Genomic DNA, 275,878 nt, shown 5'->3' with positions numbered 1-275,878 from the left:
TTGCCTCAGGCTCCTGGTTGCCTCTTTCCAACTCAGAGTGCATTGAGGTCATGAAACATGAGATGCCTGATATGAAGCAGCTCAAAGATAGTGCCCAGTGGGCTTTTGACAGCTGTGGAGTGACTGGATTGGTTAAACCTCTCTCTCTCTCTGACAGTCCTTGTATCTGTAAAGCAGGGATAATTCTATCTGCACACACAGGACATACTAACCCCTGAAATTGTATTGCTGCCTATTAAATGTAACAAAGACTGAACTATTTTGGTACCATAACAATGGCAAAAAATGGAACTTTGTCCACTTACTATCTACAGGCATTGAGAGAGGGGAGCGTGTCAGAAAATGCACACAAACACACATGCATTTTGGAACAGTGTTGTTCCATCATATTTTCATATCGGGGTTGAGATGGGGAAATTGTTCCCCTTGAGTGAATATTAGTCTGGCAAAGGGATTAATCTCTCAATTAAAACTGAGAAGATCACACAGTGAGTGCAGCTGCCCTAGTGCTGTGCTCTTTTCTCACAAAGCAGAGCTAGGGCGGCTATAGTCCGACATATGTGCTGCAAAGACTAGTGGTTCTCACGTTGAAAAGCCTGGCAAGAGCAATAGAGGGAGTGGCTGGTGGGAGGACAGGCAGATGCACTTGGAAGCAATGGGATGCGGGGAGATAAATGGGTGGCAGGAACAGCAGGTAGAGCCCGTGGGCACCATCCATCCCTGGCAGTACAGATTGGCCATCCTCTTCCTTTGCAAGGTACGACCCACGCCACAACCGGTGGTTCCAGATCCAGTCTCTCCAGCGAGAGCATGCGGACCTCTGCGTCTGTGTGGTGGGAGAGTACATCTACGCCGTGGGAGGACGGGATTACCACGAAGAACTGCGGGAAGTGGAAAGATACGACCCCAAAACCAACACCTGGGAATACGTGGCCCCTCTCAGGAAGGAGGTAAGGAGATGAGAAGGCAGGAGTTGGGCAAGTAGCCAGGGAAAGCAGGAGCTTTTCCAACATCACGGGCATCTGGGAGATCCGAAGCAGGGCGCCGGCTAAGCTGAACCCAGCTGAACCCAGTGAGGTTTGGGCCGGCGTGTTTTCCATAAATTTTGCTACTGCCATAACTGGGGGTGCAGGGGGTACTGCTTGTGGGCTTTCCCATTAGGGCATCTCGTTGGCCACAGTGAGAACGGGATGCTGGACCGGATGGGCCATTGGCCTGATCCAACTGAACTGTTCTTATGATCAGCATTCACTTTCCTAAACATTGTATTTTGCGGAGGCGGGAAGTAGCGCCTGAGCGTCTGGCCCTTGGGGTTGCAGAAATGTGGAAATAAGTGATAGTCGAGGTACAGAGCAAAGTTGGGGTTGACGGGGAATTACGGAGAATAAGGAAGGCTACGCGGTTATTAACAGCACAGAAATTTGACAGCAGAATTTAGTGCAGAATTTACGGGATGACGAGATGGTTGGACAGTGTTCTCGAAGCTACCAACATGATTCTGACCCCAAACTGCAGGAGGCAGTGGAAGACAGGAGTGCTTGCCGTGCTCTGGTCCATGGGGTCACAAAGAGTCGGACACATCTAAATGACTAAACAACAAGTGTTGGGGCAGGTGGTGGACCATGTGTCATGAAGGTTTCTGCATCACCTGGCAAATGGAAAGGGTTATGATAGGTGCTCAAAGCGACTTCCTGGGAGCAGTGCCCAAGTTTCTGTTTGGTGTTTGATCCAAGGCAGACAGTGCCCTGACCCACTGGCCCAAAGGTGGGGTCATGGGGGTAGTTTGGCACAGGGATACCAAAGGAGGATGTCGAAAATCCCAGAGTGATCAGTTCTAGTGCATTATTGTAAGAAAGAGCATGCTCCTTTGGAGAGGGTGGTGTATAAATTGGGAGAGGGGTGAGGAGAGGAGTGATGTGCACCAGAAAGCCAGGCTCGAGCCATCCATCATTTGGAGGTCAAGCTCTGAGAATTTCCTCCAATTCCAGTCCTAGGAATTTCGGCTAAATATCTCCACATGGCCTCATTTGCTGAGGGTGGAGGTGGGTAGGTAAGCTTTGCTGGCAGCACCTGACTCCTCCCTCTCTTCTGTTGACACAGGTTTACGCACACGCTGGAGCTGAGTTGGACGGACGGATGTACATCACTTGTGGGAGGCGAGGCGAGGACTACCTGAAGGAACTCCATTGCTATGACCCTGTAGACAATCGCTGGGACAGCCTGGCCGACGGCCCTGTCCGGAGGGCCTGGCATGGGATGGCAGCGCTGCTGGGCAGGCTGTACGTGATTGGAGGGAGTAACAACGACTCTGGCTACAGGCGGGACGTTCACCAGGTGAGGAGGCAGCTGCGCTCTGCCCAGGGGCTGTATCCAATGCAGAGTAGGTCCACGGCAATCTAGAGACTGGATTCAGTGGGCCTCCTCTGAGTATGACTCAGCTGGCAACAAGCCATGAACACCCAGGGCTGGTTTTGTTCTGTCTGCCTGCCTATTAACTTAAAACGCCAGGCGGTTTGGTAGCCTCTCCTCCAACTTCTGTGGGGCAGCTGCAGGGGGAGAGGAGCCGCAAGCCCTTGCTAGGACTCCCTGGTAGGGGGACTTGTTCTCCATCATGACCAGAGATCTCCTGTTGCTTTTGCCTCCCTCCCAGGTGGCCTGCTATTCCCCCAGCACTGCTCAGTGGACCACTGTGTGCCCTTTGCCTGCAGGGCACGGCGAACCCGGCATTGCCGTCCTGGATCACATGATCTACGTTTTAGGGGGCAGATCCCACAACCGGGGGATTCGCATGCATTACGTCCACGTTTATGATGCTGACAGAGACTGCTGGGAGAGAGGCCCTCGGTTAGAGGACAACATCTCTGGGATGGCCGCCTGCGTCCTCACCCTGCCCAGGGCCATTATCATGAATGCAGAGAGGTGGACCCCTGAACGGCATCAAAACAGGCTCCAGAACCACCCAGACATTTCTTCAGAGGTCATGAGCATGTTAGATTGGGAGGAATTTGACCATCTGAGTGACAACTGAGCAGCAGTTGAGGTTCCAGCTGAGGCAAGGGAATGTCACGCAAGCCTCTTTGCTTTCTGCTTCTTCTTCCCCGCAGCTGAGGTGGGTGGTGTGGTTCTCCTGATTTTGGAGGAGGGCCACACTATAGCTCCTTAGCCCCACTGACGGTGTGGGAGGAGGCAATCTGGTCCCCTCAGCAGGCCTTGTTAGCCTGCTGCCAACGAGGCCGGAAGCCAGCCATCGCAAAAGGGAGGCCTGGATTTCTGGCTGGTGTCGCTCCTATGTGCAGCATGGGCACTTTGCTTTGGAGGGAGGCTGGGTCCTATGGTGTGCCCCCCGCAACTGAACCACTGGAAGGCTTTTAGGAACAACTGGGTGGATCTTTGGTAGCAGCCAATCCATGTTTTTAATATGTGGTGACTTTCTGTGTTCTAAGACAGTGTTACTAGATGTCCCCGTTTCCCGGGGACAGTCCCCAGATTTGCAAATTTGCCCTGGACAAATTCCATCCCCAGAATTTCCCTGGATTTCATCTAATGTCCCTGGGAAACTTGGCAGCAGCAGCAGCGGCAGTCTCAGCAGCTCAGAGCCAGCCTGGTAGCGCAGTTGGCTCTGGCTGGCTTCAGAAGCTGCCCGCTGCCGTGGCGCCCGCCATTTTGCCTCGCTGGAAGTCTCCATATGATGTGTTGCGCACATCTGTTTCTTGTTGTTTTCACCTCCTCCCCAAAAGGAGGGGCCTCTGGTGTCCTGGGCAGCAGCTAAGCATGTTTGGCCTGCATACAGGCTTCTGCTACACTGCAAAATGTCCCTGCCAGCTGTGCCTCCTCTGGCATGGCCCAGAAAGTAGAAACTTCCACCACCTCTGTAGCACCTCTGGATTTCAGGCAAGGAAGTTTGAGCCAATTGCCCTTCTTGGAGTGCAGGTAATGTGAAGAGCCATTTCCCTGTAGAATGTCCCCCCCCCCAATTCGCTCCCTGTACCTACCCAGGCGTGCCTGTCTGGGGTTCAGGCATCAAGCTGGAGTGCCTGTCCACAAGTGGATTATCGTTTTCGCTTTGCCCCTGGCAAATTCTCTGTCGCCAAACATAGAGCAGATCAGGGATGACAATACAAAAAACTCAGGGGCAGAAGACAATGAAATGAAACCAGCCATAGAAGCACATGGGCTCTGAGGCAGGCATGCCAACATAGCTGGTGGATGGGTTGAAAGCTGTCTTTGGGCAGGATGTTTTGCAACAGCTTAAAAATAGCTGTGACTGAACTGAATGACGTTCCCTGCCCAGGAGTCATGTAAAAATTATTAGCTGTTTTGTGTGTGTGTATATATATGTATTTACTGTATGTATGTATGTATGTATGTATACATATAAAACCCAGACGTTCCCAATAACATTGTCATGTTTAATTGCTTGGCTGTTTTCCTGCTGTTTACTGCACAGTTTCCCCAGAGGATACAGCTTCTGTTGGGCAGAACGTTTATAGCTAACTGACTTGTTTTCCATTCAGGAGCAGCCTGGCAGCAGGTCGACTTCAGTCCATGGCACCTGCAAATAGGAGTGGAGAGACTCCTGCTCAAAATCACTCCCCATTGGGTTACATGATACTGAGCTGGGTGGGCCCAAAGGCTTGGCTTGGTGCATGGAAGTTTTCTGCGTTCCTTATTGTTTGTACCATGAAGGGTGGGAGGTGGGAAGAGAGGCGGAGCTGAAGCCTTGGATGCAGCTGGGGTCCAGATGGGCACTTAGGTAGGCGACTGTGAGAAAGCAGCCTTCAACAAGCAAGAGGGTGGGAGATTTGATCTGATCTACAGGGCATAATCCACCCCTAGAACAGAGGTTTTCAACCTTTTTCAGTCCACAACTCCCTTAAGCAACTACATTCTTTCTGCGACACCCCTGTGGGGCTCAGGAGCCAAGTTATGTCACCTCTTGCCTGCAGAAGTGGCAGCCTCTCACCCTTTTTCAAACACCCTCCCTTGTGGAGTGTTCCCTCAACCTCCTCTCCTTGGGAGTCCTTGGCAACCCTGACCATCATTCAAGGCACCCTAGTTGAAAACCACTGCCCTAGAAAATGAAATGTTTGTTTCAGTGGCAGGGGATGATGGGAGTTTCCTACCCCTATAGACATTCCTTAGGTATGTGGACCAATGACATGCAGCTTTTTGAACTTACTGAAGCAGAGCTCAAATGATATGACCTTCCTTGGGGTATCATCAAGCTCTTTCAGTGTCTTATTCTAAAAAGGAGCGAGACTTTAAAGTTTGCCTGAAGAATCGCTGAGGTGCTGCAAAGGTTCTAGAGCAGGGGTGGGCCATAATTCTTTCTCTTGGAGGGTGGAACCAACCAATGATAAAAGGGTCTCGAGTTAATGAATCCAGAATAAAAACTGGCCTGCTTCACTTTTCACTAGGTCAGAGTTCCCAATCTTATGCATGTCTACTAAAAAATAAGCTTCACTGGGTGTGATGAGGTCAGTGCTTTTTTCTGCAGGGGACGCAAGGGTACGCATACTCCTAAACATTTTGTGAATCTTTGTACCTTTGTCCATTTACTGTATTTAATTTTCCCGACCGATTTGAACTATAAAATGGTGATTTTCTTGAGTCAAAGAAAAAAAAGCACTGGATGAGGTTACTCTCAAGTAGGCATACAGAGGATTTTGTTGTGTGTGTGTGGATGGGTTGGGGTGTATGTCTACACACACACACACACACATGTATGTATGTATGTATGTATGTATATATGTATGGGGGTGTAAAAAATAAACACACAGCCTGGAAAAAATGATTTTTTAAAAACCACACAAATTATTTCTTAATGCGACTAAAGTGATGCCACTCTCATTTGTTCTGAAACTATGCTGAAAAAGTGGGAAACACTTTTAAGAGGCCAGATAAAATAAGCAGGAAGTAAGGAACTCTGATAGAAGAATGGGGCAGTTTCAGGTTGTGTGGGTGGGGCTGGGGCTGTGCACTTAAAGCAGGGTGCCACCCACTGTGTACCAGAGAGGAGAAAGGGATAGGTTTAACATCAGAAGCCTCTTAAATCAGCTGCCACCGCAACATGATGGCAGCCAAGGCAGTCAGCTTTAAAGGGCAGTTAGACAAATTCATTGTGGAGGATGAACCTATTTATTGTGATGGCTCGGCTCTGGGCTTTAAAGAGCAGCTGCTGGGAAAGGCCCCTTCATTATGGGCTTCCTGGGAACATCAGGAATTGCTGCAGGATTGTCTCTAATCAAAACATTAATTTTAATGTTATTATTAGACAATCCCATGTGGGCGTGGGTGTAAATCTCTTAAGTTTTGCATGAATCAAGCATTAGCATGATACCTCCAGGTATAGGGCGGCATATAAATTCAAAAAATAAAATAAAAATGACTGTGAACAGTGGAAAGATTTCCCAGGGAAAGAAGCGACGTTTTAAAAGCAGCATAGAACTTATGCATAGCACCCATGGTTTTAAATAGGAAGGGGAGGAAGTCAGAAATAAAAGTGTCAGTTGCGTAACAGTGCAAGCTTCTTACAAACTTGGCCACTAATTGGCTGCAGAAAACAAGCCATTAAAAATTAGAACTGTATGTGTGTGTGTCAGCACAAAAGCAGGATGCTCGTCGGGGCCAGCCTTTGCTTCCCCAACTCGCACGCCTCCCAGCTGTTTTGGACTACAACTCCCATCAGACCCCTAGGCAGCACAGCAGCATGAGGACGGGGGGGGCTGATGGGAGTTGTAGTCCAAACAGCTAGGAGGCGTGCGAGTTGTTGGGGAAGCAAAGACTGGTCCCGGCGGGCCGACCCTAAAAGGCTGCCAGTGGGCGCCATGCGGCTGGGCTGGGCTCCGGCCACAGTATGTGTGCGTGCGGTGTGGAGAAGGATTTGAACGGGGTCGCCTGCTCTGGAGTGACAGGCTTTGCATCTCCCGAGGAGCTTTCGGGTCCCAGGAGGGACGTCGCTAGGAAACGGCCGGAAGCTGCCGCTCTAGGAGTTACCTTTTCCCCATACTCACTATCTCTGGGTGTAGGAACGGCAGGGCTCTATCCGCGCCTGCGCAACCACCAAATGCGGCAGGTGGGTAAAAATAAAAAATTTAAAGCTTGGGAACCCCGCCCCTTTTGACGCCCGGCGTCTCCCTCGTGCCCTTCCTTCTCTTCCGCGCCTGCGCGTCGGGCGTGGCTTCGGACGCCCCTTTCCCTCCCGCTCCGGCCTGGGCCGCCATTTTGGCGCTGCGCTCTGGCGGACGGAGAAGCCGAGAGTGGCTGAGGCGAGCTTGGCGGGCAGGGCCTTGAAAGAGCCGGCCGCTCCTCCCGAGGAGCGAAGGGCGAGCGGGATGCGTCGCCTGAGCTGAGCAGGAGGAGCAGGAGGCCCGCCTCAGCCTCGCCCCTCCGCCCGCCTTCGCTTCCCCCGGGCCCCGCGGCCTGCCTTCCTTCCTTCCCTCCCTCCCTCCTTCCTTCTCTCCCTCGCCATGTCTTCGTCGTCCTCGTCGGTGGCGTCGGCGGCGCGCTTCGACCCGTCGGACCGCTCGTCGTGGTACGCAGGCCCGCTGTCCCGGCAGGAGGCTCAGGGGCGCCTGCAGGGGCAGCGCCACGGGACCTTCCTGGTGCGGGACTCGGCCACCTGTCCCGGCGACTACGTCCTGTCCGTCTCAGAGAACTCGCGCGTCTCGCACTACATCATCAACTCGCTGCCCGGGAGGCGCTTCAAGATCGGCGACCAAGAGTTCGAGCACCTGCCTGCCCTCCTCGACTTCTACAAGATCCACTACCTGGACACCACCACCCTCATCGAGCCCGCGCCCAGGTCAGGAAGGAGGCACGCTGGCTCCTCGCATGCATACACCCCCCACAGGCAGCCAGGCACTGGCATCCCGAGGCAGCAGCAGGAGCTCTTGCGAAGCCCCACCAGGTGCCAGGACTAAGTGGCCCATGATCGCCTTTGGGGTGCTTCCTCCCCAAAGAGGCCACCTAGGGCCACTGCAGGCAGCCCACCGTGTCACCACCCCTGGGAACAGGACCACAGGAATTCTCACTGTTGAGCTGCTCTTTTAAGGACCCATAAGAAGAGGGGTGGGGGTGGAAGCAAACGGCAACATTCCTCCTTGTGCCACAGTACGGGGCTACCCCAGGGCTACTGCAGCTCCTGAGTCTGTAGGAGGTCACAGGGTGGCCATGGGGAATGTGTGTGTGTGTGTGCAAAAAGGCCCATGGAACCACCTCTGATAGGCACATATGTCCTCACCTTCTCATGCTGCTGAGATATGGCAGATGTTTTCCCAGATGTTCCTACTCCATTTGAGGGCCATTGTAGCCCTTATTCTCATACTGGATGTGGGCATCCCAAATAGATGGTGGGTATGGCAGTCAACTTGCTTTCCTCTCTACTTGTGAGAATAGGAAACACGTGTGGTTGCCTTGTGCACGTGTTACCATTCACACTTGGATATTCTGAAAACCAAGTTACACAACCTTGAAGTTATAAATTAATAAATAAAAATATTTTTTTCACCTTGCCTTGTCATCAAACCTGCCCCTGCCCCTCCAAGACACATCAATGCCCATTGCTTTCCTTGCCCGCCATTGACCTGGTCACATCAGGAAGTGTAGCTGCAGTGTGCCACTCCTATCTTCAGTCATGCCACATTTCACAGCTTCCCCTCGCTAGGTTGTGGCTAGCCACGTCCCTCTTCGCAATCTGTAAACTATTCTGACTGGATTTTGGAGCCCACGTTTAGTTGTTGGAAATCTTAAGCATTTGGGTTTCCTTGATTTGGGTAACAGCACCTCATCATAGCATATGAAATTTCTTCTCGCTTCTGCTTGTCTCTCCAAATAGGGAGACGACAAGTTCTCATAAAATGTAACATGAGGTAGATTAGTGGTCAGGTAAGGAAGAAGCCAACCAGCAGGATAGGACAACTTCTGGATTTGGCAAGACAGTTAGTTGAATGACGTAGACATGGGTGCTTCAAAACCAAATGGTCTGTATTTTATGAAAGTAGCTGTTCCCTAAAGCTGTGTTACACTTCTAGATAGCTGTTCTGTTGGTAGAAAAGGGCAGTACTGTGCACTGCCATGTCACTTCTCCTGAGATTATTGTTTCCATCCAACCCCCCCCCCCCCAGCAAAGAAACAGGCACTGAGCTCTAGCCTCTCCTGCTTCAGTAGTAGTTGCTGTTGTGTTCAACAGGGCCAATGAGTGTGACTCACGTACGTCCGTCCCCCCCCCCCGGGGGGGAAGCTTCTATCGAGTATGACTTATACATTAGCCACAAAAAATTCCCTCAAACATTTCAACCCTAATTTAAGGTATCAGATATCCGCTACTAACTCTCCTGTCTTCTTTAGGTATCCAGCTGCACTGATGGGATCTGGATCAGCCCCCATCATGACTGCTGCGGAAGATAACGTGGAATATGTCCGGACTCTTTATGACTTTGCTGGAAACGATGCAGAGGATCTGCCATTTAAAAAGGGGGAGATCCTGGTCATTGTAGAGAAGCCTGAAGAACAGTGGTGGAGTGCCAGAAACAAGGATGGCCGTGTTGGGATGATTCCTGTTCCTTATGTCGAGAAGCTTGTCAGATCTTCCCCACACGGAAACAGGAACAGGAATTCCAACAGCTATGGGATTCCTGAGCCTGCCCATGCTTATGCTCAGCCTCAGACGGCCAGCCCTCTTCCCAACATAGCCAATACGCCTGGGGCAGTCATCACTCCCCTTCCATCCACACAGAATGGACCAGTCTTTGCCAAAGCAATTCAAAAGAGAGTTCCATGTGCTTACGACAAGACTGCCTTGGCGCTAGAGGTAAGCTTTTCTGTTGGCTGGACGTGAGGCCTGGCTATCCTATCTAAAGGGAGTGTCTGCAGTCTTTCCGTTATGGGGGTTTTAAGCTATTTTTGTATTCGCGTACATCTATAGTTGCATATGGGCCTGTGACCAGGAGGGTGCCTGCTTTCCATGTTGACTCTGGCATCTCCAGAATTCAGCTTCAGGAATCTTGGCTAGCAGGTGCCAGGGAGGGTTCACAGGGCTGCTACCTTAGGTCAAACTTTGGATTGACAGTGGGGAGAAAGCAGCCTCACATGTCATTATTCTCATCATCATCATTTTTATACCCTGACCATCTGGCTGGGTATCCCCAGCAACTCTGGGCAGCTCCCAATAGAATATTAAAAACACGATAAAACATCAAACATTAAAAACTTCCCTAAACAGGGCTGCCTTCAAATGTCTTCTAAAAGTCAGATAGTTGTTTATTTCCTTGACATCTGATGGGAGGGCGTTCCACAGGGCGGGCGCCACTACCGAGAAGGCCCTCTGCCTGGTTCCCTGTAACTTTGCTTCTCGCAGGGAGTGAACCGCCAGAAGGCCCTCGGAGCTGGACCTCCGTGTCCGGGCTGAACTATGGGGGTGAAGATGCTCCTTCAGGTATACAGGGCTGAGGCCGTTTAGGGCTTTAAAGGTCAGCAAACACTTTGAATTGTGCTTGGAAACATACTAGGAGCCAGTGAAGATCTTTTAGGACTGGTGTTATATGGTCCCAGCAGCCACTTCTAGTCACCAGTCTAGCAGCCGCATCCTGGATTAGTTGTAGTTTTTGAGTCTGGTGTGGTGTCCTGGTTAAGTTCACTCCCTACAAATCCTGGCCTAAAACAGAGCCACGCACTTGGGTCACTTGAGTGAAATGTAGTAGGAAACAGGTTGGCTGCTCATGAGTCTGGGTTGTTGCTGGTATTTGTTAGGTGGGTTTTAATGAAATCATCTGCCCCAAATCACTTGGATGGGGCAGGATAGTAATCACATCTAAATGTAAGGCATTAAGGCAGGAATCCCCAAACTTCGTCCCTCCAGATGTTTTGGACTACAATTCCCATCTTCCCCAACCACTGGTCCTGTTAGCTAGGGATCATGGGAGTTTTAGCCAAAATATCTGGAGGGCCGCAGTTTGGGGATGCCTGCATTAAGGACCTTAAAGCTTTTAAGACTGCTGTTTTCAGGTGGTTGTTGAGTTAGAGATGGTCTGTTTCTGTACTTTTCAGGTAGTTTGTTGCAGAAATCAGCCTTGGCTGCAGGTCTGCCCACCTCATCTGCTGCTCAGTTTTGGACAGTGAAATTCATGTGTCAGGTGGGGCGTCTTAAAGGACCCTGTCTAGTCTAGCTCTCTGTTCCATACAGGAAATTCAGAACACATAGTTGCCCAGCCTCTGCTCAAAGCCTCCCAATCAGGAAGAGCTCAGCATCACCACCCCTCTCTTTCATTGACTCCATTACTGAATTACTCTTACTGTTAAGAAGTTCCTCCTCATGTTCAACTGAAATCCAACTTTCTGTGACGTAAAGTCCATTAGATCTCATCCTTCCCTACAGCCTCACCAAGCTCAGGTTTCGGCAGTCTCTTCAGCCTTTCTTCATAGGACTTGCCGGGCATCCCCCTGGCTATCTTTACTGCCCTTCTGAATCTCTTCCAGTTTCTCTTGGCAGCCGCCTTACACTGCAGCAGCCAGAGTTTGAGGATGAGTTCTGACTAGTCCAGAATCAAAGGAGAACTGTTATTAGGCAGCCCATAGTAATAAACCTTATTGCACTTAGCCTTTGCAAACTTCCCATCAGTTCATACCACAGACTAATAATTTACATAATAAAATGTACATTGATACCGTACATTAAAATATGTCATAAATAAAATCCATATCCACCATATTTACTGCACATAAAACTTGGTTCAGTTTTTTAACAAAATTCATTAAAAAGTGTGCATGTAATTTCTCGGCATCTAGGGCAATATATAAGTAACAGGAAATTGGTCAATAATGACATTTATTGAGGGGTTCTACTCAGGTACGACAGGGACCCAGGTGGCGCTGTGGGTTAAACCACAGAGTCTAGGGCTTGCTGATCAGAAGGCCGGCAGTTTGAATCCCTGCAACGGGGTGAGCTCCCGTTGCTCGGTCCCAGCTCCTGCCCACCTAGCAGTTTGAAAGCACATCAAAGTGCAAGTAGATAAATAGGAACCGCTCCGGCGGGAAGGTAAACGGCATTTCTGTGCGCTGCTCTGGTTCGCCAGAAGCAGCTTTGTCATGCTGGCCACATGACCCGGAAGTTGTCTGCGGACAAACGCCGGCTCCCTCGGCCTATAGAGCGAGATGAGCACTGCAACCCCAGAGTCGGACACGACTGGACCTGATGGTCAAGGGCCCCTTTACCTTTTACTCAGGTACAGTCAAATAATAAATAGTGAGATATATCTTCTTTTGACCTGCATCCAAAGAGGCATTATTGCTCCGACTGGAGTATGCATTTTTATTTCCCTTCAGGATTTGTGAATGGTATTACATGGAACCAATGTTCTGCAAAGGCCTTACATAACTAACTTGTTTTAAACTGTTTCTGAATTTGTATTTTTAAGTTCCTCTAACTTGCCCTGTAGGGACCCAGGTGGCGCTGTGGTTAAACCACTGAGCCTAGGGCTTGCTGATCAGAAGGTCGGCGGTTCGAATCCCTGTGACGGGGTGAGCTCCCGTTGCTTGGTCCCAGCTCCTGCCAACCTAGCAGTTCGAAAGCACGTCAAAATGCAAGTAGATAAATAGGAACCGCTACAGCGGGAAGGTAAACGGTGTTTCCATGTGCTGCTCTGGTTTGCCAGAAGCGGCTTTGTCATGCTGGCCACATGACCTGGAAGCTATACGCCGGCTCCCTCGGCCAATAATGCGAGATGAGCGCGCAGCCCCAGAGTCGGTCACGACTGGACCTAATGGTCAGGGGTCCCTTTACCTTTACCTTTAACTTGCCCTGTAACCTTACAGTGAAGGGCAGATAAGAAATCAAAAGAATAAGAATAGTTTAATGGATTGGTCACTTTCCACAGAGAGTCCCAAACTGACTGACAGAAATAAGTAGGTTGCTGATATGTTTGCTTAATGCTTTTGGGCTGACAGTAAAGATGGTCAGCAGTTTTATCTTAAGCACACATCTCATAAGATAAAACTGTTGACCATCTTTACTGTCAGTGCAAAATATGAGCACATCAAATGGTCAGTGACAGATTTCAACTATAAGATTTTTGCAGCGAAGCAATACAACCTTTCATTTTAGTTATAACAGTGGCTTCTAAAGCTTCTCCTGGCCTTACTGCGATTATATTGTGGGGAAAACAATGAAACCTGTAGTAATTTTAAGTAGAGCAAAATATGCCCAAATTGCAGCACCTCCAAGGAGTTCTTGACTTCTCTCTGATCTCAGAGTCACTTAATGACTGTTTCCTGCCTGCCTTGTGGAGGAAACTGAGCCTGGACCTTTTGCAAGAGACTCATTACTGGGTTTTGAAATGCGGTAGTTTATTTTATTTTCATTTTAAACTTGCTAAGAGTTCAGAATTGGCTCCGTTTTCTTTCCATTTCATTGATTGTGCAGGTGCCCTTTTCTTCCTCCCTTGGTTTCCCCCTCCAGCGCTTTCCTACTCTCCCTCATTTCCATAGCTGCCAAGTTTTCCCTTTTCTCGCGAGGAAGCCTATTGAGCATAAGGGAAAATCCCTTTAAAAAAGGGATAACTTGGCAGCTATGCTCATTTCCCTTCTCTCTCCCCTCTAAAAAAATGTTTTACAAATAATGGAAATAAGATGATATTTTATGGTTGGGGAAACTAGTGAAAGCACCCACCCACCCCGCCCAGTGAGGCTGGACTACAGCTCTCATCATCCTTACCCTTTGCCATGTTAAGTGGAGTGGGGGCTGATGGGAGTTGGAGTCCCACAGCAGCTGGAGGCTACTCACAGATGCTGGCCGGCACTGTTAAACTCAACTTCTTTGGCACATTTTCATTTCATGCCATCCTTATCTGTGAGTTCTTCAGAAAGTGTGTTGTTCCTCTTTAGCTGTGGCCATTGTGGCCATGGACTGTTAACATCCAAGTGTTTAAGTGGGTTGCTTAACTTAAATGTGGAAATACTTTGCTGCGGCTGATAGCTGCTAAGTGATGACTTCAGCCTTGTAAGGATTTGGGGCTGGTATTTCCTTGTTGGTGGTTTCCATCTGCTTGTTGCTAATTTCCGGGATAAAACCGGGGAGGACAAAGGAGGATGAAGTGACTTGGGGCAGAATCCAGCCAGACCTTCTTGGCAAGGTCCACTGGAATGAATGGGGCATAAGCATTAGTTGTGGGGCTTGTGCTGACACTTGTGGCTTGAACAGTAACTTGGAACTTAGCTGCAGGCTTAGCAGTGAGTCAGAGGAAATTATGCGCCTGAGGTGCCTCATTCCTTTTTTATCCCTGTGTCTCTCAGCTCAAAGAAGGAGCGTGGCAGGCGTGAGTAAGCTTGTAGTGACTTGCCCGTTCCGAAGTCTCTATAGTCTACATGGTCTGGGGCACGTGATACAAGATTTCCCTAAAATACATCCAGGCTTCCTCATTTGGATGGGACAACCCGCTTCCCAAATGTCAGTGTCCCACCCCTTCCCCCCAGTTTCTGTCTTCCCAATAGAGCCAGGCCTCTCTCCGCTGCTCCCCCACAAGTGAAGTGACAACCTGTTTTCTTGACATTGAAATAATTCATTATGACTCTCTTTCCCAAACCTCACGGGACCCACCTTATTTAAATATCTGAAAGGTCACTCAGGCAGTTCCAATTAAAGGAAATTATTAGTCTTTCAGCACATACACATCTGACCATAACGCCAACATAGTGCTCAGCAGAGAAGCAGAGTTGTAATAATGCCAGTTTTGTGGAGGAGGATGCCCAGGGGCCACTTGGCCATAGCTGGCCTTCTGCTGCCTCTGAGGTTCTCAACCTGTGAGGGGGAATCTTTCTGATACGGCTTTGGGCTTGCCACTCTGTTTTCCCCTTTGGGAGGAGGTGGACAGAAGGGAAGCATCACATGAGAGCTCTGATGGCTCACTTTTGACATCCATGTTCTCAAGGTGGGCTTTGTCAGCTGCCCCAAGAAGCCCAAGGTCTGTCTGTCTTTTGACTTGGTTGTGTTGCTCACTACCTAGGACCAGGTACATTTCTTTACATACGGGAGCAAGTAAAAATGTGGACCTTCTACCATCTCATTCTTTTGTGTATGCTTTGAGACCATTCCTGCTGCATCCTGATAGTCACTGTTTATTTATTTAAAATATTTATAGCTCAACCCTCATCTTCTAGTAAGAAGTGGCAAACCTTTAAGCAAGAGTAATGCATGCAGTGTTGGTTGCTGCTGCTGTTGCCACCGCAACCTTTGAGCGGCTGTTGGGTGCTTGGTTGGGCCTTCTCTGTGGCAGCATCTAAGCCAGGCGTAGCCCTTGAGTCGCCTGCTCGACGAGTCCCTGCACGCTGCACTAAAGCAGCACAGCGCGGGGACTCACTTCTGCGGTGCCAGAAATCGCGTCTGTGCAGATGCTGAAATTCGCATCTGTGCAGATGTCGAAAATTGTGGGTGCACGCACGATCCAGCCCATGGAGGGATCTCCACTGGAGTGAACTGGCCCAGGCAAGGTAAACCTTGCCGACCCCTGCTCTAAGCTGTGGAATTGCCTCCCTGCTGATATGCCTCTGTACTTCTTTATCCTAACCTTTGATACAGGAGATACCCACCTATTCTTCTGATTGTAAACTGTTTTAACTGATTTTAATACTGCATTTTGCTTTGTTGTAACCCATCCTGGGACCTGATGGCAAAGAGCTCCAATTAATAAGAACAAGGTGTAATAATAAGTGGTGGTAGTAATTATCAATGTAGTCATTTGTACTCCTTTCCTACTGAAGTCTGCCCATTGCTGCTTGTCATGGAAATTATTAAACATGTATTTAGCCTACACTTTGGTGTCTGCCTTCCTATCCCAAAGCAGATTGCAAAGTGTCAGTTACTCTACAATATTAAAATTCCAACATTTAAAAATAAACTGATCAGTGATAAAATCACCCAAATGTAGATCAGAATAACAAATTCTTCAGGGCTTTCCTGAAGGCTAATGGGGTGGGGAACTACATATTTCCTTGAAGTGTGTGTTCCATAAATATGGGGGGGGGACCTGTGGACTGGTGAGCCAGGTCTTGGTTGCTGATTTCTACCAGAGTACAGCCTGTTCTGTATCCTGCCCCACTGTTAAAATTGAATTCCCAAGCACTGCCAAACTGCATACACCCTTTACGGCTGGCACCCCCAAACTTCGGCCCTCCAGATGTTTTGGACTACAATTCCCAACATCCCTGACCACTGGTGCTGTTAGCTAGGGATCATGGGAGTTGTAGGCCAAAATATCTGGAGGGCCGAGGTTTGGGTGTCAGGAGTATGGGCAGGAGTCAGGCTCTGGGGCCTGTAGTGCTTTGCAGGACTGGGGCCTGCCTCAGCTTGTGCTGGAGAAGCAAGGCGTGGCCACACAGGTGAAGTCCTCAGCTTGTGCTGGAGAGGCAAGGAGTAGTCACCCAGGTGAGGCCACTTGAGATCTCACTGCACCTGGTGGCAGGAGCTGAGAGGGATAAAAGCCCAGCATTTCCCTTCAGCTCTTTGCCACAGCAACGCTATCCCTGCCTGGTTGCATCTGGCCTCCTGCTCCTTGGACCCTTGCTTCGCCTTCGCCTTGCTCCTGCCCCGTGGACCTTCGCTTTGCTTCTTGTTCCTGGATCCTTCGCCTTGCTCCTTGGACCCTTGCTTCGCCTTCGCCTTGCTTCGTGCCCCGTGGACCTTCGCCTCTGCCTTGCTCCTCGACCCTGCTTTTTCACCACCATCTTGCCTCTGGTCCTGACGCCCGCCGACCGGACCGTGACATTGGGGATGCCTGCTTTATGGGGTCTATAATTATGGGTTTTTGATCCAAGTTGAAAGTTTGCAGAAGATGCCATCCAGGCAGAGGGTGCCCCGTCCTTCCCTGCCTCCTGCCTAGTTCAGTTTCCCCCCCCTCCTGCACATCAGGACACTATCTGCTCTGGGATTGAGTTTTATTTTGTCTTAAAAAGTTCATAGTATTATTATGTGTCCTACTTTTGTCTGATCTTTTTAAATTATTGCAATCTACTCTGGGTGTGTAAAAAGCTATAAAATGAAGTAGCTCAGATACTCCCAAGAGGGGCTTCTTTTCTTTCAGTTTTGGCCTTAAATTAACTATTAAATTAACTTAGGTTAATGACCAAAATCAAAACCTTGTTATACCAACCACTCAATATTCTCAGTGGAGAGGGTACATTAAGTAGTATGTTTAAACATTGAATGTGCAAATTTTATGTGTAGACTCAGTGGATAAAACAAACAGCATTACATGTGCTGCTGGATAAGTGTTTAATAGCTCTTGTATTAGTTTAAAAAACTGTTTAAAATTGTTAAAATAAAAATAAAGGGCAAACACTCTGAAATGGCACCTAATGCTCCTGCCGGCCGTTATAACCCTTCGACCCACTAATACTTTCAGGTCATCCAGAAAAACAAGCCTTCCTCTCATCTTATAATTGCCCCCAATCTTCATACAGAGTAAAAGAAAGAACTAGCATTATAGGAAACCTACACAGGTTTTCTTGGGATTGCAGCTGGACCCGTTTAAACTCCTCCTTACTCAGCTTCGCTTGGCAATTTGAGGGCAGCCACTGCAGAAAACAGGTGGGCCTCTTGTTTTGGTCCAGCGTAGCTTTTCTCACTTGGTTGCTGTGGGAAGAAGGTGCTGCTTCTTGGTTGCTGTTAGTTTAAGAGTTGTAGGTTTTCACCTCTATGAAATGGCTTCTCATGTCTTAGGGGACAGGGGACTCGTGCTATTTTACCTTTCGTTAATTTTACCTTTTCAGTGGTTTCCAGACCTTCTTCCACAAAGAAGGAACAGAACTGGGGCTTTTAGTGTCACTCTGATCTCCTTTTCCTCAAATGGCATTGGGGTGCTTTTTCTTTCAAGCCTGGGAGCTGGGCTGGACTGGAGTGAGGGGGGAGGAACAGGCCAGTTTCCACGGGCTGCTCTTCCCAGGGTGGCTTTTGTGACCACCAGCCACTGCCACCTTGTAGCAGGCCATGAATGATGCTTTCTAAAGTTAAGGTTCATTTTTCTCTCAACCGAGAAACCTCAGAAATGTTCTCTGAGGTGTAGTTCCTGTACAGTAATACCTCGGGTTACGAACACGATCCGTTCCGGGTCGCAGTTCGTAACCCGAAAAGTTCGTAACCCGAACCGCCATTTCGCACATGCCGCTTCTGTGCACGCGGCGAAAATACTTCCGGGTTTGCGCAGTTCGTAACCCGAGGTGTTCGTAACCCGAGGTGTTCGTAACCCGAGGTACGACTGTACATTGAAATTATTTTGACTGTTGCACATTGAAATAATTTTGACTGTTCCACCCATGTCCTAAGGTGTTTTTCCCCCCTTTCAACTTTGCAGGTTGGTGACATCGTGAAGGTCACAAGGATGAATATCAATGGTCAATGGGAAGGTGAAGTTCATGGTAGAAAAGGGCTCTTTCCTTTCACACACGTCAAAATAATTGACCCTCAGAATCCTGATGAAAACGAATGATTCCTGTTGGCCCATTTCTCTGTTGCTGCTTCATTTCCTGGCTATCATGAGTATCATCGGAAGTGCAATGATGACTGTTAATGGCGCCTTGTAAGCATTGTCCATTGTTTCCAGCTTGCTGCAATTTGACAGCCCTGTAGTACCTGTTTGGAATGCATACAGCTGAAGTTGCTTGTGGGCCCTCGTGCAGCAATGACGTCGTCCAAAACTTAAAAGTATCACCTGGAAGGATCTTGGACCTTAAGCTCCAGAGGATTGGTGATGTCACCCAGGCAGAAGAACAGGGGGTGGAACTTCAGCTGACCTGGCCAAGGTTTCTGTCCATGGGCAACATTCTACTCAGGAGGAGAATTCTAAGCAACTTTGTCCAGAACCTAATTTTATTTTTCCTTCCAGGGCAGGGAACACTTGATTTGAGAGGAAATAATCTGTTTAAGCAGTTAGAATAATAGTGTCTTTAGGCTATAATTGATGCTTGTGTATTATTAGCAAGACAGTTCTGTGAGTTTGTCGTTGACCTAGAAACAAGTTTGGGATGGCAGCAAAATGTCATTTTAAGGAATTGCATTGAGCAGGGTCTTCTATTTATAACCGTGACACATAACTGGTCTGTTTTGCCATACACTTGTCTAAAATTTTGCTGTTTTGTTTGCAAAACCATGGCAGTTTTTTTAAAAAAAGCTGAATCTGACAGTCACTAGATACAAGATTTTAAAAGATAGTCTTTTGCAAGCTTGGTTGAAATTGGCACTTTCTGCCTCTTTTGAAAAGCAAAACCACCAACCATTGATAATCTCCAATGGGAATATAGACGTAATGAAAAGTTTTTACCATTGAAACCTTTTAACGCTCCTGTGCCCTTCTGTACAAATTTCTCTGTTATATTCTAACTATTATAACGAGGAATGGTAAATGCAGAAACTTGAATGTGGATTTTGTCATTTGAAGAACTGACTCCCTAGATGATGATTTTTAAATGTTTAGTTGGCACGTGTTGTCTCTTGAGGATTTTGGACTTCTGAGGAGCCTCATGTTCAACTCAGTATTAAAGTGCCTTAATTTGGGATGAAAGTTGCGGGGGGGGGGGTGCCATTTCAGCTTTACGGTCTGCAGAGAAGCTGTTCAGTTCACTGAATCTTAAAACCCTGTAGTGACTGTTGATGGTCTGAAGAAGCACGATTTTACTGCCAAACATACTGTGAATTAGGCTAGCCTTGATACTCCCAGCAAGCATTTTCCCACCTTAGGTGCTAAGACCCTCCGTGATGGACAGCAGCACAGCTGTTCTAGAGAATAGCCAGGCAGGTGCCCCTCTTGATCTGTCTTGAGTTACAGTGGAGTAGTACTACTGAGCTTTGTGTTTAGGAATATTTAAGCTGCAATAAATGTCAGTCTGCCATAATAAGATAATCCTACTACATAGAGGCCCTCACTCTCCCAAGCTGTCCTTAAATGGCAGCTTATATAGACTGTGTGCAACTTCTGCCTTGAAAAGCTGCAGAAGCAGCACGTGTGTGTGTGTGCGTGTGCATGATGGGATGCTTTTTATTTACCCTGCTCTCAGTAGGCAGCAAGGAGTCTGATGTTGGAGTCAAGGAGCTTTTGCTTCCTTGACGCTGTCTTCAGAGTCTTTGCTGCCTGGTAAACTAATGTTAGGATTGCAAATAAGAATCTCTGCACATGAGTGTCTGTTAACCAGGACCACAAACAAGACTAGCTGGTGGCTTCCGAGGCAGGTGAGAGCTTTTAAGTCCACCTGAAGCCAAAGAGTGGCTTCTGTCATGGCTAACAAGCGCAGCCCAAGTGTAGCACACTAAGTTGATTTTGATGGTAAAACTTGCATCAAAATTGGTTATTTGCTATTTTATTATGATAAAAATATTTTCATACTAAAAAAACAACCCAACAACCATGTTTAATGTGTCTGTAAACGTCACCAGTTTTTCCTCTTGGCTTCTGGCTGGGCTGTGTCTTGGAGAAGCTGCTGTCCCTTCCTGGGGCTAGTTTCCGATTAATCGCAAGACCTCATCAATCTATGCATTACGATGTAAGGTGCCAAAAAGCTTGCAGTGCAATCCTTGGCATGTTTACTCAGAAATTAAGTCCCATTTATCTCAGTAAGACTTGCTCCCTCAGTGAGTGTGCATGGGGTTGGGTTTCAAATTAGTAATTGGTTGTAATGTCTGCTGTCAAAACCATCTTGGGAAGGTTTTCCCTTATCCTGCTGTACAGATGAATCGATCCCTGATCGAGGGGGGAGCTGGCAAAAGTGCCGATAGAAATCATGATTGTTTACAAATCAGGCAGGAATGCATCAAAGGGAATCTCCTGTTTGGTTGGGCCTCTGACCATTATTTTTTGTGAAGGGACAGAAAGTGTTCGCTGTGCCATTTCATGTGCCTGCAATAACTTTTTGTATTGTATAATGAACATTCTGGAACTGGGTTGGCTGTCCTGTGTGTGTAGTGATTTACTTTGATGTCTCCAGCAGAACGCGACACTTGACTGCTCGCTTCCCTTGTGGGACCAGTAGAAGCGTTCTGGGGAGCTGTAAATGTTCCTCTTGACCTAGTTTGGGTTGTTATAAATGCAAACATATCCAGACCCATTTTTTGCAGAGGGGGAAAAAAAGGTGGCCTTGTACTTAAAAGACAGTCTTCACTGTGCAAACATTTTTACATAATTGAAGTATCATTTGAATTTCAGGCAATAATGTGTTATGCTTTAAGCCTTATTGTGGGGATCATCATAGCTTGTTTTTATTTTATTTTGTGCTACAGAATTAACAGTATTAAATATATTCTTAGAACACACAGCGTCTTTTGTTAAAATTAATGCCTTTTTTTGTTTTCTCAGTTTACTTCACTGGAGGTCCCACACCCAGCCATTGCCCAGTTTGCGTACTCTCAATAAAACATGCATCCAACTTGCAGCAATAGTTGTTATCTATGCCTTGAATTCAGTTCACCGTCATGCTGGCTGCCAGCGACAGGCTTTTCTGTGACAGCAGAAGATACTCTGTGCAAGAGGATCTCATTCCCTTCTCCACAGTGCTCTTGTGGCTGCAAGAGAGTGGGTCTCTTACGCTGCATGTCACTGGTTCCTAGCATTTAGAAAAGAACAATGCTCTCTGAATATCCTTAAAGGAACATTTCCTTTATAACTCCTGGAACTGAGAAGCTTGCGGTTTCTTCTGAGAAGTGGTAGGGAGTATGCACATCTCTAGCAGTGATCCACGCCCTAACAGAGTTGTCCCAGCCTAGGAATTGTTGGGACAAGGCACAAGAGAGAAAGGGGGCGCTGTTATTGTTTTACCTGCAGCAAATGGATTACAGGCCTTTCAGCTGATTAATACTTTTCCATAGGGCCTCCTTTCTCTTGCTGGAGATTTGTGCCTTTGTAGGTAGCTCTGTGTTTCCTTCTTGTCAGGTGGAAAAAGAGAAAAAAAAGATGTGCCCAGAGCACTTTCTTCGTGTGTGTGTGTGAATGTGAATGGGCTTCAAAAACCAATGAAACATTCTGTCATTTTATTAAAGGAGACTGGCAGGAGTGGAGAGGGTATGTCTTGGCAACTGTCCCAATTTCCAAGCCAGCATCTTGGCACATGCTCCAAACCAGCTTTCCAGGGTTTAGAATGGCTGCTCTTTGGTGAAGAAACGCAAAGGGGGAGGGGTAAGAAGCCTTCCTTTGTGCAAAGTATAAGGCAGATCTCACAAAGTCTCCCCTACTCTCAAGTCTTCCTCCTAGCCCTCTACCAGCAGGCATAGGGGAACAAGGAATATTGGCTCCAGTCTGCCATTGCGCCTGGGGGGTGGCCTGAGGGCCCCTGCGTACTGTAGTCTGTAGGAAACCCAGAGTAACTCATAGGGCGGTAGGGTGCCGGTGAAGGAACCACCCACTGGCTGAAGCTTTGGTCAGGGTTGTAGGGGCTGTACATGGGCCTCCGGGATCCTGCTTTCCCTGCAGGGTCAACAGCCATGGCCACTATCCCAGAGTAGTCCTGTGGAGGGAGAGTAGCAGGAAGTGGGGGGAGATTGGTGGCGAAGCCGCCGTCTGCTAGTTTAGGGTCTTGCTCAGGAACTGGGGCAAAGTCCAGCTGCGGGGGTCTGGCTCGGAATTCACTGAGAGATACTCTGTCGCGGAGGGCCCCCGAAAAGGAGCCTTCGCCAGCCTCGTGAAACCTAAAAGAGAAGCCAAGAAGATGTAAACAAGGCAGAGCCCACCTCAAGAAGCAGGACCTTTCAGGGGTCCTGCTGGGTAAAAGACTAGCAGCCTCCGCAGGTGGGCATCTTCTGAGTAAGCGTAAAAATGCGACATGGGGCTTTGATCCCTTGTCACGCCACCCAAGAAAACCTTAACTCCACAAGGGCAGCACCCCATTCGTCCATCTAACCACCCACTGCATTGTCGGCCGCTGTTCCACATGGAAACCAGCCAATTAATCAGCCATTAAAAGCTTTTGAATTTGGAATTGCTTGCTCATTCTTTCACTGCTAATGGAAATGAACACCAGCGGAGGGGGATCTCGTGAGGAAGTGTTTGCCTCTTGCCCCCGCTGTGTTTTTGTATTTATAAAAAAAAATATCTCTACTGCCTTTTGGCTCTCACCGCCCCAGCAAGGTAGCTTACAAATTCCATTCTTACGATAAATACTGGTAAAAAGGTTTCAGGTGTGTTTGGAGTGCAGAGAAGAAAATCAAAGCTGCTCAGTGGAATGGTATAAAGAGCACTTGCCTGAGCTTCTGGGACCCAGTAAGAGCCACCCCTTGGAGCAGAGATAATCCTGATGGGCCATTATGGCAGGAGTGTCTACTCCCCAGCCCGCTCTTACCTGTATGCTTGTAAGGAGGAAGAGGGCGGCGGGGAAGGTGTTGGGACTTGCTCTTCTTGAGTGGTCCTTGCACTCTCCCCCACTCCTTGAGGCAGAGCCTCTGCAGGGGCAGAAGAGGAAGGGTGGCTGTTTTGCTCCGAGACCCAGATGGGGTAGCTGCTGTTGGCAACTGGAATGGCATAGCTCTCCTCCTTCACCTCCATGTTTTCATGCCTCATAAGATCTGACGCACAGGGGAGAGAAAATCAACAGTCAAGAGCTTCTTCTACCAGGTCCATCTCCCAGCAGAGAAGCCTGCAAGCCACCTCATCTACCTGGTCACACCAAAATGGCTAATGGGATGCTTGAGGGCCAAACAAGATGACTTGTGCTGATTGGGTGGCAGCTCTTCCTAATTTAACACACTCAGAAGGAATTCTACAAAATAAGAGGGATAAATAAATACTGGCATAACTTATACAAGCTGTGTATTATGTTTTTTTAAGGGTGGGGAAGAGCAGAGCATGGATGGGTCTGCCACTGAATTATTTCTACCTGTAGCTACTAGAAAGAATGCAGAACCAGTCCTGTTAAGTCACTAGTGGTTCCTTTTCTGCCCGTACTCTGGCTGGGCCCCACTTTGCCTCTCCTTTCCACCGCCACCCATTGCTCCATCTCCAGCCTCCAGCACACCTGTAGCATGCTTTGGAAATGGGGAGCCAGATATAGAATGGATGCCAGCACATTGCAGGGGATTCTGAGCAACCTTTTGGCTCCCCCATCTGCATGATCAGCTGTGCAGTGGTTCTCAAACTTATTCCGTTCCGGGAGTCCGTTCGACTCCCAAAACTTTTCAAAAACCAAGGCACGGCTTCCGATTGCCTGCAGAAGATTCCTGCACTCAAGCGGAAGCCACGTCAAGACATTCGGCTTCCGAAAAACTTTAGCAAACCGGAACACTTACTTCCGGGTTTGTGGCGTTCTGGGGCCAATTTGTTTGGGAGTCAGGCCATTCAAGTACCAAGATACCACTGTATTTTCCCCCAAATGCAAATACATTTGCTGTTGAAATAAATTGTCTGTAGTAGCAAATGCAGGCCGGTGTATGAACCGGCTCACACTTCTGCTGAGATCACATTTGAGGAAGGAAAACATCGCATCTTTACACCTCACTGTGGCCCATAAAAACCTGCCAGCTCTCGGTGAAGTCAGCCAATTGCTGGGTGCCCTGGTTTTTTTGGGGGGGTCAAGGCAGGTGATGCATCTACCCAATACCTGGCAGGGTTGTTGCTTGTTACCTGGTTCCTCCATGCCAAGTGTGGGTCCTTCCATCAATGTCCTCTTCTGACCTTTGGCTGAACTGTTTTTCTGAACTTTTCCCTCTCTGTGGAAAGAGTGGTCAATGGTAGGCGTTTTGCAGCTCTCTGGATTGGACCTTCCAAACCCCTGCTAGATGAGGAGCAGGATAGGGCCCTGGGCTTGCCACAGGTGCCTTAATATGGCATAAGATCTTCCTCTTTCTCATGCAGGGACAGTCACAACTGTGCCTTTTAAAGGGCAGGTCCCGAAAGTTGGCATTTCAACAGGTCTCCCATTGTGAGACAGAACCCCCCACCCCATAAAACCCCATCCACACATGCAGGATACGACCCACCAGGCCATTCTCCACTGGTGACGGCTGTTGTCACCTGGAAGGCACCCTTGACCCACCTGCGGCTGTTCTTCCCGTGTTCTCGGAAGCCTTTAGCAAATGGATTGTTGTAGATCTTGAGTTTTGTGATCTGGAAAAAGAGACAAGAGACTAGCGTTAGCACCAAACATCCATCTCTGTTATTGCCCCGCCCCGCCCCGCCCCGCCCCACGTTTGGGATCTTGCCTTTCCAACTTGGTTGAGGACCAGAGAGCTGCCTCTTCTTCTCCCCAACCTTTGCAGAGAAATTTCAGGAAAGTCCCAGGATACATGCAGAACCCAACCCTTAGTTGGCCCCCCTTTGCAGGCCAGAGTGCCGCCTCTTTCCTACCTGTGTGGGGTGCCTGTCCTTCACCAGCTTGGCTCAGAGAGTGTCTGAGCCACAGGTTTTGCCGCTGGACCCCTGGAAGGGGCCACCTGCAGCAACGCATGGGCAAGAAGATCCTGCCGGTAGCTGTCACAGTGTTTACGGCCACTAGGCCCTGGGTCTATGGAGATTTTAAGGCAGCTGCTCTGTGCAAAATGTGTTGCAGGGACATGAGCTGCCAGGAAGGGCTGCGTGAGACCGGGGCTGGCTGGTGTCCTGCGGAACATGCTCCAGACTCAATACTCCCCTCCGTTTTGAATATAGGCCTCCTATATTTGGGGAGCCCTGCTGTGTCCGCGAGCAGCAACAGCCACAGCCTTTGTAGCAGAGGCTCAGGGAGAGGGCCCAGTCGACCCTTTGCTGCCCACCTTCTCGTTCTGGTATGCCGTGACGGAGGTGAAGACAGTCTCTGGGAAGCTGAAGGTTTGGAAGGCACCCCAGTGGGTGCTGAAGAGGTGGTCCGCCTGCATGACGTGGAAGCGAGGCTTATAGCGATGCATGGAGTGGAGAATGACCTGGAGGGAGACACAGAGGAAGGGATTCCGTCAGGAAGCCTCCTTCGGTGGGACCTACTGTCAGGAACGAAGGAGGGAGCACCTCAGCCAGTGTTTGAAGCTGAACGCCAAGGGGTGCTTGCCCCCGTGCAATTGTGGGGGGAGGCCTTGCCCAGAGAGAGAGAACGAAAGAGCGCCTTTGTGCAGGGGGAGCCAGGACGCTTTGCTTAAGCAAAATCAAATCCTTCTCCAGACTGATTTTGGGTGCCATTAAAGACTCAGCTGTACAGCGACAAATAAAATATTTTTAATGTGTTGTAAAGTGCAATATACAAATGCGACACTAGATAGCGACAGTGAGCTATGCCAAATTCAATGTATTTTTTTTAATAAAAAAATTAAGGTATTTTCACAGCGGTTTTTTATATGTCTGTAGATTCCACCTAAGAGGGGCAGACATGCACTGCTTTTCAAATGCAATTTTTATTAAATGTTCTGTTTTACAATTTAAAGTACTCATTTTTACATCCTTAAGATATCAACAACTTCCCTTCTCTTTCCATGGTTCATTTTACATATCATAAATCCCTGCATATTTTACAGAAACGATACCATTCAGTATTCCATTCTATTACACCCATCAAAACTTATTTACACTGTTGAATCTATCTTAATGCTGCCAGCGTTTTCAGCTGTATGTACACAGTTACTTCCCATACATTCAATAAACGTTTTCCTATCTTTTCTAAACGTATGTTCCTCTTGCTCTCTTACGCTACATGTTAAATCTGCAAGTTGTGCATATTCTGTCAACTTAAGTTGCCCTTCTTCTTTAGTTGGGACCTCGCTCATTTTCCATTTTTGGGCTGACAAAACACGGGCCACAGTAGTGGCATATATAAAGAACCTTTTTGGACACCTGGAAATTTCAGTCTGAATTATCCCTGGACATGCCCTACTCTCTTGCAGCCCCAATGAGGGCCATGCAAGAGGGCACTGCAGTGGATTGGGCCCTGCTTTCACCTGCCGCAGGCCTTCTCTCCCCCCTTTAATTTTGCCTAATGTCTCACTGCACAAACTCCCTCCCTTCTCCCCAGCCCTCACTTGACGTACGTGGCCATGCTGGTCCAGAGTGTTGTTGGTCAGCTTGAGCTTCTGAAAGGAGATGGGCTCTTTCATCCAGTGGCTGCCCAAGGCAGGGGAGTCCGGGTGGACGTAGGTCCGGCAGGGGGGCTGTGGCTCCGCCTTCCCAGCAACTTCCCACTGGTCCTTGTTCCACTGGGGGATGAGGAAGAGAAAAGGTGAACAGACTCCCCAAGCATTTCCCACCACATTCACTTCCCAGGTCACTGCTTGAACTGTGGGATCACTCCTGAAGCGACCCCACAATCATAAACTTGGGGGTGGGGGGGGTCCGCTGGCCATGGAGGACCCCCCTCCCATGGAGGGAGAAGAGAAGTTGGGCTGAATAATAATAATAATTTTTTATTTGTACCCCGCCCATCTGGCTGGGTTTCCCCAGCCACTCTGGGAGGCTTCCAACAAAGATTTAAAATACATTAAAATGTCACACATTAAAAACTTCCTTGACATGCCTTCAGATGTCTTCTAAATGTTAGTTATTTATCTCTTTGACATCTGATGGGAGGGCGTTCCACAGGGTGGGTGCCACTACCGAGAAGGCCCTCTGCCTGGTTCCCAATGATAATAATCACCCCAGTGCTGCAGATGCTGCTGCTTCAACCTTTCCGGGCCTGAGCCCTCAGGTGTCCCCCCAAGTGCCCGAAGATAGAACCATAGAATTGTAGAGTTTGAAGGGACTCCGTTGGGTCATCTAGTCCAACCCCCTGCAATGCAGGAATCTCAGCTAAAGCATCCATGACAGATGGCCATCCAACCTGGGCTTAAAAACCAGAAAGTTCTTTAAAATTCAGAAAGTTTTTTAGCCAGAATCTCCTTTCCAGTAATTTGAAGCCAGATGGAGGTTTCCTTCTCACAACGTATTTTGTTGACATGTTTCATTTTGACTGCTGCTTCCCCTACCCCAATAGACGTGCCTAAAATGCTCCACAAAACACGGCCTTCGTCAACCCGGAGACCTCCAGATATTTTGGACTACAGCTCCCACCAACCCTTGCTTGCCTGCACAGCTGCCCAAAAGAACTGGGGGACGCTTAGGCCGGCAAAGAAGGAATACACACCAGAGCACTTTTATCAGAAGGAATCTGCCTGATTGCTGGACCCCTTAATCTGTTAAATCAGTTAGAAGGATCCTGGATCACACCTAGACACCGGGGAAAGCCTTTACCTTGTACCTGAAGCTGTCCATCGGCACAAAGTCCACCAGCATAAGATACTTTGCATAGGGGATCAAGCCCGTAACTTTGATCTTGCACTGGGGAAACATCCGCCTGCGGAGAGGAGGAAAGATTGCCTGTTTATGCAGGTCTCTCCAGGATGAAGCTTTTCAGGGGGGTGGGGAGAAAGACAGTGAACTTCCTCTGTGCCCTCAGGCTAATCTCAGCTTTGACCAGACAAAATCTTGGCTTCCAAGCTGGGCTGATGGCTGCAGGGGAAATAAGGTCCCAGTTTCTTTTAGATCAGGCTTCAAGGGCGTACCCACCACGGGGCAAGTTAGGGCAGCTGCCCTACTCTAGAAGCAGGGCTGGTGGGCAGAGGCGGAGCACAGCCCGGGGGAGCGCGAGTTCGCCATTCCCGCCGCGCCGCACCGCACCCTCCCTCCAGCTCCCCGGCGCGCCCTCAGGCAAGGCCAAGCACGGCGGGGAACCAGGGAGCGCGGCGCGGTGGGCGGGAACGCCGAACTCGCGCTCCGCTGGGCTGGGCTCCGCCTCCGCCCACCAGCCCTGCTTCTAGGGAGGGGCACAGCCCGGCGGAGCGCAAGTTCGCTGTTCCCGCCCACTTTGTGGCCCCTCCCCTTGCCCCCCCCTACTTTTGATCCTGGGTACGCCCATGTCAGGCTTGTCCAACAGGTAGATCGTTACCGGTAGATCACTGGACGTCTGTGGTAGATCACCAGTAGATCAGTGGCTCCCCCCAAAGAAGCTAAGAAACTTTGTCTCCCCTAAGAAAAGCTCAACATCTTTGCCCTGCACCCCTAAAATGACCTGAATCACCAAAAACAGGGCTTTCCTTCCTAAAAAAAAAACCCTCAGCGTCACTTTCCTCTTCCCTAAAGAAGCTCAACAACTTTGACCTGAACCCCCCAGAAGGGGGATCACTGCCAGTTTTTAACTCTGTAAGTAGATCACAGTCTCTTGGAAGTTGGCCACCACTGTTTCAGATCAAGGATCATTATTTTAAAAGTGCTGGGAAGCTAAGGAGGACCTGAAAGAGGGATATGGGAGGGGAGGACCTCTCCTGTCCTGAAGCCCAGGAACCCCTGCAGGAGCTCCTCCTAAAATCTCCTTAGACTCAACGGGGGGGGGGGGGCGGCGCTTGTTGAGCATTTCTCTAGGATCCATCTCTATAATGTTCAAATTGCCTTCTTGCCGTTGGCTTTGGATTTGAAACAGAACAGATTTATTCAATGGAATGGCACAAGTGTTGCATGAAGGATGGCTATGCTGGTGGGTCTCCTCTAGAGTAAGCCCCTGCCCTCAACTACCAGGATCAAGCTGCAGCCGGGGAGGGTTTCCTCTTACCCCTGGCAAGGAAGAAAGGGGGCCCAGAGCCCAGCAGGACCAAACAAGAGGCCCAGATCTGTGGACGGTGGGGAGGGCTGTTCCCAAGAAAGGAGCCCTCCCTGGGGAAAGGGTGTTGAACGAACTGCATCCTTAGGGCACAGCTGTCAAGTTCTCCATTTTTTTAAAGGGAAATTCCCTTATGCTGAATAGGCTTCCTCGTGAGAAAAGGAAAAACTCGACAGTTATGCCTTTGGGGTTTGTGGCACTGGAGTTTCACAGGATCTGACCTACAGTCAGTGTGTCTGCCTACTCAGCTAAGCATAAATAGGCATCTGTTCTATCTTGCCAAAATAATTTTGAAAATAATGAACTGAAACGGAGGCAGGGATTCTGAAATCAGGAACCAGATAAGCTGTTTTGATTGATTGATTCATAGAATCATAGAGTTGGAAGAGACCACAAGGGCCATCCAGTCCAACCCCCTGCCAAGCAATTATCAATCAATCAATCAATCAATCAAGATTGATTGATTGATAATTACATTCATATTCCGCCCTATACCTGCAGGTCTCGGGGCGGTTGACAAGACAAAATCACCATATTAAATATATGAAATACATAATAAAAACAAAAACAACCCAATAATTCCCCCCCCCCCACTCCCCAACACATTTTTAAAGGGCGTTGGGTGTCAATCAGCCAAAGGCCTGGTTAAAGAGGAATGTTTTTATTTGAGCAAATAAAATTTATTTTATTTGAGTTGTCTGGAGTTTCAGGCAACCCACATCCCTGGAATTGCTGCGATGGTGCTCGGCATGTAAAGGGTGCCTGCCATCTCTTCATTGAGCTACTACTTTCATCCAAATTCATAAGGAAATGACAAGATGAAGAAACCTCTAGGAAACCAGGGAAGGACAATGCACTTTGAAGTCTGCCTTCCATAGCCTGGTGAACTCCAGGTGTTTTGGGCAATTCCTATCAGCTCCAGCTGTATGATCCTGAGGCTGGAGGGAGCTGTAGCCCCCAAACACCTGGAGGCTGGGAAAGTGGGGATTAAAGGAGGATTTGCCTGAAGTGAAACTGTGAAGGTGTGATCACCTGAGGAGGTGGCTGCCATGACTTTCTAAGCCTCAAAGAAACAGAGATTCAACAGGGGCACAGAGCAGGGTTCAGCTCACCGTCCAGATTTGGTGATGATCATCTCTGTTCCCACTTGGTGGAACTTCATCCAGAGGTCCACATCCTCGAGAGTGACCGCAATGGAGCTGTGAGGAGACGAGGCTTCCAAAGATTCGGGAAGAGTTTTGGCATCTTGGATGGAAAGAAAAGACAGAATCGGGACTTTGAGGGGGGGGGAGGAACCACGAAGAAATTTAGGACGGCTTCGGCTGCCGTGGACCAGTCCGTAAAAATGTCGGCCACCGTAAATGTGTTAAACAGCTTAGGGTGCTGGAAGACTCATGGCTGCTTGGAATCACCGTAGACTTTGAGAAAAGCTTCCAACATTATCAAAGTAGGGGAACCCCCCCCCCAGCACCCCCAAATGCTGTGCCTACCAGCGGAAGGAAGTCTTCCTCCAAGCTCTGCCTGCCCCCTGAAGGTTGACTCTGATGCCCTTCCAGCTTTTAAAGCAGGGGACAGCAAACTTTTTCAGCAGGGGGCCAGTCCACTGTCCCTCAGACCTTGTAGGGGGCCGGACTATATTTTGGGAAAAAATCTGAGCGAATTCCTATGCCCCACAAATAAACCAGAGATGCATTTTAAATAAAAGCACACATTCTACTCATGTAAAAACACCAGGCAGGCCCCACAAATAACCCAGAGATGCATTTTAAATAAAAGGACACATTCTACTCATGTAAAAACACCAGGCAGGCCCCACATATAACCCAGAGATGCATTTTAAATAAAAGAGCACATTCTACTCATGTAAAAACCACCAGGCAGGCCCCACAAATATCCCAGAGATGCATTTTAAATAAAAGGACACATTCTACTCATGTAAAAACATGCTGATTCCCGGACTGTCCGCGGGCCGGATTTAGAAGGTGATTGGGCCGCATCCGGCCCCCGGGCCTTAGTTTGGGAACCCCTGTTTTAAAGCTTAAAGGTAAAGGGGCCCCTGACCATCAGGTCCAGTCGTGTCCGACTCTGAGGTTGTGGCGCTCATCTCACTCTATAGGCTGAGGGAGCCGGCGTTTGTCCACAGAGAGCTTCCGGGTCATGTGGCCAGCATGACAAAGCTGCTTCTGGCGAACCAGAGCAGCGCATGGAAACGCCGTTTACCTTCCCGCCGGAGCAGTCCCTATTTATCTACTTGCACTTTGATGTGCTTTCAAACTGCTAGGTGGGCAGGAGCTGGGACCGAGCAACGGGAGCTCACCCCGTTGCAGGGATTCGAACTGCCAACCTTCTGATCAGCAAGCCCTAGACTCTGTGGTTTAACCCACAGCACCACCTGGGTCCCTGTTTTTAAAGCTTAGTGGATATTTTTTGCTTAAACTGCTAAACTCCCCTGTGGCTGGTACCCAGAGCGGGCCATGGGCATTGCCAGCAAGAACAACTAACACATTTCTTTACGGTTTTCATATAATCATAGAGTTGGGAGGGACCCTGAGGATCATCTAGTAGTCAAATCCATTTCAATGCAGGAATATGCAGCTGTCCCATATCGGGATCATAGCTGCCAAGTTTTCCCTTTTCTCGCGAGGAAGCCTATTCAGCATAAGGGAAAATCCCTTTAAAAAAAGGGATAACTTGGCAGCTATGATCGGGATTGAACCTGCAACCTTGGTGTTATCCAGCACCACAATCTAACCAATTGAGGTATACAAGCTGTTCAAAGGAAAAATTGGGTGCGGGGGGGGAGGAATAGTAAACCACCTGTCCCCAAAACAGTCTTTTGAAAAAGGGTGGTTTTTGTTGTTGTTTGGGGAGCATGGGGGATAGGTAGAAAACTTCAATTCTCATCATAATTTACAACTGGCTCTGGTTTCTGGGGGCTGATGGGAGCTGGAGCCCAAGAACAAAGCCCTGTATGTATGTATGTATGTATGTATGTATGTATGTACGTACGTACAGTGGTACCTCTACTTACTAATAACTCTACTTACAAATGTTTCTACTTACAAATGGAGCTCCGTCTGCCATCTTGGATGTGGTTTAGATAGGATTTTTTCTACTTACGAATTTTTAGATAGGGTTGCTTCGACTGACGAATTTTTTCTCCCAATGCATTCCGATGGGATTCGACTTACAATTTTTTTCGACTTACGAATGTGCATTTGGAACGCATTAAATTCGTAAGTAGAGGTACCACTGTATGTACGTCAAGAACCAGTAGAGAAGGGAGGGAGGGGAGGAAACAGAGCACATAAAAACAGTATAATGCATTAAGTACAGTATTAAATGTAGAATTGAAACCAATGGAAAACATGTTTTTTTAAAAAAAACTCAGTGGGAAATATAAAATAATTACATTAAAATGATGTTTAAAAAAACCAAAACAATTTTAGATAGATATGGGGGTGGGGATTTGAGATAGATAGCAATCCTGAAGCCACCAGCTGAACTAAGTAGGGGAAATCATTTTAAGATCAACAACAACGTTTTAAGGATCGGGATTCTGTGCTTATTTAGCTTCCCTGTCGACCAGAGAGGGGGTGCGGAAGTGCTTAGTTTGTCTCAGTGAACCTCTTAATGACAAACAGCAAAACCAACTTTCAAATCTCAGGCAACCCAAAAGGCAAAACAAACCCTGCAGTTCCCCGCCAGCCTCCTGCTTTGATTCAGCATTAATGCACTCCTGCAGAAGTGACACCCACTTTGCTGTGGACTGTTAACATCTCCTTGCCAGACTAGGCTCCATCTCCTCCGGCAAGGACTTGAAAGGAGCCACGAAACAGAAACGGGGATGGCTCTGGGCTAGGGGCAAGAGTGGGGGGTTCCCTGCAAGCAAGCTGGCAGGGCGGGTGCAGGATAAGTTCTGCTGGTACAGCAAAAGCAGTAGCAGAGAGGGGAATCATGAGGCAGAGTCCAGGGCTCCAAAAATAGAGACTTATGTGCAAGGCAACTGCAGCACATTCTGTGGGAAATTAAGATAACGGGGCTGTTTCTCTTCAAATACCTGGGACATTTAAGAGGCAGGTGCCCTGGCATTTGCTCAGCCTTGCTGAGTGGTGGCACCAGTTTTTTGTTAGTTCTTTTTGCAAAAGATGGGGGCGATTGCTCCTGGCAGGAAGCAAGTTTCAGAGTTTGACAAGAGGTTATTTGGGCTGGCATGAAGCACTGCCCATTGATCAACAAGAAGCAAGTTCTGAAACACTTTCTCGATCTAGAGGAGCAACTGATTTCATCAAATTGTCGCAACGAAAACGCTTAAATTTTGAGGAATTGTTCAGGTGTAGGAGGTGTGTGTGTCTTGTTTGCTTGGCGCATATGCCAATCTCTCGTCAATTTGTGGCTGGATTGTAGCTCAATGTGGTGTAAAATGAAAGAATTGTGGAATAAATCACAGAAAGCATGATATATTAGTTGTTGATAAAATATAGATTTTAAAATGGGAGGAAAATCCCCAAAGGTTTCAGCTGAACCTCCTATAAGTCCCTGCTTCTGCCTCCCTCCCAATCCCCCATTAAAAGGCATCTGCCACCCCGATAGACAAGCAAAGCACTCCAGGGACCTGGGTTTGTCCCCTCTCTCTCTCCCTCTCTCTCTCTCTCTCTCCCTCTCTCCCCCCCCCTCTCTCTCACACACACACAATTTCCCCAGGTTGAACCACAAAGAAGCAAACAAACAGCCCCCAACCAACAGATTCCCCCCCAAACAAGCAAAGCCTTCAGCCCAAATGGCAGGGCAGCCTGACCATTTGGGGTCACCAGGGACAATGTCCTTTATCCCTAGCATATGTCTCCTTACATCGGCAGAGCATTTGCTCTGGAGCATAATAAAAACAAAAACAAAATTTATTATTTATATGCCACTTGTCTGACTGGGTGGCTCTGAACAAAAAATAGTAAAAACACAACACGTCACACACTAAAAACTTCCCTGAACTTCAGCATAGTCATAGAGTTACACCATGAAGCATTTCACCAATGACAGCCTGCTGGTGGAACAGATTTGGTTACCACTGAAGGTCCCAGGAGAAGTTTCCGACCCTCTGCTAAGCAAACCAGCAGAGGAGGAGTGGGGTTTGGAGCAAGCCCATCTGAGCTCCAGAAGAGAAATAAAAGTTCAGGAGGCCTTTCTGACCCACAAAGAGGCAGAATGAAGTCTGTTTGTTGGATGGAGGTGCAGAAGAAGTCGTTTAGACTGGGGTGGGGTATAATAATAATAATAATAATAATAATAATAATAATAATAATAATAATACATGCCGCCCATCTGACTGGGTTTCCCCAGCCACTCTGGGCAGCTTCCAACAAATTAAAACAGAATACGACATCAAACATGAAGAACTTCCCTGAACAGGGCAAGTCAGATGGTAGATATTTCCTTGAAATCATGTTTTCCTCAATGCAGACCTGCCCCACAGTCTCTGTGGGGAGCATGGAGACAGCAGGCTGCCCACGCTTCGCGAGATAAAACACACTCGGGTCCCAATCCAGGAGAGGCGATCAATACAAGGGCGCAGCCTGGCTCTGTTGGGGCTTCGGTCTGTGCCTACTGTCCAGAAAGACAGCACGACTAACCTAGAAAGCTAGGAGGGCACAGCTTCCCCCCCCCCGGGGGGTTTAAGAAATCCAGGGTCAGCACCTACCTGGTCCAGCCTGCATCTTCCCAGGTGCTGGAAGGAGCCAGAGAGATGTGTGAGGATAGTCGCAGGAGTCCAGATCCAAACACACAACAGAGAGGCCAAAGGAGGAAAGACTCAACTCAGCTTCTAGCCAAGGTGAGTTCCCGGCTTATGAAGGTTTAACAAGTGGGGAGGAGCCAGCCCTGTCTCTCTCTCCCCCCCCCCCAACAACCTTTGATGTCCAGCAGGAACAAAGAGAGGAAATATCTGCTGCTACCCTGCAATGGCTGGAGAGTGGAGAGGGTAGAAGCCCAGTGAATTAACATGGCTTTGAGATACAGGAAACCCCACCAGGAGAAGGAATAGCCCCCTTCCTGGACTGTTAATGCCCACTTAGACCAGCCAAGCAGCAGGAAGTGCCAGGGGGCCAGGCACACCAAGGGACCCCTCTTCCTTACACTAGAGGCAAATGGGTCCCCTCTTGGCGCACTGACTGCCCCCAGCTAAAGCAGAGCTTCACCCTGAGAGTGGCTGGCTGGCCCAGGGCTTCCCGTCTCGCTGAAGCCCAGCGGCCAAGCGGGGTCAGAAGCCAGAAGTTCCCCTCCCTTCTTCTCATGCGTCCTCACCCACTTCTGTTTTCCATAGCGCAAACAGTTCTCGTTGCCATTGCTGAGCCAAGCTCCTCCCCAGAACTGGCTGCATTGCCAAGTACCAGTTCATAGAATGGTAGAATCCAGCCCCCTACAACGCAGGTCTCTTGCCCCCCACAACCATCCATGCTTGGGCTCCAAACACCAATCTTCTGGTTAACCGCCAGGCGCACTGGCGCACTGGCTGCACATCATTGTGGACCCGTCCCAATAGCCCCTTGTGCCACAACCACAGCCCGGCACTATTCTTGGGAATGCTGCCTTTTCATCTGGTCGCCCCCCGCCCCCGGCCGCTGCCAAACTAGTTTTGATCCAAATGGAGAAAAATAACAACTAGCTGCGTTTTTAAGACAGCAATGTGCCCACAGCCCAAGTATGCTGCTCCAAGGCAGAATCCTACCCGCCCGCCCCCACTCCCCCGTTTGTTCCGGGTCTTGCAGAAGACAAATCTAAACAGGGGGTACTGTTATTATGATTGATTTGGTATGATCCTGCCTGTTACGCTTTTTATCAGGTTTCGATTACTGATGCTCTGTAAAATGTGTTCTAAATGTGGTACACTGCCCTGGGAGCAGAATATAAATCAAATTAATAAATAACAACTGGGAGGCAAGGAAGGAGGAGGGTGGAGGTGGGGTAGGGGTCCTATCCAGAATCTGGAAGGGGTGGGGGGGGTGGGCTGCTCAAGGGGACTCCTATTCTTGCAAAACAAGAGGAAGACTTATTTTTCTCCACCTCAAACCCCCCCCCCCCACTCCTTCCTGGTTAGTTAGCAGCATGGAAGGAAGATGCAAAATGCTTCACAGCCACTTGACATCCCCAGGAGAGGAAAATGCAAAGGCAAGTGCTCTTTCAAAGGGCTCCACAGGCAGTTGCAGCGCCTCCTTTCATTGCTGTCCAGGCCATCCTCTGACTAGAGATCCGAGGCATGTTTACTTGTAAGTAAGCCTAACAGAAACCAGCAGGTTTGTACGCAACCAGGTTTGTACGCAGGTTTTGCCAAGATTAATCACCCCTGTTAATCACGGCTATTCTTCTCCATTGGTCTCCTCTGCGTAGAACACTGGGGAGAACTTACTCACAAGTCAATGTGCCCAGGATCCCTGCGCTCTTTAACTGCATGCCTTTCATTTAGCTCAAACTTGGGTTTCCCCCCTGTTGTTAGGCTACAACTCCCATCATCTCTGGCTGGCAGGACCCGGGGGGGTCAGGGGTGATGGGGACTGTAGTCCAAAAACAGCTGTAGGCCCAGGGTAAGTTTGGGAAACCCTGATTTAGCTTCTGCTTCTGGGCTGGGGGCAGTGGGAGAGAGAGAGAAATAAAGCGGAGCAAAATGCAGCTGGGCTCAGCACCCACTTCTTGATACACTAAAGAAGTGTATCACTAAAGAAGCTTCTCAGAGGTTTTGGCGTTAAGCCTTAGGACCAAGAGGAAGGTCAAGTCTGCTTTGCCACCTTCACTGCCCCCTTCCCAGTGCGAAGGGACGCATCAGCCAGAACCCCCCAGCCCCCCCGGAAAGCTGCAGGGCTAGATGGTTATATCTCTCTTTTCTGTCTGTTTTCCTTTTCCTCTTTGAGCAGCTCCAGCTCCCTTGACCACTCTGGGGAGGGAGCCATGGCAGGCACACCAGCCCCCCCCCCTACTCCAGCCCCCACACAGCATGGGCTGTGGCCAAATCCTCACATTCCACACACACACACCACTTCCTCCACAGAACAAACTCGGCTTTCCTTCTCGTCCCCACCACTCCTTTTGGGTTTTGGCAAGTGCCATGGGCCCAGGCCGCACCCCCAACTTTGCAGCCAAGGGGTAGGGGGGATTCGAACCTGGATCTCAGCAGGCAAAGTCCATCATCCAGCTGAGGTGGCCCCTTTGCCCACAGTGAACCACTGCTTTCATGAGCTGCAGAGGGTCCCGTTCAGGAGCACCAAGAGAAACTCCAGGACACATGCCACCCCCACTCACCCCGGGAATGCCCAGCCCTACACAAGAGCTGCACAGTGGCCTAAATGGGGTGGGGGTTAAGAAAATATATATCTGAGAGTCCTTAAAGTTCTGAGTGGGGAAGGCAGGACCCACAGAAGCCATTCCATTAGTGGCAACTAAAGATGGAGGGGGGGGGGAGAGAGAGAGAGAAAGGGACAGCAATTTTACTTTCACACCAAAGAGTTTATTGGCATCTCTCAAAGAGCATCTGAATAGCTCTCGAGGGAGGAGAGGAAAGTGTTGATAGCTTGGGGGGGGGGGAGATTGAGGGGGCAGGAGGGGCCTCCAGGCGGGGTCCCATGGGGGCCAGAGCTGAAGGATGGTCTGGGAGGAGAGGCTAGGGGGGGGGCAGACGAAGCCTTCTGGACATTTGCTTCCTTCCCCAGTGGATGCAGAGGCAGCAAACAGGCCCTGCTACAGGCAGGCAGAGGGGCAGGATCAGGGCCAGCTCCCCAAACCCACCTTGAGAAGCGGAGGCTGGGTTAGACTTTGGCCTGATCCTGAAGGCTCCAGTCCGCAAGGTGGCTGCTTCAGGACCACCTTATGAGCCACAGGCAGGCACAGTTTGGCAGGGGGAAACCACATGTGGCTGCTGGATCAGGCCACCGAGGCCAGGATCATGTTTTCAGAGGGACCAGCCGGGTGCTGATCTATGGAAGGCGTCAAGCTCAGGTCAAAATGGACCAGCTTTAATTGCCAACTCAACCTGCGGCCACCTTGAGCGCCAAATCCCCCACTATGGGAAAAGGTGTTACCCCAAAAATGTGCCCCCCTCCGGTGCAAAATTGGCAATGTAGGCTGGCTCACACCACAACATCCTTCTCAGTTTCAGATGAAGGCAGCACTCAAGCCACCCCCAGAGGAAGTGGGGTGATCCCTCATCTTCTGCGTGACAACCACCCAGGCCAAGTCTCTAGCGCATGTCCCTTGCCTCGGCCCAGACTCTGCCAGGAGCAGAGGGGAGGTGGAAAAGCAGGCCAAAATGAGGGAAGGGAAACCCCTGACCTTAGCCCTTGGGCCTGCCACCGCTGTGAACTTCTGACCAGAATGGCAGGGCTTGAGAACTAGGCCATGCTGTGGTGGTGAGGAGTTCCGCTGGTGCAGCAATGTCTTCACCGATGGGGTGGCACTTCTAGTGCCTACGATCAACTCCAGGGCTGCCCGCTGAGTCAAGTTTTGGCCACATCAGAGCCAATTCCTGACCAAGAGCCCAAGAGAACCTCCTGGGAATGGCAGCAAACACAGTGAGGACAGGGGCTGCCCCCAATGCTCTCCATCAACTGTTCTTGGTGTGCAATTATGCTAGGAGAGGGAGTCATCGCCCCCAAGGTCCCCTTCCCCCTTAAAAAATCCCCGTCTCCCCTTAGCACCTGTTTGCTGTTATCTGCTGACTTCTCTCTCAGCTGCCAGGGTTTCCCATCCTCGCCTTTGGTCAGCCAAGGAAGGAAGTGGATCTGGGAAAGACAGGCGGGTGGAAAAGAACTCATTTTGTTTTAAAATGAAGGATCAGGCCTTTCTGTGGATCTGAGCCAGATTGAGCCTCCATGTAGAGTGGTACTCTATCTGACACTGCTGGGCCCAAAGATGTGATGCCATGGAATGACCTCGGGAAATTGCTTGGCACTTGGGGAGGGGAACATTTGGGTCCTCCCTGTCATTGTGGCCAGCAATTTTGTTGTTGCCATGGACGTGGACGTCGGTCTTTGGGGAGAAAACCACTCACGAACATCCAATTAAAGCACAAATGGGCTTGTTGCCTTTGAATTTATTATCCCATTAAGTAGTGGAAATGCAAAGAGGTGGTGGCAGAAACACGGACCATTTTACTCTCTTCTCTTTCCTTAGTTTTACAATCACTTTCGGCTTCTTCCTTTAAAACACACACAAGCCATTAAGTGTGCAGCTGAGGGCCTCTCACACTACACAACTCTGCCCCCAGCAGCTTTGATGCTCTTTTGGGGCAAAAGGGGAGATGAAGCAGCAGTCAGGGCTGAGCACCTGCTAACCACACCCATATACATATTTTGGGGTGGGGGGGTGGGGGAGCAGATTTGCATCTCACCTGAAGGCAGGGAAAGAATTAAACTGGCTAGGAGGTGCTGCCTCTGGCCCATTTGTAATGTTTCAGGATTTCTTTTTGGAGATCCTTTTTTTTTAAAGCAGCCTAAGAAGACTCCTGCAGCAGCTGGATCCGGCCAGAGTGGGGGCTCATCTAGTCCAGTATCCTGTTCTCACAGTGGCCACCCAGGTGCCCCAAATGGACTCCTCCCAAGCAGCCCAGAGAAGATCCAGTTTGAGCTTCGTGGTTCTTGCTCCCAAGCTCTACGACATCTCTGCCAGATGGTCACAACCAGAGATGACCATCCACTTGGACCACTTCCAATGTCCGAGCAATGGAGCAGGGTGTGGGTGTGTCAGATTTCAGTCTGTCAAGATCCCCCTTGTTTTCCCAAGAACCCCCAATATATTGCCAGCCAAAGCCCGGTGCAAAATACACAAGCTTACGCCTAAATAATTATGCTCTCCATCCCTTCTCACAAAACATTTTTTTCCTGTTTTCCAGAAAACGGAACAAGAAAATAGAAGACGTTCAGGGAACAACAATTACGGTCAACAAAAAGATACACAGCGATAAGAGGGAAGAGGTTCTTCTGTCCTCTTAAATTGTGCCATTTGGTATCTATCCCCAAACATCTCTCCCTAAATGCCAGTGGGCGGTAGCAGGGGCAATCTGCCATCTGCAACACTGACACATGCCAGGAATAAAAAAAAATCCTTCAGTAGCACCTTAAAGACCAACTAAGTTTTTATTTTGGTATGAGCTTTCGTGTGCATGCACACTTCGTCATTCTGTCTTTCATATAGAAGTCACATCTGTCTTAATTACCAGAAACAGCTCTCAGGGGTCTGGTCAGTTTTTCTAATATGGCTTAAGTGTGGCCCCATTGATTAACTGGAGTCTCATCCTTTGCCCACGATATTTTGGCAATTATTAGAGATAAGCAGCTTCAAGTAAGAAGCTTGCAAGTTGCTCGTTAAGAAAGTTAGCTGACCGGTTTTATTTCTACATTTATATCCCGCTTTCCCCCACAATGAGATCAAGGCGGCATACATGGTCTGGAATTTCCTCTCCTTTTTACCCTTACCTACAATCCTGCAAGGTAGGCAGGGCTGAGAGGCAGTGGCTGGCCCAGGAGAAAAGGTGGGGAGTTACTACAAGTGGGGTGCGTAAAAGGGGAGACCGAGAGAAGGACCACTACCCCTTTTCCACTTACAGCCATTTCCTGCCAGAATTTGACTTCCCAACTTGGGCTTTTATTAAACGCTAGCAACTAAATCAAGCAGCAGGTACTAGGAGGAGAACAGCTTTTAATTTGTTCAATACTTATTGACGCAGCAGAGGCTGATGGCCTGGCTTCCCTTTAATGGGAGTTTTCTTAAGAGGTGCTTGTAAAGAGATCCCTCCCCTCACTGCCTAATTGAGACCTTTCAGACTCCAGCCTCTTAATTGCCCATATAAATCCTTGGGAGCAAGCAGAGGGAGCCTTTATCTAAGAAGTGGAAGAATTAAAACAAGTCACCTTTAATCTCCCCTACAATAGCAGGAAAACACAAGATGCTTTCTTAATGCTGGCCATCCATCCCTATAATCTCATAATCTGCATGAAACTAATACATGGAACACGCCCACCCCCCAAAAAAAATTGCTTTGAAAATCAGGACCGTGTGTTGCAAAACAAAAAAAGGCCCTACAGCAGCCTCAGATGACACAATCGGATTCTAGATGGACAAGCAAGACAGTGACCTCAGAGGGTTGAGCGAATGCCCTGATGGTTCAGGTATGTGCAGTGGAGAGCAAGCCGATCGTGCGCCTGGAGTGGCACCCAGGGGCGGGGCCAGCAGCCTGCGGGGTTTGGGTCAGCCGGGGCAGGACCCTCCGAGGAGTCTGCCTGCCTCCTCCCATTTAGCCACCCTACAGCTGAGTGCGAGGCAGCAGGCGGACCGTTTGAGCAGTGCAGAGCCTGTGCGCGCCAAAGCCACCGTGTCTCTCCCAGGAGCGATGTGTGGCTCAGGCGTGCTGCAGGCCCCGCAGTGAGTGCCGCCCAGCATTTTGTCACCCCCTCCAGAGGTGACACCTGGGGCGATCTGCCTCCACCGCACCCCCCTTGCTCCGCCGCTGGGTATGTGGCCTGAGATCCAGGGACAATGGAGGGTTGCTTGCATGATCTTGCATGTGGAAGCCCACTCCACAAATGTGTGTCCTGAAATAGAGTGCTGCATGGCCAGGTAGAAGTTCAGCAGGTTCAGCTTTCTCAAGTCACTTCCTGTACATACAGCTACCATAGTGCAGAGGTCAGCAACCTAAGGCCCATGGGCCAGAAGCGGCCCGCAGAGGTCGTTTGACCGGCCCATGAGCCACCCCTGAATTGAGCTACAAGTGCGGCGCTTCCGCAGCGCCAAAAATCATGTCTGCGCATGCGCAGGTGCCGAGAATCACAGGCACATGCACTCCGGCCTACAGAGAGATCTCCGCGGGACCGATCTGGCCCAGGCAAGATAAACCTTCCTGACCCCTGAGCTAGTGATCTTACTCGGTGATTAGGAATTAACACAAAGGCTGGTGCAGGAGGTGATTCAGAGCACTTGGCTTTTCAGAAGCTGGAAATTGATACTGGGCTTACACATCCTGTGCTCACTTGTAACTCAGGCTTTAATGCTACCTGCAGTGAACATAGTGAGATTTTCTTCTGAGTAAACATGCACAGGATTGGACTACCAGCCTCCAAGGCAACTGTTCTCTCCCCTCTGCCATCAAGCAGCCTTGGGCTAAATGGAACCTGGGATCAGTTCAATGAGATTTAGGATTGCAAATCATAAAACTTCATTCCTATGGCCAGCACCTTGCAAGGCTTCTATTCAGCTGAAGGCTAATATTGTGAATGTTCAGCCAAACAGAGAACCAATGAAGTTCACTGCTTGCCCCCCAAGACAAAGGGGAGCTGACCCTACACCCTAAGGGAAGGAGCTGCCATGACCAATGGACCTCCACTCATTTGTCCCTGAGGCCACACACAGTCTTTAAAAGTGAAGCTGCCTCAATGACCCCTTCCCCCCTCCGAAAATGTACCAGTTCCCTGACCCTGCTGCTACTGGTGGGGAATCAGGCCAGCTGGGTCCCTCTTACTCTGCATCCACCGCACTCCCAACACTTGTTTGCGTAGTCGCTTACATATGGTGTCAGCTACAAGCCACCTCTATCCTCTCCACTTTCTTGAGAATTAATGCACCTGGGTGCATCTTCCCTAAAACCAGCATCTATCCGATTTGAAAACGGAAGAAGACACCCAATGACCCCGCTCCGCCCACTGGGTAAGGACAGCAGGCAACTTGGAGACACATCCAGCCATCCGGATGCGGACAACGATGTGCCAATGGAATTGGAAATGGTGGAGGGGGGAGGTAGAGAAACACCAACCTGCTGTGTGTACAGAACCAAAGAATCTTCCTAGTTGGGAAGCAAACAGCCCTGACAGGAGAGGAGGAAAGGAGGCTGTTCTTGCGCCCCAAGTCTGCTACTTGGCTCAAGTGGCTGGATGAAAAGTGTTCCAGCCCCAGTAGAGCCTGAGGTGACCCAGCCCACTTCAGCATGCTCAGGGAGGAAGGGGAAGAGGCCTTCTCTACTCCACCGTCCCTTGCATCAGCTGTAACTCAGCTCTCTCACTGGTTGCCCTGAGGCGGGGGCCACTCTCCCCTGAAATTCAGATTTCTTTGCCTCTTCTAGAGACCTGGGAGGAGGGAGAGGAAAGTGGATGAAAGGGTGAAAGAGCATTCCAGGCACAGCAGAGAAGAGGCTTGGGAGAAACGTGCTCTCGTTTTATTAAGAAAAAATGTATGTTTATTATTACAAAGCTTTGCACTGCACCATTTATTTAACCCTTGTCTTCTCCAACCTCCCCCACCCGCCCAAGAAATTGAAACCCCACCTGGCAAGCTCTGTGACACATGCTGTGGGCACAACACGCCCCACTATTGAAGTGCAGGGTTTGTATTCCTTATATTACAACATTAACATTCAGTAGAAAAAAATGCCGGGCTTCCTTTATGTTCCCCATATAAATGTGAGCAACCCCTCCACATATATTTATATATATATATATATACTTAAAAAACAAACATATACCCTTTGTGTCGTTCTGTAAAAAGCAGACATTACCAAAATGGTACTGAAATCCGTTTCCTGATAAGACCAAAGGTGCCCTGTGACCACTCGGCTTACGCCACTTGTCCAACGGTCCCCGAAGAGGCAGAGTCCTAGTGAGGTTGCCAGCTGTCTCTCCCGCCTGGTCCTTTTAAGACAACACCGAGATAAAATAAGCCACGGTTTTGCTTAAAGTAACGAAGGAGGCAAGACCATCGCAGTGGCCGGTCCAGTCTCTCCTGCTTAGCCAGCCAGCCAAATGCTGCTGCTGCTGCTGCCTCCTGTAAAAGCCGTCCATTTAAAGAAAGGGAAATGAGTGAGGAGGTGCCGAGGGATTTAAGTGCAGATTTGGCTTGGGGGTGACAGTGGTGAGCTTTCCGGCTGCCAGGTAAGTTAAAGGCAACAGCAGAGGCAGCAGCACTGAAGGTGGTAACAGCTGGTGGCTGTGATGCTGGAAAGAGAAGCCGATGGGAGGGGAGGGGAAGGGAGGGCGGAGACCCCCGCCCAGCACCCCTCAGACATCCATGTAGTCATCCTCTTCATCAGAGTCGCTCTCCAGCGAAGACTCTTGGCTTGAGGTTTCTACAATCTCCAGCGCTGGCTGGCAAAGGGTCTCTTTCTTCACATTCGCCGCAGACTGGGCTGAAAGGATAGCAGACTGGCCCAGACAAAGGGAAGAGGTTTTTTTTATAAAAAAAAATAATTCTGAAGATCTACTACCCACCAAAGCATTTCCCTCCACTCCACCTGAGCTTGCTTTAATCATCTTGAAAACCTGCAGTGCTTCCAATACAAGTGATATACAAGTGATGGAAGACTACGGAGGAAATTTCTTAACCAGGTGTGGTAGTTAGCCTAGATTAACATGGCAACACTCCGGGCCAAAGGAGGGAGGGAGGGGAGTTTTTCTGCCCCCACCCAGTCCTTCCACCAAGGCTGTTTGCAAAAGGGTATCACAGGTGCCACCCCCTTCAAACTCTGCCTGCCTGTTCAGCCAGACAGTTTGTTCCTTATTCCCGCTGTGACCAAACAGAGGATGGACCTTGCTTTGACTGGGGAACAGAAAGAGCCCCCCCCCTCCAATGTTAGGAAGTCAGGACTCAGCAAGCCTGGATGAGGCCCTCCTTGAGGTGTTGGAATTGCTAAAGTCCTGCTTCCTCTGGGGCAGCTGGCTGGCCTCTAGAAGAACAGGGGGCTGGACCATAGCTGCCAAGTTTTCCCTTTTCTCGCGAGGAAGCCTATTCAGCATAAGGGAATTTCCCTTAAAAAAAAAGGAGAACTTGGCAGCTATGGGCTGGACTAAGTGGGCCCTCTTTGACCTGAAGGCCCTTCTTATGTTTTACAAACCCCAAACAGAATATGGGTCCCTTAAGCCCACCTGAGAACCCAAGGGGGGCAGCGGATAGAGGCAAAGAGGGCACAGAGGACTCTTGTCTGCAGCTGCCTGGACAGCCTCCTCCACTTCCACCCCAGTCTGCACACACAAATTCTCTCTGCCAAATTCAAAGCATGACTGGGGCCCCAATGACAACCCCCGCCCCAAACCCTGGGAAGTACCTTTAGCTTCTGCTTGGTTTCTTCCGAAATGCTGCCCTTGGGGGAGAGGAGGGTTGGGGTTGGCGGGGTGACGGTGATCTCGGGTGGGAACTTGGTGACGGACGAGGGAATGAAGAGCTTGGGCATGCTGGGAAACATGCGGGTCTTGATGCGGCTGGCGTCGGCCTTGCTCCCCACGGAGGGCTGTGTCGTTTCGGAGCAGAGGTGAGCCTTGGAGCTGGAGGCTGAGAGGAGGAAATGTCAACTCGGAAGAGGGTCTTTGAGCAAACAAGCATGTCATAATAAAAGAGCATCTGCACCAGAGCAGAACCAGCAACAGGCTGGGCTTGAGCCCTGGGCTCTTTGCTCTGTAAGTGACTGGGAAGAAAAAGAGCTTCCTGCTTCCCCCCCCCCCCCCAGGAGAGGGTCACCCTCCTGCTTGAAGAAGAGCCACCACTGCTGCCTGTCCTGGCAGCACTCCAGTCTCCTGCCTGGGGCAATACCTTCAGATTTAGCGACCACCCTCCTACCCTTCTCTGTGGCAATGGAGGACACCCCAAGAGAGGAACTCACTGAAAACTACAGATTGCCAAAAGTTCACCCTACACTTGAGTAACATGAGAAGCTGCCTTTGGTCCACCTGGTTCACTATCGCCTTGCCTGGAGATACCGCCAAGGGCTTCTGCATGCTCCTCTGCCAGAGCTCCTAGGAATTTGCCCTCCTACCTGCCAAAATGCCCTCTGTTCTCAGAGAGGCTTTCCTGCCTGCTTGTGCCCACGCATATTTTCATACTGTACTTCTCTGTTCTATCCAAGCCACCTTCTCCAAGATCCCCAAAGGCTTCATTGGGCATCCCTTACCTCGCCCGCAGACCTGCCCTCCTCCAACGCTGGTGCTGGTCACAGGCTCCAGCTCCACTTGCCAGGGCATCAGATTGGACGAGGGGGCCACCGTCGCCATCTTCATCTGCTGGCAGAGGTGGGATTCTTGCTGCTGCAAGCCTGCTCCTTCCAGAGGCCGGTCTAGCTTGCCTTCTTCTTCCTCCTCCTCCTCCTCTGCATAAACAAGATAAGCAAAGATGACTTGAGAGATATCCCTCTCTCCGCTACCAACCATAGAAATGAGAACTATGGAGAATGCCACAATGTTCATGCCATATGGGGCTTCATTGTGAGGACTTCATGCAGAATACTTAAAAGTGGGCATTTGCTTGACTCCGGGTGTGGTGTGCAGCAACATATGATTAACAGTGCAGCCCAACACCTGTCTACTCAAAAGGAAGTCCCACTGAGTTCAGTGAGGGTTGTATGATACAGCAAAGCCACAAGGACCTGGCTTTTCAGGCAGCTGCAAGAGACACTCTCCTGACAAAGGGCAGCCCAACGGAAAGAAGGTGGTTGGGTTGCTGGTGTGCGCTTAGAGTAGGGAACCAGACATATTTACCATATGACCACTGTCACATCCATCTTGCACTTAGCACAGTGACAATACAAAAGGGCATAGCAAAAGCATGGCTGCAGCAGCTGGTTCAGGCCAAAGGGGGCCCAGCATCCAACTAGATGCTCTAATGGGGGTGGGGGTGGGGGTGGGGAGAGAAACCCACAAGCAATTCCCAGCAACTGGCACAGCAGAGACCCAGGAAGTTTCCACATGGAGGGCAGCTTTTGCCAAGGCCCAACACGTCAATCATGTAAGACCTGGGGAGGGTGTTGAATAAGTAACAGAAGTGACTAGTGAGGCCTTCTGCACCAGAAACCTTCTGAGTTAGCCAGGTCCCCAGCAAAGGTCTGCCTACCCACAGCTTCCCAGATTGTAGGATATGTAGACAAGACATCAACAGGAGGTCCCCTTTGGCCAGGCAGATGTGAAGTCGCTAGTGGCTCCCCATCTCCCTTCTGAAAGATGCAGTGGCAGCTCTGTTGCTTAATGGCAGCTGGCTGTGGGGGGGGGGGGTTATCTTGCTAAATATTTACTGAGCCGTACTGGAATGCCTGCCACTCAGCCAGATCTGTCCGGCTTGGATTGAGTCACAGGCCCTGCCTGAATGCAGCTGCCTTCACAGTGAGACACAGGCTCTCCTTTCTGATCAATGGGGAAGAAAAGGGAAGCACATCAAGTGGGCTGGCTGGCGGCTTCCTCTGTTGCATCAAGTAACAAGGTCCTATGTCAATTGCCACTTCCTCTTCGGCAGACACTTGCTAATGGCTGTCTGTGGAGAGGTTTGGGGGCTCCCCTGTGGCTGAAGAGGATAAAGATGATATAATACACACCCTGCCCCTGTTTTTAAGCCACTTGTTCATGCTCTTAACATTCCACATTCCCTCCAATGAGAGGATACAACAGTTGCTTCTGACTTGGCTTTGGTTTGCTTCTGCTAGTCCTAAGTATCTATCAACACATATCTGCATCTGAAAGCAGAGGCAGTTGGGAGCCCAGCTCCTTAGGACTTAGGCAGGACTTGAGGTCCTCCTCACCTTGAAGGGCAGCTGGTCAGCTTCAGGTCCAGCCTTCCGACTGCCTCAGGAAGAGGAGCCACAACCCAGATTAGCTCTCCTTCCACCAAGTGGGTCCTTGGTAGCCCAACACAGGAAAGCTAAGCTGACCCTCCCAGAGCAAACTGTGCCCTTAATTTCAGTGGGGGCATGTGTAGACCGCAGTCCCAAGTCCACTCACCTCCAGCCACCATGACCCCAACTGCAATTAGCTCGTTTAGAGAGGAATCAGAGACACATGGCAGCTGCCTTCATTTCAGTGAAGAAGTGCCGTCCGGCCCTTTGTTCTCACTGCTAGGGAGATGCTGGCCCTGTGTATCCCACAACTGCCCATAGAAGAGAACTGGCCTTTCTCACAGGGAGAACTATGTGCCAGAGAAGAACTCCCTGAGATTCAGCTGGCAGAGTCTGCACAGCTGAAAGGGGAAGGGTGCTTTCTTTCATGAGGTTCTTTATAAGCAAGAGACGTCCTTTCAATGGGGCCCATGTCGTTCTCAGAAACAGACAAACTTGGCCCTCCAGCTGTTTTGGGACTACAATTCCCATAATCCCTGACCACTGGTCCTGTTAGCTAGGGATGATGGGAGTTGTAGTGCCAAAACAGCTGGCGGGCCAAGTTTGGCCATGCCTGATCTGGAGGCACAAAGGATCTCTGCACCTCCTCTAGAGTAAGAGCACTGCTCTGTGAAGTATCCAATTCAGGTAAAAACGTGCAGGCCAGAATGCGGAGTCAACCCAAGTGCTGCCTTGCCTGAAACATTTCTGGGGGGGTTGTGTGTCCCCACTCCCACTGTTGGAACCTGGGCTATGAGATGCTGGGCTCTGCTAAGACTATCTGAACACAAAACACATACTTACTCCTCCTTGGGAGATAGAGTCGAGGTCCCAGGCATCTGAATCGGCAGAGGGAATGGGGGAGGGTGCTCTAGAGGAGAGCAGAAGCTCATTTTCTGGTGTACGTCATCTTCAAATGCCTAGCACTTCAACTCAAGTACTGCTCTCGAAAAGAAAACTGAGTGCATACAAACACACAGAGCTGGCTTTTGAGATTTCAGGGATGGACCCCCAAAGCCCTTTGAGACTCAGCCTGAAGCAGCCCCCTTCGGCACAGCTGCGTGAGAGGGACAAGGCAGGCCAGGCCTTCCTTCTTCTCCCAGCTTTTACCAAAGAAGAAACAGACTGAAGAGAGAAACTCGGAGGTGTCAACAGCCCCCTCCACCTCTCCTTCCCAACCTGTTGCCAGGGAAACCCATCAGCACCCGCAGATGCTGAGAGCTGGTGCTTTGGGGTTCACGACTTTATTAGTTGGCGGTTCCTATTCTCACCAGCTCATCTTGCGCTTCACACGCAACGCCCACAAACAGGGGACATCATTTCAGCAAGCCCCTTCTCTCAAAAACAAATCCGCTGCAGGGTGGCGGAAGCAGTAGCTCTTTGCTACCTTCAGGAAGGCAAGACTTTAGCAATGGCAAAGCTCTCCCCACCCCCCAAAAGGCCCTTGGAGGCTCCATGCTTTCAGCTCTCCGCCTGAAGAACACAAGGATCCAAATGCTCTCATTTCAGCCACTCGTGGTTCCTCACAGCCTAGTGGCTACTACAAACTTGTCCGTCCCTTCTGGGGTTTTTGGTGCAGTGACTAAATTTCCAACCAAGCTCAACCATGTAAGGAGCAACCGCACCCAGAACGTGGCTCAGGCAGGCAGGGGATGTGGTTCCCTGCAATGCACCACATCAAGCGGGGGGTCTGACCTGCCCCCCCCCCAGATAATGAGAAATCCTCAACTCCCCAAACCCTGCACGGGACAATCTGCAGCTGATGTATGCAGAAGAGAATTGGGCTGGGATCCTGCACTGCCTCACTGTCCCCCCTGAAGCTGGACCCAAAACGTTCTAAATGGGTCCAGCTGCCATCTCTGCATCCTTTGAACAATAGTGCACAGACACTGGGTGGAATTCAGGTTTTAAATTTCTTCTTGCTTTTAACTTTTTATGATTTTACTGCCAGCTTTGTGTTTTTATATTGTTGCAAACCGCTGCGATCCATCTTTACAGTAAGTGTTTTTTATAAATATAAAACAAGCAAATTCTGGTGGGATTCTGTGCCAAGCCGCTTGTGACCTCACCTTCATTCTTTCCCCTGCAGTATTTCAACCCTTCCGTGCAAAGAGCCACATGGGAGCAAGGAAGGTGAGCTGTAGTTTGAGGAGCTGAGTCAAAAGCAAGAAACCACAGACGTTTCACGGACAGAATGGCGCTGGGGTGCACAGATGCTTTGGGCAACTCTATAAAGCTTCTCTAAAAATATGTAGCTCACCACAGGCCAGGCTGGAGACAACAGGGGCCTCTTCGACACACTCTGCCCCGGTTTGCTCCTGGGGCGGCAGCAGTAGCAGCACACTGGCAGAGGAGGAGGAGGAGGAAGACGAGGAGGAGGATGGGGGAGAAGCTGTCTTGGGCTTGGCCTGCAGGTCAGCTGCTGCTCTCAGGAGGGCCTCTGAAGCCAAGGAGTAGGCAGTCCCAGCGGGAGGCGTCAGAGAGGCGGGGGCAGCTGGGAAGCAAATCTCTTTGCTGTCCTTCGGCTGCTTTGGAGTGGTCGGTGCTTCTCCGGCAGCCTGGAGGAGGAGACAAGCAAAGGCCGTAAGGAAGGAGCCAGCTCAGGGCAAGAGGAAATACCTTCTCCACCCAGGAGCTCCAAATACCAAGAGGCTCTGGGGAAAGAGGCATCAATAGGGTCAAGGAATTAAAAATGAACTGTATCCTGATTTTATAGTTTTACTGGTTTTTAGCTGTATTGTATTGAGTTAGTTTTACACCACAGAGAGACAACTCTAATTAAGTGGCATATAAACTGATATATTTTTTTCAATAAAGAAGCAAAAATTTCAAAAGGATATATTGCCTAGGAGCCGAACATCAGCATCGCTTCTACAACGCTAAGCAGATTAACCAAGAAAAAAAGTCACACACAAACTTTTCTCACACATTCTCTTCCCAACCCGCCCACAAGCCCTAAGGTAAAAAACTGGTCAATACTGCTAAAACTGGATTAGTCAAAGTTCCCAAGGTCAAAACAAAATGGATTATATTTTTCTTCAAAAGAGATACTTTGTTTTTTTGGGGGGGGGAATGGTATTTGATACACAGGGCCGTCTTAAGCTCATTGGGTGCCCTGGTGCAGGGATCCCTCGGGCGCCCGCCCACTCTTAAAAAAAAAACCCAAAAAACCCGGGGAATGGCCCACCATCGCCTCTACGCTACGTTTCATTGGTAGAGCTGCTGCCATGTGGCGTCACCTCTACCAATGAAACGCAGTGCCGGGGTGAGGGATGACCCCAGCACTGCAGAGCGGAACAGGGTCCTAGTGCCCCTGCTCCGCTCGTTTACCTCTCTCCCCCGAGCGGCGCGGCTGGCGGGCATCCAGAGGAGGGAAAGGGAGGCCGCCGCGCAGCTCCCCCACTTGCTGGGGCGCCCCTCAGCGCCCTGGCGTCCTGCGCCACTAGGGCCAATGGGTGAGTCGCCCCTGTTGATACACCTCAGAAACAGAAGAAGAAGAGAAGGGCAGCTGGCTGAGGCAGGAGACATGGACTGCTGGTCCACATCTGGGTCAGTGAACTGGTGGCGGGAGGTTCCAAGTGCCCCCCTTGCTGAAATGGGTCTGGAGGGCCAACTCTCCGCGGAGGGGTGGCACGGCCTCTCCTTCCAGCTGATGCCCAGAGACTCTTCCCTGGCCCAAGCTGCTTTCCTTCCCATCCCACCCCATGCAGATAAAAACGCCCCTCTTCTAGACAAGAATAGAAATGAAGCAAAACGCAAGAGGAGGAGAAATGTCGGCTACCTACAGCTCCTTCAAGCATGCTAAGAACATGCAGCCTCAGCTCCGAGGGAGTCTCTCAGAAAGGCAAATCCCAGGGAGGAAAGACAAGGTCTGCAATTAGCAGAGGAGCCCTCCTCCCTCCCACCCGCTGCTAACGGGCATCTCCTAAGGCACAAGCGCATTGCAGGGAGTGGGGGTCAGAGACTGCAAAGCTGGAGCAGAGGCAAGCAAGGCTGCATGAGGCGGCATTATGGGACACTGGCAGTCAAAACCTCAGTTCCTCCCCCCCTGCATCTGCACGAACTCAAACACCTTCCTGTTTGCTTATATATTTAAATTACCATTTGAACACCTAACAAGCCAACTTACGGTACAATGACAAGGACAGAGGTTGGGAGGAATATGGAGGAGGCATCCCTCTGTGGCCCCAACTCACAAAGGCCACCGTGGAGGAAGCCCCATCCGTACTGCCCCCACAGTAATGGCTGCTGCTGGTGGTCCAGAGAGGGGAGCCTCAGGCACCGATCCCGATGCTCACACTGGGGTAAAGGGACCTTTGGAGAAGGCGGAGGTCAGTGGGACTTGCTCCCAGGCAAGGGGGAAGAGGGGATTTCAGTCCAAGCGCTGTTTCCCTCTCCCCCCTTGGTGACATCGTTACTACGGGGTGGTTCACAGAATAAAACGCAAGATAAAAACACAAGTAAAATAATCAAAACAAAACAACAAACCCCTCTTCCCACAGACCCATTTAAAAGGCTGTAGAATATTAATCAGCCAAAGGCCTGGTTGAAGAGGAACATTTTTGCCTGGCACCTAAAATATATATAATGAAGGTGCCAGCAAAACCTCCCTGGGGAGGGCATTCCACAAATGGGGAGCCATTATTTTTGTGTTGACACCCTCTGGACCTTAAGTGAAGGAGGCACACGAAGAAGGGCATTAAAGAGGTTTCACCTCAGGAAGGGAGGAAGCAGACCCTGACCCATCTAACTTGGTGTCATCTCTACACTAACTGGCAGGAATGGCTCACCAAGGTTTCAGGCAGGGCATCTTTGCCAGGCCTAGCCAGAGATGCTGCTGGGGGTCTGAGTGGAGACCTTCTGCATGCAGATAGGGCTGGTTGCCACCAGCTGCCTTCAGGGCTGTCAGAACCCACAAAGCCCAGCAGCACCAACAAGCCTGAAATGAGCTACTGGGACATCTTTAGGTGGGGAGCCTAACGAATTGCATTAACATAACAAGAAGCATCCCCAGTCGGTGGGGCTGCAGGGAGGAGTGTTTTCCCCTCGAGAGAATCACCAGCTTGCTTGTCCAGGAACATAAATGGCTTGTGAAAGGACGAGGGGTTTAGATAATCAAGCCACTTCGCTTTAGCGGGCTGCTTCACACACTGACTGCTAACTTCCTCGATGCACGCTAGCAATTAACAACTGCATTGGTGTTATTTTTCAAACACGGCAGCCTCAAGAGGCACAGAGAACAAGGGGGCTAATTAGTGGGTTTTGCTGGAACATTTGTACTTCAGGGCCTTTTGATTTTCTAATCAAGGAGATGGTATTCCACACAGATGAAACAATTAAAGAAAAACAAAAGGCACCATGGAGGAAAGTTGTTTGTAAGGCCCCGAGAATTTATGCTGAACACCATCCCCGTCTCCCAGCTTTAGACAGAAGATGGAAAGGCAAAATCTCCCCAAGTCAGGAGCTTGTCTGAAGCCTCCTTCTAAGGAGCAAGTCAGAGCTGAGAATAAGCAAAACAAAAGTGAAGAAAAACATCTCAACAAGCCTCACTAAACTTTACTGTTTACTAAGCAAGTAGCGAAACTAAAAACAAAACTACAATATTCAATATGCAATGATTTTAACACATTTCATGGAATGAGTATGCTTATTTCAAGACAAGAGAATGAGAATCTAGCCATGTGCCAAATGAGAAGAATCCCAGTGGCCAGATGAATTCAGCCTGGTGGACTTTGGGTTACTAAGGGTTGTTACGAAGTTAGAAGGGGGTCATCTTAGCGGCCACCCCCTGATCCAGGCAGGGATTGTCCCGCTGCAACATCCCAGCATAGCTGCCAAGTTCTCCCCTTTTTTTAAGGGAAATTCCCTTATGCTGAATAGGCTTCCTCGCGAGAAAAGGGAAAACTTGGCAGCTATGCATCCCAGATGGGTGACCAAACAAGCTTTGACTGAAACAGATTTCGCCAGGCTATTAACATGAACAAAATAGTGCATTTCAAATACCTGTATACAAATCTTACTTGCAATACACATCACTATCATGAAAAATCCTCCACATCAATTCCAGACGGATGCATATTTTATACAGTAATTACAATTTCCAACTGCAAGGTCAAGGTTTTTCAAACTGCAACATCAAGTTTATCAAGAGAAAGATATGGCAACTTATGATGCATTATTTATACCCCCCTCTTCCTGTGTAAAAACATTACTAATTCCATAAAACAACACACACACACAGACACACACACACACCCCTTTCCCACTTTACCCTATGAGGCAGTTTAGGCAGAGATCTTCCATTGAAAGCTTCATGGCTGAGAGGAGATTTGAACCCTGCTCTCTCAGGTGGTAAGTCCACACTCCAATCCCTACAGTAAGCTGGCTCTCTAAATTTAATCATTCACTGTCTTGAAAATATTATATTCATTTTCTGTAAATTGTGCGTTGAAATAATTGCATTTTAAATTTCTATAATTTAATTATGCAGGGTGGGATTTGTTTCAGGGTAAACGTGTAGAGAATTGTACGGTTAGTTTGGTTTTAAAACACTTGATGAGATGCTTACACACGACAGTAAATTCAAGAAAAGCATTCTGCAGAGCTTTGTATTCCAGGCCTCTTTGGGGAGCGGCGATTTGCCTCAGTTGCTCTTCTGGCAAGTCAGAACTGGACACATGAAGAGAGGGACATAGGCAGCTGGGTGGGGGTCAGGAGGGAAGGTGGTTGTGATCCCAGGCAGCATTTTGAAGGCAGCCTGGCAGAGCAAGGCTTGGGTTTAGCAAGGCAGCCCAACGGGCAATTCCAGACACTATCAGGCCACTCACTGATCATAGATAGAGATTGGGGCGGGGGGAGTGCGCCTTTAGTGCTATAAGAAACAGCAATTAAAGGGGCAACAAACCATGTTAATAAAAGCAGCTAGTGGAAGACAGAAGAGGGATGGTGGGGCCCTGACTAACTCCAACTTCAAGAGATGAGGCTGCTGAAGAGGCCAGAAACCACCTTGGCTGTGAGTCCTGGAAGACCTGCTCCCTGCCTTGCAGGCCTTTTCTACCTGACCTGGGAGGGCAGGGCCTGGACTGACTCCAGCTACAAAAGCTGAGGCTGCTGAACAGGCCGGGGTGTTGTTTTTAGGGGTGTTTGTTGGATTGGGGGTTGTTGCCATTACTGGTATTTTCTGTTTATTTTAGACCTTATTACAATTTATGTGGAAATGTCTGGTTTGGTTGTGTACTTTTTGGTGTTTTATTTATGGTTTACAACTGCTTTTGTTATGCATGTAAGTCGTAATTATGTATTTTTTTTCATGTTGTAAGCCACCCTGAGCATGGTTTGAACTATGGAGAGGCGAAATACAAATAATAATAATAATAATAATAATAATAATAATAATAATAATAATGCTATATGTATCATGAAAAGGAGAGCAAACAGCCACAAAGCTGGAGGGGGACCTTCTGCTTCCTTCTCTCGCAAGCCTGAGGATGCCACACACCTGGTGGTGCTCTAGAGCCTGGCAAGCTCGGAACTTACCTGCTTCTGTGCAGAGGCCCCCACATGCACCTGGCAGAACTTGACAGCTTGTTCCAAGGCTGCTTCTTCATCCACCTGCATAAAAAAACCCACACCATGAGCAGAAGCAAGTCCACAAATGCCCACAGGAAAGGCAGCCTCTGGAGCCAAAAGGCAACAAATCCTCACTTGAAATTTGCTACAATGCAACTTGCAATCGAAGTCTTGGCAAGTGGATTCATTTTGCAAAATTTCAATCGGACTTCGTGTTGTGCCCCTCCTGGGCGGCTGCTTTAATGACCCCCATTGGCATGACCAGGGGACAAAGTCAAGGAGTGGAGCTACAGGCCCAGCCCCCTGGCAGAGGTGCCGCTGCCACAGACTGGGATGGTGTGAGCGGAACAGACGGGTGAGGCCTAGGATAGTTCTGAATGGACCTGCACCACCCACACTTCCCTGCTGGCCTGCCCTGCCTCTGCATCATTGCAAGAGACAGTCATGCTGCTGCTGCTGTTGTTGCTAAGAGGTTTTTTCTGCACTACTGTCCCTCTCTGATAAAAAAATTATACTGGAAAATAAATGGGCAATGTGGAAACTGACCAGAGCTCCAACTGGCGCAGTGCTGATCCTGCCCCATGGGGTTTTGCATAAAGAGACAGGTCAGGCCAGGAAGAGGGTGTTGCCAGAGTTCCCTGGATTTTCTAAGAACAAGACCATTGGGGACTGATCACCACCCATGAAGTCCTCAGAAGCCAAGGAGCTTCTCCCGAGAGCCCACACCAAGCCTCCACAGTGACAGCCACCAGCATTCTTCCTTGGTCACCGTGGAACAAATAAGACAACACAAACAATAATACAAGATCCCACCAGCTTCTGCCCAACATGACAGCCAAGGCACATTGCAACCCTGCTGCTTACCTGCTTAATGAGCATGTATGTCTCAGACATGATCTTCTCGATCTTGGCCAGGTCGTAAGTCATGACCTTCTGACCCTGCTGCCACACACGATAAGCGTCCAGGAGGAGGGTCTTCCCTGACTCTGTGTCATCGATCAGTTTCCTTTTCCGGCTTGGCCTCTGGCTGACCTCCTCCATCGGAGCTGCCTGGACGCGGACTTTGGCCGCCTCCAACTGCTGGTGCTTAGAGCTGATGCTCAGCTCCTCCAAGGACAGTTCGGCCGTCCGGCTGCTCTCTAAGCTTTTGTCCTTAGGAATCCGTCCGGGCAGCCCTCGGGCTGACTCAGGGCATCTATAGGAAGAGCCCATTTTTTCAGGATCCTCAGAATATCCTTCTGAGTCCATGAGCTCCGTTGAGCCCGGCTGGGGAGCCTCTTTTGCTTCTCCCTCAGGGGTTGCCTCCCTTGGCTCTGTTGTGTCCATGGCAGTGGGGGGCTGCTGCGCCCCCTGGGCCGCTTCTTTCATCCCATTCTCTGCACCATAAGCTGCCACCCCGCCTTCAGACAAGGCTGCCTTTTGCGGGAGGGCTTCCTGCCCTTCTTCTGCATTTGTTTTGTTAGAGACATCGGTCGTCATCCTGGACGCAAAAAAGCTGCAGCACTTCGAGTCTGGATCTTCAGAGACCTTTAAAAGATACACAGAATTTGTACCCTTGAATTAGGAGGAGACCCCCCCCCCAGAAGCATGCAGGGGTTTTAGGGCCTTACCTCGGTGAGCTCATTCAGCATATCCTCCAGCACAGTTACCGTAAGGACGAAGGCACGCTGGGCAAGGACCTGGCGGTCTGCATCCCGCAAGTACTTCCTGCAGCACAGAAGAAGAAAAAGAGGGCAGGAAGGCATTTGATTACAGGACTTGCAGATGCATTTGAAATCAAGGAGACAGCATTTGCAAATGCTCTGGATCAGGCACAGGCAAACTCAGCCCTCCAGATGTTTTGGGACTACAATTCCCATCATCCCTGACCACTGGTCCTGTTAGCTAGGGATCATGGGAGTTGTAGTCCCCAAACATCTGAAGGATGGCAGAGTTTGCCTATGCCTGCTCTGGACGCTGCTGTATTTCTCTGTCTCTAAAAACCATCTAGAAGCAACTGCTGGTCACCACACACCCCTTTGAAAACTAAGAATCCAAAGTTCACTTGGCTCACTCTGGCCAGAGTTTCCCTTCCCACCACTGGTGTACTACTCAGGTCCCAAGCTACAACATCATTTGCTACTCAAGTTCATTCCTGACATAGCAAAGGCCTGCCCTGAAATATATTCATTTTGGGCTGGTGGAGAAGATTTCTCCCGCCTAACCATGTGAACTCCAACGTTGCTAAAATGGGTAGTTTGGCTGATGAGTATTTACGAGACTATAGCCCTTAAACCAAAAAGCTATTGTTCTGCTGTGCACGGAATTTCCAGAAGCATCTTTTAACTGCACAAACAAGCTGAGCCGCAATACAAAAAAAACCAGAAAGGGAGACAGTCTTGTCCACCCAGTTTCTGACAAACCAGCCTTCAAAAGAGGGTTAATCCTAACCAGAGCTCACCACTGTGGCTAATAATACCTTCAGAAGACCACCAGATCCCTCTGAATACCAGGTTCCTGCGAATCACAAGGGGAGATAAAGCCACTTGCACTCAGGTCCTGCTTGTGGACATCCAAGAAGTACCTGGCTGGCCACTGTTGAGACCAGGAGTAGATGGCCCCTGTGGCCCAATCCAGTTAAAGGACTCTTTGGATGTCCCCAAGATACCATTTTGTTCAAAACGCACCAAAGACTACAATGGTTTTTCCTTAACCTGAGACAAGTGTGTCTCTTTTTCTTTCATACACATACACAATAAAGAAGTTTCACTCCAGTCTAGTGAGCTTGCTCAAAGAAAACAAACTTCCTTCGACCGCTCTCACACAAAGCCAGAAGCAAAGGCCCAACAATACGTCCATTTCACGATTTTATCCAGCGGCAGCTTCAGTCTTAAGAGCCACAAATGATTATGTGCTGGCATGGACTATGTTTAAATCCTTCGGCTATGCTGAGAATCTAAGCAGGCCAGCACAAGAATGTTGCGTATCCCTCAGTAACTCACTGGGAACCACCTCTAGACCTTAGGCGGCTGTTTCCAAAGATACACCCCTCACTGTGTGGCCCCATTTTGAGGCCTGCCAAGCCCTCCAAGGCTCCTGCACCAAGAGGGGAATTGATGCAAGGAAGCAACGGGGCAGTGGCTCTTTTCCTCATCCCAGCAATATTTTTGTGACAGAGGAATAGAGAGATCTAGTGTGTGCCAGGCCTGCCTTCTCCATCATCAGAGTGTATGGCTACTAGCTGAGGATTCCCTGGAGGTACCAGCAGCGCCTAACACTCCTGGCCTTGAGCAAGGCCTTTCTTCCTCCTCCATTAACCTCCAGCAGCATTTGCATAACATTCATGCAAACACTGCCTTGGTCTTTCTCATGGCTTCCTACACAGGCTGGAAGGCCTCTCCTTAGTTACTGTCTGCACCATCATCTCTTTACCCCTTGCTTAGGTAGAGTCCCATCAGTGGACGTCCCTTGAGTTTTCACCCATACGTGGTTGTCAGGAGATCCATGTGTTACTCGTATGTAGGGCACCCACATAGGGACTCAGGAGTGGGGTCATGATGCTGCTCCCTCCCCCAGTGGTACTGAGTGTTGCAGCTGCTCATGAGGAGTTCCTTCCATATTCAACCCACAACCATTTGGGGCAAGGCTAGCCCAGGGACAGGGCAATGAGGGCAACCACATTCCTGCTTCACCATGTGAATGCCCTTGCCCGCAACAGCAAAGCCTGACTTGCTTTGCTCTTAAAAGCCTGTAGCCCTCTATTTAAAGAGGAACAATGAACATAGAAAAAGACACTCCTCCCACATTTGCTTCCATCGTCGGGCACCCACGCAAAAGCTCTCAAACAAATATTTAAATCCTTTTAGAAATCATGCTTAATATCAACGTGTTTGGCTTCTAACTGGGTTTGTTGACATCCGCTGGGAGTCACCAGGGCTTCTTAGCTACGCCTGTCCTGAACTCCAGAACGCCTTCCTGTTGCAACAGCACACAAAAAGGCTGCTTGTCTTTTCCATGCACCAACTCAGGAAATCTACTCAAATCCACACACAGAGCATCGCCAGATCTGCTTCACTTGCACAGAGATGAAAACCGAAGTGATGATGATTCCATTTCCCCTCACTTGCAGCTGCTGACAGCCCCAGATTAGACCCTGATCCACTGCTAAATGAGCATGCCAGCCAGTCTCCAGAGGGCCAAAGACAGTGAAGAACATCTCAAACAAGACACTGAAGGGGCACACAGAAGGCTTTGTACTCTCAAGATTTCCTGGGCAATGGACTGGCTGGAATTGGCTGTATCAGCTACTTGGCACTGAATGAGGCCCACAATTAGAGATGCATTGCCTAGCACCACGAAAAAGGGAGTAACCAAGCAACTTATTCTTATTGCATAACAATCAAGTTGATCCCTACTAGGGCCACTATCAATTCTCCCAGATAACTTATTATTTTAAGCTTAAATAATGAATCTCCATCACCAGAGGAAATCCAGGGGCATCCAGGTTAAGAAAGACTTTGACTTTCTGTTTCCTTTTTGCCAAACAACACTGTAAAATTAAGCTCCTAATTTGTTAAAAGTTAGTGGTTGAGCAATTCTTCAGTCAGAAATTATGCAGGGATGAAGCGCCTCAGTCATGGCGCTCCCTCTGTGACAGGCAGGTAGCGAAAGCTCCTCTTTTTGCCAAAGAGGTCTTCTTAGCTAAGGGGAATCCTCAGACGCTAATCAGCTGAACAGCAGGGTGTTGCTGTTGCTAACATACAAGTGCAAATGAAGGTGCAGCTGTGATTAGATGTGACAGTCAATGCTGGGAACTTCAATAACCTCAACAATTCACTTGTCACCAAACCAGGTGGCTCTCCAATAGGCAGAGAAAGGGAGGGAGGAGGAAAAGGTATGGAGGTTTCAATTCTCCAGGGTACCCCTGCCGTTTGTCCCCCAGAAGGGGCCTACAATCCTATTGAGAGTATTGTATACCATCCCAACCAAGGAAGAGTGGCAAGCAAAGTTCATGGAATAGGCAGAAATGGCAAAATGTATGGGAACAATAAAGAAATCAAGAAGAAAGTGTTTTTATTAAAGAATGGGGATGTTATGTAGATTATTTAAAGAATCCTTGTAAACAACTAAATACATTAGCAGGATTAATATAAAATCAAGCCGTTAAAATGTGATCTTGGGGAGAAAGTAAATAGAATTTTTAAAAAAAGATGTTAAGGGAGACGTGCAGTTTAATTAAATGAATTCACTATGTAACCAGAGGAGGAGTGGAGGGAAGTCAAAATGAGGGGTACAAATGTAAAGGAGGACTATTGTTGTTAAATTGAAAACTGAAAATAATTTTTAATTGAGTATTGGATAGAGGAGGACTGCCATGCAGCAGCATTCCATACAGGGTGGGTGGGCGGGGTCACAAAGCAGCCCTCCATGATGGAGGCTCTGCATGAGCAAAGGCTCTAAAGAGAAACTTGGCCATTTGACAGCCATGGAGGCAAAAGGACAGCCTAGAGCAGGGCAAAAACTTAGCCCGTTTCTGCCTACCACCGGAAAGGGAGGAACTGGCAAGGTCCACACCAAACAACTGAGCGAACAGTATGCCTCTCACATTGGGCCCTATGACTGCCGCTCTGAAATTCTTTGCAATCAAGCGGCATTTTCAATTTATGAAGAACAAAAACAAGGGTTAGAGGACTTGCTTGCTTGTTTAAAAAAATGAAAGCTGGGAATTTGGGGATTCTGGCTTATCTGGTGCGGGAGGTATGGAACTGATGAACTGTTTTTCCTGCCCGCCCCCCTTTTCCCCTATACCATAGCACTGCCCTACCACGCTGGCCCCCCGAACCACTTTCCACCCAAAGAACTACCATAGCAGCAGCCAGCAGCCAGCAGCAATGTGGGTGGAAGGTTTCTTCCTTTTAGAAATGCATTGTTTCGTAAAATTATTAGCACAATGAATGCACACAATACATGCCAAACTGGGCTAGTGGAAGAGATAGGATATCAGTCAAATCTAACATAAAGCGGTTATTAACTTTTTCCAAGGAAACAGATATAATTATGAGCACAGCTGTTAACCCACGCTAAATTTAGTATGCTGGCACTCTTCAGAGCCTTCATGTGTTTTTATTGAAATCTAATCAATTTTCAAGCAGTCCAGAAAACACTGATTCTGCAGCAAAGCTTGAATTGAATATGCTTGAATGTAACGTTTAAACCACACTTCGTTGATTCCACCCCCTCCCCCTGCTTTTGGCCACTGGAAAAGCCTTTCAGGTATTTGTACAAAACATAAAATTAAAACGCAATAGCGCTTGGCGGGAAGGTGCTCAGCCTGCCTCTTGACTGAGGGATGCGCAGGGGATTGAGACCCTTACCATTGTGGGGAAAGGGGCCAGAGTGCAGGGGAAAGGGGCCTGCTTTGCCTGGAGAAGGTCGCAGGTTCAATCCTCATTGACATCTCCAGTCAGTGTAGGCGATATTGAGTCCATCTATCTCAGTATGAGGCAGTGTCCTTATGCTGAGAACTTTAAATGTGGTCCTGAAAGTTGCTCTATTGAAAGGAATCAGGACTGAGAGTCTTTCATTTAGCTCTGCTAAAAGACCTCAAAATCACTAAAGCCAGTAAAGGATCTACACTGTCAGTTTATGGGTGAAAGGAAAGAGATCCCCGCGATGCCATCCAATGTACAAAACGAGAAAAAGCAAAAAGGATGTAAAAATGGAACTGTTAACTGCTGTTGTAACTGTCAAAGAAATATCTGGGGGAGCCTTTCTGCTATTTTGATCTGTGACACACACATACACCACATGCTTCTCCAAAATGAGCATATTCCCACCTTAAGAGCTCAACTACTTTGAGCAGTCAAAGATGGAAGAGTGGTTTCTGAGGTGTTGGAAATGCAGTTGATGTTATTTGCTGAACTCTTGTGGTAGGAATAACTTCCAAAAGGCCTCCAAGGGTACAAAAGCCAGGAACCAGCTCCCCGCTCCTCTGTAATCTCTATTCTCCGACCCTCACCCGTATCCTCTTCCTATCTTTTTGCTCCTCTCCTTTCCTGGAAAGGAATTTTAATATCCATTTTCAACACTGAGAGCAGCTGAAGGGGACCTACAAATGACAAGAGATTTGCAGGGTATACAGTGGGGAGGAAAGTGCCCGAATTTGGCTTTTGACGAAGTGCTCTGCATTAAAGCCAAGATACAGCTTGTTCAGTCTAGACAGCGAGGCTTCAAGGCCGAGAACAAACACTTTTGCATACCAACCATTGTTATTCTCTAACTAAATATATACCGTACATGTAAGAGCTAAGAAGGGTTTGGGCCACCAGGGGGGGGGGTGTCAGCATCTTAGCATTTCAAGCCAGAAATGAGAAACCTGGGCTGTCCTCACTTTCCCTGGTCGGGGGTCCTCTGCAGCATAGATGAGACTTTCAGCAGGGTGTTGTAATCCTTGAGCTGCGACAAGACGTTGAGCAGAAGGACGATGGAGCGGTTCATGTGAGAGGCAAAGCTACCAGGGCGATCAATTTCATCCACGGGGATGCGCCAGATTCCCTGCACAGGGGAAGAAACCAGAAGGAAACCATCAATGGCAGGAAGCAGATATTGCGAGTGACAGGAGGGTTGTTTGGACCAGGGCAACACCCTCAAAGGGGGCCTCACATTTAGACATTTGTTCAATTTTTGGCATTCGGCGAGTTTCGCAACCTGTTTTTATGCACAGCTGCCCCAAATGTGGCACACGATCACAGCTAAAACAGCATTCATGAATATAGCTCACTTTATTTTTGATGCCTTGTTTTTGGGTTGCCACTTTTATTTTTATTCTATCTAGGGGGCCTCAAAGTCAGAAAGTGGCCAGGGCCTCTCTAGGTCTCTGAGAAGGCCTAGTGACAGCTTTGGAAAAAAGTTTCTTCCCCACCTGCAGTTTCAATATATGAAATGCAACTGGAATTAATTCATTCAGGATTTCCAAGCTGAAACTGAAAGGCTTCATCAGGCACAGAGAATATGTAAACAAACAAACCATGGCATTCCATTGCAGGGCAGACATTCTTGATCTTAACTTTGTTATCCAAGACATCATGCAAAGGGCAAGTATAAGGACTTTTCTAGGCTTGAACAGAGCTATTTGCAGACCTAGCAAAGCAAACTCCCCATGTAAAGGGAGGATTAAAAAACCCCAGAGAAGATGCCCATTGAGGAAGTAATGTACACAGGACTCAAAGGGCTAAAGCAGGGGTCCCCAGACTTTCTGCGCGGCGGGCCGGTGCCCGCCGCGCCGACCGCGCGGTGGGCCGGAGGGCAGGGGAGTGCGCGCGCAGCGGGCCGGAGGGCGGGGGAGTGCGCGCCCGTGCGCATGCGCACACGCACACGGGCGGGAAAAAAATCGCCAAAAATCGCTTGTGCGCATGCGTATGGGCCTCCCCCGACCCGGAAGTGCACCAGAAATGACCTCTTCCGGGTCGGGAGAGGCCCATACGCATGCGCACAAAGGATTTTCGGCGATTTTTTGCCGATTTTTTAGATCGTCGCTGCGCCGCGCGCCGTGAGAGCGGGCGGCGGCAGCGGGCGTCGTCGCGGGCCGGATTGGAAGGCCGATTGGGCCGCATCCGGCCCGGGGGCCGTAGTTTGGGGACCCCTGGGCTAAAGTAACAAACAGAAGTCCCGCAGGCCTGTTTTTGGTTAAAGGCTACACAAGTACAGTAATTCAGTTCCCAAGAGACAACTGAATTCCCAGCCTTCAAGAAATGTTTTTTAAGCAAACAAGAGTCCACAAAATGATGGAAGATTTAAAAAAGGAAGGTGAAGAGTGTGTGTTTTGTGCCATAAAGACACTACCCAATGGATACCCCATGGCACTTTTGCAACCACATTCTCACATAGTCCAAAGCTTCTCCTTGACTCACGTTCCATACTAACCATACATTCAAGGCGCATTTGAGTGTGCCCCCAAAGAATCCTGGGACCTCTAGTTTACCCCTCCCAGAGCTACAATTCACAGTGCCCTGAATAAACTTGGTTCTTGGGATTCTTTTGGGGGTGGGGGCGGGGGTAGGAAATGTGCTTTCAATAGACAGCTGTTGGCCAGCAGTTGTCTCCCGGCTGCCCTCCTCCCTGTATCCCTTCCTCCCTCATTCTTTCCACCCTCCACCTCCGTTGGACCAATTGGGAAGGCTCTTTGGGGCACAGACCACAAACACTGGAGCACCCACCAGCAACGCACCTCCGATCGGGCACAAGGGATTTACAGCATCCCAAGAGCTTGGAGACAATGACTCTTGTTTCCAGCGGACCCACGGCACCGCCAGAGAGGTTTCAGAGAAGGAGCCTCTCCGGGGCTCCACGCCTGGCCAGCGCCCCGTCGTTTCCTCACCTACACTTCCCTGCAAGCCCCAGCCAGCTCCGCTTCCAGGGCCGGAAAGAGCCGCGCATTTCTTCTCCTGGGAAGTCAGAGCAGCAGAGCTGCGCTCGGCGCCCCGTCGGAGAGGTGACGCCGACTCGTCTTCCTCGTCAGCCGCGGGGCGGCGGACCAAGCTATCGGGCTCCTCGGCAGGTGGCGGGCGCAGGGAAGGCTCCATCGGCACCTACGCAACCTAAACCAAGGCGACGGTAGCCGAGGAAAGAGAGCCGCGTCGCTGCTAACTGGAAACCCGCGCGATTTGCAGGCGGAGGCGGCGCTCCTCTCGGCAGGCCTCCTCCCACGCAATCCGGCCAGCCCAGGGGCCGCCCCCGCCCGCCTCCCACCTCCCGGGGCTTCCCCCGCAGTCTCCCGTCCAAACAAGGCCAGGCGCTGCGCAGCCAAGCCCCAAGGCTGCCTGGAAGCGGGGGCTTCCCCTTCGCTCGCTCTCACCATGCTGGGCGCAGGGCGGCTCCCGGCAGCTGCGCGCCCTGGTGGTGGTGCTGGGGCTGGCCGCCCGCAAGGCCGCCTCCTGCCGCGCCCCGGAGAAGGCTCCCCCGCGGCGGAGCGAAGGCAAAGCGGCAGGCCCCGCGGCGGCGGGAGCCGCCGCGCTGCCCATCGCTGGCGTTGCCATCGGGGGCTCTTCCCCGAGACGGCGCCCGTCACGTGGCTCTCCGCCCCCGAGAAGCCCCGCCAGGAAGGCAGCCAGCCAGCGAGAGAGAGGAGAGGCGGAGCTCCCCAACACCCCCGCGCCGGAGGGAAGCCAGAGCGCAAAGCCAAGCGGCGCCGCCAGCTTTTGCCTCGGCCGGGCTGCGCAAACTTCGCTCTCCCGCTCCTCTACGGCACATCACCAACGTCACCGCGAATGACCTGCTGTAGCATCGGGGCGCCGCCCGGCTACCCCCCTTGGGCACCAGCTCCCCGGAGCGAAGTGACCGCGCAGTTGCTTCCGAAGCCAGGAAAACACGCGTCGCCTCTCCGGGGCACTTTCAGGCTCCAGCATTGCCTGCATTAAAGCAGCAGCGGCAGCTCTGCCCGGCCTTTGAAGGTTTCCAAGAATTTCTGGCGCGTTTCACGCTTCGCTCAGCCAAAACCCACCTCCGCGTGGAACCAGGCATGGAGGAAGAATTAAAAAAAACTTCACCCCCGGTCGCTTTTTTTGGGGGGGGGTCACCTGTTGTTTCTAGAGCTAACTCTCTCCAACTCCCACTGAAAGGCTTCGCTCAAGGCCCCAACAAGAGAAACCAGGTGATTTTTTAAAATATTTTTTTTAAACCAGCAAAATCTCCTGCCTGACCTGCACCAGGCACAACACCAACGCTATTTGCAGCAGCCAACTTGGCGGCAACAGTCTTCAAAAACTTGATTGGGTCATGAACGCAGCTGATTTCAAAAACATGACTCACAGTTTGAGCCCAGATCCCGTTTTTCTTTTTAAAACCTCCCATCAATTTTTCAGTTTCTCTTTGTCCGTTTCTGTAGTGTATAACATAACACATTTATACAATACTATTATTAGAGGGAGACTTTCAGGAGCCTTGTCTATATGTTGCATGCAAAGAGCAGTGCCATTAAGCCAGATTCTGGAAGAACAAGCAGCAGCTGCCCCAGCCAAGGCCATTGCAATCTGCCCTAGGAAATAAGATGGACTGCAGAAGCCTTCATCCACCTAAGATGGGAAGCCTAAATTACTTGGCGATTAGGAGGATGCTGACAATGAAAGCAGAATCTCAACTACCCGGACTTCCTTAGAGAAGCACCAATTCTCTGCACCTTTCTATCCCATGAATATTGGGGGGGGGGGGAGAAAACACTTAGTGCCATAGTGGCTGACACCGTGCTGACAATCCAGAAGTGGAGGTGATGGGCAGCTCCTAAACCCAATCCTGACAGCAGTTCATTCTTATAAAAAGAGGGCATGTTATTTAGCTGCTGTTCCCGAGGGAAAGGCTGGCCCAGCACACACACACACACAAGTCAGGGCTCATATCTGCGTAACTGAACTTGCCAACACAATTGCACTGATCCGCAGATCCTATCCCAAGCGCACTTCATGGGGGATCTTTGTCTTATTCCTGCTTTCTGACAGGAAATTATAGTATGACCTCAACTCAATTGTCCACTGAACAAGTCAACGGGGGGGAGGGGGAGGATTTGCACCTCTGTGTAGCCACAAGACACGACTGCCCATCTGCAGTGTAGCATCTTTCTGTTTAAGTGCAAAAAACCCCCACACATCACAATTGCTTTCAAATCCATTTCACTAATGCAACAGACGCAACAAAAAGCCTGAAGAATATTGACACAGCAATGGTAGCAACAGAACAAGATCAGAGAAGGAGGAGAGGAGGAGAGAGTATAGCAGATGCAAACTTCTCCACGCAGCCCTCAAACTACTCTTGACTAAAATCCCTGTGAGCCAAGACGGGAGCATCCTTCCTTTGGAGCTGAGAATCAGGGTGAAGCTGGATACCCTCCGCAGACCAACCATAAGAAACATCCTGGTAGGTCCCCATATTCCTTTCTCTGCTGGTAGAGAAGTGTCTCCACTCCACAGCAGGAGGAGGTAAATAAGGAGCCCCAGAATCCCAGAGCACGCAGACCCCTACCTACACAGCACAGGACCGCCAGCAGCACTTTCTGGCCAAAGGCCACACCGGCAAAGGGGAACCTGTCTGATGCCCAGTGAATGGTGATATGCTGAAGTCCAGGTAGCCCTCCTGTAGATTTTCTTGAGGGGAGGATGATATCTGAATCCTGCCGATGGGCACCATCATCACCCCTGGTAGAGAGTGGCCTGTCATCTCCTGTGAGGCTGCACTTCATAGGCTAGCCCAGCCTTTCTCAACCTTGGGTTCCCAGATGTTGTAGGACTACCACTCTCATTATCCCCTCTGCTGGCTCTGGAAGATGAGACTTGTAGCCGATTTGTAGGCTGGGCTAGACAGAGACTTGTTGACTTTGGAACTCCTCTTACCCCGCCCCCGCCCCCAATGGTGCATGAGTGAAGACAAATGATGGGCTGTCAGGGACTTGTAAAGCAGCTGTATGTTGGATGCACTTTCAAATGGCCCTGCATATCTGAGACTTCTTGGGATGGAAAAACATTGCATTGCAATCTGTAGGAGCCAGAGCTGACTCCAGGCTGCATCACCCCCATTTCTCATGGCACATGCAGAGGTGAGTGTGGATTGCAGAAGAATCAAACCCTGACCCTTTTCTGGCAGAAATAGCTGTAAGGAGAAAGGAGTGTTTGAAAGATAACAACTGGCCCAGGGACACTGACCTGGGGGCAAGATGAGATCCTGGCTCCTAATGGTGGCAGCAGCAGCAGAGAAAGGAGGGGAATTGGCTGGTTTCCCTCCAGGCTCTCCCACACAGTGAAGCAATTCCAACCCCAACCCTTGAAGGGGTTGGGGGCGGAAGGATGCTGAAAAGGCTCAGCTCCCACGCGGAGGAGGAAAGGGGATTCTGGCGGCAATAGCAGCCACACATTTCATGCATCCCTCCCTGGCAGACCTAGAAAATTCTCCTGTTGATGAAGAGGTAAAAGATGATAGGAAGGTTTGAAAAAGGTGAAGAAGAATAAGAAGGGGGAATGGGTTCTTCCTCCAGCTTGTCTCCCGGGGGTGAAAGTGAAGAGCACCCCAGCGTGGCACAAAACCGGGGAGAAGACCAGACCCCAAGGATTTAGCCCTGCAGCAGAAGGCACAGGCAGCAGTGTGGATCTATTTCTTTTTTACACGGTGCTCTCATAAATGTTTTATACAATATGGCACCAGGCAGAATATACACGATCTAGAACGCAGCAGACGGAGGAACCCTTTGGCCAATCCTCTCTTGCTCTGCTCTCATAGCAAACCCTGAAGGTGTGGAGAGAACATTACATTTCTCCCCTCATTGCCCTTTATATCAACCCTGCAAGAAAGACCATTTTACAAATCACCATCAGAAATGAAGGCAACTTAAGGGTTGCAAAATTTCTTTTCACACTTTTTTCTGCAAGTTCTGCTTGGTTCAGTGTTGCTTAAACTCAGGTGCATTTGACGGCTCCCCTCAATTCCTGTTTCTGCTTTTATATTTCAGTACTTATTGACAGAAGTGAGAGATATGTGTATTAAATAGCAACAGAAGCAACAGCATCAGAGGTGGAGTAGCAGCTGCCTCATCCAAGGCCTGGACAGTGGATAGCAAACATCAGTGTGCAAGCACACGAACGCATGCACACACACACATAGATTCAAGAAGAACCAAATTGACTGAAAGAAAGTTAGGGGGAGATTTTCCCATATGGCCATAGCAGAACCTTTAAGAGCAGCAGCTGGGAGCATAGGACTTTCCCAGTCACCATGGCCTCATTTTTTTCTTTAATCTTATGTGTGTGTGTTGATTTTCTTTCAGTGGAGTACTGCTGTCAGGCAGAAAGGCAGGGGAAAAGCATTTTACTTAAAGAGAAGAGCCTGCAAGACCCCACCACAACCTTCCTCAGGCAGAGCCTCTTCTGCCTTCCAGGGGCGAACTAACCATCATTCATTCGTTCAATAAGTTCTTTGTACTAGCCAAAGGCCATGACAGCTACTAACCAGTCAACAAGCCTTCTCTAATGCAGATAGCTTCATTCACAAGTCCACCTCATACACATGTGGGAGAGCAACAGAGATTTGCTAACAGGGTTCAAGCAGCTTCCTTAGTCTGGCCAGAAACTCTTGGGAGCTCAAGATGTGTGCTAGCCACTGAATGGGAAGGATGTCAAGACCCTTTGCCCTCCCCTTAGATCTCTCCATGCAGGAGAAGAAAGCAGTTGTGCCTCTGTTAAGCATTGCTCCTCCCTGTTGTATAGGGAACACATTTTGCTTTGCTGCAAATTCTTCTCTGCTTTGAACGTTGCCTCCTAACAGACTTACCTGATGAAAAGGAGATGTAAAATGAGAAGGGGTGGGGGTGGGATTAGCTGCTCAGAGGGCACTCTTAATTGAGCAGTATACAAAAGATGTAAACACAAACAAACAGCCACAAGTTTCAGGTACAAGCAACTTACATTGAAAAAATTGGTCTTGTTCCTCTCGCAGAAGAGACCCTGTGCTGGCATGTGCTTCAGCTGCTGCCATGGGAGACTGCTGCCTAGCAACACATCGCAAGCCCACTGAAGATTCTATATAGGACAGCGCAGGGGAAGCAGGAGTTGGAGGGAGAGAGGTGGAGGGGGATGTTTGGTTATTGCAGCTGAAGCCTCCTCTTTCCTCCCTTCCTTTCCTCTCCCACTGCTCAACCGGCCCATCTGCCACAGCCTCCCCCTGCCCCTTAGGCCCCCAGGCCTGCCTTCCTCCCCTCCTCGCAGTTAAGAATGTTTGTGAACATCCCAAGACAATACAGCAGCTCCCTCAATGGCACCAGAGGGGAGGGTGCTCCATGCAACAACTGGTGTTTAGTCTCACATTTGGTTCAATGAGGTGATGGAGAGCAGGTATATAGCCATGGAAAGAAGCCCCATCCCAACCTCATGAGAAAAGGGTTGGGGGCCTCCTTGTCCAGGACCAGCCTCATTTTGACGAGAGATCGAGCACCCAGTCCCCAGACCACTGCCTGGGAACAAGCAACGGACACACCCAGTGCCCCTCCATGCTGAACACAACATTTGCCTCCTCGCTCCCCGATAATGCCAGGCTTTTGTAGTACAGTTGAAATACATATTCTCAAATTGCCAGCACCCCCATAACTCCAATTTCTCAACAGCCCTCCACATCCTGGTGCCCTCCAATGTTTTGGACCCACTCCTGCCAGCCCCACCATTGTACCGTGTGCTGGCTGGGGCTGATGGGAGCTGTCAGGAAGCCCTCTGGAACACCCCAGGTGGGGGAAGGAAGCCCTGATTGGTTGCTCACCTCAACTAAGCATTCTTATTGCTCCTGTTACTTTGAATGCTTAGAGACACACAAACCTCCACATCAAACTGCATGAACACCGAGAGTACAAGAAGACCTGCAAGGCGAGCTTGGAAGCCTTGAAGGCAAACAGAAAGTCAGGCAGTTTTGGGGAATTGTGTGCATACAAAACATCAGCTGAGCTGTGCACCTGGAATCCAAGCACAGAGCACAGTGTAGGATTCTGCTGCCTGGTAGCTTTCCCTCTTCCCTGAGCCTGTTTCTTTGTAGACCAAGTGCTTAATGGCTCCCGAGACACAGGCCTGCTTGTACAAGAGAGGCTGATGCCTGGCAAAATCTCAGAAGCTGGGGAGGTGGCATGAGATGTTTCATAACTAGGAATAGGGGATTCCAGTGCCTAACAGCTCCTCCCTCCTCACCCTACCACCACCACCCAAAGCAGAAGCAGTAAGTGAGACAGGCGAAGTTTGCTGAATTCATACAATCTCCCACAGGCTCCAGGGTTTAGCTGTTCTGAACGCACAAATGGGCAGTTGTTGTACAGAATTAGTTATTTATTTAGGTGCAAGAACTGCCAGGAGGTCAGAGGCAGCAAATGGCTGCAGTGGGTATCCCTCCTCATCTTACCAGTCACATCATAGCCAATACAATGGCCAGCAGAGCTACACTAGAAGTGCACGCTCAGCAGGCAGTCACTACAGGGACTGGGCTAACATTGCTCTGTCATATGGACACTGCAAAGTCAGCTTCTCCCTGTGGAGAAGGTGGGGAGCAAAGGAGCAGCCCCTGCTCATTCCAAGTTCTAACTCACAGGATCATGCAGGGGCAGCTGGTTCTTGCTTTCAGGTAAGGCCAAACTGGAGTGTTACTGCAGTGGCAGACAGCAGAGGGGATTTTGATTTTGTCACAGAAGATCTTGAGAGCTCCTGGTTGCTGATGTTGCTCCACCCAGTCCCAGAGAGAGCTTTCCCCGCCACAAGGCATTGCTGCTACCGCTGCTTAGGGAATGCCACCTGTCCACCACCCACAGGGGCTTTAGGCCTGGACAGTGAGAAGAGCAATGTCACATGAGAGGGGCAGCGCCCAGCCCTACTCTCCCACCACCACCACTTACCTTGTGGGTTGTGCTGTAGGCATAGAGGTAGGCCAGCCTGTAGAGACTCTTGTAGTGCTGAGGGAAGCGGCTGAGGCAGAGGCGGAAGGAGGTGATGCAGTGCTCCGTCAGGAACTTGCGCTGCTCCTCCAGGTCCACAGGGAGGCTCTGGGGAAACTGCTCCCCACTGGGCGCAGCCCGCCGCTTAGTGTCCCACTGGGAAAGTGAGGGGACAGGGGCTTTTGGGGGGACCCCGGTCGGCGGGGCCTGGTGGTCCAGCTTCTGCTCAGCCACGTGGCAGGACTCTGAGCTCTCCAAGGGCTGCTCCTCTGGCTTCCCTGGAGTTGTCAAAACAGACAGGGCAGCATCAGCATCTCCTTTGGACCCAATTCACACAGAAGCCGCCAGCTTTCTTCCTCCATCAAAGGATGTTACAAACAGTTAAAAAAACCCACAACGTTGAAGATGAGGAAAACACCATGTGCGCAAAGACGTGAAATGCACGGCCAGGAGAAGACGTTCCTTTGGCTTGTTTTTGCTCCCATCAGAGTAGCTCAGGAGAGGAAGGAGGTGCTCAGGACCTGCCGGGAACAGCCTCGTCCCTCTCTCCTAGGAGGAAGCTGCTGACCCCCCGCCCCGCCCTCAGTCCACTATTCACCACTCCTTTCCCTCTGGCAGCAACAATCACTTGCTGCTGCTGGAAGAAAAGTGTGCACTTGCTTCAGCTGCTCAGGCTGTGCTAAGCAATGCTTTCTATTCCCCCCCCCCTCTCTCACACACACACGGAAGGATCCTCACACCAGGAACAACGTACCCCTTTCCTCTGCAGGTCCTGGGGCCTCTTTGCCAGCAGCGGTGGCGACAGCTTCTGAAGGCGACACAAAAGGCCTCCTCTCTGGAAAAGGCTTCTTTGCACTGTCTTGAGAGCTGGCAACCTCAGTGAACATGTCTTGAGTGGAGTTGGAATCAGAGAGCACCACCGCTGTGCTATCCTGACTCCGGTCTGCAGGAGGGAAAGGAGGGCAAGCATGAGGGGGCTCCCATCTCTCCACACAAACTTCCACCCACCTTGTACATCAAGGACTTGGTGCCTCCTCCTCTCCTCCTCCTGCTCTTGGCTTTATCAAGGCTGTGCCTGCAATCCTCACTGCCCTTCCTCCATTTCCAGCCAAGGCAGCCCATTCACCTTTCCTACCCTCAGCCTCACCTTGCTGTTTCTGCAGATTCCGTCTAGGAGAATTCACCAGTTTCCACATGGAGCATCCCCCCTTCAGGAGCAACACTCCATTTGAGACAAAGCGCTGAGCAGCTTTTTTTCTCTGGAAGCAAACGGATGGCATAATCCAAAATCTGCTCTGGCTCCACCAGGACTCACTTGCCAGGGGCAGATTTTGAATGCCAACATTTCCAAATGCTCCGACAGTTGCATGATTACAGTCGGGAAAGATCCAAAGCGGACTTTTCTGTGTAACACTGCTGCTGCTAGATCCTTGACACAGGAACAGTGCAGCAACCTGCCTGGACCTGACCAATGAATGAACAGAGACCAGGAACAGGTGCTGCAGGAGGCGTTTCTAATCAAGATTCCCGATTTCACCCAAAACCAGAGATTTCCAAACTGTGTGTCAGAACACGTTAGTGTGTCGACTGCAGTGTGTAGGTGTGTCACACGAACCTGCCCACACTCCTTCCGTGGCTGGAAAGGGGTAAGATTAACCTCCGGTTTGCTAGTAAAACTGAATTACTGTGTCGTGAAATGATGCGCGTCTAAAAAGTGTGCCACCAACATGAAAAGTTTGGAAAGCTCTGCCCCAAACCCTTTTACAAATGCATAGAAACAACTGGACCTTAATGTTGTCTTGGGATGTTCACAAAAGTGTGTGGTGTGTGTGTGTGTTTCTCTATTTGCTGTTCTGCAAACTAATAATTTCAAAAACTTCTATTGTAGGGTAGTCAATTGGAAGCTTTTGCCACTTCTGATGATGTATAGAAGTTTCAATATGTGAGGAAGGGCTCTCTTGGCCTAACCTGCCACACAAGACCAGTGAAATCCAAGAATCTGTGCCCTCCTGAGACATGCAGCAAAAATCCTTGTGTGACTGGAAGCCAGTTTGGAAAAGAAGATGCCTTAGAAGTGGGCAGATGGTGACCAATGCAGCTTCTAATAACCCACCCACCTGCAGGAGTCTGCCAAGCACTGAGATGCCCCTTTCAAACCTGATGGGAAGGGGGAGGGAAAAGACCAGTTCTCTGATCAGGCTGAGTGCAGAGACACCAAGAAAAATGCAGGTGCAGCAAACCTGCAGAAGTTACATAATTAGAAGCAACTGCAAGACAAGGCAATGGAAGAATTGTCTGCCTAAATAGGAGAGCTGTATTATCAAGATGGTGACATTCCAGAGATAAAAAAATGAAAACCACTACAGATGAAGAAATGCCACCAATTGTGGCAACACAAAAAAATGGAAGATCCTCCAGAAGCTGCGAATTAAGATCTGGAGTTCCCAAAGAGTGTCAGGCAAAAAATATACAGAGACAAGGAAAAACTCTCAAAGGCAATTACGATCTTTCTCTGCTAGTGAATCTTCCTGCGGATATACCACCAAGGGTGGTCACTCGGAAGGTGGCTTCACCTACTAGTTAAGATTCAAGAACTGAAATCCAGTCAGCAGGAAGCAACCAGCCCTCTGTTCCAACATCTGGTCCCTTTCTTTATGTCATCTTTGAGCAAGTGCTCCACCCAAGTATCAGTAGTTGAGTAGGAGCCACAGAGGCACATAAGAGAGCTTCACCTGCAACTGATCAATAGCACCAAGAGGGGGTGGGGGAGGGGGGTGGGAAGGACAACGTTAATGCAGGCCCCAAACACCAAAAGGCTAAAGCCGATGTGCAGCCTCCATCCTGCAGTAGAGGTGCCTCCATCCTGCAGAGACCAGCTTTATACTGCATGTTAAGAGGCAGTGCCTGTTCAGCAGAGCCAGCAGGTCTGTGAAAGACACCAATGAGGATTCATGGAATTTGTAGAGTTGGAAAGGGACCCCAGGGGTCATCTAGTCTAACCCCATTCTTCTTCTGGCACTTCATTCTCACCATGGGTGCTGTAGAAGCATCTGGGTAGTGTCTAGGATGTTGCAGAAAAGGCATTACGCATCTATCAATGAAATATTCAAGAGGCTATGGAGAGATTTGGCAACAGCACTGCCATCCTACATATCAAACCACACCAGGCCGCCATGTCAGAAAGTCTTCGGAGAGAACCATCCCCCTACTTGACGGTTTGGGAGGAGAGCTCTGAGATCATACTGCATACAGAATATGCAACACAGAAGAACCTGGCTCAGTTGATCCAGAATGGCATCGCTTGTTTTAAAAAACAAGAAAAGCAGAAGTGTCGCCACAGGCAGACGATGCTCTTCATTTTCACCAGCCGCTATATCTGGGGAAATGTCCAGATGGGTACTCCCAATACCAAGAAATGTGGGCTGGAAGCACAGCACAGCAGGCCTGACGTGTGTTCTCATGTCTGAATCCCATTCCAGCTGCAGGTTACAAAGTCATCTCAAGGGCAAGTGTATCACTCTGAGATTACGGTGCACATCAGGATGCTGCAGTGGACATACCGCCAACAAGACGACCTACATGAAGACCACCCACCTCAGAATACCTCTCACACGGTCACATGACATAAGGAACATCATGGGCATGCACATTTTAAGCATTTTAGCGGTATCTGCAATTTTTCAACTGTATTCTAATTATGTGTTTTACTATTTACAGGTAGGTAGCCGTGTTGGTCTGAGTCGAAGCAAAATAATAATAAAAAAATCCTTCAGTAGCACCTTAAAGACCAACTAAGTTTTTATTTTGGTATGAGCTTTCGTGTGCATGCATGTGTGTATCTGAAGAAGTGTGCATGCACACGAAAGCTCATACCAAAATAAAAACTTAGTTGGTCTTTAAGGTGCTACTGAAGGAATTTTTTTATTGTGTTTTACTATTGTTTAGCATTATCCTGCCCCCCCCCGCCTTTATGGTTATACTTAGATTATAAATTCTGCAATTAATTTTTGGAAATTTGGAAACAAACAAACAAAAGCATATAGACAGTGTGCGTAAGGCATATACGGAATTTAAAACAAAGGATGATGGTGGCTATTATTTGTGCTATTTGAAAGTCAAGGACCCAACCATGGGAACCAGCCTTTTCAGAATCCGTGCACACCAAATTTTTGTTTGGCTAGTTAAAACCCACCCCCCTGCCCAGCCACCAATGATCCTTTGTACATCTTCTAAGAGCCCTTTCCCAGAAGTACAAGGACTAGGCTATGAGTGTTAATGAAAGACACAACATTTGCAAAAAAGCAGGGTTTGGCATGGTCAGAGAGTAGGGGATGATGGGAGTTGCAGTCACCCTCACCCAGGAGGGGACAGAGGCTGCCCATCCCTGGCGCAAAGAACAGAACGGCGTGGAGGCAGAGCATGTGTTAAGGCGCGTGCGGGGGGTGGGGTGGGGTGGAGAATCCAAGGGTTGCAACTCATCTTGAGGAAGCTTTTCCAGAAACTGGATCTCTACATTACCACAGTGAACAGATTCATCATCCCCCAAAGCGGTTAAGCAGCAGTTCTGGCCTATTGTTCAAGCAAGCCGTGATGGATAAAAAAGCAGGGAGAGAATATCTATGAACAGAGTTTTTAAAAGGGTTAAGGCAGCACGGGCAATATTGGTTACAAAGGCACAACAAACACACAAAAGACAGCACGGGAAAAACGACGACGACAACAACAAGAAAAGCAACATTTAGTTGTACAAAGAGCACCAAATGACAAGAATGGATGCTTTCTGCTCTACTGAATGGATGAATAACACGGGCCTCCCCATGCATTTACTGCAGAACAAGTTAGAACACTCTGCTACACAGCAAACACGATTAAGACAAATGTGACACCAAAACTAGATGGATCTTGTAAAAGGAAGTCTGTCAAGTCTCTTGCCTGGGACAACTGGTTTTCATTTTAATAACTTCCCATTTCTGTTTGCAACTTCTGGACTGGACTTGGGAGTTCTTGGCTACTTCACCGTTACTAATGTTCCTCATCCAGCCAGCTGCACCTTACTCTACCTCAGTCACTGAGAAGCCTAGGATATGGCAAAAATCAAGCTCTTTCTGTCAAAAGGATTCCATTCATGAGTCCCTAAACCACACAGAGGCTGGGCTTATATGGCAGCCCCAACGCCGCTGGAAGCCAGCTCTTGTGGACATGCTCACAGGGAGCAAGTAAAATGAGCAGTAATTGCTGTTTCCGTTTTAGTCAGAAGAAGTGAGCTCTATGCCGGAAAGACTGAAAAATCGACAACAGCCGATCCTCCCTAGGGAGGGGATGCCAGAGTTGAGGCTCCATGCCATGTATAATACAGTATGTCAACTCTACCAAGATTACTGCAGCCACCCTATCTCTGCCCAAGAACGGCACCCACTAGCAAGCCAGCTTGTAAAAGGTACTCTGTGCCCCCAGGAGACAACGAGGGACCAGTGAGCTTCCACCCGCAAGCTGTGGACCTTCTCTTTCAGAAGCAGGGAACCTTCACCCAGAACAGATTTTGCACCCGTTTCCCAGGCCTGACAATCACCTCTACACACAGTGCCTCTGTCTTGTCAGGATCCAGCACTCAGTTTACTGGCCCTCATCCAGCCCATTATCAAATCCAGACAATGATTCAGCAGGTGTGCTTGCAATTGGCCATGGGTGAGACCATTAAACTAACCTCCAGACAGGTCAGAGTTTTTTTTGTGGGTTGATTCAGTTAACAAAAATCACAAAACAAATGAAAAGATAATGCGCCATTAACTTAAAAAAGCAGCATAAAAACATTTGAGAATGGAATTAAAAAGACTGAAAGGACCAGCAACAATTATAAATTAAACAGGATGCCGGTATGCTTCAGTTATCAAGCTCTCTTGCGACTTAAAAGGTAGTACGTTTCTGAGCACAATTCAAAGTGTTGGTGTTGACCTTTAAAGCCCTAAACGGCCTTGGCCCAGTATACCTAAAGGGGGGTGTGTCCTTCCCCATCATTCTGCCCAGACACTGAGATCCAGCGCCGAGGGCCTTCTGGCGGTTCCCTCACTGCGAGAAGCCAAGTTACATGGAACCAGGCAGAGGGCTTTCTTGGTAGTGGCACCCACCCTGTGGAACACCCTCCCATCAGATGTCAAAGAGATAAACAACTACCTGATGTTTAGAAGACATCTGAAGGCAGCCCTGTTTAGGGAAGTTTTTAATGACTGATGTTTTAATGTATCGTTAATCTCTGTTGGAAGCCGCTCAGAGTGGCTGGGGAAACCCAGCCAGATGGGCGAGTACAAATAATAATAATAATATTATTATAAATGCACCTGAATAAGACCTGTTGTTAGGAATCCCAAGTGGGGAAAGTTACTCAGGACCTGTTTGCTGATGGGCTTCACTTGGGGCATCTGATCAGCCACTGTGAGAACAGAAGGTTGGACTAGACCGGTGCTTGATCCAGCAGGACTCCCATGTTCTTAAGAAAGACAGGTGTACGACAAGATAGAGTTGTGGAATTTATTTTGGGGGAGGAGGTAAGAAACCTAGAATGGTTATGACCATGTTGTGAAATCTCTGGGTGCGGCAGGTGTCCCAAAATCTTCAGTGTTTTATGATGCATGCAGCGTAACCAACACAAGGGAATATGAGCAGAGTGGGAGTTTTCTGTCTATTTGTCTGGTATAATAGAGAAGATATCAAAAGAGCAAGTCAAAAACTGTTTCTCAAAGCTGAACGTAGCATATGGGCAAAGGAAGAATGAGGCCAAACACAGTCTTTCTCCTATTTCCTGTTGTTATTACAAATTAATTAATTAAGAAGAGATACTGGGGGATATATTTGACTGTTTTGATTTGATTTGTTGCCTATATGCAACAAGTCAGTTCTTATTATAACTTTGGAAGAAACAAAATGTATCCATGTATTTCTAGAAGGGATCAATATTTTCAAATCAGACACTCTTTAAACATGTTCGGAAATCCAAGCTAGCAAATTGGAAGTAGAAAGTGGGTAAAAGGGCCACTTAGTTACATTCATTAAACCTTTTCTGTATCCTGCTATCAAGAATTGCAGCCATTTCAAAAGAAGTGGTATTACAATTTAGCTAACATATAAAGTATGGCCTTGGTTGCAGGAGAATGAGAAGCTTATGAATTTGCTATGAATTTGAAAGAGGACTTTAAAAAAACATTGCATCGGTAATGTCATATGTGATCCCCACATAAATTGTTTTATAAGCTGACTCGGAATATTGTTGGCATTGTGGATAAACATGTGCTGATTATATTCATATTTTTAAACTGCCCCCCCCCCCAAAAAATAATTGGCAACTGATATTATACTATGTTAAGCAGCCAGAAGAAATTATTACTAATTACTATTCTATCTCACCTGCCCTCCTAGAAAGTCAAGATGAAGCACATGGTTCTCCTCCTTCCCCATTTTATCCTCTCAACAATCCTGTAAAGTGGGTTAGGTTGAGGGACTGTGATAGACCCAAGGTAACCAACCAGTGAGCTTCACATGGCTGAGTGGGGATTTGAACTCTGGTCTCCCAGGTTCTAGCCTGACACTCTAACCAGTCAAACACCATTGACTCTGAAGCTCTTCAAATCTTACATAATTACCTGGAAGGATCTATTAAAAAGGCGAATGTTGAAGGGATTCCTAATTTGCTAGTGGCAGCAGAAACAGCAATAGCTCACGTCTGGGGAAATGTTTACAGTACCACCGATTCAGAGTTCATAGGATATTGAATGTTGCTATAATGATAACGTGAACATATGCTTATCCATGCACAGGAGAAGCCAATATAGGAAGATCAGTTTAATGAGTAATGGATTTTATAGATTGGTTTTTGGAATGAAAAAGTTAGTGATGGTACCTGCCCTTAGTCACTGTTTGGGAACACCTTTTCCTTTCTCTGTGCTTGGGATTCATTTTTGATATACAGTTGTACCTTGGAAGTCAAACGGAATCCGTTCCAGAAGTCTGTTCAGCTTCCGAAATGTTCGGAAACCAAGGCGCGGCTTCCGATTGGTTTCCGATTGCGCAGGTGCAGACATTCAGCTTCCAAAAAAAAGTTTGAAAATCGTAACGCTCACTTCTGGTTTTAGATTGTTCAGAAGCCAGAACATTCAACTCCCAAGGTGTTCAGGATACGAGGTACAACTGTATACTGAATACATTTGACTGCTATTTATAGATTTATGTACATAGAAATATGTAGGGTGTAAGGGGTTTATAGTGAACTGCGTCCTTCTTTCAGAAATTTGTTTGGCTCAAGTCTGGCCTACTGGACTGCTTTAGTCAGCCTCTCTCTCTCTCTCATACATACACTGGATTACCTTGAGCTCTCCAGAGAACAAAGCATGGCTGGAGTGGAAGTCCTGGCTCCGGATACCCACATTATAAACTGCCATTACACTTGGGAAGAGCCACGTGTGGCCTTTGTGGCACATCCAGTGGAGTCTGCTTATTTTATTTTGATTTAACCAACATGAGAGACACCCAAAACCAATCCAGCCCAGCACTCCTAAAGAGACAGCTTCCAATTCAATGCTGGCTTTCCTTCCCAAGCAGCTTTGTGGGATGGCTGTGAGCCCAGAAGCAAAGCATTTCCAAAGCACCATTTCAAAATAGACATGCTTTTTGGGTTTTTTTTGGACAGAAATGCAAACAGACAACTTTTGTTGAGATGTCAGCATACCCCTTCCAAAGCCCAAAAGGAAATAATGCCAATATGATGAGCCCACTTCCCAGGCAATGCAGAGCAGGCAATTCTATATTAAGCTTCTGCTTCTCTGCCTGGGACGTGGGCTGCCGGGCCTGAGCCAATCACTTTCAGCTTCTCTGTGCCAACGACGTTGTAAGATGCAACCAGCTGTGCAAGGCTTTGCAGTTCCTTTCGGAAAAATCCTATTGTTGCCTAGCTTTGGCCAAAAGGCATTCACACTTGGCACCTTCCACTGCAGTGGCAGCAGTAACTAGCAATCCCAGGAACAAGGGCCAGCTAAGGGGAAGGAGGTGAGGAGGAGGCTCTTCAAACTGTCCTTTGGGTTTTGTCAAAGCCAGACAACTCATGCTCCCAAATCATTCAGAAATAAATTTGACTTTCAACATGCACAACCTACAGAACCCCTGAAACTGCCTTATGAAGCCAGGTCAAGTGATTTGTTCTTGTATCCTGACATTCTCCCCTCCAACTAGAAGCAGGGCAGTGGGGCTGCTGTTCCCATCACCTGCCACTACCCAGTCCTGCTGCCAGGACCTAAAATCTTCTGAATACAACAAAGGAGGTCTCTATAGTGCTATCCATGGAGGGTCTGTGCTCATGGAAACAGAATTAAACCAAACCATGCCAATTAAGGCACTGAATAATCTACAGGCCTTAACCCTCCAGTCCAAATTTGTTTCAGAATGCAGATAACTTGCTAAAAGGAAACAAAAATGAGCACAAAAGCAATAGTAAAAGGGGGGGGGCTAGTATTACTGTGACACACTCATCACAAATGTTCTCTCCCTCAGTCTGAGATTGACAGCATTTTGCCACTAAGACTACTGGGTTATTATGTGCATCAGCGATGGAGATGAGCCAGCCAGTTTAGAAACTTCAGAGGAGGGGGGAAAGGAGGGGAGAAGATGTAATAATAAGAGGAGGAGGAAAAGTTGTCAGCTGAAGCCTCTCCACTTCATACTGCGAACATGACACTCGCACGGCTGCCACCTGCCTCCCATTGCCCAAATGGCAGAGGTCTGGATTTCAGAACTGCGCCCAGGACAATTTGCCTACGAATCCCACAGCATTCAACCGAGCCTTGAAATACCCTTGAATACAGATCATCCAACTGTCTTGTCCATTTGGGTTGGATGGGAGGTGGCGACCTTTATGAGGTTAATAATGAGTTGCAATATTGCCCGTGTTACCGCAGCCCCATCGCCCTCCTTGAAGCAAGCAAATCTGCCAAAATGAGCGCCCCCCCACCATGATTACAGCACCTCTCTGTGCCGGCAGTATTGAGAACAGGGACTGTACCATCCGGTGTTGCCTGCTGACGGTTTTTTTTACATTTGACGTAATCGTGGTCAACTGGAGTAGCTGTGTAGGGTGGGGAAGTCAGACCTGGACCGGATGAGGAAGGGAGGGAAGTCCCTGGGCCCGGCACAGTCCCGGCAGAGGAGTGGGAGTCGTCATCCACCAGGCAGAGCTTTTCTCTGGAGGAGAAAGAAGGGAGGGAGCACCTATTACAGGGGGCTACCACTCAAATCCTTCTAAGGAGGTCTCTTGTCAGTGTCTGGCAGTTACACTTTGGCTCTGCCTGGAGAGCCTCCCTGGCCCAACCAGACATGACTGCCCCACAACTTTAGCACCTGCTTGCGATACAAGCGTTCACTTTAAGCCATTTTGGCAGTGGCAATGGAGCCTCCCATTTAACTGAAGCTCTCCCATTGACCCTGAGAAAGTCAGCACTCACTTTTCAGTGATTTTGGGGGTGTTCTTTTCATCCCCCCTGGCGAAAGGCCCCTCGGCAGCTTCCTTCATAAACGTGACCAGCATCTCGGCATCCACCCCAGAGTTGGGCTTCCCCACAAGCTTCAGAATGGAGGCGTGAAGCCGAAAATAGACCTAAGGGGGGGGGAAACAAAGGCAGGGCAACAACATCTTGACATATTATAAATGAATCCCAAAAAACCTAGCTAGCCATTTACCACTTTATTATCCATAGCAAATAATTACATGTAAAGATGCCTGCTTGCTATTGGCCGTGTAAGACGAAGAGGGCTGCTTTCTGCAGGATTGTGAGAAAGAAGCTGCTTGCCTGGCAGCTCAGGAAAAGATGACAACTGGGGAGAAAAGCTCTCACCACCTGCAGGAAAAGGGGCAGTTCTTGGAAGCTGCCACAAGTGATGGAGCGATATAGAAGAGGGAAGAAAGAGCAATGGCTTGACCTTTGGACTGTGTTTTTATAAAACACTTTAAAGCTGCAGTTCTACCGGTAAGACTTGACCAGTGGTGGGTGCGGGTCACTGCCCAGCTCTCACCAGCAGAGCAGAAGGGAGGAGGAAGAAGGGCATGCCTGTGCTCCTCTGCATTTTTACCATTTTTTAAAAAAATTTAAAAAAACATTTCCTTTCCATTACTCCCAATAGAAATCAGCCATATGAAACCACACCAGCGCTTGAGCTGGAGCAATTTCTTCCCTGGTTTAGGGGCATGTCAGGGGCCCAGAAAGGCTACAGATCCTTTGGATTCCTTCCTTCCTTCCTTCCTTCCTTCCTTCCTTCCTTCCTTCCTTCCTTCCTTCCTTCCTTCCTTCCTTCCTTCCACCCCACCCCCCAAAACCCCACCCCAATCAAGTTGCCTTTCCTGCCAAAGTCAGGAGGGCAAAGGCTGCAGGTGCTTTGATGCAGACTCCCACACTAGCTCTCCCTATCTGAGCTCCTTACCCGCCCTTCCTAGAGGGGGATCAGATGCAAAGGGAGGTAGGCTGCTATAGAGAACTCCTGCCCAGAACGTGCTAGTGGACCTTTCCCTCAAGAGCTCCGAGGGTTTAGTTCTGCTTCAAGTTCACGTCTGGCTGGCTGGCTTCATTGCTTTTACCTCCAGGGCCTCCATTGCAAGCTCCGGCGGGTTATGATAGTGGATCTTCTTGGGGTACCTGGCCGCTTCCTCGTGCAGGAAATGACCTGCCTGCTTGTAGTGACGGAGGTAGACCACAGGCGGTTGCTTCTGCTTCTCGGCAATCTTCCCCAGCATGTAGTGGATCAGCCACTCCTCCTCGTCTCCATCGCCCTCACAGTGAGACGCCGAAGTGAAGCAGTGCTTGGCCGTCTCCAGCATGCCGTCACGCCGCTCTGCCATCTGAAACATGGGGAGGAAGCTTCAAGCCTAGCAGCAGCAGCAGCAGCAGCAGCAGCAGCAGCAGCAGCAGCAAGAGCTGCTCGGGGTGGTTGCCTTTTTGGGGCCTGCAAGCTCCAGCTCAGCCCTCACCTGCTGTACGACCTCAGCTGGCAGCTCTGACTTCCACTGCTTCAGCTGCCTGGAGGCGAAGGAGTGCAAGGCATAGGACATGGTGCCATACTCTATCCACAGGGAGAGGTTGGAGCCGTCAATCTCCAGGGCTCGCTTGAAGCAGCTCAGAACAGGGGTGGCGTGTTTCCAGATGAGGCCATCGCTCTTCAGCTCGTTGGAGTTCAGCTTGTCTTGGATCCGGCTGGCTCGAGCCAGCGCCATGCCAGCCCAAGAGTCAAACCTGGGAGAAGAACAGCACACAACAACCCCCCACACCTTGAGAAGTTCAGTCCTGATCTCTCCCCCATCTCACTTTGCTATATTACAACAGCTTTTTTTGTGTTGTTTTTTTCTAAGGGTGTTTATTATACCCCATCACCAGTCACCTTTGCAGCCCTGAACAGTTTGTGAGCAGGGTATTTAAAAAGACGTTCCCTCCATGCCTACTGCTGGGAGCTTTTCAGCTCAGGTGCCAAGATTTTAGAAATCTTATCTGGACACACACACAAGTTAGCACTTCCATGACGGTCACTATCCTGTAGAAGGGATTCAATTGCATACCAGCAAATTTAGCTTCGTGCAATTAAAAAGGGGTCATGTGTTCTGGCGCAACAACACCCACACCCACACACCTGGGGGGGGGGGGGAGACTGGTTGTGCATGCCTCTTCAAGGCGGCAGATGCCAACACAACCACAATATGCCAATGCTCAGGGCACAGGGAAAATGCAAGCAGCCCAAATGCAAGGGGCCCTTACATGACACACACACCATCCAGGGACCAACGATGGAATGACCAGGCATCCCATCTGGTCTCAGGGGTTCCACCAAGCTGACCTGTTAGGACAGATGCAGATGTCATGCATGTAGAACTTGATGGCCTTAGACTGCTCCTTGTTCTTGAAGTGGTAATCTGCAAGGAGGTAGTACAGCTCTGTCACCACCGGAGGAGAGTAGTCAGCACCCTCAGGGAGAGCTGGCACCTGGCAAGGAAACGAATAATTAGGATGCCTGGGCTTGTCATGAGCAGCAACTGCCACCACTTGAATGTGCCTGTGGAAGGAGACTCCTCACAGCCTTAGGGCTCAGTGGAAGGAAAAAAAGCTGTTGAGAAAACTGCAATTGGCTTAGCAGGGAATACCATCCTCAGGCCTCACGTTATTCTAATACGGGTGTGGGGAACTTGTGACTTTCCACGTGTAACTGGACTCCAGCTCCCATCAGCTTTAGCAGCCAGCATGGCCAATGCTCAGGGATGACGGGAGTCCTTAAAAACACGGAATCATAGAATTGTAGAGCCAAGGGTCATCTAGTCCAACCTCCTGCAATGCAGGAATCTCAGTTGTAGTGCAACAGCTTCTAGAGAGCCAAAACAGGTGCTAAAGGAAGCAATACATGAGAATAAGACTTCGAGAGAACTTAAAAGAGCAGACATAAAAAAATGATGGAATTAAATTACTCGATGCCCACAAGGCAGTGAAGTCACTTCTCCATTACAAATGGCCTGTATCTGAATGCACCAGCAAACCAGGCTCATTGTTGACAAATTCAACCCCCACCCCTGGGAGAAGGAAATCAGGGAGGTAGGAGCTCCAGCACCACCCCCTCCCCCTCCCTCTTAATCACCCCCCCCCAAATGATGCAAGAGGCTTGTACCTTGCTCAGAGTCCCTTCAATGTAGCTAGACACCTCCTCTATCCTCAGCATAGGTTTGTCTGTCCGAGGGACAATGGTGGCCATCTTCTTCAGAAGGTTGGCCAGGTCAGCAGACACTGTACTGGTTTTGTAGCTGTCAAATTCAGGAAGGGTCTTGGGCTTGAAATATTCAAACATGAACAAGGCGTCTTCCCACATCAGATCCACCTTGGAGAGAAGGCAAGAGATGCATCAGGCCATGCCAGGAACAAGAGGAGCTTCTTTGTACTAAGTCAGATTTCGAGTGTACATCTCAGTCCAGTACTGCTTAGCGAGACAGAAAGCTGCCTTATGCAGCTGAGTAGCAAAGGACATGCTGGTAGAGCATGAGGCTCTTAATCTCAGGGTCAAGGGTTCAAGCCCCAACTTGGGCAAAAGGATTCCTGGACTAGATGACCTTTCTGGTTCCTTCCAGCCCTACAATTTTTTGATTCTATGAGTCAGGCCACTAGTTCATCAAAGTCAGGAATGCCTACACTGACTGGCAGCAGCTCCTCCAGGATTTCCAGGCAGGGTTCTCTCCAAGCCCTGTCTGGAGATGCTGCTGGACTGAACCTGGGACCTTCTGTGTGCAATGCAGATGCTCTGCCACAGAGTTGCAATGGCCCTTCCCCACACCTGGAAGGAAGAGGAGGAAGACAAGGTCTACTCTGAGTCCAGCATTCCCCCATGCAGGTAACAAAGATGTCCTTGGGGAGTAGCCAAGGGCTGCTGCCTTCCATGTCCAGCTTGTGGGGTTCCAATCTCTGGAAGCAGAGAGACCTGCCTGTCATTGAGCATCCTTCCTTTTCTCTCCGAAGGAGACCTGAGACAGTCTCACCTGCTGCGTGGAATGTTCTTCCAGGTACCGAGCCTTGCTCTTTTTGCTCGGGAAGCTATACAGGCAATAAAAGCATTGCTCCAGAGCAGTTTCCAGCTCCTCCTTGTAGGGATGGGTGTCCTCGGAGGTAGAGGCCAAAAGCTCTTTTTGCAGCACCCGCACCTGGAATGACAAAATTGACTGAGGTCAAGGCTACCGCCTGGTCAGGGGACAACTGAAGAAGCCTCGGAGGAAGCGTGCTACTCGGTGGGTGAGAACATGAAGGAACATTCCTCTCTCCACACGAGTCTGAGTTTCACAGATCTCTCAAAGAGTGGAAAGAGGAAGAGGGTTAATCTGGGCTATTTCAAGCATGGCTACTCACATAGAATTTAAGAAGGGCTCCGTCTGAGTTACAACACCACGATCTCCTCCCAAGGTATTCGTGAGCCGTGTTCAGAAGCATCAGGGAAGAGGGCAGCATAGGTGTGTCCAGAGTCTGAGCTGCTGATGACAAAATGAATGTCAAGTAACTGTTGGACAAACAAAAAGCCACAAATCTGGTATGGGAGATGCATGAGTCAAATGGGCAAGACGCAGCTGGCCTAGCGATACCTGACAGCCCCTGGACTAGCCCCCAAATTGGTTCCTAGCCCAAAATTCTCTTATACAGGGAAAGACCCAGTTGTTTTACTATGTTCACCAAAAATGCTTGATGTCTGCTCAGAACAAGGAAGTCCCCAAAAAACCCCACATTTTTCTCTGCAGGAACCTCCACCCCGAAAACTACTGGTTCACCCAATTTTGTTAGGGTGGGGAGAGGAATATTTTGGTATCTCCAAATGGGAAGGGAGATTTTGGGATGGTGGCGGAAGCACCTGTTATGGCAACAGCAACAGTTTCTACTTCTACACCACCACTACCCTTTACTAAACAGTTTAGGAGCTGGTAGTTTTGGAAATGGCAACAGGAGCAGAGTTCTGGCTGCCGTCACACTTCCTCTCCGCCCCACAACCCTGGAGTGCCTCTGGAACAATGCTGGTGTGGACATGTGAACATCATTCCATGGGCTCTCTGAAGCATAACAACGGAGGTTGGAGTAATTCCACCTGTTTATTAAAAAAGAAGGGGTAAGGGCCATCTGCCCCGGAAAATATTTTGAAGGCCCCAAAATCACACCCCAAAGTTAGCCAGTTCCAGCAGCCCTTTCACTTGTTCCAGGCAACCTCCAGCCTGAGAAGGGTGAACCTAGAGGACGTTTGCACACGGGCAATGTTTTGCTACAGAGAGCCACTTCTGACAATATGTTTGTCTTCTGTGTGCAAGAATCCAGTGACAAGACTGACAAGGAAGGCTACAAGGGACGTTGCCATTAATCTGCATGCATTCTGGTGCTCTGTCCTTTTGCCCTATTTTGGCAGGCACAGATTTCCTGAATGCCCAACTCAACCCCTCATGGCAGAACACAGCCACTTCCCACCCACCAGAGAGGGCACAATTGTTCCCCACCTTCCTCATTTTGGCTCTGCAGCTGCTGCTCCTCCTGTTGGCAGCAGAGGGAGCGGAAGGTGTCTTCTTCGTGCTGAATGATCCTGTGAAGAATAATCCAGGGAAGCACTGAAGACACAGAAGGCTCTTTGGGCTCCTCCTGGACAGCCATGCTGCAGTCAATGATCTAGGGTGGAGGGGTTTCAAGGAACAGACGTGGGGCAAGTTAAACCCACAGAGGGGACAACACTCAGCTCTTCCAACAGGAACAACATACTAATGACAGGCATTCAAGTCATCACCCAAGTGGCCCCCAGATTGACTGAGCTGGTTTCAGGCTCAAAGCAAAAGGGGGTGTTCTTCATTTACACACACATGCCCCCCTCCAAATTCACCAGGGGCTGAATCTGGCTGCACAACTGAGCAGTAAGACAACCATTTAGCCACATAGCAACACTAAACCACATTTCCAAATGGATACTGGCAGAGCTATGCGCTGAGCAAGACTAACCCTGCCCTGAGCCAACCCTCTCTTCCCCTGAGAAACTCATGGCGGCAGCCAGGGCAGGAAGGAGTGGTCAACAGGGGCAGCCAAAGTGTGTGAGAGGGTGGAAGGCTCTTTAAACACACACACTGCCAAGGCTGCATAGAGCCTTCAGATGCCACCCAAGTAAGGATGGAAGCTGGAGACTTGGGAAGAGGCTGAGGAGAGACAGAGAGAGAAAGAGAGCCCCCCAAAGCAGAGGGTGGAGCTGAGCTCCAACCTAGGAGGGAATTAGTATTCTTGCTCTCCTTCCCCCTCTGCCACTACCCATTACAAAAAGTCTGGCTTCGTATTTCTCCTCCTTGCTTCTCTTCTAGCAGACACTGTTGAGAGGACAGGAACTCCAAGTGCTCTTACAGCCAAAGAAAGGGGGTTTGGGTTTAGCTTTTGCTCTGGATTATGCAGTACCTTCCTTTCCCCACCCCCCGCCAGGAACCAGGACCACTACTCGAGCCAGCTTTGTTTGCTTTCATTGTGCTGTGTGATTAAGTGTTGGGCAACACCAGTTTAAGGGCCAAGCCAAGGCTATGAGCTGCCACTGGGAGCTGGAAGACCTCCAGAGCTGCCCCCCCCCTCTCCTAAGACCTGGCAGGCTCCCATTCCTATGCTCTGTACTCAGAGCCCATGGGAAATGACCCTCCTCCCTTGGCTGTTTCTGATATATTAAAATGATGTTTCCACCAGCAACTGCAGAACAGACCCTCATGTCACCAATGGCTCAGAGAAAGGCTGCCAGCAGGTCTCCTGCTCTCCAGGAGCAATGTGGGTCCTCAGGCAAAGAGCGGGATACCTGGACGAGGTTGCTGGTCAATCGGACCAGGCTCTGCAAGGCCGGCGGCTCCTCCAGGCTGCTGCTGTCTGAGGAGAGGGAGCAGTCAATCCCCGCGAGCAGCTGCGTGACAGTGGCCACCCACTCCTCCTTAGCAGACGCCTCTGTCATGTTGATCATCTGCTGAAAGGCTTCGTTCAGGGCGACTTCCGAGCACTCAAAGCACTGCCGGTAGTCCTGCAGCTTGAGCAGGGAATCCTGAGGAGCATTAAAGAAGAAGAGACGCCTTAGAGGGAAATGTGCAAGAGCCATTTGCAAGACAGCTGTTGGGAACCTTTTCTAGAGCTGCACATGGAAGGGCAGCAAGAGGCATGCCCATGTAGGCGCCCTATGGAGAGGGAACAGGTGCTTGTGGCAAAGAGCACTTGGGAGCCTGAAAAGCCGAAAGGTGCAGACAACAGGTGCCTGTACGCCCTCCGTTTCTCTGCATTTGTGTGCGTGACCAAGATAAACACACAGCACTGCATAAAAGCCATCGAGAAAACACCCCGAGGACTCCTCAAGAACCTACAAAGAGCCCTGCTGGATTAGGCCAATTGCCCTTCTAATCCAGCATCCCTAACTAACAATGGCCAGCCAGCTACCCACAAGCAGGACTTGAGCACAAGGGCACTCTCCCTCGCCTTCCCTAACCCCATGGTTTCCAACAACTTGGGTGTTCATATCCTTGAAAACAGCTTTGAACAGCACCGCACGCAGAGCGCTTTCCCCTCCGCACAGCGAAAGGAACTAGCACCGTAACGCCAGAGTCAGCCTAGTGAACCTGCTGGTTGTTTTTTGCTGGCTGCTGTTTCCTGGCAGCCTCTGCTGCGACCATCAAGGCTGGCTATGCCAGTTTGGCCTTCCCTGCTGCCCTCAGAAAACCCCACCTGGAGCAGGAGCAGCTGAGCTGGCCTCTCCGGAATGGAGATGACAAATTCCAGGTGCTTCGTCCGGCTGTATCCACTGAAACACAAGGTGGGTCGCAGCAGACGCACCACCGCTTTGTAGTCGCCGGCCTCGTACAAGCGCTGGATCTCCTCCAGGGACTGGCATCTCTCCAGGGACTTGAGGTTCTTCTCAATCTGCAAGAGTCACACACTGCATGTTGCAAGCGGCAATCCTCTCCCATGTGTTCCACAAGCGACAGAATTAGCTGCTCTGAAGGCAGCAATTGACCAAGGTGACTGTAAGGCAGGAGCCCAACCGAAGGACACCGATTGCTTCATTTCAGTTTTCAAACCAGAACCACAAATCACAGGTATTTTAGTCAATCATTTATCCAGACTCAAACATATGAAGCTTTCTGAGACAAAGCTGAGCCAGTGGCTGACTTAGCTCAACGGTGTCCACTCTGACAGGCAGAGGGTGTTTTCTCGAGGGGCTTAACCTGAGACCTTCAACGCACAAAGTGCACACACACTTTGGTAATGGGGTCATGGCTGCTTCCATGTTTGCACCCCTGGCATATCTGCTATGAGTTCATCCTCACGAGGAAGGCAAGTGCAGCCAGCCTCTTGCAGTGACCCAAATGTTCCCACGTCCAGCTGGTGTTACCTCTTCCAACGAGACCACAGAGTCCACATGGAGGTTTGGCAACCGGATCACCACGCCCTCGTCACCAGCTTTGGCCTGCACTGCAGCAGAGCTCTGGAGCATCTCTGTGCAGACGTCATAGTTCTCCAAGGCCTGCTCCATGTCTCCCTGGGAAAGCAAGCAGCATCCTCAACTGCAGCCTGCCAGCTAAGCTCCTTCCCCCACCCAGCCCCTCCCAGGAACTCCATACCCCAAGCTGCCTATTGCAAGGTCTTTTGCTCAAGGCCTTTTTTAAACTCACTCTGCCTTTGTACCCAGATTTCCACTATAGCCTCACAGAAGAAGAGCTGTGTGCCCAGTGTCTGACTGCCCAGATCTAAAGCCAGTAGTGCTTAATTAAGTAAGGTAAAGGTAAAGGGACCCCTGACCATTAGGTCCAGTCGTGACCGACTCTGGGGTTGCGCGCTCATCTCGCATTATTGGCCGAGGGAGCCGGCGTACAGCTTCCGGGTCAAGTGGCCAGCATGACAAAGCCGCTTCTGGTGAACCAGAGCAGCACATGGAAACGCCGTTTACCTTCCCGCTATAGCGGTTCCTATTTATCTATTTGCACTTTGATGTGCTTTCGAACTGCTAGGTTGGCAGGAGCTGGGACCGAGCAACGGGAGCTCACCCCGTCACAGGGATTCGAACCGCCGACCTTCTGATCAGCAAGCCCTAGGCTCAGTGGTTTAACCACAGCACCACCTGGGTCCCCCTCTTAATTAAGTACTTAATTAAGTACTCTGCTGCAAACACCACAGAAACTGTGCAGCACCAGGAGTCTCCCCCCCCCCCAAACCGAAATACAAACCTGCAGGGCCAGGAAACGAGCCTTCAACCAATACACCCGAACCACGAACTCCAGCCAGCCCTCCTCAAAGAGGTCTCGCTGAGAAGAGGCAAAAGAGAGCTGTAGCAGATCCCCCAGGAAGTGGCTGCCAGGGAAATCAGGGCCAAACTTCCCATTTACAGAGCTGCCCGCAGGGCCGTTCCTTGGAGACACTGAAACAGTTTATTTCACATTTCAGCACAAGGTTCTTTTTTTAAAAAAAAAATATAATCTTTATTGAAATTCAAAACAAAGCATACAAATTTTAAAAAACATATACATAAATAAAATCAATTAATACAAAAACAAATTATTATATTTAACCACTATCTCTCAAAACCTATCAAAGCATATCATTTACTGCCCTATTTTTAGCGTATCTTAACAAAAATTACATAAATCAAATAAATCAAATCAAATCATATAACCTACAATCACTCATCTCCCCTGAATAGACTTCCACTTGTCATCATGCCAGGTTATTAAATTCTTATACACCAATACTGCATCCCGCTTTCCCTTCATTTTATACTCTACCCATTATTTCGTCATTAAACTCCTATACTATCTTTATTTTTAAATCACTACAGAATCTTAGAAATAAATCCAAGATGTCAGTGCTGGACATTGCTTTTTCATGTAATCGCCAAATTTCCCCCAGCTCTGATAGAACTTCTGGTCACTACATCCTCTTCAGCACAAGGTTCTAGGCTGAGAGCTCAGATCCTTCACAGCTCAAAGTCTAAACAACAGCATTGGGAGCAGAGAACCCCAAGATCTGCACCTGAGAGAAGCCAATTGAGGAAACGTAACAAAGAAAAACTTGCTTATCTTTTGCAAGGCATTGGGTTTGCTTATGAAGCAGTGAACCCCAGAAGCTGCCCTGTCCTGCTCCAGGTCCATCTGGCCCAAGTGGCTGGGGACTCTCCAGTCTCCTCTAACCTGACTTCAATGCCAAAAGGTCAACTTGGGAATGTCTATGTGCAAACCTCAAGATCACTACCAGGCCCAGCTTCTAAGCTCAGGCACGTGTTTCCTGTGGGGACTCGTATCTCACCGGAGGGAGTTTGCAGGGCCTTTCCTCGGAAGAAGCACTTGCCAACACCCTGTGCTCACTCACCCATTGAGCTCTTCCCTTTGGTCAGCAGCCACTGGTCAAGCTGCAGCTCCATGCAGGACAGACTCATCAGCATCATATCCTAGAGCAGAGACAAACGTGGGGGGGTGGAGAGAGGAGGGTTAGGAAGGCATCAGGGGATTGGAGGGGGAATCATTTGCAATTTGCACCTCCAGCAGAAAAACCCTTCTTATGAGAATAAGCAGTGTTGACTACAGTGTTTGTGAAAGATCAGAAACAACAGCAGAAATGCATTTTGCTGCAAAGAAAAGAAGCATCAGGAGGGGAATGGCCCCCTGGCTCGCTCTTCAAACCTTTATCTCACGACACCTAAGAAAAGCTTGATCCTAAAAATAAAGGGAGCAGAGGGCAGGCAGTGAGCATCTTGCCAGCTAAGTTTGTCCCGATGGGAAAGGTTTGCGGACGGATTTACTCCCAACTGTCAATCAAGATACAAACCTGGAACCAGTGGAGGTCCTAGGACACTTTTCCCATGGAAAGGGTGTGCAGATGGCCTAAGTATCAACCTCTGGGTAGGTCCCAAGCAATGAAAAGGGGTGCCGAGCATTATCCTCCTGCCTCCAATCACAGAACACTCCCTGATGCTACACCTGCAGTATTGTTGCACCTCCAGTTAAACACCATCTCGGGTACCAGGGCTGGGAAAAGCTCCCACTCGTGAAAAGCAGATTTACACTGATTTTTCTCCAACTCTCCATTCCACCAGGCTGTGGTTCAGGAAGAAGAGGGAAGCGGGGCCATGCCCAGGTTCCCCTCTCCCATAATTATATCCATCCCAGCCAGTCACTACGATGCAGCTTTAAGAACTGATGCCTGGGTTTCTCTTCTGCCTCCTCCCTCTCCATTCCTTTTCCCTTTTGTGTTGTGTCTCTTAAGATTGCAAGTCTGCGAGGAGAGACTTGTTTTTTTGACAGTATGCAGGGCACCCTGAGAGCCTTTTCAGCTGAAGCATAGGATAAAAACAACAGCAAAGAAGCAGAGACATGCTCTGTGGATCGTAGCCCATGCCTGGCACCATGTCTCTGGCTACCAGACACAGCTCTGTGTTCCTGCTATACAGGAATTAAGTCTCTCTCTCACATGTACCCTTTAGAGGTGGTGCTTGGGTGGCAACAGAGTGAGGTCACCTCCAGAAGTATTTTCTTACCCTGATGTGCTGGTTGTGACAGTCCCTCAGCAGCGGATTGGGGAGGCTGCTGCTGTGCTTCCTCCAGCTGTTGTAGATGTTCAGCACAACCTCAGCCAAGCCCAGCGGCCATTTCACAAGGAACTTCAGACTGATCACTTTCAGGTACCTCATCATCAACTCAAGGATGCCCCCGTTGTTCAAGTTAGCCAAGAGGAAGTTATGAACATCCTGCTTCTCTGGAAGAAAAAAGTTAACACAATGTGCATGGAAAGAAGCAACCACTTCACCCCTCCCCAGCCTACCTACAGTGAGGTATGAAGCAAACATTCTGTGACATCAGAGCAGCTCACCCAATCTGTCAAAGGCTTTACCACAAAATTATACTACAGCTTCCAAATATTGGATCAAATTAAAGAATTCAAATGTAATCCTTTTGGGGGAGTCCCTCAGCTGAAACACAGAAGCCAGGGAAAGTACCTACCGTACTCCATGCACGTTGTTGAGTCACACGATATCCTGTGGGTGCCCACGTGCTGGAAATTTTCCTCCTTGGCCTCACACTGGACCTCGTAGCTGCTGAAGGGACCCTCGTCTTCTTCTGGGTCAGGTTTCCTCAAGCTAACAGGAAAAACAAAACAAAGAGGAAAGCAAAGCATCAATGCTCTGGACCTTGCCAGCCCCTTACAAGGCAGACATCAAAACACACTCATTATGGCAACTTTGCAAGCAACATGCAATTCCCAGAAGCTAGATTTATTTTCGCAACACACCAAAAAAGGTGGAGGGAAACACCAGTTCCTTGTAACTGCCAACAATATTGCAGGGAACATGAGAAGTTGTGTCCAGGAGAAGGCAGGCTGCCAAACCCAAATCAGTACAGTACTGCCCCAGTAGCCCATGCAGGAAGCGCACTCAGATGGTGGGCCTGCACCAAAACTGCAATGGAGGGTTTTTTGCCCTGGGTGAAGCCTCCAGAGGGGCTCCATTGAGGCTCCCAGTCTGTGTGCATGTACATAAATGTGTGTGGCGTGTGTGTACCAAGCTGAGTCTTTGACCTGGGTGAAATAAAGCCTAGTTTCACCCCTGGGGTGCAGAGCTCAGCAGCTTCTCTGCTATTTTTTCAGAAGCACAAACACCAAACTTCCTTCCGCACCGTGAAGGAAGGAATTTCACCAGCAGCTCCTGGAAGTCCACCTTCTCCTCCTTTTTGCACTTGGTGTTCCGCACCCGAGCCGACCGCCTCTTGGCTGTCTCGCCGCTGTCTTCGGGGATTCGCTTCCGCTTCACCCCTTTCTTTGATCTGTCGCCCACGGAGGCATCCCCTAAGAAGAGCCAGAGAATGCCCAGATATCAAACTCCATGGACAGCACAAGCCAATCGATCACAAGCATCCTACCACTTCTCCCAGCAGAAGACCAGAAGGCCAGCTCTACTTCCACATTATTAATTGGTCCATGAAGAACAGAGCACAATGATTCAGAAAACCCTTCAACATCCACCCAGAGAACATATTCATGTCATGCATCCCTTACCTGCAGGACTGACCGATTCCAGAACATTTGGACTGGGAAAGGTGGGCGTTACTGGTGTGTATGTTAGGAGTGGCTCCGTCACAGGCGTCTGGGGATTGGTGCTGACGGGGTTGGGCTGTATAACACTGACGGGAGCGGAAGTTGCCGCGACATCAGAGTGCTGGTCTAGATCTTTGTACTCCAAGAGGTCAATTCTCTTGCCCAGACTGGGCCGAGGAGGCTCGCAAGTGGTCAGGTGTTGATACATGGCCAGTAAGCTCTCCCCAAGACACTTCCACCTGCAGGACAGCACATGACAACCAAACACAAGCTCAGCTCTCACTCAGGGACCAGGGCAGGCAATGCCTTTAAGCCACATGCAGAAATAAGGAGCAAGGCAGCCGTTTTCCACATGGGACCAAGAGCCAATTCTTCACAGGAATCATTAAGGAAATGTTGCTTTAAGTTCGCTCTGCAGTTGTCAGAATAAGTTCACACCCAGTTAAGACCTACGTGAAAAGGGAGATGGGCCGGACAAGCTTCAGGTCTGGCTCCCTTTTTCGCACCAAGAGTGCCTGCCTCTTCCTGCGCAACTCCAGAGCTTCCTCGATGATCGTTCTAGCCTCAGACGGACTCACGTTGACATTGTGGACTGACAAGTCACTGGAAAAACAAAAGAAGCAGCAAAGTAGCCGTTTAGATGCTTCCGTGTCATTTCATAGCGAGGCAAATTCCTTTAAATTTAGCAAAATTTAAATTACCCTGCTGAAAGTAAAATAGCTTAATTCCTTGGACACCCATTCAACAGCAACTCTGAAAGCTGCATGTCAACAGCATGATGCCTACAAAACGGTGGGTTCATTGTGGCACTCTCTGCCTTTCCAATATGGGAGAAGCAGCTTTAGGTCACAAAAAGGGGACAGAACAAATCTCTGGGAACTTGCAAAGAGGCTGCATGTCCTCACTTTGAAATGGAAGCTTCTGCCACTATTCCGTCTGATGCGAGACAGGAGCATCAACATTCTTTACCTTCAATTTTGGAAGAAACTCACCCTTTGAGGAACATCCTCAAGGAGTCCTTCCTGAGGCATGGCTGCTCCTCAAAGATCTTCTCCTTGATGACCAGCCCTTTACTGTACAGGCAATCCCTCTCCAGAGCTTTGCAGATGAAATACAAGCAAGCTGAGGGGAGGAATAAAAGCCACATATTAAATCCATCCTAAACTATTTTTTTCCATATTGGAAAGTCCTATGCATCCCAAAGGAGCATTCTGATAGTATACAGTGATGTGGCCTTCCTGGAGTGGGTGGGGTATTCTAAGAACCAATTTGGCATGTCTGACTTGCATTCTGTAAACAGAACTAAGGAATATATCATTTCATTTCACATGCTGCATAAATACCTCAAAGGTTTTTCAAGTAGCCCAAAGTGTTGAACTAAAAATATTTGATGGGGGGGGGGCACATAAAACAGTAAAGCACACCGAGTATGGTGACTTAGTTTATATTCAAACACACTGCCAAGTTTTTATATGAAAATTATTTTTTCCTTAAGATGTAAAAACTGTATGTTCAGACACATCAAATCAATACCAAACATTTCTGTTACACAGAGCAAATCATGGCTTACCGGTACTGAGAACACAAGTCAATCGTGCCCACTTTGCTCCACCACACTGACACATGGAAAGAAGAAACCACGGCCCCTAGGCTTAAGAGTTAGGGCCGAACCAAGGATTGTGGTTTGTTTTGCTCCCAGCAAACCTCGTTCAGTAGGCTAAACACAATTTTTGTAGAGCCAGCCTAGGAACTGAGAGCTCCCAGACTCTTTGTGTTTTTAGTTAAAGAAGGGCTCTTTAAAGCAGGCTTCCTCAACCTTGGCCCTCCAGATGTTTTGAGACTACGATTCCCATCATCCTTGACCACTGGTCCTGCTAGCTAGGGATCATGGGAGTTGTAGGCCAAAAACATCTGGAGGCCCAAAGTTGAGGAAGCTTGCTTTAGAGGGCTTCTCACCTTATGGTGTTGATGCCATTCCCTTTATCACCAACATGCAAGGAATCATTTTCCCTTATTGGTTAATTATTATTCTTTTGGTTTGTTAACACTGTTATTGTCCGACTATTGTTCTAAGAACTGTTGTTTGATCTTGTGTTCACATCTTTTTACATAGTGCAAGTTTTGATTTGTAAACTAATTTATTGTATAGTCTTTTTTTTAAAATAGAGATTTTAGGTTTTTTAAAAAAAACAAAATATAAACAGTAATGAACAATATCCACCCCCTAGCCCTCAATAGGAAATGACTAAACTACCAACAGAGTTTGCTATCAGGCTATTTTCACCCTCCCAACACCCCAAAGGTGAGCAACACCAACCCAAGCAATCCAAAACAGCAACTCCAGCAGCTTCCTGTACCAATAGATGTAATGAGCTTTATTTGGAAAAATAAAACAAAATGAATACAACTTACTTGTGTAGTCACTGAGTGTGTAGAGAACTGTAATAAGGTTATCTAAACAAGGCCAGTGGTCTGGATTACACGTGAGTCCTTCTTCAAAGGCATGGCGTGCCAGAGGCAGGCGCATCAGTCTGAGTGCCGCATGCCCAATCTTATACCACAGGTTGACATCTGTCGAGTCTAGCATTACAGCCTGGAAAACACAGTATATACGGTTTGGCGTTACAAGGCTCTAGTGTAAGAGTGGTGAATCCTGAATCCGGCCCACCAAGCCTCGGCCTTCCTCGTGGCTGAGTGTTGCGGCTTAGCGCCCCAGGATCCTCTCTGATGCAACATTAAATATATGTAAGGCAAAAACTCTGGCCCTGATGAGTGTGAAGGAGAGATGCCTGTACCTCCAAGTAGAACTCCATGGCCGTCTCAAAGTCATCACGCTGTGCTGCGAGCTGAGCCAAGTTTTTGTAAGTAGAATACTTTAGCATCAAGCCCGGGTGCTTTAAGCCCTCCCTCTCATCACCAGATGGAATTGCCTGAAAATTGCAGATGAGAGACGCAGTTTGAGATAAAACCTTCATTAATAACACAGAATGGTTACAAACCTGCCTGGTGCCAGCATGCATCATTTCAGAGCACCCGAGGGACTTCAAAAAAGCAAAGCAGACACTGTTGTAAAATACAACCAGTATCAAATGGCCCACAGACCCACTACAACAAATACAACAAATTTCTTTTTCTTTCTTTTCCTCTCTCTCTTTGCTTATTAAGAAACTCCAGAGGGTTGAAGGTCCAGTGAGCTGCTTAACCACTTCTAGAAATGGATATCTATTATCCAACCACTCAAATCTCCTGATTGGGCAAGTGACAATCCTTCCAGGTTCAGACACAGGGACAAGGGTCATGCAGAAGAGCAGATGCTCTGCACACAGAAGACACAAGGCACCATTTCCAGTGAAACAGGGATCTCAGGTAGCAGCTAACAGGGAAAGACCCCGGAGAGCCCCCAACAATCATTGGAGATTGTTGAAAACAAGCAGCTTTTTAGTGAAACAGCATCTAAAGTCTATGATGTCCTATGATGAATATTCAAATGCTCATCAAGTTATTGAATAATCCTGATGCCCACTAAGCTTAAAAATGCTGGCCAGGATTCAGTGTGTATTTCACAAAGAGGTACTCTTGACATTTACCCCCACTCAGGAGCTTCCTCCCACTGGTATGTTATTGGTGGCTCACAACCTGGCAACTTGGGGCCATCAAACTCCCCGAGCCTCAGCTCTACAAGAGATCTTCTCATGGTTGTGCCTGAGATTGCTGTAGGTCTCCACAAAGTGGGGCTTGTAGCCACACACACCACACCACTTAGTAGGCGGAAAGCTTTACCCACATTGATCCCATTTCACTGACCTCTCGCAGGAGGCGAGTTTCAAGCAGTTCATGGTAAGCTTTGGCAGATTCTTCGAAGAGGTCATGTTTCTGAAGGTCCAAAGCTTTATGATACAAGGCAAATGCTTCTGCTTCCTAGAGATCAAAATTGACATTCTAATTAATTGACTTTGCTCAGAGCAGAAGAAAACACCAGCTCAGGGCTTACAGCAGAACTTTGCTTACTTGTGCCTCCTTTGTCTGTGTTTTGTGGCTTTTAAAGGTCCCTTCATGGTCATCTTCAACAGTGGAACTGGCATTCAATGCTGCAATCCTGATCTAGAAGTGGGACAAAAAAGCAGTAGTGTGTGCTGCTGATAAATCCATTGCAATGGGTGATCTCTGCCTTACTACCAGAATTTCAGCAGTTTCTCCCTCAAAACACGCATTAACAAATAGTGGGGGCAAAATATGGGACATCAGTAACCTTGTTGAAGGAAGAGAGCCAGAGGGAAGATACAGCCACCTTGCCAAGGAATAGTGAAGCCATTTGGATTGCAGTGATTAACTTCTCTATAAAGAGTTAACACAGAAGCAACAGTCTAAAAGCATGCACCAACACCAGATTAGAATACAAAGGAAAAAGAGAAGTTGAGTTCCCATACAAATAGAAGAGCAAGCCAGAAGTATCTATGGGGAAGCAGTATCCAGCTTTCACTGAGACCTGCCACCACAACTTTTTTCTAAATAAAGGAGTCAATGGCTACTTTACCATCTTTGAAGAGACTCAGTGTTGCCATTCGCCACCTCTGTTGGTTCAGTTCACTCATGAACCTAAGGAGCAAAACCCACAAAATTTATTGATCAGACTAGAATCGTCTGCCCTGCAATAGAGCACATTGCCACAGAAGGGCAAATGCTCGCCGAAACACTGAAATATACTTCCAGTTGGATTTAAAAGAAACCCTGAGACATCCCAAACTAATAGATGTCTGTTAGCTGAGAAATGCAAGAGGTTTCTCAAGCTCGTGTTATGGGAAGTAAACGACATGAGAAAACCCAGAGCAAGCTTGTGAAGCCAGAAAAGATGGCACCAAGCTGGTGCATCTATACATACTCCCAAAACAAACTGAGCTCCCTTCCCATCTCAAAAATGGATTTAGGAAGAGTGTCCACTCACGCAGAGGAAGCACAATCCTTTGGGTGTCGTACGTATATGAACAAAACAAAAGGCCCAAACCAATGCTTTTTATCAATATAAAGTCACCCAAGCAAACAAGAAGACAACCGAGGTTGTCCTGTTACAGCAAATCAGAGAACCATGTCCACCTAGCACAGCAACTGACAGGGCAGCTGCTCTCCAGGATTTGAAGCAGGGAGTCTCTCCCTCCCCCACCTAGGGATACCAAAGGACTGAGTGCCAGGCCCTTCTGTGTGCAAGGCCCTGTGCAAGCCTTTCATCCATGTTGCGGAGCAAGGGTCAGGCCAGCAGAACCAGAGTTTAAGGGGGAGGCTAGCAGCACCGACAGGAACCGAGAAAGATACCAGCCTCTTTGCCCATCCACTGGCTGCTCTGACTGGCAACAGCTATCCAGGCTCGCAGAGAAGGCTGGGCCCCAGCACCTGCAGGCTTGAGGTGCTGAGCACTGCAAAGCCAAGTGCTCTGCCGCTGAGAAGCTTACCAATGAAATATCGACGGGAAGGGGAGGGGGAAGGGCGCTTCATTGCCTTTTAAGACAGGAAGCGGGAGAAGGGGAAGGCTTACTGAGCCTTCGGCTGACACAACGCCCTGGCGGTGTCTGCTACCTCGCTCCAGCGTACCCCGCCCCCCACTTCCGGGGCGGGTGCGAGGCCTGACTGACAGCCAGGCGGGGCGGCTCAGCACCTGAGGGACGGAAGAAGGGCCAGGAGGGGAAGAGCCCGTATTGCCGCCCACCGCTGCCGCCAACGCGAGCTCGAGAACAGGCGGAAACCCAGCAGGTGCGGCGGGCCGGACGCGTCACGTCAGCGCAGGCTGCACCGGCTGGACTCCCGCCTGTCAGGGCGCCGAGCAGAGCCGGGAGGAGCCGCCGCCGCAAGCAAAGCGGCTCCTTATTGGTCCGCGGCGGCTGCCCAATAAGAAAGCGGGATGCTGTGTGTGGGGGTGGGAAAGGTGGGGGTGGCCTCGAGGGGAGGGAGGCGAAAAGAGGGCGTGGTCTTCACCGAGGCTGCGCTGTGTGCTTTCCCGCCAAAAAGGCAGCCCTAGACCCAATAAAAAATGAGAGGGGCTATTCCGCCGTGAGGCAGCGAGGCTCGTGGCAGCGCAGGGTCTCAGGATGGAGATACTGCCAGCCCTCCTTGGAGATGCTGCCGGCGGCTTGATGGTAGCGACTACCCCTTGTGCATTTCCAGAAAGGCGCTCCTCGCGGCTTCGATTCCTGTACGGGACACCTGCATATCCCTGCATTATTAAGCCCCTAAAGATTTGGGGCGCTCCCCCGTTTGCAACTGTTTTCCAAGCCGGGCGGTGAGCCCCGCAGCCATGCTGAGCGAAGGCGACCTCGGGACAGCCTCCCAGGGGTGCACAAACAAAGCCATCTCCGCAGCCTAACCGGAGCAAGGCCCGCCTGCTGCTACTGCTGCTTCCCTGCCCGAGAAACGCCAGATCCCAGCGAGGGACCGCGGCCACGACTTCTCCCGCCTGGGATCTGCCCTTTGCTGAGGCCAGGGGCGGGATCGGAGCACGGGAATCATACTCTGGGGTTCCACCAGGCTCCGTGCTGCCTGCACGGACTGGCAGCATCCGTGGCTCGCCGCCGACAGGGTTGCTGCCTGCCAGCCCGGCTTAAACCGTCTCCGGGGAGGGGAGTAGAAAACAGGACTCTGCCTGGCGAGTCCCACAGCCGGCCGGCCCCTCCCAGCGCCGGGAGCCGCGACCCCGCCCCGAAGTGGGCCGGTTCGGAGGGGGCGAGTCTCCCGGCCTAGCCAATGCCGAAGTCCGGCGCAGCAGGAGGAGGCGGCAGCAGCAGCAGCCGCGCAAAGGGACCCGGACGGTACTCGGTACCCGCGCCGCCGCCGTCTCTCTTGAGCCGCGATGCCTTTCGTGGAGCTGGAGACGAGCCTCCCCGCGGCGCGGCTGCCCCGCGATCTACCAGCCAAGCTGTGCGCCGCCGTGGCCACCATCCTGGACAAGCCCCAAGAGGTGAGGGGGCGCTGCTGGCCACCCCGGAGTGGGGGGCACACGGGTCGGGCGTCGGGCTCCCGGGTCCTGCCGGCCCGGCAGAGACTCACTGTCTTTTCCCCCTCCTCTGGGTCTCAGCGGGTGAACGTGACGGTGCGCAGCGACGCGGCGATGGTGCTGTCGGGGTCTGCGGCTCCATGCGCCCAGCTGGTCGTCTCCTCCATCGGCGTGGTGGGCACGGCCGAGCAGAACAAGGGCCACAGCGCCCGCCTCTTCGACTTCCTCACCAAGGAGCTGGGCCTCGGCCCCGAAAGGCAAGTCTGGACCGAGGGAGGGAGGGAGGGAGGATCGAGCGCCGGGCAGGCAAGGAGGCCAGGAAGGCGAGGGAGCTCCTGGCAATCCCGGGCGCCGCCAATGCGCTGTCCTTGGGTGACCTCCAGCTTCCAGAGCGTGCTCACTTCTCCTCCCTCCTCGCTGCCTTTCCTCTATCGCGGGAGGAAGGTTATATAGTCGGCTAGAAGAAGCTGCTCCCAACCCCGCCTCAGCACCTTTTGACATGCTGTGACTGCCTCCTCTGTAGGAGCAAACTCCTAGGGTCCATGGGTGTAGCCCGGAGGGGGCAGTCCCCCCCCCCTAGATCAAGTAAAACAATGGGAATACTTAACTAACTGATCAATCATGTCGGTTCTGCTCCCCTGACAAAGTGCTACTCTACCCCAACAAAAATCCTGGCTATGCCCATGGAGGGGTCTTTGGGCCCCCAATAAAATATTTGAGGGGGGCTGCCCCCCCCAAGTGGATGAGCATTGTCATTCAAATGGTGTGTGTGCACCACGCTAGGTGATCAATTATGCAGGGCTTACTTGCCCCCCCCGTATTTTATTCAAGTTGACACCTGCTGCTCCCCAAGTATTCAGGAAGAAAACCAGCCCCAGCAGTGCCCTCTTCCTCTTACAAGGCAGGGAAAGGATTGGATGACACCTGTGGCAGGAGCTGCCACCGCCGTACACAACCTCGGGTGCCTTTCTTCACCACCCGCCATGACTTTCCTTTTCCTCTCCCACCCCCGCAGGATCAACATCCGATTTTACCCACTGGAACCTTGGCAGATTGGCAAGAATGGGACGGTCATGACTTTCTTGTGAGTTGGCCAAAGACCCCTGAAGACCAGTGCCAACATCCCCACCCGCTTTTGGGACCCCTCTCCTGGGGGAAGGGGAGTTACTCATTTTCTCTTCAGACCCACTTCTCAAAAAAGGGCACAGGGGAAAGGTCTCTTCCCTTCATTTTGCCTGAGCTCTCTCTCTTCTCTGCCGCAGCGGGAGTTCTCTTTTACGTGTCTTGTTTTCCCGAAAAGCCATCGAGTCACATCCCATGAACAATTAAAAAACACACGTGTTCATTTCCTGTGCTTGTTTCTTAAATATGAGACTCAGCCTTCTGCTCAGCCATGACTGCAGGGAATATAAGGCTTTCGGCCACCCAGAGTTATTATCATGAGGGTCAGAAGGGGTTGTAAAGCACCTTGCTGGCAGGTAGGTGCCAGAGGCAGGAATCATAATTGGAGAGAAGCCAAAACAGTCGCTGCAGCTTTGCCTCTGATCCAGGGTTTCCTCCCCCCCCCCTTCCAAAAGGGCAGTGAAACCTCAAGGTTATTTTTATGCTCACCCTTTTACTGCTTACCTTTTCTCTAAAAAGTAAAGTGTCCACTTGGTAGAGCTGGCCAAGGTCTCTCCCGTGCATAGCATGTTACGCTAATCCCCCATCCCTGCAAAGTGTTTGGCTGCTGTAAAGGTGAAGGGCCCCCGGACCATCAGGTCCAGTCGTGTCCGACTCTGGGGTTGCGGTGCTCATCTCGCTCTATAGGCTGAGGGAGCCAGCGTTTGTCCGCAGACAGCTTCCGGATCATGTGGCCAGCATGACAAAGCTGCTTCTGGCGAACCAGAGCAGCGCATGGAAACGCTGTTTACCTTCCCGCCGGAGCAGTCCCTATTTATCTACTTGCACTTTGACATGCTTTCGAACTGCTAGGTTGGCAGGAGCTGGGACCAAGCAACGGGAGCTCACCCCGTTGCAGGGATTCGAACCGCCGACCTTCTGATCAGCAAGCCCTAGGCTCTGTGGTTTAACCCACAGCGCCACCTGGGTCCCTGTTTGGCTGCTTTACCAAGGTTTAAAAAGAAAAGAGCCTGAATGTAGTTGGGAGAACACAGTTTTTAGCCATCCTCTAAAACAGGCATCCCCAAACTGCGGCCCTCCAGATATTTTGGTCTACAGCTCCCATGATCCCTAGCTAACAGGACCAGTGGTCAGGGATGATGGGAATTGTAGTCCAAAACATCTGGAGGGCCGAAGTTTGGGGATGCCTGCTCTACTGCAGGAATCTGTAGAATGACCCACAATGTTCCCAATCTGACCATAGAATCATAGAGTTGGAAGAGACCACAAGGGCCATCCAGTCCAACCCCCTGCCAAGCAGGAAACACCATCAAAGCATTCTTGACATATGGCTGTCAAGCCTCTGCTTAAAGACCTCCAAAGAAGGAGACTCCACCACACTCCTTGGTAGCAAATTCCACTGTCGAACAGCTCTTACTGTCATAACCGGAGCAGAGGCAGATTTAGGGGAGCGCAAGTGGTTTGCCCACACTGGGTGCCAAGCCAGGAAGGCGCTGTTGCAACAATGACAATGGAAAGTGAGAGGCGTGTGTGCGCCAAATTTTGGCATTGCACACGGCTGAAATGTCCACCACTGGCTGGAAGGTGTGATTCTGCACTTCAGAGCAAGATGAGGTTTTGAAATAGTCGGTTTGTGGGATGGAACATACTAAGTATGACCACGTTGCTCAGTGTTGTCCGCACTGACTGGCAGCCGTGGTTCTCTAGGGAACATTCCTCACCCTACCTGGAGATGCCATGGGGGGGGATTGAATCTGGGACCTTCTGCATGCAAAGCAGCCGCCCTATCACTACGCTGTGGCTCTTCTGTTGACAGATCAGGAAGCAGGGAAAGGGACCCACAGCTCTAGGGGTCTGCATGTGCTGGCAAAGAGCCCCTCGCTCGCTCGTTCTTTGAGCTGCTTCACACAGGCAGAGATAGATGGGTGGGAAATGGCTCTGGGGACAACCAGCCAATCTGAGAGGGGCAGGGACTTGGCCTGCCCATCCCCGTTCCTTCCCCAAAGGGGTCATCTAGAAACATTAGCTGCCGTTGAGCAAATTTCCAGGTATCAGCCAAGCACCAGGAACCAAAAAGCAGTCCCCCACACACACCTGCCCTTCTTGGTTTTCTGTTTGAAACAGCATTGACAAAAGAAAAGGGCAAACTCCATCGGGGGCTTACATGAGGATCATTTTATCCGAGGAGGTCACTTTATGTTGGCTTCAGTTCTCCTGTAAAATGAGGAAGAGGCAGCCACATGCCTCAGTGGTTATGAGGAGGATGCTTTAAAGGTAAAGGCAAAAAAGCCCTCAACGCTACAGTGAGAAACACTGAGCCCAGGAGACATGGCAAAGTTGCCCTGCACCTCAGCCCAGCCCATACCAACCTGCCACACCCTCTTCTCACATTCCTGCTCCCCTCCCTCCCTTTCTAACAGATGCTCACAATGGTACCCAGCCAAGAAAGAGCCAAATATTTGCAGGCAGTTCCATGTGGTTATAAAAGCCTTTCTGCAAACTACAATTGTGACGTGATAGATCTTCCTCCGGAGGTCTTTGTTGCATAGAACCAACACACACACACAGAGAGAGAGGGAGAGAGAGAGAGAGAGAGAGAGAGAGAGAGAGAGAGAGAGAGAGAGAGATCCATTGAGGCCTGGTGAGCAGAAACTTTAAATTACATCAAAAGCCTTTTGTGGTTGTTTTCCGTCTGATGCCCCTCATTTCAAGCTATGTCCCCTGAAAGCATAATGAGATCACCGAGGCCTCTTTCCTTCCTTGCTCTTGTCAAAATCTCCCCAAAATCCCACAATTTGTAACTTCGAATTCACTGCTTGCAAAATTGCTTGGTTTATTATTCTAGGATTATTGTTATTTTTGCAGCATTTCAGGTTATTTTTTTCCTACATTCAATTTGCAAAAGGTGTCGGTGAGTTCTTTTGCATGGGCGATAACAACCAGTCACCCCGTGGCAGAAAATGTGGACCCCTCCCTGACAGGGCAACGCGGAAAAATAACCAGAGCAGAAAGCGGAGGGGGGAGCTTGTAGTGCCCATTTTATTTCATCATCTTCAAGAGTGCGGGCTTCAGTTGGACTTTCAGTGATGGGTCAATGGTCATGTTCCTTAACTCTTGATTGTTCAGGATCCGTGCGTGCGCTTCTGCAAAGAGCTCCTTGCCCAGGGTCACCTCAACCCTTTTGCGCCACTCCTGAAGCTTGGGTCGGCCCTCAAAGGTTTCCCAGCCGGCTCCCACGGACTGGAGAGTGAGAGGGGGGGGGCACATGCAGTCACCAGGCCTCCACTGTTCCTCCTGATCTCCACCCCAAAGACCTCCAGGCAGGTCCCCTTTCAAGGATACCCTCAAGCAGGAGGGAGAAGACTCCTTTTCCATTGACTTCCCCAGGGCTGACCTGCATAAGCTCCACGATGGCCACCAGGTCCGCCAGGGAGATCTCGGCACCAATGAGGAAGGGTTGGTCTCTCAGGAACTTCTCCTCCAGCTTCTGCAGGTTGGTGTTCATGTCCTCTGTGACATCGTGGAGCCTCTCGGGAGGCAGTTGCTGATTTATGAACATGGGGATCACTACCTGCCCCACAGGGAAAAGGCACCAAAGGTCAAAATCCAGAAATGGAGCCATGGTGCAGGCGGGGGACAAACCACAAGAGAATAACATGACGAGGCCCCAACAGCATATTGTCACGGGGGCATATCTGCTCTCCAAAATGGGTTCATTTGGTCAGGCAAATGTCAGAGACTCGTTCACAGCCCAACCAGGTGCTCTCCTACAGTTTGAGCAGTTGGGTCTTGCCCCTTAGATGTTTGTTGGTGAGAGCTGCTGGTATAGGGCAGTATATAAATTCTGCTGGTATAGGGCAGTATATGCTGCTGGTATCGTTACAGGTAGGTAGCCGTGTTGGTCTGAGTCGAAGCAGAAATAAAAAAATTCCTTCAGTAGCACCTTAAAGACCAACTAAGTTTTTATTTTGGTATGAGCTTTCGTGTGCATGCACACTTCTTCAGATACACTCGTTCTTTGTGCTGCTTCACACAGGCAGAGATAGATGGGTGGGAAATGGCTCTGGGGACAACCAGCCAATCTGAGAGGGGCAGGGACTTGGCCTGCCAATCCCCGTTCCTTCCCCAAAGGGGTCATCTAGAAACATTAGCTGCCGTTGAGCAAATTTCCAGGTATCAGCCAAGCACCAGGAACCAAAAAACAGTCCCGTCCCCCACCTGCCCTTCTTGATTTTCTGTTTGAAAAAGCATTGACAAAAGAAAAGTGTGTATCTGAAGAAGTGTGCATTCACACGAAAGCTCATACCAAAATAAAAACTTAGTTGGTCTTTAAGGTGCTACTGAAGGAATTTTATTTCTGCTGGTATAGGGCAGTATATAAATTCAATCAATCACTGGGTGCCAAACTCCATGGAGTATGGGACCAGCCAAGTCCTGCAGAGGGACCGAGCCACAACCTCACCTTGAGCCAGAAGATCTTGGAGCAACTGACATGGATGGTGGTTTGCTGCCAGGCCAGGAACTCATCGACACGACCCCGCTTCTTCATGTCTGGTGGGTACCAGTGGCTGGGTGTGTTGTACTTCCGGGTCAGGTAGAGGAGGATTGCGGTGCTGTGGGGCCATAAGGCAAGAGTTGGAGAAGGAGCATCCTTGCCAGGGGCACCTTTCCTTATTATACCTGAGCCAGGTAGGTGTAAATTGCCCCACAGAGATTGGGGGGGGGGGAGAGAGGAGGAGGAAGCAGCAGGTGGTCCAGATTATTTATTCATTTTCCTATCTCTATATATAATATATACAGTGGTACCTCTTGTTGTGCACGCTCCGGGTTACGAGCTCCGCTAACCCGGAAATTGCCTCTCCTGGTTGCGAACTTTACCCCAGGATGCAAGTGGAAATTGCGCGCCAGAGGTGCGCGCACAGCGGGAGGCACCATTAGCGAAAGCGTGCCTCGTGTTACGAGCAGTTTCTGGTTGCGAACGGACCTCCGGAACAGATTCCATTTGTTACCAAAGGTACCACTGTATCTGTTTTGTTTTTGTCAGGTTGGTTAAATGTTTAGTTGGGGTTGGTGGTTATTTTAATTTGGGCATAACTCTAAACTGTTTATTATTATTGTTATTATTATTATTGGTTTCTATTGATTTATTGGTTGGTTTGTTGCTTGTATAGGATATTTTGTGGGGTTTTTTAACATTTGATGCTTTGTTGTTGATGTTTTTTAAATTTTAAAATAGAACTTTATTCAGATAATTTCGAGAAATACAAAATCAAGCATACAAAAACAAAGAATACATTAAAAATTCAAAAAGAAAAAAAGCATAAAAAGACAAAAAAATACATATTCAATCATATATCAACTCAATACATAAGCTCAAAAAAGGGGCATAAATACCTAGAAACCCCAAAAAGGGGGTAAAAGAGAAAAGAAAGAAGAAAAGAGGGGGGAGGGGAAAAACCAAATAAAACAAAAAAGGGCACAGCTAAAAATAAAGTTTACTTCCTATTATTTGCAACACGCGTCCCTAGATATGTTATTTTTCCATTGCTGTATCTCCTACTGTATCTATATAAAGATTTTAACATTAATAAATGCGTTATGTTGAATTCTCCTCTTGTGGTTCATTTATTCTAAGCACATCACTAAATTACATTCTAAGTTCTCTTTCTCCAAATAATCCTGTACATATCTCCATTCTTCCATGATTATCTGCCTGGGTACATATCTGATTAAAGCTTTGGTGTTTTTATATATGCTGTAAGCCGCCCAGAGTGTCTGGGGAAACACACACACAAACACGCCTCTCACCTCTCTTCTAAAGTAAAGTCTCCATCTTTCAGAACTGGTACTTTCCTTAAGATGTTGACCTTGTTAAAATCTTCATTAAACTGTTGTCCTGAAAGGGATGAAACGGAAGCACAAACATTACTGAATGAGGCCCTGCAGAAATCTGCACCCTCTCCCCCCCCCCATGCATGTTGGCTTCCAAAGCTGTGTGCAATTAAAATCCATGCAGATACACCATCTAGTGAGAGATCCGTGGAGGTGTTTAAGCTACAGAGCAGCTAGCTCCCTCGGGGAATGGATTTGCTTACATCCTCTGGCAGTTGGTGACACAGTTCAGGTTCCAAGTTCTTCCCTGGAAGAGGGGGAGACTTGCGGGCAGCTGCTGGAAAAAAGATGCCCCTACTTTACAAGAGCAGTGCTTCTGTCAATTTGCCAAGGATTTTGCATTTTGCTTCCTCCTCCACCTCCTCTCCAGCCTTACATCTTTTGGCAGATTAACTCTGTTGCCTGGTCTGATGGGTTATGTTCAAAAGGAGCACTTTGGTGCCTGAAGCCAGGGGACACCCACCGTGGCTGAGGGCTCAACCGGAGACCATCACAACCCCTTACAAAATTTGACAAGGCTTTGCACTCAAGAGGCTTAAGTGGGGAAATCTAAGAAATAACAAAAAAGGAGTCCTGCTGGATGGGACCCCCACCCCACCCCACCCCTTTCCATCCCTTTGGGAAGCTCATAAGCAGGTCTTGAAGACAGCCCACCTACCCCGACTGCTGTTTTCTCCTAGCAACCAGTGGCTCAAAGGTAGACTTCTTCTGCACAGGGAGGCTCCTGGCAGAGCATGAGCGTTTGCCTCCTCCATAGGGGCAGCCTATAGAAGAGACCAATTGTGTCCCTTGTGATTTTGAGTTTGGATTTGATATCCCGCTTTATCACTACCCGAAGGAGTCTCAAAGTGGCTAACATTCTCCTTTGCCTTCCTCCCCCACAACAAACACTCTGTGAGGTGAGTGAGGCTGAGAGACTTCAAAGAAGTGTGACTGGCCCAAGGTCACCCAGCAGCTGCATGTGGAGGAGCGGAGACTCGAACCCGGTTCACCAGATTACGAGTCTACCGCTCTTGCTGCATCCTTTCTGCCCTCTGGTCCCCCGGAGCTGCAAACTGTGCTTCCAAGGTGGGTCTAGAAAGGTCAGGGGAAAGAGGAAGTTCCAGAAAAACTATTGGTGAAGGGTGTTACTGGGTCACGGTTGGGGGAGGAAAAAGTGGGAGGGACACTAGGAATCCCCCTCCCCCAAAATCCCAGTTACCTTTAAGCATCTCGATGTTCTTCATCATGAAAGCGATGTTGTTTTTCTTGGCGAAGATGTAGACCGCCCGGCAGGGCTGGGAGAGCATATCTAGGTAGAGCTCTAGCACCATGGTGAAGTTATGTCAGGTGACTTGATGGGAGATTCCAGCTGCCTTTGAGGGACCCTCAAGCCCCACCCCCAACAGAAACATCTTCCTAAGCCTCCAATTGGCCTGCAGAGTAAACAACCTGTTCTAGGGAAGGTATAGCCAGCCAATCACGAGAGGCCCAGGTGTTCTACCTGGGCTCAGGTGGGCCACTCTTTGGCCTGGCTCCAGCCTGCTATTGGTGCTGGATCCATCTTTTCTGCCCCAGGGGGGTGGGGTGGGGGTAGGCACTGGTGAAGGAAACTTGCCAGGTGCCAGGACTCTGGTCCTGCCCTTAAAGGACTGGCCTTCAGCCAGCAGACTGGGACCCTAAAGGAAGGTGGGTCACAGCAGCGGCACAAACTGGTGTTGAAAAATGAAGAAATGCCACGGTGCCTTTGAGTTGTGAAGTAATGGCCTTTATGTTGCAGTAAAAAATAAAGAATTGAGTCCCCAAACACATGTTTAGGTTAAAGGCGAGTCCCAGGCAGGGGTGTAGCCAGGATTTTTGTTGGGAGGAGGCAGGCCTTTTGTTGGGGAGAGGCAGGTCTTTTGTGAGAGGGGGCATAACCTCAGTTTGCTATGTATTTTTATTGATTTTTATTGATGGGGGGGCAGCTGCCCCTCCCTGCCCCCCCTTGGCTACATCCATGGCCAGGTATGAAAAGGTTCGGTGAAGGTCACCTGGGTAGGAAAAGGGAGGCAAGAGGTGGGGTGCAGGCAGTGCCCAGACTTTGTGACTTGCTCCTTCTTGGTAATCATGCCTGCCCTGTGGAACGCACTCCTGTCAGATGTCAAGGAATTAACTATCTGAATTTTAGAAGGGCAGCCCTTAATGTTTGGTGTTTTACTATGTTTAATTTGTTGGAAGCTGCCCAGAGTCGCTGGGGCACCCCTGATCACTGGCATATAAACAATAAAATTATTGTTTGTTTGTTTGTTTGTTATTTCCAAAAGCAGGAATCTCCTCTATCAGAATCATACAGAAAATAAGAAATAGCCTCGGAAACATGGCCTGTGAGCTCCCAGGGACCATTTCTCCTTGTCCGCTCCTTCCATTCCTTCTTGATTAAAAAACCTGCTTTATTTGCAGAATCTACCAGGAGGAGCGGGTAACATCTTTCCCTGGCTTTCCGGCCTTTTAGACTTATGCGACTGCAAAGACACCCCTTCACCCATTCCTCTTTCCTTGTTTCTCTGGTATCAAGGTGGCCGCTGCCAACACCCTGAGGTGAGAAAAGCGGTCGGTGGCCATTTTTGTCACGTCCACAGCACCACCTCCCTCACAGAACCCATTGGCTCCTTCACATGATGTCCGATGATTCTCTCACATGGGAAGACTTGCCATAGAAGATTTGTTGACTTCTGTGTCTCCAAAGTGAGCCAGGGTGGGCTGGTGTCTCCAGAGCCCATTTGCTTTGACTGCCATAGGTGGCTGGACCGAACCGGGGGGGGGGGGGCGAAAGAAGAGCCTCCATGAGTCAGGCCAGTGGCCAATCCTGGCCTCAATGTGAAACCCCCAAGCAGGATTTGATCCCATACAGCAGGGTTGGCCAACTCCCAAGAGACTGCGATCTACTCACAGAGTTAAAAACTGGCAGTGATCTACCCCCCCCCTTTTGGGGGGTTCAGGTCAAAGTTGTTGAGCTTTTTGGGGGGAGGAGGAAAGCCCTGTTTCTTTGGGGTGCAGGGAAAAATCCAATGTTGTTCAGCTGCTGGGGGGGGGGGAGCCAGTGACCTACCAGTGATCTATCAGAGACGTCCAATGATCTACCGATAGATCACGATCTACCTGTTGGACGTACCTGCCATAGAAGAGGAATAGAACCTGCAACCTTGCTGCCTCCAAGCATGGATGCTAAGCGTAGCCATCAGGCCTAGTAGCCATCAATAGCCGTCTCCTGTGGGACCTCCCCCACCCCCTTGGATGCCCAACCAGAGTAAGAAAGCCCTGGCACTGGCAAGATCACTTGTACCATACTGCCCGGATACTGCCTGGATACTGCCCGGGTCCACAAGGACCCCTGAATTGTGGCCTCCAGAGTCAGGACCCTCTGAGTCTGCTCCCCTCCCCTTCAAAAAAAGGGACCCTGCTACACATTCCCTGCCATGGTGGCTTTACCCCATATCCCATGAGCCTGGAGGGAATGAGGGGTGCTCAGCTACAGGCTAGAAAACTGACCCCCCAAAGCCCTCCCATTCCCCGGGGAATGGGGCAGAGCCTGACTGTCGAGGTGTGTGTTGACAGATCCGGCCCCAGAGTCTTAATACTAGGTTCTTCAGCCCCAGTTTCCAGCCGCCCCTCCTGGCCCTCCCACCCTGCAATATGGCCTTTCAAACTGTCTTTGAATAAACACATTTATTTCCTTTTGCTGCCATTGGTGATGGAGAGGGCCCGTGGGGCTAAGCACCTGACTGGGGAAGAGCCCACCCTGCCTTGGAGGGCCACTGCCAGTCAGAGCAGGCAGTCCCAGTCCCAGGCTGGCACAGGCAGTTTCACAGGTTGGGGATCCTGTGCTCTGACTCCACTCGCATCAGCATCCCCAGAGGTCTTCTAACGTCAGAGAAAAGGCCTCGATGCGCAGAGGACGTTGGTGCTCTGGGCAATACTTGGCATTGCTCCCCCAGAGAGCTCAGTTGACTGCCTCGCCTTGGGCTGCCTCATGCTCAGTCGGTGCTGGGTGCTGGGTGCTGGGCACCAAGCAAAGCAAACGGTCTGCACAGGGCCTGCCCATTGGCTCCATGGGTCATGCAGACTTGCTCCAGGAGTGGCTGAAGAGTGAATGCTTAAGAGAGGGCAGCTGCTACCCCTGGGGCACACCAGGGCCCTGGGCCAGCGTCCCTCAACTTAGAAAGGAGAGGCAGAGACGGCGGCCGGCTGGGTGGCCTTTATTCACTTGAGGATCTTCAGCAGCACCGGGGCCAGCTGCTCCTTCAGCCGGGGGTCGATCTGGATAGTGCTCAGCTGTTTGATGTTCAGGATCAGCTGATGCGCTTGCAAGAAGAGCTCCTTCCCAACAGCTTCTTCCACTCGGTCGCGCCACTTGGCCAGCCTCGGCCTCCCCTCAAATATGTTGCACCCAACACCAACCGGCTGCGGAAAGTGGATGGGGGTGGGGAGTAAGTCATTGGGGTCTGTGGGTGTCAGGGGCTGGATTGAGGTGGAATGGTGGGAACCACCCGCCCCTCTCTTCCTGCACCTTCCCAAGAGCAGGAAGACAGTATAGATTTAGAACAAGTGGTTTGCAGAAGGTCATAGTTTTGCAGAAGGCTGCAGAGGGCAGGAGCTGGGAAATATTGGGAGAGCAGCAGGAAGAAGAAGCACCAGGGGAGAGACAGTTGACAGGTTCAGTGACTATTGAAAGCATTCCTGACCACCCACCTCTCCCAGAACAAGGCATGCCTTGAGAGTTATAGAATAGAAAACTCAGAGGAAGAAAGCACAGATCAGCCGGTGCAGAGGTGACGCAGAATAACAGAGACTGAGGGGGTGGGAATTGGAGCAACGCCATTACAGTAGTATCTTGGTTCTCAAACGCCTTGGTACTCAAAAAACTTGGAATCCAAACATTGCAAACCCGGAAGTAAGTGTTCTGGTTCGCAAAAAAAAAAATCAGAAGCTGAACATGTTCTGTTTTGAGTGTTACGCTTCCGTTTTGAGTACCACACTTCTGTTTTGAGTGTTACACTGAGGTCTGTTTTTGCTAATTATTTTGTGTTTTCGTTTTTGCGGCTCTTTTTGTTTAGTTGTTGTGACTGTGTGGAACCCAATTTAGCTACTGACTATTTGATTGTGTGACTGCAGTACATTGTTTATTGCTTTCATTTTATGGATCAGTGGTCTCGTTAGATAGTAAAATTCACGTTAAATTGCTGTTTTGGGGGTTGTTTTTAAAAGTCTGGAATGGATCAATCCACTTTGCATTACTTTCTATGGGAAAGCACGCCTTGGTTTTGGAACGCTTTGGTTTTGGAATGGACTTCCAGAACGGATTAAGTTTGAGAACCAAGGTACCACTGTATCTAAGAGAGACAGCATTCCTTCGCCTCTCTCTGTGAATATTGAATAAACTACGTGGTTAGAACTCTTCTTGTTTTTTCTGCTTCTTTGCATCCCACCGTGAGAGGGACAGGATTCCCTGAAGCCTTGACAGCGGGGGAGATTGCCCTGCACCCTGTTCTCTGTTGGGGCTCCTTGTGGTCTGGCTTGGCAGCTGGATCACCCACTTAGGCCGCTCAAAACAGCCGCTGATCACCCTTGGGCCATTTGCTCATCCCACAATGTGCCCTCAGTCAGGTTTTGAGGGAAGGCAAGCAGCTCCCCTGCTCTCCCCAAACTGGTTCAGAAAGGAACCTCGTGATCCCCAGGCTCAATCCTCACCTGCATGAGCTCCACAATGGCCACTAGGTCTGCCAGCGAGACCTCGCTGCCCACCAGGAAGGGCTTGTCCTGCAGGAAAAGCTCCTCCAGTTGAGTCAAGCAGGCGCCCAGCCCCTCCATCACCTCCTGCAGCTTCTCCGGGGGAAGCGGCTGGCCTGTGAAGAGTGGGATTAGCACCTGCAGAGAGAAAGAGAAAAAGAGAGAGAGATCACATTAAAGCCTGGGAACTGTAGTTTATCCTTCTCAGAGTGGCTAGAGTGCCAGTCAGGGGAGGCTGGTCATAGGGGGACAACAATGGCCTTGGATGGTTTGAACTCAATGATGCACTGGGCAATCGATATAGGACACAACATAGATTCCAACCTTTGGGAGAAACTTTGGAAAAGCGACTTGAAATTTACAACATGTTATTCTTTGAAAGAGAACTATCTGAAAATGATTCATAGATGGTGTTTAACTCCGAGTAGACTTGCGAAGATCTACAAGACAGAATGAGATACGTGTCAAGAGGTGGAGGGAACATTCTTTCACATGTGGTGGACATGTAAAAAGGTAAAAGAGCTTTGGGAAATGATTCATAATGAACTGGAAAAAATTACAGGTAGGTAGCCGTGTTGGTCTGAGTTGAAGCAAAATAAAAAAATTCCTTTAGTAGCACCTTAAAGACCAACTAAGTTTTTATTTTGGTATGAGCTTTCGTGTGCATGCATACTTCTTCAGATACAGCGGTATCTGAAGAAGTGTGCATGCACACGAAAGCTCATACCAAAATAAAAACTTAGTTGGTCTTTAAGGTGCTACTGAAGGAATTTTTTTATTTGGAAAAAAATACTTTCCCAAAACCCCCAGAGTCCTTTCTGCTGGGGATAACTCAGACTGAAATTGCCAGGTGTCGGAAAAGGTTATTTATGTATGCAACAACTGCAGCCCGTGTTTTGTTAGCCCCAAAATGGAAAGTGAGTGAGGTCCCAACTAAAGAAGATTCACAACTTAAGTTGACAGAATATGCACAACTTGCAGATTTAACATATAGAATAAGAGAGCAAGAAGAACATAGGTTTAGAGAAGATTGGAAAACGTTTATTGAGTATATGGAAAATAACTGTGTACAGCTGAAAACGCTTGCAGCACTAAGAAAAATTCAAGGTAAGTCATTTTTGATGGATGTGATAGTGGAAAACCAATCAGGATAGTTATTGTAAAATATGCAGGGACGGGTAGCGCTGTGGGTTAAACCAATTAGCCTGGGGCTTGCCGATCAGAAGGTCAGCGGTTCGAATCCCCACGATGGGGTGAGCTCCCATTGCTCGGTCCCACCTTCTGCCAATCTAGCAGTTCGAAAGCACATCAAAGTGCAAGTAGAAAAATAGATACCGCTACAGCGGGAAGGTAAACGGCATTTCCGTGTGCTGCTCTGGTTCACCAGAAGCAGCTTTGTCATGCAGGCCACATGACCTGGAAGCTGTACGCCGGCTCCCTCGGCCAATAACGCGAGATGAGCATCGCGACCCCAGAGTCGGTCATGACTGGACCTAATGGTCAGGGGTCCCTTTACCTTTAAGATACGCAAAATGAACCATGGAAAGAGAAGAAGGAAAGTCATTGGATATTTTAAAGTATGGCAATACTGTGAGTTGGACAGGAGGCAGTAGCATGAATGGGCAATTTCCATTCCTCGCTGCCTGAAGAGAAGGCAGCCCCAGGCAGGCTATTACTGTTAAGGGCATTACGCCAGAGGAATTTGGGCAGAGGTTCTGAGACAGGCCTTCCAGAACCTCACCTGTGACACTGAGCCAAGCAGGAAACCCCCAAAAGCTGGACAGGCTAGCCAAAGCCCACCCACCTCTCTGTTCCCTCACCTTGATCCACATGGCCTTGGGAGCGTTGGCCCGGATATTGGCCTGGTGCCAGGACAGGTATTCATCTACCTTGGCTCGCTTCTGGACATCTGACGGGTACCAGTGGTCCGGGGTGTTGTACTTGCGGCTCAGGTACAGGAGGATGGCTGTGCTGTGCCCAGAGAGGAGAGGGTGACAGGCGTCAGTGGCACAGTGGAAGCAAACAGAGCAGGGAAGCCCGTCTCAGGGCTGGCAGGCTGAAGGCAGACCAAAGCTGAGCCGGAGCCCCAGATACACAAGGATCTGTCTCTGCCCCATGGCAGCACCCAACCCCTTGCCAAACACCTTATTGATTCACGTGCTGTGAAGCTAAAGAGAGAGGCCTTCCTGGGTGCTGCTCCTCCACTGTGATACACCCATAGCTGCCAAGTCTCCCGTTTTCCCTGGGAAATCCCCGTTTTTCCAGCTGTTCCTAGCTGAAAAAATGGGGTTTTTTTGTTTCCCCCCGTTTATTCTGGCGTGGCGGCCATTTTGGAACTGGGCGGAGCATGCTCAGAAGCGACTTCTGAGCATGCTCCGCCCAGTTCCAAAATGGCGGCAGCGCTACTTCCGGTCTGCTATTTCCGGCCCGGTCCCTTATTTCATAGCTGCCAAGTATCCCGTATCCGCCGGGAAAACCCCTTTTTTCTTACTGTTTCCCGGCGGTATCCCGTTTGGCAATAAATCCCGGCATTCTCCCTTAAATTCGCTTCTTCCCGGCGGCCATTTTTCTGGTGCCGCTTTGCCCTTCTATGGGCACCAGAAAATGGCGCCGCCAGCGCCGGAAGTCACTTCCGCGCATGACCGGAAGTTGTGTGACGCGACTTCCGGTGGCGCTTCGCCCTTCTACGGGCATCAGAAAATGGCGACGCCGGAAGTCGCTTTTACGTGTTTCTGGTCATGCGCGGAAGCGACTTCCGGCGCTGGCACCACCATTTTCTGATGCCCATAAAAGGGCGAAGCGCCACCGGAAGTTGCGTCACGCAACTTCCGGTCATGCGCGCGCTGCCGATCCCGGATCTTTACGACCCGGACTTGGCAGCTATGCCTTATTTCTCTGACAGCAACTTGGCAGGTATGGATACACCCCCCCCCACACACACAATTTACATCGAGCTCAGGACTGGATCGCTTTCCACCTGGTGTCAATTGAGACAGAGCTCAAAGGCGTTTCCTAACACCAATGTTTTTCTGTCTCTTGGCCCCAAACCCCCGACTCCTTTGAGCCTCTGAGCTGTGCTCAACAGCATCCAACAGATGAGATAGAACTTGGGAGGAAGGTAATAAAAGCATTCTGGGAAATGATATACTGTATAATGAATTGAGGGGAAACGCTTAAAATAACTTTTACAACCCCCCCCAAAAAACCCCCAGAGGCTTTCTTATTAGGAATTGTAGGTGCTGAAATTCCAAAGGAGCAGAAAAGACTCTTTATGTATGCGACAACAGCTGCACGGATGTTGCTAGCCCAGAGATGGCAAGAAGATAAAGTCCCTACCAGAGAAGAATGGCAAATCAATGGACTACTATGCCGAAACGGCAAAACTGACTGAAAGACTCAGGAACCAGGAAGACCAAAATTTTAATAAAGATTGGGAAAAAATTATAATTTGCCTTGAAGGCCACTGTAAGCAGTTGAAAACGTTAGCAGGATTGCAATAACACTTCGAATGTAATGAGAACTATGGACACAATGGAGTTATGAACATTTGGATTATTAAAATAAAGATGCAGCAGAAAAGGTTTAACAACAGAACTCATGGTGGGAAGTTCCAGAGGTTTGTAGGAATCTTGTAACTTTGAATGTGTTGTGGTATGATTTTAAACTCAAATACATAAAATCAAATATATATATTTTTAAGATAGAAATTGGGAGGGAAGGAAGCCATGCCTGCCTGCCTGCCTGCCTTCTTACCCTTCAGACAAAACGAAGGTCTCATCCCTCAAGATAGGAACTTTCTTCACCGCAGTCGCCTTGGGCAGCGGCCCTAAAACCAGGTGGGTTGGAGGGAAGCGAAACAGCACACAGTTAGACCTGGCAGGAAGTTTGATAGGAGATGCCCAGCACATCCCCAGGAGTCCAGAATTGGAGCTTGCCATCCCCTCCTTCCTGGACAATCTTTTCCGAGTGACAGCTGGAGAATTGGTGAGCATATGTCTGTGTACCAAACATAAACAACAACTCCGGGTTCTGCAGAGCAAATCAGTGGCCAATTTACATTCTGACCCATGCAGAATATCCCAAGAAATAAGGGGTCAGCTGTGGGTCCATTGCCTTATTTTTTCTACTCAGAGCGGGCAGCCGGGAGCCTCCAACGTCTGGAGACTGGGGAGAAGGAAGAGGAGGTGGGATGTTTGCTCAATTTGGTTGTCCTGGTTCATAGCCACAGAGAGACCCAAGGAAGCTCTCCACGCCAGGCTAATCTTGCCCGCCAATAATAACCACACCTTGTCTGAAAAAAACTGGAAATACTTGCCCCCCACCCCCAGTCTCTGGCCTGGCTTTCAAAGCTGCATGAGAGAAGTTCAAACTATGTTCCGAAGTGGAGTTTTGAAAGAGCCCCAAGCTCAAAGTACAAGGTGTGTTTATCTCTAGCCATGCATGAAGAAGGGGGCAGGGCAGAGGGCACCCAGTCCTGATCTGGCACCAAAGATCTCTTCCCAAGGGAACGAACCTCCATGAATTTGTTTGGAAAGGGTCGCTGTATTTCAGCAGGAGCTTAGTGGCAACACCGCAGCATCAACTGCCCTCGAAATCTTTACAATATTTACATTGCAGAGAGAACTTCACTCTACAACAGCAAGGGAGTCCCGTTTACTAAAACTGGGGGGACTTCCCTTAAACCATATTTTTTAGCATCTCTGTCCTGCCTTTCAGCAACAAGGCACCCCGTGAGTTCTGGCTGAATGCTGGTGGCACAAACTGACCCCTGGAGCAGGAAAAGTGTGCTTGGAGCCTCCTTTTGAAACGGACGTTCTTGAGAAGGGCGGGGGTTCCAGCTCAGGAGCTGCTGGGTGAGGAAAAGTGCCACTCAGGTGAGGCAACAGGTGAGGTGCAGCCAAAGATCTACCCACATGCCACCTTCAGCTGGTAGCAGCCAGATTCTTGCCCCCCAAACATGGGGGTTGCAAGTGTGGTGTCAATCTGTCCTTGCACGTTCGGCCGAAACGGTTCAGGGCCAGGATTGACGACACAGAGCAGTCATTGTCCTGTGACAATAATTTCTTTTATCGCTGCTTCTAAGGTTAAAATAACAAGCAGTCCTCATGAAAAACTCGCCAGCATTGTTCATCGGCCCTGTATTTACAACACTCCCAAGCCTGCCTTTCAACCACCTTGACACACATTCATTGGTCTGGCCCATCTCCTGATGGCTCTGAACAGCCAGATGACGCTTACTGTGCTATTTTGTCACACTTGCGACAGACCATGAGCCCGGGGGACTCTTTGTGGGAGAGACAGAGGGGTGGCAGAACAGGCAAGAGAACCAACAGCTCCCTCCGCAACGCTTCCTGGAGCAAAGCAGCTTGGGGTTTGACTCATCAGGTGTTGAGGGAAGCCCTGGAAAGCAGCCATCCTCTCAGTGTGACCACCTGTACAAATCAACGGCCCAAGAACTCCTCTGGAAGCCTGTTCCGGGGAGAAGTTTCAACCTGAGCCGGAACCTAGCAGGCAAACATATTCACAAGCAGCAGGAACAAACAAGCGCCGTATTCCAGAAACGAAAATAGCGAAGGGGGAGGTGAGAATACTTAGGGCGGCCACCCGATCTGTCAGCTGGTGGTAAATACAAACATCTTTTGAAAGAGGCTGCAAGAACTTGAAGGCCCCCAGTGAAACCACTTCTGAACGGGGCATTGAGCCCAGGTTCAAGTCCGGCCTTCCGACCACTGGACCCACAGAACTGGGGGCTGGGGGCATCTCCATGCAAACAGTGGGGGAGCCCCAGAACCAGAATTGTGTGTGTGTGTGTGTGTGTGTGTGTGTGTGTGTGTGTGAACTCCCAGGCTCTTGCTCCTTCCAACCCTCCGAACCATGCCAACCTGGGCAGCTGGCCTGTGGACCACCCTGATTTTTCTGTATTATCCAAAAGCATCACCCAGCCTTTCAGCTCTTACCTGACGGCGTGGCTCCCTCTGGGCTGCTTGCGCCCTGCACTTTCGTCCCCAGGATGGAATCTGGCAGCAGAGAGGCAAAAGCATCAGCGAAGGGAGGGGAGCACAAAGCAAGGCAGGCATCCATCTCAGATGGGAGAACTGCCCTCTTGCCCAGTCAAAGACCCCCCCCCTCCCCAAGCTCAAGCAGCTGTTCTGTCAGTGTTTCTCTTCACTCATGTCAAAGCAGAGAGCCACCTGTCAATATTCAGCTAGCCGTGACGACTCCCAGATCACAACAGCAGCTGCTGAAACGGACCGGGATTCCACAGAGCCCACCAGAGAAGGCCGGTGGCCCCCCCCCACCAAGTTCCTTACACCAAAGTGGGCTGTCCCAGCAGGACCAACCCCTACCAAGTGATCCTTCTATAACCAGGCCCATTGCACAGAGGAGGGTTGAGGCAAGTCCCCCCCCCCCGAGTTATTTTTTCCTGGGAAAATTAATCCCAGATTGTTACAACTCTTCTTCCTCCTGATCTCGGGATCACTAACACATGTCAGAACTTGGCACGTGAACATTTGGAGGAGAAAGAGGGAATTCTTTAAAAAAAATATTTATTTATTTATTCATTTTTCTAGATTAAAGTTTTACAATCACATATGCAACATACAACATAAAAACAAGATTCCAAAGAATCTCCTGGGCTTTCCTCCTCCCCTTTGTGGGTCCTATTAGTCATTTCCTCCTACATCTTTTATAGTAATCCAAATCTTTTACATCTCCATTATGTCCAGAATTCAGCATTAAACTACAAGTGTGATTCCAACCCTACTAACAATTTTAGCTGTTTACAATGTTTTTTTTTTAAGATAAATAATAAATTTCCTCCATTCCTTATTAAAATTTTGGTCTTCCTGATTTCCGATTCTTCCGGTCATTTTTGCCATTTCGGCATAATCCATCAAACCTAATCTGCCATTCTTCTCTGGTAGGGACTTTATCTTCTTTCCAAACACTGAGTCTAAAGCATGGTGAGAAAGAGGGAATTCTTTGCCATGCTTTAAACTCAGTGAATGTCTCCTGCTAGGGAGAATGGGGGAGGGGGGCAAAAAGAGGTGCATTTAAAACCAGGTCTTTTGAAAGCAGGCAGCGAAATGAGGAAGCAGCCCACCTTTGGAACACCTTGAGCATCGTGATTTCACCAAGTCATTAAGAGACAGGGGTCTTCCCTCTCCCCCATGCAAAAATCTCTCCACTTTTTTTTCTTGGGGAGATAAATTAACCCACCCTGACCTCAGCGCCCCCACCCCTCCTTCACTGCCAGCACAGAGGCGCCGGAACACAGGTTCATTTAGCTCACCTTTGAACAGCTCCACAGCTCTGAATTCAAAGGGGATGTTGTTCTTCTTGGCAAAGAGGTAGACAGCTCGGCAGGGCTGGGAGAGGAGGTCCAGGTATAGCTCCAGCACCATGGTGGTCCCTGGGCACGGAGAGGCAGAGCAGCGGAGAGCAGAGATTGTCCTCCGCGTAGTCTGCTCTTGGCAGAACACCCTCCCAGGAAGAACAGGAACTGCAGCAGGGCAGAGAGCGAGGGAGTTGCAGAATGCGGGAGCCTGCCAGCCAGCCAGATGTTCTCGCTGAGGGGCGGGGTATTGACTCCAGCAGGAAGGGACTTTTGCTTTCTTTTCCCAGAAAAGTACAAGAAGCAAAGCACGTGCGACTGGCAGAGCCCGCGGTGGTAGTCGACAAGGAGGGCGCAGACCCAGGAGAGTCAAAAGCCCAGGAGAGACTCTTTGACCCGAGAGCCTGCTCACTTCTGATCCTGAAATATTAACTTGGCAAAGTGGCAGCGAAACGCTGGCTGGTTTCCCAGGTGTTTCGTACATCTCTAGCACACCAAAAGATATTGTGCACATTCCGATCTGCGGAAATTTCTATGCCCACCATTTGCAGGTATCTGACAGGCAGGCAGAAAGTGTGGTAGGTGGTTTGGCCAAGTGGAGAGAGACTCCTGTTGCATCGTTGCTCCTGAAGGAGCGTCTCCATCCCCATTGCTCAGCCCGGACACTGAGGTCCAGCTCCGAGGGCCTTCTGGTGGTTCCCTCACTGTGGGAAGTGAGGCTACAGGGAACCAGACAGAGGACCTTCTCAGTTATGGTACCCACCCTGTGGAACGCCCTCCCATCAGATGTCAAAGAAGTAAAGAACTACCTGACTTTTAGAAGACACCTGAAGGCAGTCCTGTTTGATGTTCTACTGCAGTTTTATAATTTTTTGGAAGCTGCCCAGAGCAGACGGGGCAACTCAGTAAGATGGGTGGCATATAAATAATAAATTGTTGTTATTCCATCCCCCGATTGCTGCTGGCCCAAGAAACAAGCCACAGCCTGCAAGGACACAGTTGGGCTAACTGTACCAACATCCACCAAAGATGAAACTTCTGGGAAAGGCTTATCAGAAGGGGAGGTTTGCCTTGAAGGAGTCGACACCAAGGGACATAGCATCCCTTTGAGAGTTGACATAAGGATGAGGACATTTATTTCTTTTTTGGTCCAGTTTTGTTGGGAGTGGGATACCTGTTCCAGGGAAGGAGCTTGGATGATCTCACAACAGGTGCATGCTCTCTGCTCTTAATTACCAGACCTTTAGAAGGCATCTTAAGGCAGCCCTGTTTAGGGAAGCTTTTAATGTTTGATGGATTTCTGTATTTTAATGTTTTGTTGGAAGCCGCCCAGAGTGGCTGGGGGAACCTGGCCAGATGGGCGGGGTATAAATAATATATTATTATTATTATTATTATTATTATTATTATTAAATGACTGCCTGACTCTTTTCTAAGTGGGCTGTCCAGGGCTTACAAGTGTCACATGGTGGCAACATGTCTAGGAAAGAAGGTCCTTTTGGATCTTCGGGGAGCAAGGAGTGCCCCATTATAACATTAGATACAGGATCTGGCTTCCCACCGTGGTTGACCAGATGCTTTCGGCAAACCCCCAAAGCAAGGGAGCTCAACTTGACCATCGTGATTAATAACAGCGACTTCTCCTCCACCTCGGCTATTTAATTTGTCTGATTGCCTTTTTAAGGCTGTCTACAGCTAAACGGCGTTTCCGTGTGCTGCTCTGGTTCGCCAGAAGCAGCTTTGTCATGCTGGCCACATGACCTGGAAGCTGTATGCCGGCTCCCTCGGCCAATAACACGAGATGAGTGCCGCAACGCCACAGTCGGTCATGACTGGACCTAATGGTCAGGGGTCCCTTTACCTTTAAGCTTGGCCAACTCGTGTAGGAATGAAACCCATAAAACACCAGACCATTCTTTGCCTTGGAACTACCGCCAATCGGTTTCACTGGATGAGAGAACAACATTTTCTCCATCTCGTGTACAATTTCCTAAGCCTCCATCACATTTCCCATTCACTGCCACTCATGTTTTCTTCTAAATAAAGAAGCCCCAACTGTTGTGATCTTTCCTCACAGGGGACTTCCTCCCCCCCCCCCCGCCGAATCATCTTGGCAGTTCTTTTGTGCAACCCTTCCTAACTCTGCAATACCCTTTGGGAAGTGGGGAGACCAGGGTTGTTCCCAGGATTCCAAATGTGGTTGCATCACAGAACTGAATCGACATTGCAGTACGGACAGCTTTGTTTTCCATCACTCGTCTGGAATTCACCTTTTTTTTCTGGAGCTGCCGCACCCTTGGCTCAACATTTTTGCTGAGCCCAAGGCCTCTTTCCCCAGGTACTTGCCGACTTCACTGTGGAGAGGAATGAAGTGGGGATGTTTCTGCCCCAACTTGTATCAGCTGACACTTCAGTTGACCCTCATCAGCTGTTTTTGCTGCCCACTGATGCTGCTTGGATGAATCTGCTGCGATATCTTTGCTGTCTCGCTTGGGTTTCCCCCCACCCTGAATCAATGGTGTCATTCCCAGGCATGGCTGCCTCACTGCATGCTCATGCTCCCAACTCCCAATCATTTAGGATCAAGTTAAAAAGCCCCGTTCCTGATACAGACCCATCTCTTCCTTCCAGTAATGGTTGTATTTGCATACTTCTCAACATTATGGAGAAGCCCCCCCCCCGGCAAGACTATGATCTTGCCCACCCAGAGCAGCTGGAGGCACCAAATTAACCCCCTCTCTTTATTGGATCAGGCCCCTGAAGGAGATGGATGAGCAGCACCAGGATCCTGCCCCTCTTTGCTCTACCCCAACCCCCTGCAAATAGCTGTTGGGATCGGGCCTTGCAGAAGGATCATTGGGTAGTGGCTAGCAGTTTTAACAACATGGTAGTTGAGGCTGTTCCTTAGGTGGGGGGCCAAGGTAAGTTCTAGTCCCACCCCCTTGTTACAGGGAGGGGGGGGACAGGTCTACAAAAAAGGATCCAAGGGTGAAAGACAGGTTGTTTTCTGCCGCTCCAGAGAAGCGGACACGGAGCAATGGATTCAAACTACAAGAAAGAAGATTCCACCTAAACATTAGGAAGAACTTCCTGACAGTAAGAGCTGTTCGGCAGTGGAATTTGCTGCCAAGGAGTGTGGTGGAGCCTCCTCCTTTGGAGGTCTTTAAGCAGAGGCTTGACAGGCATATGTCAAGAATGCTTTGATGGTGTTTCCTGCTTGGCAGGGGGTGGGACTGGATGGCCCTTGTGGTCTCTTCCAACTCTATGATTCTATGACACAAAAGGTGAAGCAGCACACAGAGGACTTCCTCTGTCCTAAGGTTCCTTGCCCCAGTCAATGTGGGGAAATGAGAGTAAAGCAAGTGAAGTCCTCTTTGACCTTCTCCCTAGTCCACCGACCTAAAGGTCTTCTTCACACAGATGGAAAGACACACAAAGAGGGACAGGATGGATCCTCCCAACCCTCAACTGGCCCCTCCCAGTTAGGACTTTGGAATGGATGCAGTGCTTTGATTCAGGAAGAACCACAACTCGCTCTAGACATGGGAGAATGGGCAGAATTTCTAGAAGGGTGGCTCCTTTTGCCCAGAAGTTGTCCAGAAAAGGAGCCAAGGCACAAGGCTTTCCGAGATTGGACCGAAAGGTTCCCGTCCCCCGTCCCCCCAGGCCCCTCTGCTTTACGATAAACCAAAGCAAACCACCACAAACTGGCTAAATAAATATAAAAGGGAATTTACTGGGATAATAACTGGACTAAAGATAGACTAATGAGCATTCAAACAAACAAAAACATGTTACAATGCCATGTGAAGGTCAATACCAGTTCTGCCAAAAACATGGAATGAATTATATGCTCAGTCTGAATAAATGTACCATTCAACAAGTGGGTAAGGTCCGCGCATTGAACAGCAACCTGATGCCAACAGAAAGTTAACTTCACCAGGGTGGTGGCCAACTTAAGAATTTTCTATCCAATCCAGTTTTTACAAACTATCTTGAACACCTATCTATTGGCACCCGGTTGCTGTTCAAGGCATGGACCTTACCCACTTGTTGACCCTTGTTCATTTATTCAGATTTTAAAATGTTAAAACGTTCACTGAGCATATAATCCATTCCATGTTTTTGGCAGAACTAATATTGATCTGCACATGGCATTGTAACAGGGGCGTAGGAAGATAGGGGCGGGCGGGGCGGGCCGCCCCGAGTGGCGGGCTCCAAGGGCCCGCCCCGCCCCCAAAATGCATGCTCCGCCCCCAGAATGTGCGCCCCTCCAGGAGGCGCGCCACCCCCCCGAAACGGGTGCCACTGCATTGTAACATGTTTTTGTTTGTTTGAATGGTCATTAGTCTATCTTTAGTCCAGTTATTATCCCATTAAATTCCCTTTTATATTTATTAGCCAGTTTGTGGTGGTTCGTTTTGGTTTATTGCTTTACAGTGGTACCTCGACTTACAAACGACTCGACAACCGAATTTTTCAACTTACGAATGGGGCAAATGGCTGCACGCTTATGATTTTTTCGACATCCGAACGGAAACCGCGGCGGTTTTAGAGAGTGTTTTTTCGACTTGCGGATTTTTAGATGGGGTTGCTTCGACTTACGAATTTTTCCGTTTCCCATGCATTCCTATGGGAAATCGCGTTTCCAATGGCGCTTTTGGACTCACGAATTTTTCGACCTACGAAGGTGCCTTCGGAACGGATTAAGTTCGTAAGTCGAGGCACCACTGTATTACTGTATTATCACCACTTTGATACTTCGTTTACATTGTCTACACCCTCTGCTTTACGGCCTGAATTCTTCTCCTGGTGACCAGCCCTGAGCCCCAGAGATGACAATAAGGAGAAGTGGCACGGGGGGTGGAGGGTGGGAGTGTTGCTGCTCCAATTATATTTGAAGAGACCAAAACGTTTTGGTTGGTTCTGGCGCTTTATTGAGAGGGACTCTGCCCCCCAATTGGGTTCACTTCAGATACTTCAGCAAGTGCTGCTTGATTTGTTCCCTCATTTCAGGAGGGAGTTGATCCTCCGTCACATCCTTGGCTTTGCGAATATCCTCGTGGGCCTCGGCAAAGAGATCCTTCCCCACGGCTTCTTCCACTCTGGAGCGCCAGGAGGCCAGCTTGGGTCTACCTTCAAAGACATCATAGCCGGCGCTTACAGGCTGCAAAGAGAAGGAGAGTGAGCGGGTGCTGATTTGGCGCGGATGCAGCCCCATCACCTGCCCAAGAGGGCTGCCACCATTCAATGCCGGGAGTCTAAAGAGCGATAAAGGGGCAGAGAGAATTATCAAGGGGAAGAATGATCAAGGATTTGCTTGTACGCGTGGAAATAAAATGCCGTCAGTCTCGTCAGCCAATCAATGCTCTGGATTCCTCAAGGACCGCCTCTTTTCCATATGACCCTACCTGGACCCTGAGATCATCTTCTGAGGCCCTCCTTTGTGTGCCGCCTCCTTGAGAGGTCCGGAGGGTGGCAACATGAGAACGGGCTTCTCTGCAGTGGCTCCCTGTCTGTGGAATGCTCTCCCCAGGGAGAACACTTCATTATATACCTTTAGGCGCCAGGCAAAAATGTTCCTTTTTAACCAGGCCTTCGCTTGACCTGATTGACATCCTATGCCCTTTTCAAATGTTTTTTTTGTGTGTGTGTGTTGGGACTATTGGGTTGTTGTTTTTATTTTTATTATGTATTTTGTGGTTTTATATCTTGACTGTATTCGGTGAACTGCCCTGAGACCCCCGGGCATAGGGCGGTATATAAATTCAATAAATAATAATAATAATTCCGCCCATGCAGAAACAGATAAGGTAAAAATCATGACCGAAGTCTTCACAGTCTGTGAGGAGCCCGGCTCCCCAGATTTTTATCCTTAGAGCAGAATGCTTAGAGGAACCATCAGTGGAAAATGCAATTATCTGTATGGTCCATTTTTACAAACACCACTTAGAAAAGATAATGAGTATGTGTTATACAAACAAACAATAGTTATTTTGGAAAGCCTGCCTGGCTAGCATTACTAACAACTGGATTGCTAATTGATTTCTACTTCCTGCTATATGCCTTTGAAGTAAAGTGTGATGTTGACACTTTAAAAATAAAAAATAAAAAAAGACTTGGGATTCAGGATTAAGAGGCTGAAAATAACTCCTGGGAGCCCTGAGTTGCTTAGCTGGAAAGAAAGAATCTGGGAGAAGAACGAACTTGCAAACGTGCTACGCTGTTTCTTTTTAAGCAAGGCCAGGAGAAATGTTCCCAAGCTTTCATTTGTTTGGCAAGAAGAGACACCATATGCCTGCATTGTTTTTCTGTCGGGGGTAGGTGGGAGGGAATCAGGTGTCTGAGCTTATTCTGCATGCATTTTGAGAAAAGCTATCTTGGCCAAAAAAAAAAAAAAAAAACCCTAAGATCATGGCCACTGGTCCCATCACCTCCTGGCGAATAGAAGGGGAGGAAATGGAGGCAGTGAGAGATTTTACTTTCTTCGGTTCCATGATCACTGCAGATGGTGACAGGAGTCACAAAACTGCTTCTTGGAAGAAAAGCAATGACAACCCTAGACAGCATCTTAAAAAGCAGACACATCACCTTGCCGACAAAGGTCCGTATAGTTAAAGCTATGGTTTTCCCAGTAGTGATGTATGGAAGTGAGAGCTGGACCATAAAGAAGGCCGATCGCCGAAGAATTGATGCTTTTGAATTATGGTGCTGGAGGAGACTCTTGAGAGTCCCACGGACTGCAAGAAGATCAAACCTATCCATTCTGAAGGAAATCAACCCTGAGTGCTCACTGGAAGGACAGATCCTGAAGCTGAGGCTCCAATACTTTGGCCACCTCCTGAGAAGAGAAGACTCCCTGGAAAAGACCCTGATGTTGGGAAAGATGGAGGGCACTAGGAGAAGGGGACGGCAGAGGACGAGATGGTTGGACAGTGTTCTCGAAGCTACCAACATGAGTTTGACCAAACTGCAGGAGGCAGTGCAAGACAGGAGCGCCTGGCGTGCTATGGTCTATGGGGTCACGAAGAGTCGGACACGACTAAACGACTAAACAACAACAACATCTTTGCCAAATGCACAGGGAAATCTGCCCCACAGTTATCATCACCATACCCATTAACCGTCCCAATTTGAGTGGGACATCCCGGCTTCTGATTAGAGATCTTGGAATGTCCCTTTTTCGTCTTGTGCTGTGGCACAAATCAGCTGGCTCATGCCAGAGCGCTTGATGAAAATACGATGGCTTTTTGCTCTCATGCTAGTCATTTGGCCCGTGCAAGAATCATAGAATCATAGAGTTGGAAGAGACCACAAGGGCCATCCAGTCCAACCCCCTGCCAAGCAGGAAACACCATCAAAGCATTCTTGACATATGTCTGTCAAACCTCTGCTTAAAGACCTCCAAAGAAGGAGACGCCACCACACTTCTTAGCAGCAAATTCCACTGTCGAACAGCTCTTACTGTCAGGAAGTTCTTCCTAATGTTAAGAGCACCAGACAAAACTCTTGCATGAGTCAGCTGGTTCCAGCGAGAGCTCAGCACCAAAAAAATGAGCGTCTCAGTTTTGATCAGCGAGATGCTGAAGGATATACATCATGAGTGGGGTAGCACCTCTGTGGCACCCAGCCCCTGCTTCTGGCCAGCCACTGTGGGAAAACCTTAATTAGACTAGCCTTTGGCATGACCCAACAGCCAGGCTCTCCTCACCTCCAGAGGACCCCAGTTCTAGTGTTCCAAAAGAGAGAAAATCTTCCGCTTCTCTCTTCCCACACTTCCTGTTCTGGAGTGTGACTGGATTGGTGGTGGGATTGAGTAGAGGAGGGAATGTGGGAGTGAGAGGGAGGGGAGGGTCTACTGGGATGCTGGGGAAGAAATAGGTGGGTCTAGGGGCCACCCAGGCAGAGTCTCAGTTGGGGTCTCTGAGGTTAGGAAACAAGAGACCTGTTATTTCAAGGTTTCTGAGCGAAACAGTCCATGAACTGCATTCACCAAGATGTTGGTTGTTCATTCTCTCCAGAATAAATGTTAAATCCCCATCTGTCTCTCTTGCAGTTTATATTTTGAGGCTCTAAACCAGGCATCCCCAAACTTCGGCCCTCCAGATGTTTTGGACTACAGTTCCCATCTTCCCCGACCACTGGTCCTGTTAACTAAGGATCATGGGAGTTGTAGGCCAAAACATCTGGAGGGCCGCAGTTTGGGGGTGCCTGCCCTAAACACCTGCCACAAAGCAAAATATTCACAGCAAGGCTGTGTCAACAGACCTAATTTTGTACACCTCTGTCGTGACTGGCATTGTCTTGCTCCTAAACTAAAAAGAGGGGTGTGTGTGTGTGTGGGAGAGAGAGAGAGAGAGAGAGAGAGAGAGAGAGAGAGAGAGAGAGAGAGAGAGAGGCAGGCAGGCAGGCAGGCAGGCAGGCAGGCAGCAGGGGGAGGGGGAGAGGAGAGAAAGAAAGAGGGAAGGAGAAAGATGCTTCAGCCACCTGGTCGCCTGGGCTGCCACTTTGCAGCTCTGACCTCTCCTTTTTGAGATGTGGTGATCCCACCTGGCTCTGGCTAGTAGCAGGAAGTGACGAGGTGCCTCAGCCTCGCCAGGAGCCAAAGGCCATTTCCTCCCAGAGGCCCCTGGACCTCATCATCTCCCATCACTCACCTGCATGATTTCTACAATGGCCACCAAGTCTGCCAAGGAGATTTCTGTGCCAGCAATGAAGGGCTTGTCCTGGAGGAACTTCTCCTCAAACAGCTTCAGGGTCTCTTTCAGACTCTCGAGGGCTTCTTCAAGCTTTTCGGAAGGGGCAGGATGTCCCAGGAAGAGAGGCAGCAAAGCCTATGCAGAGAAGGGGGCAAGGGGGAATTGACACCCGAGACGTTCTAGGTATTATGGCTCTTCACCTCTTATCGCCGTGTGAGAGGAAGGAAGGAAAAATGATGGCAGCTGCCAGCATTTCATCTCTCGTGGGCGGGCAGGGTCTCCCTAACAGATATACATTCACAGGCCACAAAACTAAGCCCAGCCCCTGACCCCTTGTTGCAGCAGAGACTTCTCCTCTGTAAACTGTCAGCTGGGCCAAGAGGCAGCTCCGGCCCTTACCTTTGCCAGGTACACTTTGGTGCCATACATTCGCGTGGTCGTGTGTTGCCAAGACAGATATTCGTCCACGCGGGCTCGCTTCTGCAGGTCCGAGGGGTACCAGTGGTCAGGGGTCTTGAATTTCCTTGCTAGGTACAAGAGGATGGCAATGCTATTTGGGTAAAAAAAAGGAGAGAGATAATAATAATAATAATAATAATAATAATAATAATAATAATAATATATTATTTATACCCCACCCATCTGGCTGGGTTTCCCCAGCCATTCTGGGCGGCTTCCAACAGAAAAATAAAACACAGTAATCTATTAAACATTAAAAGCCTCTCTGAACAGGGCTGCCTTCAGATGTCTTCTAAAAGTCTGGTAGTTGTTTTCCTCTTTGACATCTGTTGGGAGGGCGTTCCACAGGGCGGGCGCCACCACCGAGAAGGCCCTCTGCCTAGTTCCCTGCAACTTGGCTTCTCGCAACGAGGGAACCGCCAGAAGGCCCTCAGAGCAGCAGGCAACAATGGTGAATAACAACGGATGCAGCCGGATGCAAACAAGTTGGGGCGTTTTTCTTCTTCTTCTTCTAATTACACATAGATGCTTATAGGACTGGCAGTGACTGACCAGGAACAAGGCCTTGTGGTCATAGGGAAGAGCTTGATGAAGACGTGCTTCGTAGTAGCGCCTGCCCTGTGGAACACCCTCCTGTGAGATGTCAAACAGATAAACAACTATTTGACTTAGTCTTAGAAGACATCTGAAGGCAGCCCTTCAGGGAAGTTTTTTTATTGTACAATCATATCTAGGAAGTCGAAAAGAATCCATTCCGCAAGTCTGTTTGACTTCTGAAACATTTGGAAACCAAGGCGCGGCTTCCTATTGGTTTCCAATTGCGCAGGTGTGCTGGAAACAATAGCGGAAGCCATGCTGGACATTCAGCTTCCAAAAAAAGTTCGAAAACCAGAACACTTACTTTCGGTTTTCAATCGTCCGGGAGCCGGAACGTTTGTCTCCCAAGGCGTTTGGGGGCCGAGGTACGATCGTAATGGTTTATCGTGTTTTAATATTTTGTTGGGACCTGGGGCAACCCAGTCAGATGGGCAGCATATAAGTAGTAGTAGTAGTAGTAATAATAATAATAATAATAATAATAATAAATTTAGACACTGTCCCGAGAGGTGGAACAGGGAAGAGATGAAGAAGAAACCACTGTTTCACCAGTGGGAGGGGTGAAACAGGGAAGAGTTGTGATCCAAAAGCCCTTTAAAAAGGGGGAAAATAAAAAGGTTGCCACCCCAGTGAGAGAGGGGGGGAAGAAAGTACGAGGGGGGCAGAAGGAGAATGAGATTGGAAATAAAGTGTTGGGAATACATCAGGGGGGGGGAAGGGTTCAGCAAAATTTAGATTGGGACAGAGCAGGAGTGGGGTGAGAGGGAATTGTGAAAAAATTTATTGGTTGATAAAATTTGGTTTGAACTCGGAAAGTATTAAGGAGCTGGCTGAAATCTCTGGAGACACTGATTCCAAGGAAAGGTGGCAGATTTAGGTTTGTGGGTAGGAATAAAAAGGGGGTAAAAGAATTTGAGAATTAAGTTAGAATATTTTTGGGTAAAAAGGGTAGAGAATATTGGGTAATAAAGGTAAAGAATAGTATGAAGGGTCAATGGTTTAAAAGAAGTTAAAATTTGGAAAAAAAGAATGTAATTTTAGAGTTGGAAACTGCAATAATTAGTGAATTACAAAGAACTCAAGAAGGGGGAATGAGGAAGTCCGAAATTTTTTAGATTTGGAATTGAAAAAATATGACTATGCCTTTTTTATATTATTATTATTATTATTATTATTATTATTATTATTATTATTATTATTATCTTATCTTTTTTTACTGGTTTTTTATAGCTAAGATTGCTAGGATGTATTTTTATGATGCTTAGTTAAGATTTGGGAAATGTTATGAGTTAATTATAAAAGAATGGTAAGAAGGATAAGTGAAGAACATTGAAGAAATGAGATGTGATGATATTGCTTATACTTTTGTATTTTTTCCCCCTAAAGCTTTTGTCTTTTCTTTTTTGTTTTTTTTCTTTCTTTTTTCTTTATGTAAAATCCAATAATTTTTTTTTAAAAAAAAATTAGACACTGTCCCAGTGTGCAGCAGCTGTCAGAAAAGGAAATTCCACATTAGCGATCATTAGGAAAGGAATTGAGAATAAACCTGCTGGTATTATAACGCTGTTATACAAATCTGTGGTGCGACCACTTCTGGAATATTGTGGATAATTCTGGTTCAAAAAGGGTTCTGTTGAATTACAAAAAGTCCAGGAAAAAAGGCAACCAAAATTATCAAGGGGGTGGAGTGAATTCCCTGTGAGGAAAGGTTGCAACATAAACTTAGTTAAGGCCTTGAAAATGAAAACACAAAACCCCAAAGGGAGGAAAGCAGAGATTTATGGGTTTCCAACCGGCTCTGGTACACAGTGAAGTTGCAGGGGGCCTGTGTGGTGACTCCCCAACACAAACACAGACACACCAAGCAACGGTGCTGTGGATACTTACCTCTCTGCCAAGGTGAAGTCGCCATCCTTCAAGGCAGGCACTTTCCCCAGCAGATTCACCTTGCCAAACTCCTCCGTCCTGTTTTGCCCTGGAGAGATGGACAAAAGGAATCAAGAGGCAGCTATTCACTCATGAGAACCATGACGCAGGACCCGGACTTGACCCACCCTAGGTGGGGGGTGCTGGTCACCCCCACCTGACCCCTCCCCCCACTCATGCTCCCTCTTACCTCTTTACCGGATTGCTTTGGTTGGGAGGTGGGGGGGGGGCAGCTGGGCAAGGGCTGTGTGCTTGTCAGCCATTCTCCCAAGTAGTAGGTAATAAATCTTTTTCACAAAAGATGTAGAATCGGAACACTGCAGAGAACAAGCCAATTGCTCGGGAGTGGATGGAAGCAGGTGGGCATTTGCCCCAAGCATGCCTGGGGGTGGGGGGTGGGTGGGCAGGCACTGATACACAAGCCCGCCTTGCATCAATACCAAAGGTCAGCAAAGAGTGAATTCTTCTGCGTCTGGCCAGCTCCGGCTTTGCACTGATTGGTCAAAAGCTAGGGAGAAATGAGCCGTGCCCTGGCAGACACTGGCACAAGCCAGGGGTCTTTTTGCAAAGCTCGCCCCGCCTCCTCGCGATCCAGTTAATCATTCCACAACAGCAGGCACCCCCAAACTCAGCCCTCCAGATGTTTTGGGACTACAATTCCCATCATCCCTAGCTAACAGGACCAGTGGTCAGGGATGATTGGAATTGTAGTCCCAAAACATCTGGAGGGCCGAGTTTGGGGATGCCTGCACAACAGTCACCGTTCTTTCCTGGTTGCCACGAATATGAAATTCGCGGCTGCTTTTATTAGGAAACAATCGATTCTTACCCGCCCTTTACCAAGAGGCCCCAACGACCTGAAAGCAAAACTATTAGAAAGAGCGAAAGCCTATTTTAAATGTTAGGAAATAAGACCTCTTCGGCGGTATCCTCAAGTTGCGAGGGAACCCAAAGCTCCAAATGAGATCCCTTAACCCGGGCATAGGCAACCATGGCCCTCCAGATGTTTTCGGACTACAATTCCCATCATCCCTGATCACTGGTCCTGTTAGCTAGGGATCATGGGAGTTGTAGTCCCAAAACATCTGGAGGGCCAAGGTTGCCTATGCCTGCCTTAACCCTTCCAAGGTCTGCAAAGCCATTCAGACGGCCTGAGTCAAGGAGAGTCAACAGGCAACTTGAGAGTGACCCTCTTTCTCCCCCCACCTAAATTTTATTAATTTTACAAACAAAAAATACAAATAAACACACATCAATAAAGTCATGCTATATGTGGAGATTCTCTGAATCTTATGACTTCCCCCATCCCATCCATGGAGTCTTTATTTTAAGCATCTACAACTGCATATTAGTCTGTACTCGTTTTTATATTGAACCATATTATCCATGTTTTTTACACGACAAGAGCTTGTTTCCATCTGCTTACAGTGGTCTCCTAGATAACTTATCATTTCCCCCCATGCTATTATAAAAGTTTTTGTCCTCTTGGTTTCTGAGTTTTCCAGTCGGCTTTGCTATCTCTGCATAGTCCAACTTGGTTTGCCATTTGAGAGTGACCCCTCTTTCAATCCATCCTTGTCTGAGTCAAACAGGGTGCTCAAGCCAGCCCCCCACCCATCAAATAAGCCCCCACCCCACCCAGCCCCTGCAACTCAAGACTCTGCACCCTGGATCTTGTGACTAACTCCCTCTGCCCCACCCACCAGTCTCACCTTGGATGAGAGCCACATGCTTGAACTCAAAGGGGATGTTGTTTTTCTTAGCAAAGATAAAGACAGACCGGCAGGGTTGGGAGACGAGGTCGAGGTAAAGCTCCACCACCATCCTAGCAGTAGCAGCAGCGACAACAACCAGAGCAGGGAATCGGCTGGCAAGAGGAGGAGAGAGCAAACAGTGCTTTCCCGCTCCTGGGAGATCTGGGCTCGGCTGCTGGGCCTCTTGTACCTTGGCCAGACCAACTCGTCAGCAGCTGCTGTTCCTCTGAGCCAATTGGAAGAGGCCTTGATCCTTGGCCTACTTCCTTCCCACCCATCCACGCCCCAAGCAGTGAGGATTGCCAAGGACTATGTCAAGCCTGTTTTGCCAGAGAAGAAAGAGGGGAGAGGTTCACAGGAGGGACCCAGAGGGGACTGGATAGCAGTCAAACAAGGTTTGAGAGATGAAAAAAGTGCCACCTTCAAGGCACCTAGGCTCAAGTGAAGAAACACCACCTCGTAGGACTGGCACCCCCAAACTCAGCCCTCCAGATGTTGTGGCACTACAACTCCCATCATCCCTAGCTAACAGGACCAGTGGTCAGGGACGATGGGAATTGTAGTCCCCAAAACATATGGAGGGCCGAGTTTGGGGATGCCTGTCGTAGGAGCTGCCCCTACCCCAGGGCAGGATTACAGCCTCTTGGGCCCTGTCCTACAACCCACCTCCACGCAAGAGCCCAACCTTCTTTGGGCCTGAGCCTCCACCCAGAAGCCTCGACTTTTTCTGCCACTGAAATGAGGTTCCGTTGCCCCTGCAAAGGACTTGATCCTGAAACTGCTCTGCTCAGGAGCCTTAAAATCCAGAGACTTGACCCAGGTGGTGCTGTGGTTAAACCACTGAGCCTAGGGCTTGCTGATCAGAAGGTTGGCGGTTCGAATCCCTTTGATGGGGTGAGCTCCCGTTGCTTGGTCCCAGCTCCTGCCCACCTAGCAGTTCGAAAGCACGTCAAAATGCAAGTAGATGAATAGGAAACACTACAGCAGGAAGGTAAACGGCGTTTCCATGTGCTGCTCTGGTTTGCCAGAAGCGGCTTTGTCATGCTGGCCACATGACCTGGAAGCTATACGCCGGCTCCCTTGGCCAATAATGCGAGATGAGCGTGCAACCCGAGTCGGTCACGACTGGACCTAATGGTCAGGGGTCCCTTTACCTTTATCTGCTGCCTGTCTCCACAAGGTAACCTTTACAACAGTGGAACTGCAGGGGGGCTGGTTTTAGCTTTCTTGCTTTCCAAAAGGAGATCTCCTGCAGCAGGGAAAAGGTGAGGGCAACTTCCTGAAGTCCAGTCTTAGCACACACAGAGAGTCCTGGGACTTCACCAGCATGGCCAGCAAGGGATGATGGGAGCTGTAGTTCAACAGCTCTGGAGGAAGGGCACTTTTCTTTTAAAAACAGCAAAGCAAACACACACAAACAAACACACAAAGAGGGAGACATCTTGCCTGCTCCAGAAGGCACAGGATTATTTCTTTATTTAAAACTTCTCCCTGAGATGGAGCCCTCGCTCTTAAAGCCCAGTTGGGCTCAGCAACCTTTGATCCCCTCTTTTGGCCATGAGGGAGTAGCACTTGGATAGGCAAGGCTTAGTGAGAATTAGTGCCCCTCACAGGGAAAGGCTGGCAGTTCTTTGGCTCGCAGGTAGAAAGAGCCCTTATTTACAAGCTAAGGCATGTTCCGCTGGTCTTTGAGGGAGCAAGAGGTGGCCTTGACGATAGTAGGCTGGCAGTTGGCTCTCCCTTCCGTATCTTGATACTTCCAGGAGCTCTTAAGACTTAGTGTTTGCTTCTGAATGCCATTGTGTACTCAAGACATTGGAATCCAAACCACAAAGTTAAGAGTTCCAGCCCCCTGATTATTCTCAGCAGGACGTCTCTGGCTTGCCTGGACTTGCTCAAGATCTCTTCTCAGCTCGCTCCTCCTGTGGAGGGAAAGAGGAGGTGATTAGGCCCATCTCGGACACCCCAGAGACCAGAAGCAGCATTTTGGAATCTAAAGAAGCACAAATGCATGCTCAACAGCCTTGGCTTATCAGCGCAAATTCCTGCGTGGAGCTATGGATACCTTCATTATCTTCTGGAGGTCTGCCAAGGCTTCCTCATACTGTGGGAGGAGTGGCTGGAGGGACGTGTTCTTCACCAGCTGCTGCTCCAACTCAGGAAGACCGGCTTCCCTCAGCATCTTCAGAAACTTCCTCTCCTGGAAAGCAAAGGAGGATGTGGACACCGTGCTGCATTCCAAAACCCACACTACAGAAAGCTGTGAAAGGGTCCTACTGACCAATCACCTAAATTCAGTGGAAGAGGCCCTGGGTGTGGACTGACGGGCAGCTGAGCTGGGCATCCAGCAATCCAGTGTCCATGAAGCCCACTCCCTGCCACCCTGCTGTTCTGTGGGCTATTTTCTACCCCAGTTGTTGCCACAGAAGTCCTTGAAGCAGAGCCTGTCTGAGCCACAGGAGACCTCACTACGAGGACTTCCATCTGTGCAAAGGCACCCGGAATGTAGCATCTGGGTTACTTCGGAGAGGGATGGGAACATGTGGCAGCCTCTCAGCCTCCCTGCCCCACACAATAGACCACTGAGGTCCTTCTGGTGGTTCCCTCATTACAAGGAGTGAGATTACAGGGAACCAGACAGAGAACTCTCTTGGTACTCTATGGCAGGCTTCCTCAACCTCAGCCCTCCAGATGTTTTTGGCCTACAACTCCCATGATCCCTAGCTAGCAGGACCAGTGGTCAGGGACGATGGGAATTGTAGTCTCAAAAACATCTGGAGGGCCGAGATTGAGGAAGCCTGCCCTATGGAACACCCTCCATTCAGATGTCAAGGAAATAAACATCTATCTGACTTTCCGAAGGCACCTGAACGTAGATTTTAATTGTATGAGGTTTTACTGTGGTTTTATAATTTGTCAGGGGATGTGGGTGGCGCTGTGGTGTAAACCACTAAGGCTTGGGCTTGCCGATCGAAAGGTCGGCGGTTTGAATCCCCGCGACGGGGTGAGCTCCCATTGCTTTGTCCCAGCTCCTGCCAACCTAGCAGTTCGAAAGCACGTCAAAGTGAAAGTAGATAAATAGGTACCACTCTGGCGGGAAGGTAAATGGTGTTTCCATGCGCTGCTCTGGTTTCGCCAGAAGCGGCTTAGTCATGCTGGTCACATGACCCGGAAAAACTGTCTGCAGACAAACGCCAGCTCCCTCGGCCAGTAAAGCAAGATGAGAGCCGCAACCCCAGAGTAGTTCGTGACTGGACTTTACTATCAAGGGTCCTTTACCTTTTATAATTGGTCAGAAGCTGCCCAGAGTGGCTGGGGAGACCCAGTATGATGGGCGGCATATAAATAATAATAATAATAATAATAATAATAATAATAATAATAATTACCTGCTGTTTCAGCACCATGGTGAAGGCCAGTCCCGCTTTCCCTGCACGAGCTGTTCTGCCCACTCTGAAAACAGAGAGAGGAAGGTTGGCCTTTTCCAGGAGCTGCCACTTCTGGACCCCCACCCCCAAGCTGCCTGTGGAAAAAGGAAACTCGTTCACATTATTTGAAAGCCTCCCTCTGAAGGAATTACCGGTGAATGTAGGTCCTGATGAACTGAGGAGCATCGTAGCTGATGACGCATTTCACTCCACCAATGTCGATTCCTCGGGCTGTGGCGTCTGTGCTGATTAACCTGAGTGTTGAGGAGAGAAATCGCTGTCACCCCAGCAGATTTGAGCGCAGCCACTAAAGAGATGCTTGGTCTGCAAAGAAAGAACTGGGGGCTTGTGGTGTGGTGGGTGTTGGGATCCACAGATTGCTGTGTAAGATAGTAAGTCTGCAGGTCTGAGTGTACTAGTACTGTAAAGTGAAACTAGCTGCTGCAACTGGCTGCTGCAATGCTCTCTATAGGAGTGCTGGGTCAGAATGACTCAGCAGTAATGTGCTGTCAGTTGATTGGCTGTCATTGGTTTAAAAGGGAAACCTTTCCAGCAGTGAGTGTGGTGTAGAAGGATGTGGTCCATAGCTGTCAAGTCTCCCGTTTTTCGCGGGAAACCCCCGTATTTAAACCCATTTCCCACCGTTATCCCGAATTGAAAAAAATCCCGTAAATCCCCCGGATTTAGAAAGCAGCTCCTACCGGCCAGGGAGGCTCCTTCTGCGCATGTCTGGACATGTGTAGAAGTGACTTCCGGTGCCGCGCCACTGCTGATCCCTTATTTTTCAATCCGGGAGTTGACGACTATGGTGTGGTCAGTGAGAGGTTTAGAGCAGGGGTAAGCAACCCTTTTGCAGCCGTGGGCTAGTCCACCGTCCCTCAGACCATGTGGTGGGCCGGACTATATTTAGAAGAAAAAAATGAACAAATTCCTATGCCTCACAAAAAACCCAGAGATGCATTTTAAATAAAAGCACACATTCTACTCATGTAAAAACATACTGATTCCCAGACCGTCCGCGGGCTGGATTGAGAAGGCGATTGGGCCGCATCCAGCCACGGGCCTGAGGTTGCCTACCCCTGGTTTAGAGAGAGAAGTTTTCCTACATGCCTTAACGTGCAGCCAGGTATCCTGCTTATTTGTATGAACTGCTCGTGTATCATAACCTGTAGATATTTGTATATAGCTCACAATAAATATACTGCACTGAAGAACCTGTAACTCTGAGCATTTCTGCTAAAGCGCCGTGAAGGAAATCGTGACAGTGGGTTGGGGAAATCAACCTCCTGTCATGTAGACAGAAGCAGGCCGCTGCTGTAAAGAGGCCCAGCTCGCACAGTTTCTTCTGGTGTTGTGAAGAAGAGAGACATCCCACGAAAGGTGCGTCCTCTTCTGGCTCAACTCGGCTCCCAACTGTGCCAGAAACTTACCACCACTGCACATCTGGAGATCAAGGGGCAGCCAGTGTGTGATGTGCAACTGAGACATAAGGATGTGGCCAGCGCCCCCCTTGCCCTGGAGATACTCACAGCTGGATCTTCCCTTGTTCAAATTCCTTCAGTGTCAGCTTCCTTTGCCTTGGATTCAGCCTGGAAGAGAACTCGGCCACGTTCACGCCACCAAAGGCTCGAAGCAGTAGAAAGAGCCTGGGGTGGTGGAGAGAGAGAACAAAAGGTGGGGGGGGGCACAGACCAGCGGCAGAGCCCCTGCTCTGCAGGCAGAGGAAGGGGATCCCAGGATCAAGGGCCAGCCCCTCCCAGGAGGGCTGCTGAGACTCCAAAGGATCCTCAGTCTCAGCAGATGGGACCAGTGCTCTGTCGGCTTCCTATGGAAGTTCAAGCCTAGCCCGCAAAGATGGGAGGCAGTCCAGCCCACTGCTCCCTCTGCACGGCCTCACCTGTGTGACGTGTCCCTGCTGTTGGTGAAGCAGAGGACGCGGGAGAACTTCAGCCGCAGCAGGAAATGCAAGAGGAAGAGGGGCTTCCAGCGTAGGCTGCAGGGCACGTAGTATTGCTATGGCGGGAAGAGGAAAGAAGAGCCGTTTGTGCTTTTTGCCCAGTTCCTTTGAGAAGACGAGGAGGGTCACTTTGGGCCAAGGAACAGGACAGGCTCACGGGCTGACACTCCTGACTCTCAGATGATAAGAGACAGTGTCTCCAGTGAACAATTCAAGACTAGGTCAGTGTTTAGGGAAGTTTTTAATGTGTGACATTTTAATGTATTTTAATCTTTGTTGGAAGCCGCCCAGAGTGGCTGGGGAAACCCAGCCGGATGGGTGGGGTATAAATAATATATTATTATTATTATTATTATTATTATTATTATTATTATTGGTGTGTTTCTCGCAAAACATCCTTTTCATTTCAGAATTGACAACATCCACTATGTTTCTAGACCAGCAGTTTTCATACATTAAGCCATTTATTTTTTATTTTTTATCATCATTACCTGTTGTTGTTGTTATTTACATACCGCCCTATACCAGGAGATGTCAGGTATAGATCAACCTTAAAACCACATTATATATAATCAAAATAGAAACAACCCAGTAACACCCCTCCCCCCAAAAGTGGGGGGGGGAATCCATTATGGACACCCCAATTTAGAAGCAGCGACTCTTCTGCATTTGCCTCTCTGATATTCAAGCCACAAAATCACCCCCTCCCCGACAAACCACCAGGGCTGAGTCCCTAAACCAGTGACCAGCCAGCTTGCTGCCTTCTTTCTAAGTCTTCTATTATTATTTCCTATGTTATTCTCTTTATTCTCTCTTACTACTTTGTTAGCTGCCTGAGAACATAAGCTTTGGTTGAAGATGCAAGAAAGAAATGATGCAGCTGAAGAAGAAACGCAAACCTTTTTGTGCATTCCTGCCCTCCCAGGGATACAACTTCTGAGCCCCCAAGCCCTACATAGAGCTGCCTGGGTCTTGAGGCACCTGCTGCCGTTGCCAAGGAATGGGGCCTTCTGCCTCCCTCAACCCAATTTGCCCTCCAGTCTGGAGGGAAGGGCTGGTGCTGTCCCAAAAGGGCACCTTCTCACCATTCACGTCCCCACCCCCTGGCCAAACATGCCTTCCCGGCTCTGCCAGAACCAGAGCGGTAGGTGGGTGGGCTGCCTGCAAGCCCCGCCTCTTACCGAGAGCCCCTCTGGGAGGGCGTACTTCTTCGTGGTCTCCGTCGCCTTCTCCTCCAAGGAGATGGGTGTGAAGAGGCGAGGCCGGTACAGGCCCAGCGGCTGCAGCTTTTCGGGGTTCCTTGTCAGGGTGGCTGAGAAGAGGAGTTTCTGCAGGGGGACGTGGGGGCAGCCAGCTCTGGAAAGCAAAAGGCACTGGGTGGGACAGACCTCTGGACCCAAACACAAGCAAATGAGGGGCTTTTCCAGTGCCCCTCTGCTCCACACACCCTTCTCAGGCCAGCTCCATGATATTCAGGGGTTTGGCATCCACAAGGAGGCCTTTGGGGTCACATTCCGAGCAAAGGGACCCTCCACAACACAGTGGACTGTTTCTGCTCAAGGCCTGACTCCTAGGAGGAGCTGGCTGTGCTTCCAGGAGTTAGAAGGGACCCTCTGCCAATCCTTCTCACCACTCCCTGCCCTGCAAGTTGCCTTCTCCTTCCCCTCTCCGACGCAGCCGACGTACCTGGCTGCCGTGAGGGGCCCCTGCTCGGCTCTCCTGAACAGCTGCGGGGTGCCAAAGCCCTCTTCCACCGCCGAGTGAGCTGCCGCCACCACCTGCCGTAGCCAGTCCTGGTGCATGTTGTCAATCATGCGATCGGCTTCGTCAATTATCTGTGCTCATGGGCAAAAGAGAGGCAGTCAGGGGAGGCTCGCGACCTCTGGCACTGCAGAGAGCTTTGCAGCCGTAGCTGTCATTGCCTTGCCAAGGTCTGCTGGGAGGGGGAAAGGAAGGGGGGGTTCCCTTTGGCCTGAGGAGTCCCGTTGCCTTTACACTCGTGGTGGAGCTGCGTGTGACTGGGAGCCCAGCCTGTAGGGAGGAGAGCCTCAAAGCAGGGCCAGCGAGAGAGGCGCTTTCATCCAGGAAGCAGCTGTCTGAACCGTGCATTAAAGAATGGACATTTGTGGGAGAAGGAAGCAATGCAAGTTATGAGGCTATTATAAGTCACATTTTATGTAACAGGGACACCGTGTCACAGTCTACCACCCTAACCCCTTATATCAGTGGTTCCCTAACTTTTCCCACCCACCGCCTCCTTGGTTCCATAAACTCATCTCCTGTGTCCCCCTACCCTATAAAAAGCATTCAGAATACAGGGGTACCTCGGTTCTCAAATGTCTCCGTTGTCGAACATTTCGGAAGCCGAATGCCAAAAACCCAGAAATAAATGCTTCCATTTTCGAACATGCCTCGGAAGTTGAATGGCTTCCGCTGCATGCTTTTCCATTTTCTCAATTGCATTTGCAGCCAGCCTTTTACACCTCGGTTTTCGAACGTTTCGGAAGTCGAACAGTCTTCCGGAATGGATTACGTTCGAGAACCGAGGTACCACTGTAGCAGTTTGCATGACCCTCTACGGAAGGTAACAGCACAATAAAATTCAAAACGGCAACATTTAATTGCACATTTATTCAAAATCCAGTTAAAACTATTTACCAGTTTAAGTGAGTCAACAAAACTGATGAACCTGACCCACCGATGTCAGCATTTTCAAAGTAACTTACCCCTGCCCCCAGGGGGTAGTAATGCCTACTTTAAGGGCCTTTCCAGCCACAACATTGCATGTTATGCGATCCCCAAACATGAGGGGGGGGGGGAAGAGGGATTCCTCTCACCAGGAAGCGAAGTTCTTTCAGGCTGAACTGGGGGCTCTGCTGAAGATGATCCACGAGGCGCCCAGGAGTGGCCACGACAATGTCTGCCAGGCTACGAAATCCCGTAAGCCTGGAAAAAAAAGCACCAGAGGCAGTGAAGAGGAGTGTGATTTACAGAGCAGCAGCAGCACCAGACAGCCTCCCACTTGCGCCCATTGCTAAGGAAGAAGATGGAGGCCTCTCTCTGCTGCTGCTGTGGGCTCAGCTTCCTGGGCCAAGATGCAAGGAGGAGGTTGGCGTGCAAAGCCAAACCAAGAGAAGGTGAACTTACGTCTCCTCGGCGAGCGACTCCTGCTCCTTTGCAAACGATTTCTGCCCGGTGAGCTGGACCACTTTCAGCCCTGTCCCGTCAGTGTAAATGTTGAATACTTTATTCACCTGTGGAGAGGAGAGAATCAGAGGCCTAGAGGGAACATGGCTGCCTCTCAGGAGCAGCAAGGCACAAAACACACCTTCAGGGCCAAACGGAGGCAAGAAGAGCAAAGGCAAAAATCCGGCTCTTGACAGTTCCCAAAATGCCTGGTCCTTTGCACTTTTTAATTTTCTTTTCTTTTCTTTTCTCTCATCACAAATATACTTATATCCATAATAGACAATTTGCATAACATCTCCCCTTCCCTCCCTTTGGACTTCCCTCAACTTCCATTTCTGATTTACTATCCCCATTATTATATTCTGCTGTTTTTTTTTACAATACATCATATTTTCACTTTGTTACAATATTTGTTCCCTGTCCATAAAATTGTGAATGTTTATTTAAATGGTCCTTTGCACTTCTGACACATGGCAACGGGTTCAGCAGGGCCCTTCTCTTGTGTTGTTGCTTCTACTTACAGAGCCTAACAGATGCTTCTGCAACAGATCCCCCCTCCACAAAGCAGGAAGGTAACGGGCCTTCCCTGACTGGTATTCTGAGGTAGACTGCTTCTGAACCCAGAGGTTCTATTTAGCCATCCTGCCTCGTACCTGGAGACAGGTCTTGGCTGCTCTGTGAATTCCCTCTCATCTGAGCCAGTGACTGGTGAGGGTAATAGCTTCTGGGGGCAGTACTGTGCATTGTGAGAGTTAAAAAAGTATACCTATCTGTATTTGCCTGTCTTGAATTTACCGCCGATCCCTTAAACGGGGGGGATCTTGATTTCTAGCATTATGAGGGAAGGAGAGAAGAGTACAAAGGCGAAACTTATGCAGTGAGTATTTGTAAGAGGGGTGGCGGTATAAAATCTGAAGAACAAGATTGTGCAGCACTGTTAAGCCAGTCTAATCACTTATGAACTAGATAACGCATTCCTGATGCTGACCACACATCCTACACATCGAAAAATCCAATTGGGATAAACTCACAGCTGGAGTCAAAAGCCACCTGTAGAGGAAACGCGGAAGACCATTGTAATTGGTTAGGTGACATGTCTTTTCTCTTTTACATGACCCCCGGTTGAAGGTTTGCTGATTTATGATAGTATAATTTGCTTTTCACACACCTGTGTGTGGAGGACTCCCTGGTCCTGAATGGGATAACTGTGCCCTGAAGGACCAGGTGCCACAGCCTGGGAGTCATTTTGGACTCACAGCTGTCCATGGAGACACAGGTTAATTCTGTGTCCAGGGCGGCTGTCTACCAGCTCCATCTGGTACGCAGGTTGAGACCCTACCTGCCCGCAGACTGTCTCACCAGAGTGGTGCATGCTCTAGTTATCTCCCACTCGGACTACTGCAATGCGCTCTACGTGGGGCTACCTTTGAAAGTGACCCGGAAACTGCAATTAATCCAGAATGCGGTAGCTAGACTGGTGACTGGGAGCGGCCGCCAAGACCACATAACACCGGTCCTAAAAGACCAACATTGGCTCCCAGTACGTTTCCGAGCACAATTCAAAGCGTTGGTGCTGACCTTTAAAGCCTTAAACGGCCTCGGTCCTATAAACCTGAAGGAGCGTCTCCACCCCCATCGTTCAGCCCGGGCACTGAGATCCAGCGCTGAGGGCCTTCTGGCGGTTCCCTCACTGCGAGAAGCAAAGCTACAGGGAACCAGGCAGAGGGCCTTCTCGGTAGTGGCGCCCGCCCTTTGGAACGCCCTCCCATTGGAGGTCAAGGAGATAAACAACTACTTGACATTTAGAAAACACCTAAAGGCAGCCCTGTTTAGGGAAGTTTTTAATCTGTGATATTTTAATGTATTTTGGTATTTGTTGGAAGCCGCCCAGGGTGGCAGGGGAAACCCAGCCAGATGGGCGGGGTATAAATAATAAGTAATAATAATAATAATAAATGTGTCAGGAGTTTCCTGGGTCTCCTGTGTTCCAAGTGCTGATTGGCTAGTGGGGAGGATACCCAGTTGCCGTGAGTGGGAGACTCTCAGCTGCTCCTCATTAGTCGTACCCAGTATCCTGGGCTGACCATGAGTGATGCCTACTAACCAGGTGCACTCAATTACATCAAAGTGGGCTATAAAAGCTGTAGGCTGAAGAGGCTCAGTGAGCTTCTTCACAGATTGAGGTACGCGATGTTGTCGGCCGGGGTCTCTCTCACTGCTCTACCTGGGGCTCCGGACAGCTGAAGGGGAGATTGTGTGTAACTCCTGTCTGGTAAGCCGTTATTTGCATTATGTATGCCTGCTGTTATTTCTTTGACCTTACACAAATAAAGCATTGGTTTTCCTTCACCCACCGGGATGCTTATTGGCTCCAGATCCAGAAAGAACACTGCCCTAGGCAGAACACCCACCACCACCACCACCACCACCAAATCTCTCCTCTGTAACGCACCTGCTGGGCCAGTTCCTTGGTGGGCAGGACGGCCAGAGCTCGCACACGGCAGACGACTCGGTCTAACAGAGCCTGAAAATACAAAGGCCAGCGATCAGGAAGAGATGGGTGTCTCCTGCTCCTCAGTCTACACAAATGGGGTGTGGGAAAAGCAACCAAGAGAGCTAAATGGACACACAGTCCCATTAAGTCACATCTCCATGCGCCCCAAGTGCTGGGGGGTCCTTTGAGACAGCACTTTCCAAATTCACCAGCCTGGTACTACCCCTTGTAATTGCCCACACTGGGTTTCACAGCTGGAGGCTACTTTGGCACAGAACACACACCAGCCAGCAGCTCTCTTAATTCACCCAAAACTCACCTGCACCACCGGAATGACAAAAGCCAGGGTCTTGCCACTGCCGGTGGGGGCTGAGACGCAGATATCACTGGGCTGGTAGCCACCTCTCCCGGCCAAAAACCCGCTTTCCAAGATGGCTGGAATCACCTCGGCCTGAACTGAAGAAAAAGAGCAGGCAGGATCAGCACACACCCCAATAACATTCCCCCCACCACTTAAAGGGTAAGGAAGAGGGCAAGAGGAGTGGGAAAGGTTTAAAGGCGGCTTTGGAATTTGTATACTACTTTCTCTCCTGCCAAGGACTTGGTGGCCACCAGCAAGAAAACCAAGCCATTTTTCTCTTTTGCTTACACTTTTTCACCTTCCAAATGTTTGAGTGGTGCATGCTCTAGTTATCTCTAGCTTGGACTACTGCAATGCACTCTACGTGGGGCTACCTTTGAAGGTGACCCGGAAACTGCAATTAATCCAAAATGCGGCAGCTAGACTGGTGACTGGGAGTGGCCGCCGAGACCACATAACACCGGTCTTGAAAGATCTACATTGGCTCCCAGTACGTTTCCGAGCACAATTCAAAGTGTTGGTGCTGACCTTTAAAACCCTAAACCAGGGGTCCCCAAACTAAGGCCCGGGGGCTGGATGCGGCCCAATCGCCTTCTAAATCCGGCCCACGGACAGTCTGGGAATCAGCATGTTTTTACAGGAGTAGAATGTGTCCTTTTATTTAAAATGCATCTCTGGGTTATTTGTGGGGCATAGGAATTTCTTCATATTATTTTTCAAAATATAGTCCGGTCCCCCACATGTCTGAGGGACAGTGGACCGGCCCCCTGCTGAAAAAGTTTGCTGACCCCTGCCCTAAACGGCCTCGGTCCAGTATACCTGAAGGAGCGTCTTCACCCCCATCGTTCTGCCCGGACACTGAGGTCCAGTGCTGAGGGTCTTCTGGCGGTTCCCTCGCTACGAGAAGCCAAGTTACAGGGAACCAGGCAGAGGGCCTTCTCGGTAGTGGCACCCACCCTGTGGAATGCCCTCCCACCAGAGGTCCAAGAGAACAACAATTACCAGACCTTTAGAAGGCATCTCAAGGCAGCTCTGTTTAGGGAAGCTTTTAATGTTTGATTTCTGTATTTTAATGTTTTGTTGGAAGCCGCCCAGAGTGGCTGGGGGAACCCGGCCAGATGGGCGGGGTATAAATAAATTATTTATTATTATTATTATTATTATTATTATTATTATTATTATTATTATTACGTTTATATGCTTCACATTCCATCAATAAATCCACTTTTAAGTCTTCTCTCCAGACATGTCAACTCCAGCCTAGCCTCACCATACAAGAGAGAGAGAGCTTGGAATTGCCATGAGAAGTGGAGGGGGGTGGCCCTATGGAAAGTATTTCTGGGCACTTAGGTGTCTTGGGGAATCACCCTTGATCTCTTTATAGAGAGATTCCTGGAGCACCCAGAACAAAGGTCCAGGGCCAGGGCCAGCAGCTGGCTCATTATTTCTGGGCAGAATTTATTAAATGGTGTCGTGAAGGATACCTACAGCCCTCTGGCTCCTTTGCAACCAGAGTTCTGAGAAAGGTGGGGTTGCTTCTCTCTCATCACATTCGAATGGATCCACACACTTGAGGTGGAACTTGCTGTGGGATGAGAGGTGCAGGTCCACGTTTACATCCAGGTATTTCATTGACATTCTAGCCCAGCTAAATAATTTGCTGTGGATAAAACTGTGCTTCCTCAGTTTGACACCACATCAAACACTGCAGAGAGGTTACAACTGAAGCACCAATGGGAGCGACTCCCATCAACGTTCATTTAAAGAGCAGAGGTCCCTGTCTGCTAGGCATAAACCATTGGTATCCATCCATCTCCCAAACTCTGGCCATCTTCTAAATACGGGTTTAAAAGCATAGAAGAGGGGGGGGGGGAAATCCCACTATGATGATACCTGGAAACAAAGACTCTATTCCATTTGCTTGCAGTTTCTTCCTCAATTTTGGATGGATTACTGGAACATCTTGGAGTGGGACAACATTCTCTTTGATCCGCCTCTGGACCAACTTAGGTTCAGCCAGCCAGCGTGGCAGAAGAGGCTCCACCTGGAAATGACAGACACACATGTGATGCTGGAACTGTGGACTCAAGAGAACTGCAGGCGCGCACACACCTCTGCCCCCACACAAGATGCCACAAGGAACATTGCAACTCCACCCTGAGGGCAAATCCAGGCCCAATGTCCCAGCTGAAAGGTTTTGCTTCCATGGAATCTCCCTCTATTGAGCTTCAACAAGGTTTGGTCCCGGTTGTCGAAAAAGAGAGGAAACTAATGGGGTAAAGGAATTAAAAGGGTGCTATGCTCAGGCACCAAACCAAGGCTTTGATGGCTCTGTGATATGAAGCAAGCTATAAGGTAAAGGTAAAGGGACCCATGACCATTAGGTCCAGTCGTGACCGACTCTGGGGTTGCACGCTCATCTCGCATTATTGGCCGATGGAGCCGGCGTACAGCTTCCAGGTCATGTGGCCAGCATGACAAAGCCGCTTCTGGCAAACCAGAGCAGCACATGGAAACGCCGTTTACCTTCCCGCTGTAGCGGTTCCTATTTATCTACTTGCATTTTGATGTGCTTTCGAACTGCTAGGTTGGCAGGAGCTGGGACCAAGCAACGGGAGCTCACCCCGTCACAGGGATTCGAACCGCCAACCTTCTGATCAGCAAGCCCTAGGCTCAGTGGTTTAACCACAGCGCCACCTGGGTCCCAAGCTATACATGTGCTTATTATTAATATGAACATTAGCGGTGGGGAGGGGGATATCTGCAGCCCTCCAGCTATTGGATTCCAGCCCCCATCAGTCACAGCCGCTATGACCAATGTTCAGGGATGATGGGAATTGTAGTTCAGCATCATCTAGGGAGCACCACAGGTTTCCAATCCCTGCAATGAACAGATAGCCAAACCCAGCTGTCACCTTGACCCTCCAAGGGTTGCTTCAGTAAAGAAGCATCACTGACCTCACAGCAGAGCAGTGTGGCTGAGCCTTTGACAAAGCATGTTGAGAACAGACTATCAGCTCAAGCCTTAAGTGAGCTACCTTCTTCTTCTTCTGCGCTGCCTTCAGACCCCAGTCGCCAATAACAATTGTGTTGGGAGGTGGGGGGGTTTCCTTTGGATCCTCTGGCGACTTCAGCGTCTCCTCCTCTTCACCGTGGCTCTCGTTTGCTCTGGATTCCAAGCCATCCTTCCTCTCTCCAGCTGAGCTGTCATTTTCTAGATGGCTATCTAACTTAATTTCACTTCCTGGTAAAAGCAACATGAACAAGACAAGCGGCCTGAGTTTAAGAAGAAGGCGTGCTTGTGGCATTTTCAAAAAGAGAGAGGGAAAGGTGAGCTGGGGGTGGGGGGGATGGTTGGGCCCAAGGTGGGAAAGGGCCCCAAAAATGCACAGAAAGGAGTTTGTCCCGTTCCTCCCCCCCCCCCCCGCTCACCCCACCCTTCCTCGTGCCAATCAACAGAGCCAAAGAAGCAGGCAGCTGCTCACTTTATAGCAAGTGGGAGTCTCAAGGGGAGAAGTGAGGGCTAATCCACACCAGCCACTGCTCACACAAGAGGCAAGAGAAGGTGGGTGAAAGTGACTCATGAGATCACAACAGGAGTTTTGCTGAACACACCACACTGGGGAAGCAGAAATCTCTATTGGTGGCTTCTCCTGGACAGATATGGTGTTATTATTGAATACGGTAAGCCACTCAGGGAGTCCTTCTCAGATGAAGAGTAGGCCAAAAACAATTTCAATAAATAAACTCTTCCTGAATTATGATTCTCATTAGGAAGATGCCTTAGATCAGTGTTTCCCAACCTTGTGTCTCCAGCTGTTTTCGGACTACAATTCCCATCATTCCTGACCACTGGCCTTGCTAGCTAGGGATGATGGGAGTTGTAGTCCCAAAACAGCTGGAGGCACAAGGTTGGGAAACACTGCCTTAGATTGAGTCAGACCACTAGGGTCTATCTAGCTCAGTTTTGTCTACAATGAGTGTGAGGAACCTTTGGTCCTCGAGATGTTGCTGAACTACAACTCCCATCATCCCTGGCCATTGACCATGCTACATAGGGCTGCTGGGAGATTGTAGTCTGGCAACATCTGGAAGGTCAGGAGTTCCCCACTCCTAGTTTACACTGACTGGCAGAGGCTCTCCAGACAGAGGACACCCCCAACCCTGCCAGGATATCCCAGACTGAACCTGGAACCTTCTGCATGCAAAGCAGGTGCTCTACAGCCCTTCGCTTCATTCCAGAAGTCAGAGCCAATCTTTATGGTACACATTTATTCTTAGACTGTGCCTTCCTATCTCTAAAAAGATGAGCATCACTGGCCTGATTTTTCGGGGGTGCGCCTGAGCAGATACTATCATTTTGTTGACTGAGCGCTGCCCAGAAATGACAGAGACTGAATGTAGCTCCCAGTTTCCACCCGCAATTTATTTTACCTTCCCCTCCATCAGTCCTTCCTTGTGGTGTTTTGGATTCCTCTCCACTTGTTTTACTTCTTCTTAGACTAGGATCACCGTCTTTCTCTTCCATACCTTCACCCCCTTCAGTGCATAATTTCTTCTTTCTCTTTCTATGGCCTCCTATTAAAGGGGATTCCTCAGTCTGCTTCCTCTTTCTGGACTCCTGCTTTGCTTTTTTCTCTAAGTCCAAGTCAGGCATTTCATTATCTGGTCCACTTTCTGCAGGCATGTGATCATCCTGCTGCTGCTGCTGCTTCTGCTGCTGTCGAGCTCTTATGCGTTCCTGCAGCTGTCGCAAGAGCACTTGCGAGTGGTCTTCGAGGTCATTGTCTTTGTCACCGAGATACCTGTGGATTTCACAATGGTTTCAGTACTCCACTAACAAGGGTTTTCTTTGGTGGTAGCACCCCAACAGTGGAACTCCTTCCCCCAAAGTTAAATTGGGCACCTTCATTTTTCATTTTTAGGTGGGTGGTTAAGACATAGATTTGCTGTACAGTGGTTTCTGTTCTCATCCTGAAACAAAGTTCTTAACCCGAGGTACTATTTCTGGGTTAGTGGAGTCTGTAACCTAAAGCGTCTGTAACCCAAGGTACCACTGTATTTTAATTTTTGCCTATTCTTATCCAGTTGAAAACCACAATAGAGGTTTGGACCAGGGGAAGTTTCTGGAACACTTTGGGAGATTGCCACAACATGGATAATACACAGAGGGTGGGGTGAGCTCTGACTGACCACAGCCCTGCAAAGTAGACCAGTGGTGTTATAATCATAGTACTGCATGGGGGCAGGAGAGATGCTGAGAGAAATTAGCTATAAAAACACTGGGCAACACTGCAAGGGATTAGTCTCCTGCCATATTAGTTTATTAAATTTTTTTTAAAAAAAAAGAAACACAATTGGGGGAGTGCCGTGAAGATGACTACAGCCAAAGAACAGGAAGAGGTGATTAAATGCTTTCATAATTTATGGTGGTGGGAATTATTGTGCGTAATTCTGATCACAAAAACATCCTGAAATGAGTTAATCACTTCTCTCCCAGTGCTGCTACTGACACCGACTTAACAGCGTCCTGCTGTTCCATTTACCACAATACCTTAAGGACCAAGGACGGGGTTATTCTTTTATTGGTTGTTGTTTTTATTTTGATTCATGTATTTGTGGTTTTATATTCTGATTTTATTCTGTGAACTGCCCTGAGACCTGTGGGTATAGGGCAGTATATAAATTCAATAAAAATAATAATAAATCCATATGAACCCCATATGAACTGACCTGGATCCTGCAATCATCCTCTGAGGCCCGTCTTCATGTGCTCCCTCGAGAAGTCTGGAGGGTGGCAACACAAAAACGGGCCTTTTCTGGGGTGGCTCCCCACGTGTGGAATGCTCTCCCCTGGGAGGCTCACCTGACGCCTTCATTACATATCTTTAGGCGCCAGGCAAAAGCGCTCCTCCATAACGAGGACTTTGGCTGATTAAGTAAGTTTATGGCCTTTTAAATGTATTTGGGGTGGGGCTATTGGTTGGTTCTTTGATTATGCATTTGTGTTCCCTTTTTTGTATGATTGCATTGTGAACCGCCCTGCGATCTTCGGATGAAGGGGGTAAATAATAGTAATGAGGATGCTGCTGATGCCAGCCGCACCTCCAAGTCCTTAAAAAGTGTTTTGAGGGGCTGCAGTGGAAATCATCCTGGCCGCCACCGCTGTCATCTGACCGCGAAGCCCCTTTCCCACTCACAGCTCGGCTCGAATTTCAAGCCAAACATCCACATTTGCCCGCAGCCCAAGAGGCAGCGAAGACCCCCCTCGGCCTCCTCCCTCGCGGTCCCACCCGGGGCTCGTTCGCGGAAGCCTCAGCGCCGCCTGGACCCGAACCAGGCAGCCGCGGGCCGCATGACCGGCCCCCTTCTCACCTGGGAACGACGAAGAGCGCCATGCCTGCTCTTTTCCCTCCGCCGGCGCCTAGCGATGAACGCCGACGTCGTCCCTTAACGATTACGACATCGGCGGCTTACGGAAGTGGGCCAATCAGGACCGAGGTATGCAGATGAGGTGCACCGCCTCGTGGCTGGCCTGAACTCGGTTCCTGTCGCTACCGAGTGACGCAATCCCCGCGCTGGCCAATGTCGGGCGACCGCGCTCTCCCCATTCACAACTGGCAGCGCGGGAGGCCGGTGTGGGAACCCGCTCCCGGCAGGAGTAAGGGCAGCCCAAAGGGAACTTGGGCGGATTCGGGGAGGGGGCAAAGGAGGGGCCCTTTTGAGCCTTCCTGGGGGGGGGGGGTATTGCATCTGTTTAGCCAGTGTGACTAACGGTGTCGGATTGGTCATGATGTAATGGAAAGCGTAAAGCTGGTGGTCAACAAAAGAGGTTCAAAGACTCTCTCAAGGCAAACCTTAAAAAATGTAGTATAAACACTGACAATTGGGAAACACTGGCCTGCACGTTCCAGTTGGAGAACAGCCTTTACCAAAGGTGTCATGGGCTTTGAAGACACTCAACTCCGGCGAAAGGGAGAAACATGCTAAGAGGAAGGCATGCTTGGCAAACCCTCCCGCCTGGAAACCTATGTCCCTACTCTGGAAGGACATGTGGATCCAGAATTGGCCTCCACAGTCACTTATGGACTCACTGTTAAAACTGTGTTTATGGAATACAATCTTACTCGGCTATGAGTGATTGCCAAAAAGCAGCATCAGCATCTGTTTAGCCAGTGTGAGAACACGAATGCAGGACCTTTTGTGTTTCCTTTGGCAGGTTGGCTAAGTGTTACAGGAGTTGACACTTATAAGTCACATCCCTGAAAGAGCAATTTGGAGGCAGGCCTTGGGACTTTTGTGGATTACCAGGTGGAGCTCGTTCCCCCCCCCCCTTCCCAAAGAGGTGGCAAAAAACTGGACCCCATTTTTCTGTATACGCAAGACCACCTATCAACTAACACATCCAGGGCTGGCCCTACGGCCAGGCTGGGTGGTGCAGGGCACCACTGCGCCGGCCCGCCGCGCCCACGGCAACCGCGCTGTGCCTGCCCGCCCGCTGCGCAGCAGCACCTGTGACAGCCGCCCTGTGCCCACCTGGCTGGGAAACGGGGGGGGGGGCGCCGGAGGGATCCGGCGCGCCAGGGGCACTTAAGACGGCCCTGTCTAGGAGGACCCATGGCCCTCTGGAGGTCAATGAGCTCCATCCTCCTATTGGCCCCAAACTGGATGGCCGGTATAAAGGGGGGATGCAAGATACAGTCCTCCAGGTGTTGTTGGAGTACAAGATCCCTAGTCCAGAGCATGGGAGTGGCTGGAGTGGGCAGCATCTGCCCATTTCCTGCCCCTGGTGGTAATTTAGGTGGTGCGCACCCCATACATTTAAAGCACATGACTCCCCCAAGAATCTTGGGAACTGTAGTTTACCCCTCACAGAGCTACAATTCCCAATGCCCTTAAGAAAGTGTGACTCCTCCTGGGATTCTTTTCGAGAGGAGGGGAAGGGAGGTGGGGGAAGATCATGTGCCTTAAATGTCTAATATGCCCACAGCGTTAGTACCTCTACTGAACTAGCCACAACAGTGAGACCCAGCAGTCTGCCATCTCAAAGGCCCCTGCAAAATAGAACTCCTCTTCTAGCATGTTAGGGCCATCCCCACCCCCCATCACAGAAACACTTTGCACTTGTACAGCTTCCGCCAGAGCTTTTATTTGCATTTCAGAAATGATGCATGCAACAGGCTCTGCTAAAAAGAACCATCAAGAGGAAGAGGTGGTAGTGATTGCCGGCAAACACAAGGGGGCAGCAGGTCCACCAGGGTGGCTGTGCAGGAAGGAGCAGATTAGGCAAAGGTGGAGCCGTTCCAACCCACATTAGCGGCGTTCATGTCAACGTAATTGATGTAGACTCTACAAAAGAAGCAAAACAGCAAAAATCAGCCCAAGAGAGCACCAGCGTTACATGTGGCTCCCACACCTGCCCAGGGATGGGGAACCTGTACCTCTTGAGATGCTAGGACTCAAGTGTGGTCACGAAGCAGGAGTAATGGGAGCTGGAGTTAAGCGACACATGTTCCCCCACCTTTGCTGGAGGAGAATCCTAACGCTGCGAGAAATGACTCTTAGTTCCCGACAGTCTTGCTTCTCTTTCATCATGGGACCTCTGCACTGCTTTTGATGAACATAGGAAGCTGCTCAACGAGTTAGACCGTTGGGTCCAGCTAGCTTATTAGTTTGGTGGGCAAGCAATGGCTCTCCTGGGTTTCAGCAAGGAGTCTCTTTCAGCCTAACTTGGAGATGCTCCTGCTTGCAAATGTTCTCCAGCTGAGCTGCAGTCCACCTCCCTGTGGTATTTTACTGCTGTGAAGAACCTAATACGGTTGGATGGTGCCTTGTACACCTCTTTCTGGAAACTCCTGGAGACAAGCTGGTGCAAAACTTATTGCTCTGCTTTGCTTTGGACCACATCAGCAAGGTCTTGTTGTCTGGGCAGCCCAGGACCTCCATATACACTGCCCAGGCTTGTTCCCAGGGGAGGTCACTTCAGTGCTGCTGACACAGTGGTTTGACTTCACTCTTGGAGGCACACTCTATTGTCTCTTAACAAAATAAAAAAAAAAATTCCTTCAGTAGCACCTTAAAGACCAACTAAGTGTCCTGGGACATTCTATACAAGATCTCAAAGCAGCTGTTTTATTACAGAAAAATTTCAGAAACAGACAAGAAAGAGAAATTGCTGAATTGGGACTTATTACCAAGCTTAAAACCACGGAGCCACCTGGGATGAATAGAGATATCGGATTCTTATCTCATTGTGCATGATCTAGCTTTCGTTTGTGCCTCATTATGCATGATCTAGCTTTCTTTTGTGCCTTGCTTCCCCCCCCCCCCCCCGCAGGACCAATTGCAGTCAGCAGTAGTTAACAGCCATCAACAGGTTCACCACTCCTATCAGCCCATGACCCATTCCCACCCCCACCCCCCACCCTCTGAATATAAATAAGGGTCTGGTTGATTCTGTTTCAGTGTATCTGACGAAGTGTGCATGCACACGAAAGCTCATACCAAAATAAAAACTTAGTTGGTCTTTAAGGTGCTACTGAAGGAATTTTTTTATTTTGCTTCGACTCAGACCAACACGGCTACCTACCTGTAACTAGATCTATTGTCTCTTGAAACAGATGGATGCCAATTGTTTATACCTTCCTGCTCTTTTATGAGATGCAAGTGCTTTTTTTTAAATAGAAATGTGGTTCCCAGACATGCATTCAGCAGTGAGCAGCCCCTGGGCTGCTTGGCTTTTTTTTAGCCTTCAGAAAATAACACCCTGCAATTCAACAAAGATGCTCCCCTTCCCAGCCAGCACTGCCTCTTGGCTTGCAGCTCACCTGTCTGCAGGTATGTGCAGCTGCTTGGTCAGCAGCTCACACAGCAGCTTCGTGTAGGCCTTGTTCTGCTGCCCGCCAATCTTGCCGATGCTGTGGAGGCTGCAGAGGGCACAGGGATCAGAGGAGCCTCCGAAGGACATCAGCTGGTCAGCCACGATGTGGATGGCAATGTACTGCGGGGGGGGGCAGCAAACAAAATACTTTTATGGCTGCGCCTGGCGGTTGAGGTTCTGGAGCAGGAATTGTTTATACAAATCTTTAAAGTTTTTTTTTAAGTGGCACCTAGCGGTGCAGCAATAAAACTGCTAACACGTTTGAAAGCTAAAGCAGTTTACGGTATTGAGATGCCTGCATCGAAGGGGGTTGGGCTGGATGGCCTTGGGGGGGGGATCTCTTCCAAATCTACAATTGTATGAGTCTACATGTGTTTGCGCGCGCCCACCCTTTCTGCAAACTCGCTTCTCCCGCTACTGGGACTTCCTCCGCCCGGAAATCTCTGCAAAGGTTAGTGGCCCTCTCCCTGATCCAGATTCAGGCGCCCAACCCCGGCTTCCTAGCCGCCTAGTTTCTGCCACCGGCAGATGGAGAGCTGGTTGGTTGAAAAGGAGCGCCGGCGAGCAGGCGGGAGTCTCCCGGTTTAGAGATCAGATGCGGAAAGAAGCCCCTGAGCGCGTGCAGAGTGTCACTCCTTCCCCCCCCCCCCGCCTCTCACCTGGGCTGGCTTGCCGGTCGCCTTGGCTAGCTGCTGGGTGAGCTCGCCGAGGAGGCTCTCGGGCACGGCGTCCCGGCTCACGTTGGTGTTGACCACGAACATGGGCATCTTGGCTGGCTATGTGTCTGGCTGGCTGCAAACTGCGTGCAAAATGGGAGCTGCCTCCCCGCTTTGTAGGGCTGCGCCCGAGAGCGCGCCGGGGACTCCTCCCTCCCCCGCGCTCTTAAAGGGGCCGCAGCTGCAGCAGGCGGAGGGGGCAGCAGCTGCAGCCCTGAGCGAGTCCCCGGGGTGGGGGGATGGGGGCGCTGCCTAACGGGACCGTGCTTGGCTGGGGCTCCGTTTCTGGAGCTGCTGCCGCTGCTCAGAAACGCAGGGCGCGGGGATGCGGCAGGCGGGCGGTGATGGTGGGGGCGCCTGTGCCAGGCTGCACGTACCCAATGCCCGCCCGGGCGAGCCACGTGCTCGGTGCCCTCCAGGCGGGCTGGACTGGACGAGGCGGAGGGAGGCCTGGCGCTGCTTTCAGAAAGAAGCAATGGATGCTGATCTCCTTTACCTCGATGGGTTTCCCTATGATGCACAATATGAAATCGACGTCAGAAGGCACTCCCCTTGCAATAGTGTGCCTGCCTGCACGTGGGATCTGCCACAGCCGTATCCTTTCATAGAATCATAGCTGTCAAGTTCTCCCTTTTTTAAGGGAAATTCCCTTATGCTGAATAGGCTTCCTCGCGAGAAAAGGGAAAACTTGACAGCTATGCATAGAATAGTAGAGTTGAAAGGGGTCCCGTGGATTCTAGTACAACCCTCTGCAATGCAGGAATATGCAGTTGTCCCATACGGGAGTCGAACCTGCAAACTTATCAGCCCCAGTTACAGGTAGGTAGCCGTGTTGGTCTGAGTCGAAGCAAAATAAAAAAAATTCCTTCAGTAGCACCTTAAAGACCAACTAAGTTTATATTTTGGTATGAGCTTTCGTGTGCATGCACACTTATCAGCCCCATACATTGATCTTTGCCCTGTTTTGGAACACTTCATTCTGTCTGTCCCTCTTCTGCCCTGTTTTCCCTTTCCAGCAGTAGGTCTGCATTTCCGGGCTGCTGAACCTCCTGAGACCACATTTATTGGGGGGTGGGTTTTGTTTGTTTGTTTTGTGTGGGCGCTGTACTTCTGCAAACCTTGGAGTGCCCCTAGGCCTGCTGGTTACTCTCCCTCTGGTGCACAGTGGGGGGTGGGGATCATAAACCACGCTGGAATCCAAAAGGATGAAAGGTAGGGATTAAAAAAATGAAAGAGAATGACTCTGTGACTGGCAAATCATACGGTATTCTAAACAGAAACCTGGAAATTGGCGTCAGCTTTGTCAGACTTGCTTGTAGTACAGGAACATATTTCCTTTCTCCTTATGAAAATGCTGTATGATGGAGTCATAGAGTTGGGATCCCAAGGGTTATCTAGTCCAACCCCTTGCAATGTAGTACCTGTAATCTTTTGCCCAAAATGGGGCTCAAACCCACGGCCCTGATATTAAGAGGCTCATGCTCTCCTGACTGAGCTATCCCAGCTGTATGGAGTACATACTCTTTCCCCCACTCTCAATATTTATTTAGCCTGTTTAGGTAGTGAAGCCACCCAACTGCAAATAACAGGAATACAAGATGCCAAAATTCCCCGAAGGAATGCGGTGCTTCATCAGGATAGTTAAAAATCAGCACACCCCTTCTTCTTCTATGGCGATCATCACTCGTAGCCGAGTAAGATTGTCTTCCATAAACACGGTTTTAACAGTGAGTCCGTAAGTGACTGTGGAGGCCAATTCTGGATCCACACGTCCTTCCACAGTGGGGACATTGGTTTCCAGGCCGTAGTTGATCACGGTGTGGATTTGCCGCGTGCCTTCCTCTTAGCACATTTCTCCCTTGCATCCTGAGATTGAGTGTCTTCAAAGCCCATGACACCTTTGGTAAAGGCTGTTCTCCAACTGGAGCACTCGCAGGCCAGCATTTCCCAGTTGTCAGTGTTTATACTACATTTTTTTAGATTTGCCTTGAGACAGTCTTTAAACCTCTTTTGCTGACCACCAGCATTACGCTTTCCATTTTTAAGTTCGGAATAGAGTAGTTGCTTTGGAAGACGATCATCAGGCATCTGCACAACATGACCAGTCCAACGAAGTTGATGTTGAAGAATCATTGCTTCGACACTGGTGATCTTTGCTTCTTCCAGTACACTGATATTAGTTCGCCGGCTGTCTTCCCAAGTGCAAGGACTGTGCCGCAAAAACAGTAGTCAAGGAAGCAGCAGCACCCATCCTGTTTGGTACATGGTCTCCTCCTGCTCTCGCTTATGAAGAAGGCCCCAAAGGTTTGGAGATTCCAGGCATATTTTTATGTATCTCACTGGCTTCTGCTTTTGGATGAGACAGATTGAAGATGACACACTGCATTCTGTTTTAAAAATAATAATGGCACCGGGTAATCCTGATTTTCTGCACGAGAAAGCAAAACCCAAAGAAGAGTCTGATGTCAAAACCAACAAGCACCAAATCCACCGGGCATTGTGTTGTCTGGGTGAAGAATCTGCCACCCAACACCCACCCTCTGTTCTCTCTGTTGCATCCTGATGGAATTCAACTTCAGATGAGAAATATGACCAGCTGATACCGGTAGATAAAGCAGTAACTTGCAATCGAATGGGTATGATTCAAAAGGAGACCCAAATTGCAGGTTGCTATGCAGGCCCAATGGGGGGGGGGTGGAATCCAAAAAGAAACGTAGGAGGTACTTTGCCAACTTTGTTGTTGTTTAGTCATTTAGTCGTGTCCGACTCTTCGTGACCCCATGGACCAGAGCACGCCAGGCACTCCTATCTTCCACTGCCTCCCGCAGTTTGGTCAAACGCATGTTTGTAGCTTCGAGAACACTGTCCAACCATCTCGTCCTCTGTCGTCCCCTTCTCCTAGTGCCCTCCATCTTTCCCAACATCAGGGTCTTTTCCAGGGAGTCTTCTCTTCTCATGAGGTGGCCAAAGTATTGGAGCCTCAGATTCACGATCTGTCCTTCCAGGGAGCACTCAGGGCTGATTTCCTTAAGAATGGATAGGTTTGATCTTGCAGTCCATGGGACTCTCTAGAGTTTCCTCCAGAACCATAATTCAAAAGCATCAATTCTTCGGCGATCAGCCTTCTTTATGGTCCAGCTCTCACTTCCATACATCACTACTGGGAAAACCATAGCTTTAACTATACGGACCTTTGTAGGCAAGGTGATGTCTCTGCAAAGGTCTAAACCTGGCATCAGTTTCTGGGCTGCATAAAGACCCTAAAAATACAGGAGTCTGGGTGGAAAGGAGGGTGAACCTGTAGTTAAAGCAGGGTAGGGTCGGCCCCCATGCATATCCATTGCTGAGTGTGTGCCTGGGGTGGCCATTGGGCAGCTGATGGTTAGGGCTGTGGGCTTCCTTACTGGGAACAACCTTTGCTTGTTGCCAAGGTCCTTCTGACTGATCTCAGGTATTACTAGGCACTCTTATGCAGGAATGTCAGATAGGCATAGGGAGCCACACATGCCTGATTTGGATAATAATAATAGCAATAATCATAATATCATAATATTTATGTCCCACCCATTTGGCTGGGTTTTCATAAGGCTGCTTTGCCCCAGCCATGCCCACCAGGTGAGCTCAGTAATAATAATTATTAATGTTAATAATATTAATGTTAATATTAATTTGTACCCTGCCCATCTGACTGGGTTGCCCCAGCCACTCTGGGCAGCTTCCAGCACATATAAAAACATACTGGTAGTAAAACATTAAACCTTAAAAAGCTTCCCTATATATGGCTGCCTTCAGATGCCTCCAAAAAGGTATATTACTCCATATCTATAAAACCTCCTTGACATCTGGTGGGAGGGCATTCCACAGGGTGAGTGCCACTACCAAGAAGGCCCTCTGCCTGCTGGAGGCAGGAAAGACACAACTGTGAAGGGACACTTGGGAGTCTTAATTCCCTGCCAATTGTTCCTGGGCATGCAAGGCTTGCATTCAGCACCTCTTAAATTTGGTGCCAACACACTGAAGGCCCCGCTTTTGATCGGCCGTGTTCTGGAGTTCCCCCTGAGCTTGGAGTCATCACCACTTAACAGCTACGTCGCAAGGTATGGTGAGCAATAGCATGATGACGTTTATTTATTTTTGCCCCCAGCCTCTGGTGTTACAGAGTTCTAAGAAGCCTTTGCAGAAATGATCATTGTTTATTTCATTTATACCCCACTCTTATACACCTTCTGCATTCAAAGCAACATACAGCAGAAGTAAACATTACAAAACTCAGAATCGAATATAGCCACAACTGTGGGGGCACCAGATGACACTGGATGAAATAGGCCTGGTTCACAGAGAGTGCAAGGAGTGAGGAATCTATGGCTCTCCAGCCATGGCTGGACTCCAGATCTCAGCCGGCATGTCCAATGAGCAGGAATGATTACAGCAACACCTGGAGGGCTACAGTTTCCTCCCCACTACACTAAACCATGGTTTGTTTAACAAACCATGGGTTAACAAGTCACTCCACAGAAAATCAAACAAGCCGTGGCCTCCTTCTCCAATATTTGACTTGTTTTTCAGTTGCTTTTGCCTTTTTGGTTTGGTGAGTTGCTGTTTTTTGTCGGGGGTTCAAGCAAACCATGGTTAAAGGCACGTTAGACATAATACCAAACCAAGGTTCATAAGCCAACAACAAACCATGGCTTCAGATCGCAATTTGTTGGGAGTAAACAAACCATAGATAACCTGTCTCTCGTGGGAAACAGGATGTAAACTGGAAATAGGATGTAAACTGGTGAAATGTCCCATCTTGGCTGAAAGCCACGGGCAGGCTGTTGTTTTCTTTGCATCGGGGCAGAGCTGGTGACTCTTTCCCCTCCTCTCTCCCCTCCCCCAGAGCTGGAGGTTCTGCAAATGGGGTGTTAAAGCCTGGTGCAGAATATGGTTTCCCGAGGAACATTATTTTCAGCAGGGAAAACTTGTTTCTTTGCATAATTCAGCTTATTAAACTCTGCTGTAATTTCCATGATAGATTTCCCTTTTGTTTCCGGGAGGAACAAGAAGATGAAAACGCCGGAGGCTGCAAGGATGCCCATGAAGATCAGGAAGCAGAAGGGGCCGAGATATTCCTGGAAAGAGAAGGGAAGGGAAAAGGTTAGAACTTTTCAAAACAGCGACTACAAAGGAAGCTTGCGTTGCATTCTCAAAACCCTCCTTGCAAACACTTGGCCAGTCCACAGATTCATACAGAGCAAGATCTCGTTCACCAAGCAGGCCCTCCAGCCCATACAGGACACCCACAATTTTTTAGGGAAGTGAACACCCCATTTTTCACTTTCAAACAGCTGTGTGCAAAATCACCCATGTCCTCATCATGGCCTTAAGTGCCTAATGTCCCGTCGCAGAGTTGATTGTGTGGGACACTCAGCCTGTGGCCTGTGGGCTGCCTCACCACAATGAACGGAAAGATCATCCCAAGCAGGAAGAGACCCATCCAGTTGATGAACCCCACGATCACAAAGGCCGACGGGCGGAAGGTCTGGTTGAAGATCTCGACCATCACGGCAATGGTGGCTCCAGCTGGGAAAGGCAGAGAAAAGCTTTTTTAAAAAGCGTGCAGCGGGCCCAATTCTTTGCAGCTGGTCTGCTTCGGATGTTACGTGGGGAGAAAAAGAATCATAGAACTAGTCTAGTCCAGGCATCCCCAAACTGCGGCCCTCCAGATGTTTTGGCCTACAACTCCCATGATCCCTAGCTAACAGGACCAGTGGTCGGGGGAGATGGGAATTGTAGTCCAAAACATCTGGAGGGCTAAAGTTTGGGGATGCCTGGTCTAGTCCAACCTTTTGCAGTGCATGAATCTTTCCCTCAACGTGGGGCTCTAACCCAAGACCCTGTGATTAAGAGCCTCATGCTCTACCAACTGAGATGTCCTGCAACCTCACCCACCCCGACTAGGCCCTCTGAGGGTGGGTGGGTGGCTGGCTGCTTTGCCAGAGGCCAGTGTGGGCTGGGTGCCACCAACCGCCTCCACACCACCCACCCAGCACCCACAGATGTCAGGATTGGCAGAGACCTGACCAGATGCCTAGACATGCCTCACCCCAACCTCTCAACAGCAAGTGCTGAGTTGGCAGGATTTGGCCCAGTGGGAGCTCCCATGCCTGCATATGGATCTGGGCCTGGTTGGACACGCCCCAGTAAAAAAAAAAAAAGGTACGTCCAGTCAAAGGCGACTATGGGGAGCATCGCTCATCACCGCTTTCAGCCCAAGGGAGCCGGCGTTTGTCCACAGACAGCTTTCCGGGTCATGTGGCCAGCAGGACTAAACTGCTTCTGGTGCAATGGAACACCATGACGGAAACCAGAGTGCACAGAAACGCTGATTACCTTCCCGCTGCAGAATCTTGCTACGGTACCTATTTATCTACTTGCACTGGCGTGCTTTTGGACTGCTAGGTTGGCAGGAGCTGGGGCAGAGCAACGGGAGCTCACTTCGTCATGGGGATTCAAATGCCGACCTGATTGGCAAGCCCAAGCCTCAGTGGTTTACACCACAGCCAGGGGCGGAGGAAGCCGCTGCGGCATCCGGGGCGGGGCGTCGGCACGCAGCGCGCATGTGTGACGTCACCACGCACACATGCACGCTAAACACATGGGCGCTGCACAGTGGCGCCACCAGCAAACCACTCCTGTGCCACGCGGGGATGGCCCCGGGACCCTCAGGACTTCGGCACCATCCCCGCATGGCGCTGGAGCGGCTTGCTGCCGGCAAACCACTCCAGCGCCCGCATGTGCACATGGCACTCCCCCCCGGCAGATACACAGTTCCGTGTGCGGATACGGGAGCTGGCCGCGAGTTGCTGGAGGGCCCCAAAGCATTCCAGAGCGAGGGTGGGCACTGCGTCCGTTGCTTAGCGGCTAAGCAACGGACGCAGCGCCCATCCTCGCTCCGGAATGCTTTCTGCCCCTCTAGCAACTCGCAGCCGGCTCCCGCATGCGCACATGGCGCCCCCCGGCAGATACGCCGAAGCTTCCTGCTGGGTGGAGCCGCGGAGGCCCTGGTCCGCCCCTTGGCTCCGCCCAGCAGCCCAAGCCAGCCGCCACCGCAAGGCCGAGCAAGCCTTTTTACTGGGCGCTGCCGCAGCGGGGCTAGACTTCAGAGTCACAGCAGCTGGGGGGTGCGCCGAGTGTCACCCCCTCCAGTGTGGAACCCGGGGCGCCCTGTCCCCTACACCCCCCTTGCTGCGCCCCTGACCGCAGCCCCACCTGCTGTCCCACAAACACCCAGTGCACACCGCAGTACAGAAGTGGCAAGGCCATGCATGTGGACCATGCCTTTGCGAGCCTTGCCCCCTTCACTCCTTGCCTGGTTTAGTGGCTGGCTGGTCCAGGCTCCCCCAGGCTCCACCCATTGCCCTCCTAGCAGGCTGCTCGCATCCCTTTCCCCCACCCTCGCCCCCTGGAGGTACTCACAAGGCCCGATCCCATAGAAGAGCACAAAGAGGAAGATGAGGACCACACTGAAGTGGTGCATCCAGAAGAAACGGTGCTGGGAAGAAGAAAAGGGTCCTCTAAGCGGGAGTGGAAGGATCCAATGCTTCCTGTTGCAAAGGCAAGCAGAGGAGAATTGGGGGTGCCCAAGTGGGCTGCTGGGGGTGCCAGTCCCTTGAGGGCCAGGGGCAGAGAGGCTTATTATTATTATTATTATTATTATTATTATTATTATTATTATTAATATACCTATACCCAGGGGGTCTCAGGGTGGTTCACAGAATAAAATCAAGATAGAAGACCACAAAATACATAATAAAAAAACAAAAACAACCCAATAGCCCCCCACAAAAAAACACATTTTAAAAGAGCATAGGATGTCAATCAGATCAACCAAAGGCCTGGTTTAAAAGAAACGTTTTTCCCCAATGCCTAAAGATGTATAACTGGCACCCCCAAACTTCGGCCCTCCAGATGTTTTGGACTACAATCCCCATCATCCCTGACCACTGGTCCTGTTAGCTAGGGATCATGGGAGTTGTAGGCCAAAACATCTGGAGGGCCACAGTTTGGGGATGCCTGATGTATAATGAAGGCACCAGGTGAACTTCCCTGGGGAGAGCATTCCACAGATGGGGAGCCACTGCAGAGAAGGCCCTGTTCTCGTGTTGCCACCCTCCAGACCTCTCGAGGAGGAGGCACATGAAGGAGGGCCTCAGAAGATGATCTCAGGGTCTGGGTAGGTTCATACGGAAGGAGGTGGTCCTTGAGGTATTGCGGTCTTGAACCATTTAAGGCTTTATATGTCAAAACCAGCACTTTTGAATTGGGCCCGGAAACTCATTGGTAGCCAGTGCAGTTGAACGAGGATCGGTGTAATATGCTCAAACTGTCTTACTCCGGTGAGCAACCTGGCCGTTGAATTCTGCACCAGCTGAAGTTTCCAAACCGTCTACGGAGCCAGCCCTATGTATAACTAAAGAAGTCGAGTTCTTGATTGAAGCTTACACAAAAAATTGTAGAAAGGCAAGAACTCTGGACACAAAAGTAACATTGTGTTGGACTAATAGTTTGAATGATTCAAATTTTTCAAATAGTCGCTTATAGATAGATTTATTTCTTGAAGTTTATATGCCAGGTGAAGTTGGTACGCCCTGTTTTGAAAATTCTTCTTCAGCAAATAGTCTTAAAGTCAACATGCACTGCCTTACCTGGAGCGAGAGGGTCAGGGTGAGCAGAGCCAGGACCAGGACCATCGCGGCGTAGCCCCCCCAGAGCAGAAGCCTCCGTCCAAAGCGCTCAATGAGGGAACTCTGGAAGGCAGCAAAAGGAGGGGGACCTCAGGCAGCCTGCCAGGGTAACAGGGGCTGGGGAAATGCATGAGGGACCCCCCCTGACTTTGGGAGGACTGGCTGTGCCCCCCCTTGAACTTACGCACAGGATGGACGAGAGGCACTCGCACATTCCCACGCCCAGAGCGATGTACGGAATGAGCTCCTCTTCAAACCTGGCTGTGCGGAAGACTTCAAAGGAGTAGAAATAGATCTGGAAAAGGCAGGAAGGAGTTGAGGAGACGTGGGGCTAGTTTGCTGGATACGTTTTTGCCTGCAAAGCTCCGTGTTTTGCAGGGGCTCCCCACCTGTCCCCGTTCCCTTCTGTTAGAAGGCAGGTGCTTCACAGCAGGGACACGTCCCTGCCTACCACAGATAGAAACTGCAGTTGGGAAGGAGCCAAAGGCTCATCTAGTCCAACCCCCTGCAATACAGGGACCACACACCCCTCCCTCCAGAGCACTGGCGTGGGGCTTTGGATATGGCCTTGTTGTTGTTGTTTTTTCAGGCAGCAGCTCCTCGGCACTCACATCCACCCCAGATTTGTCTCCACTTGTAGAATCATAGACTCCTAGAATTGGAGAGCCATCTAGCCCAGCCTCCTGCCAATGCAGGAATCTTCTGCCCAACTTTGGGCTCGAACCCACGACCCTGAGATTAAGAGTCTCTCGCTCTACTGACTGAGCTATCAAGGAAGCCTCCAGGAAGAAATGTCTCCAGCCAGAAGGATGCAGATAATGCAGAACCACTGCTGCTTGTGTGCAAATGACTCAAAGCAGGAGGCTTATACTACTGCAATGACTTGGCTGGCCTTTTGTTCTCTGCACCTTGACTGGTGTTTGTGTATGTTGGAGGGGGACAGGGACGTCTTTTGCTCTGTCTCAGGCAGGCAGCAAAATATATTGGGCTGACCTGCATGAGCTGACCTGCCTGCTGAGCCTGCAGATACAGGGCGGATCGACACTCATGGTTTATAACGTTAGGAAAGGGTTAAGAAAATGCTTCAAAATGTAAGGGTCATATTATTAAAATGTGACAGCAGAGGGTACTGCAGAGCTACTAACTATCTCGAACTAGGTGGGCCTTTTGGAAAGGAAACTTCCATTTTAGAACAGTATTTCTAATATTGTTCTAGTAACATTCTACAGGTGAGTGTAGATCCAGCCACAGACTGGCCATGGCTGGGCCGGGCCGCAGCAACCCTTCTGCTCCCCACCAGGAAGCAAGTAGACCCTTCTTCGCTGGTGCCGGTGGTCCTCCAGATGTCCCTGGATACAAGTCCCATCATCCTTGTCCTGCTGGGTGCAGAGGCTGATGGGAGTTGGAGTAGCACCTGGAGAAGAGCCACCATAGCTGTTTCCTGTCGTAAGGTTTGCTTGATCCAAAAGGCCGTGTGACTTCCTGCTCCCACCACAATGGAGGACCCCTGGAAGCCTCTGCGTCCCCCAGGAAGCAAAGACTCAACTGCGTTGATGCCACAGAGCTGCAAGGTGGTCATGACTGTGATCATCACGTAGAGCTGCCAGCGGAAGGAGCGGGCCTTCATCAGCTCCAGGACGCGCAGGCTCTTGGTGCTGGCCACGGCGGACTTCTCCTTCTTGAGGTCCTCAATCTCCGCTTGGTGGTCACCTTCGCCCCAGAGCTGCTTGATGGCTACGGTGCGGAAGGAAGGAAGCACATATAGGCCTGGCTCCACCCAAAGTGACCCTTGGATCAGCTCAAGGGGTAGATCAATCAATTTCTACTAGGGCAGCTCTCTACCAGCTCCATCTGGTATGCAGGCTGAGACCCTACCTGCCTGCAGGCTGTCTCGCCAGAGTGGCGCATGCTCTAGTTATCTCCCGCTTATACTACTGCAATTTGCTCTCTGTGGGGCTACCTTTGAAGGTGACCCGGAAACTACAACTAATCCAGAATGCAGCAGCTAGACTGGTGACTGGGAGTGGCCACCGAGACTATAGGTCTTTTTGCTCTGTGATGATTCTTATTTCATGGAAATCCCTTGCCCTGAGGCCTCACTCCTTGCAAGCCTTGTTTCTGCAAGGGGAGAGGACCCTGCAGGCACCAGAGAAGGGCTTTGTGGGTGCTGCATTTGCAACGGTGGACTCTGGTCTTTCAGATTTCAGCAGTGCCCTGTGCAGGGCCAACATTTTGCACCCCCCTGTCTCTTGCCTTCTGTTCTGCTGAATTCACTATGTCGCAATTGCAGCGCCCCCTAGACTAGATGCCCGGTGCGCCAGAACCAGTCGTGCTGCTCTAAATCCACCTCTGGCATTGGTGAGCCCTGCTCGAAGTCATTGGCAACCCTGGAGCCAGCCTGTCTCAGCCCTGCTGCTTCCAGATAGCCCGCCTGCCTGACCTGTCCAGATGGCATCGGGTCCTACCTTTCATGAAGGCTTCTTCATTGCCCTTCTGGATCAGAAGGTAGGATGGGGAGTCCGGGAAGCAAGGGAGGGCCAGCAGCTGGACTACTGCAGTGAGCCCACTGAAAGCCAGTAGCAAAGGCCACAAGAAGTCACTGCCTAACATTTCCCTGCAGAGAAGAGAAGGAGGGAGAAGAGAAGGAGGAAGTCAGGGGGCAATGGCGTACAGTGATTTTTTTTTTTGTAAGTGAATAGTTAGGGCCAGAGGCACTAGCTTGCAAGGGCACAAGGCGCCTCCCCTCCCTAAGCTGGGCAGGAGCATCCTGGGTTTTGGGAAGGAGGTGCCAGCCCTATGACAGGATGCTGGCATCCTCCAGCTAGTGTGTAGTGGTTAAGAGCGGTAGACCCGTAATCTGGGGAACCGTGTTCGCGTCTCCTCTCCTCCACATGCAGCTGCTGGGTGACCTTGGGCTAGTCACACTTCTCTGAAGTCTCTCAGCCCCACTCACCTCACAGAGTGTTTGTTGTGGGAGAGGAAGGGAAAGGAGAATGTTAGCTGCTTTGAGACTCCTTCGGGTAGTGATAAAGCGGGATATCAAATCCAAATCCAAACTCTTCTAAGCTCGCTTGCTGTCCTTGGCTGCAGTGGAGGATGCTGCCTTCCCATGGCCAGTACACACAGAAGCTTCTGCCTTTGGATATCAAATCTATTGGATATATTCTGCGGGATATCAAATCTAAACTCTTCTTCTTCCCAAAGCCCAGCGAGCTTTCGGAAAGTGGCGGAAGGGCTCTTGGATCAATCGGAGCATCACTCCTCCCTCCTTAAGCCAGGCAGAAGCTCCCTGGGCTTTGGGAAGGAGGCGCCAGGGGAACATTTCGGGACTACTAGCCTAGTCCCTGCAGTGCACTGACCTCACGCCACTGCAGGGGGGTGTCACCATCACAGGACAGCCCTCCCCAACAGGAGCACAGCCCCCCCCCCCGGTCCCTCCTCCCAAACCCACACATTCTTTTGAGCAGCTCAGAATTCAAAGACCCATACCCAAAGCATGCAGCTTTGAAACCAAAGGTTCTAATTTAAGTTCATGTGATTTTTATTCAACACAAAAGTCCCCAAGCCTTTCGGCCACCCTGTTCTCGAGCATCTTTCAGGCACCGCAGAGGAGGAGCTGCACTTACCCCAAGCCCATCACTTGTCCCGAGACTTTCCCGAGGGTCAAGAAAACAGCCACGGTGGCATTTGTGAATCCGCGCAGCTTCTTTGGCGAAATCTCTCCCACGTACTGAGGGTGTATGTTGAAAGAAAACCCTTGGGAAAGAGTGGGGGGGGCATGATAGAGAAACACAGTGAAGAAACCTGCAAAACCACCTAGCTTCACCGTCTCCAGGTTCAAGGTCAACTCAAACGAATTATTATTGGCAGCTGTTGCATGTGACTTGCTCATGGGTCAGCATGTAGCCGGGTCCTGTCTTAGCAGGTCTCCAACCTGCTCCCCAATCCACAGCTCTGCCCAAGTGCCCTGAAGCTCATCCATCTAGGTTTCCAGGCTCGGCCACCCTCCAGTGAGTTCTGGCAAATGGGCAGGGTTAAGTTAAAGAGACTGCAAAAATTGGGGAAGGCTAGGCAGGATTCTCTGCCTGCACAAACAAGGCGTCTTGACTTATAGCATCTCCAAATGAACCAGCCTCCTGCATCTCCCTCCTGCCGCTGGAATTTCTGGTAAGAAATGCTTTAAAGACCCATTTAAAAGACCAACATAGTACAGTGGTACCTGGGTTCTCAAATGCTTTGGTTCTCAAACGCCAAAAACCCAGAAGTAAGTGTTCCGGTTTTTGAACGTTTTTCGGAAGCCGAACGTCCAATGCGGCTGTCAGCTATTGTTTCTGGGGTGCCTGCACCAATCAGAAGCTGCACCTTGGTTTTCAGACATTTTGGAAGTCAAACGGACTCCCAGAACGGATTAAGTGTGGCACTTTTGTTTTGGCTATTTATTTTCCGTTTTTGTTTTTGAGGCTTTTTTTGGTAAATTTGTTTTTGTGACTGTGCGGAACCCAGTTCAGCTACTGATTGATTGATTGATTGATTGATTGTGTGACTGCGGAAATGGATAAAAGCCCCCCAACCAAACAAGGACTATCATCAGCGCAGGTGAGAAAAAAAATAATTTTAACTTTTTATCATCTACAATATTGTCTTATTTATTTTATAGTACAGTGCATCAATTATTGCTTTCATTTTATGGCTCAATGGTCTCGTTAGATAGTACAATTCATGTTAAATTTACGCTTTAGATGTTGTTCTTAAAAGTCTGGAACAGATTAATCCATTTTGCATCGCTTTCTATGGGAAAGCGTGCCTTGGTTTTGGAATGCTTTGGTTTTGGAACGGACTTCCGGAACGGATTAAGTTTGAGAACCAAGGTACCACTGTCATTTAAAAAGAAGACGAGACTGATGAAGGAACAAAAACACAATGCCCCAGGAAGGTTGTGGTGACTTTGCTGCAAGTGCCAGTACGCTTCCTTCATACCAATGCCGACTCCGTAGAGAAAGCGCCCCAGGAGGATCATCTCGAAGGACCCGGCCATCTTGCTGAAACCCATGAGCGACGCAGCCGTCAGCATGATCAAGTTGGTGAACATCTGACATTTCTTTCTGCAATGGAAGGCGGAATCAAGGGGAGAAAGGCAGGCACAGGGACCTTAGAGCAGGCATAGGCAAACTCGGCCCTCCAGACGTTTTGAGACTACAGTTCCCATCATCCCTGACCGCTGCTCCTGTTAGCTGTGGATGATGGGAGTTGTAGTCCCAAAACAGCTAGAGGGCTGAGTTTGCCTATGCCTGCCTTAGAGCAACAGCTCAGCTGCTCCCACCAACAACAAAGGGACATGGACTTACCTCGTGGCCTGATTTGCACCTGGGGTGGGATACAAGTGACTCTCAAGTGGGGGTGCAAACACCGTGGGCTTATAAGGGCCTGGTCAGCTGGGCCATCTATCCAAGGAGAATCTGACCCAACCCCTGCTTTGCTACTACAAATTCATATCAGGATCAAAAGTGGAGCAAAGTTCTCCCAGCCTCTTTGGGAGATCAATCCTACCCAGACCCTGACATCATCTTCTGAGGCCCTCCTTCTTGTGCCTCCTCCTCAAGAGGTCCAGAGGGTGGCAACACGAGAACAGGGCCTTCTCTGCAGTGGCTCCCCATCTGTGGAATGCTCTCCCCAGGGAAGTTCACCTGACGCCTTCATTACACACCTTTAGGTGTCAGGCAAAAACGTTCCTTTTTAACCAGGCCTTTGGGTTGATCTGTTTAACATCCTATACCCTTTTAAAATGTGGCTCTTTTCTGGGTGTGTGGGTGTGATTGGGTTGTTGTTTTTATTCTGATATAACTTACCTTCCAAGTCCCGGACTGCAGAATCCGGGACCGGCAGCCGTGTGACACCAGAAGTTGCGTCGACGTAACTTCCGGTGTCACTTTGCCCTTCTATGGGCACCAAAAATGGCCGCCGGCGGCTTCGAAAGTCGCTTCTACGCATGTCAGGAAGTGCGTCAACGCAACTTCCGGGGTCGCTCTGCCCATCTATGGGCACCAAAAATGGCCGCCGCTGACACCGGAAGTAGCGTCTATGACACTTCCGGACATGCGTAGATGCGACTTTTGAAGCCGGCAGCGGCCATTTTGGGTGCCCATAGAAGGGCAAATCAGAAAGAAAAAAATGGCCGCCGGCAGGAGAAAATAACGGTGAAAAACGGGAGATGAAGTGATACGGGGGACCACCGGGAAAAGGTAAGTAAAAACGGGGGTTTCCTGGGGAAAACGGGGTACTTGGCAGCTATTGATATGACAACAACAACAACAACAACAACAACAACAACAACATTTTATTTGTATCCTGCCCTCCCCTGCCAGAGCTGGGCTCAAAGCGGCTAACATCTTATAAAACACAATATACATAAAAACAAACAAACAATCGATTAAAATGCACCCCAAAATTAATTCAAATAAATTAAAATTAAAATTAGACTGGTTGTGATCTTTTCTGTGAACTGCCCCGAGACCTCCGGGTATATTACCTCAATCAATCAATCAATCAACCTACCAATCAATAAAGTTTTATTTGTATACTGCCTTTCTGAAGTTAAAACCATGCTCAAGGTGGTTTACAGTGTATAAAAAACAGCAACAATATAATGACAAACATAACAAAAGTAGTCATAATAAAGAAAACACCAAAAAGTGTTTGGAATTGAGCAATTCCCACATAAACCAGAAGATGCAAAATAAAAATACAAATAATCAACAGCAACAATCCCTGCCCCAACTTTCTCTTCGCAGCCAACTATTTGCCCAACACATGCACACACACTTACAACTAAGGAACATATGGGACAGTTTGCAGATTACTTTTCAACTCTGGGGTGCATAGCTGCCAAGTCTCCCGTTTCCCCCGGGAAACCCCCGTTTTTAAAGCCGTTTCCCGCTGTTATCCCGAATGGCAAAATATCCCGTAATTCTCCCAGATTTCTTCCGGTGCCGCTCTGCCCATGTCTGGGCACCGGAAATCGGGCAGCGCCGGCGCTGGAAGTTGCTTCTACGCCTGTCTGGACAGGCGTAGAAGCGACTTCTGGTGCCGGCGCTGCTGATCCCGTATTTTTCTAACTGGGACTTGGCAGCTATGCTGGGGTGTGTTCTAAAGGTTGTTTTCTGCTGCTCCAGAGAAGCGGAAATGGAGCAATGGATTCAAACTACAAGAAAGAAGATTCCACCTAAACATTAGGAAGAACTTCCTGACAGTAAGAGCTGTTCGACAGTGGAATTTGCTGCCAAGGACTGTGGTGGAGTCTCCTTTTTTGGAGGTCTTTAAGCAGAGGCTTGACAGCCATCTGTCAGGAATGCTTTGGTAGTGTTTCCTGCTTGGCAGGGGGTTGGACTGGATGGCCCTTGTGGTCTCTTCCAACTCTATTATTCTATGGAAGTGCGAAGTACAGCAACAATAGGTACGTGTGCTTGTTTTGCTTTTTCCAGGACTGAGAATAAGATGCATCTCTTTGAATTAGAACCCCCCCCCCCGGCACCAACTTCCAGGGCACTGGCCTGGCGGGCTGGAATCCTACGTCATAGATTTACATGTGCACGGAAGTAACACATCGCTTAGGGAGGGACTTACTTCCGATATTTTGTGGTCAGGTACCCACAGCACACGCTTCCCAAGAGCCCCCCTATGCCGTAGATGGAAACAATGAAGGACCACAGCAAGAGGATGGTTTCTTGCGGGAGAGGGGAGCCATGCCGCTCCAGCCAGGTCTCGTTGATGAATTTTTTAATGTGCTGCAAACAAACAAACACAAAAATTCATTGTGCGTCTATTTCCTTATAACACAAACAATAATGGTGGGTTTTTTTTAATGTTTTGTTGGGAGCCGCCCAGAGTGACTGGGGCAACCCAGTCAGATGGGCAGCATGTAAATAATTAAATTAAACTAAATAACATTGAGATGTGCAACAATTCAATTCAAAATGTAACATCATACTGTTATAATAATAATAATTATTATAATAATTTATTATTTATACCCCACCCATCTGGCTAGGTTTCCCCAGCTACTCTGGGTGGCTTCCAACAGAAATATTAAAATACAATAATTTATTAAACATTAAAAGCTTCCCTAAACAGGGCTGCCTTCAGATGTCCTCTAAAAGTCTGGTAGTTATAGGAATTCTGCAGCCTTATATATATATATGTCTCTCTCTCTCTCTCTGTGTGTGTGTGTGTGTGTGTGTGTGTATTCATAAATGTACAAGGCAAACACATACATAAGTATATAAACCACATACCTGAAATAGTACAGGAGAACAATCCTGAAGCCATTTTGACTCTTCCAGTAACCTCAAATATTCCCCTTATTGTCTCTTTGCTCACAAATCCTGTCTTAAGGGCATATATGTGTATGAATAAGGGGGAAACTGTGACCTGGATTCAGGAACTAAGTATTTAGCATCTCAAAAGGAATGGCCAGGGTGCCCAGGTAAAGCAATCAATGACCATTATCAGTACCCTGCCAGACAGGATTTCTGTTGTAAACTGCCCCCTTCAGTGATGTATATATGATGTTTTGGGGTGGTGGTCTTGAGCTACAGGGTAGGCAATTTCAAAAGTCTATACTGTATAAGAGCTTGCACACCATTGTTCTGGGTTCCTCCTCCCTCCTGCGTGGGGTGAGTGAGCACCCTGTTGCAACAGTTTAATAAAGATCATGCTTACTAGCCGCTTTGCTTCTCAGTATTCTCTGCTTGGCCTCTGTTATTTTCTCCTCCTGATAGGGGACCTCCTACTTAAGGACTCTATACGGGCTCTTGGGTACCCCATATAAGGGAAAGGGAGCAGTTTTTTTTCTTATAACAGTACAAACAGCTACAGTTATAAATTGCACTTGCAAAGAATGTCAGCGGATCAACACATTGTACATACGGTATTACTAAAGTGTATATAAAAGAAATATTTAATTTATAGTTACTTTCAGCATTTAGACCCCACCTTGGTAACAAACTTTATTTAAGTAATGGAGTTTGAACCACCTTTCGTCAATTGGACTCTACAAAACAAGACCAACATACGGTAGCAACATAAAAGGTAAAGGTAAAGGGGACCCCTGACCATTAGGTCCAGTCGCAGACGACTCTGGGGTTGCGGTGCTCATCTCACGTTATTGGCCGAGGGAGCCGGTGTACAGCTTCCGGGTCATGTGGCCAGCATGACTAAGCCACTTCTGGCAAACCAGAGCAGCGCATTGGAAACGCCGTTTACCTTCCCGCCAGAGCGGTACCTATTTATTTACTTGCAGCTCAGCCTGTCGCGGGGATTCGAACCGCTGACCTTCTGATCAGCAAGCCCTAGGCTCAGTGGTTTAACCCACAGCGCCACCAGCTGTGGATGTAAAATCGGACTGTACAAAACAAGACCAACATAGTTGCTGCTTATGAGACATCTCAATTAACTTTTCTGGGCTCGTGTCAATGATTGACTCCCTGCCCTTGGAACTAGTGAAGCCCATCAAGTCTGGCCAATTTACAAATTTTTGATCCCCTGAAAATATGCAACGGGCATGCATGTTGGGGCGCTTTACCAGTTGCCTGTGTTGCCTGTGGATGAGATTACGGGCTTCGGATATTGGCTGTGCACACATTTCCAGATCGTGTTTTGTGCTTCTGGTACATTATACTTGTTGGGATTACGGTAGACTGATAGCAAAGCTGCCTATCAGTTGTGGAAGCTTCTAGTTAGCCCTCCACCCCTGATGTGGAGCCAGCCAATTAGACAGCCCCTTCAAGTCACTGGTGAAGAGAGGCTACACCCACAAAACAGTGGGTGGATCAGTTCCCTGATTCAGTCCATAGGTGGGGCTGGGAGAGACACATGCCCATAGGAGACACATGCCCATAGGAACCAACTCCTAGGGGCCGAGCAGTGCAGAATTTACGTATAAGCTAAACAAGCTATAGCTTAGGGGCCCCCTCTCTTGGGCCCCCCAATATACTTCTTCTTAATTGAAAAAAGGTAAATGGACCCCTGACTGTTAAGTCAACTCTGGTTTGTGGTGCTCATCTCACTTTACTGGCCGAGGGAGCCAGTGTTTGTCTGCAGACAGTTTTTTCCGGGTCATGTGTCCAGCCTGACAAAGCCGCTTCTGGTGAAACCAGAGCAGTGCATGGAAACGCCATTTATCTTCCCACCAGAGTGGTACCTATTTATCTACTTGCACTTTGACGTGCTTTCGAACTGCTAGGTTGGCAGGAGCTGGGACCGAACAATGGGAGCTCACCCCGTCATGGGGATTCAAACCGCCGACCTTCTGATCGGCAATCCCTAGGCTCTGTGGTTTAGACCCCAGTGCCACCCGCGTTCCCTTCTTAATTGCATTTCACTATTAATATACTTCTTCTTAATTGCATTCCAGTTCAACAATTACTTTGATAAAAGACATATTTCATTATGTGCAAATGGCTTTAGAGACCTATTAGGTCCATACATTGACATATAGCATATATTCAACACAAAAAATAGCGACAATGTGTTGTTGACAAAGGACAGCTGGACATATGAAGGTCCCCATTACCTTCACTAGCTTAGGGCCTCATCGAACCTAAACCCGGCCCTGCCCAACCCATCTGGCTGGGTTTCCCCAGCCGCTCTGGGCAGCTCCCAACAGAATATTAAAAACACAACCAAACATCAAACATTAAAAAACTTCCCTAAACAGAGCTGTCTTCAGATGTCTTCTAAAAGTCAGATCGTTGTCATCTTATGGGAGGTCATTCCACAGGGCGGGCGCCACTACCAAGAAGGCCCTCTGCCTGGTTCTTTGATGGGCATTGCCCTTCAAATTGTGTGTGTGCGTCTTGTGATCAATTATACCGGGTGGGCCTTTACCTCCCCTCCCCAATATTTTATTCAAGTTGGCACCCCTGCATCCTGCCTTGAACCCTTGGAGAGCTATTGCTGCCATTCAGTGAACAAGCAATGCTGTGGCTGATCTCACTCAGTCCAAGGCTCCCCTCTTGCGGCCTTGACAGTTCCAACCTAAGGAATGCAGGACAGGTTTTGCTTTTTTTCTTACCAGGGAGGGGTAGTTGATCACAGAAATGTGAAACCCGTATGGGAAGCTGCCACCTATGCCCAGCACAAAGATCATCTGGAACAACCCGCGATATTGAATCTGTAAAGACAAAGCATATCCAGAGCCTTTGAAGCTTGAAGGGCATCTCCTGGTGCCCCAAAGGGGGGGAAATACACAGTAGATTTCAGAAAAATTCTACAGAATTGGCAAATGAACAAAGCCGAATGTTCAAATGCTGGAATTTATCACGAGTATTTTCTTTTCTCTTTTAAAATGGATTTGTTAATTAATTCTATAGTACATGATGAATAACTGGCCAGTATTGACAGATCGTCTATGATGATATGAAAAGTTTCATAATTCTTTTTTTTCTCATGTGATTTTTTATTGCTTTTACTTATTCAATAAAAACTGAAATACACAAACAACAGTTGTATCACACAGCAAAATATAACATTTCTCAAATAAAGCAAAAATCCTTTACAAATAATACCCTCTGTCAGACCTTATTAACCTTTCTTCTCTTACTTGTAAGATTTCTTCTTTAGACTTGTTCTTTCATAATTCTTGACCTGGCTTCCCTCAGACCCCTGAGGTGTGTTAACAAGGGACCCCAATATCCTCCTTATATATATATATTTCCCTTCTGATATCTGCTGTCCTCTAGTGGTAAAATGCAGACCCTGTTCATACCTATATTTGGGATGAAAGGAACTGGCCAGATATTTTCCTTTGAAAAAGGAAGGACAATGAAGGGGGTCTGCTGCCGTGGCCAGGAGAAAACAGGCCTCTTGCTTTGCCTCAGCCAGAAGAAAGCCACCCACCTTCCCGAAAACCAGCGCACCCATCTTCTGCCACTTCCACCCAGCACATCGTGAAGCCTCATCGGAGAGAAAAAGAATAATTCTGTGCAGGTAGGATTTCTCAAAACTTGGAGACATGAGCTGGGGGCTCCAGGTCAGGTACTGCTCCCCCCCACCCCTGGAGCAGAAGTAATGGGGAGCATCCTTTTGTGGTGACAAGAGGCCGGGGGAGCGGAGGACCTGAAATCACCACGGCAACTGCAGCAGCACCAGTTGAGGCAAAGGACCACCCTGACCATCCAAGGTAGGCAGGACACACTGGGGGGAAGTTGTGGGTCAGAAAGTGAAGGCAGGGAGGTGTCACACCGTGCAAGGGGAGAAAACATATCCAGTACCCTGTTCCCAAAGGATGCCATGGCCTGCCGTGAAGGTCCAGTGCGACGCAACTCATGTGTTAGATTCTAGATGTTGTTGCTGCAAAGACCCCCACACAGCCAAATTCTCAAGTGGGTCTCACACAGAGGGCTGCTCCCCGTTACTGCTGCTCCACCCTTCATTGCCAAGGGCGAACATTTTGCATTGCTAGTCAGACCATACTCCAAATGCTCATATTTGAGTGGGTTTCTAAAACACAAATTCTGTTGTTCGCTTGATCTATCAATATTGATGTTTTCGGTTTTTGCTCTATGAGTAACTTTTGAGGATTTTTTTTAAAAAAATGTATAATAGCTTATGAAAATGGCTTATGAAGAAGGAGGTACTCACCAGGTCAGAGAGGAAGCTCCCCATCTCCGATTCAAGGACCCCCACGGGGGTGGGGGGTGCTACCAATTTATCAACGGCTGGCCCCTCTCAGGATACAACATGGGCTGCTTCTCAACTCTCTCTCTCTCTCTCTCTCTCTCTCTCTCTCTCTCTCTCTCTCTCTCTCTCTCTCTCTCCTATCTTGCCAAAACCATCAGCAGGCACCAATTACTCGAAGTTAAAAATTACTAAGCAGGTTTTCAATTAATGGATTAATTTCGTGCAAAGCTTGGAACCGCAAAGCTAAATAGATCAACCAGCTGTAGGTGTTCATGACCAATTGCATCCTCAAAAGGCAGTGAGCCCATGTGAACGCCCCCCAGACTTGGGGAAGAGGCTTTGGCGGTTTGCCATCCTCAAATTGTATAAATTCAGTCTGGCTGCACTTCTGCCCCGGGGAAAAATTGTGTTACAGTGGTACCTTGGTTCTCAAACTTAATCCATTCCGGAAGTCTGTTCCAAAACCAAAGCGTTCCAAAACCAAGGCACGCTTTCCCATAGAAGGTAATGCAAAATGGATTAATCCGTTCCAGACTTTTAAAAACAACCCCTGAAACAGCAATTTAACATGAATTTTACTATCTAAAGAGACCATTGATCCATAAAATGAAAAAAATGTACAATGTACTGTTGTCACACAATCAATCAATCAATCAATCAATCGATTAGTACCTGAGCTCAGTTCCACACAGTCACAAAAACAAAAACAAAAGAGAGCCACAAAAATGCAAAATAAACAGCAAAAACAGACAGACCTCAGTGTAACACTCAAATCGGAAGCGGAACACTTAAAACGGAAGTGTGGCACTCAAAACGGAGCACGTTCGGCTTCCAAAAAAGGTTTGCAAGCCGGAACACTTACTTCCAGGTTTGCAGTGTTTGAGCACCAAGGCGTTTGAGAACCAAGGTACCACTGTAGTTGTAAATGGACCATTGGTGCTCTGCTGCCAAATCAAGGGCTCAGCCACACTTTCGTTTTGTCCCAGGATTCCTAGTCATGGGTTTGAGAGGTTTCAGCTTTGCCCCACAGCTTTTCCTGGGGGAACCTGCTGTTTACTGCCGAAACAGAACAAACACCCATCTGCAAAAAAAACCCCGACTTCTGCAATTTCGGGATGTCCTGGAAAAACTGGAACAGTTGCAGGTATGACTTTGCAGGGCAAAAGAAGAACCCCTCAGACCTGTGACTAGAAATCACAGGGCAAATGTCAGTGTGGATGAGCCTCAATAGTACAGTATCACCCACGCTCCCTCTGCCTGCAAATACTCAGTATACCTGAAGGAGCATCTCCACCCCCATCCTTCAGCCCAGACACTGAGGTCCAGCGCAGAGGACCTTCTGCCGGTTCCCTCACTGCGAGAAGTGAGGTTACAGGGAACCAAGCAGAGGGCTTTCTTGGTAGTGGTGCCCACCCTGTGGAATGCCCTTCCATCAGATGTCAAGGAAATAAACAACGATCTGACTTTTAGAAGACATCTGAAGGTAGCCCTGTTTAGGGAAGTTTTTAGTGTTTGATGTTTGACCGTGTTTTTGACCCAGCCAGATGGGTGGTGTATAAATAACAATTAATAATAATAATAATAGTAATAATAATAATAATAATAATTTTGCCTGAACCAGAACTTTGCATCTGGCTCTTTTGAAGTTATTTTCATTAGCTTCAGCCCAACAATCTCCATTAATCCCCAGGTTGATTTGATTAGACTTCCTCAGAGACTCCAGCAAAACTGGTCTTTCATGGGGAGGGCCACTATGTGTCAATTGATGGACTCTAAACACCATCCACTCCAACTCCTTGCTCAGGAAAGGAATATTAACCCCTGTGGGAAGAGAGGGCTAGTCCTCTTATGGAGGGGCGGCTAGCTAAAAGAAGAGGCAGCAGAGAGCGGATGAATGAACGGACCATTTGCCCAGCAGAGTTGAGCCCCCGCTAGGCTCTGCATTAGACTTATAAACTTGTTCATAAATGATCTGGAGTTGGTTTGTTTATTTGTTTGTTTGTTTATTTCCCCTTAAGAGTTCTCTAAATTGCTTTCTAGGACATTGTCCTTCCAAGCAGAGTACAACCACTTCCGAAGCATGATAAAATAACAGTTACAACATATCACAAAAGTCAGGAAAACGGAGCAACGCATCTTTTAAAATATCCAGCTAATGAAATGGATCAGGATCTTGCCAACCAGCTAGAAACCTGCAATAAAACCAATTGGTCCCAAACCAGCCTGAAACGGCAGCAGAGTCAGCCGCTTTCTGAATCCCACAGCTGAGCCTGGAGGCAGAGGAGGAGGAGGAGGTGGCAGCCATCCCTGGCAGGAGCAGACTCCTAAGCCAGGGGCCATTCCTGGCAAGGCTCCGCCTGTCATGACTGTCTGTCTCACTGGCGTCAGTGATCGGGTTTTGTTCCACTATTGTTCATAATTATGAATCTCTCCCCACACCTTTATGAGGCTTTGCTTCTAAGCAGGCACAAGGGCGGTTTGCCTCTGAAGGAAAAGCTAGTGGCTGGGGAGCACAAGCAGGCAGGGTAGATGGACTCAGGCCCTGGTTGTGGGCACCTAGACTAGGAGCAGGAAGCTGGGGCTAAGTGGGCCCGATTCACCTACAGAGTTCTTCTGACCTCCTTATCCCCGAGAGTTCCGTCATAGCTTGGTGCAGAGCACAGGGTCTCCTGCGAAGCTTGCTTCTGAGCCCAGAGCCCGCTTCTTCTTAAAATTGAGTTCATCAAACTCCTCTCGGATTTCGAGGATCGATTTCCCCTTGGTCTCCGGCAGGATGAAGTAAATAACGAATGCGGAAATGTAGAGAGTGCCCATGAAGATGAGGAAGCTGAACTGATGAATGCGTTCCTGGAGAGGGAGGGAGGGGGAAACAGACACACCCCAACCCCACAGAATTATAAGGCAAGCCTGGATCGGTTCCTCCTTCCACGGATACTTTGCTTCTTGGGTGATCTCCATACAGACCCTGCCGTTCCCAACAGGGCAAGCCTTTGCAATGACAACTTCGCACCACCCTGCAAACCTCTTTAGGCAAATTGATGCAGCCCAGCGGCACCTTCCCTGCCATCTTCCTGCAGCGGAAGCAGGATACTGGGGCAGGGAGGGGAATGGAACCATCAGGAGAAGTCTCGCTTACCACAACAAATGGGAACACCATTCCTATCACAAAGAATCCGATCCAGTTTAAGACTCCGCTGATCACGTAGGAAGACGACCTGGAGGACTGGTCGAAGATCTCCATCCTCACAGACGCCCCAGCCCCGGCTGAGGAGGGAAGCAGAGGTCAGGGCCGCTCCTGCTGCTGCCACCACCGGGCTAGAAAATGATGCTGCAAAGAGCACCCAAGGGAGCCTCTCCCACCATCTCAGATGCCCCAGCAGTCGCCAAGCGGCTTGGAACAGACGCTGTACTCACGCCTGCCACAGGCTTCATGGCACTCAGAACGTGGCAAGTGAAAATACGGCCCTGTTGTTGGTGATGGAGAGGAAGGTGCTGGGCCCGGGGCTGGGGAGTGAGGGGAACTGGGGGGCAGGGGGTTGAGACCGGCAGTGGATGGCTCATCAGCCGGCACCACCCCCAAGCCCTGCCCTCCAAGCGTGGGCTTCTGTCTTCCTGAGGTTGCAGCTGCTGAGCTCCAGATTCCAGCCTTTTTCATAGAATCGTAGAATTGGGACCACGAGTGTCAACTTTTCCAACCCCCTGCAATACAGGAATCTTTTGCCCAACTTGGGGCTCGAACCCACGACCCTGAGATTAAGAACCTCATGCTCTACCGACTGAGCTCTACATCATGAGCCATCTTTTTTTCATGACCATGTTGCCTCCAGGGGGAATGTGGGGGAAGCACTTGTGGATGGGGGAGACTCTTGTGCCAAAGGAGGGGTTGGGGTGAACCTCCTCTTGCCTACCCGGCCTCAATGTCAGGGGCTGGAGTGAGGAGGAATGGTGGGAGCACCCCCCTCCTGAACCTTCCCGGTGGGAAGAAGGCAGTATTGATTTGGAACAGTGGTTTGCAGAGGGACATCATCCAGAGGGGGAAAGCTGGGAAATACAGGGTGAGGAGCAGCTAGAAGAGCAAACACCAGGAGAGAGAGAGACAACTGGAAGATTCAGTGTCCTTGGAAAGCATTCCTGACCCCCCTTCACCTAAGACTAGACGGGCTTTGAGAGTGATAGAACAGAAAGCGCAGCGGCAACAAGCTCAGATTACCAGATGTAGGAATGATGTAGATTAATGCAGACAGAAGGGGTGAACCTTAACTGGGAGCAACGCCATTTCTAGAGAGATATGCATTCGTTTCTACCTCGCTGTGATTATTAAAGAAAGAACACTCCTTTCGTTTGATCTGCTTATTTACTGCCACTGGGGGAGGGATCCAATTCCCCGAAGCCTGACACTCAGCCGGGGAAAGGTCCCCGTGTCTGGTGGGCTGTAGCTGAGCTGCAGGGAAGCCCTCATGCACCAGGACCCATAGCTAAAGGAACCGAGGGGCAAAGTTCCCAGCTCTGCACTGGAGAGGCTGATCCTGCACTGTGCTGGATCCTGCACTGTCTGGAACTCACTCAGCTTCCTGTGCAAAGGCGCAGCTGCAGCCAGGATTGGACCTCCCCCCCAATTTCCTGGGCCCGCTCAGGCAGCCTAGGGAGCCTCAGCATGATGTTGACCCCTTCCCTTCCCTTTCCCCCCTCCCTTGCCCCCCAATCACTGCTGAGTGCAATTAATCGGTTGAGCAGCAGCAAAACTGTTACCATCTGTTTGCTGCAATTTTATGTTCTAGTGCAAAGGGACAGCCCACAATATATTACAGTCTATGACAGGCATCCCCAAACTTCGGCCCTCCAGATGTTTTGGACTACAATTCCCATCACCCCTGACCACTGGTCCTGTTAGCTAGGGATCATGGGAGTTGTAGGCCAAAACATCTGGAGGGCCACAGTTTGGGGATGCCTGGTCTATGAGAAGATCAATAGATTCCGGACAAATTGCATGACTGCACAGCTAATTTTAAACAACACTAAAACTAGATAATAATGACAACAATAATAAGCTACAGAATGTGAAGTTAAATGTTTAGGATGAATTGGCAGCTCACCATTAGATATAGAAGGAATGCAATAGTTTTTGGAGGTTTTACAGACACCTTTATGGTGTGAAATGCACAGTAGCCTGAGAAGTAGTCTTGTGCTTCACTAAGAACTTTTGAAACCTTGATTGGCTCGATGCCCTAAAACTGAAAATGAAGCCAGATTTGGATAATCTTTTAGGGCACTTTGCTTATTTGTCTCCCCAACTGCCATGCTATCAAATGAAATCAAAGAACTCACTGATTATTATTTTTTTAAAGTTAAATTAGTCAGTTTTTACTCCATAGCTTTCTTTGAGGGTTTTGGGTGGAAAAACTGCCTATCGATATGAACAAGTGCCCCATCACTGACCTGGGCCGGCTCCAAAACAGATCACAAAGCAGAATATCAGGGCAAGGCTGCAGTAGGGCATCCAGGAGAAGGAATGCTGAAATGAAAGCACATTTTCATTCATGAGAGTTGAGGCTCCCCCTGGGCGCAGGTTGGAGGGATGTGTGGGCCTCTCTCCTAAGGTGCAGCAGAGATGCTTGATAGACACACAAACACACCCTTGGTGAATCTGGCTTTTCATGAGGCATCTGTGCTCTTGACCACCAACCTCTGGGTTCAGATCCCGTGGGTTCCCAGCCACCAACTTCAGGAACCAAGTTCTTACCTTAGCTGCCAAGTATCCCGTTTTTCGCGGGAAACTCCCAGATTTTATTCCGTTTCCCGCTGTTCTCCTGAACGGAGAAAAATCCCGGAAATCCCCCGGATTTCCTACCTGCCAGGGAGCCTCCATTTTGGGTGCCGCTCTTCCCATGTGTGGGAACCCGAAATCGGGCAGAGCGGCATCGGAAGTCGCTTCTATGCATGCCCGATGGCCATCTTGGTGGTGGCTGCATGGTGGCGGCCATCACCAAGCGGCCACCACCAAAATGGCCGCCGGGCATGCGTAGAAGCGACTTCCGGTGCCGCTCTGCCCGATTTCCGGTGCCCACACATGGGAAGAGCGGCCCCGGTGCCGCGCCGCTGCAGAGCCCGCATTTTTCAGCGGGAGACTTGGCAGCTATGGTTCTTATAGCAGTCCCAGCCTCACCCTCCCCTACTCTGAGCCAGGTGCTGGGGTCACTCAGCGGCGTAGAAAGCCGCTGCATCACCCGGGGCAGCAAATTGCCGTGTCCCCGGGGGGGTGGGGCGTCGCTACGTAACGGCGTGTGCAGCTCTACGTAATGACGCTGCACATGGCACTACGTAGAGGGGTAGCGCGTGCCCCTGCGACTCAAAAGCCGAGCCTCCATCCTCCCGGTAAAATGCCTTGCTCGGCTCAGTCCGGCAGAGACGGAGGAAAAAGGGGAAGGGCGAGGAAGAGAGGACCCCCCAGCAAGCTCCGTGCACGGCCCCACCCCACCTGCCACTCTGTTGAGTGGCATGTGAAGCAGCCAATGGAGCCTCGCCTTGCCCCTCCCAGGGGCGAGGCGAGGCCCCATTGGCTGCTTCACATGCCACTCAACAGAGTGGCGGATGGCGGCAACATTGGGGCCTCCACGGTGGCGGCAGCGGTGGCACCCCCCCCCCCAGTGTGCAACCCGGGGCGGACCGCCCCCATTGCCCCCCTTGCTACACCCCTGGGTCACTTACAGCCTTTTTGGTCAGAGACGACCGCTGGCCACATCTTAGGTGAGGGGCTGACAGAAAAACACCCTGACCCTCAATTTTTTTTTTGCCTTCTTACCTGCAGGGAGATGGTCAGCGTGATAGCAGCAAGCACTGTGGCCATCAGCCCATAACCTCCCCAGAGCAGTAATCTTCTTCCGAAACGCTCAATGATGACACTCTGGGGACAGAAAGGACACAGAGAGCTCTACAATGGCTCCTGGGTACTCCACCAAGCCCCGGCCCAGGCCAGCGAGGGCAAATGTGGGCAATTGCCAGGGCCCACCCCTCCTAGTACTGGGCTCCCGAGGGGCTTTTTTGGGAGAGGCCTGGCAGGAGGGCTGTTGGACTCCACATCTGGACTTGGTCAGCCTAGGTCTGGCGTCAGTTTCCCCACAATGCAATTCCCTGTGACATGCCTATCCCTGAGGGCCAGGTTGAGAGGCCTGTGGGGCCGGGTTCACCCCACCCCCATGCCGCTCTCCTGCCCTGCCTAGGGCGCCCTCCCCAAGCACCTTCACTCACACAGAAGACGGCAGAGAGGAGCTCGCTGAGGCTGATCCCCAAAGACAAGGCCGGGATCTGGTCGTTGTCGAAACCAACCGTCTGCAGGACTTCAAATGTGTAGCTGTAAATCTGAATGGGGGGGGCGCACACGTTGAGAAGGGGGCCCATCAGGGGAAGCAACTCTGCCTGCAGAGATCCTTCTGGGGAGGAGGAGGGTCCCTGGACACCTCTGGCCTCACCCTCACTCGTGTAGGAAGGGAAGTTAATTTGTCAATCAAGTGGCGGTGTTTGGGACAAGTTTTGGAAGCAAGCAGGACTTCCGCAGAAAGAAAATGAACAGTTGAGGAGGAGCTAACCTGGGACTCAGCTTCATTAGTTCAAAAACCACATTTTGAATGCATTATAATAAACGCGCAACACCAGGTGGCAATAGAGAAGAGGGGGGGATCTCTGTGATTTTCCATAGCGTTTACCCCCTTTTGTTATACAGTGCAACCTCCCTCCAAAAACGTGATCTTTAAAGCTGAATCGGAGCAAACATCAATTTGGGTTTTCCATGGATTGATGTTTGCTGCAATTGAGCTTTAAAGATCAGGGGTTTTTTTTTGGGAGGGGAAGCCCTGGAACAATGAAAAGTGCACTCAGACACAGAGCTTTAAATCAGGCATCCCCAAACTCGGCCCTCCAGATGTTTTGGGACTACAACTCCCATCATTCCTAGCTAACAGGACCAGTGGTCAGGGATTATGGGAATTGTAGTCCCAAAACATCTGGAGGGTCGAGTTTGGGGATGCCTGCTTTAAAGTGAGGACCGTGCTTGGAAAGAGTGAAGAGGTAAATGTTGGTAAGTAATCAGTGGGCAAAAGTTATCAGAAGGCACCTCCTTTTGAAGTCACGTTTCTAGGGACAGGTCTGTGTCTGAGTGGGCATTTTTGTTCCTGCGCTCCCCCCTCCCCAAATCCACTCATTTTACCATTGAATTGGACCAAATGAGCATAGGGTTTTTGTGAATTGCTGTTTGCTCTGATTCAGTGGCGCTGTGGGTTAAACCACTGAGCCTAGGGCTTGCTGATCAGAAGGTCAGCGGTTTGAATCCCTGCGACGGGGTGAGCTCCCGTTGCTCGGTCCCAGCTCCTGCCAACCTAGCAGTTTGAAAGCACGTCAAAATGCAAGTAGATAAATAGGAACCGCTACAGCGGGAAGGTAAACGGCGTTTCTGTGTGCTGCTCTGGTTCGCCAGAAGCGGCTTTGTCATGCTGGCCACATGACCTGGAAGCTGTACGCCGGCTCCCTTGGCCAATAACGCGAGATGAGTGCCACAACCCCAGAGTCGGTCACGACTGGACCTAATGGTCAGGGGTCCCTTTACCTTTACCTGATTCAGTGGTTTTCCTGGGGGGAAGCACCAGGAAAAAAATGAACACCCCCACTCGCACCCAACCCTGGAAAGCCCAACCCTGTGCCTGGGAAGTACAGATGAAAGGTAAGTGTGGATGAACCCTTAACCTGAAGCAGCTCATCTCATTGGGGAGAAATATCTCAAACTCAACTGTGTGGATGCCGGTCAGCTGTAGGGTCACAGCCAACAGGAAAAGGACATACAGCTGCCGGCGCAGGGCCCGATCCTTCATCACTTCCAAGACACTCTTGGTGCTCCACAAGGCAGACTGCTGCTTCCTCAGGTCGTCCAGCTCCACCTGGTGAGGCCCTCGTCCCCAGAGGGTCTTCATGGCTGTGAAGGCAGAGAAAACAGAGGCCTTCACACCATTCTTCCCACCGCGTGGGAGCCAGGTGACACACGGGAAAGGCTCTAGCTACAACTATCACAGAGCCTTTGAGGCCCAGCGGCAGGCAAGCTCTCATCGAACTTCCTGCAGGTAAGTGGGGTTCTCAAGCCCCTACAACCCCAGCCATGCCTCCTCCGGGGCCAGCCTTGCTTTGTGGAGGGAACCGACCCATGATCCAGTTTGGAACCGCGGCAGAACTGAAAGGGAGCTCTTGAGCAATGCAAGGCACACAAAAGCAATTTGGACAACTCAAGCAAATGAGCCAAGCTGTCTATCAGCTCCATCTGGTACGCAGGCTGAGACCCTACCTGCCTGCGGACTGCCTCGCCAGAGTGGTGCATGCTCTGGTTATCTCTCGCTTGGATTACTCCAATGCGCTCTATGTGGGGCTACCTTTGAAGGTGACCCGGAAACTACAACTAACCCAGAATGCGGCAGCTAGACTGGTGAGTAGGAGCGGCCACCGAGACCACATAATACCGGTCTTGAAAGACCTGCATTGGCTCCCAGTACGTTTCCGAGCACAATTCAAAGTGTCGGTGTTGACCTTTAAAGCCCTAAACGGCCTCGGCCCAGTATACCTGAAGGAGCGTCTCCACCCCCATCGTTTTGCTCCGAGGGCCTTCTGGCAGTTCCCTCACTGCGAGAAGTGATGTTACAAGGAACCAGGTAGAGGGCCTTCTCGGTAGTGGCGCCCACCCTGTGGAACGCCCTCCCATCAGATGTCAAGGAAGTAAACAACGATCTGACTTTTAGAAGACATCTGAAGGCAGCCCTGTTTGGGGAAGTTTTTAATGTTTCGTGTTTTATTGTGTTTTTAATATTCTCTTGGGAGCCGCCAAGGCCAGATGGGTGGGGTATAAATAACATATTATTATTATTATTATTATTATTATTATTATTATTATTATTATTATTCTACACCCCACAGGAGAAGGCAAATAAAATAAAGTTAAGGAACAGGGGTGTGGAGGCAATCTGACTCAGAAAACATGTTTTGCAGCCACATGTAAGTTGTACACACCCTGAAAATGAAGGGGAAACCCACTCCTCAATTATCTCCAAGGGCAGGGGGGGGGGAGTGTCTGACTATCATGTGGCACAGCCAACATGCCACATAAAATAATTAAATACAGTCAATGGGATGAAGATCTCTTTTGAAATCCGCAAAGTTCCTTGTACCCAAGTATGCTTGAGGGAGGCTATTCTGTAATCTAACCATTTCTAGCTTCCTAGAGAGCACCCAGTTACCTTTCAGGCATCCTTCCTCATCCCCTTTGTTCAGGAACAGGTGAGGCGGGGACTCAGGGAAGAAGGGCAGAGTCAGCAGCTGGAGCAAGGCAGTCACGCTGTGGGAGGCCAACAGCAGCGGCCACAGCGAAGCGTTTCCTAGGAACTCTCTGGGAAAAGCAAACCAGAAGACATCCATCCCTTCAGAAAGCCAGGAGGGGCTTTGTGTGCCACAACAGAGGAGCAGCGAAACCTGGAGTGGTTTAAAATCAGGAGTACATGTGGCACTGGCGCTAGCCAATGCGGGCTGGTGATGGAACTAGCATGTGCTGGCTGTCATCTGAGGTTGGGGCAGGAGAGAGAGAGAGAGAGAGAGAGAGAGAGAGAGAGAGAGAGAGAGAGAGAGAGAGAGAGAGACTTTGTTGTGGGGTTGGGATAGGAAGCACCTGAACAGGTAGATAAGCAGGACCCTACCTTTGCCCCATCACCTGACCCAGGACTTTCCCCAGGCTCCAGAAGATGGAGGCAGTTGAATTTGCGAATCCACGGAGCTTCTTGGGGGAAATTTCCCCGACATACTGAGGATGGAGAAGGACACAGAGACCTGGACGTGAAGGCAGAGAGAGGAAGAGACTCTTAGCATTGCAGGACCCAAAAAGCATCTGGGAGAAGTTATCCAGAAGAAGCTGCCTTATACCAAACCAGTTCAGTATTGTCTACCCAGACTGGCTGTGCTCTCTCCAGGGTTTCGGACATTTTGAATTGAGATGGCTTCACTGAATTGCATCGATCGTTTCAATAGATTTTTGCTGCTGCTGTTGGTTTTATTTACACACTGCTGGGTTTGATATTATGGTGACAGCGATGCTTGTTGCCTTTAATGCTGTTGAGATTATTGTTGAGCCCCTCAAAGCTCAACGTCTGTTGTTGGAAAAGCAGGATTCAAAACTCAAATAAGCTGGAGATACCGCTGGGGGATTGAACCTGGGACCTTCTGCAAACAAGGCAGGGGGTGAGCAAAGCCCTTTCCCCTGTGTGGAATTCCTGCTGATCAAACCTATCCCTGGGATAGCTGGCCATGATTGGCACCCTGGGGCAAGACGAGGAGAAACTGGGGACAAGTGGGGTAAAAGGTAAAGGTAAGGGACCCCTGGACGGTTAGGTCCAGTCAAAGGTGACTATGGGGTTGCGGCGCTCATCTCGCTTTCAGGCAGAGGGAGCCGGCGTTTGTCCACAGACAGCTTTCCGGCTCATGTGGCCAGCATAATTAAACCGCTTCTGGCACAACGGGACACCGTGATGGAAACCAGAGCGCATGGAAACCCCATTTACCTTCCCGCCACAGTGACACCTATTTATCTACTTGCACTGGCGTGCTTTCGAACTGCTAGGTTGGCAGGAGCTGGGACAGAGCAACGGGAGCTCACTCCATCGTGCGGATTCGAACCGCCGATCTTCTGATCGGCAACTCCAAGATGCTCAGTGGTTTAAACCACAGCGCCACCCATGTGGGGACCTGGAAGTGGAGGGGAAGAGACTGCAGTTTCAGGGGTTGCGCTGAAGCAAGGGACCGAGACTTGGGAGCAGGCTGGTCCACTTTCCCCACAGTTCATCACTCAGGTGGTAGCTCAGAGGAACCCAGCCCTGCCAGTGAGCCCAGAGCAGCTCGGAGGAGGAGAGCACTTACTAGTGCTGATGCCACACAGGAAGCGACCTGCCAGGATCAGCTCAAAAGAGTCGGCCACCTTGCTGATGCCCATGATGACGGCTCCTGACAGCATGGTGAGGTTGGCGCCCAAGAGGCATTTCTTTCTGTTGGCACAAGGATGGAGGAAGCCATGAGGGGCAGCAGTGGAATTCCACTCAATATTGATCCAGAGCAGATTCCAATGTATAAGTTAGCAGAGTAAAAACTTGAACACGTTGCAAGATTCCCCCCAAAATAGACCAGAGGCCATTGTATTTCATCCAGCAGAGCTTTACTGCTGCTGAAGGCAAATGAGCATAATGGCCACAAATCCAGTAAGTTCAGGATTGGCCCTGTCCATAAGAAATCCAGTTTCAGCAGACTTAACTTAAACTTACAGTAAGTCTAAACCTTAACACTAAGCATGCTATATACAGAGCACCACACAAGAAGAGAAGGGGGGGAAATTGCATGCCTTTGTGCCACAATGACAGAAGGACAGGTAGTAGCACAACACACACATCCATTGCCATACATGCAGAATTTGGCCGTCAGAAACTGTCTGGGCGGAAATTGCTGATATGTCCAGGAAAATCCAGACATATGACAACCAATGTTGAAAGTGTAGATTTTGGTGAAATTCCTTAAATGTAGCTCAATATTTTTTTTGAAATTTTGCAAAACTAAAACAAACAAGCAAACAAAGGCTCGACAACTTTGTGTCCGGATTTTCACATTTTGAAATACGGCAAGCCTAATATACATCATACACTCCATACTCTGTCTGGTGATTTTTGAGGCTCTCCTGGGCTTGCACCCCCAGCGGGGCCTGGTTTCGCCAACCCCTAAGTGTTCTGCAACTACAATGCACACAGGTGCTTTGCTAGAATTTCCCTTTACTTTTTCAGCATGAAGAATTCCTGTCCTGGTCACCAGTTGCAAGAATATTCTGACCAGGACAGCCCACCTCTGGTCAGCTGACAACTGGGATGCGCTTTGGGCCTTGACTGTGGAGCCTTCAAGGCCCACTCCTCTTCCCAGCAGAGCCCTGGCCAGCTCATTCCCAGCACACCATTTTGTGGCTCGAGCTCGCTTTTCCAGGAGCAGCTTGTTTCAAACTTATACGGTACCTACTTCCCGAACTTTGTTGTCAGGTACCCGCTGGCCATAGTGCCCAGGAGGCCCCCTAAGGAAAAGATGGACACAATCGAGGCCCAGAACAATGTGAGGCTTTCGGGGTGGACGGGCATCCCGGATCGCACCAGCCAGCTCTCATTGATGAACGTTTTCACGTGCTGCAAAAAGAGGAAACCCCGTTAACCAGAAGATCCTGTGAAAAGCCAGTAGTTTGGGAGGTGTGGGGAGCTGAACAAGAAGCAAATGGGGAAAAGGAGAGGAAAGTGTGGCCTGCAATAATATAAGATCACACACCTGGTCATTGCATGGAGGAAAAAGTCAACTCCAGCAGCCAAACGGATTTGTTCCTTGTGGTGCTTGACCAAAGCTGGGGCCCATTCTCTGCCCCGCTTTCCCGCTCCTTTTCAGGGTATGGAGCAGAGTTTCCCAAACTTGGGTCACTAGTTGTTTTTGGACTACAACTCCCATCATCCCTAACCAGCATGACCAGTGGCCAGGGATGATGGGAACTGTAGTCCAAAACCAGCTGGCGACCCACTGGTTTGGAAGTAAGAATATCCGTGTCTGTTTTCTGGGAGACTCTGGCAAAGGCAGAACCTTGGAGGAGCAATTCTGGGGGAGCCTCTCTTGCAGCTTCCACCAACCACCGGAAGAGGTTTCCCCTTTGCTGCTTACCACAGAGGTGTAGGTGATCATAGACCCTTGGAAGCCAGCCTGGAGGGACCCACCAATTCCTAGGACGAGCATCATGAGGAGGAGCCTCTGGTGCTGAACCTGGGGAGAAACAGATATCCATCCTCAACACTCTTCAGGGCAGAAAAATAAACCAGACCCGAGCATAAACTGCGGGGTGGGGGTGGGGATTGGGGGGGGGGTAGTGTGGGGCGACTCACGCAGTGCAAGGAAGGGCTTTGCAGCACAATCTTGACCACGTTAAATGGGAAGGTGAAAGAGAGCAAATATCTAGGTGAGAATTCATTCTAAACTCCGGTTCATCATGTGATGCATTTGGAATGGAGACAGAAAGATGATCCTGCTTTGCCTCTACTGAGAACTGGGCAGACAGCCTTTTGACTTTGTCCTCACCCATAACCTGTGGAGTTGTGCTTTTTTTACAAGGTTGCCCTGTGATGGAAACGTCATGGTGGGAGGGCTTGGAGCACACACACACCCCCGGTCTTTTACAGAAGTGGTCGTAACAGGTGCCTTAAGAATGCAGGAAGTGGGAGGGGGGCAAACTCAGCCCTAGCTTGCCAGGAGGTCCTATTCTGACATTACACACCTTTCTCCCCAAGATGGGCAAAATATATTTGAGTTCACAGATCGGTGCTCCAGGTACCTTCAGAAACGAACAAACTAGACAACTCCGGTGCCCAGCTTGTGTGTGAGATCTGAAAGATCTTAGAATGGACCCTGCTCCAGGGAGTGGTGATTAAAGATGGAACATGAATAAACCAATAATAATAATAAAATAATTTATTATTTATACCCCGCCCGTCTGGCTGGGTTTCCCCAGCCACCCCCTCGAACCTCACTCACCAAGTCCCAAAGGGAGCTGCTGCCCATCTCTGCTGGAGAGGCTTCCTCCGGGTCCCTCCTCTGCTGCCGGCTGCCGCTGCTACCTCACAAGGTGGGCGGACGGCCCCTGGTGTTCCTCTTTCTTCATCCTATTTGGTTTGGCCTGCCACCAAACGGCCCGAGGTTAATGTTTGATCCCGCGTGTGATGACATTTGATTCGTTTCAGAGCACTGGGTTAAACTGCATTTTGGCCGGCTGCGCTCGGACCAATCCAAGAGAGGGGTGAGGCTTCTTGGCCTGAGAACGTGTTGGGCAGCAGATGCACGGGGGTGGGGTGGGTGTCCAGTATCCCTCTGAGCACTGACACTTTCCTTCCAACACGGTTGCCCACCTCCTGCCTCTCATATTCATGGGGCATCCTTCGTTGGCTATGTCAACTCAAGAGCACCTTTCTTATTAACCTCTCTACCCCTTAAGTAAATTGTAATTCCCCCCCCCCCCATTCCTTATCAAAGTTTCTATCTTCCTGGTTTCTGATTTTCTCGGTCATTTTTGCCATTTTGGCATAGTCCATCACCTTCATCAACTATTCATCTCTGTTCGGGACTTTATCTTCTTTCCATCTCAACAAAGCCTATTTTCTGAGGTAACCAACAGCACCACCTGGAGTGTCTGGGTTTCAGCATCCTCAGAATAGGATGGTATCTCGGGGTTTTGTTTCCTTTTTTACAATGGCCCAAATGATCAGAATCTACTTTGTAATGCACAGAATCATTAGTGAGATAGAAACAGTCTCTACGTACATTTTTAGTCCCGCCCCTATGAGCGGCTTGCTCTGTTCCTGGGCGTGCCGCCCCAGGCGCCTAAGCGGCTTCCTCCGTTGCTGCTTGGCTGTTGCTGGGAGCACAACTCTTGAGGAGCTTGCTTTGCTCATCACTGGTCCCTGATCCACTGCTGGGCTTTATTACATATATGCCCTACGTCAGCCACATTCCTATTCATTCATAGAATCATAGAATCAAAGAGCTGGAAGAGACCACAAGGGGCATCCAGTCCAACCCCCTGCCAAGCAGGAAACACCATCAAAGCATTCCTGACAGATGGCTGTCAAGCCTCCGCGTAAAAACCTCCAAAGAAGGAGACTCCACCACACTCCTTGGCAGCAAATTCCACTGTCAAACAGCTCTTACTGTCAGGAAGTTCTTCCTAATGTTTAGGTGGAATCTTCTTTCTTGTAGCTTGAATCCATTGCTTCGTGTCCGCTTCTCTGGAGTAGCAGAAAACAACCTTTCACCCTCTTCTATATGACATCCTTTTATATATTTGAACATGGCTATCATATCACCCCTTAAACTTCTCTTCTCCAGGCTAAACATACCCAGCTCCCTAAGCCGTTCCTCATAAGGCATCGTTTCCAGGCCTTTGACCATTTTGGTTGCCCTCTTCTGGACACGTTCCAGCTTGTCAGTATCCTTCTTGAACTGTGGTGCCCAGAACTGGACACAGTATTCCAGGTGAGGTCTGACCAGAGCGGAATACAGTGGTACTATTACTTCCCTTGATCTAGATGCTATATTCCAATTGATGCAGCCCAGAATTGCATTGGCTTTTTAAGCTGCTGCATCACACTGTTTGTGGTCTACCAAGACTCCTAGATACTTTTCACATGTACAAGCCAGGTTCATTCATTCATTCATTCTTTTCAAGTTTATATACATTTCACTAGTTTTATACATGTCACCAATTTTACAATCATTTTGACATTTCACTGTCATACAGTGGTTCCGCTCCTTCCTCCTGGGCCGTGTTCAGAAAGTGGTGGTGGGGGATGAATGCTCAGACCCCTGGGCTCTCACACCTCAGGGTTCGGTCCACTCCCCCATGCTTTTTTAACATCTATATGCAGCCACTGGGAGAGATCATCAGGGGGTTTGGGCTGGGTGTTCATCAGTATGCGGATGATACCCAGCTCTACCTCTCTTTCAGATCAGAACCAGTGAAGGTCCTGTGTGAGTGTCTGGAGACGGTTGGAGGATGGATGGTGGCTAACAGATTGAGGTTGAATCCTGACAAGGCAGAAGTACTGTTTGTGGGGGACAGGAGGTGGGCAGGTGTGGAGGACTCCCTGGTCCTGAATGGGGTAACTGTGCCCCTGAAGGACCAGGTGCGCAGCCTGGGAGTCATTTTGGACTCACAGCTGTCCATGGAGGCGCAGGTCAATTCTATATCCAGGGCAGCTGTTTATCAGCTCCATCTGGTACACAGGCTGAGACCCTACCTGCCCGCGGACTGTCTCGCCACAGTGGTGCATGCTCTAGTTATCTCTCGCTTGGACTACTGCAATGCACTCTATGTGGGGCTACCTTTGAAGGTGACCCGGAAACTACAATTAATCCAGAATGCGACAGCTAGACTGGTGACTGGGAGCAGCCGCCGAGACCACATAACACCGGTCTTGAAAGACCTACATTGGCTCCCAGTACATTTCTGAGCACAATTCAAAGTGTTAGTGCTGACCTTTAAAGCCCTAAACGGCCTCGGTCCTGTATACCTGAAGGAGTGTCTCCACCCCCATCGTTTTGCCCGGACACTGAGGTCCAGTGCCGAGGGCCTTCTGGCAGTTCCCTCGCTGCGAGAAGCCAAGTTACAGGGAACCAGGCAAAGGGCCTTCTCCGTAGTGGCACCCACCCTGTAGAACACCCTCCCACCAGATGTCAAAGAGAAAAACAACTACCAGACTTTTAGAGGACATCTGAAGGCAGCCCTGTTTAGGGAAGCTTTTAATGTTTAATAAATTATTGTGTTTTAATATTTCTGTTGGAAGCCGCCCAGAGTGGCTGGGGAAACCTGGCCAGTTGTTGTTGTTTCAAAACTTGACTTCCATCCCCCTCTTTCTGCAGTTCCTTAAATTTGTTTTTAATATCTTCTGCATATCCAAATTAACATAATTTGCTCATTTGCTCATCTTCTATAAATATATCCTCTTATAAAACTGCAGGTTGTTACAATAACCCTGCCAATGTTTTTATCTGTTTCTAATTTGTCTGTAAATATGCAACAAACCATTTCCATTCTTTTATTTAAAAAAATTGTCATATTGATTTCTTATTTTTCCGGTAAGTTTCACCATTTCTGCATATTCCCTAAGTTTTTGTATCCATTCTTCCTTTCCTGGCACTTCTGCTTCTTTCCATTTTGGGGCAAGTAACATTCTTGTCTTGTCAGCCACATTCCTGCTGGCTGAGAGAGAACATTTGACTAAAACGCATTACAAAACAAACAAACAAACATTGCAGTACCAAACTCACGTTTAATTATCCACCTTGAACAAAACCTGTGCTATGAAAACACACAGTCAGTTGAGGAAAGAAAACCTGTTGACTCAGCCTCCAGAACTCCCGGCATAGATCAAATATCGATATTTCAGTCAACCTGCAAATCTGAGCAAAGGGTGGAGGAGGAGAAACTCTAGCAAAAAGACTCCTCCTATTGAGGATGCTACCACACCTTAGACCAGTGTTTCCCAACCTTGAGTCTCCAGCTGTTCTCGGACTACAATTCCCATCATCCCTGACCACAGGTCCTGCTAGCTAGGGATTATGGGAGTCGTAGTCCAAAAACAGCTGGAGCCCCAAGGTTGGGAAACACTGCCTTAGACACTCTGGACAGCCCGCCCCAGCCACAACAAGGTCTTCATTCCTAGTGTCCCTAAATTTATTGGGGTGCATATTGGATTTTGCCCCCCGAGGAATAGCTCAAGTCTCTTCAGGGGAGAAGACAGAGGGGGAGGTCCCCTGCGTGTCATCTGAAACTGGCTCTGAGCTACTGCGATGCTATGAAGTGGCCTTTGCTTCAGCTTAAAATAAATCAGCTGGTGTCATTTCCAAGAGGACTCCTTGAACGTGTGTGTAGCTATTGACCTTGAGGGCAGGGGGAGAAAGGCCCCCATCAGTTGTGAAGGTGGGCAAGAGGGTCACAAATAGTGAAAGGCCACAGAGAGGGTGTGTGTGTGTGTGTGTGTGTGTGTGTGTGTGTGTGTGTTTAAAGTGGAGTGCTGTGCCGCTTGCTGGTGTGAATATCAGTTGAAAACCTGCCCAGTTTGAGAGCCTCCTAGTAGCAAGTTCTCCCTTGGCTGCCGAGCTCAGAAGCTGGTGTAGGCAGAGAGGTCATCCCGGAAGCCTGTCCGAAGGGCAGAAGTTAGTCTCTTCTGAAAAGGTGATGGGTTGCTGAATTCCTCTGTGATTTCCACAATGGACTTCCCTTTCGTCTCTGGGAGGAACAGGTAGAAGAAGATTCCTGACCCCACAAGGACAGCCATGAAGAGGAGGAAACAGAAAGGGCCCAGAGCATCCTGGAAATAAGATGGGAGTGGGGGGGGGGGAGAGTGCAACGATCAACCCCTTGAGCAAGCCCTCTTGGTACCCTTGCAACGTTTGTCCAGTTTTGGCCTGGGCCAAATGGTGTCACAGCCGAGGCTGCTGCATTGGCCAGAAGGGAGAGGGGTCTGCAAGCACTTGAAGCTGGGATTCAGACACAGGGGAGGAGATTCAGGAGATATTTTTCTCTCATGGTTTTCTTCTCTTCTCAAGGGTGGCCACAGTGCACAGGTGCAACCGTTTCCTCCTGAAGAATTCCCCCACCAAAATCACCTCCCAATGCTCCCATTTGCTTTCCACCCCCCAAGAGGGGGGTTGGATTGATTTCAGGAGGGAAAGCTTGGAAGTCCCTCTTCCCATGTCCTGCCCCTGGTCTGGATTCTCCACCCTCACAACTCCTAATTAGGAGGCATCTGAAGGCAGCCCTGTTTAAGGAAGTTTTTAATATCTGATGAATTATTGTATTTTAATCTTTTGTTGGAAGCCACTCAGAGTGGCTGGGGAAACCCAGCCAAATGGGCAGGGTATAAATAAAATAAAATAAAATATAAAATAAAATATTATCATTATCATCATCATTATTAAATTAATTAAAACAACAACAACATGAACCACAACACTGTGTTTAACACCGTGTCTAGTTACCTCTCAGGGAGGCTGCACTGGTGTTTAGGCCTGATGGCAACAGCAAGGCAGGTCAGGCGTTGCAGGACCACGGAGAGCTCCATGGGAGCAAGTAGCTCCAACAAAGCCTGAGAATACTGTACTGTAGATCTACGGGTAACCCCTTTGTAGAGAACTCTAAATGCTTAAAGGGCCTTGCTCCTTGGGGTGCTCCCTATGCTGCTGGACTGGTGAGGCTCCTCAGGAGAAGGTACCTGGGAGGGTCCCACCTCTGGCTTGACAGGCTCTGTTGGTTTCTCCTGGGGGCTCCTAGCTGACAGCCTCAGGCTCACTGAACCTGGTGGGAAAGTTACTTGGTCATTATGCAAATAGGGGCAGCTCAAGCTCGGCCCTTTGTCCCATTTTTAGATACTTAGAGGTGCTTTTCATGTCATCCTGCACCTAAGGAGCTCCAGGTGATGGGATAATGTGCAACTGGTCAGCCATGGTCAGCCAGTGACCATAATCATTATTTATTTATACCCTGCCCATCTGGCTGGGTTTCTTCAGCCACTCTGGGCGGCTCCCAACAGAATATTAAAAACACAATAAAACACCAAACATTTAAAAATTCCCTAAACAGGGCTGCCTTCAGATGTCTTCTAAAAGTCAGATCGTTGTTTATTTCCTTGACATCTGATGGGAGGGCGTTCCACAGGGCGGGCGCCACCACCGAGAAGGCCCTCTGCGTGGTTCCCTGTAACTTCACTTCTCGCAGTGAGGGAACCGCCAGAAGGCCCTCGGAGCTGGACCTCAGTGTCCGGGTTGAACGATGGGGGTGGAGACGCTCCTTCAGGTATACTGGACCGAGGCTCCACAACCAGCAGCCTATCCATAGCCCAAGGGTAGCCTGTTCATACCCTAGGGGTAGCCAGATGATATGGGCTGCAAGTCACCTCATCCCTGGCCATTGGCCCTGCCAGGGCTGGGGTGGTTTGGAGTCCAGCCACCATACCTAAAGCATATTGCCTCCCCCTGCACAGCGCCACACTGTGTTTCATTGCCAAGGCGTGTAGCTGAGGGAGGGGGACTCCTGAAGCTATTCTGAGGAAATGGTTATCCAGAGAGATACTACAGATGTCGTAGGAATCATGCACATATCTCCTTGCCCTTGGGGAAGCACCAGGCTGCTCTCTTGAGCATGGGGCCTTATAAGAATAACATTATTGGGGCCACAGGGAGAAGGCGGAAGCTGTGGCAGCAGGAAGGAAGGTTGGAAGGAGGTGTGTGTGTGTGGGATCCTGACAGACACTGACCACAGCAAATGGGAAGGTGATTCCAATGACAAAGAGGCCGGCCCAATTCAGGCAGCCACCAATCAGGAAAGCCGCTGGTCTGGAAGACTGGCTGAAGATTTCCATCATGACAGACATGGAGGCTCCATCTGAGGCAGGAGGGAGGGAAAGACACAGGGAATCATGGAATTGTAGAGTTGGAAGAGTCATCTAGACCAGCAGGAATCTATTGCTCAGCCTGGGGGCTTGAACCCACAACTCTGAGATTCAGAGTCTCATGTTCTACCGACTGAGAAATGCTTGGGGTTTTGGCATGTTCCTGGGCCTGGCCTTAGTGCAATTACAGCGGTGCCTCGCTAGACGAATTTAATTCGTTCCACGGGTCTTTTCTTATAATGAAAAATTCGTCTAGCGAATCCCATAGGAATGCATTGAATTTTTTTTGAATTTTTTTTTTTTGCCCATAGGAACGTATTAATTGAATTTCAATGCATTCCTATGGGAAATCGCGATTCGCTAGACGAATTTTTCATAAAACGAATTCGTCTAGCGAGGCAACCTCCACTAGAAAAATTCTTTCGTTAAGCGGAAATTTCGTTAAGCAGGGCATTCGTTAAGCGAGGCACCACTGTATTCCCCTTCCTCAGTACTGTTGCCTAGCAGGACCTTGCAACTCACACCTGGAGGTGAGACCCCCACCCTCCCCAACCAGGAGCAGTTGCCCCCAGACCTACCAGGGTAAAGGCCTCCTCTACTCACTTGGTCCGATTCCAAAGAAGAAAACAAAGAGGAAAACCAGAGTGACACTGCAGTACGACGCCCAGTGGAATTTGTTCTAGGGGTGGGAAGAGGGAGGAGAGGAAAAAGGACAGGCTCCAGTGAATTCACACTGGGTATTTTAAAAATCATACATTGCTGATAGACTATGCTGAACTGGCAAAGCTGACCTGTGGGATCCAAAACCAGGGCGAGACAAAGTTCCAGAGAGATTGGAGTAAATTCATGGATTATATTAATATTAATTGTAGAAGTTGGAGACACTTGTGGGACTGAAATAAATCCTACAATGGGAACTTGGTTTATAAGATGGAATTGTGAGACTCAGATTGAGAAACAAAGCTGAATGGTGGGAGGGAGGGAAGTCATAAGCTTGGCAGAGTGAATGGTAATGAGTAGAGTGAATATATGTTGGAGTGTAAGTTGCTTTTTGTTTATTTGGAAAATTTAATAAAAAACTATTATATTAAAAAATCATACACCGCTATTTCATAAAGGAAACATCAAAGCTGTTGGCAACAACTGGACATAAAGCCACCATGCAATAAGCACCATGTTAAAATCAGAAATCACCCTGTTTCCCCTATTTTAAGACATAGTCATAAAATAAGCCATAGCAGGATTTTTAAGCATTCAAGAAATATAAGGCATACCCCGGAAATAAGACACAGTGATAGGCGCAACAGCAATGCCGGCCGTGGCAGGAGGAGGAGGAGGAAAAAATAAGACACACCCTGAAAATAAGCCATAGTGTGTTTTTTTGAGGAAAAATGAATATAAGACGGTGTCTTATTTTCGGAGAAGCACGGTCAGCTAATGATTGCATATTCCCAATTTCCCGCCTATCGGCAGGCGTTTACAGGTTGAAACAGAAGGAGTCTGCTGATGACTTGGGAAGGGGGAACAGGGTGTTTTGCCACTGGAGGAAAAACAGAAAATGGCACACACACACCTACTTTTGGGTGTTGCTGCTGACAGAGGCGATTTATTTTCTATAAGGAGTGTGGTGGAGTCTCCTTCTTTGGAGGTCTTTAAGCAGAGGCTTGACAGCCATATGTCAAGAATGCTTTGATGGTGTTTCCTGCTTGGCAGGGGGTTGGACTGGATGGCCCTTGTGGTCTCTTCCAACTCTATGATTCTATGATTCTAGATGTGACTCAGAGAAGCCACGGAGCACTGAAGGTGTGTTAGGGAGTCTGGAGAGGAGCAGGGCAAGAAGCAAAGGAGACCGTGAGCAGCTGCCTCACATTGCCCCATGGTTCATTTCTCTCTCTTGTGTTATAAGAATTCTTAAGTCTCAGATATTGAATAAACATTCATAAATGTACAAGGCAAACACATACATAAGTATGGTATATAAACCACGTGTCTGAAACAGTACAGGAGAGCAATCCTGAAGCCATTTTTTGACTCTCCCAAATCAAGCTCAAATATTTCCCTGCAAGGAAGAAGGAAATGGGAAAAGCTTTCCAATTCTCTTTGGACTGTAGGGACTTGCCCTCCCTTTTCGAATACAGTCTGGCAGGTATCTGTTAAGCTGAGCAAACTATCATCTCAAAGGAATGGCCAGGCTACCCAGAAAATGCAATCAAGTAAGGCATTATTAGGTATCCAGGCAGACAGGAGAGTAGAAACACTCTCAGATTTCTGCTGGAGACTGCCTCCTTCGATGATGCATGTATGATGTTTTTTGGGGTGGTGGTCTTGGGCTACAGAGTGGGCAATTTCAAAAGTCTTTATAGGTGCTTGCACACCATTGTTTGGGGATCTCGTCCCTCCTGTGTGTGGTGAGTGGGGACCCTGTTGCAACAGTTTATTTTCTTTTAATGCAGATCAGGCTTACTACGGTAGCTGCTTTGCTTTCAATAGGTAACAAAAAGGTAAAGGACCCCTGGACAGTTAAGTCCAATCAAAGGTGACTATGGGGTTGTGGCACTCATCTCGCTTCCAGGCCAAGGAAGCCGGTGTTTGTCCACAGACAGCTTTCCAGGTCATGTGGCCAGCATGACTAAGCCGCTTCTGGCGCAACGGACACCGTGACGGAAACCAGAGCGCACTGAAACACCGTTTACCTTCCCGCCACAGTGGTACCTATTTATCTACTTGCACTGGTATGCTTTCGAACTGCTCGGTTGGCAGGAGCTGGGACAGAGCAATGGGAGCTCACTCCGTCATGGGGATTCAAACTGCTGACCTTCTTATTGGCAAGCCCAAGAGGCTCAGTGGTTTAGACCACAGCGCCACCTGCGTCCCTATACTTTGGTTGGCCTCTGCTTTCTCTCTGACTGATAGAGATCTACTGAGGGACTCTATAAAGGCTCTAGGTACCCCATAAGAGAATTAGAGGTATTTTTCTTATAACACTTGGTGTGAGTTACAAAGGAGCCTCATCCTCTTAACCAGTGATAGAACCCTTGGCCCACGCTGCCACAGGCATGGGCCAGCCTTCTATGGAAGGTGGGTCTGAGATGCTTTGTAGGGCCTCGGGACCTGCTTGGATTCCCTGTTTGCCTCTGCCTCGTCCCTCCAGGGAACCTGGCTCTTACCTGTACTGAGAGAGTAATTGTGAGGAGAAAGAGGACAAGTGCCATCATGCCACAGCCCTGCCACAGGAGGGTCCGCCGTCCAAATCTCTCAATTGTCAGAATCTGAAGAAGGGGGAAGAGTAATTATCACCCTCATCATTATGTAGTGGCACCCGCCCTGTGGAATGCCCTCCCACCAGAGGTCAAAGAGAACAACAATTACCAGACCTTTAGAAGGCATCTCAAGGCAGCCCTGTTTAGGGAAGCTTTTAATGTTTGATGGATTTCTGTACAGTATTTAAATATTATGTTGGAAGCCGCCCAGAGTGGCAGTTATTATTATTATTATTATTATTATTATTATTATTATTATTATTATTATTATTATTATTGCAATTCTTACCCTGTCTTCACCATGATGCTTCAGGGCGAGTTACAGCGTATGAAACATACCATATTTTCCGGCGTATAAGACGACTGGGCGTATAAGACGACCCCCAACTTTTCCAGTTAAAATATAGAGTTTGGGATATACTCGCCGTATAAGACTACCCCCTTCCTACGGTCGTCCGTGGGCCGGGCATGCCCATGCTGCCCATATCCAAAATATCCGCAGCACCAGAAACCACTTCTGCGCATGTCCGGAAGCCGAAAAACGCGTCTGGACATGCGCAGAAGTGATTTCCGGCACCACGCTGCCCATTTCCAAAATGTCCGCAGTGCCAGAAATCGCTTCTGCGGCTGCGTATAAGACGACCCGGCGTATAAGACGACCCTCAACTTTTGAGAAGATTTTCCTGGGTTAAAAAGTAGTCTTATACACAGGAAAATTGAAATAATAATAATAATAATAATAATTATTATTATTATTATTATTATTATTATTTTTTTATACCCCGCCCATCTGGCTGGGTTTCCCCAGCCACTCTGGGTGGCTTCCAACCGAATATTAAAACAGTACAGCATTAAACATTAAAAGCTTCCCTAAACAGTTGCCGCCTTCAGTTGTCTTCTAAAAGTAAAATAGTTACTTATTGTCTTGACATCTGCTGGGAGGGCGTTCCACAGGACGGGTGCCACTACCGAGAAGGCCCTCTGTCTGGTTAACCCCTCTAAACACAGGCCAGGGAGGAGACAAGAAAATGGTTCTCTTCCATTTCCAAAAGGCTGGAGCAAAGAGGTGCATCTGCAGCAGCCTATGGCAGGCGTCCCCAAACTGCGGCCCTCCAGATGTTTTGGCCTACAACTCCCATGATCCCTAGCTAACAGGACCAGTGGTCAGGGATGATGGGAATTGTAGTCCAAAACATCTGGAGGGCCGAAGTTTGGTGATGCCTGGCCTATGGCTTGAGTGAAGAGACAGTGCCAGGAGGCACACCAGTGGGGAAGGAGGAGGAAAGGAGCTCCACACTCTTGCGCCTCGGTGGGAAATGGCAGGGGGGAGAAGGGACTGCCTGGGAAAAGGTCTTACACAAAGGAAGGAGGAGAGGAGCTCACAGAAGCCCACGCCCAGCGAGACGTAAGGGAGGAGGGCCTCTCCAAAACCGGCTGTGCGGAAGACTTCGAAAGTGTAGAAATAGACCTGTGGAGAAAGGAAGGAGATGGCAAAAGGGGGCTCTTGTTGGCCGCTCCCACCTCCAGGGCAACCCTGGGGGGGGGCATTGCACACTTGCCAACTTGGTCTCACAACAGCTGGCATTAAGATTAAGGCAACTGCGACCAAAGGAAATGGGCAAAGAAGCCTGTCATCAAGGGAGAGTTTCATGTGTTCAGATACAGATTTCCTGTGCTTTGGCTCCCTTGGGCTAAGGTTGCAGGTGCCCCCCCCCAGGTGAGTCTTCAGGGCAGCCAGCTCAGAGCACTTTCACACCTGAACCGTCACACCTGCCTCCAGCTGGCACCCCATGGAAATGCGAATCCTACCCAGGCTAGAATGCCTGTTTGCATTTCAGGAGCCTGTCTCCTGCATCGCCACTGATCAGGCACCCAAGTAAAATATTAGCAGAGAAGATTGTTAAGCCTCACACTGGTCTTGGAAGGAGGGGTCCTGTCCTCTGGCTGCTGCCTTCAGCTATACTTGGCAGCCTTCCCAACCCATCAAGACACCTTTCCATTCCTGAAGATCATTAGCCTTCAGAAGCATTCTCTGATGCTAAACCTCAGTCTGCCTTTCTGCAGTGTAAACCCATTGCTTCTATCACCCATTATCCTCTTCTTCCTCCCAGCCCTGTCAGTTGGGTGATCCAGTCTACATCTTCTCTTTCTCAGCTGTGCTTGTTTTCTGTCCGGGAGGAGCCTGAGCCAAGGCTGGATCTAGACACATGAAAGAAGCGTTTCAGTTAAACGCCGTTGCAAACTTTGCACGAGAAATCGGGTTAGCAAAAACGGAACTCCACGGCGCCATCTGGTGTCACCGTGTTAGAATGCACAAACAACGCGCATAAAGCGCTTTTTCTTTGCCAATGTAGCTGAGCCCCTCCAAACCCAAAGGCAGGACGGTGCATCGTTGCAGCCAAGGGGAGCCTGCAGAACTCAACTGCATTGATGCCGCAGAGCTGGAGGGTGATGACAACCGCCATGAGGATCTGTAGCTGCCGGCGCAGGGACTGGTCTCTGAGCAGCTCTCTCGCACTCAGGACTTTGGTGCTGTTTTCCGCTTCCTGCTTCAGGTCACTGAGCTCCTGCTGGTGATCTTCTTGGCCCCAGAGCTGCTGCATGGCTGGGAGGGTGCGGGGAGAAGAGGAAGAAACAGGCCTTACAATGATGTGGGTGGTTGCCAGGCTGCCACTCCCCTGAGAGCCACAAGAGGGAGCAATGCAGCAGACAAGCAGAGGGGAATGGGCAGTTGCTGCCAGGAGGGTCCTGGCATCGGGACCTGTGAGGAGGCTCACAGAGGATGTCTTCATTCTCTAGGCTAAAAGGTAAGGCTAAAGGGACCCCTGACTATTAGGTCCAGTCATAACCGACTCTGGAGTTGCGCCGCTCATCTTGCGTTATTGGCCGAGGGAGCTGGCGTACAGCTTCCAGGTCATGTGGCCAGCATGACTAAGCCGCTACTGGCGAACCAGAGCAGCACACGGAAATGCCGTTTACCTTCCCGCTGGAGTGGTACCTTTTTATCTACTTGCACTTTGTGCTTTCGAACTGCTAGGATGGCAGGAGCTGGGACCGAACAATGGGAGCTCACCCTGTCGCGGGGCTTCAAACCTCCGACCTTCCGATCGGCAAGCCCTAGGCTCTGTGGTTTAGCCCACAGCGCCACCCATGTCCCTTCAAAATTCCTTCAGTAGCACCTTAAAGACCAACTAAGTTTTTATTTTGGTACGAGCTTTCGTGTGCATGCACACTTCTTCAGATACACTGAAACAGTGTCCCTTGTATTCTCTAGGCCAGTGTTTCCCAACCAGTGTGCCTCCAGATGTTTGGGGACTACAACTCCCATCATTCCTGACCACTGGTCTTGCTAGCTAGGGATGATGGGAGTTGTAGTCCCAAAACATCTGGAGGCACACTGGTTGGGAAACACTGCTCTAGGCTAGGGTGGTTCAATAACAATGCCACTTCTAACTATAATGCTTTACATCTGAGGTGGGGGTTGTCGTGAAGAACTGGCAGGCCTGAGGAGGTTTTAAGCTGCTTGTTCCACCTCAAGAGCCCCACTTTTTTCCCCTGGAAAATGTGTGTGAGAGATGAAGCGTTGGCCAAGATGCTGTCTAGTCTCTCTCTCTCTCCCCCCCCATTGTCTATCTCCCTTTCTCCCCAGGGCAGTCCTTCGAGGCCTCACCCCTCACACAGGCGCCTTCGTTTCCCTTCTGGATCAAGAGGTACGGAGGTGATTCGGGGAAGAAGGGCAGAGTTAGCAGCTGGAGGAAGGCTGTGGCCCCAATGAAGGCCAGGAGCGAAGGCCAGGAGGACTCTGTGCCCAGGCACTCCCTGGAGAGGAGAAGAAGGAAGATCAGACAAGGCTTCACATGGAATCAGGTCCGCTCAGCTCAGTACATGCTCAGGAGGAGGCGGTCAGAGAGCTGGTACCGTGGCCCAGCCCGAGAAAAGGAGCCTTCTATCCACCCCTGGAGGTGCAAGGATCCTCAGGTGTACCTGAGCCCCAGGATTTGGCCCAAGGATTTCCCCAAGGACCAAAAGAAGGCGGACGTGGCGTTTGCAAAGCCTCGGAGCCTTTTGGGCGAAACTTCTCCAGCATACTGGGTGTGGATGGTCAAGCAGAAGCCTGGGGCATGGGAGGAAAGAAGGGCAAGAGAGAAACAGAGTCAAAAGGGAGAGAAGCACCACAAGAAAAAAAGGGGCTGATGTGGCCATGAGCTGAATGAAAGAGAACACCAACCCCATCCCAAATCCACCCCAGAATGGTTATCCAACGGCCCCTGCACATTGCCAAATGTGGCACAAGCCCCTTGCTCCCTTCAAATGGAGAGGGGAGTTGGGAGGTTTCAGTGGGGAGCTGCCCCCTTGCCAGCTGATAGCAATGCCTAGGCTCTGGAGCCCTCGCAAGGCTACCGCAATGATGCTCCAAGACCTTACCGGCACTCACGCCAAAGAGGAACCGTCCGATCAGGATCATCTCGAAGGACTTGGCTCTCTTGCTGAAAGCCACGAGCAGAGCCGTCGCAAGGATGAGCACGTCAGTCCCCAGCATGGTCCTCTTCCTGCATTCAAGGGCACAGAAATGGGGTGGCAGAGGAGACCCGGAGAGCAGGGGGAGATCAATGTGACATCATTTGTGTTCAATTTGTTCAGAGCTTCCTAAGCCAGTGGAGAGCAGCCTTTCTGCCAGGGCCGTCTTAAGCATATCTGGCGCCGTGGTGCAAAGATCCTTCCGGCACGCCCCCCCCCCGTTTCCCAAAGTTGTCGAGCTTTTCCCAAGCCTCTGCGGGTATCTCTCTCCTCCTGCGGAGGCTTGGGAGGCAAGCTGCATGTCCGCCAGCCATATGGTTGCCAGGGCACAGCTGGTGGGCGTGCAGGAGGGAAAGGGGAGGCCACCGGCAAAGCCGCACAGCTCCCCCACTCGCTGGGGCACCACTGAGAGGCTAGCACCCTGGCACAACGCACCAGTAAAACCAATGGGAAAGATGGCTCTGCTTCCTGCCAGGGCCAGCCCAGGACATTTTGCTGCCTGAGGTCAAGGCCAAGGCCCCGCCCCCATTTACAAAGGCAGAAGCTTCTGTGTGCACTGGCCATGGGAAGGTAGCATCCTCCACTGCAGCCAAGGACAGCAAGCGAGCTTAGGGGGTTGCAGAGAGAGAAAGAATAACTCTGTCCTTTTCCAGAACCCCCCTTGCTGTTGTATTGCAGCATTTGACTCCTGGGTAGGGATAGCACTGATTCTGGCTCTGGCTGCCTTGGACTGCAGAGCGCTTGAGGAGGCACCAGAAATAAGAGTAAAACGGCTAGCTGTCCCAAGGGAAGCAGGATTTCTCATGCACCAGGATCTCACAAACCCTTCTATAAATTCAGCTGTAAGAAAACTCAAGCTGGGAATATTTCAGCAGCTAGGTTTTTAACACAGAGCCAGAGGGCAGGATGGATGTACCAAGAGTTCTTTTCTGGCAACCCGTTTGGACTATTACATACTTGCCATATTTTACAGTCAGGTAGGCACTGCAGAGGCAGCCCAGCAATCCTCCCACACCATAGATAGACACAATGAATGACCACAGGAACAAGAGGGCACCTTCAGGCAGCGGGGAGCCAGAGCGCTCAAGCCAGGTCTCATTCATGAACTTTTTGATGTACTAGGGAGGAAAGGAAGGAAGGAAGGAAGGAAGGAAGGAAGGAAGGGGGAGTTGAGGCATCAGCTAATGCTTCTTCTTTATCATCATCATCATCATCATGCAGAAATACTTAACCCTTTAAAGGTGTTTGCTTCTTTTGAATCTAGAATTAAAACTTAGAATATATTTTTAGATTTTATTTGGTTGTGGATAATTTTAGGTTTATTTGAGTTAGAGTTGAAATATATTTGAAGTAGGAGGACATTATCTTGTACATTGTATCTTATACTTTATATTTGAAGATCTGATGTATTTTTTAATATTTTTCAATAAAGGTTTAAAAAATAAAAAATAAAATAAAGGTGTTTGCTTCCCTACCCCTCCCAAAAAGATATTTTGGGGTTATTTCTCTGCTCAGATATCAAAAGTGTCATAGATTTCAATTGCAAACTAGCAGTAAATGAGATGAAACAGAAATTTCAGTCTTGGAAAATTCATACATCATAATCTCATGGTTTGGGAAAATGGCATCGCTCAAGTTGTTTATTATTCCTAAATGAGTACAGTGGTACCTTGGTTGTCAAACTTAATCTGTTCCGGGAGTCCCCTCGACTCCCGAAATCATTCAAAAACCAAGGCGCGGCTTCTGATTAGTCGCAGGAGCTTCCTACAGTCAAGCGGAAGCCGTGTCGGATGTTTGGCTTCCAAAAAACGTTCGCAAACCGGAACCCTTACTTCCGGGTTTGTGGCGGTCGGGAGACGATTTGTTCGGGAGCCAAGCCATTCGAGAACCAAGGTACCGCTGTATTCCTGTCTCAAGTTCTACTGTTGAGAGAAACAGATTGCAAATTTTCAAAATGTCAAGAGAGTATTTTAGAACATTGCTCAAATGGAGGGACTCTTTTTGGGGACTTTCTAGCAGGCAAAGAAGACACACTTCTCAGTGCTCTCCAATTAAAGCTAACAACCACCAGCTCATTCAGAGTTACTGCAAGCCTCAGCTCCAGCTAGAACTGGTATATACACAGTACCTTCAAACAGTGCTCCCCCCCCCCTAGAAAAAGAGGCGGCCATAATCACCATGAAATTGTTACGGTAAGTGCCACACATTTTAACAAAAAAGAGAGGTGCCGGTACTGCGTACTCTTGAGTACCCCCCTGGCGGGGGAGAAGCACTGCCTTCAAAGCACCTCCCCCTGCCCAAGAATAATGGGAACTATAGGGAACTTCTGGGATGGAGGGAGGGGGAGAGCGGCTCAACTGTTCTAAGGACCACCCTAGTCAATCTTTCTCGACTTGGGATCTCCCAGTAGCAGGGGGAGACCCGAGGATGGGGGGTGGAGAATAATATGTGATAGATAGAAACTGGAGGTATATAATATAATAAAAGCGTAAATTGAAAATGATTATAATTACGATGTTTGAAAACTGCTATAGATGATATAAAAAATAAAAATCAGGAAGGGGGGGACCGAGGAAGTCCATAAATCAATGTTTAATAAGATGAATGATAAAGTTTGATATTTTTTCTTTTTTCATATTTTTTTCATTTTTTTCATTTTGTATTTCTGTGTTTTATTTTCTTTTTTGCATATTTTTGTATTTTCCCCCCATTCTTATTAAATGAATAAATATTATTTTGGGGGGGGAGAATAATGGGAACTATACTTTACTCCTCACATAGCTACAATTCCCAACAGCCTTAATGAACTACAGTTCCTGGGATTCTTTGGAAATGTGCTTTGAATAATAATAATAATAATAATAATAATAATAATAATAATATATTTATACCCCGCCCATCTGGCTGGGATCCCCCAGCCACTCTGGGCGGCTTCCAACAGTAAAATGAAATAAAATAATCTACCGTATTAAACATTAAAAGCCTCCCTAAACAGGGCTGCCTTTAGATGTCTTCTAAAAATCTGGTAGCTGTTTTTCTCTTTGACATCTGATGGGAGGGCGTTCCACAGGGTGGGTGCCAGCACTGAGAAGGCCCTGCTACCCTGGTTAAAAGCCTTCTGAATAAGCCGGGGGGGTAGGTGTTAACCTTAAATCCAATTCAGTTCCCTTCCTCCCCAGTCTCAGACTGAGTCATCAGCAAAGCAATTCTGTTTGACCAGCGAAACCTATGGAAAGAGGGTGTTCCTCCACCACCTTCTGCCTCCTCCTGGACCATGGAAGGAGCAGGAGGCGGCTATGGAATGGAACCAGGGTGAGCATCACATGGTGGAGAGGAGGCAGGCTATCAGTCTTTGCTCCTGCTCACGCCCTCTACCGGGTGCAGCTGCTTAAGGGGCCGCTTACCATGGAGGGATAGTTGATCACAGAAATCTGATAGCCAATTGGGAGGTTGCCACCGATCCCCAGCACGAGGATCATTTGGTAAAACTTCCGGTGCCGAATCTGCAATGGGAGACAAAAGACACGAGAGCCTGGAGGAAAGAAAGGCCACCCGTCACCCTTCCTCAAAGCGCCCATAGGAAACGGTTTTCATTCTCAAGGGGTCATGCTCAGAGGTGATGCAGGAGACGGGGTGGTATTTGGGACGCCCTTGCTGTGAAAACTCCAGTCCTGCTCTTGGATGAATGATGCTCAGTGAGCAAATTTGCTTTCAGTCGTTTTTGCTGGATTTCTATGTGAGTAGCATGGCAGATTTCTTTTATTTTTGGCATATAGAAACTAACGGCCGTTGTGCTGGTTCATGGGTGTCAGGGGCTGGACTGAAGAGGAATGGTGTGCCCCCTCGAACCTTCCCGAGAGCAGGAGGACAATATAGTTTTAGAACAGTGGTTTGCAGAAGGACATAGCTCAGAGGCTGCAAAGGGGGAAAGCTAGGAAATATTGGGAGAGGAACAGCAGGAAGAAGAAGCACCAGGGGAGAGACAGTTGACAGACTCAGTGTCCTTGGGAAGCATTCCTGACCTCCCTCTTCCAAGACTAGGTGGGCATTGAGCAGGGCTGTCTTAAGCATATGCGGCGCCGGGGTGCAAAGATCTGCCTGGTGCCGCCCAGTCCCAGGAGCACAGGAGGGTGGTGGAGCCGGCCCGCCGTCTCAGCGTCTCGCTGGCTTGGTCGCCCCGAACTCGCGGCACAGAGCCACCCGCAGCAAAAGAGCCCGGCGCAGCACTCCGACGGATGGACAGGCTCTTCCCCGGACTCAACTCTCAGGCCCCGGCGCCCCTGAGAGCCCGGCGCCCTAGTGCCTATGGGTAAGACGGCCCTGGCATTGAGTGTAGTAGAACAGAAAGCGCAAAGGCAGAAAGCTCAGATTAGCCAATGCAGGGGTGACGTAGAATAGTAGAGGCGTAGGAGAGTGGGACTTTACTTGAAGCAACGCCGTTATCTAGAGAGAGACTGCATTCCTTTGTCTTTCGCTGTGATTATTTAATAAACTACTTGGTAGGAACTCTTCTTTTTTTAATCTGCTTCTTTACTGCCGCCATGGGAGGGATAGGATTCCGTGAAGCCTGACAATGGGAGAACACCCACCTCCAACCCCCCCCCTCTAAAGTGGACTACTGGGCACCTCAGATTCTGGGATGAAGAAGCAATGAAGATTTTTTTAAAATACTGGTGATCAGACTTTGCTTCTTCCTCCCAGAATCTTCTGTAGGGATGTCACACGATGACCTGCAGAGAAAATCTAATTCAGTCTGCCACCACCCTCTTCGGACTGAATGAGACTCGTGTCCATCACTAGTCCTTCTCAAATGGTCCCACTGAAGTTAATGGATATGGCTAACTCAGGTCCCTTGATTGCAATGGGTCTTAGCTGGATGCAACCCTGAGTCTAAATGCAGATATCAAGGCTTCAGCATCCACACACACACACACACACAGTCATGGACTGGCTGGACACAGAGGAATGGTGGGAGGTACCAGCTGGGGAACCACCAAGGGAAGAAGGCTCAGAGCTTGGGGATTGGTGGTGGGACGATGATGAGTGATCAGAGGGAGAAGCCTGGGAGGAAGAGCTGTCAGAAGCTGAAGAACTAACAGGGCATAGTGAGCATGGAGAGTCTGTGGCAGAGAGAAGTCCAGAATCGGAGGCAGAAGCAAGAGAGGAGGGAGGCCAAGAGGTAGAGATGAGTCAGGCTGGTGAAGAAGCCAGGGTGTCTCCCCCTCCTGCTGCAACAAGCTCCCCTCCCCACCTGTCTCCCAGCTGACCAGAAGTTATGGAGAGGGAGGAGCTCAGATTGCTTGGGAAGGACCTGGGAGAGGAGGAGACTTAAGTCAGCTACGGGAAGGTGGGGGTCCTCAGCATCTGCAACTGCCTCATAGGGGCAAGACTTACTGAGAAGAGTTGCTGTGCTCATTACGTCTGGCTCCTCTGAGCTGGCCTGATTTCTGCTAATCAAGAGTTAGCATCATGGACTCGGTGTGATTTATTGCTGGCTAGCTTTTCTCTCCTTCTCTCTCTCTCTCACACACACACAGAAAAAGAGAGCTCAACTTTGGTTTTGGAATGATCATTTTTGTTTGACGCTTTAACATTATGAGGCCAAAGATCAGGGAGGGTGTGAGGAGGAGAGAAGTTCAGACAGATGTGGCTAGTACCATCCTATACCAGGACTACTAGAACCTTCTAGAAATAGAAAAGGAAGCCCTGAGGAACTGCCAGCCAGAGCTCACTTGGGTCCAAACCAGGCATAGGCAAAGTCTGGCCCTCCAGATGTTTGGGACTACAATTCCCACCATACCTAGCTAACAGGACCAGTGGTCAGGGATGATGGGAATTGTTGTTCCAAACATCTGGAGGGCCGGACTTTGCCTATGCCTGGTCCAAACCAAAATAATGTGGGGGGGGGGCAGGTCTGCAGATGAGACAGCACACCTTCCTACGGGGGGGGGAGTAGATGAGGTTGAGGGCATCCTGACCCCGTCTGTGACCGCAGCAATTGACCCACAGCCTCGTGATTCATGCTGAGGAGTAGGCAGGCTGGGCTGGGCTGGAGATGTTGAGCTATCTGGTCCCCCCCAACTGAGCAGAGCCTGAGAAGGAACGCTCGTCTTCCTGGGGGGGGGGCCCTCTCTCGCAGACCTCCTCCTCCTGTAATCACCCTTAGCAAAGCCCGTGTTACTCACCAGCCCAGAGAACCGGCCCTCCATCCTGCACCAGAAAGCGGCTTTCGGAGGGGAAGGAAAGGAGGAAGGGGAGTCCGGCTGGAAGGGCAGGTGTGTCTCAGGCTCCTTCGCTGCCATGTGGGCGGCTTGGACGGAAACCATGACACCAGAGTTAAAATTAACTGCCCGGCTGTGCCCTTCACGCCTGTTTCGATCAACCATTAATTACATGCAGAGCCCAAGACTAGAAAGCTCCATTGGGCAAAAGGTAAAACTCACCCGGGTGTGAAATCGAGACACAAGGACCAGTCACATTGGCCGCCGGCGTCATCCTCCCCACCCACCCAGCCCGGTGACATCAGCCTTATCTGCTGCCCATCAGTTTTGGCCTCAGCCCGTCGCACCTGAAATATCCGCAGAGCATTTCCTGCTGCAAATTCCCGGCTCCACATAAGCAGAATCTTCCGAATATTTACCGTATTTTTCCGTGTATAAGATGCCCCCATGTATAAGACGTCCCCTATTTTTAGGGACTCCCAATTTAAGAAAATAGGGGGGAGATTGCCCCGTGTATAAGATGACCCACAGTTTTTCCACATAATTTTAAAGAAAAAAAACCTAGTCTTATACAAGGAAAAGTATGGTATTTGGAAGATATTACTAAGACCCAGCAACTGGGTATGCCAGCCAAAAATGGGTCTCTCCTCCTTCTCCAGCCTGTTGTATTCACTCCCTATTTATGCTTTTCAGATTTATACATTTCACTAATTTTCAATCATCTTAACATGTCAAAACATGACTTCCTTCCCCCTCTTTCTGTGGTTCCTTAAATTTATTCTTAATATCTTCTGCATATCCAAATTAACTTAATTTGCTCATTTGTTCATCCACTTTAAATATATACTCTTACAAAACTGCAGGTTATTGCAATAATCCTGCCAATGTTCTGATCTGATTACAATTTATCTGTGAATATTCAATAAACCATTTCCACTCTTTTATGAAAAGTTTGTGGTCTTGATTTCTCATTCTTCTGGTAAAAGTTTCACCATTTCTGCATATTCCATAAGTTTTTGCATCCAGCAGCATTATTAGGAGAACCCTGGTGATGGGTTCATTTAAGGACAATTTGACATCTCTGGCAGCTTCCCAGCAGATGCTTTAAGGCAGGCACCCCCAAACTTCGACCCTCCAGATGTTTTGGACTACAATTCCCATCATCCCTGACCACTGGTCCCCTTAGCTAGGGATCATGGGAGTTGTAGGCCAAAACATCTGGAGGGCCGCAGTTTGGGGATACCTACTTTAAGGGGTCCCATCACCTCCTGGCAAATAGAAGGGGAAGAAATGGAGGCAGTGAGAGTTTTACTTTCTTGGGCTCCTTGATCACTGCAGATGGTGACAGCAGTCACGAAATTAAAAGACGCCTGCTTCTTGGGAGAAAAGCAATGACAAACCTAGACAGCATCTTAAAAAGCAGAGACATCACCTTGCCTACAAAGGTCCGTATAGTTAAAGCTATGGTTTTTCCAGTAGTGATGTATGGAAGTGAGAGCTGGACCATAAAGAGGGCTGATCGCCGAAGAATTGATGCTTTTGAATTATGGTGCTGGAGGAGACTCTTGAGAGTCCCATGGACTGCGAGAAGATCAAACCTATCCATTTTGAAGGAACTCAGCCCTGAGTGCTCACTGGAAGGACAGATCCTGAAGCTGAGGCTCCAATACTTTGGCCACCTCATGAGAAGAGAAGAATCCTTGGAAAAGACCCTGATGTTGGGAAAGATTGAGGGCACAAGGAGAAGGGGACGACAGAGGACGAGATGGTTGGACAGTGTTCTCGAAGCTACGAACATGAGTTTGACCAAACTGAGGGAGGCAGTGCAAGACAGGAGTGCCTGGCGTGCTATGGTCCATGGGGTCACGAAGAGTCGGACACGACTAAACGACTAAACAACAACAACAACTTTAAGGGGTCATTCTGAAGTGCTTTTGAAAACAGGAACTGGAGATTTCTTCCATGTATGCGATAAGGGGTTGGACTAGATGACCACTGGGGGTCCCTTTCCAACCCTATAACTCTACGACCAAGAAACAGAGCAAGCACAAACGTGTGGGGATCTTCCTTTATTCTCGGGTTTTGTTTTACAAGTTCATATATCCCACAAAATACTGTATTTCGATGCTTCGTGGAACTTGTCGGTCAGAGCTTGAAGTCTTGTTCGTAGAAGCCTCCCCGGGAATAATGGGACACAGTGGCCTCCCCCCCCCCAAAAAAAATGTCTGGGAGAAGAGAACAGACAGGTTGGGATTAAGAGAGAATGGGCTTCATCTGACTTCCAACAAGGAGGAGGCTGAAATGGGGTTGCGGTTTCTGCAAGCTTACCAGTGAAATGGCAGAACAAGTTTCTGATACTCATAGTTGCAGAAGCAAGGTGAAAGGTTAGGGGGACCCCCTGAGAAGCCCTCCAGCTTTCCCCTCTGCACACTTCTAGGTTCCCCATACATGGGCATAGCCATGGGGTGGGGGAGCAGCTGAGCCTTCTAGATCAAGTAAAACAACAGAACTACTTAATTAACTAACTGACCCAGGGGCTCCCAAACTAAGGCCTGGGGGCCGGATGAGGCCCAATCGCCTTCTAAATCCGGCCCGCAGACGGTCCAGGAATCAGCATGTTTTTACATGAGTAAAATGTGTCCTTTTATTTAAAATGCATCTCTGGGTTATTTGTGGGGCATAGGAATTCATTCATTTTTTTAAAAAAATATATAGTCCGGCCCCCCACAAGGTCTGAGGGACAGTGGATCTGTTGAAAAAGTTTGCTGACCCCTGAACTGACCAATCATGTCGGTTCTGCTCCCCCCTAAAAAAGTCCTCCCCCCTCCTAACAAAGTACTGCCCCCCAAAAAAATCCTGGCTACGCCCATGTACCCACACCTAGCCATGGGTTTCCCTCCCCATCAATCCCAAGAATTCAGCCTTTACAGTATTTTGATGTGTTTCGAACTGGAAAAACTACCCCAAGTATGAAAACGATGCCTTTGTTCCACCTGCATTGCTAAAAATCGCCAGGTAACAGTTCCTTAATTCATGCAGTTGACTCTGCTCATGGAAAACTCAGCAATGTTGCTTGCAGCAAACAAAATGCCCCCCCCCCCTCATGGTAAAGCAAGAACAGAATTAACAACTCCAGATAGAATCTGCCTGCAGAGGTTTCGTCAAATAAGGGCTAACCCTGGACTCCAGGCATGCCTTAAAAGCCTCTTTGCAGCAATGCATGGATTTTTAAAGAATGCAAATTGTGCTAGGGCTGGGGCTGGGATCAGAGCAGGCAGGCAGGGAGGAATTTAACCCTTTCCCCCCTCTGTTTTGATTTCTTTACTTATTCATTTCAACAAAATTTATAGACCACATGATTCTGGCAAAAAACCCATTTACAATAAATATCAAAGCTAGCATTAGAAACACTGGAAAACATTGGAAGATAATTAAAAATAACAGAAATATAGAGATCAAAACATGTCAACATCAATGTGTCGGAATAGCCTTGCCTAAACAAAAGGATAGGCTTAGTTTTGAGAAGAATTCATTTTCCGAAGCTGGAATTTGCTTTCTTTTCTTTTCTTTTCAAGAGGGGGACTCTCACTGGCACCAATGGGAGAATCCCCCTTTCCCAATGCCATAGCTGTCAAGTTCTCCCCCCTTTTTTTTAAGGGGAATTCCCTTATGCTGAATAGGCTTCCTCGTGAGAAAAGGGAAAACTTGACAGCTATGCTCAATGCAAATGCTACGGAAGAGTATTCAGAAGCACAGCTGGAGAAGGAAGCCTTCTGTTCCCTCTCAAGGCCTGGTTCACCTTCCGCCCAGCAGCTGATTCAAGTGGTATTCGGAAACACCAGCCTGCTAAGAGTTTACTCTCCCCCTCCTGTTGGGTCCGATGGCCCACCCACTTCATCCAAACATCAGCTGCCATCTTCCCTTTGCCCTCCCTGATCAATCACAACTTGGTACAGAAACTGTGGTCGGTGGAGGCAATCTTTCGCTGAGCGGTGAAAGCCATTCTCTTCCCCAGACGCATCCTTTTGAATTCTTCGGTGATCTCGCTGATGGACCTTCCCTTTGTCTCTGGCAGGTACCTGTAGATGAAGCTCCCCACCACGAGGAGCACAACGAAGAAGAGGAGGAAGCAGAAGTGGCCGAGGACCTCCTGGAGAAAGGAAAACCAGTCATATGGGAGGTGCTCCCACGGGCATTTCAGAGTAAACTCAATAGAGACCTCCTAGAAAGGTGTTATGAGAAAAACAGCTCCTTTTCCCTTTTGCATAGCTGCCAAGTCTCCCGTATTCCCCGGAAACCCCCGTTTTCCCAGCTGTCCCCAGGCCGAAAAAACGGATTTTTTTGTTTTCCCCCGGTTTATTCTGGTGCGGCGGCCTTTTTGGAACTGGGCGGAGCATGCTCAGAAGCGACTTTTGATGCTGCTTTGCCCAGTTCCAAAATGGCTGCAGCGCGACTTCTGGTGCGACGGCCATTTTGGAACAGGGCAGAGCAGCATCAAAAGTCGCTTCTGAGCATGCTCCGCCCAGTTCCAAAATGGCGACAGCGCTACTTCCGGTCTGCTACTTCCGGTCCAGTCCCTTATTTCTCAGGCCGGAACTTGGCAGGTATGCTTATGGGGTGTTCCGGAGCGCGTATAGAGTCCTTAAGTGGGTTCCCTATCAGTAGGAGAAAACAACAGAGGCCAGCCAGAGTATATTGAGAAGCAAAGTGGCTTTAAAGAATATTTGAAAAAATTTTATTGAAAAGCCAGAACTTTGATCAGATAAAGGAAAGCTCTGTAACTAGTATAAGGAGAATATAGAAGATGAATTATGCAATACCATTTATTATATATAGTAATGAAGGATAGAATGATAAGAATGATAAGAAATATATGAAGTTAACAATATGCAAGGTAAATTAATGGAGATTAAAAGATATTACGGTTTATGTGATTGGAAGTCTCTCACATTAGGTGGGGGTAGAGTGGTGGGGGGATAAGATAATGTGTAGGTCTGTATAATTTGTACTGGGTGTCTATAATGTAGTTAGGTGTCTGTCTTTTATTGTGAATATGTGTGTATGATTGAGTGTATGTAATATTGTCCAATTTTCTAATAAAATTTAATTATTAAACAAGAGAGAGAGAGAAGTAAAGCGGCTAGTAAGCCTGATCTTTATTCAAGGAACTGTTGCGACAGGGTCCCCACTCACCACACACAGGAAGGAGGAGAACCCTGAACAAGAACAGCTCCTGAAGTGGAACAAGGAGAAGCTTTGCGGCTGACTGAGCCTGTCAGGGTTTAATTTGGCTCAGGGCATGGGGATTTGCATGAAAAGCAAGGGAGACCCAAGGCAGGTCGGTCACACACACACACACACACACACACACACTGGCTGGGTGCACTGGGAAAATAAGCAAGGGGGATTGGCTATTTTGTGTGCTGCTTCAGGCAGCCAAATGCCTTGGGCAGACGTCGGGCAAAGGGATCCACTCACCACAAGAAATGGAAATGTCATCCCGACCACGAAGAGGCCCACCCAGCTGACCATTCCCACGACGGTCAATGCCGATGGCCTTACTGACTGGCCAAAAATCTCCATTATAACCGCAAAGAGGGCACCAGCTGAAAGAGGAAATATGGAGGGTCTTTTGCAATTCTGATTTCTCTGTGGAGTTTGCTGTCACAAAACTCAGACTAGATGCCACTGGCAGAAACTGTTCCGAGACCATATAACACTGGCCCCCAAAGACCTACATTGGCTCCCAGTATGTTTCCGAGCACAATTCAAAGTGTTGGTGCTGACCTTTAAAGCCCCAAACGGCCTCGGCCCAGTATACCTGAAGGAGCGTCTCCACCCCCATCGTTCAGCCCAGACACTGAGGTCCAGCTCTGAGGGCCTTCTGGCAGTTCCCTCACTGCGAGAAGCCAAGGTACAGGGAACCAGGCAGAGGGCCTTCTTGGTGGTGGCGCCCGCCCTGTGGAACGCCCTCCCATCAGATGTCAAGGAAATAAACAACTACTGTATCTGACTTTCAGAAGACATCTGAAAGCAGTCCTGTTTAGGGAAGTTTTTAATGTTTGATCTTTTATCACTATTTATTTATTTATATTATTATTATTCTGTTGGGAGCCACCAAGAGTGGCTGGGGAAACCCAGCCAGGTGGGCGGGGTATAAAGAATAAATTATTATAATTATTATTCCAGCTCCACCCCACCCTCTGCGAGCCCTGTTCCAGGTTTACTCACATGGGCCAAGACCATAGGAAAGGGTGAACAAGAATATGAGGGCGATGCTGCCAATGGAAATCCAGGGGAACTGGCTCTGGGAGGCAAGAAGGAAGGAAGGGAAGCCTTGTTAAAACAATTGCGAGCGCATGGGATTCTTCCAAAGAATGTGTTTTCTCTCTCTCTCTCTCTCGCCCACTATGCTGCGATGTCTTTTGCTATCCAAATGGCCCATGAATAAACGATAAATTGCAAGAACTCAGGCCAAAAGAGGATGGATTTCAAATAAATCTTCACAAGGTTTTATTGATGTGATGCGGAGTTTAAATGGGAATCAATCCCAATGTTGAAGGCAATTAAAGGTAAATTCCAGTAAAAATCAGGACAAGGCCCTGTTTCGACTATTCTTCATCAGCAAAGATTCACAGTGGTACACTTTGACCTGTGAATTTTTGCTGATGAAGAATAGTCGAAAGAGGGCCTTGTCCTGATTTTTACTGGAATTTACCTTTAATTGCCTTCAACATTGGGATTGATTCCCATTTAAACTCCGCATCACATCAATAAAACCTTGTGAAGATTTATTTGAAATCCATCCTCTTTTGGCCTGAGTTCTTGCAATTTATCGTTCATTTCTGGACTTACCCAAGAACTCCAATTTCTACTGCAATCCAAATGGTCCATGGGCACAAGAGATTCAGTAGCCATCACAATAGAAAATCAGAGAGTCGGAAGGGACACCAAGGCTCATCTAGTCTAACCCCCTGCAATGCAGGGATCTCAGCTAGCGAATCCCTGACAAATGGCCACCCCCAGAGGATCAGGAAGAGAGCTGGGAACCGAGGCTGGACTCTGCTCACCTGGAAAGAGAGGGCCAGGACGAGGAGCACCATCACCAGCCCCATCATTGCAAAGCCGCCCCACAGGAGAACCCTCCGGCCAAAGCGGTCAATGAGGCAGCTCTGTATGGTCAAAAAAAAAAAAGGGCAATCAGAACCCTATTTTGAAAGGACCCGAGACTACAGTCATACCTTGGAAGTTGAAGGGAATATGTTCTGGAAGTCCCTTCAACTTCCAAAATGCTTGGAAACCAAAGCACGGCTTCTGATGGATTGCAGGAAGCTCCTGCAGCCAATCAGAAGCTGCAGAAGCCGCACCAGATGTTTGGCCTCCGAAAATCGTTCAAATAGTGGAACACTCACTTCCGGCTTTCGATTTGTTTGGGAGCCAAAGCATTTGAGATCCAAGGTACGACTGTAGTTTATAGAAAGTGGATTTGTTGGGTGTTATCTTGGAGTGGATGTGCTGAATATTTTCTTCATATGGCTGACAGACGAAGAATCGGAAGTTCTTTCTTTTCTATTCCCCCCCTTCTTTCTTTTCTTTTCCCCCTTTTCCTTTCTCTCTTTCTCTCCTTTTCTGGTCTGCATTTTTATTTAGATTAGCTTTTTAGCTTTGATTTTTTTAAAGACATCTGATACTAATTTTTGTATTTCTGTTTTCTAAATTTTGATAAAATGGATTTGGAAAACAAAGAAAGGACATGAGGCAAAATTCACCTAGGGCTATGGAGAGAAAGGTGTTTGGGGAAAGTCTTTGCCCACTGCTCCCAGGCCAGCCCAGGTAAAAAGGTAAAGGTAAAGGACCCCTGAATAGTTAAGTCTAGTCAAAGGTGACTATGGGGTTCCGGTGCTCTTCTCGCTTTCAGGCCGAGGGAGCCGCCGTTTGTCCACAGACAGCATGACAAAACCGCTTCTGGTGCAACGGGACACCTTGATGGAAACCAGAGCACACGGAAATGCCATTTACCTTCCTGCTGCAGCGATACCTATTTATCTACTTGCACTGGTGTGCTTTCAAACTGCTAGGTTGGCAGGAGCTGAGACAGAGCAATGGGCGCTCACCCTGTCTCAGGGATTCGAACCACCAACCTTCCTATCAGCAAGCCAAGAGGCTCAGTGGTTTAGACCACAGCGCCACCTGCATCCAGCCCACGACCAGCTGACCACACACAAGCACCAGCTACTGAATCCGCCCTTCTTGCTCTCTCCAGCTCCTTCCCATTACAAAGGAGCTGGCTCTTCCGTTCCCACTTGCAATCCAGGCTGGACTTACGCATAGGATCGTACCAACAAACTCGCAACTGCCGACACCGACTGCTACGTAAGGGATGAGGCTTTCCTCAATTTTGGCTGTGCGGAAAACTTCGAAGGCGTAGAAGTAGATCTGGAAAATAAAAACAAAACAAGGTATGCCCAAGGGACTGGTGCAAAAAGTTTTCAGGGTGAGGGAAAGAGTTGAAGGTTAAAACCTCTTAGACGAAAGGGCCCCAGCACAAGCAGGCATTTTAAGGTCTCCCAACCTCAGGCGAGCTGAATTGCTGCAAGCCGCTTCTGTGTTGTTGTTTTTGTTGCAGTGCTGCTTTTACAAGCTGCTTTATGCCATTTTGTCTTTCAAAAGGGCAGTGGAAGCGAGAAGAAACCATGGCGCCCATCAAAACCTCTTGGGAATAGACAGAAGCGTGAGGGCAGTGGCACCAGGGGGTTGGGGCGGGGAGCTCCACTGTGGCTCTCTTTCGTCCTCCCTTCTCTTTTACTGATAGAACAGGCAGGAGTTGTTTTACGCTGCCATGTGCCTCAGAATAATTCTATAAAGTGTCGTAAGTCTGTCTGGACTCAGCTACACGCTGCAGATAAAACGTTTCAAAGGTGTTTTAAAGTGCAATGTACAAATGTGACACAAGATGGCGACAGTCACCTATGCCAAATTCAATGTCTTTTTCAAAATGTTTTTTAAAATCTGCATTTTCACAGTGTTTTTTTATATGTGTGTAGATTCCACCCGTCTCATATATATGTATACGCACACTACACACACACACACACACACAAATATGTTTTAATATGCCAAGTAAAGTGATGTGTTATGTTTAAACTCTAAGCAGAGAATCTTGCGCAGTCTTTTCTAGGAGAGAAAAAGAGAACTATTTTTTTAAAAGGGGCTCAAATGACCTGGGGGCAACTTCTGTGCATATAAATACCACTGAAAGACGGGCAGATCGATGGCTGATTTATGATGATTTAAATGTTCCCTTTAAACAGCACCTTGCAGGTGCCCTTTAGGAAATGGGTGGAGAATGTGCGTAAGTCTCACAATCAATGTATGGAAAGCCCCTGAGGGGGGAGGAGGAGGAGGAGGAGGAGAAGAAGAAAAAGGGGAGAAGAAAAAGGGGAGAAGAAAAGGGGGAGAAGGTGGGACACCCCCCCCCAGGAACAGTTTCCATTGCTTAGAGTTTCTCATGCTATTGAAATGATTCTACTCAACGGCACTCAAGCCAGAGAGGTTCAGGGTGAAGATCAGCAGGACACTGAGGCCCAACGGCCACCGCAAGGACTTCTCGCTCATCACTTCCAAGACACTCAGGTTCTTGGAGCTTCTCGCATCCTCCTTCTGCTTCACCATGTCCTCCAGCTCAGCTTGGTGATGCCCTTCGCCCCAGAGGAACTTCATGGCTTTGTGGGAGAGAGAGAGGGGGAGAAAGAGAGGGGGGGGAACAGGCCTTCAAAAACTGAGCTTCTCTGAACATTGGCTGAACCAAAAGATCAAAGTTTCAGTCATCACCAGAGAAGGCACCCAGGTGCATCCAAATTACTATCGCCCATTCAGAAGCTCGAAGGAGCTGTGGTGGACTTGTAAAAGGGTAAAGGAGTATTGGGAAATGATTCATAATGAATTGAAAAAATTGTTTTAAAGTGAAGGGAGATGTAACCCAATTCTGATTATAAGGGTTCATAAAGGAGGGTTCATATAGAAGTAACCCAATATATAGTTTGTATATTTCTGATCACTTCTGATCAGGCAATTCTGCTTGTGCAGCTCTGTGTAGCTGGCCCATAGCTGGGCCCCTTGAATTCCCTAAATACCTTTCCACTTTCTCCCTTAAGTGCTTCTTAGTGCCCTCTCCCCCAAAGTATGCTCTGCAGGTTATCAGCAGCAGAGAAGAACCAGGCAAGGCTGGTTTTATCAGAAGGAATCGAAGCTAGACTAATGGCCTCGTCAAGAGAGAAAGACGGAACGTCTCATCAGGGGATGCTACAGTACCACTCTGACGCACACAATTATGCCCGGCAGGAATTAAGACTCCGCTCCCAAGGCCATAGGAACTTGGTACCGGGTCAGCCAGACCCTTCTATGGAGCTTTACATTGTCAACATGTATGATAAAGATGCTGAGCAGAACAGAAAAATTTCAGGAACAGACTGGAAATAGAAGTTGCTGAATTGGAACTCATTACCAAGCTTAAAACCATGGAGCCCCCTGGGATGAATAAAGACATTGGATTCTTATCTCATTATGCATGATCAAGCTTTCTTTAGCGCCTCAGCCCTTGCTTTCCCCCCGCAGGACCAATTGCAGTCATCAGCAGTCGTTAACAGCCATCTACAGGTTTACCACTCCCATCAGCCCATCACCCATTCCCACCCACCCCCACCACCCTCTGTATATATATAAGGGACTGACTTCTGTTTCAACTGTATCTGAAGAAGTGTGCATGCACACGAAAGCTCATACCAAAATAAAAACCAAGTTGGTCTTTAAGGTGCTACTGAAGGAATTTTTTTATTTTGCTTCGACTCAGACCAACACGGCTACCTACCTGTAACTTGCCTGTATATGTAACCCTTGACCCTTTTACGTGCACCCACTTAGAGAGGTAGATTCCTAGGGAGGGGGGAGAGCACCCCAAAAAGTGTATAAAGCCCTCATTCAAAGTACTTGCTTGTGACTCGATTCACGCAGTGCCTTCTGCTAGCAGAAAATAAATTTCTTTCTCTGAGAGCAAACCTCAGACTCCTTTCTCCCTCTCACGTTTGACTCCTTTCTCCCTCTCACGGAAGCAACGCAGATGATCCCCAGCTAAAAAGCGGAAAAGGCTACAAACGTACTTTCCCCAAATAACCCAGAGTCCTTCCTGTTGGGGTTACAGGTAGGTAGCTGTGTTAGTCTTCCGTAGTCGAAACAAAATAAAAAAATTCCTTCCAGTAGCACCTTAGAGATCAGCTAAGTTTGTCATTGGTATGAGCTTTCGTGTGCATGCACACTTCTTCAGATACACTGAAACAGAAGTCACCAGACCCTTATATATAGTGGGAGGGTGGGGAGGGGTGTTACTCAGAAGGGTGGTGGGAATGGGTGATTGGCTGAGAGGTGTGGTAAACCTGTTTACAACTGTTAAGGACTGCAATTGGTCTTACAGGAAAAAGCAAGGGGTGAGGTGGCTAAAAAAGCTTTATCACAAGACAGAGAAACCAGTAGGAGAACACATAAAATCTCCCAGCACATTCTATATCAGATATCAAAGTAGCTGTCTTATTACAAAAGAATTTCAGAAATAGACTGGAAAGAGAAGTTGCTGAATTGCAACTTATTACCAAACTTAAAACCACGGGGAGGCCTGGTCTGAGCAGAGACATTGGGTTCTTATCTTATTATACATGATAAAGCTTTTTAGCCATCTTTTGCATGCAGAAGCCTCGGGTGCCACTGAGCTGTGTGTGGACGGAACTTTTGGATGAAAAATAGACAAACAGCTAGAAATTTTGTGCAAGTTACAGCAGGGGCTTCTGTTTTCCTCGCTGACTTTTTATTTGGGCACATCTCTTGTGCTCAGGCAATGCAGGCTAGAGGGCCACTTCCACTCCACCCAACTTGCTCATTACCTTTCAAGCAACCATCTTTGTCTCCCTTCTGGACCAACAGGTATGGAGGGGACTCGGGGAAGAAGGGCAGGAGAAGCAGCTGCAACAGGGCTGGGATTCCACACAAAGCCAGGAGCAGAGGCCACAGCGATTCTGTGCCAAAGAGATCTCTGGGGGCAACAGGCATAGAGAAAGCAGCCATTTAGGCATAGAGAAAGCAGTCCAAGGGAGGAGGGCAGGTGTTTAGAGGACCTGGGAACCCCTGATTTCCTTCTTTTTTAAAACAACAACAACAACAACAACACATCTAGTTGTTGTTGTTGTTAATTAAATTTGTATACCAGCCTATACTCGCAGGTCTCAGAGCGGTTACAACATAAAATACGTAATTAAAACAAAAACAAACCAATAAACCTGGCATATTTTAAAAGCACATGTCTAGACCTCACAACTGCAGAGACCAGTTTGATTTGTTATATTTCTGTGCTGCTTTTCATTCAAATGAATCGCTAAGCGGCTTACAAACAATAAATAATAACGGCATAATAGGACACCACAAATGCAGCACAAATCCTGTAGAACAATTAAGAAATTACCAGTTAGAAAAATCAGAGGCGTTGCCCCTGCCCGACCAACCCCCAGCACATTGCACAGCTGTGCTTGTCACAGAAACCAGTCTTTCCAACGTGTCTCTCTTTAAAAGAGGGGTAGGGAACCTCCAGCCCATGAGCCAATCTTGGCCCACTGGGCGTGGGGTCTAATTTGGCCCATGAGGTCATTATCCCCCAAACCACACCCACCAGTTGACATTACTGAGTGATGTCAGCTGCAGCGGAGAGTTGAACGCTGCTGGGTGCTGCTTTGCCAGCACATTCCCTACAGGGTATGGAGTGAGTTTCTGGCAAGCCTAAGGAATTGTATGTGGTTGTCCCTTGCCCCCCTTAAGCTTTCCTGGCATTACGCCACAACCTTGCTCCCAAGGAGAAGCATCAGGAGAAACCCCAAAGTGTCTTTGGCCCTGCAGACAGAAGGGGGCCAGCTGGCAAATCTCTCCTCCCCCTGGTTCAGAGTTAGAGAGGGAAGGAGGGCGTGGCACAAACAAGTATGAAAGGTGTGTAGCTGGCCTACCTCGCAAGGCTGTTGGGGATGACGCAATCATTACAGGTGAAACTCGGAAAATTAGAATATTGCCGAAAACTGCATTTATTTCAGTAATGCAACTTATTATTTTTTATTACAGGTAGGTAGCCGTGTTGGTCTGGATCGAAGTAAAATAAAAAAATTCCTTCAGTAGCACCTTAAAGACCAACTAAGTTTTTATTTTGGTATGAGCTTTCGTGTGCATGCACACTTCTTCAGATACAGTGAAATGGAAGTTTCCAGGGAACTTCCATTTCACTGTATCTGAAGAAGTGTGCATGCACACGAAAGCTCATACCAAAATAAAAACTTAGTTGGTCTTTAAGGTGCTACTGAAGGAATTTTTTTATATTATTTTTTATGTTTCTTTTAATTTTTACAAATGCTTTCTTTTGGAAATTCCACAGTAATAAAACAAATAGTTAAAATATTACAAAAATAAACATCACTATTACATTTCATTAATTACATTCCATTTATAATTGATCTGCCTAAAGACAAATAATTACAATTACAACAAATAAAGGCTTGACATATCTTGTTTTGCATGTCATGCATCTATCTCATATATTGGTTTCACCTTTTAAATTGAATTACTGAAATGAATGCACTTTTTGACGGTATTCTAATTTTCCGAGTTTCAGCACGAAATAGACACATAAACCATTAAAAATGACAAGATCAGTCCAAGTGGAAACAAGAAGAGAATATAACTGGTCAGCAAATTGAGGAAAACGTCTTGACAGATGAAGAACAACATTTCATCTGTTGTTTCTCAACCACGAAACGGATCCAAGTGGGAAGAAAAGGAGGGAAGGATAAACAAGCACGGTTGTCTGCCATGCCATCAGTTCGCCTTACCTTAAGCCCATAATTTGTCCCAAAGCTTTTCCTAGCGAAAAAAACACAGAGCAGGTGGCAGTAGCAAAACCTCTGAATTTCTTGGGTGCAATTTCTCCAAGGTACGGTCCATTGGTGTTCAGGGATATACCTTCAAGTGAGAAGGAAAAGGTACATTCCAGAAAGATTTAGTGATGTCTCTGAGATCGTACCACAATGTTCCACCACCCACAAAACCCACCACTTGGGAGCTGCCCGTGTCAGGCTGGGCCAAATGACTTGGAGGGGGAGCAAGTTGGGAGGGAAGCCCCCGCTGAGATGAGCCACCTGCAAGCTGCTAACAAGATACCCCCAGATCTCCAGATGACCTCCCACACTGGCTTTGTATTAAGGATCATGATGGGCAGTGCCGGATTACCAAATAGACAGAGTAGGAAGCAGCCTATGGGCCCCCAGGCCTTTTAGGGGCCCGGTGACAACAAATATTGATTTTATCTTGAAAGGAAATTACAGCAAAACATATTTGGAGATGGTTTGCGAGATTTCAACTGCCTAGGGACCTCCAAAGGGTTTAATCCGGCACTGATGATAGGACCTTGGCAGGCAAGACAGGCTAGAGTGTCCGGCAGACATCCTCCAGCTGGACCCAAGCCAGGGACCATCTTTCTCAGGCAGCCCAGAGGGACACCATAGCTGAGCATGTCAGAATTTGCTGAGAGCTCCAGCAGAACCAACAGGGAGACAACCCCCCACCCTGTGTTCCCAGTTCCCAGTATACATCATCTACCCAGTGGCCAAATCCATCTCTGTCTGAAAACTGGAACCAGGCTGAAATGGGTCTAGAAGAATGACATATTCCTCTCACAAGGCCTCCACCCCTTTCACGACCCTCTTGGATGGATGCCTTTATGTGTGAGTGAGCTCACACATCCCAAGATCTGGCCCACAAACTGAGATGGATCCAGGACCACATGAGAAGGACCTCCTTCTCTTCCTGCTGCTGCCACTAAGGGCCCATGGTTGGACTCTGCTCTCACTCTTGCATCCGAATCTGAGCTGCCTTATCTGCAAAGTGTGAAGCTAAACTGACCCATGGTAATTCATCCTTAGCCGCAGAGGGTCCTTGATGCGATGTCTGAACAGATACTACACTGCAGGGCTCTGTGCCAATGCAATGATGGTGGGCCAGTGAAATGCCTTTGCCTCCCTCACTGCCACAGTGGAGGCCAGCTCAAGACATTTTGCTGCCCGAGGCAAAGGACAAGATGGCGCCTTTCCCGAAAGCACACCATAGCTGCCAAGTCTCCCGTATTCTCTGGGAAACCCCCGTTTTTCTAGCTGTTCTCAGCTGAAAAAATGGATTTTTTTTTGTTTTTTCCTGGTTTATTCTGGCGCGGCGGCCATTTTGGAACTGGGCGGAGCATGCTCAGAAGTGACTTTTTATGCAGCTCTGCCCAGTTCCAAAATGGCTGCAGTGCGACTTCTAGCGCGACGGCCATTTTGGAACTGGGCAAAGCAGCATCAAAAGTCGCTTCTGAGCATGCTCCACCTAGTTCCAAAATGGCGGCAGAGCTACTTCCGGTCTGCTACTTCCGGTCCGGTCCCTTATTTCTCCCACTGGAACTTGGTAGGTATAAAGCACACACAGAAGCCAATTGGACTGGTATTTGAATTTTACTCCGACATGGGTGAAAGAACTGTGTCTTCCACCGCACTTGAGGACACTTGCAGTTCTGGCCACTCCCTGCACCTTGGCACCTGCTGCCTGAGGCAGCTACCTCATGCTAGGGCCGGCCCTGGCAGAGGCCCAAACTGGTGTTCTGGCCTGCTCTCGGTTGCGTTTGACCAGAGTTTCCCTCCGCGCTTAAACTAGCCACCATTGCCCCCGTTGCACTCATGCATTTGGCCCCACCCCACACTCAAAATGTCAGGGCCCAGGGGTCTCCTACCTGCAGTGAAGCCATAGAGGAAGCGACTTATCAGGATCATTTCGAAAGAGCCAGCCGTCCTACTGAAGCCGACCAGTAGGGCGGCGGCGATGGTGACAATGTCGGTGCACAGCAGCGTTTTCTTTCTGGAACGGACAACGTCCCAGAGTGAAGAAGAGGCTTCTGCCGCCCACCCCTTTGACCCCAACTGAAGAACCAAACCCCTGACTGACCTCTTGCCAAATGAAACACGGCAAATAAGGGATTCAAAGCACACGATTCACAAAATGATGCAGACAAGAGTGACATACTTTATTATTGCCCACGAAGGGGGGCCCCAGCAGGGCCTCCTGGTGAGGAAGGGGCTTACTTTCCATATTGGGTGGTCACATGCCCACTGGACAGGTTGCCCAGGATCCCACCCAGGCAGAAAATGGAGACCACCGCAGACCACAGGAAGGTGAGCGTTTCGTGGTGAAGGGCAGAGCCGTACCGCTTGACCCACGTCTGGTTGATAAATGTCTTGATGTACTGGGAAGGGAATAATAATAATAATAATAATAATAATAATAATTATAATAATAATAATTTAAAAATTAAAAAAGACACGAACTCCAGCACCCACCCACTGTGTATCTCTTATATTGAAAGCTCTTGGTAGTGTGTGTGTGTGTATGTATTTCTTGGTATACAAGATAGGATGCATCTCCACAGGCATATACCTCCATATGTGGTGGGAATGTCCTAAAATCCAACTCTTCTGGACATCAATCATACAAGAAATACGCAAAATAACCAGTGCTTTTTTTCTGGGGAGACGCAGGGGTACGCATACCCCTAAACATTTTGTGTATCTAAGTTTGGTCTCATTGAGGGGCAGTATTTCAACATGAGGTAGGAAAATGAGAGTACCCCTAAACAATTTTATACAAAAAAAGCACTGTAAATAACTAAGCAAGTACAAGAAATCACCCCAGAACTGGCCCTACTAAACATCTTACAAGACAATACTCCCCACTCACATCACAAAGAGCTCTTAACACACCTACTCTCAGCAAGCAGAAGCATCATAGCCAGACACTGATAGCATATTTTTTCAACACACTACATTATTTTCCGGAGAGCAACGCCTGCTCTGCCGTGCCTTGTTTACAAACCTTCATTTCCTCCCGTTGGTATGAAAGGAGATAAAACATTCTGTTATCCAGAAGGGCAGCTTAGTAGTAGGAGTGCTGTTAGAGTCAAAGACATTCGGTTTCCTTATCCTGTCCACGTGCTCCCATTTCTTTGGACATATCAAGGGCACCTCGACAGTATCAATGGTCCGGAGGTCATAATCCTCCTGGGAGGTTGAACGAGCAAGGCCCTCGCTAGGAGCACGAAGACTAAGTGGGGGTCAAACCCACACAGCAAATGCTCCAGAGCAGCTCTTTAGCCCCTCAGCCACAGGAGCCAGCCCACCACACATCATGGGCCCCTTGTCTTCCAGGCAGGAGCAGAGGGGTTGGTGGGGGAGAAGCCCTCATGTTTTTGCATGCTGGGACTGGGTGTTCCCAGCATAGCTGCCAACTCTCCCGCTTTCCCCGGGAAATCCCCGTTTTCCCAGCTGTTCCTAGCTGAAAAAATGGATTTTTTTGTTTTTCCCTGGTTTATTCTGGCACGACGGCCATTTTAGAACTGGGCGGAGCATGCTCAGAAGCGACTTTTGATGCTGCTCTGCCCAGTTCCAAAATGGCTGCAGTGTGACTTCTGGCGCGGCGGCCATTTTGGAACTGGGCAAAGCAGCAGCATTAAAAGTCACTTCTGAACATGCTCCGCCCAGTTCCAAAATGGCGGCAGCGTTACTTCCGGTCTGCTATTTCCGGCCCGGTCCCTTATTTCTCTGACAGCAACTTGGCAGGTATGGTTCCCAGTTTGGATTCAGTTTACAACCTTCTACCGGCTACAAAACTGGGGAAATCCCCCCAAACACACCTGAGCCAATCAGCAGGAGCCAATCAGCAGGAGCCAACCAGCTCTTTTGGCCCTTCCCCCTGGTGGCAACCCAATCCCTCCGCCATGCCTGTATCTCCACCTGAACCACCGCTGGCTAGAGATTATGATGCTGCCCGTTCTGACATTGTGGGCACCAAAAGGTCCCAGGCACAGCTGCCCCTCACCCACCCCTTGAAAATGGGGGCTAGCACCCTCAGGGGCAACCCCACCACCCATTTGTCAGGGGATAGCCCCACACCTGCAAAGACATCTTTCGTACGTGTAGAGAGCCCGTGAAGCCAAATAATCTACCTAAACACCACGAAGCTGTTCTCTCTCTCTCTTTTTTTTAATCAGCTGAGGCCACAGTCGGACGAGACCCCTCGAGGCTATCGTCAACCTGCATGTGAGAGGGAGAAGGCTCAACTACGATCCCCTTTGCTTACCTGAGAGGGATAGGTGATCACGGAGATCTGGAAGCCGATCAGTAAGGTCCCTCCCACCCCTACCACGAAGATCATTTGGAACACTCGCTGGTACCGAATCTGCCAAGAGAAAACACTGCCGTCTGGGCCATGTCCTTGCCTCCCCTCCGCAGCCACCATCCAAGAAATGGTGAGGACTGGTCCAGCACCTGATGCCCTATCATGAGGCAGGGAAGGAGTCAGGTGAGAGGGCAAGGAGGAGAACAGGAGAACCAGGTGTGACCCTGATGCCTCAGCCAGGTTTTATGAACCCACTTGAGAAGTGACTGACCGCCTGAGATGGGAAACAATTGTTCTCCCCTCCATGCTATTCATTTAAATCCAGGGGTCAGCAAACCTTTTCAGCAGGGGGCTGAAAATAACCCAGAGATGCATTTTAAGTAAAAGGACACATTCTACTCATGTAGAAACACCAGGCAGGCCCCCCAAATAACCCAGAGATGCATTTTAAATAAAAGGACACATTCTACTCATGTAAAAACACACTGATTCCTGGACCGTCCGTGGTCTGGATTTAGAAGGTGATTGGGCCAGATCCGGGCCTTACTTTGCCCAGCGGTATAGGAAGCCGCTGCATCACCCGGGGGTGGCAAATTGCTGTGCACCCGGGGGCGGAGCGTCGCTCGTAGTGCTCCCCCTGCGACTCCAATGCCGAGCCTCCAGCCTCCCGGCAGGCTGTTTACCTGGAGGCTCGGCTTGGGAGTCACGGGGGGAGGCGCCAAGTGGCTCCCTCCCAGAGTGGCACCCGGGGCGCCCTGCCCCCCATCGCACCCCCTTGCTACGCCCCTGAGTTTGCCTACCCATGATTTAAACTGAGACATCCCAGAGGTGGGGTCCTCAGCTAGGAGTAAATAAAGATTGCCGAGTCTCTTTCCTCAGCAGGCTGGTGTGCCTGATACTCACAAAGTCAGAGAGGACATGGGCTGCCATTTTATGCAGGAAAAGTTGTTGCTTTGTTCCCCGGTCGTTTGTCAGGTGAGCTGGGAGCTCTCTAGGCTTTCCTTGAGCAACAGCACAACGCAGGGCAGCGAGGTAGCAAGGAAGAGTGGGACTGCGGCCCAAGGTATTATTTCGAGGATTTCAGTGACTTATGACCCACCAGCAAGTTGTCCCTGGTTAACTATTCCAAGAAGGAACCGAGCCAGCCCTAAGTCATCGTGAAGTCAGCTTTCTCTTGGATTGACAGAGTGCCATGGCCTGATAACTGGGGCAGGACACGGAGGAATTCACCTTTGCCTTTCTTGCTGACATACGGACCAGGCCTCTGCTGCCCCATATCTGCCACATCGGGGGCTTATTTTGCAATAGGGAGAAGAGGACAAGCAGCAGATGTCACCACCTGCAGTTGTTCCTCCTGCTTGGAAGAGTAGCTTCCCCTCCAATGTTTCTCCAGTGAAAACAGGGACATCCTATTGAACCAAGGGTCAGCAAACTTTTTCAGCAGGGGGCCAGTCCACTATCCCTCAGACCTTGTGGGGGGTTGGACTATATTTTGGGGGAAAAAAGAATGAATTCCTATGCCCCACAAATAACCCAGAGATGCATTTGAAATAAAAGGACACATTCTACTCAGGTAAAAACACCAGGCAGGCCCCACAAATAACCCAGAGATGCATTTTAAATAAAAGGACACATTCTACTCAGGTAAAAACATGCTGATTCCCGGAACATCGGCGGAATTCCGGAACATCACTACCGGCCAGGTGAGGGAGGGGGCCAACCAGTAGCATGCAGTGAATTTTTTTCATAGGGGAGCAGTTAGGGCCAGAGGTGCCACTTTGTAAAGGAGAATGGTGTTTGTGTGTGAAATCGCACGTGTAAGGTTGCCACCTCCTGACATCGCATGTATGAGCATCCTGCCTCCCTCCCTAAGCCTGGCAGAAGCCTGGAGGTTTAATACTCTAATTTACCAGGAACATTTAGGAAACTAGCCTAGTCCCCCTAGTCCACTGACCACAAGTTACTGGAACCCACTTATTTGCCAATAATAATAATAATAATAATAATAATAATAATAATAATAATAATTTATTACTTACTTGTACCCTGCCCATCTGGCCAGGCCTCCCCAGCTCCCAAAAAATACTAAAAACACAATAAAACCTCAAACATTAAAAACTTCCCTAAACCGGACTGCTTTCAGATGTCTTCTGAAAGTCAGATACAGTAGTTGTTTATTTCCTTGACATCTGATGGGAGGGCGTTCCACAGGGCAGGCGCCACCACCGAGAAGGCCCTCTGCCTGGTTCCCTGTAACCTCACTTCTCGCAGTGAGGGAACCTCCAGAAGGCTCTCAGAGCTGAATGATGGGGGTGGAGACGCTCCTTCAGGTATACTGGCACAGAGCAGCTTCCTTTCTTATACTAAGGAATGACTATGGGGATAACTATGGTCCTCGCCTGCCCAATTCACCAATGGGACCCTCCATTAGATTTTAACCCTTGGTAGAACCAAGAATTAGAAGGGCTTCATGGACCATACAGCCTAACCCCTGACCCCAAAGAACTCACAACAATAATATCCCAGCTGACACAAAACAAGCCGTTGGAGAGAGCAGATCCCTTTCACGTTCTGTCCAGAGAGATAGTAATCAATTACCCAAACTGGTAATCCATTATCTAGAGCAGGCAATGACTAAACCTGGACTTCCCTCCATCTGCCTGCAATGCTAAATTAAACAATTACATGTCAACTGTCTATGCCAATAAGAGGTGGGAGTTTATATGGGGTCAAGATTAATAGAGGAATCGGTAGATGGGAAAACAGGATCCATCGAAAGCCCAAGGAAACCTCTCTGTTGGCTGCTGGAAATCAGGAGTCCGACAGCATCTGGCTCCCCATCCCATGCTCCTTTGGCATGTTGGGGGCCACATGGGACACCAAGCCACTGACCCACTATATGCTTCCTGTATACAGTTGTACCTTGGAAGTCGAACGGAATCCGTTTTGGAAGTCCGTTCGACTTCCAAAACGTTTGGAAACCAAAGCACGGCTTGTGTTTGGCAGCCAATCGGAAGCCCCGTTGGACGTTCAGCTTCCAAAAATAGTTCGCAAACCAGAACACTCACTTCTGGATTTGCGGCGTTTGGGAGCCAAAACGTTCGAGAACTAAGCTGTTCAAAAACCAAGGTACGACTGTATATACTGTCATTAACCAGCATTAGAAAAAAGGTTTTCTCCTATTTTCTTAAAATCTTCACAGGCATAGAAGATACATCAGTCCATGTTGCTCATTCCAAAGAAAGAATTTTATTTATATATTTTTTCCATAAAATTATTTCATGCCCTTGTCTTGCTAGGATTTCATTATTTCCTTCACACACATAATGAAACCAACACTTTTTCATGTTTGTGTTTCGCAAAAGCTCTAATCTCTACAGTGTTTATTGCTGCTTCTGTGATTTTTCTTTGGCGTGGCCCCGTAAGCAGAGCAGGTTCGGGAAAGGCAGCTGCCTTGCTAAGGATGCAGCAAACATGCAGACGAGGATGCCCTGTGGCAGGAAAAGGCGTTCGATAAGACAATGAGCCTCCACTTGGTGTGCAAAGATAGCTGTCTCCCATCATTCCAACAAACCCCACTCCCACCTGGATCCTGAAATTCGGGATCGGAGCCATCAGTAGGAGAGGGGGGCGATGAAAGCAGTCCAAGCTCAGTCAGTAGAGCATGAAACTCTTTATCATAGGGTTGTGGGTTCAAGTCCCACATTGGGCAAAAGATTCATGAATTACGGGGGGGGGGGGTTGGACCAGACGACCCTTGTGGTCCCTTCCAACTTTACAGTTCTATGATTCCATGGCCCACAAGGCACTTTCTCAGAGAATTCTGAGGCAGGGAGCCATGATTACCACCCCCACCCTCCCCTGGCCTTGTTTGGAGCAGTTTCTCCCCACCTCCAGCCCTACTGGTGCACGGTGGTGGGTACCTTACTGTGGTAGGATCTCTGAAGCTACCTCAGTAATGCTTGAATCCAATGGGATCCAATGGGAATAGGGACCGTTCCGGCATTTCAGACTATAATGTGCATTGTACAGTCAGTAGCTCATAAGGAAACCAAGCCTTATGAGGAACGGTTGAAGGAGTTGGGTATGTTGGAGCCTGGAAAAGACGAGACTAAGAGGAGATATGATTTTGTTGTTGTTGTTGTTTAGTCGTTTAGTCGTGTCCGACTCTTCGTGACCCCATGGACCATAGCACGCCAGGCACTCCTGTCTTGCACTGCCTCCCACAGTTTGGTCAAACTCATGTTCGTAGCTTCGAGAACACTGTCCAACCATCTTGTCCTCTGTCGTCCCCTTCTCCTAGTGCCCTCAATCTTTCCCAACATCAGGGTCTTTTCCAAGGATTCTTCTCTTCTCATGAGGTGGCCAAAGTATTGGAGCCTCAGCTTCAGGATCTGTCCTTCCAGGGAACACTCAGGGCTGATTTCCTTAAGAATGGATAGGTTTGATCTTCTAGCAGTCCATGGGACTCTCAAGAGTCTCCTCCAGCACCATAATTCAAAAGCATCAATTCTTCGGCGATCAGCCTTCTTTATGGTCCAGCTCTCACTTCCATACATCACTACTGGGAAAACCATAGCTTTAACTATACCGCCCTTTGTCGGCAAGGTGATGTCTCTGCTTTTTAAGATGCTGTCTAGGTTTGTCATTGCTTTTCTCCCAAGAAGCAGGCGTCTTTTAATTTCGTGACTGCTGTCACCATCTGCATATATATATGATCTGCATATATATAAGATAGCCATCTTCAAATATCTCAAGGGCTGTCACATGGAAGAGGGAACAAGCCTGTTTTCTCCTGCTCTGGAGGGTAGGACTCAAACCAATGGCTTCACGTTGCAAGAAAGGAGATTCCGAGTAAACATTTGGAAAAACTTTCTGACTGTAAGAGCTGTTGGGCAGTGGAACAGACTTCCACGAGAGGTGGTGGACTCTCCTTCCTTGGAGGTTTTTAAGCAGAGGTTGGATGACCATCTGTCATGGATGCTTTAGCTGAGATTCTTGCATTGCAGGGGGGTTGGACTGAATGACTGCTGTGATCTCTTGCAACTCCTACCATTCTGTGATTCTAACTACCATGTTTCTCCGAAAATAAGACATAGTCTTATATTTATTTTTCCTCAAAAAACCACCCTATGGCTTATTTTCAGGTGATGTCTTATTTTTTTCCTCCTCCTGCCACGGCCGGCATTGCTGCTGTGCCTATCACTATGTCTTATTTTCAGGGTATGGCTTATATTCATTGAAATACTTAAAAATCCTGCTATGGCTTATTTTATGGCTACGTCTTACATTTTTGGAGAAACAGGGTATATGATTGTCCTGACATGGGACTTGTCGAATGAAAATGCTGCAGCCTTTGAAAGGCGGGACAAGATTTTAACGCCTGCTGGGAAACAGCAGAAGGAGCAGTAAAAGAGCGAGAGCCAAAGGGGGGGGGGGGAGAAGAAACACTGGCCGCATGACCACCCCGAGAAGAAGCTGGAGAAAGAAAGAGATCATGTTGTCACCGTCATGGCAGCTAAAAGAGGAACATCTCCGCTCAGTCCGCCAGTCTTTAAAGCACATCGTCAAGAAAACTAACAGCTACAGAGATACAGGTGAAACTCGGAAAGTTAGAATATCATCGAAAAGCGCATTTATTTCAGTAATGCAACTTAAAAGGTGAAACCAGTATATGAGAGAGATGCATGACATGCAAAGCAAGATATGTCAAGCCTTTATTTGTTGTCATTGTAATTATTTGTTATTAGGCGAGTCAATTATAAATGGAATGTAATTAAAGAAATTTAACAGCGATGCTTATTTTTGTATTATAGTAACTGTTTTATTACTGTGGAATGTCCAAAAGCAAGCATTTGTAGAAATTAAAAGAAAAAATAATAATAAGTTGCATTACTGAAATAAATGCACTTTTCGATGATATTCTAATTTTCCGTGTTTCACCTGTACATCTAGGTTCTTCTGGTTCTCTCTTTCTGTCTTTGGCGATCACTCGTATCCGAGTAATAAGATTGTCTTCCATAAACACAGTTTTAACAATGGGTCCGTAAGTGACTGTGGAGGCCAATTCTGGATCCACACGTCCTTCCACAGTGGGGACATTGGTTTCCGGGCGGGAGTTGATCACGGTGTGGATTTGCCAAGCGTGCCTTCCTCTTAGCACGTTTCTCCCTTGCGTCCTGAGATCGAGTCTCTTCAAAGCCCATGGCACCTTTGGTAAAGGCTGTTCTCCAACTGGAGCTCAGTGCAATTGTGGGACTGACATCAAAATCAAAAGTCGAGGAATCATCAAAGGTCGTTTTGTACCAATAAATGAGAGAAAAGGTTGGGTGGCTCGTATATAAAAACCCAACAAATCTAGCAATGAAAGGAAAGGAAATCTGAAGGCAGAGGAGGCACAAGCAAGAGTTATTTGAGGTAGTTACTGCTCTGAGTGAATTGAGGAGGAGAAATTATTCTAAGTGGCCACATGGGAGCACTACAGGCACGGCTACCGCTCAGAGAACTTGAGGACGCAGTTAAAGCAAGATAGGCCTGTCCAACCAGCGGGAGGATCCAGCCCATGTAACATCTATCAGGGCACAACAGGGAAATTTCTAGAAAGAGAAAATAAAGTAGCTCCCCCCCCCAGTCCCTTGGCAAAGCTCGGGGGTGGGGTGGGGGGCACTGGCAAAGTAGCTCAAGCAAACTCAAAGGAGGGAAATCTGCCACGATCGCTTAAAAAATAATCCAGCGCACGGTGGAAGTTCTTTCAAGGTTCCGTATTAATTCACTTTTTAAACTCTGAGTGAAGTAGCCAGGACTTTTCTCAGAAGGATCTCTATCAGGGATTGTGGAATAGTTTCTATATTTTAACACACTTTCCATCAAAAAAAAGATGCCCCAACCATGTTAACCCATGTTAAAAAGGCAACCCATTCATAGGTCGGGGTGTGTGTGGGCGGGTTGTAGGTTTCTCCTAAACAAAACTTCTCAATACATTCGGTTATCAACACATTTGAGCATCGATTAAAGCGCAGGTGGGTTTTCCTTCCTCGCGAATCAATTTCACGTTTAGAAAATGGTCCCCAAAGCAACACCCTGGAATAGTGCATTGCTCCCCCTAACTGACCAAGCCTGGCAGCTGATGGTCAGAAACGACATTTTAGGGTTCAAATTCCGGACTCCGGGCATTATTTCTTATACAATGTAAAAAGCTGTTCTAAAACTGAAAACCCACTAAAAATCTTGGGAGCGGACATTTCCATACAGGACCTTTTACGCACAAATCAGTGTTTGAGAAACAGAGGAAAGGTTCCATGCCAATCACCCCCCACTCTAAGCTGCCTTTTACCCCGTACTGGGAATTTGGGGTGTGCGGGTGTGTGTGTGTGTGGAGGGATAGATCTGCCTGGTGGCACAAAGCCAACTCCCCCCCCCCCTGTGTCCCTATCGTTCTCCTCCATCCTTTGGGGGCTACAACATGGTGGACTTTGTTTCCTCGGAAAGTCTCCTGGACTCCTCATGAGTCTGCGCTTTGAAGTTCCGCTTGTTGAATTCCGCCGAGATTTCCAGAAAGGATTTCCCTTTTGTCTCGGGGAGGAAGAAAGCGACATAGAGGGCAGCAGAGACGCAGACGATGAAGAAGGGGACGTAGCAGTAATGGCCAAGGCCTTCCTGAGGGGAGAGAGAAGAACAGGCCTTCAGTTTGTCCGTGATGCACACAGAGCGAGCCCCGTACTCAAACTTTTCTGAACAGTCCCCTCTGGTGCTCCTCACATTGCTCTGGGGCTCCCTCCCACCCAAAGTAGCTGCTCCCACCAAAGCAAGGATAGCTGCTTAAGGATTCGCTTTTGGGGTCCTGATGGCCACCAACTTAAAGGTAAAGGGACCCCTGACCATTAGGTCCAGTCGTGACCGACTCTGGGGTTGCGCGCTCATCTCGCATTATTGGCCGAGGGAGCCGGCGTATAGCTTCCAGGTCATGTGGCCAGCATGACAAAGCCGCTTCTGGCGAACCAAAGCAGCACACGGAAACGCCGTTTACCTTCCCGCTGTAGCGGTTCCTATTTATCTACTTGCATTTTGACGTGCTTTCGAACTGCTAGGTTGGCAGGAGCTGGAACCAAGCAACGGGAGCTCACCCCGTCACAGGGATTCGAACCACCGACCTTCTCATCAGCAAGCCCTAGGCTCAGTGGTTTAACCACAGCGCCACCTGGGTCCCTTATTATGTATATAAAATGGTTTCGACAAATTCATGGAGGAGGAGGCTGTCAAATCCGCTTAGTAGGATTGCAATGCAGAGTGGTGGCTTCAAATGGGTCTCTCCCACTTCCTATCCTGCCCCAACAGCATTGACCCATGGTTCAACCCAGCATGACAGTCGGACGGAGTTCGCTTACCACAAGGAAAGGAAACACCATGCCCACCAGGAACAAGTTGGCCCACAGCAGAGCACCACAGATCATGCAGGCAGCCGGGCGAGATACCTGGTCGAAAATCTCCATGGGCATAATCACCGTCACGCCAGCTAGGCAAATCAAACATATTTTTCATCACTTTCTCTCTGGGTCAAAATGCAACCCCAGGACACTAACACCTATCCAGATTGTGCGGGTGTGTTAATGGCGAGAGGCTTTAAACCAGGCTTCCTCAAACTCAGCCCTCCAGATGTTTTTGGCCTACAACTCCCATGATCCCTAGCTAGCAGGACCAGTGGTCAGGGGTGATGGGAATTGTAGTCTCAAAACATGTGGAGGGCCGAGTTTGAGCAAGCCTGCTTTAAAGAAATAAATCTCCACCGGGAGGGTGTTGAGCAGAACAGAGTGGAGGGAAATGAGGCTCCTCCAATATCACCTGCTCGATTTCTGCTGCACCCGCCTTCTCTTTGGAATGTCTCCATAGCAATTGCTTTAGGCATCAAGGTGAGAATCTCCATCGGCAAGCATCTAGTCCTCATGGATGCCAAAGCTTCCAAACAAAACACCCACGTCATGTTGCGTGCCTGCTCATGTTTCAGGTTGGATGTGAGCGCCCCAAGGGACAGCACAGCTTTCCAGGGAGGGAGTCCGCTCCGTTCTGACTCACCTGGACCAATTCCAAAGCTCAGGATGTAGGCAAAGATGCAGGACATGCTAAGGTAAGGCATCCAGCTGTATTGATCCTGCAAGTCCAAGGAGGCAAAGGCAAAGGGGAAACTGTGTGGGAAATTGCAGTCAAAATCTAACAATGCATATTCTTGCTAGTTCATAAGCAAAGAACCACAGAGCTGTATTGCTGATAGGCGAAGACTCAGACCATAGAGATGTACCGTAATTGGTAGAGAGGGTTCTGTGTGATGTCATTTCCCCTCCTCTCCTGGGAGGGCTATGTAATTTCCTGTTTCTCTCCAACCCTCTCTTTCTTTGACCAGCCATGCCTGAGACTGTTTCTACTGTAAATGTAAGTATTTTACCTGCACAATTTTACTGCTTTTCTGTATGAGAACCAGTGCAAGACTATGAGTAAGTAAATCCTATTTTAAGCTTACTTCCACAGTCGGTTGTCTGATTTCTTTGTTAAGCGGGGCAAATGAGAAGGGGGAGCCAGCTAGCTTCATAGCTGGGCGTAATTAAAAGAAGACTTCACAGCCTATTCTGACATACTTCAATTTTTCTCCCAAGTGTGGAACTTTTTATTATTAACATTTTATTTAGAGGGATAAATTGTGATTAATATATCCTCTCCTATCCATTAAAACCCATTGCCCCTCTTTCAAGAGCTCAGTTACCTGCAGAGACAGGGCCACCATGAAGACAATGGCCCACACAGACATGAGACTGTATCCGCCCATCACCAGCTTCCTTCGCCCGACATGCTCAATGATCAGATTCTGGAGCAAAGCAACACAGGAAAGTTTCAGCCAGGAGGACTCTCACGCCAAGCCTGCCCCAAAGCAACAGGGAGTTGGACTCATGGCAGGTCTAATTATTATTAGTAGTATTATTGAGTTTATATACCGCCCTGTACCAGGAGGTCTCAGGGCGGTTCACAGAAACTCCAGCGGGTGCAGAATGCTGCAGCGAGGCTCCTTACGGGGTCCCGCCCGCGGGATCACATTCATCCAGTGCTTCACCAGCTGCACTGGCTCCCGGTGGAGTACAGGATCAGGTTTAAGGTGCTGGTTTTGACCTTTAAAGCCCTATGCAGCTTGGGACCCTCGTACCTATGGGACCGCCTCTCCTGGTATGCCCCGCGGAGGACCTTAAGGTCCACAAACAACAATATTCTGGAGATCCCGGGCCATAAGGTGACTAGATTGTCCTCAACTAGGGACAGGGCCTTTTCGGTATTGGCCCCAACTTGGTGGAACGCTCTTTCACAGGAGACCAGGGCCCTGCGGGATTTGTCATCTTTCCATAGGGCCTGCAAGACAGAGCTGTTACGCCTGGCCTTTGGGTTGGATTCAGGCTGACCCCTGTGTTTTCCTCCCTCATGGTTTGGATTTATGGACTACTTAAAATGAGGCTGCATTTTAAATTTTAATATTTTATTTTAACCTGTATTTTAATTAATTGTTTTCTTTTCTTTTATGTCTTATTGTAATTTTATTGGTGTTAGCCGCCCTGAGCCTGGTTTTGACTGGGGAGGGCGGGGTATAAATAAAAATTTATTATTATTATTAAAAGATCACAACATACATGATCAGAATAAAAACAACAACCTAATAACACCCCTCCCCAGAAAAGAGCCACATTTTAAAAGGGTATAGGATGTCAAACAGATCAACCAAAGGCCTGGTTAAAAAGGAACGTTTTTGCTTGGCGCCTAAAGGTATGTAATGAAGGGGCCAGGCGAACGCTCCTGGGGAGAGCATTCCACAGACAGGGAGCCACTGCAGAGAAGCCCGTTCTCATGTTGCCACCCTCCGGACCTCTCAAGGAGGCGGCACACAAAGGAGGGCCTCAGAAGATGATCTCAGGGTCCGGGTAGATTGATATGGAAAGAGGTGGTCCTTGAGGAATTGAGGTCCTGAGCCGTTTAAGGCTTTATAGGTCAAAACTAGCACTTTGAATTGGGCCTGGAAACTCATTGGTAGCCAGTGCAGTCAGACCAGGCTCAGACTCAAATCCTGGTTAACACTCTTCATTGTAAGAAATAAAAGGAGGGAGGGCAGGCCATTTGATGGCTCTGAAGGCAGACCCTGCACCCCCCCACGAGCACCCCTGCTTTCTGCTAGCAGGATGGAGTCAAAGTTCTTACCTTTGTCTGTCCTGAGTTTCACAACTAGCTATGCACAAGAGAGTCACATTACTGTATCTCTCCCTCTTTCCATTCCCCCCATACCACGTGAAACTTACGCAGTTCCTTCGTGTCCCTCTTCTCAGCCTTGTCTCTAAAAAGTGCTGCAGCCTTTAATCACTCCACCCCCTTCATCACCCTGGCTGCCCTTTTCTGAACATTTCCCAGCTCAACAGTACCCATTTTGAGGTGAGGCAAACAGAGCTGGGCGTGAGAGAGAAGGCAGACTCCCACCCCTGTCCGGAAGCTCCACCTCCCCCAGAAATGGCTCCCCACTTCATCACTCAGAGACACACACACCCCTCACAAAGCAAAAGGTCCATGCGCTCTCCGTCACTGCCTATCGGACAACCCAGTATTTTTTTCGGGTGGGGGGCGCAGCAGAAGGAAGCGGGTTGCTGCCGAAGGGCAGCAGAGATTCTCACACAAGTCATGGCGGTGATCAGCTCGCAGCTGCCCGTGCCGATTATGCTGTACTGGATCTTGTCGTAAGGGATCCCGGCCTCTTGGAAAACGTTGGAGGCGTAGGAGTACATCTGGGGAACACAAACGGAGATGGAGGAAGGATGAATGAATGAAGAGCTGCAGGGCTCTGGTTTCGCTGCAGACACACGCAGGAAGGAGGGGAAGAAGGGACAGCGGGTGGTGGTATGGGTGAGCATATTTTTGCAAGAACAGTTTGCACCTCTCCAAAGAGCACCTCCTGTTCTTACACAACCCCCAGACCTGTGCTGTGTTGGTCAAGGACAGCCAAATCCCCAAAGAGACCAGCCTGGCTCATAACGCCTTTGACAAGCCCACCAGAAGGGTCTCTCTCTTCTTCTGGAGCCTGGCACATTTGGGTAGCTCCTGCCTGGCCCCAACCGAAGACCTGAACTGGCACCCCCCCACACACCAGTGGCATAGCGTAGGTTGCCAGTGCCCGGGGCCACGTGGAGGAAAACAGTTGGAGTATGCATGCACATTCGGGTGTCTGCCTCGCCCAGGAGATCTCAGCTGCAGAGATGAGTTCCATTGTCTGGAGAGGTCACTTCCTGGTTGAAATGTTGCATCCCTAACAATTTTGCACCCGGGGCAACCGCCTCTGTAGCCCCCCATGCTACGCCACTGCCGCCAACCCTGCCAATACACAAGCTGATCCCCCCACCTTCTCCTCCCTGCCCCCAACCACTCACAGAGTCGTTGCCACAGAGCTGCATGGCGCTGGTGAGGAAGATGACGGTGATGAGCTGCCACCGTACGGCTGGATCCCTGAAGAGCTCCCAGGGGGCCTTGGCTGTCATCCCTTGGAGGGCCGCCTGCTCGGCCAGCAGCTCCTTCATCTCCCCGCCCAGGTCGTCGCTGCCCCGCAGCTTCTGCAAAGCTGGAAGAAGCAAGAGAGGCAACATCAGGGCTACAAGCATGAAGATGGAGCGGTCAAACTCCAGGAGATGCTCAGAGTTTTATTAGGGATTCCAAACATACTCTGAGGACTTGTTGAGCTCCTGGAGCTTGGAGTGAGCTTGAAAGCAAATTAGGAAGGCAACCCACAAACGGCATGCGATAGCAGGGGTACGGGAAACCGCTCAAGGTGCTCTTGTTGTGAATCTACCGTACTTTCCCCTACAAGAGGAACCATGCACCATCCCCTATGGATCTTCCTTTAAACCAGGGTTTCCCAGACTTAGGTCTCCAGCTGCTTTTGGACTACAACTCCCATCATCCCTAGCTAGCAGGACAAGTGGTCATGGGTGATGGGTGCTGTAGTCCAAAATTAGATGGAGGCCCAAGTTTGGGAAACCTTGCCTTAAACATACACACGAGTAGTGATTATTTATGCAGGGTGAAGCCTGCCCTTTTGGATCAAGGCCAGGCCAGACTGGAACCCAGAGCCTTTGGAATGGAAGCAACCGAGGAACTCAACGCAACAGGAGAACCAGAAGGCAGTTTTGTCTTGAGCTGTATTTTTTTTTTTAAAGAAGCAATGAGAAGCACTGAGCACACGCACCACAGATGCAAGATTCCTCATCTCCTCGGTCGATCAATAGGTACCGGGGGCTTTCTGGGGCCCAGGGCAGCAAGACCAGCTGGATTAGAGCAGGCACTGCGTTGCTGGCCAGGAGGAGAGGCCAGTTTTCCTCTGCTCCTAAAATTTCTCTGCATTAAAAATACAGGTTACAGGTAGGTAGCCGTGTTGGTCTGGGTCGAAGTAAAATAAAAAAATTCCTTCAGTAGCACCTTAAAGACCAACTAAGTTTTTATTTTGGTATGAGCTTTCGTGTGCATGCACACTTCTTCAGATACAGTGAAATAGGAGTCCCCAGGCACTTATGTAGAGAAGGGGTGGGGAGGGGGTGGGGATGGGGAGGGGAGGGGGGATCACTCAGAAGGGTGGTGGAAGTGGGTGATTGACTGACTGATAGCTGTTGATGACCGAAAACGACTGCAAATGGTTTTGCATGAAAAAGCAAGGGTTGAGATGGCTGAAGATCGCTTATCATGTATAATGAGATAAGAATCCGATATCTCTGTTCAAACCAGGTCCCTCCATGGTTTTGAGCTTGGTGATAAGTTGTAATTCAGCAACTTCTGAATTACTGGAATAATAGACTGGAAAGAGAAGTTGCTGAATTACAACTTATCACTAGTGCTACTGAAGGAATTTTTTATATTAAAAATACAGAATTGTGTGAGCAGAACCTTTCTGAGCCGGCAGTTTGGGCCTCGCCGAGTCAAATGTGCGTATTTACTTTTTTCTGTTTATGTCTGTTTGTCACTTTTCGCACACAGAACAGTGGCCCAGAAGCAACTGAACACATTAAAACCCCATACAAAGAAATAATAAAATGCAAGAGCTGCAGCTCAGAGGAAGAAGGCCCAAATTTCCATCCCGAATGGCATGTCCAGGTAGGGTTTGAGAGAGACTCTCTGCCTGAAACCCTGGAAAGTGGCTGCCAGTCCGTGGAGACAATGCTGAGCTAGATGGAGCAAGGGTCAGACTCAGCAGAAAGCAGCGCCTTATATTCCTAATACTAGCCCTTCCCCAGCTTCTTTCTCTGTGCCCTAGGAAGGGCATCAGCATCCAAGGAGTTTTCTGGGCAAAGATGCTGCTGCAGATCATTAGGGGACCAAGTAGCCGGGATTGCTGTGCTTGGAGTAAACCCTTTGCTGCAAGAGATGCAGAGGTTTGCTGTGGCCTTGCTGATTTCTTTCTTCTTTTTTAGGGGGGTGGAAAGAGGATGGTACCCGGCCCCCCTAACAGCTTCCCCAGGATGCCCCTTGAAGCCTCACCTCAGTCCAACCACCTGTCCCATCACCAACCCCAGGGCTGTGAAGGATGCAGACGTCAGGGCCACGGCTCCACGGAGCTCTTTTGGGGCGCTTTCTCCCAGGTACATGGGCTGGATGTTCATCCCCACGCCTGGCCAGGAGGAGAGACAAACAAGGATCTCAGGCTCAGGAATGTGACAGTGCTCCAATCTATAGTTCTTCATCCCCACTCCCCGCCACAGAGAGACTCCAGGCTGGCTGGGACTTGCTCAGATGACATTTATTTATACCTGCAGAAACCACAGTAGTTTTCTCCAAGTTCTAAGCTTTGCCCAAACTCGCCTGTCATCTCCTCCCCACCAGCCTCGCATCTCGTCCTAATGTTTCCCCCTCTCGTGTGCCTAAACTATCAACTTTGTTTATTGCTCTAGGAATGTTCGAAGGTGAGGGAGCCACTTGCCTCCCAGCCCCCTGCTTGCTTTCCTTACATTCAGCCAATTAATCATGCCCCTTCCGCCGTCTCTGCTCCAGGCTAAACATAACCAACTCCTTCAACTGTTCCTCATAAGGTCTGGTTTCCAGACCCTTGATCATCTTGGTAGCCCCTCGGCTACACACCTTCCCACTTGTCAATACCCTTCTTAAATGGTGGTATCCAGAACGGGACACGGTACTCCACGTGTGGTTTGACCAAGGCAGAATAGAGCGGGACTATTACTTCCCTGGATCTGGACACTATACTTCTGTTGATGCAGCCTAGAATAGCATTTGCTTTTTCCCCTGCTGCACCACACTGTTGACTCACGTTAAGCTGGTGGTCTACTAAGACCCCTAGATCGTGCACGGCTGTGTAGCCAGCTGTCCCCCATCCTATATTTGTGCCTCTGGTTATTCTTTGCTAAGTGTCCCTATTGAAATTAATTTTGTTACTTTTGGCCCAGTTCTCCAATCTGTTTTCAGGTAATATCGAATCCCAATTCTGTCTTCTGCGGCATGAGCTGCCCTTCCCAGTTTGGCGCCATCTGCAAATTTGATAAGCATCCCCTCAATTCCTTAATCCAAGTCATTTATTATGATGTTGAAAAACGCCAGGCCTAGGACAGAATCCCGCAGCACCCCAGTTGGCCCTGTTTCTCGGGATGACAAAGAACCGTCCGAGAAGGATCTTCTGACATGGATCCCTTGCCTGAAGACTTAAGGGGTGCCTGATTATCCTTCAGTTGGTTAGATGCTTGCCAGATTCGCACACAGTTCCCATTTTCAGTGGTGTGGCCTGCAGGGAACCTTGAAACTCACCCGCTCTCCTCCTTACCTACCAGAATTGATTCCTGCAAGAAATCTGCTCAGCAAGATCATTTCAAAGGATTTGGCCATTTGGCTGAATCCCACCAACACCGCAGCCAAGACCACAAACAAATTGTTCAGCAGCAAAGATTTCTTCCTTCGGAGAAAGAAAGAGGGATAAAAGGACTCAGGCATTATGAGGATGCACATCGCACCCCTGTGTGCTTCCCCCCTCGTGCGCCGGTTTTGGCACAGTGACTTTCCTTGGTCAACACCGAGTTCCGATGCCCCCTGCCTTGGCCAACCCTAACAGCCCCTTCTCCCTTCAGGATCACTGCCAAGGCCCAGGGAAGCGGCTCCTGGCCCTTCCCTTCCCTTGCTCATAAAGCCAGCTGCACCCACATGCACCCCACCCCCACCCCCCAGCAGGAGGAAAATCTTCCTGGAACGCCCAGCTCTTCCCAGGGAGATGAATGTCAGTCTTGGCAGGAGGAGATAATGAGGGTGGGAATGGTTCTTGGACTTTGGGTGAACTCCACAGCTACCGTCCAAAGCAAGCAGAGGCAGCCTCAGTGAGTGGGCTTTACTGGGACCAGCACCTAGATATCTCACCTGGGCTTTGCCAATACCCCCCCCCCCAAAAAAGCAACAACAACAACCCAGGTCACTTGGAATCAGGTTAGGTTGATTGGAACAGGATTCGTTTCAGTTTCATATCAAGTTGTAACTGGTTTAATTAAATGGACCCAGGTGGCGCTGTGGTTAAACCACTGAGCCTAGGGCTTGCTGATCAGAAGGTCGGCAGTTCGAATCCCTGTGACGGGGTGAGCTCCCGTTGCTTGGTCCCAGCTCCTGCCAACCTAGCAGTTCGAAAGCACGTCAAAGTGCAAGTAGATAAATAGGTACCGCTACAGCGGGAAGGTAAACGGCGTTTCCATGTGCTGCTCTGGTTTGCCAGAAGCGGCTTTGTCATGCTGGCCACATGACCTGGAAGCTATACGCCGGCTCCCTCGGCCAATAATGCGAGATGAGCGCGCAACCCCAGAGTCGGTCATGACTGGACCTAATGGTCAGGGGTCCCTTTACCTTTTAACTGATAAATTGAGGCACTGAGATGCTGGCAGTAAAAAGTTCAACGTCTAAAACATAGGCTGCGTGAGTTCTGCAATAGCCACCCCCACCCCTCCACCAGTGCCACCAAGCTATGGCCAAGGGTTCCACTCTCTTGGGTGCCCCCCAAAAAATTTAAAGGAAAAAACAAAACCTGGATGTACATTTCCAAAATTCTTAATTGTATTTCAGTTCAACAATTACTTTGATAAAATATGTATTTTGTTAAGTACAAATGGCTTTAGATACCCATTAGGTCCATAAATTACCATATAGCATATATTCAACACAAAAAGGTGACAATTTGTTGTTGTTGACAAAGGACAGCTGGACATATGAAGGGCCCCATTACCTTCAGTAGCTTAGGGCCTCATCAAACCTAAATCCGGCCCTGCCCTCCACCAACAGATTGAAACAGGGCCAGGTCCCCCATGGGACATCAGCAGCTGAAAACGGTTGCGAGTCTTAGCCCACTGAAGCAGAAATCGACAAGGTGCCTCCTCACCTTCCCAGCTTAATGGCCATGGGGCCCGCGAGGAGGGCTCCCACGAGCCCCCCCAAAGGATAGATGGAGACCACAAAGGACCAGATCAGGGTGATCACCTTCCCGTCCAGAGGGCTGCCCGTCCGCTCCAGCCACGTCTCATTTGTGAAGCTCTGTATGTACTGCAATGTGCAAAGGCTGAAGTCACGTTGGGAGAAAACAGACTACGGTCTTTCTACAGGTGCTGCATGCAACATATCATTTTTACAAGGACCTAATGTGGTGAGTATTGGACGGGGAGGAGAGACCTCCAGGTTCAAACCCCACTCACGGTCACCTTGCACCAGTTGCTCTCGCTGAGCCTGGTCTACCTCGTAGGGCTGTCGCCGTGGCAAAATCAGGGTGGGGAAGCCACATATGCCGCCCCGAGGAAAGTGAGGATGCAGACCCGGCCAACACACTGCAAAATACTCAGGAGGGGAGGTGTGCAAAACCCACAAGAGCAAAGGAGCCTTCACGAAAAATTACATTCACCCCTAAGGAAAAAAACCCTCTCTCTGTCCAGCTTCTGTCCTGTGTTTCTGTTGACGGCACCCTGAAAGAAAAAATACTGAGAGAGGGGGCCAGCCGTCTCAGTCTATGAAGCCGTGGCAAGTTAACAGGATCACAGGGCAAGTACAGTGGTACATTGGTTCTCAAACAGCTTGGTTCTCAAACGCCGAAAACCCGGAAGTAAGTGTTCCGGTTTTCGAATTTTTTCCGGAAGCCGAACGTCCAATGCGGTTGTTGGCTATTGTTTCCAGGGCGCCTGCACCAATCAGAAGCTGCGCCTTGGTTTTTGAACATTTCAGAAGTCAAACAGACTTCCGGAATCGATTAAGTTTGGCGCTTTTGTTTTTGCTACTTATTTTGCGTTTTTGAGGCTTTTTCGGTTAATTTGTTTTTGTGACTGTGGGGAACCCAGTTCAGCTACTGATTGATTGATTGATTGATTGATTGTGTGACTGCGGAAATGGATAGGAGCCCCCATCCAAAAAATGACTATCATCAGTGCAGGTAAGAAAAAAAATTAGTTTTAATTTTTACCATCTACAATGCTGTCTTATTTATTTTATAGTACAGTACATTGATTATTGCTTTTCATTTTATGGATCAATGGTCTCGTTAGATAGTAAAATGCATGCTAAATTGCTGCTTTAGGTGTTGTTATTAAAAGTCTGGAATGGATGAATCCATTTTGCATTGCTTTCTATGGGAAAGTGCGGCTTGGTTTTGGAGCGGATTTCTGGAACGGATTAAGTTTGAGAATCAAGGTACCACTGTAAATATAACCCCAGGAAACAAAAATACTTCATTGACTGACGTGACGACCTTAGGACCCTCTGAACAGAGATGGCCTGGTCTCTGCTAACAGTCGGGGAAACTGGGGTAAGTGTTGTCAGGTAATAAGGACTTACTGTGGTTGGGGCATTGATGATGGTGAGGTTGTATCCATATTGGAATGTGCCCCCAATTCCAGCAGCACAGACCGTCAGGATCAAGACCCGGCCTTGAAGCTGAGGGAAGACCCAGAAACATTCAGAGAATAAGGACGTTTCTTTCTTTCTTTGGTTTTCAACCAGTAACATTCTGCATGCAACACACAACTGAGGAGCATCAAATAGAATAATATAAATTTCCTAATATAGCAATGATTTATAAAACAATACTGTACATTTCACGGTAGGTTCCTGGTCACTGAAAGTCACCTATGCAACACAGTGGTTCATCTTAGAACATGGTTGTGCTAAGACTCCACTGGCAATAATTACTTCCAAGGTACAAAAGAATACAAAGGAAATTGATCGACAGCAAGGCAAACGCACTGAACTGGTCTGGGGTGATTGAAAGAATATAATACCAAGGGCAGATTTTTCCTTTAATCCTTTATTTTTAATGAGGAATTTAAGATTGTTGGTCAAGTGGCAAATCGGGTAGGATAAGAACATGATTATACTTTATAATCACCCTGAGTGAAGTTTTTGAAATGGATCCAACCCAACGACAGGCAAAAAGTCAGAGAGAAGAAAACATGAGAAGGAATAACAATCAGGGGCGTAGCCGTACACCCCGACTCCCCAAATCAAGTAAAGTAATAAAAATACTTAACTAAAAGTAGAAACTGTAGAAAGATTTTTCTGAGCACTTGGGGTCAAAAGAAAGGAACTTTCTGTTGCTGAGAGATTTCATTCCGAATCTGCTAGAGAGAGCCAAACAAAGGATGGGTGGGTATTCTGCCCCCCTCCCCAACATAAATCCTGGCTACGCCCATGATAACAATGGAAGGCACATCAATGGCATTTGAAGAACAAATATGACTGTGTTTGGGATACTGTGTCATAGAATCATAGAACTGTAGATTTGGAAGGGACCCAAAGGGCCTTTTAGCCACAGATATTGTGGAGTAGGAAAAGGTTGACCAGAATGATCAAGGCGCTGGAGCAACTACCCTGTGAAAAGGGTTGCAACGTTTGTGGCTTTTCAGTTCAGAGAAAAGTAAGAGGCGACATGATAGGAATTTAAAATTATGCCTGACACGGAGAAAGCAGATAGAGCAGGGGTAGGCAACCTGCGGCCCACGGGGGTCGTTTAACCGGCCCACGAGCCGCCCCTGAACCGAACTACTCTCTCGGTGAGTCCCCTCGCGCTGCGCTAAACTGCCACAGCGTGGCGCGGGGACTCGCTTCTGCGGCGCTGAAAATCGTGTCTGCACCGGAAATTATGTCTGCGCAGAAGCCGGAAATTGCACGCGCATTCGCACTCGCTGACAATCCTCCCACAGAGGGATCTCCACTGGAGTGAACTGGCCCAGGCGAGGTAAACCTTGCCAACCCCTGAGATAGAGAAAAGTCTTTCTCCTACTGTGGCCCATGTTTTGTTAGCCCCAAAATGGAAAATGAGCGAAGTCCCAACCAAAGAAGAATGACAAGTTGACAAAATAGGGACAACTTGCAGACTTAACATACAGAATAAGAGAACAAGAAGAACATACATTTAGAGAAGACTGGAAAATGTTTATTGAATATATGGGGGGGATTGTCTACACTTGAAAACGTACACTTGGCAGCATTAAGATCAATTCAATAGTGTAAATAAGTTTTGATGGATGTAATAATGGACCCAGGTGGCGCTGTGGGTTAAACCACAGAGCCTAGGGCTTGCTGATCAGAAGGTCGGCGGTTCGAATCCCTGCAACGGGGTGAGCTCCCGTTGCTCGGTCCCAGCTCCTGCCCACCTAGCAGTTCGAAAGCACATCAAAGTGCAAGTAGATAAATAGGGACCGGTCCGACGGGAAGGTAAACGGTGTTTCTGTGCGCTGCTGTGGTTCGCCAGAAGCAGCTTTGTCATGCTGGCCACATGACACGGAAGCTGTCTGCGGACAAACGCCGGCTCCCTTGGCCTATAGAGCCAGATGAGCGCCGCAACCCCAGAGTTGGACACGACTGGACCTGATGGTCAGGGGCCCTTTAATAATGGAATACTGAATGGTTTAGTTTATATAAAATATGCAGGGATTTATGATATGCAAAATGAACCATGGAAAGAGAAGAAAAGTCATTGATATTTTAAGGATGTAAAATGATCATTCTAAACTGTAAAACAGAAAATCTAATAAAATAATGTGAGAGAGAGAGAGAGAGAGAGAGGTCTTTCTCCTTCTCTTGGAGAAAGAACTCTGAAACATCCAACGAAGCTCAATGTTGGACGTTTCAGGACAAATACAGTAAAAGAAAGACCTTCTTCATGCAGTCTATAGACTGTGGAACTTGCTCCCAAAGGATGCAGTGACTGCCACAAACCTTACATGGCTTTAAAAGAGAATTAGGCAAATCTGTGCGAGGGCTAGCGGTGGCTACTAGTCATAATAGCTCAACTCTGCCTTCATGGTCAGAGCAGTAAATGCTTGCTGGGAATTACAGATGGGCAGAGTTGAGCTCAGGTCCTGCTTGTAACAGTTGGCTTCCCACAGGAATCTGGATTGCCCCCCCCCCCCAAGAATAGGATGCTGGACTAGATGAGTCCCCATTGGCTTGTGATATCCAGCAGGCTGGTTGTTGTTTTTTTTTTACATTTTTTAAAAGTGTTTTCTTCTATCCCAAGATTATGTACCTTAAATCTACAACACGGTACAAATTTTTGAGAGAAATGGAACAAAAGTTGGGCAGGGAATCTTTAATTTGGGACCATTGCAATTCCTCAGCATAAACATAAGATAAAATCGTTCTAAACTGCTTTTACCATTGGGACATGAGACATCACAGAGACTGAATAAAATGTATACCATATGAGATAGTAAATGTTGGGAGTTGTGGGTAACGAAAGGCATACACCCATTAAATTAAAGATTTTGGGAAAAGAGATTAACAATTTCAGATCAGATCAGATTTATTACAGCTATAAGCTCACACAGCATAAAATAAATACCGTACAACAAGACATGCTTGCTTTACAGTCAGTAAAAAAAGAGATACAATCAATACAAATAAATATAAGGTTGAAAATATAGTACTTCAGGTAATATAAGAATAAAAGAAGCCATGTGATAAAAGATTTCAGGATTCATATAACAGTCCATTTCGCCTCTTATAGGACAGAACAGCAGTTAGAAATCTTGCCACTTGCAAGGTTACAAAAGAATCAGTGTCTTGCAGTAATAGGGCGAGGAGAGTCTCTGCTGGAAGTCCAGAGAATTTTTGGATTAATGGACTCAGTAGATTTCTCCTGACAGCACTATACAGGGGGCAAGTAAAAACTATGTGCTGGTGGGATTCTATCGACTGGTTGTTACAGGAACATAATACTGAGACTCGGCCCTTGGAGGGAAAGGTATTGAACCTTGCTTTGATAAACGCAAAGCGGTGGCTGGCAATAAGATTAACAATTTCATTGGTAACTCTTTAAAAAGAGTTTTTAAATCATTATTTTATTTATCCTTTTCAGGTTTATTATACATTTCACTAGTTTTACAATCATCTTAACATTTCAAATCTTGACTTTCTTCCCCCTCTTTCTTCGGTTCCTTAAATTTATTTTTAATATCTTCTACATATCCAAATTAACTTAATTTGCTCATTTATTCATCTACTTTGAATATATAAAACTGCAGGTTATTCCAGCAATCCTGCCAATACGCTTTTTAAGAGTTTTATTGGAACATTTGGTTTTATTGAAACAAATCAAGAATAAGGAATTCATACAGAATTTAATAGTTATTGCCAATATGTTAATTGGCCCAAAAATGGAAAAAACAAACGTGCCAGTAATTAGAAAAGAGTGCTGAGCAAAATTTGGAAGTTAAGTCTTGATGCAGACGCTTCCTGGAGTGATTAGTTAAAGAGATGGTCCAGATAGAAGGGAAAAATTATACATTAATTGAATTTAGAAAAAAAAAGCAGATACAACAACAATATTGGTGGATAACAGCTTTTCTAAGTGGAAGATAAAAATATTTAATCTTTATAATCTTCTGCGATTCATGATATTCTGCAATTATATTTGTTTACAGATTCCTGCATTTGGGCATGTTTCCAAATTTAATTTGTTGAGCGGCCGGTAGCTCCAGCCAGCCTGGCTGGGCAGGGCAAAAAGCATGGAAGGAAACCCCCCCCCCGCTTGTCCCCGGAGCCAGAGCTGCAGGCATGCCGGTTAGAGACGGAAAGACTGCAGGCATGCCGGTTAGAGTCGGAAGAGTCTCCGCTTCACCTGTCGCTGCCACTCGGCCGGGCACGCTGTGCCGGACTCTCCGGTCACCTCCCGGGCCGTGCGGCTGGCGGGGCCACCCAGCGAGCCAAAGGCTCCCTCCCCGCCGCAGGGGACCTGTCCCTGGAGAGATGGGCTGCCGGTCTGGGCAGGAGGCGAGAGGGTCGGGAGGAAGGACCCTTGGAAATATCCGATCGCCGGGGGTTGCTCGCTGTCGCCTCCCCCGCACAGGAGCCCCGGAAGCGTGACGCAGCCCCCGCAGGAGCACCCGCCCCGCCCCCGAGCGGTCCTGGCCAGGTGTGCGAGCGGGGCGGGGCCTCACCTGGCGGCGCGGTGGCTGCTGAGGCTGCGGGGCTCCGTCTGGCATCCTGCTCGACCCGGCTCGGCTTCCCTCCTCGGCTCTCCCGGCAGGTGCCGGCCGGCTAGGAGGAGGGTGGGCGGGGACTCCGCTCTGGGCAGGGCTTCTTGGCTGGAGCTGAGCCCGGAGGCTCATTGCGCAACGGGCGACTCTGAGCCATAGCTGTCAAGCTTTCCCTTTTCTCGCGAGGAAGCCTATTCAGCATAAGGGAATTTCCCTTAAAAAAAGGGAGCATTTGACAGCTATGCTCTGAGCATGTAACAGAGTGCCTCTGGGAGAGAGGCCAGCGGGGCTAGCCTAGTGGGAGCCGGGATCCCTTCGCGGGGGACGGTGTGGCCGGATGGCCTGTAGCCTGGTCCCACCCACTACAGCATCTTTTGGGTCACCCAGCACCTTTTCCTCTGAATCCGACCGAGAGGGTCGTGTGGCCGTGTGGGGAGGGCTGGGTCGGCCACTCGGTCCTTCTGCGACTGAGGATCGCTCCCCAGGTGCCTTTTCCTGAAGCCACCTCCCCCCACCCCCAAGCCAGGCCACCCCAGCCCCAGAAGTGCGACAGCCCCCATTTGGCAGCTCTGGCTTTTGGGGGAGGGGTCCTAAAAGGAACTGCCGAAGCTCAGCAACAGAGCATTTGCTCTGCATGCAGAAGGCCCCCACAGGCAGCATCTCCCGTGGAGAGCTAGTGCTGCTGCCGGCCTGTGTAGACAATACCGCGCTAGATAGACCATGGCATTATGAGTCAGTCTAAGGCAGCTTCCTTTGTCAGCAGCAAGACAATTGCATTTTGATTGTGGTGGGGTGCTGCACAGATCTCTGCTTTTTTTTGGAAGACGGGGATCTGCCAAACTACATCGACTACTGCGATACTTGACAGTTGGGATAGCTCAGTGGGTAGAGCATGAGGCTCTTCATCTCAGGGCCGTGGGTTCAAGTCCCAGTTGGGCAAAAGTTTCCTGCATTGCAAGGGGTTGAACTAGGTGACCCTGGTGGCCCGTTCCAGCTCTACAATTCTGATATTCTATGCTACTCAGCACCTCCAAGCCGGAGGGGGCCACACTTCTCTGCTCGGCCTCCTGCAGGCAACCGGCTCAGCCTCAGACCCTCCCTGTCTCCAAGCAGCTCCGGGGCATCCTCATATCTGACGTTTGGACCTCCCCGTGTTCCTGGACCCAGAAAACCCCTCGATAAACAACCCATTTGCTTCCCGCGCCACGAAGGCGCCCCCAGCCCCCCATCTTATCTCTTGTTGGATTCCCCCTCCAGGAATCGCTGGAAGAAATCAGTGGATCGCGAAAGTGAGAAGCGCCAAGCGGTACCATCTTCTGCAGTGCCTTCATTCTGCTGGAAGTCCAGCCGGCCGAGGAGGAGGCGACTGGGGCTGGGAGGGAAAGTCCTGCAGGGTCGGCCTGGGCTTTTGGCGGCAGGAATGCAGCTATTTAGTCACCCATTACCCCGGGAAGCGAAGAAGCGGCTCATTTACAATGCTTGCTCCGTATTTCTTTATTCATCCCTTCTCATTCGGGGACTGATCATTGCACAGGACACCAAGAACCTCCCAGTCACTCACTGATAGCCAGCTGCATCGCCACTGGGGTGTGACTTCTCCCGCTCCTGTTGACCTTCGCACCTTTCCAGCCTGTGAATTTTACACGTCTGTTTCCTGCGCTGTCTGTTGCACACCATTAAACACGTGAAGTGTAAAAGAGAGGTCTGGTCCACTCTGGCCTGGAGGAGGAGCAGACACTGCCTTCCGAAGCAGATGGGCTGGGCCTGAGTGTTGGAGACTGAGCATCTCTCTCATAAAGATCACTCACACACACAGATACACACACAGATACACACACACACTCCTGGGCTGGGTGAACCTGGAATGATTTCCTACCACTGAGGCTCTAGTTACAGGTAGGTAGCCGTGTTGGTCTGCCATAGTCCAAACAAAATTTTAAAAAATCCTTCCAATAGCACCTTAGAAACCAACTAAGTTTGTCAATGAGCTTTCGTGTGCACGCACACTTCTTCAGATACACTGAAACAGAAGTCACCAGACCCTCATATATAGTGAGAGGGTGGGGAGGGGTATTACTCAGAAGGGTGGTGGGAATGGGTGATTGGCTGATAGGAGTGGTAAACCTGTTGACGACTGTTAAGGACTGCAATTGGTCTTACAGGAAAAAGCAAGGGGTGAGATGGCTAAAAAAGCTTTATCACAAGACAGAGAAACCAGTAGGAGAACACTTCAATCTCCCAGCACATTCTATATCAGATATCAAAGTAGCTGTCTTATTACAAAAGAATTTCAGAAATAGACTGGAAAGAGAAGTTGCTGAATTGCAACTTATTACCAAACTTAAAACCATGGAGAGACCTGGTCTGAACAGAGACATTGGGTTCTTATCTTATTATACTGTACTTATTATATCTTATTATACCTAGAGCCGGCCCTGGGTACGGACCTGCCTTCAGTCTTTGCTGCTCTCGGGAGCCACCTGGTGCGAGAGTTGAGGCCCGCTAGGGTCAGGTTGGAAGAAAGGAGCAGACTGCGGCGGCTGTCCTAAGGGGGTCGGGAGCATCTGCAGGTGGAGGGTTGGCCTGGCCGCTAAAGACCCGGTGGCTGGGGAAAAGCCACCGGGACTGCAGAGCCGCCTCCCTCTTCTGATACTGCTTAGTGCCTCTGGCAGGCAGGATGCGCTCCTTTCCCACATCAACTCTGGGGCGCCTACCTGGGCTTTACATAGGCCTCCCTTTGGGAGGTTGTGCCTCCGCCTGGTGCTGCTGGATGAGGGGTGAGCATCCCAGCATGTGGCCGCCCTTCAGGCCTCCACCCCGCAGCAAATAATCGGAGGCTGCGGATATGCCATACGTTGAAAGCCTACCAGCCGGCCCCTTCTTGGCCCTCTCCGCTCCCTTCCCTTTGAGGGAGGGCAGGATCCAGACAGTGCCAGCAGACAGACGCAGCAGCTGGAGAGCCGGATCGCCTCCCCCGGGAACCCTCTGGGGGCCATATCCCAATGGCGGGCGGGGTTGGATGGGAAGTGGGCTGCACTGCCTGCACACTTTACATTTGAAGCAAGCCTTCCTCCCCACAAAAAAGCTCCTGGGAACTGATCACCCCTTACAGAACTACAATTCCCAGCACCCTGTACAAACCATAGTTCTCAGAATTCTTTGGCACCTAAGCCACGTGCTTTGCATGTCTAGCGTGTGCGCGCAGCATTCCATTCCTCCAGCGAAATTCCGAGAGTTTCTCCATTAGAGGTTAGGCCCGGAAATCTCCTATCCGTTCCATGAAACGCCTCTTCCACTTTATGTCTCCGTGGCCCTACGGAGAGGCAGCCATAGCAACGGATGAGTCTAGCAAATAGACGCCTCCTTGCTGATTGGCCGATCGTCCGCCGGCCACGGACACGTGGCTTTTTCTTTCCCCGACACAACAACACAACTCGCGCAATGCCATTGGCTTCAAAACCTGTCACTCCTTACTTGCCCTGCCCCGCTCCATAGAGAGTGGCATCCCTCCAGCCCTTTCCTGGTTGGTGCGCCTGTGAGTGCTCCTGAGTGGCTGCGCTCTGTTTCCGCCACGCCCCTGCGCCCTCTCCCCGCCCTATCAATGGCTTGACAAGCGAAGGGGCTTGGCCGCTCCGGGAGCGCCGACCTTAAAGGGCGCGCAGCCCTTTCCGCTCTTGCCCCGGTTCTCCTCGTTCTCCCGCCATGGCCTACCAAGGATTCGCCGCGGAGTACCTGGGCATCCCCCCCGTGACGCGCGCCTACACCACCGCCTGCGTCATCACCACCGCTGCCGTGGTAATCGCTGGGGAGTGAGGGGAGAGAAAGGGAGGCAGGCGGAGATCCAACAGGGAGAGCCACAGCCCGCCCGGTGCGATGCCCGCCTGCCTTGTATGGAACGCATTTTCCTTCTGGCCCGAGGGTGGCTCTGGGGCGGCGGAGGCAGCCCCATCGCCCTTGCCTCGGGCCTGGGGTGGCGGTTTCCCTTCCCTCGCTTGCCAGCAACCCTTGGGCTCTGCTGCCCCGAGTGGGGATTGCACGAGAACGGCATTGCACGCCTCTCCTCCTCCTGGGAACCAGCTGGGATGAAGGGCGGACGAGGGCTGCCTGGAAAGCCCCTCTGAGCGGTGGCAGCCTCAGAGCCAGGCAGGCGCTGCCTTTGCTGTGCGCCCAGGATCCCGGCTCAGCCCGCCATCGCCTGCCTTTTTGTATTTTCCAGCAACTGGAGTTCATCACGCCTTTCCAGCTGTATTTCAATCCGGATCTCATTTTCAGGAAGTTCCAGGTGAGGCCTGCCCCTGCCCCGTTTGCTTACCAGCCTCAGGGCAGGATGTGTTTGCAGTGGCTGTTTGGCAGACCCATGCTCACCTTAGAAAGGACCCATTTCTGGGGACAGGAAGTGTTGGTGGAAGCGAACAACAGGCAAGAAGACTTGTGTGTGCATCTGGTGGAGGAGGCTGGGGTTGGTGCTGTATTTGGCCACCTGATGCTCTTATCTTTCTCCCTTTTCTTGCAGATCTGGCGGCTCATCACCAACTTCCTGTTTTTCGGGCCGCTGGGATTCAGCTTCTTCTTCAACATGATATTCCTGTATCCTTTGACCCTGACTACTTTTTTTTTGCTCTCTCTCTGCCCCTTTCAAAAAGTGTTCTTGGCTTATCCTGACAGCAGCATGACCTGCCCTTTGCCTCTGCAGGTCTGCATGGGTAAACAACAACAACGACAAAAAAGCAGCTGGAGAGCAGAATCCTAAATGTAACAAGTGCCAAAATTCTTATGGTCTCTTAGCTGCAGCTCTCACAGCAGTTTCTGACCATGTGGCCCACCTAGAACATGTGAGCAAGGACTATACCCCAGTTCATAGACTTGGAGGGAAACGAGGGCTGCATATGTTAAATAGCAGCACACAAGCTACCACATTAAACTGTAGTGCAAAGTATCAAATCTGGTCCAAGATGTAAAATTAAACACTCAGAATTTGGGTTTTGGTGGGAATTTTCTTCCCAGGCCTAGGAAACCCACCTAGCTGCACAGCTCAGATGGGAAACAAGGCAAATCTCAGCTTGCTAGAAGGAAGCCTGGCCCAAGTCAGGAACTGGAATAGATGGAGAGCATTTGATCTGTGCCACAGTAATAGGGGTATTCAGACCCCACCTCCCTCATACTTTTGGAGCAGGGCGTTGCTGAGATGAATGGATGATGATGAGATCACCCCAAAAAGGAGGAGTTCCACGTATGTCCTGCTGCCCTCTAGCCAAGGTCTGCTCAGGGTTAGGGTTAGGGTATGCAAGTTGCTATTGTTTTCAAATGAATCTCCAGTCCTTCTGAAGCCAAATCCCTGGCGAACTTCACACTGTGCTGCAGCAGGGCCAGAGGTGTTGCCTCTATGGACTTAGTCTCTGCAGATTGCTGGGCAACCTTCTGCCCTCAAGGTAAAAGGCTCTGTGGTTTGGTTCGGATCTGCCTCCCTTGCCCTTGCCCAAGTGGCTGTTTTTGCGGTGAAATGACTTGTGTCTGCATTAGCCCTAGGGCCATCATTCTGCCTAGTAATCCATCCATCTGTTAGTTTCCTTTACTACCTTCCTCCATTGCTGCCTGCTGCCAGGTATAGATACTGCCGGATGCTGGAAGAAGGCTCTTTCCGCGGAAGGACTGCAGATTTCATCTTCATGTTCCTCTTTGGAGGGTTTCTCATGACAGTATCCTTTCCCGTTGATTTGCTCACTGTTCTGCTTCCGGATTGGTTTTGCTCTCACCTGGGACCATGGCAAAGGGGGCTGCCACCCTGTCCATTCTGAAGGATTATGGGTTCCTTTTAGAACACACACAATCTGTTTTTAAAACTGCTGCATTGGGTGCCAGTTTGCTTCTAGACTAGGGCTGGGCGATACATGGTTTTTCAACATTGTGATATATCACCAGCTAAACATCGCGAAATACCTATATATCACAATGTCTGGAATAAGGATGAAGCTATCTAGAGGCATCGGCTGGCTTCATGGTTTTTCCTGCATCCTGATTTTTGCATAGCACACACACACAATTCACGATATATTGCCAGGGCAAATTTTTTGAAACAGATTGCCACAATATGGACTTCAAACTGGTTTTGGATGATATATCAATATATCGCCCAGCCTTATTCTGGACCTAATTCCAAGGTGCTCTCATTACTGTTTAGAGCTCAAAACGAGTATCTGCAGGATCGCAAGATCTGCAGAGGGAGTGTTTCTGGTAGTTCCACTGCCAAGAGGTTAGGGTGGTAATTTGTTTTAATACTGTATTTTTAAATTGTTGTGACCCCTCGGACCTTAAACTGAAGGGCAGGTAATAAATCAAATAAATAATAGTAAGCTGCTTTAGGGGAGTTTTTTTGGCCTTTGTTGAGCCAATGAAATCTCTCCCCCCGCCCCCCGCCTTGACTCTGTAGCTCTCAGCTTTTTGGACTCTTTGCCAGCCTCTTCTTCCTGGGCCAAGCCTTCACCATCATGCTGGTTTACGTGTGGAGCCGGAGGAATCCCTATATCCGCATGAACTTCTTTGGGCTGCTGAACTTCCAGGCGCCTTTCCTGCCCTGGGTCCTGATGGGCTTCTCACTGCTGCTGGGCAATTCCATCATCATTGACCTCTTAGGTGAGGGCAGGTGCTTCCTCTTCTTGCATAGCTTCTCGGTATATCTGTGAGGAGCTGGTTCTCACAAACAGTGGCATAGCATGGGGCTGGGGCTACCGGGGTAATTGCCCATGTGCAATTTTTTTTAGGGGCTCACCGCTACAGCTGCCACCCCAACTGGAGGAGCTCCCCGTCCTGCCCGCCTGCCTCACCCGAGCAGCACACCAAGCAGGAGGTGGGAGAGGACGGGCCTTTGCATCCCTTGGCCAGGCAGCATCCCCCCACTGGCGGGGGAGGCGGGCAGGGGGTAAGACTTGCGGTGATGTCCCGCCGCTGCTCCGCAGCTTTGTCCGATGGCAGCAGCAGCAAAGGCTGCATGGAGACACCAGTTTGGGGTGCAATACTTTCCTTGCCCTGAGCACTGGCAAACCATGCTACGCCACTGCTCACCAAAGCTTTGCCAGGTGAGGGCTGTGCTGCCTCTGCAGCTCCCTTGCAGATAGTTGCTTTGCTGCCTTGAGGACTATTCAGATGCTGTGAAAGGTAGCACTCGGTCAGTGCCTGGAGGTGGCTTCTCCAAGGCTTGCAGCTAGCTATGGCTGTATCCACAGGATCAGGGCCTGGTTTGGGAAGCAGTTAGAAAAAGGGGATATCCAGGCAAGGCAGTACAGTTCCTGGGGACAGTCTAGGACAGGCATGGCCAAACTTGGCCCTCCAGCTGTTTTGGGACTACAGTTCCCATCATCCCTGACCACTGGTCCTGTTAGCTAGGGATGATGGGAGTCGCAGTCCCAAAACAGCTAGAGGGCCAAGTTTGGCCATGCCTGGTCTAGGAGATGTGCTGCTGTGGAGAAGAGTCCTAAGACCGGATGGAGGTGGCTGGCTTGTGGGGGGGGGGTAGGGAGAAAAAGGAGGATGGGTTTGTGCAGTGATAGCACATAGTAAAGTCCCATGGTGCTCCTGCTTTCGAAAGGTTTCTCCCCAAGCTTTGACAGCACACGCTAGTGACCCAACAGATGCCGTCATCCTGAGGTGGAAGGAGAGAGGCAGAGGTTCTGTTTCCTATTGGCCAGAGGCTACGCTGCTGGGTCAACGACCCTAAGGGCGTCATCCTATCCTAAACAGTTGTCAAATGCAGGTGGTCTTTACTGCAGGGTTCCCCAAACTAAGGCCCAGGGGCCGGATGTGGCCCAACCGCCTTCTCAATCCGGCCCGCGGACAGTCCGGGAATCAGCATGTTTTTACACGAGTAGAATGTGTCCTTTTATTTAAAATGCATCTCTAGGTTATTTGTGGGGCATAGGAATTTGTTTCAAAATATAGTCCGGCCCCCCACAAGGTCTGAGGGACAGTGGACCAGCCCCCTGCTGAAAAAGTTTGCTGACCCCTGATTTTACAGTATTGAAATCAGTGTCTGTACCTGCAGGGTTTAAGAAGAGTCTCAGGCTTATGCCTCATCTTCTCTTTGAACTGCTGCTACGCTGCAGAAAATTATGGTGGCAAATTGTCACAAACCAGCAGTGCACCAAGGGAAATGTATTTGGGTGGTGTGCTATGGAAATGAAGCCATTGCCTCTAGCTATACTGGCAAGAGAGATCTAGATAGCTTCTCAGACCTTTGTTTCTCCTGTAGGGATAGCCGTGGGTCACGTCTATTACTTCCTTGAGGATGTCTTTCCCAACCAACCCGGAGGGAAAAAGTTGTTACTAACACCAGGATTCCTGTAAGTAAACAACCAACTTTTATCAGGCAGTCCTACAAAGCAGGTTGAAGAATGGCCGCCCTCATAGAAGCACCTGAAGAGGCAGTATTATGATGGACACAGATGTGGTGTTTTTCTCCTGCCTTGACTAGAAGATGGGGAGAGGGAGGATATTCAGTGTTTGAAGGAATAGAGCAGGCGTAAAAGAGAAATGGAAAAGGACTACACATACGTTTTGGTTGTATACACCTAAGAACATTAACAGGTGAATGAGGTAAATACACCACCAATGAGCCTTGTTGGTTCCTCATTGAGTGTATACGTGGTGCCATTCAACATTTGGCAAGGCAAAGCAGGTCCCAGCAAGCTCCCCCCACCCTGTGTTACAAGTAAGGCAGACTGCTCCCTACACAGACTGCTCCCTACACAGGTTGCCAATCACAGACCCTTCCTTTCCTCATAGGTCCATCCTGTTAAGTTAAATGTTTCTGGTCCTGCTTAGGAGATTTAGAGCATGTTTAGAGATCTTGATGTGCTTTTCGGTGCTGTGTTGTCTCAGAACAGGGACCTGTTTTTGCATAACAGCCTCCCACAAAAACAAAAAACAAGCAAGCTCATTTGACAACGCTCCTCTTCCAAGGGTAGGAAAAGTGTGTTTTGTCTTTGCGGCATGGATCTCATTTTGTGGTTGGCGTTTTCCATCGTAGGAAGCTGGTATTTGACCCTCCTGAAGAGGACCCCAACTACAATCCGCTCCCGGAAGACCACCCTACGCCTGCTCCAGACCAAAACCTGCCACAGGAGCCCCAATAGTGACGGCACAGCAGGTACCTTCTGCCTGCTAAGACTGAGACTGCTCTGCACGGACTGGTGTGCGGATGGCCCCCTGAGCAGCACCACAGCTTGGTGGGTTGCATTCCCCTGCCACTCCAATTCCCTTCTGCTGCTAAGCTGTCCTCTAGTGGTGTGGATAGGATGGGGGGAGAGTCTGTTTATGTGCCAGATGCTGTAAAGGACTAGAAGATGATGAATTTGCACTGGACAAACTACAGGCAGAAGGCAACTGGGCAGATGCTGAGCCTTGCACCCCGTCAACTTCCACGTTAAACCAAAAAACCCAATCTCCTGTTGCTGGCCTGTTTGGGTACTGAGAAGATAGGCTGTTGGTGGAACTGCCTCCCTGTCTTCCTTGCCTCAACTCTGGATCTGACCCAGAATTGGGCCTAGCATGTTTCAGCATTCTCGGGCCGTCCTTGTGCAGCCAGTACTAATTCCATGAGAAGTCTGCCTGACCACCTGCCTCTCCAGCATCCCCCCACTGTTTTGCCAATTTATTTCAACCTCTGTAAAAATAATAAATGTGAGAAGCAGAATAGAGTGCATAGCCACTGTGTCCTTTAAAGTTACAGCTCTGGATCTCAGGAGCAAGCCTCTCCTGTTTTGCAGCTGTAGCTGCAAATATACAAGCCAACGCCTCAAGAACCTCTGGGTGAGTGGGGCTAATTAAAGCGAGACCTGAATCCAAAATCTATTTGTCTCTTGACTACATCTTTTGCTTCTTTCTGGGTCCTGAGCCTTGACATTATTCTCAGGCAGCAATTACAAGTGCCGGAGATCACGTTTTATAAAACTCGGTTTAATATAAAAGCTCCTGCCTGAGGTTCTGGCCCTATAGTCTCAGAAACCCAGGGCATGCTTTGAAACTCCTGATGGACCTTGGCTGGGCTCTGCAGCCTCCAAGGGAGCCTTCCTCACGTTGTGTCCTGTTTTCCTGCCACGTTGGGCTTCCCCCAGCCAGCAGCAGCTCAAGTGGAAGAATCAGAGAAGGAAAAAGATGCAGATGCTCACCCAGAAGCCATTCTGAATACTCCTGGCAAGGGGGCTGTGGGAGAGAAGCCCAGGTTGGCTTCATCCCATGGCAAGCCAGTGTTGGAGGCCAAAGCCATGGGTCAACACTGGGCTGCTCCACAGAAGCAGATTCTGCAATGGGATACTGGCAACATAACAATAGCCTTAGTGCTGAATGAGTATCAGGATGTGCTGGTCCTGGAAAGGGATGGTGTGTTCATGCAGCAGCTGCTTTCCAGGGAGCAGGAGGCGACCTGTCATTTTTGTTATGTAACATGATCCAACTCGCATTAATTTTTTTTTTAAGGTAGCACACAAACAGCGGCGCCTTCAAAACAGTACAAAAAAGTATCAGCGTACAGAGGGGAGAGAAATACCTGTGTTTCGCTGTGAAGCCAACAATCCAAATCGCTGAATAGCCAACCATTAGACTCGGGCACATCACTCTGGATTAGTCCTCTTGTAGTGATCTGTGGCTCTTGTTAATGTTTAAAAGACAGGTGTTGGAAACAGAAGATGCTCCTGGTGGGGGGAATGTACAAAGTACCAGCCTGCAGGCACTGCCTGTGACAAATTGCTTACGTAATTCATTCAAGCCCTGCCTTAACCCAGTGGATTGTCCAGCTGCAGCGTCTGTTGGTGCTGCTTGGCTGGGCTTGCATGCAGCTGCATTCACTGGAGACCCACACTGCCAGTTCACTGTTCTGGCAATAAGCATGACCTGCCCTGGTAGTATTCTGCTGCAGTGTGTGTGTGTGTGCAATGGGATTGGGGAGGGAGAGCGAAGGCAGCCTCCACCCCATGCCAAATTCAAATGCTTTGTTAACACTTAACAGGCAACAGTCCCAACACAGACTGGTCCCGTTGTTGCTTATAAGACATATTCAGAAACCACAATGGGCTCATTCTGCTAAGAGCAGGTAGAGCAGATTGACTCCTGTACAGACACATTTTAAGAGTTAAAAACAACTCTAACCTTGCTGCTTTAACATCAAGTACTAAAACAAAGCTGAGCAGATTTGCTGACTTCCTTTGTGAAAGATGCCACAAGCTGCTAGCTACCGCTGTACCTTTTCGAGAAACAACACCCCTCTCTAACAGCACCCCTCCTCTTTGTACAGAAGGATGGTTTGCAGAAAAAGAAAGAAGCCGCTGCTGTGTGAAATAATAATAATTTGGGGCGCAGGATGTGGTTGAACTACAACTCCCATCATGCTTGGCCCATTTACTGTGCTTGTTAGGACTGATGGAAGCTGTAGTTCAACAACATCTGGGAAGCCAAGGCTGCCCCACCCGTGGTGTAGACTTGGAAGGCAAAGGCAGGAAAGAAAACTGGGAATGCACATCAGAGAAGGCCTGACAAACAAAAATTATTATTCATTTCATTTATTTAAAAACTTGTCCTAAGGTTTTTTGGGGGGGGGGGAGAGAAGGGCTCAGACAGCTGCCACAGGTCTTTATTGGACCCCTTGTTTGACAGGTACCCACGAGGTGGAGAGGTCACCATCCCTCTGGTCTGCTGGGCCAGCCAATGCAAGTACCGCCAGTCCCCAGGTGGGCATAGAAAGCAAAACAAATGCTTGCCCTTTGCTTGGCTCCTCATGGACACAGCCTGGAAGCTGAATCCTCTTGTCCGCTTCAGGAGGGTTACCAAGCTGGAGCTGTGTTAGCCAAACGTCTCATCCGCCTGCAAGGAAGAAAACAAACCGTCATGAACAGCGATGGCGGCAGCAGCAGCAAATGTGGGGGATTGTTTTAGCTTAGACCGGAGCGACCGCAGGTGGGTGTGGAAACACATCCCCCCAAACCTCAACGCCGCCCCATAATATCTATAAGGAAACGTTTCCAAGAAGTCCCACTTTGACCAACCAGCAGCATTTGCTGCAGTGGGAAGTTGTAATGGCCGAGTAACCTAATGAGACCTCTGTGCTTCTTGCTGAGATCTGGAGTTCAGCTTGCATAGTAAACGAGAGATGCTTGCAAAGTCACAAGAGGCAAAACAAAACAAAGCAACACAAAACAAAACCTTCCCCTTCTCAGCTCATGTCTTTGACAAAAAGGGCAGTACAAAACCCACAGGGGAAAGCGCACCTTGTGTTTCTGTCTTGGTCTCGAATTTTCTTCTCCATCTCCGCATCCGTCAGGGTTTCAAGTAGAGGGCACCATTGGTCGGCATCCCCAGTGTTACGAATGGCGATCTCCACCGTTGGCAGGGGGTTCTCACTGGAAGAGGGGGGAAGAAACACAGCTCAGCCCCAAAGCCTGGAGAACTTGGGGGCATGTGCTTTAATTTGAAGCCAGATCCATCATGGGGCACCACACGAAGAACCAGCAGCACGCCCGAAGCCAAACAGGCAGTAGACTATGGAGGACACACCACCAAGCAGATGAGCCTCTGTAACACACTGGCTGGAGCCTTGTAGTCAGGACATCCAAACAATGTAGGATTTGCTACCCCCCCCCCCATTTTGCGACCATACAGAAGCCTTACAGTTCGTAAGGCTGTATGAACTGTATGAAGATCGTACAGTTGGACCCCTTACCTGAACGCGTACGTCTTCTGATGCCAGCTCAGCTGCCCCCGGATACTGTAAGCGATGGTGGTGACGAACTCGCCGCCCAGCCCGAGTTCTGAGCACAGCTTCAGGGCAAACTTCTCCGGGGAGTTCTCCTTTTCAGACATGTCCCACTCAAACTGGTCTACCAGGGAGATGTTCCCCACATGGATGTTGAGCTAGATGCAAATGCCACAACTGAGTATCCTATATTTCAAATGCCCTTAAGCCAACCCCTTGCCCCCACCCCGCCTTGGTGTGGACTAATGAGGAAAGTGGAAATGGCTTCCTCGTTTTCCTCCCTTGTAAGTGCTAAGCATATAGCTCCACTGGCAGGTCCTCCTTTACTTTGGGTACAACACAGCACATCACTGGGAAATCCATCGTAGTGTGCCTCAAGCAAGAGTGTCACCTTCAGAACCAACTGTGTCTAGCTCTCCTTGCCTTAATAATGACGCGCTGATCTGACTGGTCCTCCAGGATACTGTCTGTAGGGTAAGATTCGATCTGCTGCCGTATTGCTGATGCGATCGCCGGGACAAAGGTCAGGGGATTCAAATCCAGATCATCGCAGAGAATCTCCGAAAACATTTCCGGGGTCATTAGTTTTTCTGATGGAAGCAAAGAAATCCAGATTATTGCCATGGTGCTTGTCTAATATCCAGCAGCTTACTTACTGCACCCTAAAACGATGGATCTTAAGCAGCCTACAAAAGGGGACTTGTTAAGATACCTTTCAGTGAATCTGCCTCTGCCCCCCTGCTCTCTGCCTCTTCTTGGCTCAGCATTGCTCCCATCTACTCCCTTAACAGACAAATACATGAATAATTAGCCAGTGGCAGCCACTCCCCTTTTCCTCTGTACAAGAGCAAAGAATCATAGAATTGTGGAGTTGGGAGGATCCATGAGGATAATCTAGTCTAACCTCTTGCAGTGCAGGAATCAACCCTGAGATTAAGAGTCTCATGCTCTACTGTCTGAGCTGCTGGATCAGGCCAAAGGGGCCCACATAGTCCAGCATCCAGAGAGTAGCCTCCAGATGCCTGTTAACAGCAACATCTTTCCTGCAGCTGTTTCCTTGCTCATCTCTGCTGTGCCAGACCAGGGACGGGTGAACAAGCAGCCTGTAATGGTGTCGAGGAGGTCCTGGGGGTTCTTGGCGGTGCACATTTGACCAGGATGCAGCCCACAGCATTTGCCCAACCCCTAAAACTAGTCCCCTAATTCAACTCCTCCTCAAACTGCTGCCTCGTCAGCAACTTCTACAACCACTGGATTTTGCTCCTGCTATTTTTCAGAAGTGGAGCAGCTGAACTGTAAGGCATTAGGAAAGGTCACACTTTATATAACGTTGGATTGTCCACTTCTTCCCCCTCTACACACCATTCATGTTCCATGTAAAAGCGTCTCTCAGTTTCTGCCCGTCAATTTCCATGTCGAGGCGGATGGGAACCAGCACCTCTGGCTGGGAGGCGTTCTCGTGGATCACGGCTGGGTCGTGGTCATCAAAGCTAAAAGACAAAAGGGGGGCAGGACAGAGCCATTTGGGGAGGCAGGAACAGTGCTGTTCATTGCATGTGGGTGGGTGGGGGAAAGAAGCACAAGAGTTCCAAGGCCAAGAGCTTCTTTTCACCAGAAGAGCCAGGAAACAAAAGAACATGCACAGAGTGCATGCCACATCGAGGATAGGGAGGACTCTTCCCGGGGGGAGAGCAGGGCTTCCTAGACAAATTTGAGCTCACAAAATCAAGCCTTGCCCCAATGTTCAACTGAAGGATGGAGTATATGAAGGAAGAATTGCAGTCACATCCTGGTTCCCTGCTAGGTGGTGATGATTAGCCCCATTCTGAAGAGGAGGACCAATGCTGGGAAACTCAGGGTTGCATCCAACCAAGCTCCACTTGGGAGTAGACCAACTGAAGTGAATGGACTGAAAGTTAGTCATGTTCACTCATTTCAGTGGGTCCACTCTATGACAGCCCCAGACCTCAGATCTGCACTTTGGCTTCCTCTGTCCACACGCTCAGCAGCATTACCTTGTGTGTCAATGTTCCCTCACTTCTTCCTAAGAGCCAGCAACAAACTTACCAGAGGGGAAAGGTTCTCTTCTTGTCTCTGCCCATCCGATTTCTGTTAATGGTGGTCGAGCATGGCACAGCGTCAAGGTGGTGGGAGCTGTTGGGAAGGGTCGGAACCCACTGACTGTTCCTTTTTGCCTTCTGTTCTCTAGGAGGAGGAGACCACTGGTGAACGGGGAACAATCTTCAGAACCTAAGCATTTGTATGTGTGTGAGAGTGCATGTATACAAACCTCGATGCCATGATCCTTCATCTGCAGCACGCTGCAAATATAGTGACTCAAATAACAGACTAGACGTGTTGCTAATACAACCCACGATCCCACTGACAGGAAAATCAAGAGCTGTTGGTTAAAGTGAGTAACTTTTAGAACTTTACATTGTGCTGTAAGTCTCCTGAGGGAACTGAGGGTCTTTCTTCACACAGTTTCTTTCTTTCCGCCTTGTTTGGCTTTTCCTTTCCCAGAAAGGAGAGCCATTGTGGTATAGTGCTTAGAGCATCAGACTAAGACTGGGGAGACCCTGGTTCAAATCACTACTTGCCCATGAAGCGCACTAGGTGATCTTGGCCAGTCACCAACTCTTAGCCTAACCTACAGGGTTGTTGTAAGGATGAAATGTGGGAGCAGCAGCACCATGTACATAACCTCAAGCTCCTTCGGGGGGGAAAGGCAATATATAAATATGCAACTACCTAAGGTAGGTGGGAGGCTCAGTGCTGATGGAGACTGCCTTGTATTTCTCATCATTTCCATCCAGGATCTCTTCTACTTCAGAGGCTTTCAAGAGAGTCACACTTGTGGCCAGTGTGGTATAACCGTGATCTAAAAGAGGAGAGGGAGGAAGAGAAAGTGGTGTGGATCATGAGGGGTATCATCTGCTAGGGGAGGAGATTCCCCCCCCCCCCGCTAAGAGATGCAGTCACCCATTTCATGGTCCCTTCAATTGTCTGCATGGGCTGGAGCCAGACTGCCCATAGAATAAAGTGAGCTTTCCTGGCACCCTTTCTCCTGAGTTTCTGACAAGTAGCTTTCACAAAACGGAGCCAAAAACTCTCCCTTTGAAAACACTTGAAGGACACAAGTCACTTTCAGGTTAGGCAGAATATAGCACATCGCTGCCCTTCAAAAATCTTTTAAGAGACCTATGCTGTCCAGTCCCTGAGGCAAACTCCAGACACACTCTTGGAAGGATATTCTGTAGAGTTCACAGGGCTGATACAAAGAAATCAGAACAAGCCCAAAGTCTATACTCAGGGAATGTAAAGGTGGCGGGGATTTATCCCTTTCCTGTTCTGAGCTGAGCGAGGATTTAGCACCAGCAGAGTGGCAGGTGCATCCCTCTCCCCACTTAGCTTGCATACTAGATTGCTAAAGATGAGCAGAGATGAGCAAGATCGTTCGTTTCCACCTCTACACCAGGCATCCCCAAACTTCGGCCCTCCAGATGTTTTGTACTACAATTCCCATCATCACCAACCACTGGTCCTGTTAGCTAGGGATCATGGGAGTTGTAGGCCAAAACATCTGGAGGGCCGCAGTTTGGGGATGCCTGCTCTACACCCTCAAGAAGAAAAAAAGCTGCATATCTAAGAGCTACCAGAAATGCTAACAAGCGTTTGGGCACAGTGCTGGAATCCAAGGCCCTGCAGGAAGAGGAAGATGTTCTTCTCCAGGGAAGACATCCCTGCTAGTCAAAAAGCAACGTGACGCTCCCCGACCCCTACCCTGGGCTCCACAGATAAGACCAGAAAATCTTAAAATCAAGGAGGCGGCAAAGCGAATTCAGTATATAATGGGTAGCCCTTCGGACACTGCAGGAAGACTCGGCGCGAGCGGAGCCCCAGTAAGAAGAAGAGACCCCCGAGCCTCGACTTACATCTTCTGGGACTGTGACTCCGTTGGTTTTCTGTGGGGAAGAGAGAAGAAAATGTCAAGGGGGCAGATGCCTATGCCTGGGATCTTGCAATGCTGGCTGGTGGGGTGGGGAGTTAGGGATGGGAGAGATGACAACAGCACAACCTTCCCCCCCCCCTGGAAGGACTGCAACCTCCTCCCCCCCCAAACCCCTTCCACTGCTTGAGGCTGCATAGCCAACGGGGGGGGGGGGGCTCTGAAAAAGGGCTGGCCAGGTCGGGGTGGTGTGTGTGGGCAGGGCCTGGTTTAGGTTTGATGAGGCCCTAAGCTACTGAAGGTAATGAGGCCCTTTATATATCCACCTGTCCTTTGTCAACAACAAATTGTCACTGTTTTGTGTGTTGAATATATGCTATATGTCAATGTATGGACCTAATAAGTATCTAAAGCCATTTGCACATAACGGAATATGTCTTTTATCAAAGTAATTGTTGAACTGAAATACAATTAAGAAGAAGTATATTAATAGTGAAATACAATTAAAGAAGTATATCAATAGTAAAATAATTATAAAACTCTTAACTTAAAATGATTTATTCATAACCAACTTAATAATGCAAACACCCTAGCATTTGGCAATAACAAAAGTTCCTTTAGAAACACAATTGACAAAGACTCATATTTTTTTGGGGGGGGGGCCCCAAGAGGGTGGGGCCCTAAGCTATTGCTTGTTTAGTTTATAGGTAAACCCGGCACTTTGTGTGGGGTGGGGTTGGGGGTCTACCCCCCCTGCTCACCCACCGTGGGAAGAGGCGACGATCTTCTTGCGCTCCTCCACCGTGGCCAGGCGCCTCCAGAGCGACGGGTAGCGCTTGTACAGGGAGCCCCGGAACATCCGCAGGTAGTTGCCCACCTGCAAGGGGACGCAGCCACAGGACCCTCCTCGTCAGGCGCCGCCGCCCGCTCGACCGGGACCCCCCCCACCTACCCCAGCCCCCCAAGGAGCGCGGGAGGCGACGCTCCAGCCCCTCCGCCTCCCTCGGCCGCCGCGCCCCGGTCCCTCCTCACCTCGGAGCCGATCATGAAGAACTCGCCGTCCTCCTCCAGCTGGAACTTGACGGGCTTCTGCCCGAAGGTCTTGCTCAGCGCCATCATCATCATCTCGGCGGCGGCGGCGGCGGGGGTGAGGCAAGGCCGGGAGGGATGAAGCAGGCCGGGCCGGGAAAAAGCGACGGGAGGCGGCCGCGGCCTAACTGGGAGGGCTAGTGCGCACGCGCGGCCACGGCAGCCGGGCTCCTTGCGGGAGGGCGGTGGTGGCCACGCCCCACTCCCCTCCCTCCTCCCTGCTGTGCTTCCCGCTCCTCCCTGCACCTGCGCGAGGGGAAGGGCGTGTTTCCCTTTATTTCTTTACTCCGCCCACCCCGGCGTGGGGGAAGGTTATGAAAAAGAAGCCCTGCCCCTTCCTTCCCTCCCCCGGAGGACGGGATTGGCTCAGCTCTAGGGGCGGAGCCTGTTCGCCGGCCTTTGGCTGTGCCGCGCAAAAAGCCCTCTAGAGGGCGTATGCACAGGAAAGCTCATACCAACGACAAGCTTAGTTGGCCTCTAAGCTAAGGTGCTACTGGAAGGAATTTTTAAAATTTTGTTTCGACGTCAGACCAACACGGCTACCTACCTGTAACATGGACCACTTATAAAAAAAATTCCTTCAGTAGCACCTTAAAGACCAACTAAGTTTTTATTTTGGTATGAGCTTTTTTGTGCATGCACACTTCATCAGATCTGATGAAGTGTGCATGCACACAAAAGCTCATACCAAAATAAAAATTCAGTTGGTCTTTAAGGTGCTACTGAAGGAATTTTTTTATTTTGTTTTGACTCAGACCAACACGGCTACCTACCTGTAAATGGACCACTTATGAATGCCATCTCCAACTCCTCGAAAGATTCCATCAATGGTGTTTCCGAAATATTCCATACATCACTTGGGAAGATAGGCGAACTAATACCAGTGTACTGGAAGAAGCAAAGATCACCAGTGTTGAAGCAATGATTCTTCAACACCAGCTTCGTTAGACTGGTCATATTGTGTGGATGCCTGATCATCATCTTCCAAAGCAACTACTGTACTCTATTCAGAACTTAAAAATGGAAAGCGTAATGCTGGTGGTCAACAAAAGAGGTTTAAAGACTGTCTCAAGGCAATTTTTTAAAAATGTACTATAAAAACCAACAATTGGGAAACATTTGCCTGCGAGCGCTCCAGTTGAAGAACAGCCTTTTGAACTCAGGACGCAAGGGAGAAACGTGCTAAGAGGAAGGCAAATCTGGCAAATCCACAAGGTGATCAACTCCCGCCCAGAAACCAATGTCCCCACTGTGGAAGCATGTGTGGATCCAGAATTGGCTTCCACAGTCACTTACGGACTCACTTTTAAAACTATGTTTATGGAAGACAATCTTACGCGGCTATGAGTGATCGCCAAAGAAGAAAAAAGACTTCCCTCCTGACTGGCCCGGCAGGTGTTCCCAGGAGCCCGGACTGTCTGAGCTGGGATGAGCAAGTTACGCCAGTCTATCTTCAGCTGGGGAGTTAAACTGGCGGAGCCTGGAGATCTGCTGCATCCGAAACTGCTGCTCCTGGAGGATCCTGCCCTGGGACTGCCCCTTAAACTAGCCTTTTGTTAGGTGGCAACCTGGCAGAACCTAACAACTTAGGAGGGTGGAGAAATCCAAGTCATTTTGCATTTCGAGTACCTGACTCACTCTCTCTGAAATGGAGGCACAGCAAGAGGCA

General features: G+C 49.3%; 17 protein-coding genes across 33 annotated transcripts in view; 4 read left to right on the top strand and 13 right to left on the bottom strand.

The window, feature by feature from the left end:
- KLHL22 (kelch like family member 22) overlaps positions 1–4,395 on the top strand; it is an 8,990-nt gene extending 4,595 nt beyond the window's left edge. For all 5 annotated transcript variants that reach the window (XM_035099272.3, XM_088659915.1, XM_088659914.1 and 2 more), the window contains 3 exons: positions 758–950; positions 2,101–2,334; positions 2,651–4,395. In XM_035099272.3, the coding sequence (XP_034955163.1) occupies positions 758–950; positions 2,101–2,334; positions 2,651–3,028 (805 nt within the window). In that variant the 3' untranslated portion in view covers positions 3,029–4,395. The remainder of the gene's footprint in view (positions 1–757; positions 951–2,100; positions 2,335–2,650) is intronic.
- Positions 4,396–7,011: 2,616 nt separating this feature from the next.
- On the top strand, positions 7,012–21,286 carry CRKL (CRK like proto-oncogene, adaptor protein). Its single transcript, XM_035099270.3, has 3 exons — positions 7,012–7,804; positions 9,349–9,811; positions 18,339–21,286. The coding sequence occupies exons 1-3, from the start codon at positions 7,470–7,472 to the stop codon at positions 18,471–18,473; spliced, it is 933 nt and encodes a 310-aa protein (XP_034955161.1). The 5' UTR covers positions 7,012–7,469; the 3' UTR covers positions 18,474–21,286.
- LOC118076479 (T-box-containing protein TBX6L-like) lies at positions 21,205–43,464 on the bottom strand. Its single transcript, XM_060269813.2, has 9 exons — positions 43,328–43,464; positions 30,657–30,789; positions 28,143–28,245; positions 26,948–27,112; positions 25,709–25,855; positions 24,994–25,064; positions 24,582–24,667; positions 23,305–23,527; positions 21,205–22,654 (listed from the first exon to the last, which is right to left on the bottom strand). The coding sequence occupies exons 2-9, from the start codon at positions 30,704–30,706 to the stop codon at positions 22,225–22,227; spliced, it is 1,275 nt and encodes a 424-aa protein (XP_060125796.2). The 5' UTR covers positions 30,707–30,789; positions 43,328–43,464; the 3' UTR covers positions 21,205–22,224.
- A 240-nt stretch (positions 43,465–43,704) lies between these two features.
- CABIN1 (calcineurin binding protein 1) lies at positions 43,705–101,533 on the bottom strand. 6 transcript variants are annotated; one of them, XM_035099257.3, is made up of 37 exons: positions 101,361–101,533; positions 100,248–100,309; positions 99,722–99,814; positions 99,518–99,631; positions 98,509–98,643; positions 98,126–98,306; positions 96,706–96,835; positions 96,167–96,316; positions 95,675–95,952; positions 95,296–95,464; positions 94,624–94,760; positions 94,161–94,378; positions 92,996–93,074; positions 91,858–92,048; positions 91,026–91,172; positions 90,359–90,553; positions 89,451–89,687; positions 88,138–88,303; positions 87,014–87,135; positions 86,650–86,811; positions 85,791–85,997; positions 84,972–85,117; positions 84,115–84,376; positions 83,725–83,985; positions 82,598–82,749; positions 82,159–82,337; positions 72,871–73,059; positions 72,078–72,394; positions 70,120–70,233; positions 63,072–63,235; positions 57,313–57,409; positions 56,567–57,229; positions 55,670–55,744; positions 50,394–50,691; positions 46,448–46,642; positions 45,608–45,831; positions 43,705–44,708 (listed from the first exon to the last, which is right to left on the bottom strand). In XM_035099257.3, exons 2-37 carry the CDS (start codon positions 100,248–100,250, stop codon positions 44,565–44,567), a joined length of 6,594 nt encoding a protein of 2,197 aa, XP_034955148.3. In that variant the 5' UTR covers positions 100,251–100,309; positions 101,361–101,533; the 3' UTR covers positions 43,705–44,564. The 6 variants fall into 6 exon arrangements, with proteins under 6 accessions (XP_034955148.3, XP_034955155.3, XP_034955154.3 ...); XM_035099264.3 differs by having other exon boundaries at positions 82,246–82,337; XM_035099263.3 differs by having other exon boundaries at positions 87,014–87,132.
- Positions 101,534–102,496: 963 nt separating this feature from the next.
- On the top strand, positions 102,497–104,037 carry DDT (D-dopachrome tautomerase). The gene is made up of 3 exons (XM_035098478.3): positions 102,497–102,656; positions 102,774–102,949; positions 103,708–104,037. Exons 1-3 carry the CDS (start codon positions 102,549–102,551, stop codon positions 103,778–103,780), a joined length of 357 nt encoding a protein of 118 aa, XP_034954369.1. The 5' UTR covers positions 102,497–102,548; the 3' UTR covers positions 103,781–104,037.
- A 2,797-nt stretch (positions 104,038–106,834) lies between these two features.
- On the bottom strand, positions 106,835–111,155 carry LOC118076529 (glutathione S-transferase theta-1-like). 3 transcript variants are annotated; one of them, XM_088659917.1, is made up of 6 exons: positions 110,908–111,046; positions 110,365–110,470; positions 109,623–109,710; positions 108,277–108,427; positions 107,209–107,385; positions 106,835–107,054 (listed from the first exon to the last, which is right to left on the bottom strand). In XM_088659917.1, the coding sequence occupies exons 2-6, from the start codon at positions 110,459–110,461 to the stop codon at positions 106,854–106,856; spliced, it is 714 nt and encodes a 237-aa protein (XP_088516043.1). In that variant the 5' UTR covers positions 110,462–110,470; positions 110,908–111,046; the 3' UTR covers positions 106,835–106,853. The 3 variants fall into 3 exon arrangements, with proteins under 3 accessions (XP_088516043.1, XP_034955251.1, XP_088516042.1); XM_035099360.3 differs by lacking the exon at positions 110,365–110,470 and having other exon boundaries at positions 110,908–111,155; XM_088659916.1 differs by lacking the exon at positions 110,908–111,046 and having other exon boundaries at positions 110,365–110,825.
- Positions 111,156–113,907: 2,752 nt separating this feature from the next.
- LOC118076409 (glutathione S-transferase theta-1) lies at positions 113,908–122,976 on the bottom strand. The gene is made up of 6 exons (XM_035099145.3): positions 122,749–122,976; positions 121,412–121,471; positions 119,208–119,280; positions 117,275–117,425; positions 115,416–115,592; positions 113,908–114,128 (listed from the first exon to the last, which is right to left on the bottom strand). Exons 1-6 carry the CDS (start codon positions 122,858–122,860, stop codon positions 113,928–113,930), a joined length of 774 nt encoding a protein of 257 aa, XP_034955036.1. The 5' UTR covers positions 122,861–122,976; the 3' UTR covers positions 113,908–113,927.
- Positions 122,977–127,704: 4,728 nt separating this feature from the next.
- On the bottom strand, positions 127,705–136,365 carry LOC118076433 (glutathione S-transferase theta-1). Its single transcript, XM_035099192.3, has 5 exons — positions 136,184–136,365; positions 134,433–134,520; positions 131,889–132,039; positions 131,448–131,624; positions 127,705–127,957 (listed from the first exon to the last, which is right to left on the bottom strand). Exons 1-5 carry the CDS (start codon positions 136,293–136,295, stop codon positions 127,757–127,759), a joined length of 729 nt encoding a protein of 242 aa, XP_034955083.1. The 5' UTR covers positions 136,296–136,365; the 3' UTR covers positions 127,705–127,756.
- A 1,302-nt stretch (positions 136,366–137,667) lies between these two features.
- On the bottom strand, positions 137,668–154,080 carry DDX51 (DEAD-box helicase 51). 2 transcript variants are annotated; one of them, XM_035099196.3, is made up of 16 exons: positions 154,030–154,080; positions 152,089–152,459; positions 150,693–150,898; positions 149,548–149,698; positions 147,613–147,749; positions 147,252–147,323; positions 144,758–144,864; positions 144,448–144,556; positions 143,297–143,445; positions 142,792–142,966; positions 141,551–141,666; positions 141,183–141,299; positions 139,806–139,907; positions 139,615–139,678; positions 138,291–138,425; positions 137,668–138,147 (listed from the first exon to the last, which is right to left on the bottom strand). In XM_035099196.3, the coding sequence occupies exons 1-16, from the start codon at positions 154,050–154,052 to the stop codon at positions 138,121–138,123; spliced, it is 2,061 nt and encodes a 686-aa protein (XP_034955087.1). In that variant the 5' UTR covers positions 154,053–154,080; the 3' UTR covers positions 137,668–138,120. The 2 variants fall into 2 exon arrangements, with proteins under 2 accessions (XP_034955087.1, XP_034955088.1); XM_035099197.3 differs by lacking the exons at positions 137,668–138,147; positions 138,291–138,425; positions 139,615–139,678; positions 139,806–139,907 and adding an exon at positions 140,403–140,553.
- A 1,703-nt stretch (positions 154,081–155,783) lies between these two features.
- On the bottom strand, positions 155,784–158,324 carry MIF (macrophage migration inhibitory factor). Its single transcript, XM_035098336.3, has 3 exons — positions 158,194–158,324; positions 157,482–157,654; positions 155,784–156,003 (listed from the first exon to the last, which is right to left on the bottom strand). Exons 1-3 carry the CDS (start codon positions 158,299–158,301, stop codon positions 155,937–155,939), a joined length of 348 nt encoding a protein of 115 aa, XP_034954227.1. The 5' UTR covers positions 158,302–158,324; the 3' UTR covers positions 155,784–155,936.
- Positions 158,325–162,029: 3,705 nt separating this feature from the next.
- LOC118076038 (solute carrier family 2, facilitated glucose transporter member 11-like) lies at positions 162,030–181,132 on the bottom strand. The gene is made up of 11 exons (XM_035098542.3): positions 178,048–181,132; positions 174,600–174,760; positions 171,957–172,081; positions 170,606–170,735; positions 169,445–169,593; positions 168,526–168,713; positions 167,164–167,274; positions 166,941–167,042; positions 165,712–165,787; positions 163,688–163,815; positions 162,030–163,364 (listed from the first exon to the last, which is right to left on the bottom strand). Exons 1-11 carry the CDS (start codon positions 178,120–178,122, stop codon positions 163,158–163,160), a joined length of 1,452 nt encoding a protein of 483 aa, XP_034954433.1. The 5' UTR covers positions 178,123–181,132; the 3' UTR covers positions 162,030–163,157.
- Positions 181,133–181,312: 180 nt separating this feature from the next.
- On the bottom strand, positions 181,313–194,363 carry LOC118076037 (solute carrier family 2, facilitated glucose transporter member 11-like). The gene is made up of 12 exons (XM_035098541.3): positions 194,262–194,363; positions 193,398–193,496; positions 192,720–192,880; positions 191,586–191,710; positions 190,373–190,502; positions 189,920–190,068; positions 188,432–188,613; positions 186,900–187,010; positions 186,454–186,555; positions 185,091–185,166; positions 182,791–182,918; positions 181,313–182,501 (listed from the first exon to the last, which is right to left on the bottom strand). The coding sequence occupies exons 1-12, from the start codon at positions 194,286–194,288 to the stop codon at positions 182,295–182,297; spliced, it is 1,497 nt and encodes a 498-aa protein (XP_034954432.1). The 5' UTR covers positions 194,289–194,363; the 3' UTR covers positions 181,313–182,294.
- Positions 194,364–197,531: 3,168 nt separating this feature from the next.
- On the bottom strand, positions 197,532–214,951 carry LOC118076173 (solute carrier family 2, facilitated glucose transporter member 11-like). 4 transcript variants are annotated; one of them, XM_088659908.1, is made up of 12 exons: positions 214,893–214,951; positions 211,854–211,952; positions 209,407–209,567; positions 208,357–208,481; positions 207,916–208,045; positions 207,602–207,750; positions 206,355–206,536; positions 205,289–205,399; positions 203,839–203,940; positions 201,275–201,350; positions 200,537–200,664; positions 197,532–198,592 (listed from the first exon to the last, which is right to left on the bottom strand). In XM_088659908.1, exons 2-12 carry the CDS (start codon positions 211,926–211,928, stop codon positions 198,383–198,385), a joined length of 1,449 nt encoding a protein of 482 aa, XP_088516034.1. In that variant the 5' UTR covers positions 211,929–211,952; positions 214,893–214,951; the 3' UTR covers positions 197,532–198,382. The 4 variants fall into 4 exon arrangements, with proteins under 4 accessions (XP_088516034.1, XP_034954678.3, XP_088516033.1 ...); XM_035098787.3 differs by lacking the exon at positions 214,893–214,951 and adding an exon at positions 214,635–214,880; XM_088659907.1 differs by lacking the exons at positions 205,289–205,399; positions 214,893–214,951 and adding an exon at positions 214,635–214,880.
- A 3,396-nt stretch (positions 214,952–218,347) lies between these two features.
- LOC118076039 (solute carrier family 2, facilitated glucose transporter member 11-like) lies at positions 218,348–233,876 on the bottom strand. The gene is made up of 12 exons (XM_088659910.1): positions 233,850–233,876; positions 232,908–233,006; positions 230,858–231,018; positions 230,509–230,633; positions 228,581–228,710; positions 226,601–226,749; positions 224,205–224,392; positions 222,996–223,106; positions 221,741–221,842; positions 220,902–220,977; positions 220,149–220,276; positions 218,348–218,820 (listed from the first exon to the last, which is right to left on the bottom strand). The coding sequence occupies exons 1-12, from the start codon at positions 233,874–233,876 to the stop codon at positions 218,611–218,613; spliced, it is 1,506 nt and encodes a 501-aa protein (XP_088516036.1). The 3' UTR covers positions 218,348–218,610.
- Positions 233,877–236,172: 2,296 nt separating this feature from the next.
- On the bottom strand, positions 236,173–259,767 carry SLC2A11 (solute carrier family 2 member 11). 2 transcript variants are annotated; one of them, XM_088659906.1, is made up of 12 exons: positions 259,577–259,767; positions 251,793–251,891; positions 250,357–250,517; positions 248,774–248,898; positions 247,479–247,608; positions 246,196–246,344; positions 245,384–245,571; positions 244,634–244,744; positions 242,698–242,799; positions 242,016–242,091; positions 241,331–241,458; positions 236,173–240,602 (listed from the first exon to the last, which is right to left on the bottom strand). In XM_088659906.1, the coding sequence occupies exons 1-12, from the start codon at positions 259,646–259,648 to the stop codon at positions 240,402–240,404; spliced, it is 1,542 nt and encodes a 513-aa protein (XP_088516032.1). In that variant the 5' UTR covers positions 259,649–259,767; the 3' UTR covers positions 236,173–240,401. The 2 variants fall into 2 exon arrangements, with proteins under 2 accessions (XP_088516032.1, XP_034954425.3); XM_035098534.3 differs by lacking the exon at positions 259,577–259,767 and adding an exon at positions 256,397–256,653.
- Positions 259,768–260,027: 260 nt separating this feature from the next.
- DERL3 (derlin 3) lies at positions 260,028–266,274 on the top strand. The gene is made up of 7 exons (XM_035098612.3): positions 260,028–260,230; positions 260,652–260,717; positions 260,949–261,022; positions 262,038–262,131; positions 262,870–263,065; positions 264,678–264,768; positions 265,455–266,274. Exons 1-7 carry the CDS (start codon positions 260,138–260,140, stop codon positions 265,558–265,560), a joined length of 720 nt encoding a protein of 239 aa, XP_034954503.1. The 5' UTR covers positions 260,028–260,137; the 3' UTR covers positions 265,561–266,274.
- Positions 266,275–267,965: 1,691 nt separating this feature from the next.
- SMARCB1 (SWI/SNF related BAF chromatin remodeling complex subunit B1) lies at positions 267,966–274,345 on the bottom strand. Its single transcript, XM_035098611.3, has 10 exons — positions 274,153–274,345; positions 273,886–273,997; positions 273,107–273,136; positions 271,923–272,052; positions 271,239–271,376; positions 270,534–270,661; positions 269,595–269,761; positions 269,139–269,329; positions 268,687–268,818; positions 267,966–268,282 (listed from the first exon to the last, which is right to left on the bottom strand). Exons 1-10 carry the CDS (start codon positions 274,243–274,245, stop codon positions 268,243–268,245), a joined length of 1,161 nt encoding a protein of 386 aa, XP_034954502.1. The 5' UTR covers positions 274,246–274,345; the 3' UTR covers positions 267,966–268,242.
- Between the last annotated feature and the right edge of the window lie 1,533 nt (positions 274,346–275,878).

The sequence above is a fragment of the Zootoca vivipara genome, chromosome 16 (assembly GCF_965207765.1).
Source record: "Zootoca vivipara chromosome 16, rZooViv2.hap1.1, whole genome shotgun sequence".
NCBI classification, from domain to species: Eukaryota; Metazoa; Chordata; class Lepidosauria; order Squamata; family Lacertidae; genus Zootoca; species Zootoca vivipara.
The sequence above is the reverse complement of the archived record's forward strand: the minus strand, read 5'-3'. Positions and strand labels throughout refer to the sequence as shown.

Excerpts from the sequence above, each read along its gene's own strand:
- CRKL (XM_035099270.3), top strand. The coding sequence starts at position 7,470 with ATGTCTTCGTCGTCCTCGTCGGTGGCGTCGGCGGCGCGCTTCGACCCG. Across the intron at positions 7,805-9,348 it reads CTCATCGAGCCCGCGCCCAG|GTATCCAGCTGCACTGATGG; the intron begins GTCAGGAAGGAG and ends TGTCTTCTTTAG. Across the intron at positions 9,812-18,338 it reads AGACTGCCTTGGCGCTAGAG|GTTGGTGACATCGTGAAGGT; the intron begins GTAAGCTTTTCT and ends TCAACTTTGCAG.
- LOC118076479 (XM_060269813.2), bottom strand. The coding sequence starts at position 30,706 with ATGAAGTTCCACCAAGTGGGAACAGAGATGATCATCACCAAATCTGGA. Across the intron at positions 28,246-30,656 it reads ATCATCACCAAATCTGGACG|GCGGATGTTTCCCCAGTGCA; the intron begins GTGAGCTGAACC and ends TCCTCTCCGCAG. Across the intron at positions 23,528-24,581 it reads ACTTGGCATGGAGGAACCAG|ATCTTATGAGGCATGAAAAC; the intron begins GTAACAAGCAAC and ends CCTGTGCGTCAG.
- CABIN1 (XM_035099257.3), bottom strand. Across the intron at positions 95,953-96,166 it reads CGGCCCATCTCCCTTTTCAC|GTGGAAGTGTCTTGGGGAGA; the intron begins GTAGGTCTTAAC and ends GCTGTCCTGCAG. Across the intron at positions 85,118-85,790 it reads TTGAAGGGACTCTGAGCAAG|GTGCCAGCTCTCCCTGAGGG; the intron begins GTACAAGCCTCT and ends TTTCCTTGCCAG.
- DDT (XM_035098478.3), top strand. The coding sequence starts at position 102,549 with ATGCCTTTCGTGGAGCTGGAGACGAGCCTCCCCGCGGCGCGGCTGCCC. Across the intron at positions 102,657-102,773 it reads TCCTGGACAAGCCCCAAGAG|CGGGTGAACGTGACGGTGCG; the intron begins GTGAGGGGGCGC and ends TCTGGGTCTCAG. Across the intron at positions 102,950-103,707 it reads CTGGGCCTCGGCCCCGAAAG|GATCAACATCCGATTTTACC; the intron begins GCAAGTCTGGAC and ends CCACCCCCGCAG.
- LOC118076529 (XM_035099360.3), bottom strand. The coding sequence starts at position 111,019 with ATGGTGCTAGAGCTCTACCTAGATATGCTCTCCCAGCCCTGCCGGGCG. Across the intron at positions 108,428-109,622 it reads GACTTTACTTTAGAAGAGAG|CACCGCAATCCTCCTCTACC; the intron begins GTGAGAGGCGTG and ends ATGGCCCCACAG. Across the intron at positions 107,055-107,208 it reads CCATCGTGGAGCTTATGCAG|TCCGTGGGAGCCGGCTGGGA; the intron begins GTCAGCCCTGGG and ends CTCACTCTCCAG.
- LOC118076409 (XM_035099145.3), bottom strand. The coding sequence starts at position 122,860 with ATGGTGCTGGAGCTATACCTGGACCTCCTCTCCCAGCCCTGCCGAGCT. Across the intron at positions 115,593-117,274 it reads CCAAGGCCATGTGGATCAAG|GTGCTAATCCCACTCTTCAC; the intron begins GTGAGGGAACAG and ends TTCTCTCTGCAG. Across the intron at positions 114,129-115,415 it reads CCATTGTGGAGCTCATGCAG|CCGGTTGGTGTTGGGTGCAA; the intron begins GTGAGGATTGAG and ends CACTTTCCGCAG.
- LOC118076433 (XM_035099192.3), bottom strand. The coding sequence starts at position 136,295 with ATGGTGGTGGAGCTTTACCTCGACCTCGTCTCCCAACCCTGCCGGTCT. Across the intron at positions 131,625-131,888 it reads CCAAAGTGTACCTGGCAAAG|GCTTTGCTGCCTCTCTTCCT; the intron begins GTAAGGGCCGGA and ends TTCTCTGCATAG. Across the intron at positions 127,958-131,447 it reads CCATTGTAGAAATCATGCAG|CCTGTAAGCGCCGGCTATGA; the intron begins GTGAGTGATGGG and ends TTCTCTTTGCAG.
- DDX51 (XM_035099196.3), bottom strand. The coding sequence starts at position 154,052 with ATGGCGCTCTTCGTCGTTCCCAG. Across the intron at positions 144,557-144,757 it reads GAGTCGCTCGCCGAGGAGAC|GCTTACGGGATTTCGTAGCC; the intron begins GTAAGTTCACCT and ends TTTTTTTTCCAG. Across the intron at positions 141,300-141,550 it reads AGCAGGGACACGTCACACAG|GCTCTTTCTACTGCTTCGAG; the intron begins GTGAGGCCGTGC and ends CCACCACCCCAG.
- MIF (XM_035098336.3), bottom strand. The coding sequence starts at position 158,301 with ATGCCCATGTTCGTGGTCAACACCAACGTGAGCCGGGACGCCGTGCCC. Across the intron at positions 157,655-158,193 it reads CGACCGGCAAGCCAGCCCAG|TACATTGCCATCCACATCGT; the intron begins GTGAGAGGCGGG and ends CCCCCCCCGCAG. Across the intron at positions 156,004-157,481 it reads CTGCACATACCTGCAGACAG|AGTCTACATCAATTACGTTG; the intron begins GTGAGCTGCAAG and ends CTTCTTTTGTAG.
- LOC118076038 (XM_035098542.3), bottom strand. The coding sequence starts at position 178,122 with ATGATCTTTGTGCTGGGCATAGGTGGCAGCTTCCCATACGGGTTTCAC. Across the intron at positions 169,594-170,605 it reads GGACAAGTGATGGGCTTGGG|GGAAATGTTAGGCAGTGACT; the intron begins GTAAGTGCAGCT and ends TCTTCTCTGCAG. Across the intron at positions 168,714-169,444 it reads TGAAGAAGCCTTCATGAAAG|CCATCAAGCAGCTCTGGGGC; the intron begins GTAGGACCCGAT and ends TCCGCACCGTAG.
- LOC118076037 (XM_035098541.3), bottom strand. The coding sequence starts at position 194,288 with ATGGGCAGCAGCTCCCTTTGGGACTTG. Across the intron at positions 188,614-189,919 it reads TGAGGAAGGATGCCTGAAAG|CCATGAAGACCCTCTGGGGA; the intron begins GTAACTGGGTGC and ends CTGCCTTCACAG. Across the intron at positions 182,919-185,090 it reads CTGTTTTGGAGCCGGCCCAG|CCGGGGCTGGGGCGTCTGTG; the intron begins GTCAGTGATGGG and ends TTCCCTCCTCAG.
- LOC118076173 (XM_035098787.3), bottom strand. The coding sequence starts at position 214,835 with ATGGTTGATCGAAACAGGCGTGAAGGGCACAGCCGGGCAGTTAATTTT. Across the intron at positions 207,751-207,915 it reads GGCCAAATCCTGGGGCTCAG|GGAGTGCCTGGGCACAGAGT; the intron begins GTACACCTGAGG and ends TCTCCTCTCCAG. Across the intron at positions 198,593-200,536 it reads TCACCTTCCCATTTGCTGTG|GATGCTCTGGGCCCTTTCTG; the intron begins GTCAGTGTCTGT and ends TCTTATTTCCAG.
- LOC118076039 (XM_088659910.1), bottom strand. The coding sequence starts at position 233,876 with ATGGCAGCCCATGTCCTCTCTGACTTT. Across the intron at positions 221,843-222,995 it reads TTGTTGGTACGATCCTATGC|AGCTGCCTCATTGACCGCTT; the intron begins GTAAGTCCAGCC and ends TTGACCATACAG. Across the intron at positions 220,978-221,740 it reads TCCTGGCCCTCTCTTTCCAG|AGCCAGTTCCCCTGGATTTC; the intron begins GTGAGCAGAGTC and ends CTTGCCTCCCAG.
- SLC2A11 (XM_035098534.3), bottom strand. The coding sequence starts at position 256,567 with ATGAGCCTCCGGGCTCAGCTCCAGCCAAGAAGCCCTGCCCAGAGCGGA. Across the intron at positions 241,459-242,015 it reads GAGCTTTGGAATTGGTCCAG|CTGGCGTGACGGTGATTATG; the intron begins GTGAGTCAGAAC and ends TGATTTGCCTAG. Across the intron at positions 240,603-241,330 it reads TGGTGTTTCCTTTCCTTGTG|GAAGGCCTTGGCCATTACTG; the intron begins GTAAGCGAACTC and ends CTCTCCCCTCAG.
- DERL3 (XM_035098612.3), top strand. The coding sequence starts at position 260,138 with ATGGCCTACCAAGGATTCGCCGCGGAGTACCTGGGCATCCCCCCCGTG. Across the intron at positions 262,132-262,869 it reads TTGGAGGGTTTCTCATGACA|CTTTTTGGACTCTTTGCCAG; the intron begins GTATCCTTTCCC and ends TGTAGCTCTCAG. Across the intron at positions 263,066-264,677 it reads CATCATCATTGACCTCTTAG|GGATAGCCGTGGGTCACGTC; the intron begins GTGAGGGCAGGT and ends TTTCTCCTGTAG.
- SMARCB1 (XM_035098611.3), bottom strand. The coding sequence starts at position 274,245 with ATGATGATGATGGCGCTGAGCAAGACCTTCGGGCAGAAGCCCGTCAAG. Across the intron at positions 272,053-273,106 it reads GAGTCACAGTCCCAGAAGAT|ATCACGGTTATACCACACTG; the intron begins GTAAGTCGAGGC and ends CTCCTCTTTTAG. Across the intron at positions 269,330-269,594 it reads ATCAGCGCGTCATTATTAAG|CTCAACATCCATGTGGGGAA; the intron begins GCAAGGAGAGCT and ends ATTTGCATCTAG.